This window comes from Lutra lutra, chromosome 3 (genome assembly GCF_902655055.1).
Source record: "Lutra lutra chromosome 3, mLutLut1.2, whole genome shotgun sequence".
Taxonomy (NCBI): Eukaryota; Metazoa; Chordata; class Mammalia; order Carnivora; family Mustelidae; genus Lutra; species Lutra lutra.
In genome coordinates this window covers 40,749,237-40,963,451 of record NC_062280.1, presented here as the reverse complement: position 1 = coordinate 40,963,451, position 214,215 = coordinate 40,749,237, and the positions used below count along the sequence as shown (strand labels likewise).

The window sequence follows — 214,215 nt, the reverse complement described above, 5'->3', positions numbered from 1 at the left end:
ATTTCAGCTTCAGCCGGCTTCAGTGAAACTGCGAAGGATGATTATCAGGCATCACCCAGACCACCCTGGAACCCAGGTGCTGAATCTGAAGACACCCCGGTCAGCAGCGTGCTGCAAGGACATGCAGACACATGTGCAGGTCGCACTCACATACTCTGGAGGTGAGAGCTGAATGAAACCTCACAGATCCTCAGGCAGGCGATGGTTCCCCACTCAGACTGCCTACTCAGTACTTCAAAAGAATGTCCAGTGCTGGGTCCCACTCCAAATTAGAAACTCTGGGTCATGGAGATCAAGGGCTGATTTTGACTCCAAGTTCCACAGGTGATCTGGCGCTAGCTAACACACAGCCTCCCAGAACCCACATTGCCTAAGGGCAACTTCTTTGCACTAATTTCAAGGTGTCCAACAGAAACTTTACCCCTATTAACGCTCTACTGCACCTACATGAACCCCAAAACGCCCTTCTCCCTGGCACAATGGTTTACAAATCGTGTTTATCAAGCATTTATGCACTGGGCACTAAACTCTGCACTTGCGTTTTAAGTTACTGATCACAACGACTTGACAGTTTCCATTTCGCAGATGAGGAAAAAAATGCTTGTCCAAGGTAGGTCGTAGGACCAGCATTCAAATCTGACAGCTTGACCCCAGGAACTCCATTCACAAAACCACTTGCAGGTTCACTCCACACAGCACCTTAAACAAACTGGGAGATGCCAGACACAGCAAGGCTGGGCCTTTGGAACCTGCTCTGGGTTCCCAGCTCCGCACGAGAATGGAAACAACCTATTCTGAGCCTCCTCATTGGAAAAGACTGAGATCCTCAGTCCTCGGGCCAAATTGGGGTAGTTGCTAAGATTCTTTTCCCATGGTCAGCGTGCACAAACTATCCCAAACCCTTGCAACTTCAAAATAATAGAGAAAATTAGTATTAGGAACTGCTAATTACCAATGCAATATCCATTCTCCTCAGTTCTTAGAAACAGAACCCCAGTGGTATTTGGGGTGGTAAAGCAGTCAATTAAAATCCTGAAATTTTCAGTCTGTCTTGCAATAATCACGTATTTATGTTCCAATTAAGACTTAAGATGTTGGGTGGAGATCCCAAAAAAGCCCTTTATGAAGAGCTGAGTAAGCCAGGAGGAGCGCTCCTTTTGCCCCACTCCAGTCCTTCCTCCTGCCTGAAATACAGGATTTGATGATTGGTGCTCTGTCACCTTGGACCATGAATGTCCGTGAGTATGAAAGCCACAATCAGGATGGTTAAAAAACAAAAACAAAAACAAAAAAAACCTAGGTCCCTGAACAACATGCCAGCCTCCGAACTTTGAGAAATAAACCATCTGTTTAAGTCGCTTTGTTTGCTTGTCTTATGCACAGCCAAACCTAATACTGACCCACTGACAATTTTCAGGACCATTTCTCATGCTAAAAGAGAAATTCAAAGGAAAAAATGATTTTTGGTCAAGGGACACTAGTCCACCACTCTGACACTTGGGGGGACAAGTAAACAATCTTTAGGAAATAAACAATGGCTCTGCTGAAGACCAGCAGGACTGAACTGAGTATTGAAGCTATTCTGAATTTCATCCTCATGCTGTCATCCGTTTGCCAGCAACGAAATGGGTGCAAATGATAGACTTTAGCCTACAGAGCAACAATGAGAGAAAGAGCCCACTTCTCTTCCCTTGCTTCCTGGCATCTATGTGTTGTTCCTCCCAAACTGTGAAGCACAGCAATGCTGTTTTAGTTGCAAAACATTCCCCCTTATTGATCCTTGGAGGGAAACTCTATTCTCGAAGGCTCCCGGTCTGGAACTGGCACTACCAAAAGCTGTATAGGTTCATCATTCCCAGGACATCTAATGACATCCCTAAAAGAAACATCACACATCTGATTGCTTCAAGGTTCCCAGGCTCCCTACTGTCCCAGCAAGCAGCACAGCTTCCTCATTAGGAATTGCCTGCACTCAAGCAGGGCCAAATCCATCTCCAGAGCCAGGCTGTTTCTTTTTGCTCCATGAAACCTATCAACCAGGAGCCCAACTTCCATCTGGAATGTGCTCGTTTGGTTATAACTTAACTGTTTGGAATGTACATGCCTGATGCTCTTGTGAGGAAATTCTACTTCCCAGACTGGAAGCACAAGAGAGAAATAGCTTCATTTCACAGTGGCATTTCTGTCAGTCCTACAGACTTTTTATTCTTATTAATAACGCAGAGGGCATTTTGTATAAAATAAATGTCAAATTCTTTACCTGAGCAATTTGAAAAAAAGTGTTTATGAAAGGACACACTTATTACATATTTATAAAATGATTGCCTAGGAGAGAAATAACTAAGATAAAGCCAGAGGTACGACTATCCTGAAGTTAAAAAATGATCCTTCAATTTAGAGCCAATGAAGAGTTCAAGTTCCTTGATGTATATGGCATAGATTCCTCTTATGCAGATAATTACCCTAAGTGGCAACAACATCTCACACCCCACATGCTCTTCCTACAATGTGACCTTATTTATTTCTTCCATCAAGGATAGAGAGGGTCCCATGTTCCCAGCCTCCTGAGTCTCAGTGGGTGTGTGGGGACTTAAACAGAATAAAAGTACCACAGAAGTGACACTATATAACCTCTGAGTTCAGGTCACAGATGATACAAACTCTGCTTGGTTCTCCTTTGGTGGGGAGCCAAATGTCACCTAAGCAGCCCACCTACTCTGAAAACATCGTGAAGAGGACCCATGACCATGAACCCAACTGAGCTCCTCCTAGCCAACAGCCAGAATCAGCCAGAATCAGCTGCCAGTCACGAGTGATCAATCTTGGCCAGCCAACCTTATCGAACCTTCCCAAGATTGAAGCCCAGCTGACATCTGACCACAATCAGAGGCAGCCCCACAGGAGAACTGTCCAGATGAGCCCTTCCCCAAAATCATGACTCACAAAACTACCAACAAAATGGAAGGGTTAAGTAAGTATGGAGTAATTTGTTAGGCAGCAACAGTAACCAGAACACCAACTATCTAGGGGAAAGTCTCCATAATAAAACTATCTTGTCTGGGTATGTTTTTTAAGCCTCCAAATTAAAGTAAGTAAAAACAAACTATGTACAAAAGAAATACTTCGAAACTCAGAAAAAGGGTGCCTAGGTGGCTTAGTGGGTTAAGCGACTGCCTTTGGCTCAGGTCAGGATCGCAGAATCCAAGGATCGAGCCCTGTGTCAGGCTCCCAGCTCCATAGGGAGTCTACTTCTCCCTCTTGACCTTCTCCCCTCTCATGCTCTCTTTCTCTCAAATAAAATCTTAAAAAAAAAAAAAAAAATATATATATATATATATATATATATATATATATAAACTCAGAAAAAGTTAAGATAATTTGCAAGTTAAGTTTATAGAAAGGGATATAACGTGGTAGTTGGAAGTCACTGGACAGATGGGAGTGTGAAAAAGAGCAGAACTGAGACAGAGGAACATTCCTAGGGAACAGCGGTTTCTTTCCACTAAGTGGGAAATTCCTCAAGTAGAAGGTTCCTGGTTAAGTAAATGGAATGTTCCGTGATAAAAATGACTTTGCTACCCCAAATCCACCTACCCCACCCCAAATGTTTGTCCTTTAATTTTTTATTTATTTTTATTTTCCCGGAACAAGCACACAGTGGAGTCTAGTTTGGAAGGTGTGGGCAGGCTCTGACCGGCACATTCAGAGGGTGTGTCTGTGGTATGAGGGCAGAAGACCATCCACGAATCAGCAGAAAGGGACAGTGAAAGGAATAAAGACATTTGGTCAAACTTACCTGTGTTTATCTTGACCTCTACAGTCCTAAATACAGAGGCAGCCAATGTTCCATAGCCTGGCAGGAAAAGCCATGGCTGCCTCCATGTCTCGGGTGCTCACGTATTGGGAGCGTCTTCAAGGTGCCAAGAGAACGGTTTAGTGCAAGACTTTAGCCTTGACAAAAGCTACAAGAGGTGCTCAGACAGAATACCACCATGTTTTATTTAAGTTCTTTTTTATTTTCCTCCACACTGGCAAAAGTTCCGAGGGAGCTTAAAGTTTTGTAAACATTTTAACTATCCCTCTTTCCCCACCCCCCACTTTTGAATTTACAAAGCAAAGGAGAGCAGGAGTCCCAACTTTTAATGGTTCCCCATCTCCTCATGCTATTTGATCCAAAAACTATATACAAGTTTGTAGCAGTCTCTGTATAGTTATTGTACATGTTTGGGAGGGAGGGAGGCAAGAAGGGATAGGGAGAATGGAGATCCAAAAGAATAAAAATAGAAACCAAATATAATCAGCCAAAACCAAAATGCTCTCAGAGCAACTCCAGCCTTCTTCAGGCAGTGATGACAGAAAGGAAAGGTGCTCTACCATGAGCCACCCGAACCACAACACTTCTCACACTGGGACGGATGGTCCAATGGCTCCAGACCAAAGTGTGATTGGCAATTCCAGGTGATGTTCTGCAGGGGTTGGAGGAGGCAGGAAGAGTACCGGTTTATAAATAGGGCTTGAATACATTTATAACTGAAGTGAAGGGGTATTAGGAGGCCATGATCAGAAGCCAGAACCAGGCTTCTCTCCCCCATTCTCTCCCATCCCCTCCATCCCACTGCATTCTCCTGTGTAGTGGTTTCCATGGATGAAGGTCTTAAAGATGGTTAGGTTTTGTATGTTTTCTTTTCAGAAAAGGCAAGCAACTTGCCATTCTAGAATCTTTAAACAAAACCTTTTGGGGCCACAGCAAGACACACACGCAATGCTCTGAGGAACCAGATGAAATTCCGGGCTTTTATCAGAAGCAAAAGTTTATCCCTATCCAAAATGAAATTATACAAATTCATACATATGGTAAAGATCCTAGCTGCCTCTTAAACGAGACAAATTTTCAGCAGAAAGGCCCAAAACAAACTGGTCCTAGTCCTCTGAAGTAAAAATATTTATGGGAAAAATCAGTTTTTGTAAGAAAGGAAAAATTAAAGAGTAAGTCCTTCTCCCAGGCCATAGGGTTTCCTTTGTCCAATCAGGTTGGAGAATGCCAGGGGAGAAGTCAACTTGCTTGGAAGTCACTATCTAATGGAAGAAAAAAATGAATCCTTTCTCCGAAAGGATGCTCAGAAAGAACAGGCGAGGGGTGTGCAACATCAAACCAATCCAATCTAAACTCCACCCCACTCAGGGCCTCTTTGATGCAATCCCAAAGTTAGCAGTGGCAATGCAGCCGTCAGAATGGGGTGCTCTGACTGTCTTGTTGGATACTCAAGTCACTGTCCATGGCATGGTGTTGCTGGCCAATGTCTGTTACCATTAACTCTCTTCATGATTGCACCAGTTAGACCCCTTACCCTTATAGGGGGTTAAAAAGAACAACAACATAGAAGGGGAAAAAGTGACATAAGAAAGTAAATAGCTATTGGCAGATCCCAACATACTTTCTGGGACACAGTAGATGAAATCACGGCACAGTAAACAGGTGCTGCCCAAAATCAGCCTTGTTGGGGAGGAATCCCAACTGCCACCCCCAAGACACAGGGTCCGGTCCACTTATCTACAGTCTGAGATGCTCACCAACAAAAACAGTTTAAAGAATCTTGGACACAAAGGGCTAGAAGAAAAAGCCTGAGATGATCGGTTCTGTGATTTGTTGCAGAGTGATAAAGAGTAAATGGTGAGTAAGTGTTGTGTCCAAAGGTGGAGAATCCATGGTCAGCAGAGAGGAGAAGGAAGGCCAGTCCACTGGCAGGTGCTCAGTAGTCATCTAAAGTCTCGATTTCACCCATATTGAGTCGCTCCGATGAAGCATTGACTGAAAACCCTGCAGGGAAAAATTGGCAATAAGTAACCACATCCAGACAACCATGGGGTTCCAATTCCGGACACTGGGCTGGAAGAGAAGTCTCTCATGTTTTAGCATGCCACAGATACACTAAAGAAAGGAAGAAGGAAGGAAGGATAAAGGTCAGAGAGCAGTATTCTGCTCTTCTAATGAGAGATCCTTCGTTTTTATTTATTTCTCCTAAGAAATAATTCTGGTATAATTTAAGAAGGAAGGGGAAAAAAAGAATTCCAAACTAGTACATTAGAGATTCCTGAGAAGAATCTGGGCTGTGAGCGCATGTTAAGGCCAAGTGAGGCTGGCTAGTGGGGAAAGTTCATTCGGGAGGTGAATCTTAACAGAGATGGGGACAGGCGAGGGCAGGAATAACACATACCAAATACTCTGTAACTACCTGACCAGATGACTGTGAAATCTAAGTGGAAGTAACACCACTTCAGTCCCCCTCACTACTGGGACTACCTCCCCACCCCACCCCCCCTGGAGTTAAAAACCTTTTCAAAGTTTCAGTCAAAAGCTTTTGCTATTCGAGGGCAGAAGGCTTCAGGGAAGATCCTCACAGCCCTCAGATGTTTTCTCACAGGGAAGACCGCACAAAAAGATTAAAGTACTTTGTTCAACTCAGCCTATTGTTGAGTAGGCTTGCAAAAGCAAAAGATTTCAGTTAGCCATACTGATAAACCAAAATGGAATCTAGTTTAGAGAAAGCAGGTTTAGCACCCCCACTGAAGGCAAGAGCAGTAATCACAAACACTACTAAGGGGTCTGAAAACCTAATCCCATCAGCCCCATGTATGCAATTTTTCTAACTCCACAATCAAAGACTGATAAAAAGTATTAATAGGGCTTCCTTGGAATGAGGAAAAAGAGCTTTCAGTTCACCCACCCTGAACAAAATCTCAAACTGTTTCAACTGCTATTTGAATATCAAAAAAGTAAACAGGCAAAGCTCTCCTATCTAAAAGCAGTTAATATTACTTGTGTTCTGTCCCCTCTTTTTGTTCTTTAATGTTCAAGTTTTCAAACAAAGACACATTTTAAATGTACCAATAATAAAAAAGTCTTACATAATAAAAATAGCTTAATTATATTATATTCTTGACTCAAAATATCAAGATTTGAAAACATAAACATGACTATTTATTAACCAAGGAAGCTGTGGTTCAAGCTGCTTACAAGGCCTCAGACGAGGAGAGGCCAGGGCTCCAAACCCCAGCCTCAGCTCTGCCCATCCACAGCACTGCCACAACCCACAAGACCTTTACCCTTGAAAATAACAAAAGGCTTAGTGTCCCTATTTGTAAATAACAATTTAATTAGGTAAGTATTAAAACTTAAAGACCAAACAGCCTATGAAATGAGCTATTACTCTTCTGAGGCAGGGTTTTGACTTCACATGTATCTCAGGAATAGATGAACTATGATAAAAATGAGCTATATGTGATAAAAGCAGAAATGTAATAAACACACACACAGGGGGCACCTGGGTGGCTCAGTTGGTTAAGAATCTGCCTTCTGCTCAGGTCATGAACCCAGGATCCTGGGACTGAGCCCCAGGCTCCCTGCTCAGAAGAATCTGCTTCTCCCTTGCCCTCTGCTCCTTCCCCGCTGCTCATGCTCTCGCAAATAAATAAAACCTTAAACACACACACACACACATTTAATTTTAATCATGGAAAGACAGGAAAAAACCAGCAGCCTGGGGCCAAAAAAGGGGAAAAAAAGGTACTTGTTCATGACTACAGTATGTTGCTTACTTGGCTAAGTTTTTAAGCAGACACAGTCTCACTGATGGGTCATAAAACCCAGAAAGGTAGACACATCTACTCCACATCTGACAGAAGGGAAAGCTCTGGGATACCACAAAGTCCAAAGCAATACAAAGGAGGATTTAAGCCCACTCTGCCTGGCTCTAAAGACTACATTCTGTTAGGATCAGAACTGACTACAACTCACTTGCATGATTTCTTAAGGTTGAGAGTCTGTAAAGTATGACTGGGGAAAATGCCATTGTGTGTGGACTATTATTATATCCAAGTAACGGATACTGGTTCACAAGGGCACCTCATAGCTCTAAAAACTACAGAAGACACAGCACCATGGAGGTGATGGATCATTAAAACAAGCCTGGGCCTCTCTGATGCTCTGTTCTAGACGCAAAGTTCTCCCTTGATCAGTGACTACCTTCTCAATGGATGCTTTTGGGTCAAATTAGAACTGTCTCATTCTGTGCACGGTGAACTGTGACTGATGGACGGACATTTACTAAGTTTTCTCAATCTGTAAATTAATTTAAAATAGTAGTAAGTGGAAATGAGTAGGTAAGGGGCAGAAGTTAGTAATTATCAGGGGCACCTGGATGGCTCAGTGGGTTAAAGCCTCTGCCTTCGGCTCAGGTCATGATCTCAGGGTCCTGGGATCGAGGCCTGCATCGGGCTTTCTGCTCAGCAGGGAGCCTGCTTCCCCCTCTCTCTCTGCCTGCCTCTCTGCCTACTTATGATCTCTGTCTGTCAAACAAATAAATAAAAAAAAATAAAATCTTTATGGGGCGCCTGGGTGGCTCAGTGGGTTGGGCCGCTGCCTTCGGCTCGGGTCGTGATCTCAGGGTCCTGGGATCAAGTCCCGCATCGGGCTCTCTGCTCGGCAGGAAGCCTGCTTCCCTCTCTCTCTCTCTCTGCCTGCCTCTCCGTCTACTTGTGATCTCTCTCTCTCTGTCAAATAAATAAATACAAAATCTTAAAAAAAAATAAATAAAATCTTTAAAAAGAAAAAAAAAGAAGTTAGTAATTATCAGAGGAATTTTCAGAGAGAGATTTAGCTGAGTAGAAATTTTCATTAAAAAGTCCATGCTTGGGCGCCTGGGTGGCTCAGTGGTTAAAGCCTCTGCCTTCAGCTCAGGTCATGATCTCAGGGTCCTGGGATCGAGTCCCGCATCGGGCTCTCTGCTCAGCAGGGAGCCTGCCTCCTCCTCCTCTCTCTCTCTGCCTGCCTCTCTGCCTACTCGTGATCTGTCTGTCAAATAAAAAAAAAATCTTTAAAAAAAAAAAAAAAAAAAAAAAAAAAAAAAAAAGTCCATGCTTACACAAGAGAGCTCTCTGAACACTGTTGAACTTTTACTCCCCTTTCCCATATATGCATTTTTTCTGCTCCTTCAACATATATAAATTTCTTAAACTCTATTCCTAAAATAAGTTCTCATTTCCCTGAAGAGTGTTTTCTTTTTATTTTTTTTTTTAAAGATTTAATTTATTTATTTGACAGAGAAAGACACAGCGAGAGAGGGAACATAAGCAGGGCAAGTGGGAAAGGGAGAAGCAGGCTTCTGCCTGAGCAGGGAGCCGGATGCGGGGCTCAATCCCAGGATGCTGGGATCATGATCTGAGCCTAAGGCAGACGCCTAAAGACTGAGCCACCCAGATCCCCCCTGAAGAGTGTTCCTTTCTTTCTGGTGTCTGCAACAGGGGTGGAGTCAGATTGAATATTTAATTCAAAGAGCTTCACACCTCACTTTCAGTGACAGCCTACCCTTCCAGAGTCACAGCTGAAGAGCAACAAGGGCTTCTTGGCTAGAACCCACACCCAGAATTTCAGGGACACTTGTAAATCTATATTACCCACTTCTGTCAAAACTAGATAAAATGTTAGACTGTTTCATCTACTCTTAACATAAATTTCAGAGACAGGCAAAATAAACAAATAAATAAATAAATAAAATACAATTCTGAGGCAGAAGAAAACAGAATTTCACCAGATTGTTCTCTGTTCCCAAGCCAGCTTTCAGGCCCCAGTTCCAAAGGGCAATCCTCAAAGTTAGGTTTTTGTTTGTTTTTAAGGATTTATTTATTTGACAGACAGAGAGACAGCGAGAGAGGGAACACAAACTGGGGGAGTGGGAGAGGCAGAAACAGGCTCCCCGCCAAGCAGGGAGCCTGATGCGGGGCTAGATCCCAGGACCCTGAGAACACGACCTGAGCTGAAGGCAGATGCCTAACAACTGAGCCATCCAGGTGCCCCCAAAGTTAAGTTTCTATTACTGACATTTTGTTTTCTCCAGAGTAGGAAGCCCAGGAGGGAAAGCAGGGACCCTCCTGAGGGCAAGGAAGGATGGCAATCCCCCTCTTGCTGTGCTATCTCCTCTTTCACGAGGGTATCTCCACTTGAAGTTTCATAGGCATTTCACACTGACCCACCCAACACACCTAAATTCCGTATCATCACCCCATAAGCCTGTTCCATTTTCCAGGGCTCATCCTTTAAGCAAATGGAAACACCGCCCATCTTGCTGTCCAAATTGGTCCATTCCCCTTGCCCTGGCAATTCAGTCCCCTAAGTTTCTGAACCCCATCTAACTCCTCTCCATCTCTACTGCCCAAATCCCTGTTCTCCAGGCCACCAGGATCTTTTACCTGGTCTATACTTCAACCTCCTAACCACTCTTCCTCCTGCCTGGGCCAACATCCCTACCTGCCATCTTCGCCAATACAATCATTCTACTCCAGACAGCATGGTTTTTAATACTCTACTTTACCTTCATAAACAAAGAATCATTTTAATTTCATCATTGTCTGTGAGGCTGTTAGGCCAATTGAAGAAACACAAACAGCCTGCATCTGCTTTGCCTAGACTGTTTTGTTTATTATTCCAGAAATACCACTGTCTGTCCTTCTCGCCAGTCTTTCAAAGCCCCAATTCTGGTGTCACCATTTCCATGAAGCTGTCTTGTGTGACGACTCTGGTTCTCAATGCTAGACGAGAATACTTGTGGCTAACAGAAGAGTGCAAAAAAAACAGGCCTCCTCTGAAATCCCAGCCCCACTGCTGAACAGCTGTGTTGGAAACTTTGGAAAATGTTCTAAACCCTCAGGGCTTTGGTTTACTCTTTGGTAAACTGAAACATGATCTCATAATGCAGAGTGACTCTGAAAATCATAAGTATATATACATATATATAATGGATATCAGCAAGTATTAGTGGTTTATGATCAGTTTCTATACAAATCAGCATTTAAATTTTTACAACTTTTCCTTTTCTCCATTAGCATTATTTTCCAATTAAACTGAAAGGTCTTCTAGGGAATCTGTATTATATCTGAAGCAACTCTTCAAAGTTTTAAAGCACCACACAATATAAGTCATTACTTTTCTTGCTCCCTACAGCATATGCAGCATCGCTCTTGCACTGATGTGCCCAGTAAATATTACTTATTTAAGTGGTTTTAAAAATTAATTTTGTATAAGAAATATTTCCCTTTATCAAAAACATTACACTAGGAGACTCACATATAATACTGCTATAACCTGCACCCTTCTAACACCCAGCTGAGACTTTAGGCTTTGCTCACCTAATAAACTGGGATCTGCTCGGACCATCTTCTGTTTTTTCTTCTTCTTGCCACTTTGTACAGCCTCAAAATTGGATTGTTGGTTGTTGCTTTGATTGGTCTGAAATACTGAATGGAGTGCACTGTGGTTCATTCCCCACACAGAGTCCTGTGAGATAAGATGTTACAACTGAGGTTACACAGAGGATGCAAGTGTGGCCCACTCTAAGAAAATGATTGATTGGCCCTCACCTTACCAAGTATGAGATAAAAACAGAAGTCCCACCATGGATTCTGGTAATAACGAAACCATGTAGAGTCCCCCGAGCCACCCTTTCCCTTCATTTAGATTCAGATATCACATTTAAGCTCTGGGCCTCCAAAAGGCCCATCCTGGTAGCTCCAGGTTTTCATCCCAGTGGCAACACAGCTGTCAAAACCTCTCTGGTAGGGGCGCCTGGGTGGCTCAGTGGGTTAAGGCCTCTGCCTTTGGTTCAGGTCATGGTCCCAGGATCCTGGGACCGAGCCCCACATCAGGCTCTCTGCTCGGCAAGGAGCCTGCTTCCTCCTCTCTCTCTCTGTCTGCCTCTCTGCCTGATTGTGATCTCTGTCTGTCAAATAAATAAATAAAATCTTTAAAAAAAAACAAAACCCTCTCTGTTATACAGAGAGTCCATACCATCCACTAGGAAATTAGATATACAGCAAATAATCACAGACCTCTGTACTCCAGCAATCCACACCCCTCACCTACCAAAGCATATGGTTCCTCTGTCTCTGAGCTCCACGACAGAAAGGACAGGACGCAGACTAGCTGGCAGCATGTTACCAAACAAAATCACAATCATGTACTTTATTCCTATTGGCAATCCTCGAAGAGATCTGGTCCCCGAATATCCATACACTTTCTACCAACTGGTCCAACTATGAAACAGTCTACCAGCCATTCACACTTACCTGCTGCTCTTATTAGAGCAATTCATTTTAAACTGAGATCCGATTCAATGAGCTGGTTGAAGGCACAGGTAGTGGCAGTGGAGGATGAGGAGGAAGAGTAGAGAAAGCACTGTGGAAGGGTGAGGCTGGCTACATGTGCATGCACAGTGGGCCCCAACTTCCAATTTCAGCACACGGGGCAGTCATTTCATAAACGTAAAGAACTTTCTGTATTACTATACAATGTCTTTCCTTCTGATTCTTTATTTTTCCTAGTGCTGTTTCTATTGACATCTTTCACTTAATCCCTATTAGTCCATCTTCCCAAATGGATTTTAAATGCCATGTACTTCGCTGTATCTTTTATATCCCCAGAAATGACTGATATAACAAAAATTATTTCTAGCAGAATTATAGAACTAAAGAATATAAATCATCTTAGGCTCTTTGTGAGCCTTGCCACTTTAATCCTTCAGAAAACTTGTACAACTGATCCTCATTATTCACAATTCCATATATGCAAATTCACTTACTGGCTGTAATTTACATGTAACCCCCAAATCAAAACTTGTGATGCATTTATGGCTTTCCTGAACACCCAGCTGCTAAAATGTGAGTTGCCTAAGGAACACATTCTCAGCTGAGGTGGAACAGGGGAGTATTTTGCCTTCTTGTCTCAGTTCTCATACAGTAAAGGAGCATCTTTTTCATTCTCTGTAGTGTCCTGATGTTCACTTTTTTTTTTTTTTAATATTTTATCTATTTATTTGACAGAGATCACAAGTAGGCAGAGAGGCAGGCAGAGAGAAAGAGAGGAGGAAGCAGGCTCTCCACTGAGCAGAAAGTCTGATGTGGGACTTGATCCCAGGACCTCAAGATCATGACCTGAGCCGAAGGCAGAGGCTTTAACCCACTGAGCCACTCAGGCACCCCTGATGTTCACATTTTATGCTTGTTGGTGTTGTCACTGTTTAAAATAGCCCCCAAGAGGGGCGCCTGGGTGGCTCGGTCAGTTAAGCATCTATTTTTGGCTCAGGTCATGATCTCAGGGTCCTGGGATCAAGCCCTGAGTTGGGCTCCCTGCTCAGAGTGGAGTCTGCTTCTCCCTCTGCCTCACCTCTGCTCTCTCTCTGTCTCGTGCATAAGCTCTCTCTAATAAATAAACAAAATCTAAAAAATAAAATGGTTCCCAAGTATTAAGTGTTGTCTGGTGTTCCCAAAAGGCTGTAACATGCCTTAGGGAGAAAATGCATGTGCTAGATAAGCTTCACTCAGGGGTCGGCTCTAGGCTCTAGTGCTGCTGGCCATGAGTTCAATGTTAAGGAATCAACAATATATTAAATAAGGCATCTTAAAGAGAAACACACATAAAACAAAGTAATATATTGACCAGCTGACAAAAATGTTGTGATCAGAGGTTCCAGAAATCTAATTGGGTGTTTTCCCTGGAGCAATAGTTCAGTATTCGCTAATTCAGCTGTAGCGATGACTTTACAAAACATAACTACCACAAATAATGAGAACTGATGCTACCGTTCACTGCCCATCAACAACATATGACATGTCTGGCATGCTATGGTATGGTCAATATTGGGTATAGCGCATCCTGAGCACTGGAGATTTAACATTTGTAGGTGTTAACTTTTCAAAAAAATGTATGGGTCTGTGACAAGTTGGAATTAGCAATCTGACTGAGGCACATACACAAACCAAGGAAAATGCAACTAGTACGCCTAACAGAGAATGATTATGTTTGCTATCCGGGAAATTCACAAAGGTCTCTGGACCTGCCATTTGAAAATATCAAATATACCACATTTTAAGAAGCTACGGTCATCTGATGTACAAAAATGGTATCTTTTGTTTTAATTTTCATTTCTTTGGCTGCCCAGTACTGTGAGGTCTTACTACGCACTCGCAGGGGCACGGCGCCAACCACTGCCTCGTACCTGCTGCTGCTGCTGCTGCTGCTGTTGCTGCTGCTGCTGCTGCTGCTGCCGCTGGCTGGCTTTCTGTTTGGCACGGCGCTCGAGGAACTGCTTGGCAAACTCCTTGGCCTCAGAGGTATCTCCTAAATAGGCCCTAATATAATCATGGACCTCATAAGGAGATTCTACTTCTTTCAGGAAAGAAACAAAAGTAGGAACTGCAATGTGAGAGGGGAGAAGACATAAAGAGTAACAATGAAACATCACAAGCAAAGAATCAGTGTCAGTTTTTAATACACTGTGACACCTACTGCCGACTGTACTGATGCAAATGGGGAAGGTATGCAGCTACTGTGTTAAATACTCTTTAATCTACTCTGCGGGGTGGGGTGGAAGTACTGTCATTGTAATGCCCCAAATTACCTCAAGTAGCACAGAGTCAAACAAAGATATATCACGCATATTTAGTTTCACTAAATGTTATGTTGGTAAAAGCCATATGTTACGTTGAGACTAGAACAACTGCTTGTCTAAGACTTATCTGGAAATTCATTCTTTCTTTCCTTAAATTCAGTCAATATTTATTAAGTGCCATGATGTGTGTCAGGCACCATGACAGATACTAACAATACAGCCACACCCTTCAAGAACTTTCACTTCACTGAGCTAATGTTCAGAGAGGAATCAAGTGGAACGTGCAAGCAGTGTGGTGCAGCAGAAAAAGCACAAGTATCGGAATTAGACAGACATGGGTTAAAATACTGACTCTGAAATTTGCTCGCTGTGTGACCTTGATGAGTTATTTAACCATTCTGAGCCTCTGTTTCCTAATTTATAAAATGGGGATAATAGCACCTACATTGTAAAGGCATCTTATGAAGTCACCGCAAAAATTAAAGAACTGGAGTAACATATGCTAACTGCTGGAAAGTGCCTAGCACACAATAGCTGCTTAATGAGTGGTAGCTGGCCATTATTTACTATTATTTATTATATTTCCCCTGGCTCTTTCGGACCGTAAGATATTGTTATAATGCTGCAAAGGAATTCTTCTATTCCTTTACTATTCCATTTTGAAAAGATCCTTGGTTTTAGTTAAGACACTGTAGGTGGATGAATTCAAATTAGCCTATCAGTTATAGGAAATCTGGATCTTCCACACTAAGCTTACTGGTCTCTAGTTCAAACATTTGGGGTCAGGGCAGGGATTCACTTCCATCAAAGGCAGAGAATTCTCTTTGTGATCAAGTAATAACTAGCAAGTTTTTCTTCAAATTGTGCTGAAACCTTTTCACTTCGACTCACTGGTCCTAGTTTCATTGTGCATAAAATAAGTGTACTTGCTCTGGCACATGATTCCCACCCGCCCCCAAAGGCAGGATGGGAACGATCTCATATCACCTCAGCCTTCTCTTGTCCAGGATGACCTCTGTCTCTACCATGAGTTACCTTTCTTTGGACTTGGCCTGGCTGGCAAAGTCCCCCATAAAATGACCTGTATGGAACTATGAACTCCTCTGTCCTGAACATTATTATGATAGCCTGAGACACCAGACACCATTTACTTTTTGGCAACGACTGAGAACCTATTTGAACACAATATTACAGGACTTTTCTCACAAGTAGTACTTATAATACTATTGAAGGGTCAAGTTCTTATAGTAGATATAGGATTCGACCTCCATTAGCTTTCACCTCCTGAGTTTTGGCCCATCATTCCAATTTGTCGACCTCTCTGTGGGTCCTGCTCTGCCATTTCACATGCTGGGTTTCCGTCCCCAATTCTTACCATCCAAGTTATTTGCCGTATTAAGGGCATGAAGCATCTGTTCACACCACTGGGTAAATCCATCTTGGGCTTTATTTACTCCCTGAAAGAGCTTCAGCAACTTTTCTTCTTCTTCTACTTTCTTATTCTGCCGGTTAGACACACCTACAGATTTACTAAAGCAAAACAATAGGGCGATATTATATTCCCAGAAACTGTTACTATATGATTATACTACAACACCATAAACAGATAACGTCTTGGCAACACTGGATGGCTATCCAGTTATCCAATGCTTGGGTCCAAAAATGAATTAAAAAATAAATAAATAAAACCTTCAAATATTTGGATTGGGGATGGGTAACTCAATACCCTCTTATAATCTAGTCTCAGCTAACACATTCTCATTTGTGAAGACAGGGCTTCTTGCCAGAGAAATGATTAAATTCTTCCTATGTGCCCTTTGGTAAGTTTTTAAATTTTGCTAAGCCTCAGTTTACTCATCTGTAAAATGGTACTAATACTTCTTTGGGTTATCACAAGGAATAAAAATACTGTATGCAAAAGCCTAGAGCACAGTGCCTGGCAAAGATGCTCAGTAAGCTGACGGTTGTTTACTGAGTCCTATTCTTAATACTTTAGACCCCCAAACAAGAAGAAACAATCTGACAATACTACCATTTATTAAGTAGTTACTATGTGCCAGGCACTTCACTAACTACTTCGTGTGCATTCATTTAATCTGTACAACTACACCCATGAAGTCATCATTATCTTCATTTTACAGATGAGGGAACTGAGGCTCAAAGAGGTTCCCTCTTGCCCAAGGTCACACAGGTCACACAGCTAATAAGTGGCAGTGCTGGGAACGGAGTTCACATATTTATCATTAAAACCCATGTTCATTCATTAACACCGCATACTGAAGAAAGAAAAGACAAAGGTGAAGTATAACTAATTTATCATAAAAAAATAGGTTTAGGGTCATTAGAGAGGTGTTTATAATACTCACTATAGTCTAGCTAACTTAAAAATATAAATTTATAAAGAAAAATGCTAAGATCTAGAGAGTATCTTGGAGAAATTTTCAAAAACAACAAAAATATACTATTCCTAATATTTATTAAGTGGTTACCACGTGACAGGCAATGGACTAAGTGCCCAGCAGTACAAAGAGCCCCTAGTAATAGCACAGATATGTTTCCATGGGGAAGAAAATAATCACCAAACTACAACCTCCCATGCTTAGACACAGATGAAAATAGCAAAAACTAAATAACTATCTTTTCCTCCCACCCAATATCCCACTCCCCACATGCCCTGTCCCCCAACCCTCCAAGAAGCATAGGTTTGATCATTTGAGCCCTACCTGAGACTGGCGTTGTTTTTATTTTTATTTGTAGAATTCCTAGGTCCCACCTCTTTCACTGCATCATCCCAGAATCCCATGTTGGAGTTTTTAGTGTCAGCATTACTCCAGATACTACTGACTAGGTCAGATGCCCACTGGTTAGGGGGACCAGTATTTATAGAGCCCCAAACAGAATTCCCAATGCTGGTGTGCAGGTTGGAATGCTGTTAAAGAGATAAATGACTCAGTTAACAATACTGAAAAGAGAATTTCTTACACCAATCCATATTGTGAGTGCTTAGGAAGATGGACCCACCGTATTATTCCGGGCTCTGTTTGGTTGCTGGTGCTGCTGCTGCTGCTGCTTCTGCATCTGCCTAGCTTCTTCCTGCTGGATCTCTAGGAGAGACTTCGCGGTGCCTGCAGGTTTGCTGACATTTCCCCAGCCAGAGAGCTTCTGCTGTTGCTGCTGCTGCTGCTGCTGGAGAGCTTTCATCAGTTCCCTCTGCTGGCGCCTTTGCTGTTGCACAACAACAGGAGCTAGCTTAAGATTCTGGTTTTCAAAAGCATTAGTTACTCCTGTCTGGTATAGTAAATGGAATGCAAATACATAAGAGCTACACAAAATTAAAACACTCTGCAGGGTTAGCCACTTTGCTGCAAATAAGGATGTCAACTGCCAGAGGTACTAAAAGGAAACTAAAAAGATCAAACACAGAATTACTTTTTAAAAATTAAGTAGGACTTTTGGTTAGGCATAGAAATGAAATACATATGAATTTCCTAAAGCCCTACCAAAATGACAGGGAAAAAAAATTTACACACACACACACACACACACACACACACACACACACACACACACTGTTAAAAAGGATACACCCATAAGGACAAAAGGAATAGAATAGATCCTAAAAGCTGAAAAGCACACAAATATCGATACCCAACGGATACCAGTAAGTTGAAACCTAAGTAAAGGAAGCTCAGAAAGAGGCAAATTCATCTAGAAAACTCCATAATTAGAAGTATGGGTAATAGAGGATAAACTGCCTGAAAGTCTAAAAGTAGCAGGAAGACCCCAGACTGCCTCTGCAACCCGATGCAGTTGGGCAGCTATCTCTTCCTCTCCCTAACAGGAAACTCAAACATTCCTCTTTAGAGAGACTGAGCCAGATTGGTGATCATTCTGTGGGGAAGCTGACCCCCCCAACACAGAAGAATACACCTACAGATGTGAAAAGATGGGAGGACTCCCCAACGCAATAGCCCTGCCAGAGACCATTACAGCGAAGCCCATCAAGGTGTTGTATATACAGAACTTCTAATCCTATATATGAACAACAGCCCAAGATCAACAAACATTTGACCTGAACTTCTAAGATGAAAGCCAAAGACCAAATTAAAAAAATGAAATTCACTGGAAAAAGAAACAAGAGAAGGGAAAACGGTGACTAGCTTTCAAAAAATATATTAGTAAGTAGGGGCGCCTGGGTGGCTCAGTGGGTTAAGCCTCTGCCTTCGGCGCAGGTCATGATCTCAGGGTCCTGGGATTGAGCCCCGCATTGGGCTCTCTGCTCAGTGGGGAGCCTGTTTCCCTCTTTCTCTGCCTGTCTCTCTGCCTACTTGTGATCTCTGTCAAATAAATAAATAAAATATTTTTTAAAAAATTAATAATTTTAGGGGCGCCTGGGTGGCTCAGTGGGTTAAGCCGCTGCCTTCAGCTCAGGTCATGATCTCAGGGTCCTGGGATCAAGTCCCACATCGGGCTCTCTGCTCAGCGGGGAGCCTGCTTCCCTCTCTCTCTCTCTCTCTCTCTGCCTGCCTCTCTGTCTACTTGTGATCTCTCTCTGTCAAATAAACAAATAAAATCTTTAAAAAAAAATTAATAATTTTAGAGAGGTAAGATGTGAATTCAATGAAAAAGAGGCAATACAAAGAAACACTAACAAACTAAGGACTCAGAGAAATTTCAAATAAGATCACACACATTACAGTTCAATAGAAAAATTAAAACAGAAGATTGAGGAGATGCTTCCAGCAAAAAAGGTAAAAAGAAAAAAAAAAGTAAAATGACAGAGATTAAAAATAGGAGAAAGCATGAAAAAAATAAAAATCAGTCCATGAGGGCATCATGCATAGGGCAATAATTTGAGAAAACAGAACAACTGTGCAGCAAACTAAGACCATCCAGACTTGAACAGGTTAGGCAGTCATGGAAACGGTATTTCCAGGAAAAGAATGAAACACAATTATTTTAGGTTTCCCTACATGAGAAAATATCTACTGAGTAGCATTTTCTACCTTTTGAAGAGTGTAGGAAAAACCTAACAGTTCAAAGAGAATCTAATGAAAATACAAATGAGGTGATCATTCACTTTTTAAAAAAGATTTTATTTATTAGAGAGAGAGAGAGAAAGAGCGCACGTGCTATTTATTTATTAGAGAGAGAGAGAGAAAGAGCGCACGTGCACACGCTCCAGAGCCAGCACCAGCAGGGGGAGCAGCAGGCAGAGGAAGAGGGAGAAGCAGACTCCCCATTGAGCAGGGAAGCCCTGCACAGGGCTCTGTCCCAGGACCCTGGGATCATGACCTGAGCTAAGGGCACACAATTGACTGAGCCACCCAGGCACCCTGAGGTGATCATTCACTTCTGACAAACATGAACCAGACAAGACCCAGGATTCCAACTCATGACCACTAGTATGTTTTTTAAACAGCGGACACCAGAAATATTGGAACAATTTTTAGTCTTGAAGGGAGCAGATACACCCTTCTCTGCATCTACTTGTTGATAATCTTTTAGAAAAGAAATGATTTCAGAGAAAGCGCTCTTTTTAGAGGGTGGGAAATAAGGTGATTAAGGTGAAGAAACAGTGTCACCCACTGGTAAGGTCCAGCACACCACACGGTGAAGATGTACAGACAACTCCCCCTTCTGTTTGTGTAACCATGACCTTCAGTGAACCACACCACCCAGATCCAAAAATGACAACTTGCATTCTCTAACAAACTGCTCTGCCTCAACTCACAGCCACATAACACACTTTCTGCAGGATTCTGCTACCTCATGAAATCTTTTCAAGAGACCTTCCCAGATCACACTACCTAAAGCTAGACAATCAATCACTACCAGCAATTTTTATCCATCTCCCCTCAACCCGAGGGCACACTTTATAAAAGCAGAGAATTTCATCTGTCTTAGACTCAGCCATATCCTCTGACTGTAATTGAGCAGGTGTTAGCAAGTATGTGATGGATAGATGGACAGATGAATTAATATGGTACCTTATTGGCATGCTAAACCAAACCATTTTACTTATTCATTTCTTTTCTGTCAAGAACTGTATTCTTCCTTCCCTTCCTCTCCTCTCTCTGCCTGCCTCTGCCTACTTGTGAGCTCTGTCAAATAAATAAATAAAATCTTAAAAAGGGGGGGGGCACCTGAGTGGCTCAGTGGGTTAAAGCCTCTGCCTTCAGCTCAGGTCATGATCCTGGGGTCCTGGGATCGAGCCCCGCATCAGGCTTTCTGCTCAGCAGGGAGCCTGCTTCCCTTCCTCTCTCTCTCTGCCTGCCTCTGCCTACTTGTGATCTCTGTCTGTCAAATAAATAAATAAAATCTTTAAAAACAAAACAAAACAAAACAAAAAAACTGTATTCTTCCTTTTCACCCCTTTATTCCACTCTTTTATATCCTTCTTATCCTAATGATAAGTTACAGGATATAGACTTACAAAGCAGAGAGACTTTATTTCCGTCATATTTAAGTTTTTTTAGCTGGTCAGAAAACCTAATATCCTTAGGAAAAAAAATGTATTCGGCACTCTAAAATAAAATTTATAAGAAGGATATCTGCATAAAAACCAAAATTCTGAAAAACCCTTAATACTTTTACTTATGAGCTACTTCCTCAAGAGCTACAACAAAATGTTTAAGGTAAATGAACATTCATGTTACCTTATCTTAATGTTATTCCTATTATACGCTAAAGAGTTTAATAATGAACACCCAATTCAGATACACAGCAATTCTGACAATAACCATGATCTTTACTAACCCTCACCCATAATGTACACCAACCGTTCGGGAAGACTGTTTAACGAGACCACTTTTAAAATTTTAAAATTTACCTCTTCTCGAAGCTGCCGTTCTCGTTCCTCTTCTAGTTTTTGGATTTCAGCCAATGACAGCGTTGCCTGGGACTGACACGCGGTTGTATTGGACTGCTGGCCCCACGTGGAAGAAGAGGGAAGCTAACAAAAAAGGAAGGCAAAAGAGCTTGTGAGGAAATGTGCTCAGGAAACAGAGGCAATACTGCACATTTATGTACAGGCAGAACATTCATGTTTCCTTCAACTCCGCTGACAACATTCAAATTTCCTCCTGCAATCCTTTGCATTTTAGAATTCTCCCAGTTTGTTTTTGAAACTTTTTTGTCACTAGAGGCGCATGGGTGGCTCAGTGGGTTAAGCATCTGCCTTTGGCCCAGGTCATGATCCCAGGGTCCTGAGATCAAGCCCCACATAAGGCTCCCTGCTCACAGGGAGCCTGCTTCTCCCTCTCCCTCTGCTCCTCCTACCCACTCGTGCTCTCACTGTCTCTCAAGTAAATAAATAAAATCTTAAAAGAAATAAAGTAAAACTTTTAGGGCACCTAGGTGGCTCAGTTGGTTAAGCATCTGCCTTCAGCTAAGGTCATGATCCCAGAGTCTTGGGACAGAGTCCCACACTGGGCTCTCTGCCCAGCGGGGAGTCTATATTCTCCCTCTGCCCCTCCCCTCACTTGTGTTCAACCTCTCTCTCGAATAAATAAATAAATCTTTTAAAAAAAATAAATGAATAAATAAATGATTTTTTTGGTCACTCTCCCAAACTTAAGATTATTTTGGAATTTAAAATATACACAATATGGGGCGCCTGGATGGCTCAGTGGGTTAAGCCTCTGTCTTCTGCTCAGGTCATGATCTCAGGGTCCTGGGAGCAGAGAGCCCTATGCAGGGCTCTCTGCTCAGCAGGAATCCTGCTTCCCCCTCTCTCTCTGCCTACTTGTGATCTCTCTTTCTCTGTCAAATAAATAAATAGAATATTAAAAAAAAAAAATATATATATATATATACACACAATACACTTTTATTTGATCTACCATTTTGGGATTACAAATTTGTTACATCCAGCACCAACATATACAGCAATATACAGACATAAAGAGAAAGAAGTAAACAGAAGAATCACTAAATTCTTAATCCAAGGAGGCAATAAAGGGCATGATATGCTCCTTTCTAGTGAAAGGTTGAAGGATAAGATTTCTGAAGGCAAAGTCAAGGTGGGGAGCTAATGGAAGATTCCAGGCATAGTTCTTAATCAGTCTTTAATGAAAAAGAGTCACCGTTCACCAGGCTGTAGCTTCTAGTCATGAGGATTAAGCTGTTTTTAATCAATAAATTCTATTTTTTTCTACCCTTTAAAATTATTGACTAAAATAAAGTATAAATATTTGGGTCCTGAATACTTTTAAGTTCTCAAATGCCTGATTATTCTAATGGAATCTCTTGGTCTTTCAGGCCAGAAAAAGATACACTTTATTTCTGAAACATCCTGTGGCCCTTACAAAAATAACAAACCCAAATATAACACAACTTGAAATATGTTTAATAAAAAAAATAAACGAACATGGATCGAACAAAATGCCAAAGAAGCCCAAAGAAAAATGGCTCTACAGCTGAAATCTCTAAACCTAGAGCGGACTAGATAAGTGCACAAACAGTTTAAACTGTCACTGATATTACCAAATGACTACTGATATTATCTTCAGCACTACAGAACATCATCAATCCTTAACACCTGGGGGCTAATACAATAAGCAGTAGGTGCATTTCTTTCAAAATGCACCCCTGCTGTAATGGGGGAGAGGTGAGAAGGGAAGCTGAGAGAGAAAGACTGGGGACTAGGTAGGCAAAGTCGAGCATAAATGAACTCATATTATCCACAGGAAATGACACACTGGAAGGTGCTGTCAAGATCAAATAAGGCAGCAGATCTCAAACCTGGAAGCATCACCTGGGAGGACCTGTAAAAACATATGTGTGTTGGACCCTCACTTAGTGAATCAGAAGATCCAAAGTGAGGCCAGAGAATTTGTATGCTTTTTAATTCTGACACAAACATTCATCCAGGAGCTCCCAATGTTGTCTAAATACCCAGTAGATGTCTCACCCTAGACTACCCCAGGAAACAACCCCCAGTCCTCTTCAGAACTTAGTCAGCAGCAGGAAGAGATGCACCTTTCTCCCCTGAAAATGACTCCTTCCTCTTTCAGGCACCTCAGAGATCCTTCCCACTGCTATGCCAAAATATACTTCAATGTACTCTATGCTCATGACTCACAGGACTGCTCTTTGGAATAATGCAGAACAAATCTGTTTTCCTCACGTGACAGACAAATGTCTGCAGATAGCTATCATTTTCCTTAAGTCTTATTTGTACATAGAAAATAATATCCCATCATTCCGTAAATACTGCCTCAGGACATTTTCCAATTCAACCAACATCCTGTACTGCCCAGAGAACTGCAGTTTATCATATTTTTTAGAACAACTCACTCCCAAGTCAGAAACAAATAGGGAGTTTGGCACATTCTGTATCCCCTGAATGCCTAATATCCTTCAGTGACTTAAGAAAATTTACTATTTTCTTCTGCCGTCATATTGCTACCTTACTTTTCAGCACTATTTTTTATTTTGAAAAACAACTGTTACACTAATATGACAGCAAGAGGTGCTCTGTACGTCCCTCTCCCCAGCGAAACTGGTGAAAACTATTTTTCAAAAAATTACTTCAAGCCTCTGGAAATGAACAGAAGGGAATATAGCAAATGCAGAAATTTTCTTTAAGAAAACCTGCTAAAACTCTGTAAGAACTGAGAGAGTCTGTGGTACTTGTACCAAGATCTACTCTCAACTCCCAATTCAACCAGAACAAAACTTCACTCCAGAAGAGCGTAGCTAAAAACAGAGGCCTCCCTCTCCCTGTCAGCTACCAGTCAGTGTGCTGGCTTCCCGCAAAGAGCACAACACCAGCATTTCCCATGCTGGCTATAGCCACCTGTCGCAAAGGTTAAGTTCCAGGCAAGTACTGCTGAGAAGTGAGGGATCCCTTCTTATGCCTAGCCTCCAACTTGTGGGGTGAAAACTACCCTGAGCACAGTACTACTGGGACTACTAGGGCCCTGGGTGCCACTGCCCTAGCTTAAAAGGTTACCATGCCACCAGGAGAGGCAAGCCAAGAAAATCTGAGGCTACTGCTCCTCCCTCGAGGGCTCAATTTCTAAGCAGGAGTGCCACTGAGAAAAGCACACCACTGTTGCCAGTGCCAGAGCTGTGACTCAGAGGTTTTTGCCTTGGGGTGGAGGTGAGGGAAACATATTGGCCTATGGTTCCTAAAGGAACTGAATTTATTTGTGACAGCATATGGAAAATGAGGAGTCCAAGCCAAAGGGCACTTTTAAAAGCAGTGCAGCCTGGGTGAAAAGCAATTAGGAGATTGGTCGATTAACATCAGAAGAGGGTAAACTGGGGCGCCTGGGTGGCTCAGTGGGTTAAAGCCTCTGCTTTCGGCTCAGGTCATGATCCCAGGGTCCTGGGATCGAGCCCCGCATCGGGTCACCGGGCTGTCTGCTCAGTGGGGAGCCTGCTTCCTCCTCTCTCTCTGCCTGCTTCTCTGCCTACTTGTGATCTCTGTCTGTCAAATAAATAAATAAAATCTTTAAAAAAAAAAAAAAAGAAGAGGGTAAACTGCAGGCCCCAACTTGGTCTCAGAGAACCAAGAAAAGAGCTGAAAGAAGTTCTAGGGTCAGAACCAATCTCAAAAACAGACTTCAGGAATCATCTCTTCAAAGAAGCCTGAATTTGACGGGATCAGTCTGTGAAGCAATCTGTGCTCCAGGGCACTTCTGAGAAGAGTAGAGCAATTCAGGTAGCAACTAGTGGAAGTTAATAGCAACACGTAGAAAAAGATAATCAAAGACAGTCCTGCCAAAAACAGTGATCTGAGAGTGACTGTGGGCAAACCCAGTGATGCGCCTTGCAGCCAAGCAGCAGCAGAGGGCTCCCTGTAAGGGAGGGAGGGAGACACCGGGGCTTCGCTAAACTAATTCAATCAGTCATGAGACAAATAATGATGGGGCATGCATGACCAGTAACTACCATGTGTTATCAAAAAATTCTAGTTTCCAACAAAATATTAGGAGACATGTAAAGTAACAACAAAGAATGGATTATACACCAGGAAAAAAGCTGGTAACCACCTATGAGAGTGACCAGGTATCTGATTTAACAAAACGTCTAAGATTATAAATGTGTTCAGAGAAATAAATAAAACCATGATTACTAAAGGAAGTAGAAGTAAAGGAAGGCATGATGACAATGTCACACCAAATGAAGAATATCAATAGATAGAGATTATTTTTATTTTTTTATTTTTTTAAGATTTTATTTATTTATCTGACAGAGAGAGATCACAAGTAGGCAGAGGCAGGCAGAGAGAGAGGAGGAAGCAGGCTCCCCGCTGAGCAGAGAGCCCGATGCGGGGCTCGATCCCAGGACCCTGAGATCATGACCTGAGCCGAAGGAAGCGGCTTAACCCACTGAGCCACCCAGGCACCCCTAGAGATTATTTTTAGACCAGAAGGAAATCCTGGAGTTTAAAAGCCCAATAACTAAGACGAAAAATCACTAGAGGAGCTCAAATTATATCTGAACTAGCCAAAGAAAGAAATTAGTGAAACTCGTGTTATCAACAGAGATTACACAATCTAAGAAACAGAGAGAAATACCACTGAGTGTGCCAGTATGTGCACAATGCAAATACCAGGAGGAGAGAAAGGAACAGAAAAATATATGAAGAAACCATGGCTGATATTTACTTAAAAACATTAATCTACACATCCAGGAAGCCTAACTATGACATGATAAACACAGAGATTCACAAACATACATTATCATGATAAAAATGCTCAAAGTCAGGGCACCTGGGTGGCTCAGTGGGTTAAAGCCTCTGCCTTTGGCTCAGGTCATGATCCCAGGGTTCTGGGATCAAGCCCTGCATCAGGCTCTTTGCTCAGCCAGGGGCCTGCCCAACCCGCCCCCCACCCCACCTCGCCGCCTCTCTGCCTACTTGTGATCTCTGTCAAATAAAAATAAAAAATCTTAAAAATGCTAAAAGTCAAAAAAGAGAAAATCTTGAAAGCAGGAAGAAGAAAAATAAATTGTCACTTACAAGGGAATCAGGATAAAATTAACAGCTGACTTCTCATCCGGAACAATAGAAGCCAGAGAGCAGTGAGATACGATACCCAAAGTCTTCAAAGAATGAAATTATCAACAAGGAATTCTATATCCACTAAAACTCTTTCAAAAATAAAGGTGAAATAAAGACATTCCCAGATAAATTCAGAGAATCTGTTGCTAGCAGATCTCCCTTACAAGAAATATTAATGGGAAGTTCTTCAGGCTGAAAAATAAGTGACCCCAGAAAGTAATACAAATCCAATAAAAATACAAAGCAAATGCACAAAAACAAACGTGTGGTGTGTGTAGAGTGTATGTGTATATAAATATAAAATTGGTGTGTGTGTCTAAATAAATACATAGGACAGACAGTTGGGTTTGTAACAGAAATCTAAATATGACTGTCAAAAACAGTACAAAGGAGGTGAGTGGGAAAGAAGCAGTACTGGGCTAAGTAAATGACTTCATATGGTAACATGAATTCACAGGTACAAATGAAGAAGAGAAGAGAGGATAAATAAGATTATTTAATAAATATATAGTGATTTAAACCATTAAAGAATTAAAATATGGGGCGCCTGGGTGGCTTAGTGGGTTAAGCCTCTGCCTTCAGCTCAGGTCATGATCTCAGGGTCCTGGGATCAAGCCCCACGTCAGGCTCTCTGCTGAGCAGGGAGCCTGCTTCCTCCTCTTTGTGTCTGCCTGCCTCTCTGCATACTTGTGATCTCTATCTATCAAATAAATAAATAAAATCTTAAAAAAAAGAATTAAAATGTTACAACAGGAAATATTAATGTAAAAAAAGCAGTAACAGTAAAGGAAGAATAGAGGAACAAAAAAGACAGGCATAAAAAAACAAAGTAAAATGGCAGACATAAATACAATTATATCAATAATATCACTAAATGTAAAAGGATTAAAGAATCCAATCAAAGGCAGTGATTATCTGACAAAAATAAGATGCAACTACATTGTCTCAAAGAGACACTTTACATTCAAAGGTATAAACAGGTTGAAAGTCAAAGGATGGATAAAGATATATCAGGCAAACAGCAAACATAAGAAAGCTGGAGTTTCTATATCAGAATCAGATAAAATATACTTTAAAACAAAAATATACTGGGGTGCCTGGGTGGCTCAGTCAAGTGGCAGCTGACTCTTAATCTTAGCTCAGGTCTTTCAGGGTCATGAGTTCAAGTCCCATGTTGGGCTCATTGTGGGCATGGAATGTACTTTAAAATAAATGCTATTAGAGATAAAGAGAGACATTTAAGTATAGTAAAGAATCAATTCAGCAGGAAGATTCGTGTAATAAATCCATACATAAATATATATTTGCCATACAACAGAGCTCTGAAATACATGAAGAAATGACAGAAATTATAGAAGATACAGACAATTCAGTACCTTGACAATATTTAGACAATAATACTTAAAAGACTTCATTACCTTAATACTCCACTTTCAGTAATAGACAATTAGGTGGAGATCAGCAAGGATCTAGGTGACCTGAATAACACTATAAACTGACTGGACCTAAAAGACCTCTATATAGAACACTCCAGCCAACAACAGTAGAATATACATTCTTCTCAAAGAAATATGGAACATTCTCCAGGACAGACCTAAGGAAGGTAAAATAGGACACAAAACCAACTTCAATAATTCATTTAAAGGGAAAAATAGGGGCACCTGGCTGGTTCATTTGGTACAGCATGTAACTCAAGCTCAGGGTCATGAGTTCAAGCCCTACAATGCGTGAGGAGCCTACTTAAAATTAAAAAAAAAAAAAAAATAATAAAGTGAAAGAAAAGAGAATATAAAGTATGTTCTCTGATCACAATGAAATGAAAGTAACAAATTTTGGAAACTCACAAGTAAGTGGAAATTAAACAAAACACTTCTATATAACCAATGAGTCCAAAAACAAGTCAAAACTTATGGGTAGCAACTAAAGCAATACTTAGAGGGAAATTTCTAACTGCAAATGTCTATAGAGAAGGAAGAAAGATCAAATCAACTGACTAAACTTCTACCTTAAGATACTAGAAAAAGAGAGCAAAATAAACTTAAAGCAAGCAGAAAGAAATAATAAAATTAGAGAAGAAATTAATGAAACAGATAAAATAGAAAAAGATCAATAAACCAAAAGCTGATTCTTTAAAAGACCAACAAAATTGACTTAGCTTGACTGTCCAAGAGAAAAGGAGAGAAAACTCAAATTACTACAATAGGAAAGAAAGGAGGACATCACTATTGATGTTACAGAAACAAAAGGAATATAAAGGAATACTGACCAACTGTCTGCCAATCAATTTGATAACCTATAGATAACCTAGATGAAGAAGATTCCTATAAAGAGACAATCTATCAAAAACTTACTCAAGAAGAAATAGACAAACTAACAGACCTGTAAGAAGACACTGAAAATTCCACTCAATACTGGCATTTGGTTAGTGGGAACCCACATGGTTTCAACAAGTGTACTGAGAAGTGCTATTTCTTTCTGTTCAGGGCTCATTTACCCCAGCCATGGCATGACGTTTGTCTGCAACAATTGTAAGGTACTCAGATTCTATAAATCCAAGTCTCATTAAAAACTTTAAAAAGAAGCACAATCATCACAAGGTCGGATGGACTAAAGCATTCTATCTAGCAGGAGGTAAAAAGCTTATAGTAGATAATTCATTTGAATTTGAAAAATGTACAAATGAACCTGTCAAATATGAGAGCTATGGTATAAAACTACTGATGCAATGAAAAGAGTTGAAGAGATCAAACAGAAAACAAAAAAGCTAAATTTAAAATGAACAGATTAAAGAAAAATAAAGAATTACAGAATGCTCAGGACATCAAAGAAGTCAAGCAAAACATCATTATCCCGGCCCCTTTTGCAGGCAAAGGAAATCAGCTGGAAGAAAAAATGGTGCAGAAATTACAACAGGATGTGGACATGGAAGATATTTCTTAAAATCTCACTAACCATTTCTATTACTGCTTAAAAAAGAAAAAAAAAGATTTTATTTATGTATTTGACAGACACAGATCACAAGTAGGAAGAAAGGCAGGCAGAGGGGGGAGGAAGCAGGCTCCTGGCTGAGTAGAGAGCCCGATGCAGGGCTCTATCCCAGGACCCGGGAATCATGACCTGAGCAGAAGGCAGAGGCTTAACTCACTGAGCCACCCAGACGCCCCATCTATTACCTGCTTTTGAAAATCTCCTTAGGAGACTAAATAAGATCACTCAAATGAAAGGTAATTAAAATAATTAAAAATACATCTCCCCTACATTGTTATCTGCAAAACATTAGATACTATGGATGTTAGACTGCATCTCCACTGTTAAGCCTTCACTGACAGTTACATTATTAATTTTTTTAAGATTTTATTTATTTATTTGAGAGAGCTAGAAAGCACAAGTGTGCACACCGGGAGAGGGGCAGGGAGGGAGAAAAAGGGACAGGCAGACTCTGTACTGAGCGTGGAGCCTGATGCGAGGAGATCCCATGACTCCGAGATCATGACCTTAGCCAAAGTCAAGAGTCTAATGCTCAATTGACTGAGCAACCCAGGCAGCCCTGATAGTTACGATTATGTAAGTCATACAAATTCTCTTTGTAAATACAGAAGTGAAGTGTGGCCATAAAATGGTCCTGCTAGGGGTGCCTGGATGGCTCAGTGGGTTGAGCCTCTACCTTCGGCTCATGTTGTGGTCTCAGGGTCCTGGGATCAAGCCCTGAGTTGGGCTCTCTGCTGGGCGGGGAGACTGCCTCTCTGCCTACTTATGATCTCTCTCAAATAAATTTTAAAAATCTTTTTTTTTTTTTTTTAAGATTTTATTTATTTATTTGAGAGAGAGACAGTGAGAGAGAGCATGAGCGAGGAGAAGGTCAGAGAGAGAAGCGGACTCCCCGCAGAGCCGGGAGCCGATGCGGGACTCGATCCCGGGACTCCAGGATCATGACCTGAGCCGAAGGCAGTCGTCCAACCAACTGAGCCACCCAGGCGTCCCTAAATTTTAAAAATCTTAAAAAAAAAAAAAGGGTCCTGCCATTTGGATTAATGGCACTAGGCAGTATTTATGTAAAACCAAATGACAAAAATTCATGGCTATTGATATGTAAAATAAATTTTCTTTGCAGTTGAAATAAAAAAGAAAAAGTAGGGGCGCCTGGGTGAATCAGTCATTAAGTGTCTGCCTTCAGCTCCGGTCATGATCCCAAAGTCCTGGGATAGAGCCCTACATCGGTCTCCCTGCTCTGGGGGAAGCCCGTTCTCCCTCTCCCAATTCCCCTGCTTGTGTTCCCTTTCGCTGTGTCCCTCTCTGTCAAATAAATACATAAATATCTTAAAAAAAAAAAAAAAAAGGTGAAGACACAGAAATACTAATCAAAAAACCATCCACAAAGAAAAGCCTGCTTCCCCCTCTCTCTCTGCCTGCCTCTCTGCCTACTTGTGATCTGTCAAATAAATAAATAAAAAATATATTTTTTTAAAAGTAGTAATACTACTTTTTCACAAACTCTTCGAAAATATAGAAGAGGAAACATTTCCGAACTCATTCTTCAAGGCCAAACATTACTCTGACACCAAAATAAGACAAAGACATCACAAGAAAGAAAAAATAACTTACAGACCAAAATCTCTTATGAATATGAACACAAAAATCCTGACAAAAATACCAGCAAAACAAGTCCAGCAACATATAAAAATGGAATTATATGCCAAGTAGGATTTATGCCAGGAATCCAACAGTGGTTCAACATCTGAAAATCAATTAATGTAATATACTATATTGATAGAAACGAAACAAAATAGAAAAATGATCATCTCAACAGACATAAAGCATCTGACAAATCCCAACTCCTTCAGGATAAAAATGCTTAACAAGAAGGAACAGAAGGAAACTTCCTCAGCCTGATGAAGAACATCTGCAAACAAAACAAAAACAAAAATAAAAACCCACAGATGGGGCGCTTAGGTGGCTCAGTTAAAGTTTGTTAAAGCAGCTGCCTTAAGTTCGGATCTCCCTGGGATTGGGCCTGCATGGGGCTCCCTATTCAGCGGAGAGCCTGCTTCTCCCTCTCCCTCTGCCTGCCACTGGACCTACTTGTTTGTTCTCTGTCAATAAATAAATAAAATCTTGAAAAAAAAAAACAAAACAAAACCCACAGGTAACATTAAATTAACGGAGAAAGACTGGATGCTTCTCCCCCAAGATCAGAAACAAGAAAAAGATATTTAATTAGCTATTTCTATTCACATTGTATTAGAGGTTCTAGCCAGGACAACTAGGTGAGAAAATGAAATAAAAGATTAGAAAGGATGAAGTAAAACCATCTCTATTTGCAGATGATGAAATTTTGTGTACAGAAAATCCTAATGAATCTGTTAAGAAATATTAATAATAAAGCAGTTCAGCAAGATTGCAGAATATAAGCTCAATATACAAATATCAATATCTATATACTTGTAATCAACAATCTGAAAATGAAATTTTGAAAATTCCATTTTAATTCCATTTCTCTATGAGAAAGCTCATAGAGAGCTTTCTAGGTGACACTGAGCTCGTGCTGGAAAGGACTTAAGAACTTTTTGATTAAAAAACAAAAAAAATCAAAATACTTAGTAAGTTTAACAGAAGTAAAACAAAAGTTATACTCTAAAAACTAGAAAATACTGAAAGAAATTCAAGAGGATCTAAATAAAAATCATCCCATGTTTATGGATCAGAAGACTTAATACTGTTAAACTGGCAAAGCTCCTCAAATTGATCTAAAGAGTCAAGGCAATCTCTGTCAAAATCCAAGCTGGCTTCTTTGTGGAAACTTTAAGCTCATTCTACAATCCATATAGAAATGAAAGAGACCCAGAAGAGCCAAACAATCTGGAAAAAGAACAAAGCTGGAGGACTCACACTTCCTAATTTCAAAACTTAAAGCAATAAAATACCAAGATGGTGTATTACTAGCATAATGACAGATGTATAGACCGCTGAATAGAATTCAGAGTCCAGAAATGAAACCACATGTTCATGGTTAACGGATTTTTAACTAGAATGTCATGCCATTCAGCAGACAAAGAAGAGTCTTTTCAACAATGGCATAGGACAACTGGATAGTTAGTCACAAGCAAAAGAATTGAAGTCAAATTCATACCTCATACAATGAACAAAAACTAACTCAAAATGGATCAAAGACCTAAATGTAGCAGCTAAAATCACAAAAGTATTGGAAGAAAACATTGGAATAAATCTTCATGGCCTCAGATTTGGCAAAAGTTTCTTAGATATGATACCAAAAGCACAAACAACAAAAGAAAAAAATGAGCTTCACAAAAAGGAAAAACTTTTTGCATCAAAGGAATGTAATCAAGGAAGCTTGCATCAAGGAAATAAAAAGACCACCCAAATAATAGGAAAAAATATTTTAAAATCATGTATCTGATAAGGGACTTATAATATCTAGAATAAAGAACTCTTATAACTTAGTAAGACAAACAACCTAGACTAAAAGCAGGCAAAGGATTTGAAAAGACATTTCTCCAAAGATAAACAAATGGCCGATAAACATATGAAAAGATACTTGACATCGTTTGTCACCAGGGAAATGCAAACCAAAACCACAAGCTATCACTTCACACCTACAAGGGTGGCTATGATCAAAACATCAGATAAGAAGGATTAATGAAGGTGTGGGAAAATTTGAATTCCCATATATTTCTGGTGGTAATGTAAAATAGTACAGCCACTTTGGAAAAGTCTGGTAGTTTTTCAAACCATTAAACACATAGCTCTCATATGGTCCACCAATTCCACTCTTAGGTTTATACATCTTCATAAAAGCTTGTACATGAATATTTATCTATAACAGGAATATTCCTAATAGCGAAAACAGCTCAAATGTCCATCAACTGAGGAATGGATACACAAACGCTGGCATGTCCATACAGTGGAATATTATTCAGCCAATAAAAAGGAATAAAGTACTGATTCATGTTACAGTATGAATGAACCTTGACTATGCTAATTCAATAGAAGCCAGTCACAAAACACCAACATATCATGAGATTTTATGTATCTGAAATGTCTAGAATATGCAAATCTATAAGACAGAAAGTAGATTAGGGGGTTACTTGGGGCTGGGAAGAAACAGGGCATAGGGTGTGACAGCCAGAGAGGAATTTGGGGGGCCTAGGGCGGTACTGAAATGTTAAAATCCGCATGGTAACAGCTGCACAAATCTGAAATTACAGAAATTATGAATATCTACTTTAACTGGTTCAACTGCATGGTATGTCCAGTTGTGTCTCAATAAAGCCCTCTTTAAAAAACTTTTTGTTTCGGGGCGCCTGGGTGGCTCAGTCGATCGAGAGGCTGCCTTCAGCTCAGGTCATGATCCCAGGGTCCTGGGGATCAAGCCCCACATCGGGCTCCCTGTCCTCTTCTCCCTCTGCCCCTTCCCTTCCACTCCTACTCTGTCTCTCACTTCTCTCTCTCAAATAAATAAAATCTTTTTTTTTGACAGTTCATGTAACATTAAGATTTATTATTTTATTAACATATAATGTATTATTTGTTCAGGGGTACACGTCTGTGAACATCAGTCTCATACAATTCACAGCACTCACTGTAGCACATACCCTCCCCAACGTCCATAACCCGCCACCCTATCCCTGCCTCCATTCCCTGCAACCCTCAATTGTTTTCTGAGATTAAGAGTTTCTTATGGTTTGTCTCCCTCCCAAGTCCCATCTTGTTTCATTTTTTTCCCCTCCCTCCCCTGACGACCCCCCCACCCTGCCTCTCAAATTCCTCATACGATAACTGTCTTTCTCTAATGATTTATTTCGCTTAGCGAATATCCTCTAGTTCTATTCACGTCGTTGCCATTGGCAAGATTTTGTCTCTTTTGATGCCTGCATAGGATTATTAATCTTAAAAAAAACCAAACAACAAAAAAAACCAACTCTACAGTCTTTATTGGAAGATAAGAGGCCAAAACCAAACACACAAAAGACAGCCAGAGAAGTTAGAGATCTGGAAGTCATCTGTGTCTTTGTTTTTCCCTTTATCCCCATATTCTTATCAGTCACCACATTCTAGATGTGGACTCTAAGAACAGTCTTCTGACAGTTTTTTCAGGGCCCTGGAGCCAAAGATCCATGGGTTCTAATACAGGACTCTACTTTCAACTCTCAGCTGGACTCAAAGCAAGCTAAAACTTAGTTCCTGAACATTTTTCCTCTTTGGGAGAACATAGCTATCCACACCTAAGCTTTTAACAATGGTTGTGAAGATAAAATGATGTAACACACGAAAAACTGTGGACCGGTGCTTGACACAAAGCAAGCATTAGTGCTATCTTCAACTCCACCTTTCCAATCCCGCTACCACCTTCCTCTCCTTCACCTGGACCACTCCACCAGCCCCTCACAAGTACCCTGCTGACCTCCAGTTCTGTTCCTTACAAGTCCATCTTCTGTTTAGTTCTCAAAGTGACTAATATTTGCTCCTGCAAATCGGACAGTATTCTATAGATGAAAACACTTCAGTGTCCCACTCTGTTTTAAACACCTCTAAGTCCTAATCTTTAATAAGAGTATATACAACCCAAAATGACACAGACCCTACCCATGCTTCTCTTATACCTCATACCACTTTTTAAATTCCCCCAAACATACCACACAGTATTTCTGCATTTCAGTCCTCTGCTTACACCGTGTCTCCTCTCTCAAAAAACCCCTCCAGTCTCCAAACTCCAAACAAGCTTTTCCTTGTTTTTAATTTTCCCTCCCTAATGACTCAGTTTAAAAAAGTTATCTTTTTCTAGAAAGCCTTTCCATACTTCCCATGTGGATGGTGATTCTCACAAGCAGAAGAATCCACTGGAGGCTTTGTTCAAACACAGATAACTGTGTTTGAACAAAAGGTCATCTCCAAAAGGTTCTGATTTAGGAAGTCTGGGGTGGGACCTAAGACTCTGCATTCCTAACAAATTCCCATGTGCTCGCACCATGAGAACCTTTACTTCTCTCACTACACTCACCTCTTTGTATTCACATTTCCTATTTATATGTTGCTATTCCATGAGCTCCCTGAAGACAGGGGATACTAGAGCACACTGCTGACCACAGATCCCATGTAGAGTTACTTGGACCCTGCCATTACCGAATTACTCCTATTCCATCATTAATGCTATGACTTTATGGTCACCGAAGGCTTACTATCTAGCAGCCACCAGCTCTGCCTTTGTCCCTCAGATCCAGATAATCACTAAGTCTTGCTGGTTGCCTGGCTTGGTCAGTCAGTAGAGCACGCGACTCTTGATCTCTGGGTTTTAAGTTTAAGCCCCACACCAGGCATGGAGCTTACTTAGGAGAAGAAAGAAAAAAAAAAAAAAAAGAAAATAGTAGTCACATTCAGTACTAAAGAGAGTACACTGCTTTACTGCTACTGATCCTGCCAGCATCCACCTAAAAACACCAGCAAGTAGCTCCTCTGGCTGGTGTCAAGGCTTTACCTTCATCTGAGCCAGCTGCTGCTGCTGTTGCTGCTGTTGCAACCTCCGGAGAGCCTCTTGCTGCTGCTGCCTCTGGCGCAATAACTCCTTCTGCCGCTGGAGCTCCAGCTCTTTCCTCTTCCGCTCCTCCTCTTCGTGCCGGAGTCGGGCTGCCTCCTCTTCCATTCGCAGCCGGTTCTCCTCTAATCGACGCTGGGCTTCTTCTTCTTCCCGGGCCCATTTTGCAGCCTCCTCTTCCTTCCCAGAAGGAAAAATAAAAGAGAATAAAATTTAATTGTGTTTAAAAAAAGTCCAAGTCAGTTCTGAAGGTTTCTATCAAAAAGCTATAGAAGTAACACAGAAAGCAGAAACTGTTTATGATGACATAAGGCAGAGGTAAGTTTTCCTTTAAAAGGTATTTACAGTAGCCACAAAGGCTTGGCATGCTTACAGGATAACATTTCAGTTTATTTGCTAATTTCTTCATGAAAGTAATGCCATTTTGAACATATGTGGTAAGCACTGATCTCTCTAAGAGACAACCACCAACTGCAGCACAATCCTCTGGAGACCGTTCCTATATTGAGGGAGAGCTAGCTTTTCAGGGTGCTCAGCTTGAAAAGCTACCAGGACCTTGCAAGGACAGATTACAGATTAGCAGGAAAGTGTCAACCAGTCCTGGAACCAGAGCAACCTTATAAAACCACTTAATTCCATCACTGATTCACACCCTCTTGTGGCCCCTGGGTCCTTTGGAACATCTCTCCTCAACCTATCGTCCAACCCCCTACTACTCAGTCCTGTACTTCAGCTCATTGTCCTTCTGCTTTCCTTCTTCAAAACCATTCCAATGCGCCCTCCGGAACTCTCCTCACCCTCCTTCACAGAGTCTGCTTACTCTACCTACAATGTTGTGTTTTTATCCAGATAGCCCATTCCCCTCATTTTCCAAAACTCAGGGCAGTATCAACCACTCTATCAGGACTTTCCTAGCCTTTAGGAGGTAGTCTTCCCCTCTGCCATTTCATTATGTCCAATTAATACCTCATCCTTCTCTGTTTGCTCCTAGTCCACCCATAGCAACAACTATTTCCCATCCAAAAACCATTCCTTTCAGGCTTCTCCCTTGTGGTCAGAGGCTCTGTCACCTTCGACGTCTACACTGCCATATTTCATTTTTTAAGCTTCCAATATAACGAGGGGCACCCATGTGATATGATTTAGGCCAAAGGGATGTCTGCCAGGAGGCTTCTAGAGAAGGTATTCTTCTGAAACAAAAGCAGCACAAGAGAAGGCTCATTCCCTTGCAGGCTGCATAGGGCATGGTTCCCAAAACTCCTAATCATGAGGTGAAAAATCTGAAGTCAAAGTAGACCCACCAGAAATAGTAATCTAGAATTCCGCAGAGGACCTGGATCCCTAATGATATCGCTGAGTTACTGCCTTATCTCCTTGACATGGCATCTATTATTTAAACTATTTTTAGGTGACTATTTTCATTTTGGAGCTCAAAGCATCCTAACTGTGGCATTTATTTCTTGTACAATCATTACCAACATAGGCTGTGAGCTTAAGGACAGAAACAATTTAAAACTTTCATAGTCCACCAGGAAATAAGTACCGTAACTGGCATATAGTATGCCTTAACTAGATATGTCAATTGTCAAATGAATAAGCCCGATGATGAGCTGTCATACAATCTACCCTTGAGGCCTATCTACCTCTAACAGTACTGAGGTTGCTCAAAGAGTTTCAATCAAGAATTTAGGCAAAAGCAAGTAATGTCTAGCTTATGTCCATCTACATGTGTAAGTGTGGACTGACCACAGTGATTGATTTCACACAAAGAGTACAGTGTGTGGGGAGAAGAGCAATGTTTACAGTGACAGGCACTGCTTCAGCCAAGTGACCAAGGACTACACCAGCAGTCATTAATCCTGTTGATAATATGTATTCTTGATAAAGTGTGATGAAAATGGCACTTTGCCTCTTTGTGATCTACTTTTCAAACACCCATAACTCCAGTTTAATTGTGAGAAAAACATCAGATGAATTCCAGTAGAGAGTTACCCTATAACATATGGACCATTATACCTTAAAACTGCCAAAGACCTGAGAGACTGTCATTCAAAGAAGCTGAGGAGACAACTAAATATACTACTTGGATTTAGGATCTGGGAACAGAAAAAGGACATGAGGAAAAAGTTGAGGAAATGTGAAATAACTATGGATTTTAGTTAAATGCATCAGTAATGGTTTAATGTGACAAATATACCACATTAATGTAAGATAACAACAGAGGAAACCATATTATCATCCAGATTTTTCTGAAAATCTAATATTGCCCTAAAAATAAAGTCTACTAATAAAAAAAAAAATCTAAGTTCTTAAACATTACAAGGAAATGCTTTAGGGGTTCTGGCTGCCTGTAGTGGCAGAATGACCTGGCTGAACTCGAATTGCGTAGTGCCCACTGTCACACAGCCTGTGAAAACATGAAGCAGTAATGACTGGCACTTTAGGAAAGTGAGAGTACCCTAAAGCAAAAGCAGTCAACTTGCAGGTCTCACATTTGGTTTTTTTAAAGGGTAGACCTTCTTTAGATTTCTCTCTGGTATTCTGGGGGGGGTTTGGTTCTTTGATATTTTGTCTGGCTTTTATAATTACCTGTGGGACAGCCATTACAAAAGTCGTAAGAGTCAGTTGGGTCTCTTCTAATAATTTTCAGTAAAGAGGTTATCCTCATATCCAAAAACTTTCTAATCACAAATCCCTAGCTTCAAAGAAGAAATGAAAAGAGCAAACCATCTGTGGTCACCTGCTTGCGTAATAACTCCTCCTGCTTCCGCCTTTCTTCCTCTTCTCTCCTCCTCTCCTCCAGTCTCCTAAGAGCTTCTTCTTGCTGTTGTCTTTCTTCCTCTTCTCGCTGTCGCCTTAATGCAATTTCTTGCTCCCTTTGGCGTCGCAGAGCTTCCTCCTAAATTAAAAAAGAAAAAAAAAGTGTGGGGGGGAGGAGAAAGAAACAAACTCTGGATCCTGATTAATAGATCTCATTATAATTTGAAAAGAAACAGACTGTGCTGCTAAGGCTCTATAACAGAGCCTTATTCTTTTTAAATATAAAAAGAATACAACCAAGGATCTAGAGTAAAAAGTAAAGAGAGTTGGGAAGTAGACATATCAACAATTAAAATAATTTGTATTTAAAGTATTAGTAGTGGGGCACCTGGGTGTTCAGTCAGTTGTCTGACTCTTGATTTTGGCCCAGGTCATGATCTCAGGGTTGAGAGATTAAGCCCCATGCTGGGGGCCATGCTGGGTGTGGAGTCCACCTGAGAGTCTCTCTCTCCCCCTTCCCTTCCTCCTCCTTCTCTCTAAAAATAATAATAATAATAAATAAGATTCTCCCTCTCCCTCTGCTCCATCCCTGCCACTCCCCTACTAATGCACACACTCTTTTCTCTAAAAAATAAACAAATAAAATAAAATAGTAGCAGTTAAATAGCACTACAATTAGAGTCTATCCTAGTTTCTACATTAGCTATTGCACTTAGTAATTAACCCAAGAAAGGGCTACATGAGGCTTGAGGCTTGGTTTCCCTTTGGTACCATTAGTCCTTATCACCCCTTCCCCCCACCCCACCCCACCAAAATCAACTGAGAACCCAGAACATAGGTCAAATCAACACAGCAACCAGAAATGCCTGGTGTGGTAGAAGTAAGTTCTCTAGTCAAAAGTACTGAGCAAAGCTGTGTATTCTAGAATGTGTTCTGAAAAACAAAGTCTCACATGTCAAGTATAAAGAAAAGGGTCTTGGCTGCTGCGGTGTTTCAGTCGGTTAAGTGGCTACCTTTGGCTCAGGTCATGAGCTCAGGGTCCTGGGATGGAGCACCTCATCGGGCTCCCTGCTTGGCAGGGAGCCTGCTTCTCCCTCTGCCCCTCCCCACTGCTTGTGATCTCTCTCTCTCTCCCTCCCTCCCTCAAATAAGTAAAATCTTATGGAAGGGAGGAGTGTCACACTGTCAAAATAATTTAGGAAATACTGAGCAACAGAGAATTAAACTGATTTCTTCACTGTACTACTTCTTAGAGCCCTTACATGCTAGTGTAGAGAGAACAACCCTAAGAAACATTAGTAGCTCAAACCTAATCTCAGCACAGACCCTTTTGTTTTTCAGAGTACTTCTTAGGGCCAACAATGGGTATGAAATGTGAGATGAAGTGGACTTTGGGGCTATTACAGAGTGGACTGTTTCAACTGGGATTTATAAAAATTCCAACAGAAAAGTGGGTCCAGCACATTAACAGAGAATTCCAAAAACTAATATAAACAGCCAAAATGCATGAAAACTATTCATCATCACTGGTTATAAATACTTAAGCAAAAACCTAGTTACTTCCAAAATTTAACTTGAAAATATTCAAAAGAAATCAACTCTAGTAATTTATCAGGACTGAAGCTACTAGCCCCAGGGGCTACTACTGGGTCACAGGTATTTCTTCTAAAGGAATGAATCTCCTAATGCTCTAATCCCAATCCTGCTATTAACTCCCTCTCAAACTCAGACAGACCATCTCCCGAGAACCATGAACGCAGTCAGGGCTAAATCTGGGGTCCGTGTTCTCCGAGGTATACCTGTTTCCTTCGGGCAAGCTCTTCTTCCTCTCGCCTCTTCCTTTCTTCCTCCTGCTGCCTCCGAAGAATTTCCTCCTGTTGTCTCCGCAGTTCTTCTTGCCTCTTTCGTTCCTCCTCTTCCCGTTTTGCCCTCATTTCTGCCTCTCTCCTCTCCTGTTCTAGCTGTGATTATAAGAAAATACTCTTAGAAACCTGAAGCCAAGCACAGAAACACTCCAGCATCACTGACCAGTACTATCAGGAGTAGCTAGAAGATGCAGACACTATACCATTCACAGTTGCTTGTACTGCGAGTGAGGGATGAAACCAGCTCTGGAAGAACTCAGCTCTGGTATGTCGCAGCAGAATAGTGTCATGCTCTTCAAAACTGCATGGACTCTCCCCCAACATTTACCTACCTCCTCACTACCACACTCCATCTCTTAGACATGGGAGAAAGTGACCACCAGGAGAGTAACTTCAGAATTTTCTTGGGGTGACACTTTTGTTCATCCCTAAAAAGATTTTCTGATTCGAGATCTGTGTCTACAAGGTGTTTGCAGCAATGCTGTAAAGCTGCTAGTGTGAAAAATTACAGAATTCTTTAAAATTAGAAGACCAACCACTTAACAAATTGTATCATTTGTAGCTCCTAGTTACTAGTCCATTCTAGCACCTCGTGTCCGTTCTCACTGCCACACACAGAGTTCAGGCTTTCACTCTCTCACGCATATCTCTGAAAGTCTCTTTACTTTTTTCCAGCATCCATTCTGCCCACATTCCCCAGCACATCTTAAGTTCCACCAAAAAAAAATCCTTCCCGGCTTACCTATAACACCATCCTTCACCCTGAAATAAATTCTAAGCCTCTAACAGGACATGTGTAAGAGAACTCGTGACCGGCTTGCCTCATCTTGGCCTCCTCGCTCATCACTTATCCCTCAGACACACAGAGACTCCAGGCCAGACCAAACTAGCTGCTTCCTGACCCAGTACGTTCTCATGCATTTCTGAGCCTTTACAGGAGCTGTTTCCTTCAGCTGGGATAAAGTCTACTGTTCTTCAAGTGAAAATGAGTGCAGGTACTACAGTCCATCAACAGTGTCATCCAATTCCTGATGCCCACCTCTCCAACTGCATGAGTTGAACAGCTAGCCCATGTGCTTTCCTGACTAACCTGTAATTCTTAAGTGTTACCTGCCTGTGTGTCACAGCCCCACTACTCACTTCCACGCATGTGAGCACACACACACACACTCATACACTCCAGACACAAAAGACTGCAAGTTCCTATCCCTCCCTCATCATCTATGCATTTCTAGCACAAACCACTACAGTATTAGAACACTCTCAAGAATTAGCTGAATTTTGGTCTCTCACTCATTTATGGAGACTGACCGTGACCAAGAACCCTTTCTGGGCACTCTAAGGAGACGGTCACTAACTCAGAGGATAAGAACACATTAGGTATGGGGCGCCTGGGTGGCTCAGTGGGTTAAAGCCTCTGCCTTTGGCTCAGGTCATGATCCCAGGGTCCTGGGATCGAGCCCCGCGTCGGGCTCTCTGCTTGGCAAGGAGCCTGCTTCCTCCTCTCTCTCTCTCTCTCTGCCTGCCTCTCTGCCTACTTGTGATCTCTGTCTGTTAAATAAATAAATTAAAAAAATCTTTAAAAAAAAAAAAGAACACATTAGGTATAAAATAGGAACCAGATTCTCCTGGAGGTGTAAGAAACCAGAATCATTACAATGACACTAAGTGCTGACAAGACATCTGTACCTGGAAAATACTAAAAACCAGAATTCAAGATTCCCTGCTCCTCCAGAAGATGTGAATGGAACATGGGATCTAATGTTAATGTTGGGCTTTTCAACCACATGTCTGGGGAAGTAAGAAATGTAAACTGACATCACTATAACGATTCAATGTGGGAACTCAAGCCACGATCAAGAGTTTGATAAATAATGTAGTATGTTTTCGTAGGTCTTAGAATTTGTAGTAAGTGTTTATACCATGAATGATGTAATTAAAGTATACATATGATCATAATCAATAATGTGTCAGCGAACCAATTTTAAGTGATTTAATTTAAACTTTTTCATTTTCATTGTTTGAGGTCTTTTTTTGGCAGAAGAGGGAACAGTAAGGATAGAATATGAAATGAATGTGCTTCTCCAGCTAAGTAACCGTAAACTAATAGGAAAAAGTAGAGCTAGCCAGAGAGAGACATCAGTAAACAAATGTCTATATCCTACAGATGGAAAGCACGCACTGCAATGGAAAAAAGCATTTCAGACCTTTGCAGCTTTGGCCTTCTCCATCTGCTGAAGCTGTTCAAGTGCAGGTCCTGGAGTCGTGGTGTCAAGGGGAAGATCCCATACACTACCACCTTCCCAAACTATAAGACAATAAGGGGAAACGTGAAGGATATTGGAGCTTACATACATGATCACATATCCACAAGCATTAATGAAAAAAGCTGTTTCCCTGTCCCCGAATGAGCTCCATCATATGTGTCTGTGCTGCTTTTAGATAGACTAAACTGCCAGTGGGCTCTGGTTTAAATCAATATCCTTCAACACATCTAGAAGGAAAGAAATTACCAGACATTTGCCGGGAAACTAATTTCATCCTCAAAAACTCTATAAGGAGGCAGCTGGGTGGCATCCAACTCTTGATTTCAGCTCAGGTAATGATCTCAGGGTGATGAGATTGAGCCCTGTCTCCGGCTGCACACTGGGCATGCAACCTGCTTAGATTCCCTCTCTCCTCCTCCCGCTGCCCCTTCCCACTGCCCGCTTTCCCTCTCCCTCTCTCAAAACAAAGAAAGGTATTTGTTAATATCCCCCATCTTTATAGATGAATAAGCTAAGGGTCAGACATAGTTTCATAACATTCCCAAGGAGACACACCAAGCACATGGCCACGCTAGGATTTAAATCCCAGTGTGTTAGATCCCAAAGCCCACAGTATTTCCAGTAGCTATACAACCTCTTACTGCACACCCAGTAGAGAGTGGGGTTAAGAGAGGTATATAACTATGAAACTCGAGAGCACTAAGTAGTTGCATGATATTGTGATCATGTTAAAAGCCACTGAATTGCTCATCTAAAAATGGTTAATATCATGTTATGTGAATTTCACTTCAAAGATAAAGAAAGAGGTACAGCTGGAGTTGGGAAGGCCTCTGGAAAGGCTGAGCAGGTCTCACAAATGACAAGGGGTCCTGCTGACCCGCAAGGCACCACAAGGTCAGATGTAAACAAAGTAAACAAATAGGTAAAGGCTTTGGAGTTTGTTTTCCTACTGCCAGCAAAAGGTTTGCTGATGCCACTTGTCAGCATTCTCTATTCCCTACACTCCTATTTCCACATTGTAAATCACTGGCTGAATAAAACAAATGGACTATTTGTAAAGGGCCTGGATCATATCATACCCAAAGAAAGAAATCATTTAATAAGGTACTTATAACTAGTCCCCCCCAAACTGGAGAATATTTTCACCTCCTAACCGTAAACGGCTGCCAAGAAAAACAAGGCCACAGAGCAGAGGAAGTTGACGAGGGATGATTACCAGTCCTTTCCTTGCTAGAATCCCCAGGATGAGTGTTAGCAAGAGAACTACCACCTGAAAAGCCCAAGGGCGGGGCGCCTGGGTGGCTCAGTGGGTTAAAGCCTCTGCCTTCGGCTTGGGTCAAGATCCCAGGCTCCTGGGATGGAGCCCTGCATCGGGCTCTCTGCTCCATGGGGAGCCTGCTTCCTGCTCTCTCTCTGCCTGCCTCCCTGCCTACTTGTGATCTCTGTCAAATAAGTAAATAAAATCTTAAAAAAAAAAGAAAAGAAAAGCTCAAGGCTGTAAGAAAAAATCCATCAGTGCCTATGGTTCCTGAGAACTGTCAGTACCAACTATAACCTCTTGTAAGGACTATCCACAGTTCAAACTACCTGCAGGTATCAAACCTTAAAAACCTTAAGTGTTCCACCAATATCAAGACTTAAAAAAAAAAAAAAAATCCCAGATCCAAATCTTCTAGTTTGATGCAAAAACATCAGAGAATGAATGAGGCAGGATATTCACTTTAAAGCAGGCTTTTCTCATCCCAAAACTTCTGGGTACCTGCAGTGTTAAGCTACATATTAACCCTTCACTCAAAAGAATAGATGTTTTTACGTAAGCTTTTTTTTTTTTTTCCACTCTGGCTGGCAGAAGAAGTCAAAAAACAATTCATAGAACTCTTCCACATTGGTTAGAGCAACATAAAAAGAGCGGTTGATTCAATTTCATGAAATTTATCTAATAAACACTTCTAGCAAATCCTTAACAGTATATTTTCAATGATATGTTCAATCCTTTGCTGCGATCTTTTAAAAAATGAGACTATTTGTTAATATTCAATATAAAATGGCTCAAAAATGGGAAACATCTTTTAAAAATTGTATTATAACCTAAGAGTCTAATCTTTAGAGCTACACTGAAAGCCAATCTAAATTTTTACCTGTAGGCTGTGAAGCTGTTGGCTGAAGTTCCCAGATAGAACCAGTATCTGGCACCGACACAGACCTAGTTACTGAAGGAATGATGTTCTGATCAGATATTCTGCAAAAGGGAAATAAAAAAATCAACTTGTTCTTGTCATTTGCAAAAACAGATAAAGAGGAATTTCTACATGATTGGTAGGTTTTCCAGGCTATTTGGCCAGAAAACTCCTTCAGTGTTTTAACCAAAATGTATTATTTGTTTATTAGAAAAGAAACCAAGATAGAGGCCCAGGCATCACACTTCTGGAATCAAGTTATTAACAAATGTTGATTTCTGCATATACCAATGGTCCTAAAAAAACTCTCAGAATATGTCCACAAGAGCAAAAGAGGCAGCCTGTTATAATCAAAGACCCATAGACTATAAGTCTAAAGGTCTTTACTTTAGTTCTAGCTCTGAAGTTTACTGTGTATTATGTCAACCGAGTTCTTTAGCCTCTCAGTGTATCAGTTTATCCATTTGTGAACTGGCATCTTACCACCTAACCTGCCCACCTCACTTGATGGGTTAGGACTCAAAAGAGAAATGTGAAAGGTTTCGGTTAAATTGGACAGTAAGGTTTTTAAGAGAGTCACTGATAACTCTGAAGGAAATACAACATGTATTACACCTTAAATGATAATCTGAAACTACAGAAATTTAAGACATTTAGGCATAATTTCCTTTTCCTCAGACTTATCTTAATGGCTTTTGGGTTCTGGAACTTTTACTCTGTGTGGCAGTGTGACTATCTTTCTTGATATCTCATGGGTGAAAGGAAATTAAACTTCTAGACTACAGTTTTTTGGTTGCTGGTTCTGTAAGAATATGCTGTCTTTTCCAATGTTCTCATTATTCTGTGGTTCTTATTCCAAATTTATCCTCTATGAGTAAAAAGACCAAAAATGCTTTACTGCCAGCTTAATTATGATTTTTAAAAGCTATATTCTAGTTTTACACACAATACACATGTATGTGTTGTGTGTGGGTATTTTGATACCAGAGTTCACACATTATACCAAAATTTCCTTTCTTTTCTTTAATATGCACACACATATGCAATGTGACACATCATGGACTGACCACCAACCTCATTTTCAGAGCCTGGAACTGTTGGAGAAGAAGTGCCAACTGTTGCTGCTGCTGCGAGGACAGGGCTGCTTTCTGTTGTTGAGCCAAAACCTGGGCATATTGTTGTCTTCAAAAAGTAAAATAAAGTGTAACCTGTCTATGTACATTTAGTACACTTTACGAAGATACCCAAAGACAAAGGTCGGTCCACCACCCCCCAAAAGTACCATTAGAAATAGATATCAAATAAGTTTTAACAATACTTCATAATAAGAATAGTTAGACACAGAAAATGCTCTACTTCATTCTAAAAAGAACTGTGAACTTCTAGATAACATGCTCAAAGAGAACAGCAAAAAAAATTATAAAATGTCAAAAACTGTCGAACTCTCCGAAAATATCAGAAAGCAAGTGAAAAATAAAAGAGATTTGAACTAATAGTTACTTTCACATGAAACACTTTTTGCAAAAATAAAATCACTTGTATAAAAATTCTCAAAATTTATGTTTCAACTTGGAAAATTTTAGGTTAAGATTTTTTTCTACTGGATCAGAGGTAGACAAATATCTATTAAGAGCCAGGCAGGGGGAAAAAAAAAAGAGCCAGACAGTAAGTATTTTCAGCTTTGCAGGCCACATGCAATTATTTAATTCTGCCACTGCACTGCAAAAGGAGCTGTAGACAACACACCAACAAACACTTGTGGCTATGTTCTAATAAAATCTTGCTAATGACAACAGGGATCAAACTGGTTTGCCGATCTTTGCACCAGATGACAGCAAATCTTACTTCTTCTACCAAAGTGACACATAATCTAAGTGATTCTGCCATCATTTCACAGCAATGCTAACAGCATAAATTTTTACTTCTTTCTTGCCCTCTCATCTATGTTTTTTTCCTCTGTGGCATTCAAAGTTGAGCCATTTAGGAGGCATTTAAGTTCTTAAAATGCTTGTTGTTTCTTGCTTTAGGAGCTGAAGAGCTTGTGAAATTATAGTTATGTGTCATTTTCTGCAAATTTCTGGTATTTAAAAAGACCAAACTCCAAATATATATTGGTAACATGCCACTGGCTAGGTGACTGAATTATCAGAGAAACTTGTAGTCCTCTGCTGTAAAAGGTAAAACTTAGGAGATTATATCTAAAGGCACCTGGGGAGCTCCTGGGAGGCTTAGTCAGTGGAGCATCAGACTCCTGGTTTCAATCCCCACCCACCCACCCCTCACCCCTACACTCCCCCTCCCCAACTCTGCACTCAAGGGTGATTCTGTTTGTCCCTCTCCTTCTGCCCCTCCCCCCACTCGTGTGCATTTTCTCTCAAATAAATAAAATCTTCAAAAATATTTTTTTAAGTAAAGGCATTTTGCAGTGCACCCTACTGCATTACTGCTCTTACTGTATTAAGAACTGCTGGTACTGAAGGTGCTGCATCTGGTACAAGGCTGTGAGCTCCTGCTGTCTGGTCAGTCGTTCCTGGTCCAATTCTCCCTAGTGAAGAGGTAGGGGAAGAAATACCACTGAACAAATTGCAAAAAGCTTAAAAGCCATTTACTACATATGATCTGAAAGCAAACTGAATCTCAGACCTTGACTTCCCACTCTACCTTTATGCCCCAAAAGCTCAACTATTACAAAAACTCTTAAAGAGCTAAACAATGCCATCTAGTGGGAAAAGATGGTGTCTGCATTATAAAAGATTCCCTATGGTGGGAAAGGGGTCCTTACTTCAGCTGCTGTTCTCTCCTCCTACCCTTGAAGCTGAATGTTGTACTGTACCCAAGAGTCATTACTATAACTAAAAAATGTATTATTTCCCAATGTTAAAAGTGATCTGTAAACCTGGAGATTATGTAGAAATTAGAAAAATGGGATAAAACTTTCAGAAAGGAGTAAAATTATCTGAAGTTAATGCCGGTAGGAATATGACAAGGGCCCATAATGAATAGAGAGAGCAGTGTAGAAGTATATTTTGTTAAAGATGCTGACAAGTTTTACATTAACAGAATATGAAAGAGCTTGTAAAATTTTAACTCCCCACCCCAAAACTAGGTGTTTCTACTGCTACTAATATACCATGAGTTAGACGGGTGCCTGGATAGCTCAGTTAAGTGATGGCCTTTAGCTTAGGTCATGAGGTGGTCCCTGGCTGGGATCCAGCCCCACATTAGCCTCTCTGCTCAGCGGGGAGCCTGCTTCTCCCTCTCCCTGCCACTCTGCCTACTTGTGCTCTCATTCTCTCACTGTCAAATAAATAAATAGACCTTAAAACATATATGTATGTGTATATATATAATGAGTAGGAAAAACTGTTTTTTGTTTGTTTCAAATAACATAGCTGGAATTTAAATTCTGAAAAGTTAAAACTGGGAAATTTTAAGCCTTCAGCTCAGGTCATGATCCCAGAGGCCTGGCATCAGGCCCTGCATTGGGCTCCCTCCTCAGCAGGGAACCCGCTTCTCCCTCTCCCACTCCCCCTGCTTGTATTCCCTTTCTCACTGTGTCTCTGTCAAATAAATAAATAAAATCTTTTTTAAAAAGGTGGGGGGGGGTGACATAGATTAGGGCAAATCATTAGTGAATAGTTTATATCTTTACCGTACATAGATTATGCTTTGGAATAAAATACTGGATATACAATTTCTTGGGGTGGAGATTATTTGAAATTCAGAGACATTTTTCTTTCCAATTAAATACTGGAGGATGGAAGCTACACTAGGTTAATCTAAACTTTCTACATTAAAACCTACATTTCAAGGTATATTCATCATCAATGTGAACTCTCTTAGCGTTACTCAGGGCAACAGCAGTAACAGCTGACAGAAGCAGAGTTTGCCATGGTTCTTCCCCTAAATAGAAGTCAGGAAATGGGCTAGGGCAAACATGCCAAGCTCCAAGGTATGCACTTCAAGCTCTGAAACATGCACGATAACTCATCCCAATTTTAGAAAAGGGAAATAAAGCACAAACTTGGTATATAAGTAAAATGTTTATACAATAATACACAAGTTTTCTTTGGGTTTATAACAGAAATGTCAGAAATAATTCCCCTCACCTAGAAATCATCACTGTTCTCCAAATTACAGGTGGTCTCAACCCATCAGTGGACAGTGACATCAATTACTGGATCAAGATCAATATTTATATGAAAAGAAGGGAGGAAGAGAGGGAAGAAAATATGTGCATGGCACAAAATGTTTCGTCAAACTTGTTTCACAAATACCCATGTACAGTTACGAATGTACAGAGTACTGATGTAAAACCACTTATTTTACTATGGACTGTGGCCAAACAATTTTATTGGCCATTGCTCTCACCTATGAATCCCTATGACCATAAGAGAGTCTGTGTCCCATTTATCTTCACCTTGCAAGAACCTACCGCAAGGCTAGGATAGGCCCTAACTATGTAGCTGCTGAATAAATCAAAGGTATATGTTACTGCAGTGACCCAGTATTCACACTAAAGGTGTTTGACTATGGCCACTTCTGACTGTGGCAGCCACCCAAGACTCCAACCTAGAGAAGAAAAGCAAGGTACAGATCCGAGGCCCTCCAAAAGGAACTCTACAGGGAGAGGCCCAGAAACAGCTGCAGAGAAGTAAGATTTCCCATTCAAATGCATTCCAGTGCCAGTATACGAGGGAGGTTACATTATGATCCATTTTTTTGTTAAAATACTAGTAACTTGGGGCACCTGGGCAGCTCAGTGGGTTAAAACCTCTGCCTTTCGCTCAGGTCATGATCCCAGGGTCCTGGGATCGAGCCCCATATCGGGCTCTCTCCCCTGCGGGGAGTGAGCCCCATATCGGGCTCTCTCCCCTGCGGGGAGCCTGCTTCCTCCTCTTTCTCTCTGCCTGCCTCTCTGCCTACTTGTGATCTCTGTCAAATAAATAAATAAAATATTAAAAAAAAAATACTAGTAACTTGGGGCGCCTGGGTGGCTCAGTGGGTTAAAGCCTCTGCCTTCGGCTCAGGTCATGATCTCAGGGTCCTGGGATCAAGCCCCACATCTGGCGCTCTGCTCAGCAGGGGGCCTGCTTCCTCCTCTCTGCCTACTTGTGATCTCTCTGTCAAATAAATAAATAAAAATTAAAAAAAAAATACTAGTAACTTATATTTTTAAAAAAAAGTATCCAATTCAAATTATTCCAAAGCACTAGAATTTTTTGTTAGCAACATTTATTTGCTTTAAGGTAAACCTAAAATTTAGGAACTTTTTGAGTTACAAAGCAAAAAGCAAATAGAGGTAAGGGAAGAGGAAGAGAGGAGAATGTGCATTCTAATTAGAAGCAAAAAAAAAAACAAAACTCTAAAAGTCTACTGAATTGAAGCACAGTAGGTAAAGGTAAAAGCTCTGAAGTGAGCTTACAAAAATAAGGAGCCTGGGATGCCTGGGTGGCTCAGTTGGTTACGTGTCTGCCTTCAGCTCAGGTCATGACCCCAGGGTCCTGGGATCAAGTCCCACATTGGGCTCCTGGCTCAGGGGGGAGCCTGTTTCTCCCTCTACCTACTGCTCACCCTGCTTGTGCACACTCTCTCTCTCTGACAAATGAATAAAATTTAAAAAAGAAAGAAAGAAAGAAAGAAAGAAAGAAAGAAAGAAAGAAAGAAAGAAAAAGGAGAAGCCAGAACATAGAGGACCTGGTAGGCAAAACAGGGTAAGATGTTGTTTTTTATTCCACACCTGCTGGAAAGCTACTAAATAAAGGATTTTGTTTCTTTAGAATTTGGGCGGGGGGTGGGGAGAATGGAGAGGTGGGGAGAGAGGGGGTGAACACAGGTATCTGAGTTTTGGAAGATGTTATAGCTGGTATGCAGTCTGTAATTCAGACTGCCCACTGCTGTTTCAATTACTCTCAAAAGTGCAGTTTCTTCCTCATCAGATCCAACATCTGGTTGTGTTTACAAAGAGAAGCAAGGGTTTCTGCAGCTAGTATGTATTCTGGGTGAGCTGTAAGGTACTTACCATATGAGGAGGGGGAGCTGGACCGGGAGAGAAGGGAACCCTTCCCCACATTTTCAGATATCACCAAGAGGCTGGAAGCTTTCATCACATGCTCTCTTCACCAATAAAGACATAGTAAATAGCCCGCCTGAAACCATTCCGCCATCTCCTGATTATTGAAGGGACCTATAATAGCACCAATTAAACAGAAGGACAATAAAAATCCTTTCAGACTGAAGAGGAAAAAAAAATATTCCTGAATCTGATCCTTATCCAGAGGTACAACTTATTTCAGGTGATACCCATCAATTATTTTTTTTGATATTTTAATGTAATCCATCTGCAAGTTAGTAAATAGGCTTCTAACTAGTAAAATACAACAGAATGATTTTGAAATAAGACTTCTGGGGACGCCTGGGTGGCTCCATTGGTTAAGTGTCTGCCTTCAGAGTTCAGGTCATGATCCTGGGTCCTGGGACTGAGTCCCACATCGGGCTCCTTGCTCAGCAGGGAGCCTGCTTTTCCTTCTACCCACTGCTCTCCCTGCTTGTGCGTGTGTGCTTGCGCTCTCTCTCTCTGACAAATAAATAAATAAATAAATAAATTCTTGGTGGGGGGGGAGAAGTAAGACTTCTGTCTATATATCCCAAATTTTAAGGAACATAACTATCTCCATCTCACTCAATCTCTACAAATTCATTTTGTCAGAAAAATATAATAAAACTGAAGGGTATTTTTGTTACACTTTGCATCACTAAGGCATAAGGAATATAAATATGTAAGGCTAAATATGATTTCCTCTAATTTTCATTTTCTGCCAGATTATTAAAGGTTAGCAAAGTATAATAATAATCTATTAAATTAAGATAACTTACAATTGATGTACCCAGGTTCAACTAAATCTAGTTGAGGTGGGGGCGCAATGACATTCTCTAGATGTTTTTTACAATTAAAAATCAAACATTTTATACATAAAACTAACAAATACACTCTGATCCCTAACATGAATACCAATTACATGGGTCTAGGCAGTGGGAACACAATAGTAAATAAACAAATCCCTAGAACATCCAATTCTGGAAAAATGGAATAGATGTACCTGTCCCTTCTCCTCCTGCTAAATCCAACAAAAGCCCTACATATATATACCAGAGAAGACTCTGAAGAGTAGAAAGAAGTAGACTTCAGAGCAAAGAAAATTACCAGAGACAGAGGGTTATTATGTATCAGTACAGGGTCAATCCATCAAGAAGACTAAGAAGACAAAGCACTCATAAAAGTATACACCAAACTGCAAAAATATGTGAAGCAAAATCTAAAAAAAATTGAAAAGACAGAGAATACCCAATTATACCTGAAGACTTCAACACCATTCTCATAACAAGTGACAGAACTAGACAGAAAACGAACAAGATTATAGAGCTCAACAAAACCATCAATCAACAAGGTCCAACTGATTAATTTATAGAATGCTCCAAAGACAGCAAAATACACAGTCTTTTCAAGTACCCACAGAACATACAACAAAAAGAACTATAGTCTGGGCCATATATAAATCTCAGTAAATTTTTAAGAACTGAAATTATATATGGTGTGTTTTTCAACCACAATAAAATCAAGCCAGAAATCATTAATAGAAAGGTAACAGGAAAATCTCCAAGCACTCAGAAACTGAACAACACACTTGCAAATTATCCACGAGTAAAAGTGGAAGTCTCCTAGGGGCCTGCCTGGCTCAGTCAGAAGAGCATACGACTCTTGATCTCAGGATCATGAGCTCGAGCCCCACTTGGGTGTAAAGATTACTTAAATATATTTTTTTCAAAAGTGGAGGTCTCAACAAGAAAAAAACAAAATACACTGGACTGGGGGGTGCCTGGGTGGTTCAGTCAGTTAAGAGTCCAACTCTATTTTTTTTTTTTTTTGAGATTTTTATTTATTTATTTGACAGAGAGAGAGAGAGAGATCACAAGTAGGCAGAGAGGCAGGCAGAGAGAGGGGGATAAGCAGGCTCCCTGCCAAGCAGAGAGCCCAATGAGGGGCTTGATCCCTTAACCCACTGAGCCACCCAGGCACTCCAGCATCCAACTCTTGATTTTGGCTCAGGTCATGATCTCAGGGCTGTGAGATCAATCCCCATGCCAGGATCACATGCTATGCGTGGAACCTACTTAAGATTCTCTCTAGCTCTTCCTCTGCAGCTTCCTCACCTCTTAAAAAAAAGGGGGGGGGGGGCACCTGGGTGGCTCAGTGGGTTAAAGTCTCTGCCTTCGGCTCAGGTCATGATCCCAGAGTCCTGGGATCCAGCCCCGCACTGGGCTCTCTGCTCCGCAGGGAGCCTGCTTCCTCCTCTCTCTCTCTCTCTGCCTACTTGTGATCTCTGTCAAGTTTAAAAAAAAAAAAGGGGGGGGGCAGGGGGGGGGCACCTGGGTGGCTCAGTCAGTTAAGCAGCTACCCCTTTGGCTCAAGTCATGATCCCAAGATTCTGGGATTGAGCTCTGCATTGGGCTCCTTGCTCAGTGGGGAGCCTGTTTCTATCTCTGCCTGCAGCTCCCCCTGCACGTGCACTCTTTCTCCTCCTTTCTAACAAATCTTTAAAAAAAAAAAAAAAAAGGCATACTAAACTGAATGAAAATGAAAAGATATGTCTCCAATTTGTTAAAGAAGTGTTGAAAGAGAAATTTATGGTATTAAATGCTTACATTAGAAAAGTCTCAAATCAATACTATATAAGCACCCCCCTCAAGACCCTAGAAAAAGGAAAGCAAAATAAACCCTAAGAAGGAAAGAAATAACAGAACTCAATGAAACTGAAAACAAAAAACAGTAGTGAAAAAAAATCAATGAAACAATTGATTACTTGAAGAGATGAATAAAATTAACAAATCTGTAGCAAGACTGACAATGACAAAAGAGAAATGAACAAATTACCAACATGAGGAATAAAACAGGGGCTATCACTACAGAACTTGCAAACATCAAAAAGAGAGTAAGGGAATACTCCAAGTAACTCTACCCACACAGATTTGACATCTTAGCTGAAATGGATGAATTCATAAAAAACAAAACAAAACAAAACCTACCAAATCAACCCATATTAAATCAGTAATTTAAATAGCCCCTGTAACTATTAGGGATACTGAATTTTAATTTTAAAATTAAAAAAACAAAAACAAAAACGGGGCATCTGGCTGACTCAGTTGGTAGAGCATGTGACTCTGGATCTCAAGGTCATGAGTTCAAGCCTGCCCATGCTGGGCATAGAGCCTACTTTAAAAATAATACCCAAAAGAAGTCCCCAGATGGTTTCACTGGAGAATTCTACAAAACATTTGAAGAAGAATTAACATCAATTCTAAACAATCTTCCAGAAAATAGGAGAGGGAATAATTCCCAGTTCATTTTATGAAGCTAATTATTATCCTAATACTAAAATCAGACGAGGATACCAAAAACTACAAAACAACATCCCTCATAAAGACACAAAAATCCTTAACTAAATTAAACATTACCAAAAAGGAGCCAGCAATATATAAAAAGTTATAAACCATGACCAAATGGGGTTAACGCCAAGAGTACAAAGCTGGTTCAATATTCAAAATGCAATCGATTTAATCCACCATATCAAAGTTGCTAAAGAAGAAAAATCATAGGATCATTTCAACAAATGCAGAAAAGCATTTGACAAAATCCAATACCCAATGAAACTCTCAAAAACTAAGTTACTTCCTCAACTTCATAAAGAGCCATCTATAAAAAGCCAGAAGCTAACATTACACTTAATAATGAGCTCAGCAAGGTCACAGACTAAAGACAAACACCCAAAATTCAATTCTATATAGTAACAATGAACACAAGACATTGAAATGAAATTTACAATTACTCAAAAAAAAACCAAGGAGATACAAATCGATTAAAGCATGTATAGAATATATGCTAAAAACTACAAGTTCATAGATTGGAAGACTCAACATGAGAAAGCTATTAATTCTCTTCAAAATGATATAAAGGTTTAACATAGTTCCTATTAAAATCTCAGCAAGATATTTAAGTACAGATTTTTGAATATTTATATGGTAAATATAGAGAAGATTATTCTAAAATTTATACAGAAAGACAAAGGAACTAGAAAAGTTAAAAACTGTTTTGATAAAAATAAACTGGGAGGAAAAAAAAAAAAACGGGAGGAACCAGTCTATCCAACTTCAAGACATATATAACTATACAGCTACAGTAATCGAGACTGTGATACTGGCGCAAAGACAGACACACAGATCAGTGGAACAGAAAAAGAACACAGAAAACAGACCAACATAAATATCCCAACTGAATTTTGAGAAAGGTAATTCAAAAGAGGAAAGATGGCTTTTCAACAAAAATGTTCCAGAGCAACGGGACATCCATCGGCAAAAAAAATAAACTTTGATCTAAGTCCCATTCGTTATACAAAAATTAGTAGATCACAGAGTTGGGGCTCTGGGGTGCCGCAGTCAGTTTGAACAGTCTTGGTTTTGGCTCAGAGCATGATCTTGGAGTTGTGGGATCAAGCCCCACATCAGGCTCCCTGCTCCGTGTGGAGTCTACTTGAGACTCTCTCTCCCTCTGCCCCTCCCCAACTCTCAATCTAAACTAAATAATAAATAAATTAACCTTTTAAAAATCACAAGACTTATATATAAACAAAAAACTATAAATTATTTTGGAAAGGACATTTTGGGATCTGAAGCTAGGAAAGAGTTCTTCTGTCTCAGACTAATACTAAAAACACAATCCATAAAAGGGAGAAAATTAATCAACTGGACTTCATCAGTATTTAAACTTTTCATCTGTGATAAAAAGATAAAAACACACTGGGATAAAGGATTTGCAAACCACCTATCTACAAAGGACTAGTATCTATATATAAAGAAATCTCAAAACTCAAAAGGTAAAAAAAAGAAAAGCAGTCTAATCAGAACATGGGTAAAAAAGCACGAAGAGATAGTTCACTAAGAGAACACAAACAGCAATAAACATATAAAAAAAATGTTCAACATCTTTACCCATTATGGAAATGCAAACCAAATACTACAATGAGATATTGTATACTCTATACACTACACAACATGTCAAGTGGCTAAAATAAAAAATAGCAACAACATCAAATACTGTCAAGAATATGGAGAAACCAAATCACTCATAGATTGCTGCAGAAATACAAATGGTACAGCCCTCTGGAAAAGTTTGGCAGTTCTTTAAAAACTAAATGTGGTGTTACCATATAATCTAGCAGTTGCACTCCTGGACATTTGTATCTCAAGAGAATGAAGAGTTTGTTATAAACAAAAGCCTACCCATAAATGTTTAACAGCTTTATTATAATAAGCCAAAATAGAGGGTGCCTGGTGGCACAGTCAGCTAAGGGTTTCAAGTCTTGATTTCAGCTCACGTTATCATCTCAGGATTATAAGATCAAAACCCCACATCGGGCTCTGAGCTCAGTGAAGAGTCTGCTTGAGATTCTTCCTCCCTCCCCCCACCCCCACTTCCCCACTGCACATACCCTCTCTAAAATAAATAAATCTTTTTTTGAAAGATTTTATTTATTGACAGAAAAGAAAGTAGAGAGGGAACACAGCATGCGGAGTGGGAAAGGGCAAAGCAGGCATCCACTGAGCAGGGAGCCTGATGCGGGATTTGATCAGGACCAAGCTGAAGGCAGACGCCTAATGACTGAGCCACCCAGGTGCCCAAATAAATCTTAAAAAAATAATAATAATAATAGTCAAAAATGGGAACAACCCAGACACCTTTCATGGATGAATGGCTACACTATGATATATTCACATCACTGATGTACTCTCAGTTAAAAAAACAAAAAACACCACCCACTGACACCATGTAACAACCTGTATCAATCTCCTGAGCATGATGCTAAGTGAAAAAAAAAATTAGCTGGAAATGGATCCCATTTATGTAACATTCTTGAAATGACAAACTATAGAAATAGGGGTAGTGGTTGTCAAGTGTTAAGAGTAGGTACCAATGGGAAGGAAATGCATGTGTCTATCCAAGGGCAACATGAAATAGAAATGTTTTGAATCTTGACTATATCAAAGGCAATATCCTGGCTGGATACCGTACTACAGTTTTGCATGAGATTACCAGTACTGGGAAACCAGATAAGGAATACATAAAATCTCTATTATATCTTACAACTGCATGTGAAGCTACAATTATCTTAAAGTAAATTTAATTAAAACACACATCCATGTGTTTTGGGGTGGGGTTTTTTGTTTTTTGGGTTTTTTTTTTTGGTTTTGGTTTTTAAAACCATGTGTTTTAATTAAAACACAGAGTCCTCAACTTGGAAGCACACTTTGTCTCTCCAGCTGCAATCCCTGAAACATCGAATAAATGCTTCTGATTGTTTTACCAAAAACAAAACAAACAAGCAAACAAAAACTCCACAAATGCACAGTCCTGATCCCATGTACCTTACATTCTACAGGGATGTAAACAGATCATTAACAAATATATACAGAGCCAGGCAGCAACAGATGCTGTGAAGGAGAATAAAGGGAAAGTGTAAGGGGACTGAGTGTGGAAAAGGAGTTAGTATGCTGGAAAGAGGTCACAGGCTGTACTTGGTAAAACACTATCATGAAACCGACACTAACACAGTCAACCAATTTCAAGTTATAAACAAAGATTTCAAAAGCAGAAATGAAGATTCAACAAATATCTTTTATAGCATTCTCTCCCCATTCTAATCTAATTTATGCACCACCCATATTTTTAAGGGATTAACGTATAATATGGTATGACCTTTTCTCCCACATTTTTAACAGATCTTTATCATTTATGGAATCAACTACACTTCAGCAAAACATTGAAGTACAGTCTTCCAAGACTATACTGCCATCACCTTTTTATGGGAGAGAAAATGAAGTACAAAGTACAAAGTACAAAGTACTGAAGTACAAAGATGATAAAGAATTCACCTGCCTAGTTAACCAGCTAGGTAGCTAGAACTGAGGGGGTCTTGAGCATTTTGTTTACATCCCTATCATATTAGTAATCACATTCTGCCTTGTAGTCAAACAATTTTCATTGGACTTCCCTCCCCCACATTGAAATTGTAAAGTACTATGGGAGGAACCTACAAAAATGCCATATACATACATACATACATGTGTGTATACACACACACACACACACACACACACACATATATATATGTGGGGGGGTGTGTGTGTGGGTGTGTGTGTATATATGTCCTGTAAAAATGGATTGTTTTCTACTACGTGTGTGTGTGTCCTGTAAAAATGGATTGTTTTCTACTATTATGCAAATTGACATTAAATAATGACCATCTTACAGAATCTGGAGGTAATGGCTTCAAGTAGAATGGAACGAGCTACCTTGAATTTCTCCCTGAGGATCTTTGTAATACCACTTCTGCATTGCTTCGTGCATCAGCGGAACAGACACTCCCTTAGCTCTGTGCTCTTGCAGTTTCGACGCCAGTCTCTCATCATCTAGTGCACTATCTTGGAGATAAGCCACCATCTTCTCAGCTTGCTAATAGGGGGGAAAAAAAAGGATTGAGGAAACAAATGATCCCAAATTAATACTAGAACATATAATAAAATGCCTTCCTTTTTTTGAATGACTTGACCTGTGAAAGGTATTACAATGCAAGAAACACAGCAGGCAACCATTTACTTCTTCCAACAAGGTCATATAATATGTACTACCCCCATTTTATGGAGGGGTAACTAAGGCCCAGAGAGGTCAAATCTTGCTCAAAGTCTCAAAATTTTTAAGCAAACCAAACAGATTAAAACACAAACTGGTATGGATGAAAATCCAGGCTTCTAATCAACACACTAATAAGATTACTTTTTAAACTAATAAGCCACGGTCAATCCTGAAGCATATAAACTAAACCTGTAAAAACATGGGTATTAATACAACAAAGACTCAATTAATATGATTACAAATAAAATTTTTTATAAGTTTTACTAAGACACTGCCCTTTCTTCCTCTCTTTGAGCATTTCCTGCCACCAAAAACTACCCCACCCTGAAAGAGAAATTCTTCTACAGAAAACAGGCTATCATTTACTTTATATACAACAAAGGTACATCTAATCTTAGGAAAATCTAGAGACATAAATAAAATGTTAAAATCCTGAGCTTAACTATTTTCCCAGTTATACTTTAGGCAAAAAATACAGAGGACGCTACGCTACGCCCGTCCACAGCTGCTTGTATTTGCCATTTTTGGCATTCCATTAATTTCCAAAAAGAAAAAAGAAAAGCAAACAGCTACGGGCAACCTCAGAAGAGAAAAAATAACCTGACACAATGACTACTACATAGCAGAAACTTATAAGCATGAAATGATTTGAAAGACAATTACTCATAAACAATACGAGATTTACAAACAACTTTTCCAGTACATAAAATCTAGTGCACATAAGTTCCATTCTAAATATTCATTTAATGCTTCCAAATTTTATGGTAGTCTGAGAAATAAAAAAAGGATTACATGATTTTTACCTGCTCCAAATGTTTGAGACCCTCTTCATCATCTGGCTCTGTGGAAACACTGCCCATCCCAGGAGCACCTACGACCGGCGTTTCAACTGGCTGGAGGGCAGGACTTGGATTGGGAACAGGCGGTGGAAGTATGAGGAGAGGAGAGGCTGTATCTGAAGGAATCTGTGACAGGGGCTGCTGGACATCAGAAACTATTTCTGAAGGAAAAAAAAACACGGAATATAGAGACTCTTTTTGAGATTTTCTTTTTTAGAGAGAGCGAGCAAGCAGGGGGAAGGGCAGAGGCATAGGGAGAAGCAGGCTCCGCGCTGTGCAGGGAGCCCAGTAGAGTCTTATGAAGAATGTTATCATCAAGTTGGGCCACTCACTAAATGGGCTCAACGGAAATGTGGATCAGGAACACTGCAGCTACTTCTTATGGAGAAGTGTAGTATTTCTCCCTACGATGACAGAAGTACCTCTACAGAATGACACAATATAAGGATTAAAAAAGGTATCTAGAAGGTCCTTTTACAGTGCCTGACTGGGTCACTAGAGCAACTGCCCAACAGCTATATAATTTCCTCTTGAGAGCAAACTATCAGTCCAATCCCTTCTTTATAACATGTCTCCACTAGCAGATGATTAACAAAGCACAGCAAATCTTCTCAAAAATATCGTAACTCATCATCAAAACTTTGATTAAGTGCATTTGCAATTATTTTGAATAAATACCTATTTCAGGTGATAATTAATGTAATCCAATACATTACTCTTTAGGATAATGAAGAGCATTTGGGAGTCTACCTAGACAGGTCCGGAAGTTCTTCTCAATATAAACACAGACTGCAAAAGAGGTTCTATGTTGGTCCCTATTTCTAGCCTCTCAGTATGCAGGCTCTTAAGAAGGGAGGGGGATGGGAGTAATTAGATACAAATGCAGTTTCTCCTTTGAAACCTTGTTTGCTCAATTACAGACAGCTTCTCCAAATCCCTGCCCCTCTCAGGAACACTTTCCTCTCTCTGCCAAACTTGCTTTTTTTTTTTTTAAGATTTTATTTATTTGTCAGAGAGAGGAGGAGAGAGAGCGAGCACAGGCAGACAGAATGGCATCTCTGCCAAACTTCTTAAAAGAACAGTTGATCCACCACAACCACCACCACCCCCGCTACACTGTGACTTCCACTTCCACCCTCCAATACAGCTTCTCTCCCACAAAGAAGAGGTGACTCAAAGTCCCCAAACCCAATGGCTTTTCCTAGTCCTCTCCATCTGACCTCAGCAGCCCAATCCTAAATCGAAAACTTCTCCCCTTCCTTATTGTCCTTCACTATAGGCCACTCTTGCCTCTGAAGATTTTCTCTGGCTACTCTTCACCTATCCTCTAAAAATGGGGATTTTGCCCTAGATGACTAATATACATATGCTTTATCTCCCTTATAGACTATCAATCTGGAGTTTCATCTTTAATGGGTATCTACGAAGCTTTCTCAAAATAAACATGTCTGGATTCCGTCCTAAAATCTCCTAGAATAAGGTCCCAGTCATCTACATTCAAGAGAATGAACCACAGGTAATTTGGGGTCACATCATAACTGAAAAATGACTACTACATATCAAACAGGTCTCAAAATGGACAAGTCCCACAGTGCTTTACAGAGATTCAAATATTTGAAAACACTCACTAAGCTTTGTTCTAGACATAGAACTCTGAAAAGATACCCTTGGTTTAAGCCCTGTAAATATTAGTCTATTAGGCACAAAAGATAATACATGGTCTATTAGGCAAAAAGGATAATACACAGATCTTTATCATATTGTACTGCCATGTCAAGAATAGTGCTGGTTGTTTCAGAACCAAGAGAAAGAAGATCGCTAATCAGCTCAGGAACTTGGGGTGGAACAGAGTTCCAGGCACAGAGAGGAGCATGTGCTAAGGCAAGGAGACAAAAGAACAAGGCCTTATACGGGGTGGACCTAAGGGTCTGTGAGAGTGGGGAACAGAGTATGAAGGAGACAGAGATGCACTGAAACTGTACCGAAGCAGGCATATGCCAGGTCATGCAAGGACTCACATGCCATGTTAAAGACATGTTCCTATGGTGACTCAACCAATTAACCCTTCAACGTCAAGTACTACAATGTCATTTTTAAGTATGCACAAGAAGAAACATGGAAGTAAACATTAAAACTGCCTACTAAGATATACAAGCAAATTAAAACAGTAACACTGGAGAAGGGGATATACTTTAAACTTATTCTTTAGCAAAGGTGGTAGGACTTCCACAGATCCATCCATGTTCTTTCTGGCCTCTCTTGGAACAACAGCAATTTGGTGTGCCTTCTAGACACACATCCAACCACTATATGAAAGGAAGGTACCTGTCTGATGTGGGGATCAAATTACTGCAGAGGATCCTAAACCCTGTCTGCTCAACCAATACCAAGGTGGCTGTGTCATAACCCCCTAGAAAGTAAAGATTCCTGAGTTGCACCCTTGCTTCTTCTAACTCTGTTTTGGTAATTTGGGGGAACGAACAAATGTGGAAGCAGCGTTTGATGGGGGTTTACAGGTAAAATATCTATTCCAGTAATTTACCACTGGGAGAGGTTCTACAAGGCATAAACAGAATCCTATCTTATCAGTGATCACTGGCCTGCCTGAGCAAGAATCCTGTTTAGCTTGTCTACTCTCAGTAAATACATACCATCCCCTCTGCTGGGCACTTTGGTTGGTAGGCTAGTTTCTGTCTGATTCTCTTCCTCAGCTTTTTCTGTTTGCTCAGTTTGGGGTTCCTCTTTCCTCTCAAACTGTGGTGCTTCCTGAGGCTGATGGTCTGAAGGAGTACCTGGTCTAGCAGACGAGGAGGAGGTCTGAGATATTTCCTCACTGGCTTCTGTAACATGAAGCATTCTTAAGTTAACAACTTGGGAAATTCTGAGTCTGATGAAAACAAGAAGGTAAAAGACAAAAATGAGCCTTACCAACTCCCACTCTATCTGTCTTCTCTCCCCTCTTTCCTATTTGTCTTATCGGGTTCTTTGGCTTCTTCATTATGGCTGCTCTCAGAGTCAGAGCACTCCCCACCTTCCTCTACAGGCCGGAAGTCCATTTCCTGCTCTTCTGGAATCGGCTCTTTCTGCACTTTCTGTGTTAAGAAAATAAAGCCAAAAGTCAACAATACACTTGGCTCTGGTGGCAGGTCAGTGCCTGTTGTTTAAATATTTAAAACAAATTTCTTACCTTTAGAGAGAGGAATGCTCCAGAGGAGTCAAATGTGCCCATCTCTTCTTCAGCATCCTCCAAGCACCACTCAGGCAAGCTATCCCGGTCATCATCTATGCTTCCACTGCCAGAACGCACCCTTCGGTAACCTCGTTCATCATCCCGATCTCGAAAATCAAACTCAAACCTTCGCCGTCGTTCCATGTGTTCCCGCCAGCCTGCAGAACGAGGGCCATCTGGGATGAGGAGGAGGATACAAACCTTAGAAAATTTTTAGGACAGTACTTGAGGAAAAAAAAAATCAAAATAGGAAATAAAAAAAGAAAACTATGACTGGCTGTGAATTCAAATGATCAACCTACTAAGAGAAAATTAGGCAACGTAAATGAAATTCAGAGTTCAGCATACATATGACATCACTAAGTAGCAACAGGAGTTCAGTGAGTACGGAGCCACACAATGTACTCTAAAGCTCTGAAAAATAAATTTTAAACAAATTACTGTTAAAGGACACTTGATTTGAAGTATACACTTTGGATAAGCTTTAGGTATCTGACTGAAATGTCGATTAGCCATTCACATGGCATACTCTTAGCCCAGGCTTATAACGCTGGTCATCTTCCCATACTAAAGTCTATGCCTTCCCTCTGGCAGGCCTTAACACGTTTCTTTCTTCTCACAAAAATGATGTATACAATGAACTCCCTGTGGCAAATCCTAATGTCAAATTTATCATGTCTACTTGCAAGGGCCAAGATTCCATTTGTAATTCTGATTCCCCAAAAAAAGGCATGGAATTATAGCACTGACAGATGTCAGAGATTTTATATAGCCCCACTATCCTAATTTTATAGTTTAAGAAACAAAAACTCTGACAGAAGTAACTTGCATAGTGGCAAAGCAGAACAAGAATCTAATTCTGCATCCTCTACTGCTTTTTCCACAACAGCATGCTTACTTTCCTTTCCCTTTAGTCTCAACTCTTAACTCTCCCTAGGGAGTTTTTATTTCTGTGTAACACCCTCAGGGACATTCCTAAATCCACCCTACCAAACTGTTTATTACATCTACTTTCCAACAGAAGAAAGACTGCCTAAGAATGAAGGATGCCAGTTGAGGTATTTTGTTTTTTTAAGAAAGGGGAACTCTTGTTAATATCTGACAAACCCGAGTCTAAGAGAGTCTTTAAAAAAGAAGCAGGTTTTCGGCTTTCTCTGTGGGAGATACACAAAAGAAATGAGACAAAAAGTTCAATGTTCTTACTACTGAGGCCCAATTTGCTAAAGCCAGCAATCTAAAACAAACCGAAAATAAGGAGGCAAAACATTAAAATGCCCAGTAGAGGTACCTACTTACAAGTCACTCACAAAAGAGTTAAGAAAACATTATTCCCATGCTCCCTCATCCTTCACTTAGAACTATTACATTGTGAAAACTAAAGAACTTTACACCCAGGCTGCTTAAATGCAAACCTAGAATCATTACTCAAAAGAAGTACTCATGACCAAATGTTGAATTCCAGAGTACTCTCTCTATTACTATCATTTCTAAACCGTCTGTTAAGTATGCACCATGATAGGAATCTATCCTTCTAGGCATCTGGCTCATGTTTTCCTCTTACTGAGTTTCTTAAGTTCAGCTCCCAGAGTGGATGCTTTGCTGTCCTTAATCGTCCCATCTTCCATACATAACCAGTTTTTAGCCCTACTTAAACCAAATGTAGAAATCCCTAGCTTATAAAGACTAACCACTGCTTTTTAACGTCCTCCAATACCAGAATAAAAGTCTGCTACAATTGGGGCGCCTGGGTGGCTCAGCGGGTTAAGCCGCTGCCTTCGGCTCAGGTCATGATCTCAGGGTCCTGGGATCGAGCCCCGCATCGGGCTCTCTGCTCAGAAGCCTGCTTCTTCCTCTCTCTCTGCCTGCCTCTCTGCCTACTTGTGATCTCTCTCTGTCAAATTAATAAATAAAATCTTTAAAAAAAAAAAAAAGTCTGCTACAATTTTATACTATAAAAATTAGTCAAAATCACTATATTTAAACTTTTAATCAAATCATAAATAACTATAATCTAAGAAATGTTAAGAGTAAAACCAGAACTGATATAATCAGACAATTTTAAGAATGCTGGGTTGAAAAAATAGATGGTATTCTTTTTTAAAAATGCTTATTTCCAGTGTTTTTTCAGCCAGCCCTGTATATTATATACCCCAAACTGTCTTTTAAAAATATATCAGTAAAAAATTGGGGGAAATTGTTAAGTTAATGACAAATAAATCGGACGGACATGGAAATCAAATCAGAGACAAAGACAACATATGTCCAAATCTAAGTTGGGGTGAGGAGGGTCAGTGGTAGAAAATACATTAAAATTTTACTTTGTTTAACTAACTCCTTTTAATAGAATCGACATCAGACATTTGGCCTCCCAAACACTGTTGGTCTTCCAAAACATTCACCTTGTTTGTTTTTGATCCGCTGGAATTTCTCTTCTCGCTCAGCCCGGACCCTGTCCATTCTTTCACTGAATGCTTGTTGGGAACATAGTCTACAAACCCTTTTGCTTACAGGCAAGCTCAGCACAAAATGCTGTGATGCCTTGAAGAGAACTGTAACATCTGGTTGCCCAGCACACAGACTCATGAGAATTGCCTAGATAACTGTGATGTAAACAATGCCCACTCATGACAGAAAACTCACCCAGGGGACAGCCATGAGGAGCTGGCATAAAAGCATCAAAACTATATACAAAAGATTAACTTCACTATGTGTCCACCTATCCATAACTACCTAAAGCACTCTGAATGCTTTTATAATGTTCACTTGGGCTGAGATTAGTGATTTTGCTCGTAACTTGATTTTAAAATGTAAATGAAAACAGTTTATGATTTTTTCTACTAAAAGTGAGCTTCTCTGGCATATGGTCGATAGCTAAAATAATGTTATGCACATGAAATTCATAAGGCAAATATACACTCTTTGTGCACTCTGGTTCTGCATGACCCCACGATTCAAACTACAGTGGCATCTGATTATCATGAGGCATGGAATCAGCACTTTGGTAGGGGATGAACTTTGACACAAAGCACCAGTGTCTTCAATTACCAGCATATCTAATGTCAGGGAAGAACAGTTTGAAGCATTCTTAAGAGTCAAACAGAAGAACTTACAAAACCACTAATCACTACTATTCTCTCTCTCTCTTCTAAAGTTAGGACAAAAGAATGAACTTATGATTATGTTTTTGACCTGGGCTTAGAGTTTATCCTTCAAATAAGCATAAATCACTTATTCGGGACCAAAAAACCCTGAAAGAATACATCTTTTATTATACAGGAAAAGTACCCACTTTAGGGAAAGCACATATTCCTTAGTGAGCATATAATTACACATTTGTAAGTTTTAAAGCATGCTGAAAAAATACAACAATTCAGTGTCAGACAAAACTGAAGGAGACCCTCTCATGGTTTTGCAAAGACAGGTGCTTTCCATTAAACCACACTATTTGCTCCAGAAAAATAAAAATGATTTTCATCAACTGAAGAGATATGGGGGAATCTTCGTGCTGAAATTTCTTTGTAGTGGTAAGAGTGTGATGTGATGATGCAAGTGTGATGACATAAATAATTGAGTCCTCTTTTTTTTTTTACTTTACCTATTCATCTTTCTTGCTTCATTGGTAACAATGTCCACTAAATACTCCCTTATTTTGGTCCCTGCACTCACTCAGTAGGAGCCTTACCAGGGCTGTGGGGCCGCCACCTCTCTCCGTCACGTCTCGGTCCAGCTAGTCGCCAACCTCCATCTTCATCTTCTCCATTTTGTTCTTCTCTAAAAATACGCCAGTTTTCACTTTCTGATCGTATAAATTCATGCTTTCTTCCCACAGATGTTGGTCCACCTTCCTCAAAATTTGGTCTCCCTGTAATCAAAATAAGGAAACATGGGCCTCAGCCAATACGGATTCTAAAAGCAGACCAGAAGGCTCAGATCACGCTTTTGTGCAGACGTGCCTACCCCAATGCTCAGGAAGCATGAGTAACAGAACTGCTGCGGACATATGCATCTAGTGCTAGCCATACTTCTTAAAGTGCAGCAGTCACAGACTGGGCAATTACTTTTTTTTATCTTATTTTATTTTTTTTTTAAGATTTTATTTATTTATTTGACACAGAGATAGAGAGTGATACAAGTAGGCAGAGCGGCAGGCAGAGGGAGCGGGAGAAGCAGGCTCTCCATGGACCAGGGAGCTGATGCAGGGTCCCAGAGCTCTGGGATCATGACCTGAGCCAAAGGCAGATGTTTAACCGACTGAGCCACCCAGACATACCTGGGCAATTATTTTTTAAACAAGTAATATGTGCATTATAAAAAGGGGATGCAATGAAAAGTTAACCAACCTACCTTACCAGCACATATTACTTTTTTAAAAGTCATACAAGAATTTTCTTTTTTTTTTATTTTATTTTATTTATTTATTTATTTGACAGAGAGAGATCACAAGTAGGCAGAGAGGCAGGCAGAGAGAGAGGAAGGGAAGCAGGCTTCCTGCTGAGCAGCGAGCCCGATGCGGGACTCGATCCCAGGACCCTGAGATCATGACCTGAGCCGAAGGCAGTGGCTTAACCCACTGAGCCACCCAGGCGCCCAAGAATTTTCAACTATAGGATGCATCTTTACTTATTTCATTAACTTCTACTGGCAATTCTGCCCAAAGAGAGTATCTATAAAATTGGACCTATCTTTTATTATAAAAAACACTGTAAACTCAAAAGTAGACAATGTGAACTATAATTTTTTCATTTTCATTTACTCTAACATCTATTACATTACAGGCATACAACAAATTGCTTCTGAACAGAATGCAAAACTAAGCTATGTGTAACCTAATGCCAGTCAAGGGTTCCATTAATGATGAAAGAGAGCCTGGTATACTAAGTGAACTAAATTGGTACTTTCAAAAGATAAGATAATCCCGAACTGTGCAAACAAATTATTTCTTTACTCACCATCCCATGTGCTAACATAAACAATTAAAACAGATTATATAAAATCTCACAATTAGTTGAAAACCCAGAACATACACTGATATCTTCCATTTATGACCTACAGTTAACTATACTTCAGTGATAACCTCAATTCCTTGTACTAAGCCACCAAAAAAGTGAAAGAAAGTTGTACAGTTGCATCTGAAAATGAGGAAATTCTAATTTCTGGTCATCCTCTTAAATTCCATTTCATATGTATTAAGATTCAATATCCCAAACACTTATTAGGTTATTACCACAAATTATTCTTTTTTTTTTTTTTTTTTTTATTGAACAGAGATCACAAGTAGGCAGAGAGGCAGGCAGAGAGAGAGAGAGAGAGAGAGAGAGGAGGAAGCAGGCTCCTTGCCAAGCAGAGAGCCCGACGCGGGGCTCGATCCCAGGACCCTGGGATCGTTATTACCACAAATTATTCTACTGAAAGATAAAATACCTGGAAATCTGCTGGGCAAAATGCTACCTGCTTTCTTATTACAGCAGGCAGCCTCTAAGATAGTCCCCAACAAGCCCTGCCTCCTGGCTATTGTGGAATCCCTGCACCTAAAGTGTGGACTGCACTTACTGGCCAGCTCCCAATGAACGGAACACAGCAGAAGTGATAAGATATCAATGCCAATATTAAGTTAAAAACAACTGTGACTTCCATCTGGGATCCTCTCTCTGTAGCAATCCAACTGCCATGTCATGAGGCAGCCCTGTGGAAAAGCTCATATGGCACAGAAGTGAGGCCTGCCAACAGCCACATCAGTAAGCATGGAAATGGATCCAACCCCAGTCAAGCCTTCAGATGACTACAGCCCTGCTGACACCTTGACTGCAGCCCTGCAGTCTCATAAGAGACCCAGGTCAGAGTCAATCAACTACACTGCTCCTTCCTACGCCACAGAAACTGAGATAATTTACTTTATAACCAATTTTTTGTGAACTATATAGTTAGACAAGAAATACTTTTCTGAATAATGTCTTCTAAAAAAAAAAAACCTCAAAAGAGTACAATTACTAGGTCAAAAGACAGACTTTGTCCACTGCCTCTTTCCCTGAAAAAAAAAAAGGGCCAAATCAACACACCATTTCACATTATTGATACTAAGTACTGATATCCTTTCAAAACTTTTTTACTACTTTAATAGTTGTAAAGTGATAAATTATAGCAGCTCAAATATGAATTTTTCCTGTTTACTGACTTTATGTCCCTTTGTGTAAACTGTTTATATAACTTTTAAACTAACAGTTTCTTTACCTTTAGACCTATCAGTCCTACATGTATTTTTCATATTAGTACCTAATAAAAAAATAAAAAACACAATGGTGTAGGGGCACCTTGCTGGCTCAGTCGGAAGAGCATGTGACTCTTGATCTCAGGGCTGTAGGTTTAAACCCCACACTGAATGTAGAGATTACTTAAAAATAAAATCTTAAGGAAAAAGAAAAACAGGAAAAAAGAACAGGGCAAAAATAGGGAAAATACAGGAAGAAACAAAATCTGGCTTTTCTACTTATTGAAAACCATCTTGTAATTTTCAACAATTTTCATAATGTTTGAATGACTATGCCCTACCTTGTTCCAAAACTAATTTGAGACTGGTATTTTGAAGATAAAGAAGAGCACAGTACTAAACAAAGAATAAAAATCTTGCATTCACTACACCTGATTTTACTTCTGGCCCCAATTCTGATTTATACACCCTGGCTTTAAAAAAAAGAAAGAAAGAAAGAAAAGATCCAAGGGGCACCTGGGTGGCTCAGTGGGTTAAAGCCTCTGCTTTCGGCTCGGGTCATGATCCCAGGGTCCTGGGATCGAGCCCCGAGTTGGGCTCTCTACTCGGCAGGCAGTCTGCCTCCCCATCTCTCTCTGCCTGCCTCTCTGCCTACTTGTGATCTCTGTCTGTCAAATAAATAAATAAAAATAAAAAAATAATTAAAAAAAGACCCAATTCCCAATTTAAAAGTGTGTGTGTGTGTGTGTGTGTGTGTGTGTGTGTGTGTGTGTTGAGGTAAGGCTGCCTGAATTTCTCATTCTAGCTCAAAAATCGTTAACAAAGTAGTTCAAATTTTGTTACCGAGTGCTTATTTCCTCAACTGCAATGTAGTTTTTGATATGTCACATATTACATAATTAATAACTATAATAGAAATATTAAGGTAACAGGGTTCTCCAGGCATTAAGCATCTGCCTTTGGCTCAGGTCATGATCCCAGTGCCCTGGGATCTACCCCTGCTTCGGACCACACATCAGGCTCCCATCAGCTGCTCAGTAGGAAGCCTGCTTCTCCCTCTCCCACTCCCCCTGCTTGTGTTCTCTCTCTCTCTCTGTTTCTCGCTGTGTCTCTGTCAAATAAAAATCTTAAAAAAAAAAAAAAAAAAAAAAAAAGAAGACTGAAATGACAACTTCTCCAGTAAACCAAGAAAAGCCAGAATAACATAATTCTAACATGCCAAACATCCCATATAGAAGTGCAAGGTATGTGGAGTTCCACCTCAGGGGGTCAGTGTCATTTTCTTTTTCTCTCTTTTTTTTAAGATTTTATTTGTTTATTTGAGAGAGAGCACAGAAGGAGAGGGAGAGGGAGAGGGAGAAGCAGACTCCCAGCTGAGCACAGAGCCCAATGTGGGGTTTGATCCCAGGCCCCTGAGACCATGACCGGAGGTGTAGGCAGACGCCCACCTGAGTGAGCCACCTAGGCGCCTCTCACTCATTTTCACAAGAAAAGGACGAAAATAATTCAAGAACTTTTAAGTGGACTTCACTCAACTCCTCTCCCCGTTCCCTTTATGAAAACCTTTTCCTGCAGTATGACATTCTTGCCAAAAAGTACATAAATCACAAATGTACAATTCCAAGAGTTTCCATAAAGCAAATATATTCACATAACCAATATTTTTAAAAAAGAAAATATCTAGGGCGCCTGGGTGGCTCAGTTGATTAAACTTCCAACTCTTGATTTCAGCTCAGGTCTTAATCTCAGGGCTGTGGGTTCAAACCCTGCACTGGGCTCCACACTCAGCATGGAGCCTACTTAAAAAATAAAAAATTAACAGAAATAAAAATTTAAAAAATATATCAAGAGCGCTCAAAATTCTTGATCTTGATTCTTCCCAAAGTAAGTACTATTTCTGACTTTCATCTCCGAAGATTAGTTCTGTCTACTTTTTTTAACCTTGTATGCAAATGAAATAATCCTTTATATGTCTGGCTTCTTTCACTAAACAATATGGGAGACTCATCCACAATGCTACAGAGAACCACAGCTTGTTCTTTTACACTGCTAATGGGATCTCACTGTATGGACAGATCACAATATATTATTCTGTTGCTGATTTAGTTTGTTTCTAGTTCTCTGCTGTATGAATTGTGCTGCTATGAGCGTTCCTGAATATGAAATTTAGTAAAAGGTTGTATTTCTGTTGGTCTATGCCTAGAAGTGAAATTGCCAGGAGTAAAATAAGGTATATTCAACTTCAGTAAGCACTACCAAATATTTTCCCATAAAAACAGTACTAACTTTACCATTTTTACCTGTTTTACTCAGACCTCTAGGAAACATTAACATGAGTGCTTCCTCTATAGACAAACACAATTAAAGATGAAGGATTAAAAAAAAATAAAGGAGACTTAGACACAGCATCTACCCTCCAGGTCCATAGCTCAGAGACAAACATGTAAACAAATGCATCCATTTATCTCATCTAATCATCATTTTAACCACAAAAATTAAGTTCAACATTATCATCTCTATTGTTCCTGTAAGGAAAGGGATACCTGTAGAGGGAGTTTCCCAAGATCACACAGTTGAGTAGTGACCAAATCAGAAATAGAACATGGGTGGCTCAGTCATTAGGCATCTGCCTTCAGATTGGGTCATGATCCCAGGGTCCTGGGATGGAGCCCCACATGGGGCTCCCTGCTCAGTGGGGAGTCTGCTTCTTCCTCTCCCACAGCCCCTGCTTGTGTTCCCTCTCTCGCTGTGTCTGTCAAATAAATAAAATCTTTACCAAAAACAAACAAACAAACAAACAAAAAAAACGTATTAAACTCCTAATCCTGGGTTTACTTACAAACTTAACCCACTGGAAGAGCAAAAATTCCAGAAAAACTAATGGAGAAAGAAGCAGCTCTGGGATCAAAGTCTAACAAACTCTAAAATGGCAAGAGACATACAACACATGGCACAGCTTATAGACAAAGACTACTAACATCTCTATAAGGGGAAGATGGGACTAAAGGTATTAATATCCCAACAGAAATCATGTCAAGGGGCACTTGGGTGGCTCAGTCAGTTAAGAGTTTGTCTTCAGTTCAGATCATGATCTCAGGGTCCTAGGATTGAGACCCGAATCAGGCTCCCTCCTCAGTGGAAAGTCTGAGTCTCCCTCTCCCTCTGCCCTTTCCCCCTGCTTGTGTATTCTCTCCCAAATAAATAAAATTATGTCAAAATATATACCTCTGAAAAAATTTTACTTCACTATAAAAATTTTATTCTAGAATTATTTTGAGGGGAAAAATGACTTCAAGCACCATCTAATAAACATATCCAACTACTACTAATATAACTAAAATTTATACTGCATGCAAGAACTGCTCTAAAACATCCAAGTACATCTTTTACTACCTAAACGATTACAGTATATTTGTATCTATGTAGATCTGAGAGGGGAGTGAAAATGTCAGAAATAATTAAATCTATATGATTTGTTTTTTTAAAAAAAATACATACATTTGTGTATTACCAATATAATTTAAAATAAAAGCTAAATACCAGAAGTCATTTCCAGGCTATTAGAGGATGCTACCTAAAGTTGCTCTCATGTCTACAAACTCCAGAATTCCACAGTGGCCCATGAGGAACACCCAAAAGGCCCTTCTCAGCATTTCAAACCAAAGTCCTCCTCCTTCCATAATACTAGCACGATAATAAAGTTGAGTAACCAAGTATTTTAGTTTACTTCTTCTTAAATTCTTAATAGAATAACTTGTAAACAAGACTGAAAGTAAATGTAATTGGACAATTTACAAATGTAATGCCTGACCCAAATATTCCTAACCTACAGTCCATAAATGAACTCAGGGGTAATGAATCTAATGAATCCTTGAACTAGAAGCACATATTACACTGGCATGTTTTCTTTTGTCAGGGAATAGGGTCTAAGGTTTTTGTAGATTCCTAAAGGTATCTATAACCTTCAAAAGATAAAGAAACACAAATTTAAAATGTATTTTCTTCTTTTCAATGTAGCAAACATGACCGTTTTATAATCAAACTGTATCTATATAATACATATTATGTTCTTATATCAACAGTAACTGAAAATGTATAAAAGGTGCTAAAATGCAAATGTACAACATACATAAACATTTTCCCAATGGCAGTAAATACTTGGTTGTTTCTGACTTAATGTATTAAGTATGAATAGGATTCTTCTAAAAATAAAATAAAATTAAAATGTAATACTGGTTTTAGTCTGGTCTAATTGAATAGACTTCCTAAGGAGAAAGAGCAGTAAAAAGGGCACCTGTGTGCATGTTTGACTCACAGCCAAAAACGGTGTTTATGGAAAACTTCAGATGGAGCAAAGAGGCACTCAGCCAATAAAATCTACAGCTGTGAGACTTGGAACTTACAAGTGCCCAAACTCCAAAAGCAAAAGTGGAATTATGGGACAGACTTTGAAGCTTGTTTATGTGCAAATTTTTCTAGGAAGAAACTTTGTATTTCTCTATTCAGATATATAGTCTCTGATCAACACTAAAAATATTTTCTAACACCAGAGAAAGTAGTGAAAGGAAATCCCATCCAGGTGTTGACATTTACTTTCTTTCCCTATAATCAATTGTAAACAAAACTCACCATGGCTAGGAAGGAGAAGTTTAAATCTTATATCCAGAGATTTGTAACTTTTTTCCCATCCTAATTCCTAAGAGGTTAGAAACTGTTCCACTCATTAACATTGTTCCCGAAAACACAACAGTTCCTGGCTGGGAGACACACTGGAGGGGCTGCAGCGTATCAAAATCTCCTTGAAAAAATACCTCTTGCGCTTTGAATATACCCCATACCCTACAAGCCTCATGTACAGTCATCTGATGGTATACACCCAGGCACTGCCTCAGATCTCTGGGGAAGAAGATGATCAATAGATGGGCTTGATGCAGAATCGGAAAGGGACTAGGCACCTTCTAAAGAAAGCGAAGTACACCATGTAAGAAAGAGCAGAGGAGACAGGGCTAAAGTTGCAAAGTTGGGAGATTATTCATGCCCACAGCCCGACACTACACTCCAGCTACAGCATTTGTTATTCTCAAGTACAAATTGGTATAGTTACAGACTATATACTAGATTACTTTAGCCAGAGAGAAAATCAAACACCTTTAGGGACAGAGATTTGAATTTAATAAAGAATAATGTATCTAGTCTTGGCACCTTGCTTAATCAAAATTTTTAATAAAAAATAAATCAGAGAACAGATACCTAGTATTTATGTTCATTCACAGAAGAAATGTTTTAGAGCCATCTCCAACTGAAATCAGTAACTGTTTAGATAGAAGGGCCCATGTATTTTAAGGTGAAGTTTACATACCATCTATGCCAATATCAGTTCCATCTCAACTAACCTGGTTGAGGTTTCAACCAGAAAGAAACTGAACTGCTCAGGCTATTAAAATGGGAGTACTATGCTCCTGAGTGGACACTCTAAAACCAGTCTACAATATCCATATAATTAGCAACTAGGAACCAGTCTATAGACCATAGCAAGACTTTCAAATTGTAGAAATCGAGAAACCAGAACCCTTCTTCCCTTAAGACATTTCTTTCTTGACAATCATTTTGCCAAATCATTCTTCCCTTAACATATTCTGAAACAGAGTATATTATGGAAAGAGGCTTCTAAGTTTGGTAAAATCCTTCACCATCTTGGCTAATTATAATGGTGATGCAGGACACATGGCAAATACACTCCCATACTTTCTTAAAGGCGGTGTCACACTGTATTTGCTCTGGCTTTTTTACCCCCGCAATCCATCAACTGTCAATTGATATAAAGTGTAATTCCCTACCAGTGTGTGTAGGCAATAAGCATCACATCACAAGTCCCTATTTTATGCTTTTACCTTCTCTAGTTCTGAAGGTCAAAGTTTCCAATGTTATGTCTGAACTTGTACTAAGATGTGTGGCATTCATAAAACAAAGAAGGAATTAATATTTTTCTTAATTGTGGGGGAGGGGAAGGAATCTACAAAGGCGGATTTCACCTTCTAAGTAGCATTATATTGGTCTACATTAATAATTTTCCCAGCAGGCCTTCTTCCATGATTTTACTTTGAACAATCACAGCTTTGTTTCTCAGATCCTCTTACATGTGACATTTGATCAAAGTTTTAAAATCAGCAACTAACGGAGGTGGAGAAAAGTACTGCTCAGCAAAGGCATTACACAAAGCCATCCCACAGCTCATTTCAAGGTTGCTACAAGATAAATCACAGACGTTTTCTAGCTAAACACTATTTAGATGTTAAGTTAAATTTTCTGTACCCTGAACACTTCATCTTACTGCACATAAACATATGCTTCTCAGGAAATCATCCCCTAAACGTTACTAAAGCATGCCTTAAGAAAATTATTCATATATGTGTGTTTTTCAAAGATAAGTGCAAGGCACAAACAATTTTTATTCTTACTTGAGATCTCTGCACATAGCCTTTAAAAGAAAAAAAAAAGCCTGCCTCCTTACCCCTCCTCCCCAAAATTCAGGTAACTAAATTACATATATTACCAGTTCTAGAATTAGTGGCAGTCATTCTAGTGAGGTGGAATATGAAAAGAAAACTAATAAAATCAATTAATTAATTCATGCCTAGAAGTCCTCACCCAAGGAAATCTTCCCCAAAGAAATGGAGAAAAAAATGTAAAAAAGAATAGTAAAGGCAGTATCTCACACTTCAACATGCTATATAAGGAAAGACGGCTGAAAGGAAATCTTGCAGGGAATTTTATCCCTTTGAACTTTCAAATAAACTCTTAAGTAAGATTATGCAAACTTACTAAAGACCGGTCCTGATTAGAGGGAAAAAATGCACCCCTTCTCCAAGTCAGTTCTGGAGGCTTTCTCCAGAATTGTTAAGGTTTGTGTTGGGTAAAGAAAGACTTCTAACAAACCAGCATTCTTTTCCACATGATCAGAGCTAATTGGCCCCCCTGCAGACTAAGTGACCAATCACATCAGCTTCAGCTGAAACTAGCCCCCACGACATTATAAACAGAGGAATGTGAACTGTAAACCCAGTCCAAGAAGAGAACCTACAAGCTAGACTTGTAGATTAAAGTTACCTTATCAAAAAGACAGACTCTGCAAGTTTCCTCAAGACCTACCTGTGCAAACACAGGCTGACCCAGCAAAAGAACTGGTGAGTACATGAAATAATATTCATTCTTATTTCTTTCCTTAAGGGGAACAGAGAAAGAAATTGAGTGGCAAATAGGGACAGAGCCAGACATCGCCAATATATTTTTAAAACAAAGATATTACCTCTAGAGTCATACATTAAGATACTTTATGCTTTTTCCTTAAATTTTGAAAATGGAGTAATAGCCCATTTGAGAGCATTACTAGAAATTTTCCTGTTTTATTAAATGAATACTAATTCCACATTATAATATGGAAATCAGTAGAAAGGAAAGGCCCTAGAAAAAATTCAGTGGCTTTTTTGTTTTTATCCCCTTTCCTTGGCTTTTAAATATATATATAGATATCTTTCTTTTGGAAGGGATTAAAAAAACCAACATGAGTGTACAAGAACAAATGAGCCCCCCCGCCAAAAATATTTTTAAGCCATGAAAAGTGATGAATACTTAATTTTAAATGTCTTTTTAAAGCCAGAACTACTACCGAAATTAGTAGTGCTAAAAGAAATTAAAATAGAAAAGAATCTCTGAGCTTATATAAGAGAGTTAGAACTCAGTTTGCCCCAATTATAGATGGTAAGAGAGATGATTCTAAGACTCTATACAATCAGTTTTTACACCAGTTATAAGCAAATACATAGTAATACTGTGATCATTTAACATCTGTATTTTAGCCTATTATCTTAACTGTTTAATATGAACTACAATACCACCTTACAACATGGCAATAGAAAATACGCAATTTTAAGTGCTATAAACCAAATGAGTAAAATGAATCCTAATTTTCACAGCCACTGAAGCAGCCAAACTATCATTTTTATAAAGTATTATTTTTTTCCACTAAAGTCTGTAAATGAGCAAATACTTTACAGCCCACACACAGAGATACAAACAAACCTTCCCAAGCTTCAATTTTATTTTCTACTAGGATCAGTTTGAGAACCATATAAATACAAACCAAAACAAAAACACATTCAACGGGTATTTGTACACCTATAAAGATATGAAAATTACTTGGAGAGAAAATCTACATGTATCAGGCAACAATAATGTAATTTTTAAATACCATACAAGCAGATGTAAAACGACATAGGAGAAAAAAGAAAAAAAATCATCTAAAAGACCTCTGTCAGTTGAGGGAAATGGAAATAAATTTTAAAACTTACAGAGTTTTAAGAGAGCATGTTATTTAATTCCCTTTCGTCTCTTTTTTTAATATAAGAAGGCTGGCCAAGGAGATTGGGTGGCTTGCCCAGCTGACATGGCTGTGGAACCAACAGAACCAGAGCAGGGTCGGCTGAATTCCCCACGTGATGTTCATTTACTAACCCATACCGCTTACATGAATGCAAAGATGGACTTATTCAGGGTAATCCATTAAGTGGAGATCAAAATCTTAATCTCTCAACTACTCCACCCCACCACACAACCTAAACAAGATTGGCATATACATAAAAAGGAGATTGCTTCACTGTTTTGATATTAGCCTTGACATTCCTGTTCACAGGCTTTTCCATGTATTTAGTTAGCTGCAAGAGAAAAAAAGAAATTGTTGAAGCCTAGAGTGACTGTTACAAAGCTGTAGGTAACAAGTAATAATCCTCAAAAAGCCCAAATGATAATACTTTTGTTAGCTATAATATACACAGAAAGGCTATCTCCCTGAGTAATGAGTTTTAGAACTTAATAAAGTAGGTTGAAAATTAAGAGTCACGGAGCTTTCCCTCCCACAAAAAACTACCGTGAAACAATCAGCAATTAGTAGCATTCACCAGGACAGTGGTTCCCTAATTGCAGTAAGCACTAGGGTACAAGGTAAATGATGGGCATTTTCACACAGGCAGGAAGCAACAAACAACAAAGGTGAAACTGATATAATGTTACATACCAATTTCACCTCAAAAGAAGAAAAAAAAAAACCATAAAGGACAGTGCAGTGGTTTACAATCTTTTGAACGCAGGCTATTATCGTTCCTTATTATATCCTTATTATATCTTCTTCAAGTGTCAAAATGCATTTTCTTTTATAAAATTAGTAGGATACATTCTAAAAATTACTTTCTCACCTGGCAAAATACAAATTTGGAAATGCTTTGTAAGAAGTCTCCTCTCCACATTTTGCTTTAATTTGTACTAGTTTATAATATCCAAAAGATTAGACTATGTAATAATTGTAGTTGTGCCGATCTTCAAATTTTATGTCTTCTTTAACTGAAAATACATTTCTTATCTACAAATCACAGGTCTAAACCTAAACACTCCTAAAGACCAAATATTCTGTAATGACTCTTAAACAATTAACTAGTCAAATGGAATGTAGTATTATTCACAAAGGCTAACCAGGATCAAAATGTCTATTTTTGAAGCAATACATTACTGACTCTGAACTCTGGACTTGGTATGGAATTCATTAACACTTACTACCTTTGGGATCCTAGGAAACTCACTATGCTTCAGTTTCTTTATCTGTAAAATGGGAATTAAAACGGTACTTACTACTTCAGAAGTTAAGGAACATTAATAATAATAAAGCAACCAAGACTGAAAGGTTACTTTGCACCAGGCATTGCCTATGGGCTTCACATGAGTTAACACAAGTAATTGGTATAATTCCTGCCACATAATAAGTAATACATACTGGCTAATATTTTTAATCATTACTGTCATTAAGAATCATGTATGGGGTTAACAATGATTTAAGACAGATACCTGAGATAGTTATGGGGACCAGAAGAACAACTACTAGCAGTGGTAAAAACATGGCTATCAAAGACTATCTTATGAATACAATGCCAGTCATCTTGGGAAAGATTTTTTCACCAAACTTTCTAAATAGCTTCTTGTAGTAAGAAAATTAACCTGTAAAGTTAGCCAGATGTGGATAATAATACAAATAATCTAAGGCCCCCATCTGCCTAGTGTATGTTTCTAATCCTTGGTGACATCATCTAGAAAATGGGACAATAATGTCTATCTTGCTGGGGCACCTGGGTAGCTCAGTCAGTTAGATTTCTGAATCTTGATTTTGGCTCAGGTCATGATCTTAGGATGAGATCTCTCTACTGAGATTCACCTCTGGTGTGGGGCTCTACAACCATGGCAGGGGAGGGGGTGGGGTATGCTTGAGGATTCTCTCTCCATCTCCCTTTATCCCTCCCCCCACTCTCCTCCTCTCTCAATAAATATTTTAAAAAAAATCTATCTTGCTGAGATACCAAAGAATTAGAGATAATGCAATATAGAAGGTACCTAGCACAGTGCCTATGAAAATTTTATTATTGCTGTTGTTTACTTTCAAAACAACAGATAAGGTCTCCTAAAACACTTAAGAATCTAACAAAATGAGTCATTAAATAGCTGTGCTGAGAAAAAAAAATACACAAAAGATAATGACCACTCGTTAGAATAATGAATTATAAAGCATTAATGACTTTAACTTTATAATATGAAAATAAAATGGTTATCTCTATGGTTACTCTAAATAAATTTTAACCATTATCCCAGTGTTCCATGAGTAATACAATCTGAAGAAAATACAAGAGAATGTCTCTAATATCACAATACGTGTTAAATTAGCCTCAGGGGAGGAGGGAAAGTATATACCCAGCTGGCCAATGTCCAATACCAGTATCACAAGAAGGCCAACAGCCCCAAAGTCTCTAGAATGGGAAGGACCTAGCAAGCCCAATCAGCAAGCTGCTCCAAAAGCCTCTAGTCTTTAAGTGCCATTGTCATGCAAAAGGTAAGGAAGAGAATACACAAAACTCTCCAGAGCATCTACTTTTGAGGAAAGCAGCTAGGCAGAGTCAAATGTAAATTCCTAGCACTGTCCTGTGGCAAAAAGAAAGGGAAAGCATAGCTACATCTCCCATTCTATTCCTGTGAGGCTCCACATAAAAGTCTTAAGACAGCTTTGATATAAGCCAAGAATCAACACACAGAAAGCATACCTTAGACTTCTTCTCAACACACAGAGAAAAGCATACCTACTGTTTTATAGTTTAACTGTTTACAGCTAAAAACTAATTACATTAATTATCTTTTAAAAATTGCCATGGGGGGGGTACCTGGGTGGCTCAGTGGGTTAAGCCTCTGCCTTTGGCTCAGGTCATGATTTCAGGGTCCTGGGATTGAGCCCCACATCGGGCTCTCTGCTCAGCAGGGAGCCTGCTTCTCCCTCTCTCTCAGCCTACCTCTCTGCCTCCTTGTGATCTCTCTGTCAAATAAATGAACTAAATCTTTAAAAAAAAAAAAATTGCCATTTGGGGGCACCTGGTTGGCTCAGCTGGTTAAGCGACTGCCTTCAGCTCTGGGTTTTGATCCTGGAGTCCCAGGATCAAGTCCCATATGGAGCTCCCAGCTCCATGGGGAGTCTGCTTCTCCCTCTGACCTTCTTCCCTCTCATGCTCTCTTCTCACTCTCCCTCTCTTTCTCAAATAAATAAATAAAATCTTAAACAAACAAACAAACTTGCCATCTGGGGGATGCCTGGGTGGTTCAAGTCATGATCCCAGAGTCCTGGAATCAAGCCACAGATCAGGCTCAGGGAGCTTGTTTCTCCCTCTGCCCCTCCCCACTTCTTGTGTGCACACGCACGCACGTGCTCTCTCTCTCTCTTGCTCTCTCCAATGAATAAATAAAATCTTTAAAAATGTTTAAAAATTGCCATTTGGTGCCTTAATGGTTATTTTAGTTCATTAAACTTGAAGCTTTTTTTTCCTGGCTTACTTACTCTCAAAATTAGTATTATTGGGACATCTGGGTGGCTAAATCGGTGAAGCATTTGCCTTCCACTTAGGTCATGAACCCAGGCTCCTGGGATCAAGCCCCACATCAGACTCCCTGCTCAGCAGGGAGTCTGCTTGCTTTCTCCCCAATCTGTCCCAGCTTGTGCTGTCTCTCTCTCAAATAAATAAATAAAGTCTTAAAAAAAAAACAAAAACAAAAACAAAAAAAACCCCAACCTAGTATTACCCAGGAATCTCCACCTAGAATCTCAGATTTTTCCAAGAAAATAATTTTCTCCTCACCCCACAATCTAATCAGAATCTAGAATATTCAGAGGATGGCAATCCATTAGACACGGAAAGAATCCATGAAAATGGCTGCAAAGTGACAAAAACAAAGCCTATTCATAAAACTTTGAATAGGCTAATTAAAAAGCATACATTAGAACTATGGATCTCTGGGCGCCTGGGTGGCTCAGTGGGTTAAAGCCTCTGCCTTCGGCTCAGGTCATGATCTCAGGGTCCTGGGATCGAGTCCCGCATCGGGTTCTCTGCTCGGCAGAGATCCTGCTTCCCTCTCTCTCTCTCTGCCTGCCTCTCCATCTACTTGTGATCTCTCTCTGTCAAATAAATAAATAAAATCTTAAAAAAAAAAAAAAACTATGGATCTCTAAAAGTTTAGTCCTGTCCTAGGGCAGAGTTCAGCTTCAAAACATCTGCAGGCAGTTTAACACTACATTTTCAAATGATTTCTAGTTATTTACACAGAGGAGCACATATGTTTAACTTATTTCTTTTAGTCATGAATTATCCATAATTATTAATTATGAAAAATTGTTATTTACACAAATATGTTTAGTCAAACCAATAAATACTTTATGTCTGGAATTGCACAAGAAAGAGACAAGGATGTCAAAGAGACACAAACCATAACACCAACTTTCAGTGATTTTGAAATATACTTGGAAATATTAAAATGCCAAACAATATTTTAACAGTCATTCAAGGAAACAATAACAGACAGCCTAAGGCAAGCCATGATTAGGTAGCAACTGAATGGCTTAGTCAATAAATGCCCCCTTCCGTGAAGAGAAAAGAGAGAGAGCTGTCAGACTGGGAAAGTCTGCCCAGTAGCCAGGGAAGCATTCCAAAAAGAGCAGAAAGTGAATGAGGTCTCAGAATTTATTAGTATTAACTGTAAAACAGTTAAGAGCTTACTAATTTATTCTTGGTTTCAGAAAATTACAGCCTGAAATGGATGGCAGTAACTGCAAAGTTATTGCTCCTCTTCTAACTCAGAGCTACCGGAGGATGGTCACCAAGGACGGCCATAGCACACTTCAAATGGATGGTGCTCAAAGAGGTCTTGCATATCTGCGAGATGCTTGGGGAATCCTAATGGACATGCGCTGGCGCTGGATGATGTTGGTCTTTTCTGCTTCTTTTGTTGTTCATTGGCTTGTCTTTGCAGTGCTCTGGTATGTTCTAGCTGAGATGAATGGTGATCTGGAACTAGATCATGATGCCCCACCTGAAAACCACACTATCTGTGTGAAGTACATCACCAGTTTCACAGCTGCATTCTCCTTTTCCCTGGAGACACAACTCACAATTGGTTATGGTACCATGTTCCCCAGTGGTGACTGTCCAAGTGCAATCGCCTTACTTGCCATACAAATGCTCCTAGGCCTCATGCTAGAGGCTTTTATCACAGGTAATTGTTTTTGTTCTTTAAAAAAAAAAAAAAATTACAAGTGGTTTGGGGAGGGGATCGTCAGTTATAAGCAACCGTGTTGTAGAATAATTTAATTTGCATTATTAGCAGGTAATGTCAAAGATTGAAAAAGAAAAGTCTAGAGCCAAATGAGGTGACATTTTAAGAAACCTGACTCTACACTTAAATTTTACCTGTTGGAACTCCTTAAGAAAAAAAAGGACCATTATGACACTAACTTGCAGCAACATCTTACACCAAAAAATATTAACAAGAGGTCTAAAAGGCATTTTTCAGAGAAGCTAAATACTTCGTCAAATAAGTGGATAAATATGTTAAATGCATATTTTGACAATCATTTTACCTAACAGAGAAATGTTGATTTTTTTTTTCCTTTACTGGGTTAGAATATCCTCCTCTGAGTTTATCTGTTCAACATTTACTCTTCATCAGTGATCCCAGAGCACAATAGTCAGCATTATATTTAGAGATCAAGTAAGTATACACATCCTTACTGGAAATATGGTTACAAAGATTATGAAATCTTATTTATAAACCCTGATAACACATTAGACTTTCCTCTAATTAAAGTAGGGTTAGTGTCACTTTTATAAGTGATATATATACAGTTTAAACATCAAAAAATAAATATAAAAGAAGACCTGGCTTTAACACACTGCACAGTAATATTCTGAAAAAGTTAAGTAAAGGGCCAGATGAAGAGCGATCTGGAATGAAGTCCAGTGTGCTGCCAACTGGCTCTATAATCTGTAACAAATCACTTAACTTCCCTACAGGAATTCTTAAACTAGGTCAGTCATTAGATAAAAGGGGATCCATGAAATTAGGAAAAACTTGAATCTTTTGTCACTAGCCCCTAACTGAAAATCGTCATGTCCTTCTATTACAAACAGATAACAAAAAACAATAGTATCAGCAATACTGGTAACTTTGATACAAATAGAAATCACGGATATTTTCCTATCCCACTACAGTACTTCAAAAGTACACTATTAAACCCGCCACTATATTTTATTGTTTAATGCATTAAAAAAGCACATATAGTACTCTAAGTTTTTAAATGTTCAACTCAATTTCAGTATATTTTGCTACCTTCGTATGTATTTTATGTTTATGCATTTAAAGCATAATTCTGAGAAGAGGTCCACAGATCTTTCCAGCCTGCCAATAAGATCTGAGGCACTAAAGTAGTGGAGAAATCCTGACCCACAGCTTGGGGGCACACAGAAGATGCACTTTGAAAAGTACACTGAAATCACCACAGAGCCAGAGCCTTCTAAAATAAAAAGGGGAGGGAAGGTTATATAAGTTTCAAAGTTAAAAAAACTGCTCAAAATGTATCACTCATTCTATTGGTCCCCTCCCTACCCCAAAATCATCCTATTCTGAATCTAATTTTTACTTCAATTTGAAACAATCTCATTACAAATGAATTTCATTTATTTTCTGTTACTTTTTTTTAAGTGGGGGCAGAAATGTAATAAATGACCATTCTTACACTTTTTAAGAAATGAGAAGACGAAGTTACACTTCTATGTAACAAAATGAATTCTGCTTAACCCTTCTGAAATCACAGCTTTTAAATTAGGATGTATGTACACTGTGAAAAATTCTTCAGGCAAATGAGACTACCCAAATTAATTTGTTCATCAATTCTTGACTCACTTGGAAGGCATGGCATCAAAAAATGTATAACTATTTGATACCTCCTTCTCATTCAGAAAAGGTATTCATATTTTAAGTGTTCATTCTAAAAAAATTCAATGATTTCTAATTTAGGTGCCTTTGTGGCGAAGATTGCCCGGCCAAAAAATCGAGCTTTCTCAATTCGCTTTACAGACTTAGCAGTAGTAGCTCACATAGATGGCAAACCTAATCTAATTTTCCAAGTGGCCAACACTCGACCTAGCCCTCTGACCAGTGTCCGGGTCTCAGCTGTACTCTATCAGGAAAGAGAAAACGGTGAACTCAACCAGACCAGTGTGGACTTCCATCTCGATGGCATCAGTTCTGAGGAATGTCCATTCTTTATCTTTCCACTAACCTACTATCACTCCATTATACCATCAAGTCCTCTGGCTACTCTGCTCCAGCATGAAAGTCCTCCCCACTTCGAATTAGTTGTGTTCCTCTCAGCAATGCAGGAAGGCACAGGAGAAATATGCCAAAGGAGGACGTCCTACCTACCCTCCGAGATCATGTTACATCACTGTTTTGCCTCTCTGTTGACCCGGGGTTCCAAAGGTGAATATCAAATCAAGATGGAGAATTTTGACAAGACTGTTCCTGAACTTCCAACTCCTCTAGTCTCCAAGAGCCCAAACAGGACAGACCTAGACATCTGTATCAACGGACAAAGCATGGACAATTTTCAGATCTCGGAAACAGGACTGACAGAATAAGAGGTCTCCATTACACCTTATTTTTTAATGTATTAAATATACGCAGCCAGTTATGCAGCTACTTTTCCTTCATATCTCATGTTTTCTCTTTTTTCAATGCTGATTACATCTCTCCGATTACATCATGGTAATCAAGCCTGTGCCCATAAAAATGGCTGAGCTAACAATACACATTCTGGAAATATAACATTCTACCTTACAAGTTTGTATCTGTGGTTATCTGCTGAAATCGATGCATCTCAACATGACAGATATTTACACAGAAATATTGGTGGATTTATAATAAAGTGGTATGATACCACTAATGAAGGTAAAACAGGACAATTAAGTTTAACACAGCCAAACTCTAAAATCAACCACAAATCTCTCATTTTCATCTGCAAGTTGAAGCAGCAGTCTAGTCTTAAACCTAGCTCCCTGGGTAGAATGATGATTTCACAATATTTAATGAACATCCTTCTAAAACTGTTATTTTTTCAAGACAACAAGATCATTCCTCTGGTTCTTCATACTACAAAACGGAAGTAAGTATTACCCCCTTAATTTTTTGACATCTAAGGACAAAAATTTACACACAAAACCCCAGCAAAGTATAGATTTATACATAGCTCTAAAAGCATTTCAGCATGATACTCAAACACATGCACATGTTCATGTATTTGTGGTAGAAACTGATCAGATCAAGTAACAGATCCAGCCTGAATGAAACCAATAAGGTGGTATTTTTGTAAAGAGATGCAAAATTCTATCTACTGTAAAGCCACCTTGCATAAAAATCAAAAAGTGATTTAAAAATTATAATCAATAATTCATTTGAATGGCTTCTGACCTAAGTAAAAACATTCCCTTCTTACCTGTGATCTATACAATGGTATAAAAAAACATGACACCCTAAGTAACTCATAAATGCAAATATATTTAAGTTTTTGTAGTTATAAAGGTTTAGTTACATATCAAATAGGAAAAACATCTCCGATAGATAAATCAAAAAAATTGGGCAACAAAGTATTTTCAAACCCAAATTCCTGTTTCCAACTTCAAATAGTTTTTTCTACAAACACAAAATGAGTGTTTATTCACCAGCAGGAGGTTGGAATAGATAAACTCTATTACTTCTTACCAAGTCTAATACTCCATGAAAATTATGCTCTCTCTGCTTCAATTTTTATTTTACATGTAGTTAGATGAACTCTTCCCCTTACCTCCAGTTTAATTTATAACCATTCTCTGCATACTTTTAATTTTGATTAAAAAAAAAAAAAAGATTGTCCTCAAAGTAAACAAAAACCAAAAAAGCTTACCCTTTCAGAATTCAAGTAGATTCATGGCTGCTCTTCTTTTCTGAATTCCCCTTATTCAGGTTTAGTAGGAAAAGTGAAAGATTTAACCCTCCCCATTAATAACGATCTAGCCAGGAATCATCCCATGAAATAAACACGAGCCTAGTAAAGGCAATCAGTTGTGAAGAGTAGGACAGAGCAGCAAGTCACATTTTTCTACTCTTTGATGAAAAGGAAAAGAAAATAAAGTACTCTGGAGTGCTCTAAGAGCAGTAACAACAACAAAAATCAAGGACACAGAAACTTAGTAATTATAAACTTTTGCTGTTTAGAAACTTTAGGCATTCTTAAACACTAGTCAGACCAATAGAATTTTTTTCCAACCCAGAACTGTCGTTAACACATACAGACAGCAGAAATTCTTATTTCTCTAATAAAGGAACCTGATTCATCTAACCTGTAAAAATAAAGTAGTATCAAAGATTTACATGGTATGTTTTTTCCTAAGAGCTGTACATCACTTATGTAGATCACAACTCCACTACTTAAGTGAAGCTGCTCAAAGTAACAGAGGGAAGTGAGCAGATCCAGGAAAAGTCTCCCCACAGACCCAGCATGTTCCCCATCCAAGTCACAGAACTCCCAAAGTACACTATGTATATATAAGCTCTGCACCTGAAAATTAGATGTGACTTCTCTACACACACCCAAAACAACTCTGTTGATATACTAATGCTACTTAATAAATGTTTTTCACAAGTAGACAACTAAGAAATGCAATAAAAAACTTCTGTCTAGGTAGTTGAAAGCTTTTGAAAGCACTGTTCATGATTCTTTCACTTACTTCAGAGAATCACAGTTTCTACATTAAGGATTAAGTTTTCTGCTAAGATATCACTATCCTTTCAGGAGAAGGGAGTGCAAACACAAAGAGGGGTAAGTACTGGGAGGTGGGAACAGCAGCTCTAACTCCTGGTTCTCTAGCTCCCTAACCTCGGAGCCCAGTGACGCTATCTTGGACACATGACTAGGAAGACCACGTTGGAATTAACTTTACAAGTGCTTTAGGAGGGCGCCTGGGTGGCTTAGTGGGTTAAGCCTCTGACTTCAGCTCAGGTCATGATCTCAGGGTCCTGGGATAGAGTCCCGCATCGGGCTCTCTGCTCAGCAGGGAGCCTGCTTCCTTCTCTCTCTCTCTCTCTCTCTCTCTGCCTGCCTCTCTACCTACTTGGGATCTCTCTCTCTCTCTCTGTCAAATAAATAAATAAAATCTTAAAAAAAAAAAGGGGTGCTTCAGGAAACCAATATAGATAGCATGACAATCCCAACAAACTAGACAAGTAATTACTAAAAATCATAAGGCCTAGATCTATGCTCGTATAAGCCTATAATACCTACTGCTAACAGCAGCCTTATAACCAAAAGCTGCTGTGTCTACTTTAAAGAATTTCACACCAAAATGCACTAATTGGTATCACATTGGGCTGAACCTACTGGTATCAACTAGATCAATTTTTATTTCTTAATGATCTTCCAATTTCATCCTCACAGAATCATACTACAAGATTATCACCAGAACTGATGTCTCCCTCCCCAGCAATCAATTCCTACTGAATAGCAATTATAATTCCAAGGTTATAGGCCTTCTCCACCTCCACATTCTCCCTTACTGTGTTCACAGAAAATATGCAAGATTCTTGCCCAGATGTCTGTAAACACACCCATTTCTCTCCAAATAAAAAGCAAATATATGATATGAATCATCTCTAATTTTAAAACCAACAAGTCATTCTGGAAAGTTTAGTATTCTGGAACATTTAATACTTAAATTATCTTAATTTGATGTCATAGCACATCTCACAACTGACCAATATATCACCCTGTCCCAACAAATTACTTTAGTACTGCCATTCTTGAAGAGTGCACAATACAATTATGAGATTTCTTTAATCTATAAATATTTTCCATATAATAAAATAAAATAATAATATAATATATAATTATTATATTACATATAAATAATATAATAAAAGAAAAAGAAAGTCTCAGAATTATCAGCACAGTTAATACAACTTGAAGTGAGCATCTTGTCAAAAAACATTCAATAAAATCCAACTATGCTTTATTTGAATATATGTATGTGAAACTCGCCCTGATATTTTAGTAAGAAAAACTTTCTTTATATTCTTAACCACTTCACATCAACTTGGCTTTATGGAACTCATCTTTTAAAAGATACACCTACAGGGGTGCCTGGGTGGCTCAGTGGATTAAGCCGCTGCCTTCGGCTCAGGTCATGATCTCAGGGTCCTGGGATCGAGCCCCGCATCGGGCTCTCTGCTCAGCAGGGAGCCTGCTTCCTCCTCTCTCTCTGCCTGCCTCTCTGCCTGCTTGTGATCTCTCTCTGTCAAATAAATAAATAAAATCTTTAAAAAAAATTTAAAATAAAATAAAATAAAAGATACACCTACAGAGGGAAAGGAAAAAAACCTGTATTTTTAATAGAGTGGTTGGGGAAATAACCCAGACTGAATAAATATAGTTAAAATAACGAAGAAAAAGGAACTTTATACTCTATCCAAACCACCAAAGTATGACAATGTGTCAAACAGTTAAAATCAAGCTATTGTCTTAACAGGGAAAACACTGCTTTCCCAGGCAATTCATTTTCAGACAACTCTATCAGACCTTAAGATTGTGTCAAGTTTCTGCCTCCTTAAACCTGCCCTTTATATTCATACAGATCAAGTTTAATTCCTCTTTTATGATTGTTAAGTAAATATTTGCAGAGAGTAGCCCTAAAAACCCTCCTCCCCACCCCGTCCTGCCCATAGTCTTGTCTGCTGTATAAACAGCCCCCCCCCCTTCCTTCATGCATCCCCCATCACAGGAGGTCAAATGTGCCAAACATCCTACTCCAACATATGGATCCCTTCCAGGTGTGGCCCCAGTACTGCACACAATACTTAAGCTGTCCTGTGTCAACATAAAAGACAGCAGGCGTCCCTAGCGCCTGCCTCACGAGGACACTTCAGTCCTAGTAAATGCTGCGCTCGGCACCATCCTGCTGCTGGTTTAACACTAAGCCCATAGTCAGCTGAGAAGGCTGTGCCTTTCGCCAGCAGGATGCTATGACACCATTACTCCATGTCTTCATTTCTAGAGTTTATGCAAGAACTGCTTGCCATTTTCTGCTGTTAAACTTCCATCTGTTTTGTGGGGTTTTTTAAATATTTTATTTATTTATTTGACAGATGGAGATTACAAGTACGCAGAGAGGCAGGCAGAGAGAGAGGAAGGGAAGCAGGCTCAGCGCTGAGCAGAGAGCCCAATGCGGTGCTCAATCCCAGGACCCTGGGACCATGACCCGAGCCGAAGGCAGAGGCTTTAACCCACTGAGCCACCCAGGCGCCCCTAAACTTCCATTTGATTAGACCTGATCTCTTGTTCCATCTTAATTCTGATCTCAAGTGCTACTTGTGCCACTCTACAGCTAACCCTCTAAATACCGAATGATTTGAAAATCTGATCACACACCAACATTGTCATCTAAAGAAAAGGAATATTTATATAGCACCTAGCACAAAGCCTATCACAGGAATAGGAATTCAGTAACTGTTGAACAAATAAAGAGGAGTCCATACACTCTTACTTAATCCTAAAAATTCTGTAAGGCATTCTTACCTCCATTTATTATGAGACTACTGAATATCTGAGAACTTAGATTACTGGTGATCTTCTGACCTGAAACCCTATACTCTTTAAACAACCCCTCATTATCTCTCCTATTCACTGGCAAAAGTACTGTATCAGACATGGATGGAGCAGAAGTCCTAAAAACCGTCCCAAAATAATATTTATCCAATAGTCTACAATACAAGTAAAGCCATTCAACTAACAGTAAGTTATCTACCCAGACTTCTAAATTTCGTGCTACACTCAATATAAATACAACTAACCATTCCCGACGCCAGGTTAATGAGGAATTTAAACTACTGATATGCTAAAATGAATTTGATATGAAAACAGTAATGTAAATTTGACTTTTAATTACTAGTGTTAAAAAAATTCACAAATCACTCTGTGATATTTACATACTTAACACATTTTTGAGAAATGTTTATTCTTGTCAGATGTAATCATGCTCTAGAGAACTTTTCTGGTACTTCTGGGAATTTGGAACTTGCATGTGGTTTTTATAACTCCAACATTACTGTGAATCAGCATTTTTTTTCCTCTCAGACATTAACACCTACTGGCAGTTTGGAAGGTAGTACCTTTAATCAGTCAGAAAGCCCGTCTTAACCTTTAGATTCTTTAATTCTTTAACATAAACCACAATCACTGAAATCATGTTCTCTTACTATGCATCTTTTAAGTCAGCGGCTACTTTAACTATAATTTATTTTGACTGCTCTCATCTCAAAACAAGAAAAAAAGACAAAAAGATTATACATTTAAAAAAAAAATCAGATGAATAAAAAACGAAAGTAACTGGGATGCCTACCTAGGTGGCTCAGTCAGTTGAGCCTCTGCCTTTGGCTCAGGTCATGATCCCAGGGTCTTGGGATCACATCCCACATTGGACTCCTTGCTCAGCAGGGAGCCTGGTTCTCCCTTTGCCTACTGTTCCCCCTACTTGTGCTCTCTCTCTATCTCTCTCTGACAAATAAGTATAATCTTAAAAAAAAAAAACTAAAGTAAGAATATTCAATGCTCTCTGATACAAAAACAAACATTCTAACATTTTCCTATTTTCCTTCTTTCTTCTCACCCCGTGAGATGTATCTACATTGGAAAAAAGGAGTTAAAAGACTGAATTTCAGTTCACAAGATAGTCTTAATAAAGAATATATGCCTCACAAAGAACACATAAACTTAAAAAGTTAAACCAAGTAAATCCAAATGGTTATGTTCATCACCCCTGGTTTCATACAGAAGAGCCCTTAAATAACCATGGAAGTACAAATGCAAGTGATGCTACAACCCCATCTACTGGAGAGGTGCAGGTAACGGAGTCAATTTTCAATGAATGTATCCTTGAGCCTTGTTACCAACTATTATCAATGAAATCCAGATAAAAATACTTCAAAACAGTAAGCAAGCCTTACCTACATCTTTTCGTCCTGGTTTTTCAAAACGTCTGTCACCTCTAGAAAAGATAAAATAAGTTTTCAAACAAGACTTGAGAGTAATATATAGATTTCCCATCTATGACACCCACTGCCCTATCTTGGTCCAATAGCATTGCTTTCTTTTCCAAATTATAGAACAAATGCATGGTTACCGACTAACATTTGGAAAATACAGAAGAGCACAAAGATGAAAACAGAAATATCCACTATCTCACTTACCAAAAGCTAGCTTCTATTGACCCAGAATTGTTCTTTTTATTGAGATTTTTTTAGATACATGATTTATTTTAGATACACGCTATACATAGTTTTATATACTGCTTTAAAAATATACTTTCCTATATCATTAAATATTTTCAAAATCATCCTAACTTTAATGATTACATAAATATTCCACTGTGTGGATGTACCATTATTTAAGAAACCACACTGATATTAAGCTGTCTGGCTTGTTTCTAACTACATTATAAACATCATCACAGTAGACATCTTTGTATACATAACTTTGTGCAACTGCCTTCCCTCATCCAATAGACATCACATAAAGTCATAAAGAACAGAGAAGATGCTTTGACTAACAGCAACGAACAATAAAATGTCAATTGTCAATGCCTCCAACTGAATGCTAAGCAAACAGCAAATCTGATTAGCTATGAAATATCCATGCTGGCACTAACACATGAACCTATTTACCTAGAATGTTTCCTCCTTTAAATAAGGATCATTTATACAGCTTGATACTCAATTAACAGCATTTTTTAAATGAAACTGTGTAACTATACACAGAAGTACCTCCTCTATAGAAAGCAGAAAAACATGTTTTTTTACATCAAAGAAACCTTTATACCAAGATCTGGATCTTTTAGTTACCTTTCCTCCCAGCTCTGTGACCTATGCATTTCCCTGCCACCTCCTCGACCAAACACACCCTCTACTTCATCAAAGCTTCTTTGGTAGAAACCACATTCACCTCTGCCTCTGCCTGAAAATAAGAAAACAGAAAAAATGATACTCAGATGTCAACTTTGGAACATATTCAACACCAAAGATTAATCTCTGAAGTTCTGTCTCTACACAAAGAGAAGATCTATATTTAAACATTTAGCAAGGCCTGATGATCTTTACCTGAGAAACCAATAATGGCACAGAAGAGGCTACAACACAGGAGGTTGAAAGAAACAAGTTAGAAAAGGATATAAGAGTCCCAGTCCCAGGCCTGAACAAGAAACAGTATCAACATTCAGTTCTTTAACATAAAAGCTCAACAGTAAAATTCTAAAAAGATCAATAAACTATTACTACAAACTGGATATTTATTGGATTGTTTTCAACAAAACTGAAAGATTTAGAGAGCTTGCAAAGAGAGCAGATAAAAGTATAAAAGCCAAGCATAAATGGTAAAATAATTTATCTAACTCCACAGAAAGGCTAATTTCATAGGGTTTGTTACTTTGTGAACTAACCCATAAAGGATATTCCACAGCAACAAAGGCACTCTTTCCCCTTTGCTCAAATCTTCAAATAGGAAAAGTATCAGGACCAAATATGAACCAGAGGGCTGGTGAGAATGTGCCAAATGCAGGGACTGAGAGGCTCTAGGTGTTCAAGGGTAAACTGGCTTTTACTGAAGGCAATGTGGTTAGATCTATCAAAATTTAACTCAACAATTCTAACTACAACTTATCCTAACAGAAATACACAAATATGCAAATAAATATTTATTAAGGAGTTTGTTGCAATGTAAAACACCAGAAACGACCTGATCAATAAATTAATTCTGATAAAATAATTTGGGAGAACACTATGAAGCCACAGAAGATAAAACGCTGACACTGAAAGAAATCTACAACGATCCTGTTGAATGACAAAAGCATGCCAAAGACCAATACTTAAATAAGTAACTCCACTTGGGGCGCCTGGTTGGCTCAGTGGGTTGAAGCCTCTGCCTTCGGCTCAGATCGTGGTCTCAGGGTCCTGGGATGGAGCCCCGCATCGGGCTCTCTGCTCAGCGGGGAACCTGCTTCCACCTCTCTCTCTGCCTGCTTCTCTGACTACTTGTAATCTCTATCAAATAAATAAAATAAAATCTTTAAAAATAAGTAAATAAATAACTCCACTTATACAAATGATAGAGCTGCAGTTAGAGTCTGGAAGAATGTACATCCAATTGCTGATGTGGGGACAGAAAGCAAATATGAACTTTTAGCTTTATACTTTCTGTGCAATGTGAGGTTTTCTCAACTAACATGCACCATTTGTATTCAACACACAGGTCAGAAAACTGGGAAAGGGTGGGGAGTTCAGGGCTGTACTTAGAAGCAAATCTTAGCCATCATCCGTAGCGTGACTTCTTTAACAGTGTAAACCCACCCAAAGAAAAATGATGATGGGGGCACCTGGGTGGCTCAGTCTTTAATCATCTGCCTTCGGCTCAGGTCATGATCCCAGGGTCCTGGGATCGAGCCCCTCATCAGGCTTCCTACTCAGTGGGAAGCCTGCTTCTCCCTCTCCCACTCCCCCTGCTTGTGTTCCCTCTCTCACTGTGTCTCTCTCCGTCAAACAAGTAAATAAAATCTTTAAAAAAAAAAAGAAGAAAAATGATGACGAATCTTGAACAAAAGCATGAATGCATTCCGAAGCTAAAAACAACTGAGTTAAATAACTATTGCAAATATCCAGTAGAATTTCTATTTCTTCCTTAAAGTTTATCAAAACCTCAGAATATAGTTGTACTTTATTCAATCTTATTACGAAACACACACAATCGTATGTGGGTAATCTTAGGAACAATGGGCACCCTTTTAAGTAATCCAGATAATCCATTTCTTCATCTATAAAATGGAAGTGAGGACTAGGCTTGACCTATAATAATCTTAAAGTTATCTTCCAGTTTTGTCAATCTAAATATACATCAACTTAAGGTTGACTCCCAGTTCCAGTACCTCTCTCCTTAGGATATGTATACATTTTATCTAAAATCCTGAAACAGTACAACACAAACATAACACTGTGGTGAACTCCCACAATGATGATTTTTTTAGGGTGAAAGGCCCCTCTTCTAAAGAGAACAATTTTCTCAGGTAAACCATTAAGTACATGACATCCTGAAAACGAGTTTTATTTTGGAAATTTGATTAGGAAAAACAGCCTTCAGGTTGCCAGAAAAACAAGCAAACCACAGACAAAATATTTTCTGCCAGTTTTAACTAGCATCGGTACTGGTCCTCAAGGTATCAGACTAAAGTTTTATGAGTGGGCACACAAAAATAATCAGATTCTAGAGCTCTCCAGTTTGTACAACATAAAGAACAATCTCCAAAGTACAAGGACCAAGATCATCTATAAATAAAGTTCTGATAAAGAAAAAGCAAGTATACATAACATGATGAATCTTTCACACAGCTAAGTATTTAAAGAACTGCCCTATTGTCTAAGATTTCATCAGATTACTTTGGAAGAATAAATACACTTCCTCTAAAAATATATAAACACACATACACACACCACTTCATTTTAATTAATGCTGATGAAAACAAGTGGCTGACAGCTATGTAGATCTGCTGTATTATTAAACATCTTAACCAGATAAAATACAAAGATGACAACTTTGTTTCCTCACTCATTTGTTTAAATTTTTGTTTAAATTTAGAAGTCTAGAAGTCAGTGAATTTTCACATCAAAGTTCCTCAAGTTAAAAAGAGCCAAAATAATCATCTAATTTTAGCTCTGCCCATGCTAAACAAAGCCATAATAATCATTAATTAACCAACAAACTAAAATTAAGTACTAAGTGAAAAAAACAAAACCAGATAATGGTCGTAGGCAATCATTAGAAAAAGAAATCACAGTTCAGACAATGGTATAGAACTGTTTTTCCCTGGGGGCGCCTGGGTGCTCAGGTCATGATCTCAGGGTCCTGGGATCAAGCCCCACATCCGGCTCTCTGCTCAGCCTGCTTTCCCCTCTCTCTGTGCCTGCCTCTCTGCCTACTTGTGATCTCTCTGTCAAATAAATAAATAAAATCTTTAAAAAAAAACTGTTTTTCCCAAAGTCAGTTCATTCATTCAGCTAGTTTCATGCCATGTGTTCACATCAATGTCAATTAAGTCACTACTTTTGTCACAGTATCTATCTTGCACATGCCCTGTTTAAATTCTGATTGCAGGATAATATGTGATAGCCCCCTACTTCAAAGAAATCACAAAACAGGGAAAAATGTATCAATCTTTGTTTCTCAACACAGAACTTTTTAAAGACCGTTTGGAGAGAGTGGATAGTATTCGCAGCACACAAAGTTGGTGATGCCTTGAAGTTCATACCACAGCTGGCGTGGGTGCCTGGGTAGCTCAGTTTGTTAAGTAAGTAACTGCCTTCGGATAAGGTCATGATCCCAGAGTCCTGGGATGGAGTCCCACATCGGGCTCCCAGCTCCACAGGGAGTCTGCTTCTCCCTATGACCTTCTCCCCTCTCATGCTCTCTCTCAAATAAATTCTTTAAAAAAAAAATTTTTTTTTAAAGATTTTATTTATTTATTTGACAGAGAGGCAGGCAGAGAAAGAAAGGAGAAAGCAGGCTCTCCGCAGAGCAGAGAGCCCAATGTGGGGCTTGATCCCAAGACCCTGGGACATGACCTGAGCCAAAGGCAGAGGCTTTAACCCACTGAGCCACCCAAGCGCCCCTCTTTAAAAAAATTTTTTTTAAAAATATACAGGATCCAAAAAAAAAAAAAAAAAAAACAGCGGGTTTGTGGGGCACACTTCTTGAGTAATCATCTCAGTAGGACTGATGACCCTAAAGAGCATAAGAGGCAAAACTGCCTGAGTGTGACCTCTCTTTCTGCTGCCAGCCCACCGGAAAAAGTAGCAGGCCAGAGCCATCTCCAAAACACCACCGCACCACCAAGATGCAGATCTCAGATGAATTCTGGACCAATGGAACCTAACTACATGTGGAAATCTGCATGTAGAGCTTCTGAAGTACACACACGCCTAAATCTCACCACCCCGTATTCTGTTGCAGAGGTATTTTCTAACAACTCCTCAGGTTAAAAACTGGTGTTCTAGAGACTGACAAATTCAGAAGGAAAAACCATGACACCTTGGTACATGGCCTACAGGTGCAGAACTTTAATTAGCCTCTTCATTATTCACCACACCTGCAATCCCACATTCTGAATGGATGACTGAAAGCAAACTCTTCACAGGAATGCATAATCTCATATAGTCTCTGTAAAGACTAGATGTAAATGACTCTATTCATAAGGCATAAATTTAAGAAAAAAGAATTTAGAGGGGTGCCTGGGTGGCTCAGTCGCTGAATATCTGCCTTCAGTTCAGGTCATGATCCCGGAGTCCTGGGATCAAGCCCTGTGCTAGCTCCCTGCTTCTCCCTCTCCCACTACATTCCCCCCTCCCTGCCACCACTAGTGTTCTCTCTTTGACTGTGTCTCTGTCAAATAAATAAAATCTTAAAAAAAAAAAATTTAAATATTCCACACTCTTGATCATGTCAATCTAGGTGGTGTGGTATGTGGAGACAATGGCATCTAATTTTGTAGATACCCAATTTTTCCACTTCTAAAGCACCTCTTCAAAAAACTTAACAGGATGCGTTTAGGCTACTGCTATGACTTAACCACCTTAAGAGAAAAATGCTAAATATTTATATTACAAACATCTTTATGTTACAGAAAATTAGTGAACACGAAACAGAACAGACAGCAAAAAAAAACAAGTAATATCAAAATAATAGTTCTTCTGAGACAAATCTATAAAACCATAGGTTAAATAAGTGAATGCTTATTATTTCTTGCTCTACCTCTAAAAGAGCCCAAGTACTGATGAGGCAGCTTTTCCTAAAGTCTCCCTTCTGGCTGGGGATACTCCTGGCACACCACCTTATACAGAAATCCTGTGTCATAGAGGCCTACAGGGACTTCAGTGCCTCACCAGCAGCCAAGACACTTCTGGGAGCTATGGCAAAGTGCAAGGGTCCCTGGGCATGAGGAATACGGATAAAGTTCTGCCAAAGTTAACTAGGACCATCTCAAATCCTTCACACTCAAGAATTACCCTTCTCTCCTCCAAATCAGGGGTTGTAGAACAGATACCCTGAAAAATGGTTCAGAAAACAAATGTTCAGGACACTTAGTATACAGTTAATGTCAAAAAACAGTTTTTTAAAAATCAAGTATTAAAATATGTTTAAAGTGACTTCTCTCTCCCTCTGTTATCACGTTTTCCACATGAATAAGCTCACCTCGCCCTCTTGAAGAACTTCGACCTCTAGGAGCCCCCACCACTGTTCCTCCTCCTCCTCCTCGTCCTGTCAATCGCAGGACAGCAGCACTATTTACAGACATGGAAAAGTTTCTCTGCCAAAAAAAAAGAAGAAAGAAAAGAAAAAAGAAAGAAAAAATGGATGAAACAGATCAAACCATATGTTGCTCTTCCCCGTCTCCCACTTCAACTATAAAATGGCATCTCATTAATACAAGCAATGGGAAACTGTAACTACACCACGTCCTAAGATGATCCAAAACCTGATTTTACCTGTAAATCTCAAATTAACAGTTCAGATCAACAAACACAAACCACCGATGCGTTGTACTATACTAGATTCTGTGAGGAAATACTAAATAATCTCTAAATGCTCTATGTATCCAGAAACAAATGGGGTAAATATGCACTGTAATAGAGAAAACTTAGTAAAAGAAATCCGGTTTGAAAGGATTCTTTAACTAGTGAAAGGTGGAAACAAGAGATGATCACAAGAAATATGAATCAAGAGTAGCATGGTAAGGAGAAAAATCATCATTTTTGCATTATTCTGCTCACTAACATGAATTAGCAACTCCAAGTAGTATTTAACAGAACGACAAGAATCATAAATAAATAAGGGCCAAATAAGAATCTACATAAATAAGATCAACCATCTTAACGGAGCGGGGAAAGGAATGCTTAAAAAAAATGAACAAAACCCTAATCTCTCAGTCATAAGCCTGAACTTGCATCCAGAACCAATCTGGATAGGGCCAAATGCAGTAAGACAGTAGTGAGTGGGAAACCTTCAAATATGAAGAGGAAGACACAAGAACACAGGAAGCCTGGGAGCCAAAAATGTTTAGCTGACACTTCTGGATAAATGGAATGCAAAGGTCTTAGGAAAAGAAGAGTAAGAAGTGATTTTTAAAATCTTAAGTATGATTTATAAAAATATAAAAATCCTGGCTATTTGAAGGAAAAATCTGCAGCAGCATTTTAAACTCAGAGAATGTTGGAATATATGCTTATTTGAATACCTTCTGTACCCTTGGAGTCTTACAGCCATCTGTGTAAAAATGCAGAGCTGTGGTACATGAAGAAAATGCAACTTATGCATGGCTGGAGCTAAGGGTCCTCGCGGCAGAGAGGCAAGAAGTGAGGCTTAAAAGTTGGATGGAAGGGCAGCTGGGTGGCTCAGCTGGTTAAGCATCTGATTCTTGATTTCAGTGCATGTCATGATCTCAGGGTCGTAAGCAAAGTCCCAAAATCTAGACTGATATATTCTAACACTGGAAAAACAGAGTCCAGAGCTAACCGCATTATGTATGCCAGGATCCCATGCAGATGAACATATTACCAAACATGTATAAAATTCAAATGTACTTATCAATAGGATGCAGGGAAACTTGCATATGCTTTCCTATACCCTCACACAAAGTAGTTGAAAGTGCAAACTTCTATCATATCTGGAAGAAAATTTCTCAAAGTGTATTCAAATGTCTATACCCTTTGACACAATTCTCTTGTAACACATGTGAAAAATCACAAAAGCAGAAAGATCTTAAACTGCAGAATGGTTTGTAAAATCAAATTTAGGAACCACCTAAGTATCAATCAATGGGAGCTAATTTAAAAATCATGGGGTACTTGGCTGGTCAGTCCATAAGAGCATGCTACTCTTGATCTTGGGGTCATGAGTTCAAGCCCCACCGTGGGCACACACCTGACTTTCAAAAAAAAAAAAAAGGTCATCTACATGTGGAATTCTATGCAGTTGTTTAAAAAATGAGGCAACTCTATTTACTGGGTTGAACTCACTAATATTCCTAATATTCAACCAAATTCTCATCCACGAAAACTACAATTTCATATGATCAACCAAATGCACAAAGTTATAAAGCATAGCAGTAGTAAGGATCACAGAAAGGCCAGACTGTCTGAAACTGAATTGTGGTTCCTTTACTCCACTTCTCTGTGCTTATTTTCCTCATCTAGATAAAGTGAATAGGAAAAATATTTACATCCACTTCATGGGATGGTGCCAGCACTTAACACATGATGTGACAAGTGCTTACAACAGTGTCTGACACATTAAAAGCTGAACAAGTATTTGCTATCATCTCCTCAATACATGTTTAGGTGAAAACAGTGAAATGTAGAACTATGCACACAACTATGTGTCATTTATGTTTATGCATGTATAGGAATAAATATGTAAGTAGTTGCAGAATTATTAACTATCCCTGGGAGGATACACAAAAAAACTGAAATAGTGGCTACTCCTGAGGAACAGTAGGTAGGTAGAATCAGGGTGATTCACACAACTGCTTTTCACTATGTGCGCTTTTTGAATTTTTTATCTATATACATGTATCATCTATCCAAAAATAACTAATTTTCTTTGATGTCAAATAAATAAAATACAACAATCTAAATAAGGTAGCGGCTACATCATGCTTCTCAAACTGAGAAATATATTCAAGGGAAATGCCAAACCAAAACAGTGACAAGATGTTTAAGCATCAATTTTATTTTAAGAAAACTTTTTTCCAGGGTGCTTGGCTGGCTCAGACAAAAGAGCACATGACTCTTGATCTCAGGGTTGTGAGTTCGAGCCTCCGGGTGGGTATAGAGATCACCCAAATAAACTGAAAAAATTCTGTTTTTCTTAGTTCTATTTTATACATACATGCAAGCACACACATATATAGAAAGAGCACAAAATTAACTTGCATTTTAAAGAGAAAATATCTCCTTCAGGAAACTTAATATATGCAGCAAGAAGCTATTTTAGGTTATGAGAAATATTCACCTCCCCCATAAGGGTCATGGGGTGAAAAAATATGCAAAATTCTAGTCTTCAAATATTGAAACAATCCCTAAAGGAGTTGCCTGGTCATCCAAAGGACAAACATCAAAATGTTAATGAATCTTTTGCCAGCTTCAAACACTGCTCTAGTTTAGCATTTTTTTTTTAAAACATCTATTTGAGAGAGAAAGTAGGTACATGCATGCAAGTGGGGGGAGGGGCAGCTGGAGAGGGAGACAATCTCAAGAGGATTCCCCACTGAGCACAGAGCGAATCACACCTCCCATGAGACCATAACCTAACCCACCATCACGAAGTCTGAAGCTTAATCGACTGAACCACCCAGGTGCCCCTATTGCAGCATATTTTATAAACAAAGAACACCAAGTGTCAGGAAGTCCAAAATGATACATTTTTAATGAGTCCAAAAATGGACCTCATGATCTTCTGTAACTACCATAATCACAGTATCTATCCAGACCTTATTAGCCCTTTGAAATAAACCTTTCCATTATAAAAGCAGAATGAAGATTTACCTCCTTAGTCATTCCAAAGCTACTTTAGTTGTGTAGGTATTAGGGCAAACCTAACTTGACTCTTCTTCAAATTGTTAAATAAGAGTTCCCAGCAGCACTCTGCTGAATAATCTCTGATTTTACAAAAAATTTGGCACTTTCTAATTCTAATTTCTTAGAACTGTTACAGGATGTTTCTGGATGAATCAATTACTCATTCTATTGATTAAAATATCTATCATGTTTTGGTAACTAGAAGCAAGTCCTTCCTACATATTAAAAAGCTTTTCTGGCCCATTTAATCTCTAAGAAGTCTAGGAAATAATTAAAAGGAAACTAAAGAGAAATTATTAAAAATATATATAAATACCTTAAAAAGTTGCAAGATAATCACGAAAGATTAGAAACTGATATACTAAGGCATTAAGTGCAATTTAAAAAATTGGGAAACAGGCTAGGATTAGGGTTAGCTTACATAAATGCATACGTAGACTAGAAAAAGACTAATATCCAAAGAAAAATCAACAAAGACAAGAACAAAAAAATACAAATGCAAACATCTGAAAAATGTCACTACACTGGGGAAAGAAATGCAAACTAAAACAATAGAAGAACATTTTGCCAAATTTGCGGAGAATTTTTTCAATAAAATTATTCAATGTTGGAAGTGCAGAACAATGCTTAACGTACATTATCACTTGTATAAAAGGGGGAAAACAGGGGCGCCTGGGTGGCTCAGTGGGTTGGGCCTCTACCTTCAGCTCGGTCCTGTAATTGAGCCCAAGCTGGGTTCTCTACTCACCAGGGAGCCTACTTTCCCTTCTCTCCCTACCTGCCTCTCTGCCTACTTGTGATCTGTCAAATAAATAAATAAAAATCTTAAAAAAAAAAAACACTTAAAAATGGTTTAAAAGGGGGAAGACATGTTTAATATTTCCTTGCAAAAATACATGATAAGGGCGTCTGGGTGGCTCAGTGGGTTAAGTCCCTGTCTTTGGCTCAGGTCATGATCTCAGGGTCCTGGGATTGAGCCCCACATCGGCTCTCTGCTGAGCGGGGAGCCTGCTTCCCCACTCTCTCTGCCTGCCTCTCTACTTGTGATCTCCTCTCTCTGTCAAAAAATTAAATAAAATATTAAAAAAAAAAAACTCTTGCATCTCTTTGGTTAAATTTATTACTATGTAATTTGTTATTTTTTATTATATTGTAAATGAAACTGTCTTATTCCCTTTGAGGATTATTTTTAGCATATAGAAATACAACTGATTTTGGAGTGTTGATGCTGTCTGTACCCTACAACTGTGCTAAATTCATCTACCAGTGCCAACAGTTTTTTATGTGTGGGATTTTATGTTTTGGATTTTCTAAATGTAGGGTCATGTCACCCAAAAATAGAAATAATTTCTACTTCTCTTCCTATTTGGATACCTTTTATGTCTTTTTCTCACCTAACTGCTCTGCCTAGAACTTCCAACACAATGCTGGGAATCAGTAAAGGCAAGTAACCTGTTCTTGTTCCCAATTTTAGGGGAAAAGCTTTTAGTCTTCCACAACTAAGAATGATATTAGCTGTGGGTTTTTCATAAATGCCCTTAATCATACAAATGAAGGTCCCTCAGTTCTCAGTACACTGAAGTCCCTGAGGTCTCAGTTCACTCTAAGTTTTATCAAGAAAGGTGATGAATTTTTCAAATACTTTTTCTGTATCAACTGAGATGATCAAGTGGTTTTTTCCTTCATTCTATTAAGTGGTTTATTACAATGATTTTATGTTCTACCACCCTTGCATTCTGGGGATAAATTTCAGTTGGTCACGGTGTATAATCCTTTTAATATGCTACTGGACTCAGTCTATATTACTATATTTTCACAACTAGAGATACACAAGGAAAACAGACTACAATAAAACATACTAAATGTTAACAAGTAATTATCCCTACATGGTGAGTTTATGGGTAAGATTTTCTCCTTTATACCTTTCTGTATTTCCTACAAGTACTTTTATTTTATAAATAAATCTTTATTTTAAAGATTTCTATAATTACATAAAATATAAAGATTTCTAAAATAAAATATTTATTTATTTGAGGGTCAAGTGGGTGGCTCAGTTGGTTAAGCATCTGCCTTTGGCTCTGGTCATGATCCCAGGACCTTAGGATCAAGCCCCATGTCCAGCTCTCTGCTCAATGGGGAGCCTGCTTCTGCCTGCCACTGTGCCTGTTTGTGCTCTGTCAGTAACTAAAGTCTTTTAAAAAAAAAAATTTATTTGAGAGACAGAGAGTATGAGTGGGAGGGGCAGAGAGAGAGGGAGAATGACTCTCAAGCAGACTCCACATTGAGCATGGAGCCCAATGCAGAGCTCAATCCCAGTACCCTGCACAACCCAGGTGCCCCTGAGTACCTTTCATTAAAAATAACAGTAAGATTTTTATTGATGTTAAGGGAAATATAAAGAAATCATAAAATCAACATGAAAGTCAAACAATCCAATAAAACAATGGACATAAGAACATTGGCAAATCAAAAACCATAATGGCAATAAGGACATGAAAAGGTGCTCAAGCTGCTAGTGACTAGTGAAATATAAAAAACAATTATCACAACCACTGTTTCAGCCAAACTTTAAAAACCAAGAGCTGGAAGGCTGCATAAAAATGAGACCTCCTGGGGCACCTGGGTGGCTCAGTTGTTAAGCGGATGCCTTTGGCTAAGGTCACGATCCCAGGATCCCGGCATTGAGCCCCGCATCGGGCTCCCTGCTCAGCAGGAAGCCAGCTTCTCCTTCCCCACTCCCCGAGCTTGTGTTCCCTCGCTCACTGTGTCTCTGCCAAATAAACAAATAAAATCTGTAAAACAGAAAAAAAATGAGACCTCTCATATGTGGCTGGTAAGAGTGCAAAATGGCTTAAATCACTATAGAAATAAATATAGCAATACCCATGTTACAGGGCGTCTAGGTGGCTCAGTTGGTTGAGTGACTGCCTTCGGCTCGGGTCATGATCCCACAGTCCTGGGATGAAGTCCCACATCAGGGTTCCAGCTCCATGGGGAGTCTGCCTCTCCCTCTGACCTTCTCTCCTCTCATGCTCTCTCTCACTGTCTCTCTCTCAAATAAATAAATAAAATCATTTAAAAAAAAAAAACACATTACTTTTTTTTTTTTTAAGATTTTATTTATTTATTTGACAGAGAGAGATCACAAGCAGACAGAGAGGCAGGCAGAGAGAGAGAGGAGGAAGCAGGCTCCCTGCCGAGCAGAGAGCCCGATGCGGGACTCGATCCCAGGACCCTGAGATCATGACCTGAGCCGAAGGCAGCGGCTTAACCCACTGAGCCACCCAGGCGCCCCAAAACCACATTACATTTAAAAAAAACACCAAGAACTGGGGTGCCTGGGTGGTTCAGTTGGTTGAGCCTCTGTTCCTTGATTTTAGCCCAGGTTGTGATCTCAGGATGTGGGATCAAGCCCCATGTCAGGCTCAGTGTGGGGTCTGCTCAAAATTCTCTCTCCCTCTCCCTCTATCATTCCCCACAGTCACACATACTCTAAATAAAATCTTTAAAAAAATCCAAAAACAAAAAAAAAACCCACAAAGAACCAAATCCAACAAATTCAATTTCAAAACACAGGTCTAAGAATGATTATTGCAGCATAATTGGCAACAGCAAAATTTCAAGACAACCTAAATATATAGCAGAGGAGAGTAGAAAATCTAGGGATTTTCTCACATATGGAATACTATACAGCAGGGATGAACAAAATAAAACTATGTGTATCAAAACAGATAAATCTAAAAATCATTATTGATGGACATCTGTGTGGCTCACTCAGTTGAGCTTCTGCCTCTGGGTCAGGTCATGATGCCTGGGTCCTGGGAGAGAGTCCCACATCGGGCTCCTTGCTCAGCAGGGAAACTGCTTCTCCCTCTGCCTGCTGCTCCCCCTGCTCGTGCACGTGCATACTCACTCTCTCTCTCCCTCTCTAATAAATAAATCTTTAGAAAAATAAAAATCATTACTGAAAGAAAAAAACATGCTACAGAATAAAAACTATAGTATGCCATCTTCAATATAAAATTCATAACCCTAGAAGGACACCTGGCTGGCTCAGTAGGTAGAGTGAATGACTCTCCATCTCAGGCTTATAGATTCAAGCCTCATGTTGGGTGCACAGTTACTTAAAATAAAATCTTTAGGGGCACATGGCTGACTCAGCCAATAGAGCATGTGGCTCATGATCCCAGGCTATAGGTTTGAGTCCCACACTGGATGTAGAGATTACTCAAAAAAATATCTTTAGGGGCTCCTGGGCGATACAGTCATTAAACGTCTACTTTCAGCTTAGGTCATGATCCCAGCTCCTGGGATCGAGCCCTTTATCAGGCTCCCTGCTCAGCAGGGAGCCTATTTCTCCCTCTCCAGCTCCCCTGTGCTTGGGTTCCCTCTCTTGCTATCTCTCTGTCATAAATAAATAAAATCTTTAAAAATAAAATAAAGTCTTTAAAAAATAACAATGATAAAATAAAATCTTTTTTAAAAAATTTAAAACCCAGGCACCTGAGTGGCTCAGTAGGTTGGGCGTCTGCCTTCGGCTCAGGTCATAACCCCAGGGTCCTGGGATCAAGTCCCACATCGGGCTCCTTGCTCAGTGGGGAGTCTGCTTCTCCCTCTGCCTCTGCTGCTCCCCTTGCTTATGGTCTCTTGTGCTATCTCCCTCTCTCAAATAAAATACAATCTTAAAAAAAAATTTATAACCCTATAAAATGAAACTTTCATGGCATATGGATACATAAACACATAATGAAAATATTAAAACACAAATGAGAAAAATAATCCAATTCAAAGTAATCTCTGGGAAGGAAAGAAGGGAGGGGTACACCCACAATATGAGAAGTCTTATTTCTTGGGGCACCTGGGTGGCTCAGTGGGTTAAAGCCTCTGCCTTCGGCTCAGGTCATGATCCCAGGGTCCTGGGATCGAGCCCCACATTGGGCTCCCTGCTCAGTAAGGAACCTGCTTTCCTTCCTCTCTCTCTGCCTGCCTTTCTGCCTACTTGTGATCTCTGTCTGTCAAATAAATAAATAAAATAAAATGAAAAAAAAAAAGTCTTATTTCTTAAAACAAAAAAACACACAAATGTGTAATAATTTTAAGATTCATGTATCTCAATTATAAATATATTGGGATTTATAATAATATTCTATATACTTGTCTATTCAAAAGACTTCATAGTAAAAATATTTTTAAGAAAAATTAAACCAGGGGCGCCTGGGTGGCTCAGTGGGTTAAAGCCTCTGCCTTCAGCTCAGGTCATGATCCCAGGGTCCTGGAATAAAGCCCCGAATCAGGCTCCCTGCTCAGCAGGGAACCTGCTTCCTCCTCTCTCTCTGCCTGTTTATGATCTCTGTCTGTCAAATAAATAAATAAATAAATAAAATCTTTTAAAAAAAAGAAAAAGAAAAATTAAACCAAACTACTGCCATACATCAAACCTATTTGAAAAGGAAATTGGCAAATTATGAAAAGAAACTTTTCAGCCATCACTGGAGACAGTACCCTTTCTTTATTTCATGCTTTTTATATCAATAAATACCTCCTGGCCATGAAAATATCTGCTGAAAATCCTGGATGATACTGGATTTCATGAATAAAGACAGAATAGCCTGGTTCAGAAGAAATCATAAACAAAACAAAAAATGTTTATGATACTATGGCAATGAAAATCACAAGAGATTAATATCACACCTTTCCTAGAACTTAACACAGTTTTAACAGAGATCTTCTAATAAGCGTCTCTTTCTAAACAGTGATTTCCTCATGCAAAAGAATGGCAGAGGGTTGTCATAAAAGTAATGGTGAAATGTTCTGGAATTAGACAGTTATGACGGTTATACAACCAGCCAAACTGTATAATTTGAAAGAGTGAATATTATGACATGAATTATGTCTCAAAAAAACTGCTTTAAAAAACAAAAACAGGGGTGCCTGGGTGGCTCAGTGGGTTAAAGCCTCTCCTTTCGGCTCAGGTCATGATCCCAGAGTGCTGGGATCAAGCCCCACGTTGAGATCTCTGCTCAGCAGGGAGCCTGTTTCCCTCTCTCTCTGCCTGCCTCTCTGCTGACTTGTGATCTCTGTCAAATAAATAAATAAAATCTTTAAAAAATAATAACAATAATAAAAAAATACAAAATAAAAACCAAAAAACAAGGGACGCCTGGGTGGCTCAGTCAGTTAAACAGCTGCCTTTGGCTCAGGTCATGATCCCAGGGTCCTGGGACTGAGTCCCACATCAGGCTTCCAGCTCAGTAGCGAGACTGCTTCTCCCTCTGCCTGCTGCTCTCCCCGCTTGTGCTCACTTGCTCTTTCTCTCTCTCTGACAAACAAATAAATAAAATCTTCCAAAAAAAAATAAATAAGCAATGATGATTCTCCTATTAAAGTGGCATTCCATAGGCACCAGAGTGATCAGTTAGTTGAGCATCAGATTCTTGGTTTCGGCTCAGGTCATAATCTCACCGTCACAGGATTGAGCCCCACATAAGGCTCCACACTGAGGAGTCTGCTTGGGATTCTCTCTCTCTCTCCCTCTGACCCCCCCCACTCTCTTTAAAATGAATAAATCTTAAAATATAAATGAATCAAGGAAGTGTCATTCGAACATTCCAAAAAGTTCTTATTTTTTCCATTTTACTACAATTACTTTAAAATTTCTTGAAATCAGAGGTACCTGGGTGGCTTAGTGGGTTAAAGCCTCTGCCATTGGCTCAGGTCATGATCCCAGGATCCTGGGATCAAGCCCAGCATCGGGCTCTCTGCTCAGCAGGGAGCCTGCTTTCCCCCTCTCTCTCTCTGCCTGCCTCTCCCTACTTGTGATCTCAGTCTGTCAAATAAATAAATTAAATCTTTAAAAATAAATAAAAAATAAACAAATTTCTTGAAATCAGAAACTCATATTTATCTTTGGAAATAGCACATCATAATAAATAAAGACAACACAAAACCTACTTTTCGGCCAAATATCTAAGTTTCTCACAATATCATAAACAAAAATTGGTGACAGAAGAGTACATTTCGAGCTGAAGATCTATATTTTTTCCCTTAGTGGTAGAATGCATTTGTAAGCACAACCAAGTGGGATTTATTCCTGGGCTGCAAGGGTAGTTCAATACCTGCAAATCAATGTGATATACTACACTACTAAAAGAAAGGACAAGAACACTAAGATCATTTCAATAAATGCAGAAAAAGCATCTGACAAAGAACAGCACCCTTTTTTGATGAAAACACCTCACAGTGTAAAGATAGAGGGAACATACCTCAATATCATAAAAGCCATATATGAAAAGCCCACCATATATGAAAAGTGAGTATCATTCTCAATGGGGAAAAACTGAGAGCTTTTCCCTTAAGGTCAGGAACATGGCAGGGATGTCCACTATCACCACTGTTGTTCAACACAGTACTAGAAGTCCTAGCCTCAGCAATCAGACAACAAAAAGAAATAAAAGGCATCTGAATTGGAAAAGAAGAAATCAAACTCTCACTCTTCGCAGAAGATGTGATACTCTGTGGAAAACCCAAAATCTCCACCCCAAAATTGCTAGAACTCATACAGCAATTCAGTAAAGTGGCAGGATATAAAATCAATGAGCAAAAATCATGTGCATTTCTATATAGTAACAATGAGACAGAAGAAAGAGTAATTAAAGAGCCGATCTTATTTACAATTGCATCCAAAACCATGAGATACCTAGGAATAAAACTAACCAAAGAGGCAAAGGATCTGTGTTCAGAGAACTACAGAATGCTCATGAAAGAAACTGGGGAAGACATAAAGAAATGGAAAAACATTCCATACTCATGGACTAGAGGAATAAATATTGTGAAAATGTCTATGCCACCTAGAGCAATCTACACATTTAATGCAAACCATATTAAAATACCATCAACTTTTTTCACAGAACTGGGACAAATAATCCTAAAATTTGTATGGACCAGAAAAGACCCCAAATACCCAAAGGAATATTGAAAAAGAAAACAAAAACTGGCAGCATCACAATTTCGGCCTTCAAGCTCTATTACAAACAAAGCTGTAATCAAGACTGTACGGTACTGGCACAAAAAGAGACACATAGAGACACATAGGTCAATGAATGGAACAGAAGACAGATCCCAGAAAGGACCCTCAACTCCATGATCAACTAATCTTCCACAAAGCAGGAAAAGCATATCCAATGGAAAAAAGACAGTCTCTTCAACAAATGGTGTTGGGAAAATTAAACCACATGCATAAAAATGAAACTGGACCATTTCCTTACACCATACACAAAAATAGACTCAAAATGGATGAAAGACCTAAATGTGAGACAGGAATCCATCAAAATCCTAGAGGAGAACATAGCTAGTAACCTCTTCACCTTGGCTGCAGCAACTTCTTGCTAGACACATCTCCAAAGAGAAACAAAGGCAGAAATGTACTACTGGAACTTCGTCAAGATAAACATCTTTTGCACAGCAAAGAAAACAGCTGACAAAACCAAAAGACAACCAACAGCGTGGGAGGAGATATTTGCAAATGTTGTATCAGAAAAGGCCCATTATCCAAAATGTACAAAGAACTTATCAAACTCAACACCCAAAGAATGAATAATCCAATCGAGAAATGGGCCGAAGGGGTGCCTGGGTGGCTCAGTGGGTTAAGTCTCTGCCTTCGGCTCAGGTCATGATCTCAGGGTCCTGGGATCAAGCCCCACATCTGGCTCTCTGCTCAGCAGGGAGCCTTGCTTCCCCATCTCTCTCTGCCTGCCTCTCTGCCTACTTATGATCTCTCTGTCAAATAAATAAATAAAATCTTAAAAAAAAAAAAGAAAGAAAAAAAAGAAATGGCCAGAAGACATGAACAGACATTTCTCTGAAGACTACAACCAATGGGGCGCCTGGGTGGCTCAGGTTGTGATCCCAGGGTCCTGGGCTCCCTGCTCAGAAGGAAGCCTGCTTCTCCCTCTCCCACTCCCCCTGCTTGTGTTCCCTCTCACTGTGTGTGTGTCTCTCTCTCTGTCACATAAATAAATAAATAAATAAATAAATAAATAAATAACCTTTTTTTTTTTTAAAGGAAGACAACCAATGGCCAACAGAAACATGAAAAAAAGCTCAACATCACTCAGCATCAGGGAAATACAAATCAACACCACAATTAGATATCACCTTACACTGATCAGAATGGCTGAAATTAACAAGTTAGGAGACAACAAATATTGGTGAGGATATGGAGAAAAGGGAACCCTCTTACACTGTTGGTGGTGCAACCACTCTGGAAAATAGCATGGAGGTTCCTCAAAAAGTTGAAAACAGAGCTACCCTACAACCCAGCAATTGCACTACTGGGTATTTACTTAAAAGATAAAAATGTACTGATCCGAAGGGGTACCTGCACCCCAATGTTTACAGCAGCAAAGTCCACAGCAGACAAAGTATGGAAAGAGAGCCCAGCTGTCCATCAACAGATAGGTGGGTAAAGAAGATGCGGTATGTATATAAAATGGAATACTACTCAGCTACCAAAAAAAAAAAGAAAGAAAGAAATTTTGCCATTTCTAACAACATGGATGGAACTAGAGTGTATTTGTGCAAAGCAAAATAAGTCAATCAAAGAAAGATGATTATCATATGATCTCATGTGTAGAATTTAAGAAACAAAACAGAGGGTCATGGGGAAGAGAGGAAAAAATGAAACAAGATGAAAACAGAGAGGGAAACAAACCATAAGACTCTATCATAGGAAACAAACAGGACTGCTAGAAGGGAGAGGGGTGGGGAGATGGGGTAACTGGGTGATGGACAGACATTAAGGAGGGCATATGACGTAATGAGCACTAGACGACTACTGAATTACTGAACTCTACCTCTTAAACTAGTAATACATCATGTTAATTAATTCAATTAAAAAAAGAAAAAGAAGAAGAAGAATGGGGGCACCTAGGTGGTTCAGTGGGTTAAGCAACTGCCTTTGGTTCAGGTCATGATCCCAGGGTCCTGGGATCGAGCCCCATAGTGGGCTCCTTTCTCCCTCTTCATCTGCCTGCCGCTCCCCCCTGCTTATGTTCTTTGTCAAGTAAATAAATAAAATCTTAAAAATTAAAAAAAGAATGCATTGGTGAGAATTCAGGTTACCAATTACTTCTGAAAAACTATTATTATTCTGAAAAGAAGGCCCTACTTCCCAAAAAATACCTCTCTACTCAAATAAATTATAATGGATGATTCCCATTGTCCTTAAGGAACTAGAAACATTTCCTTGCTCTATATAACACTTAAAAAACTTCAGGACTAATGCAGAATCTTGCCAACTATAAGAGGCATCCACACTTCAAGTGAAAAGAAAGAAGAAAATAGATCTGTGGGGATAGAAGGCCTTAGGGCGTAAGTAGTAACTTCCAATTCTCATGACTCAGTGGAAAGGAACAAGGGTTTGACCTAAGGCTAAAAGGTAAGCACAAACCTGTTCTTCTTCTGTAAAGGGTACAAGAGCCAACGGAGGCAGGGGCTCCTCCTGTAGGATAGGCAGAAATTCTTTATCCAGTAGGTCTGAAGGTATCTGTATGACCAAACACATGACCATGAAATTAATGCTATCCCTCCAACTACAAAAATTATAAAATAAGAAAAAATACCCTTTTGTCTGCATCTTGGTGATTATAATAAATATGGAGTAAAGCTTATTCAACCACAATTACCTTCAGTAGTACTTACATATTCTGAGAGGGTAAAATATTAAAAACCCCAGTCACCTTCCTCTTCCTCCCATCAGACCACAACTTTCAGATATGATATACAGCACTAACTCTGGTATTCCAGAGTATAGAGTGGAAGAATAAAAATCCTTATGTTTACCACAAGGTACTAATGAGAGTTTCATAAATAATTTGATCTGTCCTTAGCAACCATCATTAAAATTTGAGATTCCGGGGGTGCCTGAGTGGCTCAGTGGGTTCAAGTCTCTGCCTTCAGCTCAGGTCATGATCCCAGGGTCCTGGGATCGAGCCCCGCATCGGGCTCCCTGCTCAATGGGGAGCCTCCTTCCCCCTCTCTCTCTGCCTGCCTCTCTGCCTACTTGTGATCTCTGTCAAATAAATAAATAAGTTGAGATTCTGCAAACCATTAGTAAAAGTAAAAACAAAGTATATTTGAAAAATAGAAAATATTAGCTCTCACTAGTCAGACAGTAAGTACTTTACACTGTTTGAGTTTTGATCATTCATAAGTGACACAAACATGATATATTTTAAGACATTTTCTCAAATGAAAACTGTCTATATTTAATACAAAAAGGGAAAGAAGAGAATGCTCCTCTTCTCACTCCTAACTTCTAAATGAAGAGCAAGAGGTGCAACTAAGAGAGGTGCAGCCATCAAATTGGGATAGAAATGGACATGAAGGAGGCATTAAAAGGTAATTAAACAAAGTATTAAGTGCTGAATATTCCCTGTTTCTATGAAGTTTTCTACTCCTGTAACAAAATCTTAGGTCTTCTCTAAAAAATACTGAGCTCCTTACACTTAGAAGATTCTCTGTCAATGACTGCAGGTTTCAAAGCAGGAAAAAAAAAACTGAAAAACCATGGGTACTTCATCTATCAATATATCACTATATATACCCTAAAATCTCATTCATAATTCTGAACTCTTTACTTTTCTCTTACCTTGTTATCTTTAAGGAAAAGTGCTAACATTTCTTCTCGACCATAACGATAGTCTGCTAACTTATACTTCGGCAAAGCTGGAGAAAGAGGAGGGGACGTGATACTCCCACCACTGGACAGAGCCCGGAGCCTAGAATAGGAGAGACATAAAAAATGAAATGTCAAATATTCTGACACTAAGAACTTCTATTTTTATATACTACAAAAGTATTCATTTTAGTTCTTTAGAAGAGCAGAAAGAAATCCCATTTTCTCAAGGTATCCAAGATTTTAGCTTTAATACAACCTGCTGTCATAGCACATTAAGAGAACAGTTCATTGAGAAATAACCAGACGACCATGTGGTAACTCCTTACTTAAAAGGTTATCATGGCATGTCCCTGAGAAGTCTGGCGGTGAAGAGGTGACTATTTCAAATCATAAAAGGAACAGGATTAAAACAGAAGTGAAATATCACCTTATACCTATTAGATTAGTAAGAATTAATAAATCTGACAATACCAATTAATAAATCTGGAATACCAGCTGTTGGTAAGGAAGTAAAACAATGGAAATTATCAAGCAGTATTTGTGGGATTACAGTGGAACCACCACTTCAAAGAATGATCTGCTAATGTTTAACAAAACATTAATATTTGTTAAATAAGAACGTATGCTATACAAAAGAAAAAGCAAAACATAGAAGCTTACAACAAAGATATACAAGCAAACCTGAAAATAAATTTATACTGTTTAAGAATACATATAAAATATACTAAGTATAAAAACAAATATGAATTGACAATACAAAATTCAAGATAAGGTTCTATCTGCAAAGGGAAGGAAAATATAAAGGCTGTTTTAATTATACCTGCAATGATTTATTTTCTCATTCATGCTATACAGAAATGTTTGTTACAATTTTATACTTTTATATGACTACAGTATTTCACAATTCATTTTTACTGGAAGCAATGATCAGTATGTTGAATGTGAAAATGCACTGAAGTGTTAATACAAGAAAAAAAATTTTAAGCCATATTTACTTCTAGGAAAAAATAAAAATATACTCCAAGAGAAATGGAACTGGGGTTAGAAGGAACATTTTTATAAGATGCTTTTATTTAGAGAGGAAAAAAAAGGTGGGTGAAGCTCAGCAAAAAATGGCCATAATAAAATCTCACTGCAGCACTGTGTCAAACAGCAAGCAGCAAAACCACTACCAGCAGGAGCTCCTTATCTGAGGGCTGCCTGAAATTCTATAAAGCAGTTAAGTATCAAGGGTAAAGGGGACCAAGGTACTTTACTTCAGTAGGTTAGCCTAAAGGAAAATTCAACAGAAGCATTAAAATATATTCCCCAAATTGTTAAGCTTTATTCACATACGCAAAAAAGGGAATGATCCACACATTTTTAAAAAAATACAAAGGAAAGCAGAACATTACTTGTCTATTAGTCAAAAATTATATGTGCATAAATATAAATATGTGTTTATATGTACAATAAGGAAAAAGGGGGGGATATATTAGTAAACTCAAGATTGCTAGGGTCTTTTTTCAATGTTTCTATCTTCTCTTTCTACTTACTTTTTAACATTTTATTTATGGACGATTTTGAACATACGTAAGAACACCAGGAATTACATAACGAACTCCTACATACCATTCACCCAGCCCCCAAATCAATAACCCATGGCCAACCCTGCTCCTTCTACCACTCCATCTAACCCTCCTCTGATACTGGTTTCAAGGAAATCATAAGCTTTCAAAAATTTTTTTGAAGGAAACTTTCCAAGATTTTGGGGGGACTTTTTTTTTTTTAAGATTTTATTTATTTGACAGAAACACAGGGAGAGAGGAAACACAGCAGGGGGAGTGTGGATGGGGGAGAAGCAGGCTTCCTGCTGAGCAGGGAGCCCCATGCGAGACTCGATCCTAGGCCCCAGGGATCGTGACCTGACCTGAAAGCAGATGCTTAACTCGACTGAGCCACCCAGGCGCCCCTGGGGGAAATTTTTGAAGGGAAGTTTTGTCATCAGTAAATACTCCGAAATGTTCTCTCCAAAAGAATTTTTTCTAGTCTGGATTTTGCTGATTTTTATCTCTGTGATATACCTTAACATGTTTCTCTGTTCTATGCATTTCATGTACATTGGTGACTGGATGTAAAGACCTGATCTGGAAAGACTACTTCCATGTAGTGGTGTGTTATGCCATTTGGAAGCACTTACTGCCTGGTTCGTTTTTTGAGTCTAGTAGTCCCTGAAGACCAATGCCAAGGTGCCTAAGTTCATTCACTAAGGTTACAAAGTGATTTTATTATATTATTCCTTCTTTATTAGCTGGAGTATTTTTAAGATTTTATTTATTTATTTGACAGAGAGATCATAAGCAGGCAGAGAGGCAGTCAGAGAGAGAGGAGGAAGCAGGCTCCCTGCTGAGCAGAGAGCCCGATGTGGGGCTCAATCCCAGGACTCTGAGATCATGACCTGAGCCGAAGGCAGCGGCTTAACCCACTGAGCCACCCAGGCGCCCCTGGAGTATTTCTTTAAGGAGAAATTTCTCTCTTACACTATTTAGTATTGTTACCCAATAGTATAGTTCATATAGGAAAGAAAAAAGTCTTGATTCTTCTAATTAGTTTTCAAAATAGGGACTTAATTCCCTAGCATCTTCCAATGATAACAAATAATTTTAATTAAGTTATTTCACTGCAATTATTAACAGTATTCAAATTCTCATCTTTCAAGTAGGCTGCGCACCTAATGAGGGGCTTAAACTCATGACCTTGAGATCAAGAGCCACATGTTCCACTGACTGAGCCAGCCAGGTGCCCCTCAAACTGTCTCATCTTTGACCAGCGAGAGACTCTTCAGGTATGCTCCTAAATCCTTCTGACACACCCTAGCAGTCTTTAACGGCTTCTTTTCTGTTATGTCAATATGTTCTATGTTCTAGGCATAGCTTGTATTTCTTGCCTCAGGCCTAGAATCAACCATTTCTCCTGAGAGCCTGATTCTCCTTAGTGCATATTAAAAATGCAAACTGGGTGCTAGGAGTGCTTATTGCTACTAGGCTGGTCTTTTGTTTTCTTTCCAAATATTAGACATAGCGGTCATTTAGTCCAACTCCTGTAAGACAGGTTGGAACAACCAGGGAAGAAAACAACATGCACATGAAGACTACTGCTGGAGGGCCCTCCACGAACTGCTCTCCATCAAATTCATGTATAGCTGGGCTTTTTCCTGAAAAAGTAGAATTAATATCCACTGAGAACTGAAGCTGGGAATTTTACATATGGATTACTTCACTTCATTTCATTTCAGCTTCACAACAACTCTAGGAACAGACGAGGGTTAAACAACTTGCCCACACTCAACCAGCAAAACAAAGTCTCAAACCTAGGTTTTCATGACTAAAAAGATCAAAACTCCCAAACTTTATTTAAAATAGGCAAGGTTTGGGAGTGGCTCAGTTGGTTAAGCATCTGCCTTCAGCTCCAGTCATAATGTCAGGCTCCTTGCTCAGTGGGAAGCCTGTTTCTCCCTCTGCCTGTGCTATCTCTCAAATAAAACTTTTTAAAAAATCAATCAAATAGGCAAGGTTTACTTTGCCAAACATTAATTTTAAAACATATATATTTTATTATAAATTATTTTAGGGGCGCCTGAGTGCTCAGTCAATTGAGCGTCCAACTCTTGATTTCAGCTCAGGTCATGAACTCGGGTTCACGGCAGGACCCTCACGACAGGCTGATGCTCAGCAGGGAGTTGGCCTGAAATTCTCCTTCTCCCTCTCCCCCCCCCACACACACATACACTCACTCACACTCTCTAAAATAAATAAAATCTTTTTTTTTTTAAAGAAACTATGTTAAAATATCTTTCTTATACTAAACCAAAATGTTTGCCACTCGTTCCAACCACTAGAGGGCACATCTTAGACGCTCTTTCAAGTGAAAAACATTCCTGTACTGGCAAATAGTCACAATGTCTCTTTAGAGACTTTCCTTCTTCTGGCTCAACATTAATTTCTTCATTTGCTCCTCACAAGGTTTCAAATCCACTTACCACCCTGGTCCCTTCCAATCGACCCTACACCCACTGCCCAAGGACTGAATGTCCAAAGTCGAGGACTGAGTATTTCTTATAAGCCCCAGATCTAAGAGTAACATAACCAGAGTGCATTCTCAAGAGATTCCTCCAGGACTGTGAAGAGAACGAACTAAGGCAAACTGAGAGTAATTCAAACTAAGATAGTAGCCTCAATGAGGAGATCTGTGCTCTACTCAATAATCGGCAAATCCTGTTCCAAGTCCCTCTTCACCTACAGATATTTGTAAAAGCTAAAAACACACCTGGGTAACATCCCTCCCTAAAAACCCACCAATGATCTTTAACCTCTCTTCTGACGGTGAGTTTTTTAAAACCCCTTTAATGCAGCATCCCCTCTAGCTATGCACTATTGCTCATCATTCCTCTTCATTTCAGAAACATCTCCACATCCATACTTGTGGCTTCATACTTTGTCACTTCAAACCCCAGAGCAAAAAAGAAACAAAAAAACACCCTGGCATAATCTGGCTTCTCCCCTACAACTCCACTGCTCCAGTGAAGTTCATCAATAACCTCACACAAATCCAAGGGACAATTTCCCATCAGTCACCTTCTTCTTTCTGGTCATGCTGAGATCTGTTTAACACAAAAGGCCCAGTTCTAATATGAGTAGTAGTAACTGATGGGTAGCATTAGAAGACCTTCTAAAACCCCATGACATCCCCAAATCTTCACTTATTATTGTTCCAAATCCAAACTTCAGTTTATGAAGGCAATCTGGAGTATCCATGTAGATGTGTATAGGAGTCAAAAAACATTTCTGGGTAAGCTCCTGATTCTCCACTCCAGCTCTGACCTCTTCCCTAGAGTTTTTAAGTCTTCCATATGAGCCTCTCAGCTTTTGCTTTAACATCCCCCAAACCCTACTCATCAGTTTACTCATCCCAAATCCCTTCATCACCTTAAGGCAGGTAAGGACATCACCATCTACTCAACCACTGGATTAAGAGTCTGGGAGTCATCCTTTACTCCTCACTTTCTACCATGTCCCATATCCAATTACCACATCCTACCAGTTTTAGATCCTAAATCTCTCAAGCCATCCTATCGATCTTACTATCCACACATCTCTTTCTTACCTGGACTGCTACAACAGCATCCTAAGTGATATAACTAGTCATCGTTCATCCTCCACACTACTACAAATATATCTCAAATGCAAACCCAAATAAAATGTTCCCTGATTAACAACTCTTCATTGGCACACAAGGATCAAATAAAATCGAGTTTCTTAACATAGAAAGGATGCCTCCAAGCTCATCTCTCCCACACTTCACAGTAAAGACAGTGTCTCAGAATTGCTCTCTTAAACTTGCTGTTTCCTGCCCCCTTGTCTTTACACATGCCTTTTCTGCTATCAGGAAAATTTTATTTTTTCAAGCCATTTTCACTTGTAGGGAGGGAAGACTGCTGGGGGAACAGAGAGGTTAAGTGCAAGGAGGAAAAGGAAGAGTCAAGTCAGAATGAGGAGGATGAGGAGTTGGAAAGAGAATGGTACAGGGAAGAGAGCTCAAAATCCTCAAGACCTAGGCTAGACACAAGTACCAGCTCAGCCTTCATGGAACTAACTGGCTAGTGGAAGAAAAAGCCAATAAAAAGTCATGCAAATGGGGCACCTGGGTGGCTCGGTGGGTTCATCCTCTGCCTTCAGCTCGGGTCATGATCCCAGGGTCCTGGGATCGAGCCCCGCATCGGGCTCTCTGCTCAGCAGGGAGCCTGCTTCCCTCTCTCTCTGCCTGCCTCTCTGCCTACTTGTGATCTCTGTCAAATAAATAAATTAAATTAAATTAAAAAAAAAAAAGTCATGCAAATAGACATAAAGCTATTGAAGGATTTTGGAGAAAACCTGACCCAATTTATATCTTAAGACTGCTCTGGCTGCTGAACAATGAGAAGAATGAAAGCCAGAAAACATCACGCCACTCTTGCAATTGTTTATGTCAGAGATGGTGGTGACTTATAACAGGGTGACAGCAATGCAGGTGGAGAGAAATGAACAGATTTGAGATACGTTGGAGATGAAACGGAAATGGCACTGGAATCGACTAGATGTAGAGATACAGAAGTAAAAGAAATATCCAGAGTAACTCCAAGACTTTGGGACTAAGCAAATGGGCATACTGTGGTATTTAAGATTAAATAAAACTAAAACAGAAAAACTCATGAGCTCAGTTTCAGAAAAGTATGAATGATGAGATGTTTATAGGCATCAAATAAGCAGATTAATATACTATACTTCACTACACTTCCTTCACACGTCAACATTATAGTGAAATTACTGTCAGCTTCCCCACTGCATAATTCAAAGGCAGGTACCATGTCCTTTCAACCTTTTTGCCTCAGCACCTAACACAAGACACAGAACGTAGGAGGCATGTGAGAAATGTTTTCTAAACAAATCTTAATATTCTCTTCTAAAATATATCCTGGGGGTGCCTGGGAGACTCAGTCAGTTAGGCATCTGCCTTCAGCCTAGGTCATGATACCAGGGTCCTGGGAACAAGTCCCACGTCAGGCTCCCTGCAGCAGCGGTCTGCTTCTCCTTCTTTACCTGTCCCTGTTCACATGTGTGCGCACCCTCTTTTTCCCACCCTCTCTCAGATAAATAAAAATAAAATATTAATAAATAAATAAATTACACCCCTGGATAATACCAAATTACTATCCCTTCAGACCACACAGATATCTTTCACTCTTTTTGGAAAACTGGGATGATTAATGCATCCCATTCTTCAGAAATTCTCTCATTTTCCCCACAAGCCCATAAGATGATACTTAGTAACCCAACAATAACAAGTTTTTCTTCTTTGCCCTCATTTCTCCCCACCCCCATGAGACTTGAGTCCATTATTTACTAAGTGCCTATGTTTAATATACAAGGGTAAACAATGGGCTTACCAAAATTGAGAAATACAGTGCCTTTCTTATGTTCTTTTCTGAGTAAGGTAAACACAGAGACACAACACAAAGATGTAACTATTTTAACACAGGTATAAACAAAATGCTTTGGGGGAAATAAGTGCCTCACTTTCTTGCAAGGAAAGACCTGGAAAAACTTTCCTTAAGACCAAGGAGATGAGAAAAGAAAACCAGAAAGAGATTCCTTGGCTTCTTCCCCATAAAGCCAGGTAACTATCTGCGCTTATTCCCCCTACGATAGATTCCTTCATCATCTACACTTATCTATTTACAATCCTCAACATAAAAATAAAAATAATCCCCCCCCAAAACAAGTAAATAATGAATTTGTTTTTTTTTTTAATGTCTTTAAGTATATATACAAACATTTGCAGGAAAAAAAAATAGGATACAAACCAAAATGTTCACAATGGTTCTTTGGATGGTAGGATTAAGGATAACTTATATATTTCCTTTTTCTTTTTGTACTACCACTTCCTCCAAGGTTTTCTAGAATAAGCATGAATTACTTTGTTACTGAACCAAACAAAAAAATTTAAAAAAAAAATCCAAAAACCCTAAATCTACCAGATTTAAAACAAAAAAATTTTTTTCGTTTTTTTGTAAGGTAGTACTTAGTGTTTTGTCAAGGGTGAAGTAAACAGGCATTGGATGGGAATTAAATTCGCACAACCCTTCTGGTGGTCAATCTGTCCACACATCATCCAAAGCCTTAAAACTGCAATTTTTGTTTTAATAATTCCACTTCCAAGGAATTACTCCAAAATAATCAGCAATACCAACAAAACTGTTCAAGGATATATACACACACATATTTATAATAGCAAAACATTAAAATCAACTTTACTTTCCAACAACTCATTCACTCAATGAACAAATATTTATTGAGCACCTACTATATAATGCAGGCACTAGAGATACAGCAATGAACAAACTATACAAAAACTGAGACCAAAGTACCTGCCCTCTGGGAGCTCACAGTCTAGTGGGAGCTGGAGGATGGGATTTAAATAATAAAGAGAATAAGTGAGTAAAATTGCCACATTCTATTTAGATATAGACCATTAAGAAAAAATTAAGCAGAGTAGGGAGATAGGAAATAAGGAGAAGGTATTATATACAGATGGGTCAGGAGAGGTCTAAGGCAGTAACATTTGAGTAAAGACTATTGTTTTATTCCTAGAAACTATCTACTCCTCCATTAAATCTATCACACCTTTTTAAATTGCTTTAGTGTTATACAGTACATATTTTTATTCTAAATATAGAAATAAGCTAAGACCTAATGACCCCACATCCCTACCTTAAAAAGTCCATGTATATGGTCATTCATGGTCTGTCTCTATCAAAATTTTCAACATTCTCCCATCTTTACTACTTCCCCAAGTATCAGTAAATCTGCTCATTTCATCCATTTCTTATTGAACATTTGTTTTTACATCATAATAGAAAAATGATCTTAGTAAACAGAATAAAGCATCACTGAATTCGTTTCTGTATGGTTCAGAGCGACACTCTAATGGAATGCAATCACTCTAAATTTTGATTCTCAAGTGTTCCGGACACAGCTCCTTACTTCAGGTTCCACAATGAATACAATGTTACATGCATGGAAACACAGCAGCAGCTTCTACTCATACTGCAGCTTCTAAGCTCAGGGTTATCTGAGTTACTTAAGGGTCTCATATATTCCCTTTCCCAAAAGAAACGTTGATATATGGTACTAAAAAGGCAGTGTGCCTACTTAGACCTCCAGTCCTCAGTTTAAAAGCATTCCAGGTGAGTTAAGGGAAGGACCCTAAGCTCTAATAATGCCTGCACGGTAAAAATCCGGTAAAGCTACTGTTTAAGCATGGGACTTCTACTAAAGCTACTTCAGTTCAAATTTTGTATAAAACCTGGACTGATCAAACAAAACTTCAGAGTACCAATGAAAAATGTGTATAGTGCTACTGGTAGACTCGGTCAGTGACACACTGAAACGACTCCAGAAACCCATGGTTTAGGGCAGAGGCCAAATAACTTTTCTCTGTAGAAGGCCAGAGAGTAAATATGTAAGCTTTTAGAGCCAGATGGCCTCACCTATGACTACTCAACCTTGCCACTATGGTATGAAAGCAGCCAGATAATACGGAAACAAATGGGTATGTTTTATGTTCCAATAAAATTTATTCATAAAAACTGTATTTATAGTCTCACAGGCCATAGTTTGTCAATCCATGATACAGGACATCAAGCTAAATGTATACTAACTTAACTCTAGAACATCTCCAGCAGTTTTTTCTTTAGGTTGAATTCCTAGTGTTGTCTCTTTTTCTTAAAAGGCGGGAGAGACAACTTCCTTAAATTAGCTGACAAGTTTAATCATGTTTTTACAAAGAAAAGTGTGTAAATACAAAAGAGAAGCAGTTACAAATTCTGGACAAAGGCAGAAGAGTTACACACAAAACAGTTCAACAAGTGAGCTATATAGATTTAAACCACCTTATAAAGCTAATAAGATGTGAATTAAGATTTAGCTACAAGAATGTTCATCAAAAATACTTTTATAATGAAAACCTAAAAACAGCCTATATATGCTACATCTAGAAGGCTAAATAAATGATGGTACATCATACAATGCAACCATTTAAGATAAAGAAAACATTTATTTAAAAAAAGATACTTTTGATGTGGCTATTTTTTAAAAGCAGGTTACAAAGCTGAATGTACAGTATGATCCCATTTTTGTGAAAATAAATGTACATATACACAAATAAGCATACATAAAACCACCCACAGAGATAAACTAACTTATTTACAGTAGTTATATCATGGATGGTAAAATTATGGTGATTAGATCTTCCTCTGGCTTACTTGTAATCTCCAATTTCTTCAGAAACATATACTGATATGGCAATAAAACTATTTTTAAAATACAAACTAAGAACTAAAACAGGTACAGCATTACTTAGGTCAACATTTCCAAAATAATTCTCAAAGTAGAAAAGCTGCTTCAGTTCTTAGAACTTCAAGTAGTGATTTCTCCTCAGTTTCCAAACACTAGCTATAAGGGCCAAACAAATTTAGGAATTACATATAAAAAGAAATGCATAAAATAAGTTAATAAGTGTCTTCAAACAGAGAGTTACTACAGAAGTCTGCACCATTTTTCACCTAAACAATCAGGAATGTTTAAGACACCATTCCAATTTATCTATTTTATATACAGCTTCTGGCCCAAGATTTGAATAGAAAAAGCAACTATTCATGCCACTGACGAGAGGATCTTCAATCACCAACATTGGGGGGAAAGGAGGAAGGGGGGGAATCACACTACAATGTGATGGATCTCAAAATTCCATGAGAATTCCATATTCAGGGTCCAAACACATCTGTAAGAGACTCAAAGGTCAATTAATTGTTATTATGGCAAATGCTATCCCAATCTTAGATGAGCTACAGTTAATAGCCAGTATAATTCTGGACCACCTGCCTAGCCCATCAATAAAATAAAATTCAAATAATAATTCAATAAAAACTATGTTTTCAAATAAGTCTATGAATAGCACTCATGAAACAGCATTGTAGCAGAAAACATATACAGATAAAAATGTTACAATTATATGTAAAATTTTATATGCACTTAGACAAGGGCTCAAAAAAAAGGGCAAATAATTTGCTAGAGTGGTGGGATTGCAAGTCCATTATCATTACATAACCATTACCAGTGCAAAACCAGACCAAGAAAATCTTGTCATCATTACAAAGCCAGACCAAGAAAGCTTTTTTTTTTTTTTTTAAAGATTTTATTTATTTATTTGACAGAGAGATCACAAGCAGGCAGAGAGGCAGGCAGAGAGAGAGGAGGAAGCAGGCTCCCTGCTGAGCAGAGAGCCCGATGCGGGGCTCGATCCCAGGACTCTGAGATCATGACCTGAGCCGAAGGCAGCGGCTTAACCCACTGAGCCACCCAGGCGCCCCAAGAAAGCTTTTTTTAAATACAGAATGCAGTCACTAACCAAACATAATTTATTCCTAGAGAAGCTACATTGTTTTCAATCAGGCACAAAAATCAAAGTCTCAAAAACATATACATTTATAAACCACCCAATATCTGTACAAATACCTTACTACTATACTAGTAGTACATCCAATATCAGATAGGATGAGATTTTGAAAACTCACCATTCAGGCCCAAAGTTCAGTGTCTGCGTTTCCGCTGCCATTCTTTTCCGGTATCTTTACAATAGATTTTTATATGTGGAGAAACCTGTTAATGAGAAAAATATCTCTATCCAGTTAATCAAGAGGAAATGCAGAATTCCAGTCTAGAAACTATATCTAAGGTGTTTTACTTATTCCCTGGCTCCATTTAACCAGAGCCAATAGAGTAAGATTTTTTAATCCCTATTTATAACAGTATAACAGGAAAAGTAAAATTCATAAATCCCCTTACATTTCAATTCACCATCTTCTTATGTTTATCTGGGGAAAGGAGGCATGGTATAAGATGAACCCAATGAGATAGGTGGGAACAGACCAGGCAGGACATCAGGGACCAAACTAAGGACCTTTTTCATTAGCCACTGAGCAATAGGGAGTGAATGAAGGTAACAGATTTACATTTTAATATATATTACTCCCTTGCAACAGTTCTCCCATTACCATGAGGTATGTTAAAGATTCTTAAAATAAGGGGCGCCTGGGTGGCTCAGTGGGTTGAGCCGCTGCCTTCGGCTCAGGTCATGATCCCAGGTCCTGGGTTCGAGCCCCACATGGGGCTTTCTGCTCAGCAGGGAGCCTGCTTCCTCCTCTCTCTCTGCCTGCCTCTCTGCCTACTTGTGATTTCTCTCTATCAAATAAATAAATAAAATCTTTAAAAAAAAAAAAAAAAAGATTCTTAAAATAAGCATCCCCCCTTCCTATCTCACAGCTTCCACAACTCTACCCACTTTCTGCTTAGCATTTTATACACTAGTGATTCTTTAAAAAAATTATCTTGATGGGGCACCTGGGTGGCTCAGTGGGTTAAGCCTCTGCCTTCGGCTCAGGTCATGTCTCAGGGTCCTGGGATCAAGCCCCGTATCGGTCTCTCTGCTCAGCAGGGGGCCTGCTTCCCCCTCTCTCTCTGCCTGCCTCTCTGCCTACTTGTGATCTCTCTCTCTGTCAAATAAATAAATAAAATCTTTAAAAATAAAAAAATTATCTTGAGAGGCACCTGGGTGGCTCAGTGGGTTAAAGCCTCTGCCTTCAGCTCAGGTCATGATCCCAGGGTCCCGGGATCGAGCCCCACATTGGGCTCTCTGCTCAGTGGGGAGCCTGCTTCCCTCCCCCCTCTGTCTCTGCCTGCTTGTGATCTCTCTCTCTCTGTCAAATAAATAAAGTCTTAAAAAACAAAAAATATTTTGAACCATCAAGTTAAAATAATTTGCTAGTAAGTTTCATTAGCGACCTTTCAAAAACCATTTTAAAATATCAGAGTTTAAAGTGAAGTAAGTCAGACAAGAAAAGACAAATATTGTAGGATATTATTCATATACAGAATCTAAAGAAAAACCAAACTCAGAGAAACACAGAGTAGAGTGGGAGTCACCAGAGGCTGAGAGGGGTGGAAAATAGGGAGCTTTGTGTTCCCAGGGTACAAAGTCCCACTTCTGGGGATCTAATGTACAGCAAAGTGATTACCATACTATATACGGGAAAGTCGTGAAGAGATTAGATCTTAAATGTTCTCACCACAAAAAAAGAAATAGTAAGTATGTGATGGAATGAGGTGTTAGCTTTATGCTATGGTGGTAATCATTCTGCAATATATAAATGTATCAAATCAATACACTAGATGCTTTAAACTTATACAATGCTATACACATGCTTTAAATTTATACAATGCTATACGTCAACTATATCTCCATAAAGCTGGAAACAGAATGGAAAAAGAAAATTACAGCTTAAAAATGAAAAAATGTAAGTATTGTAAATATACTGTAAATATCTCAGGGCGCCTGGGTGGCTCAGTTGGTTAAGCGACTGCCTTCAGCTCAGGAATCGAGTCCCACATCGGGCTCCCAGTTCCACAGGGATTCTGCTTCTCCCTCTGACCTTCTCCTCGCTCATGCTCTCTCTCACTGTCTCTCTCTCTCAAATTAATTAATTAATTAATTAATTATTAAAATATTAAAGTAAATAAATAAATAAAAATAAAATATTTAAAAATACTGTAAATATCTCTAAGATAAATTCACATCACCCTTTTATTTCTGTTTATCAGATCTAAAAAATATTAAATAGAAAAAATGCCTCAGGGCATCTGGCTGGGTCAGTACAGCATTCAGTAGACCAACCCTATTGATCTCAGGGTTGTGGGTTCAAGCCCCACATTAGGTGTAGAGATAGCTTAAAAATATTAACTAGAGGGATGCCTGGGTGGCTCAGTGGGTTAAAGCCTCTGCCTTCAGCTCAGGTCATGATCCTGGAGTCCCGGGATCAAGCCCTGCATTGGGCTCTCTGCTCAGTAGGGAGCCTGTTTCTTCCTCTCTCTCTGCCTGCCTCTCTGCCTACTTGTGATCTCTGTCAAATAAATAAATAAATAAAAACATAATATATATATATATATTAATTAGAAATGGGTCAAAAATGAAGAAAAGGCAAAGTAAAAGTATGTTAACATCCATAATCAGCTATTAATTTATTTGCCTTCTGGGAAGAAAAGAAAAAGGGGGAAAAGCTCAGTGGGTGGGGAAAAAACATAAAAGTAAATAAAAAATAATTTATCTGCCATTCTCTGGAAGGTATTTCTAACCCTAGTTCAACCCTGAGGGTTCCATGGAGTCACCCATATTCTAACTTAACTCTGAACTGCTACATGGCCCCACAAGCTTGCAGACTCAAGCTTGACATCAATTTAGTGCCCTCCCCCATCTCTTAAGCAACTGGTGACTCTATTAAAAAAAAAAAAAAAAAAAAAAAAACAATAACAACAACACAAGACACATGGTTTCCCACATTTTAACCTCTCCAAAACTGAAATACATCTTAGTGTCCTGTTACCACTGCTCTCAGCCCAAAGAAAGTTGTGCCACAGGTGTCACTGTCTGCCCATAGTAAACTTAGTCATAGCTGTTCACTAGCATCCTTTCAACTGCATTGTTGTTAGTACCTGATTTTAAACTGCTGCTTAAAATGTCTCCCAAAAGATTATAATATGGTTCTAAATTGAAATAAAATGTAGTATATAAAAGAAAGCAAACACAGCAATGGGATATTAGTGAAATAACTTTTCACCATCAGAGAAGTGATTTTAAGTGCTTTACAGAACCTGAGGAAAAGAACCAAAAAAACCACACACAGATAAAGCTTGTTATGGTTTGCTGCAGAGACTGGACAACGCACAACCCACATGCGGCCATCTGTACCAGCTGCAAAAGTACTTAAAGGGGGAAATTAAACAACTTGGACTGGTTTTAAGAACTTCAGAAGCAAGAAATCACTGAATTTTACATTGATGAGAAAACAACGGAGCAGTCCCTAAGAAACATTTCATTATTAATACCCTTAATAACATGACACTATAATAGTGGGGAGAGGGGAGGAAGGAAACTTCCATAATCCTAAATTTTTCATTATTTAGAAGAGTAAGACATAACATGCAGAAATTTGAGGAGTACCTTAACCAATATATTTCACTTCTATTGTCTCTTTAAAATATACACAAAATGGGGCGCCTGGGTGGCTCAGTGGGTTAAGCCGCTGCCTTCGGCTCGGGTCATGATCCCAGGTCCTGGGTTCGAGCCCCACATCGGGCTTTCTGCTCAGCAGGGAGCCTGCTTCCTCCTCTCTCTCTGCCTGCCTCTCTGCCTACTTGTGATTTCTCTCTGTCAAATAAATAAAATCTTTAAAATATATATATATATACACAAAATATATACCATATAATAATCTATTACACTTAAATAAATTTAAAAGAACTTTTTTTTTTTTTTTTTTTTTTTTTTATTTGAGAGAGAGACAGTGAGAGAGAGCATGAGCGAGTAGAAGGTCAGAGAGAGAAGCAGACTCCCCGCGGAGCCGGGAGCCCGATGCGGGACTCGATCCCGGGACTCCAGGACCATGACCTGAGCCGAAGGCAGTCGTCCAACCAACTGAGCCACCCAGGCGTCCCTAAAAGAACTTTTTTTAAAATGTAAAATAATGGGGTGCCTGAGTGGCTCAGTGGGTAAAGCCTCTGCCTCAGCTCAGGTCATGATCTCAGGGTCCTGGGATCAAGTCCCACATCGGGCTATCTGCTCAGCGGGGAGCCTGCCCCCCCCAACCCTGCCTCTCACTCGACCTGCTTCACTGCCTACTTGTGATCTCTGTCAAATAAATAAATAAAATCTTTTTTTAAAAAAATGTAAACTAATGGACACCTGGATGGCTCAGTTAGAAGAGCATGCATGCAAGTCTTGGAGCTCCTGGGTGGTTCACTCCCTGAAGCTCTGACTTCAGCTCAGGTCATGATCTGAGGGTCCTGATTATCAGCCCTGAGTCAGGCTCCCTGCTTAGCAGGAAGTCTGCTTCTCCCTCTTTCTCTGCCCACCACCCCTCTCGCCCCCAGCTCATGCTTGCTCACTCGTGCATGACCGCATGCATGCATGTTTGTGTGCCACACACTTGCACACACCTGCACACACACTTGCTCCGTCTCATAAATACAATCTTAAAAAAAAAAAAACATCCAACTCCTGATCTTGGTCATGCATTGGAGCCCCACGTTGGGTGTAGAGATTACTTAAAAAATACTAATTTTAAAATGTCTTTTGAATCTGAAAATGTAAAATAAGCGAGCCATTGCAAACAACTGAAGGGAAAAAAAAAATGAAAATAAAAATTTTAAGTAATTAGGCATGCCTGAGTGGCTCAGTGGGTTAAAGTCTCTGCCTTCAGCTCAGGTCGTGATCCCAGGGTCATGGGATAGAGTCCCGCCTCTGCTCAGCAGGGAGCCTGCTTCCTCCTTTCTCTGCCTGCCTTTCTGCCTACTTGTGATCTGTCAAATAAATAAATAAAATCTTAAAAAAAATTAAATTAAATTAAAAATTTTTAAGTAATTAAAATCTCTTTTAAAGGGGGAGGCACCTGGGTGGCTCAGTCGGTTAAGCATCTGCCTTCAGCACAGGTCATGATCCCAGAGTCTTGGGATCGAGTCCCACACCGGCTCCCTGCGAAGCAGGAAACCTGCTTCTCCCTCTCCTTCTGCTTGTTGCTCTGCCTACTTGTGCTTCTATCTCTGTCAAATAAATAAAATCTTTTAAAAAATATATCTAGGGGCGCCTGGGTGGCTCAGTTGGTTGAGCAGCTGCCTTCGGCTCAGGTCATGATTCCAGGCTCCTGGGATCGAGCCCCGCATCGAGCTCCCTGCTTAGTGGAGAGCCTGCTTCTCTCTCTCCCTCTGCCTGTCGCTCTGCTTACTTGTGCTCTCTCTCTGTCAAATAAATAAATAAAATCTTTAAAAAATATATCTAAGTAATTAAAAAACTGTGGCAGAGTTTACGTCATAGTATGAGAATTTCTTCTTCAGTAATAAAGAATCTCACAACTGCTGCAGACTTGGATTCAATTAAATTATGGTACATTCCAACTGAAATGACTTGCCAAGGTAGTGATGATCAGACCCCAAGAAGATGCCCACTGTAAATCAATACAGGCATTCTGCTTACACATCAGTCCTGTGGCCATATTTGGCATAAATCAATTCAGTGTGCTTTTAAAAAGTGGACCTACTTGGCTTTTAAAGACCTGCAGAGACTACATCAACCATAAGACTTCAATGTAAGACAAAACATCCCGAGGGAGTGTTTTTACTACCATTTTACACCCCACCCAGCCAAATGTTTTATACTCAAACCCCCGTGGGACTTTGACCATCGGAAAACGGCTCTGAATTTACAAAGCAAGTCAGATTTGAACCAGACTGAATTTACAAGGCAAATGATTCTCCATTAAAAACTGAATTATTTGGGGGCACCTGGGTGGCTCAATTGGTTAAGCGTCTGCTTTCAGCTCAGGTCATGACTCCAAGGTCCTGGGATCAAGCTCTGCATCAAGCCCCACACTGGGCTCCCTACTCACTGGGAACCTGTTTCTCCCTCTCCCTCTGCAGCTCCGCCCCCCCACTTGTGCTTTCTCACACATGCTAATAAAATATTTTTAAAAAATAAAAACTGATTTGATAGTTGTGAAAATATTAAAATCACTTAAGAGATTTAAAAAAAAAATTCCCCCTATGGGGCGCCTGGGTGGCTCAGTGGGTTAAGCCGCTGCCTTCGGCTCAGGTCATGATCTCAGGGTCCTGGGATCGAGCCCCACGTCGGGCTCTCTGCTCAGCGGGGAGCCTGCTTCCTCCTCTCTCTCTGCCTGCCTCTCTGCCTACTTGTGATTTCTCTCTGTCAGATAAATAAATAAAATCTTAAAAAAAAAAAAAATTCCCCCTTTATTACTTTAAGGAGACGCAGGCCTCAGAAGCACAAAGCTCCATGGCCACTAATACCATAAAGGATGCAAATGGAGTCCCTAGAGCTGTGTAATGCCTAACCTTCCCAACTGCAGAAAGCAGTCCTGAATTACGGAGAAGCCCTAGACTTAGGCAGCATCTAAGGAACAAGCAAGGAAATCCTGTTCTGGTCCTGTTTACCATTCCACCTATAAACCTTTCAGGTAGTGCCAAACTACCTAACCATACTACACAAATATTAAAAGCTATTTTTTTAGGGGTGCCTGGGTGGCTCAGTGGATTAAGCCTCTGCCTTCAGCTTGGGTCATGATCTCAGGGTCCTGGGATAGAGCCCCACATCGGGCTCTCTGCTTGGCAGGGAGCCTGCTTTCCCCTCCCTCTCTGCCTGCCTCTCTGCCTACTTGTGATCTCTGTCAAATAAATAAATAAAATCTAAAAAAAAAAAAAAAAAAAAAGCTATTTTTTTAAAGTCCTGAGCTGGAAACCTAACTACCAGTTATAACATGGTTTCCATAAGATTACTTCCTAATGTAAAAATTTCTCAAAAACTCTTAAGAACCAAGAATAATAATCTGTGATTTAATTATCACTAAAGAGACCTATATTACTCAGGATGGTGTTCTACTTGCTCTCTTTTATGAATTAAAACAGGAAATCTTAAGAGTCATGACTGCTGAAGAAATCTCATTTAAATGCTTACAGTATTATAATCTTTAATTCTGAATTCCCCACTTCAGACTGCTCCTTCCACATTCATTTAAATGACCCCAGTTCTAATTTGTTTATATATGTACTAGAGAGATTGTCTTACCCAATGCCTCTGAATTATAAATTAGTCAGAATGGAAACTGGGGGGGGTGGGGTATAGCTCAGTGGTAGAGCATTTGACTGCAGAATGGAAACTGGGCCTATTTCTCAACTGTCCTTTCTAAGGATGCAAGGAGGTCCTGAAATGCATAGGTTCCGCCTTGAGCTAAATGTGGTCAACTCAAAGCCCCAGGAGACTTTTGACCATCAGAAAACAGCCCTGAATTTTTACAGCAAGTCAGGATCTGAACCAGACTCTGGATGCTGTGCTCTTCTACCTTTCTAGATTGCCTTTTCTCAAAACTCTTCTCCTTTTCCTTCCATGACCAATACTGTACTGGTATTGCTTTTCTACCTGTGTTTCCTTCCTATTTAGTTGCCATTCCCCCAAAAGTTTCTCTTTTCTGACTTCCCTCAGCATACCTATGGTTTAACTATAAATTCTGTTTAGATACTGTCTTGAACCTTTTTTTAATCTACGATGGTATTCTCTACCACAATGGTAGAACTCTGCCTACTAAGTCACAGAATAAGGAACACATGGAGATTGGGGCTGTCATCATAACAAGAGCAAGGAAATTTCCAGATTGTTTCCCCTGGGAAGGCCCCGCCCCTGACCCTCGCCCTGCTGTGAATTACAGATTTGATTTTTTTCTCCCATGACCTAGAAGGCATTTTCAGTTGCCTGCTCCTCCTAGATATCTACCTCATCAACAACTGATCAAGGTACCCTAGTTCTCAGAATTCAGTAGTCAGCTAGACTTAAAAGCACAAAATCATCTGCAACTTCTTCCTCCCTGCTTCCTTATACCCTGTCATTTTGTCTCAAATTTGGTCAGTTCCTCCTTCAAGATTCCTCTTGCACTCTCCTTTTATTATAGTTAAGCCTTTGTTAACTCATGTTTGGATTATTACAATAAAATTTCTAATTCAATTCCTGATCACTAACTACTCACAACCAACAAGATCATTCTTCCTAAAGCACCATTCTGGTCATGCCTACCCCCCTGTAAAACGGTCAATATGGTTGACGCCTGTGTGGGTATGCGGCACCTGTGTGGCTCAGTCAGTTAAGCCTCTGCTTTTCGCTCAGGTCATGATTCCAAGGTCCTGGGATCTGGGCCCTGCATCGAGCCCTGCATGGAGCCCCGCACTGGCTCCCTGCTCAGCGGGAAGCCTGCTTCTCCCTCTCCCCTGACCCCCCTCCCTGCCTGTGTTCTCTTTCTGGCTCTCTCTTTCTCCCTCTCAAATAAATAAAAGCTTTAAAAATAAATAAATTGAGACGCCTGGGTGGCTCAGTCGGTTAAGCCGCTGCCTTCAGCTCAGGTCATGATCCCAGGGTCCTGGGATGCAGTCCCGCATCGGACTCCTTGCTTGGCAAGGAGCCTGCTTCCCCCTCTCCCTCTGCCTGCCTCTCTGCCAACTTGTAATCTCTCTGTCAAATAAATAGATAAAATCTTTAAAAAATAAAATTAAAATTAAAATAAGTAAGTAAATAAACCTACCATGTATAGCAAAACTCCTGGTATTTTAGGTCCCCAGCAATCTGATAACCCATACCTCCTCAATTCAATCTCCTACTGTTTCACCTCCAAACTCAAGGCCAAATGAGAACTTTCTACTCTCCACAGCATTCTCTTTCATCTATGCTTCTCTTCATGCCATTCCTTCACCCCAGGAGGACTGCCTTGTCCTCCCTCTCTTACAATGGCATGCATAAAACCAAGGTCTATTTAAGTATCTACTCCATTTCCTCAGCAGCAGAAGCACTCACTGGTCCCTTTGGAAAGGAAAATCTAAACAGAGGATGTAGAAATCGAATGGGACCTACAGGATTCCATACTGAGGTGGAATGCTTTTTCAATCTGCATGTAAGACTTGAAAGTAAACAGAAATTAGAAAAATAAAATCGGGGAGGAAAGACAATCGTGATTTTGGTCAAAATGAATGCACCTGGGGAAACACCCCAAAAGACCGTTAATATAGACTTTATTCCACTAAAGAGTCAGGGGAATGAGAAAACAGATTTGGAAGTAAATACATAACTATAACCAAAAATTGAATGAAACTACCCCAAAGCAGAAGTCAAGCAGGGACAAGCTCAAGCGACAAGAACAAAGCTCAGCAAACATAATGCAGGAGAATACTGGCAAGAAGAGAAAGATTAGAGATCTCTAGCACTACTTTGCACCGTATCATGGACTCTCACTTTCTCTACATTCACTGAATTTATAACAGATAGGAGAAAGAGCCAGGATCTTTGGGGAGATTATCCATTTGTTCAATACAGCTAAAAACTAAAGTGAAGATTGGTAATTCGTGGCCATATCATAGAAGACTTTGTACACTATATCCCAAGGGCAATGAAAGGCTATAAAAGATTAGGGCAAGAAAATGTCTAGGAGAAGCTGGTATTTCATTTTTTTGTTGTTTTTGTTTTTTTGAAACTGGCTACTTTAGGAAGATCATTCAAGATACCAGGAGGACAACGAATTAGCAAGAGCTAAAAGGAAAGGAGGGGTGTTAGAAATTCAGCAGATACTGTGGAAGCCAACCTACATACCTATAGAGAGACAGGTGATAATAACAAATAATAACTACATTCACTGACATAAAAAGATGTCAACAATGTATTAAGTGTTCAAGGCAGGCTATAGAGTACAGACAATATAACATTCGACACATTCTAAAATATATTCTTAGTGGGTATACATAAGGATGTCCCAAAATGTTAATATTTGCTTCTGAATGGTAGAATTATAGATAATAATTCTCCTAGTAAGTTTCTAATTTGTTTATACAACAAAGATAGTACTGGCACAATTTTTTTTCTAAAGTTTCTAAAGTTCAAAAGTTTCAAACACTGAAATCAAAAAAGACAAAGACTGAAAAGTCTTCACTAGATTCCACAATGAAGTCATTGGTGATCTGAAGAGTAGTTACAGAAATGTGGTGAGGGGAGGCACTTAGCTGGCTCAGTGGGTTGAGCATGGGACTCTGGATGTCAGGGTTGTGAGTTCAAGCCCCACATGAGGGGTACAGTTTATGTACATACATATACCAGAAAACATGTGTACAAGCAGGGTATTAATAATTATATAGAGACAACAAGAGTAAACCAGGCTGAATGGTCACCCTTGCAAAGGAAAAGAACAGGCAATGGATGGAAGAGAATAAAGTTCCTGATTGTGCCTACTAACACAGCTACCACTGTGCAGGGAAATGTACTGGTAACCTCAGAGGGCTAAAGAGAAGGCAAAATTATCAAGGCAGGATGGGCTTCAGTTACCTTAATAAAGCTGAAAAAGAGCCTATGAACAGTTTAACATATGAAAAGGTTTAACACACAAAAATGACACTTTTTTTTTAAGATTTTATTTATTTAAGAGAGAAAGAGAATGCACAAGCCAAGGGGTAAGGCAGAGGAAGAAGCAGACTCCCCGCTGAACCTGATGTGGGACTCTATCCGATGCGGGACTCTATCCTGGGACCCTAGGATCATGACCTGAGCCGAAGGCAGACGCTTAACCAATTGAACCACCCAGGCGACCCCCAAAATGACACTTCAGAAACTTCAATAAAAGTTCTTAGAAAGAAATTAAACCCTGAGACTGGGTCAACGGGGGAAAAAACTCAGTGGTTATGGAGATGAAACAACAAAAAGGATGAATAACCAGATGGGATTTTCATTCCTCTCATGACCAGTGATAATAGTAACACATGACACAGTGGAATTAGCAGGCCTCAAGAATTCTGAGACAAGGGGCGCCTGGGTGGCTCAGTGGGTTAAGCCGCTGCCTTCGGCTCAGGTCATGATCCCAGGTCCTGGGTTCGAGCCCCGCATCAGGCTTTCTGCTCAGCGGGGAGCCTGCTTCCTCCTCTCTCTCTGCCTGCCTCTCTGCCTACTTGTGATTTCTCTCTGTCAAATAAATAAATAAATAATCTTTAAAAAAAAAAAAAAGAATTCTTTTTTTTTTTTTTTAAAGATTATTTATTTATTTGTCAGAGAGAGAGAGAGGGAGAGAGCGAGCACAGGCAGACAGAATGGCAGGCAGAGGGAGAAGCAGGTTCCCTGACGAGCAAGGAGCCCGATGTGGGACTCGATCCCAGGACGCTGGGATCATGACCTGAGCCGAAGGCAATTGCTTAACCAACTGAGCCACCCAGGCGTCCCAAAAAAAAAAAGAATTCTGAGACAAGTCCTGATCCTAGCATCTCTGAAATATAGAAGCACCCAAACCTTTGAGGAGGGAGCTGGAAAAAGACATAAAGTGGACATAATGGTATAAAGTGTTTCAGATAGAATGCATGCAAAATACTGTTAGTCCAAAGACCACCCAATTAGCATACCTTTCTCATACCTAAGCAACTATGACAGAACAGAAGGTAAGGCTCTCATCTCCCTCCTCTGACCTTTTCTCTCCTTCAGCTACTCCAATTCTGGGATAAGGACCTCAGACATAGGTCTACCCTCAAATTTTTGAGAGTTCACTTAAAAATAGCTACATAACCTACATAACCACTCTTTCAGACCTTGTCCATTACTCAAAATTCTTTATAAGTGAATTCAACTAATATATTCCCTCTATGATTAACACCAGGAAATTGGTCTTCTTTGATAAATTGCATCCTATACTTAACAACCAATACAATATAACCTGGCCTTTTTGTCAACATCTTAACAACTCTATACTAAATTAGTCCCCACTAGCAATTATTTTATCTCTGATTACTAGTATAATTATTTTCCTTTTTCTCTATGAATTTTTCTAGTTTTCCTGGGTTCCTCAGCTCCTCTTTGGGACATCTATCACTCTATGTGCATGTGAGTGCATTTTTAAAAGAGGAGAGGGGCACCTGGGTGGCTCAGTGGGTTAAAGTCTGTGCCTTCGGTTCAGGTCGTAATCCCGGGGTCCTGGGATTGAGCCCCGCATTGGGCTCTCTGCTCAGTGGGGAGCCTGCTCCCCCCCCCCCCCGCCTCTCTCTCTGCCTACTTGTGATCTCTCTGTCAAATAAATATATAAAAAAAAAAAAACTTTAAAAAAAATTAAAAAAAAAAAAAAGATAAAAGAGAGAGAAGACATCAACCCAGCTCTTTTTATTGTTGGGTATGCAACAAAGAAAAGGGAGACCTTGGCCTCTCAGCTCTTAAGTCTACCATTTTCTCACAATTTGGCAAAGTGTCAAGAAGCCAGACAACTTCTAGGCACACATGAAGGAGCTGCAGATCTGTGTAGTTTAAGTTCTAACTGGAGAAACATAGCAAGGAGAAGCCAAATCAATCAGAACCCAGCACAGCAGGGACGCCTGGGTGGCTCAGTTAGTTGGACGACTGTCTTCGGCTCGGGTCATGATCCCGGGGTTCCGGGATCGAGTCCCACATCGGGCTCCCAGCTCCATGGGGAGTCTGCTTCTCCCTCTGACCTTCTCCTCGCTCATGCTCTCTTTCACTGTCTCTCTCTCAAATAAATAAAATCTTTAAAAAAAAAAAAAAAAAAAAAAAGAACCCAGCACAGCAGCTGACAGCTCGACTCTGAAAGTATTCCCTGATACCGCTTCTGGAGGTCATGAAACCTGATTAGCTACCACTACTAACAATTCAAAACATGTACTCCTTTAAAATCTCCTGAATCTTTCTTATAAAAATTGTCCATTGCTACAAATCTCCATCTCCTGGATGTAAAATTTAGCCCCCCCAAAATTATGGCAAATCTGGGATGAAGTCCAGGCAGTACTATCCACAGTCTGACAAAGCCTACCAGAATTAACACATGGGAAACTAAAACTCCCCCCACACTTCCTTACCTCCATTTTCCCAAAGGCAGTAAAAAGAGCTACTCTTCTAGCACTCCTCACACAGTCTCAAATAAATGAATAGTTCTACCCCTATTCCAGCAGCAAGCTATTTTTACCTTAGTCAGATCTAGATTAAGATAACACAAGATTAATAACTCCATTAGTGCAAATTAGTTCAACCACTTCAGAACAGTTTGGCAATATCTATAAAATCTCAATATATGCCTACCCCATAATCCCATAATCCACTGCTAGATATATATTCAAGGGAAATTTTTATCAGAAGACAAAGATAAGATATTCATAGTAGCCTTATTCATAATTACTAAAAACTGACATTTGGCTACTATGTTCATCACCACAAGTGATCATCCACAGATGAACGAATAAACAAACTACAGTGGAGCTTCAAGGAGAAGGTGGTATGCAAAGGGAGCACTGAAGCTCTGCACCCACTCCCACATACCTGCCCTCTGCATCTCTTCCATCTGATTGTTATTAAGTTAGGTAACATCATTAACACTGAGACAAATGGACGCCATGTGCCTCCTGATGTGATGCAATTGAGAAGAACACAGCAGTATCTGTTACATTCCTGACAATAATGCATAAACTGAAGCTCATCTTGAAAAAACATCAGATATACCCAACCTGATAGACACAAAATCAATCAACTATACTCTCCAAAAATATCAGTCATAATAGTCAAAAAAACAAAAAACAAAAAACACGGGGTGCCTGGGTAGCTCAGTGGGTTACGCCTCTGCCTTCAGCTCAGGTCATGGTCTTGGGGTCCTGGGATCAAGTCCGGCATCAGGCTCTCTGCTCAGCGGGGAGCCTGCTTCCCCATTTCTCTCTGCCTGCCCCTCTGCCTACTTGTGATCTCGCTCTCTCTCTCTCTGTCAAATAAATAAATAAAATCTTTAAAAAAACAAACAAAAAAAAAGCAAACAACAACAACAAAAAACTGAAGAATCATCCCAGATTAAGGGAGACTTAGAGATATAAAGACCAAGTGCCTGTATGATTCTTAACTTCATCTTGAAACAAGAAAAATTATGCTATAAGAAACATTAAAGAGACAACTATTAACTTGAATAAGAGTCATGGGTTAGGTAATAGTACTGTATTAATGTTAATTATGACTCTGAAATTTCTACTGTGATTATGTAGGAAAATATTCTTATTCCTAGAAAAAACATTGAAGGGGCACCTGCATGGCTCACTTGGTTCAGTGTCTGCCTTCGGCTCAGGTGGCAATTGTAGGGTCCTGGGGTTGAGCACCACACTGGGCTCCCTGCTCAGTGGGGAGTCTGCTTCTTCCACTCCCTCTACCTCCCCACCACTTGGGCACGTACCTGAGCATGTGCTCTCTCTCTCAAATAAATAAAATCTTAAAAAGAAAAACAGAGGGCACCTGGGTGGCTCAGTGGGTTAAAGCCTCTGCCTTCAGCTCAGGTCATGATCTCAGGGTCCTAGGATCGAGCCCCATGTCAGGCTCTCTGCTCAGTGCGGAGCCTGCTTCCCTTTCTCTCTCTCTGCCTGCCTCTCTGCCTGCTTGTGATCTCTGTCAAATAAATAAAATCTTAAAAAAGAAAGAAAAGAAAAAGAAAAACAGAAAATAACATTGAACGCCTTCAGCTCAGATCATGCATGATCCCAGTGTGCTGGGATGGAGCCCTCCCCTCTCCCTCTCTGTCCTCCCCTCTGTTCGTGCTCACACATGCATTCTCTCACTCTCAACTAAGTAAATAAAATCTTTAATTTTTAAATCTTTAAATTAAAAAAAAATTTTTTTTTAATTTATTTGACAGAGATCACAAGTAGGCAGAGACAGAGAGGAGGAAGCAGGATCCCTGTGGAGCAGAGAGCTGGATGTGCGGCTTGATCCCAGGACTCTGGGACCATGACCTGAGCCAAAGGCAGAGGCTTTAACCCACTGAGCCACCCAGGCGCCCCCCAAAAAAAATTTTTTTAAGTTAATTTTAAGATTTTTATTTATTTGAGAAGGGGAGGGGATAGAGAAGCTATCCTATAGAGAAGGCTCCCTGCCGAGCAGAAAGCCCAACATGGGGCTCAACCCCAGGACCCTGGGATCATGACCTGAGTCAAAGGCAGACACTTAACCAACTGAGCCACCCAGGCGTCCCTAAAGTCAGTATCTTTTTGAACATTAACTCAGTTTAAAAAACAATTTTAAGGGGCACCTGGGTGGCTTACTCGTTAAGTGTCTGCCTTTGGCCCAGGTCATGATCCCAGGACCCTGGAACTGAGCCCTGTATCTGGCTCCCTGCCCAACGCAAAGACTGCTTCTCCCTCACCCACACCCCTTGCTTCTGTTCCCTCTCTCTCGCCGTGTCTGTCAAATAAATAAATAAAATCTTAAAAAAAAAAATTTTTTTTTTAAGGGAGTACCTGACAGGCTCAGTCAGGGAAGTATGCAACTCAATCTCAGGGTTGTGAATTCAAGCCTCACATTGGGTGTAGACAATACTAAAAAAAAAAAAAAAACAACTTAAAAAATATTTTAGGGGCACCTGGGTTGCTCAGTCGTTAAGTGTCTGCCTTCAGCTCACGTCACGATCCCAGGGTCCTGAGATCAAGCCCTGAATCAGGCTCTCTGCTCAGCGGGAAGCCTGCTTCCCTCTCCCACTCCCCCTGCTTGTGTTCCCGCTCTCGCTGTGTCTCTGTAAAATAAATAAAATCTTCTTAAAAAAAATTTTTTTAAGGTACAAAAATAAAAGGAAACTCTACTCCCAACTATTATAACAGTAAACTTTTTCCTTTTGCACCCATCTGATCTTCATTTTTAAACGTGCAAAATTTTTTTAAGTGGGCTCCATGCCCAACATGGGCTTGAATTCACAACTCTGAGATCTAGAGTCAAATTCTCTACTGATTGAGCCAGCAGGTACCCTAACATGCAAACATTTTAAGATCTTATTTAGTTATTTGAGAGAGAGATAGCAAGAGAGCACAAGCAGGGGGAGAGGAAGAGGGACAAGCAGACTCCCCGATGAGCACAGAGCCCAATGCCCGGCCTGATTCCAGGCCCCCAAGATCATAAACTGAGCTGAAGTCAAATGCATATTAACTAACTGAGCCACCAAGGAACCCCAAATTGCAAACATTTTTGAACTTTTTAAAAATATACATTTACTGGGGTGCCTGGGTGGCTCAGTGGGTTAAAGCCTCTGCCTTAGGCTTGGGTCATGATCCCAGGGTCCTGGGATCGAGCTCCACGTCGCGCTCTCTACTCCGCAGAGAGCCTGCTTCCTCCTCTCTCTCTCTCTGCCTGCCTCTCTGACTACTTGTGATCTCAGTCAAATAAATAAATAAACAAATAAATATATACATTTACTGATGTATAAACACATTTACTGATGACAAAACTTCATGAAGCAAAATTAGATTTCAGTTATTCATTTTATTACTAGACAGTTAACCCTAGGAAAAGGAACAAAGAACTTTTTTCTGAGAAAATCATCAAAAATCAAAAGAATTATCTACATCTATCTGGAGCACACAGTATATAGGAGACCTTGCAAAATACTATTTATTTCTCTTACTCTTTTTATGGCACATCTTCAAAAAAATTATATATGTTCTACTGACTTTTCTCCTCACCCTAAAAGAAATTTAAATTCCTGATACACAGTGTTGTGATAAGCACTGTTATCCAGCACAATCTGAATCACTCACTACCCATGCCATGAAACTAAAGTCAGCTTTATGCCTAACAGCCCCAAAGCAAAAACAACCCAAATGTTTATCCAAAGATGAATGGATAAACAAATCCTGTAGTAGTCACACCCAATATCTTCAGCAACAAAAAGCTAATTACTCACACATGCAGCAACATGAATGAACCAGACATTATGCTGAGCAAAAAGAAGCCAGATCCCAAAAAGAATACATACTGAATAATTCCAATTATGTAAAATCCTAGAAGAACCGAAATTAACCACATCACAGGGAGGAAAAATGACTATAAAAAGAAGGAGACTTCTACAGGTGATGGAAATGTTATATATCTTAATTGTGGTGATGGCTACACAGGTATATACGTTTATCAATATTCATCAAAATGTACATTTAATATGGAGCGTACTTAAAACGAAGGCATTTTATTCTATGTAAGTTATACTTCAAAAAAAAGGTGAATTTTAAAAAGACTAATAAGCTTATTAAAAATAGACTGCCTCCCTCAGAGAGTAATACATCCCATGACTAACATTTTATATTTCTTTTACATTAAATCATCCTTTTTTGTTTTTTAAAGATTTTATTTATTTGACAGAGATCACAAGTAGGCAGAGAGGCAGGCAGAGAGAGAGTGGGAAGCAGGCTCCCTGCTGAGCAGAGAGCCCGATGTGGGGCTCGATCTCAGGACCCTGAGATCATGACCTGAGCTGAAGGCAGAGGCTTAACCCACTGAGCCACCCAGGTGCCCCCAAAATCATCCTTCTTTAAATTGATTGAAATAAACATTAGGGACACCTAGTTGGCTCAGTCAGTGGAGCATGCAACTCTTGATCCCGGGGTTGTGAGTTCAAGCCCCACACTGGGTGTAGAGATTACTTAAAAATAAGATCTTAAAAAAATAAAATAAAATTTTGGATAAAATTTAAAACTAAGGAACAATGTCTAGAACTGTGCTATCTTACATAGCACCTTTTCGCTGCAGGTGGATATATTTAGTAAAATTAGTAAAATTTAATTCAGCTCCTCAAGGGGGAAGAGAAAAGAGTGACTTCATAGTGGACAAACCTGACAAGAAATCAAAGTCAACCATACATCAAGGTAACATTAACAGTGATAAATCACACTGATAGTATGTGCCCTTAAATGACTCAATGAAAATGGCACTTTACGGGGCACCTGGGTGGCTCAATGGGTAAAGCCTCTCCCTACAGCTCAGGTTATGATCTCAGGGTTCTGGGATCAAGCCCCACATCAAGCTCTCTACTCAGCAGGGAGCTGGCTTCCCCCTCTCTCTCTGCCTGCCTCTCTGCCTACTTGTGATCTCTCTCTGTCAAATAAATAAATAAAATCTTTAAAAAAAAAAAGAAAATGGCATTTTACTTCTATGGTCTTCTTCCCCAAGATCCTTAACCCCACTCTTATCATGAAAAAAACATCTAAATTCCAATGGAGAAGCATTCTACAAACACACTTAATCAGTTAACACCTCAAAACTGTCAATACTGGTAAAAACAGGGAAATCTGAAAATTTTTCACAGCCAAGAGGACCCTATGGATACATCGGGCTCTCTGCTCAGCGGGGAGCCTGCTTCCCCCTCTCTCTCTGCCTGCCTCCCCTTCTCTCTCTGCCTGCCTCTCTGCCTACTTGTGATCTCTCTCTGTCAAATAAATAAAATATATTTAAAAAATAAAATAAAATAAAAATAAAGATTTTATTTGTCAGAAAGAGATAGAGAGAGGTGGGGACAAGCAAGGGGAAGGCCAGAGAAGAGGGAGAAGCAGGCTAAGGAATTTGATGTGGGACTCCATCCCAGGACGCTGGGATCATGACCTGAGCCAAAGACAGATGCTTAACCAACTTAACCACCCAGACATCCCTAAATACTTACAAAATAAAATAAAGACTATCATTTTTTTTTTAAAAAGACTACTATAAAAATAAGGTAATAACTCAAGAGTTTTATGGTCTTAAAAAAAATGCAACTTGGGGCGCCTGGGTGGCTCAGTGGGTTAAAGCCTCTGCCTTCGGCCCAGGTCATGATCCCAGGGTCCTGGGATCGAGCCCCACATCGGGCTCTCTGCTCAGCAGGGAGCCTGCTTCCTCCTCTCTCTCTCTCTGCCTGCCTCTCTGCCTGCTTGTGATCTCTATCTATCAAATAAATAAATAAAATCTTAAAAAAATAAAAATTAAAATTAAAAAAAAATAAAAAGACTACTATAAAAATAAGGTAATAACTCAAGAGTTTTGTGGTCTTAAAAAAATGCAACTTGGGGCGCCTGGGTGGCTCAGTGGGTTAAAGCCTCTGCCTTCGGCTCAGGTCATGATCCCAGAGTCCTGGGATCGAGCCCCACATCGGGCTCTCTGCTCAGCAGGGAGCCTGCTTCCCTCTCTCTCTCTGCCTGCTTCTCTGCCTACTTGTGATCTCTCTCTCTCTCTCTGTCAAATAAATAAATAAAATCTTAAAAAAAAAAATGCAACTTTTGTTCCTCAATCACACTAACCACATTTCAGGTGCTCAAAAGTCGTAAGCAGCTAATGTCTACAAGTATTTGATAGTACAGATTTACAGAACATTGCCATCATAGCAGAAAGTTGTTAAGACAGCGCTGACACAGAAGACTGATTTTACAGAACTACCACAGAGAGCTATTTTATAACTAATCACAACTTATGAACAAATCCCTATCTATCCAGCACGAAAAACCCTCACTGAAATCTAAAAAAAACTTCAATGATATGTTTACTCCAGTTTCTATTTCAAACTATTATTTATTTTTCTAATGCTTTAAAAAATAATGGGGCGCCTGGGTGGCTCAGTGGGTTAGGCCGCTGCCTTCGGTTCAGGTCATGATCTCAGAGTCCTGGGATCAAGCCCCGCATCAGGCTCTCTGCTCAGCAGGGAGCCTGCTTCCTCCTCTCTCTCTGCCTGCCTCTCTGCCTGCTTGTGATCTCTCTGTCAAATAAATAAATAAAATCTTTAAAAAAAATAAAAATAAAAATAAAAATAAAAACCAAGGGCACCTGGGTTGGGTCTCTGTCTTCAGCTCAGGTCATGATCTCAGGGTCCTGGGATCAAACCCCGAGTCAGGCTCTCTGCTTGGCGGGGAGCCTGCTTCCCCCTCTCTCTCTGTCAAATAAATTTAAAAAAAAAAAAAAAATTTATTTTTTAAAAAACAATAAACCCTATGTAACATATGTAAATAGGATATTGAAAACTGTTCCATTTCCAAGAGTAGCAATTCAAGGTAACGTCTTCTGAAACTCTTTCAAGGTATTCATGATGTCAAAACTATTATTTTAACAATACTAAGATATCATTTGCACTTTTCAGTGTTGGCACTGCACTGATCATGCAAAGCAGTCTAAGAGAAAATGACACCCAGACCCAAGTATTTAGCAGGTATTTTTTCAAAAATGAACAAATTGACACTATCACTTCAAAAACAAAACAAAAACAAAAAAAATTGTACTTGTTGCCAATAATAAAATTTGAGCTTTCAAGCAAAATCAGAATTTTGGAAAACTATTCACCACTATGAGTTTGATGGGTTTTCCAGGACTGAAGACTTTCCCAATAATTAAAGGCTTTCCTGATGGGTAATGATTTATAAGAATGCATTTTTTGATACTGTGTTATATAAAATATTCCTTTAAGGTGGGAAACAGACCAATGCTTTTTAATGTAACAAAATATAAAAGGTGCATTGATATAATTCAAATTTCATGTTGCAACTAACCTTTAAAAACTACTACCTGTCCAATTTTGGTGTACAAAGAATATCTGCAATTACTGGAAAAGCTCCTAAAATATTCCCCCCTTTTCCAACTAAATACGTATTTCTGTGAGGATGAATGTCCTTCCTCTACTTCAACCAAAGTAATAAACAGCAACTGACTGAATACAGAAGCAGATACAAGAATTCAGCTGCCTTCCATGAAGACATAAAAGCATTTTGCGAAAAGTTTGTAAAGCCATGATACTCTTTTCACCAAACTTAAAAATATTTTAGAAAATGGGTGTTTTGGGGATGCCTGAGTGGCTCAGTTGGTTAAGCGGCTGCCTTCAGCTCAGGTCATGATCCCAGCGCCCTGGGATAGAGTCCCACATCAGGCTCTTAGCTCGAAGGGAGCCTGCTTCTCCCTCTGCCTACCACTCTGCCTGCCTGTGTGCGCGCACGCACGCGCTCACTCGCTCTCTCTCCCTCTCTGATAAATAAAAACTTTTTTTTTTTTTAATGGGTGTTTTTCATTAAAAATATATTTATAGGGGCACCTGGGTAGCTCAGTTAAGCGCCTGCCTTCAGCTCAGGTCATGATCCCAGGGTCCTGGGATAGAGCTAGAGCCCCACACTGGGCTCCCTGCTAGGCAGGAAGCCTGCTTCTCCCTCTGCCTCTACACCCTGCTTGTGTTCCCTCTCTCGCTGTGTCTCCCTCTGTCAAATAAATAAATAAAATCTTTAATAAAAATAAAAATATACTGGGGCGCCTGGGTGGCTCAGTGGGTTAAAGCCTCTGCCTTCAGCTCAGGTCGTGATCTCAGGGTCCTGGGATCGAGCCCCGCGTCAGGCTCTCTGCTCAGCGGGAAGCCTGCTTCCTCCTCTCTCTCTCTGTCTGCCTGTCTACTTGTGATTTCTGTCAAATAAATAAATAAAATCTTTAAAATATATATATAAATATATATATATATATATACATACATATATATATGTATTTATGTTAACATGTAACAAGATTACCGTTACTTTTAAATGAAGAAATCATTTTAAATTTCTCAACATAACACAGACACGCAAAACTAAAGTCAAAAGCTCTTTGGGGGGGCGCCTGGGTGGCTCAGTGGGTTAAGCCGCTGCCTTCGGCTCAGGTCATGATCTCAGGGTCCTGGGATCGAGGCCCGCATCGGGCTCTCTGCTCAGCAGGGAGCCTGCTTCCTCCTCTCTCTCTGCCTGCCTCTCTGCCTGCTTGTGATTTCTTGTCTGTCAAATAAATAAATAAATAAAATCTTTAAAAAAAAAAAAAAGCTCTTTGGGGTCCTCTACCTTTTAAAAGGATAAAGGAGGGGCACCTGGGTGGCTCAGTGGGTTAAAGCCTCTGCCTTCGGCTCAGGTCATGATCCCAGGGTCCTGGGATTGAGCCCCGCATCGGGCTCTCTGCTCCATGGGGAACCTGCTTCCTCCTCTCTCTCTCTGCCTGCCTCTCTGCCTACTTGTGATCTCTGTCAAATAAATAAATAAAATCTTTTTTTAAATAAATAAATAAAATAAAAAAATAAAAGGATAAAGAAGACCTAAGAGCAAAAAGTTGAGAATCCCTATCTCAGAGAAAAAGAAATGACAAAAGAAATACATAAATTAACTTAGGACAAACATACATATCCTGAAAAGCATTATCAAGGGGCATAAAATACCACTGACAACAAGAACACCAAGATTCAAAATGCAACACTTGGGGCGCCTGGGTGGCTCAGTGGGTTAAGCCGCTGCCTTCGGCTCAGGTCATGATCCCAGGTTCTGGGTTCAAGCCCCGCATCGGGCTTTCTGCTCAGCGGGGAGCCTGCTTCCTCCTCTCTCTCTGCCTGCCTCTCTGCCTACTTGTGATTTCTCTCTGTCAAATAAATAAATAAAATCTAAAAAAAAAAAAAAAAAAAAAAAGATTTAAAAAAAAAAAGCAACACTTACTTAAAAAGTATCTAGGTCTCAAAAATGTATCCCCCCCCCCAAAAAAAATAAAAATAAATGTATCTTTTCCAAGGACAGAAAGGCTTTTCACATTTTGAAATTTACTTATCATTTTCTGATTGACTCTGCCACTGGGCTATAAGCTCCATGAAGATAAGTCCTCGTGTGTTTTGTTCACCACTATGGCTAGCCCAGGACTCATCACAAAGCAGCTATTCAAATATTTGTTGGCAGGAGAACAAAACAAAAAAGACTTACAAAGAAAACTTGCTGATGTCTCTATTCAGATTACAAAGATGAAATTTTATAATCAAAATGTACCTATTTACATAGCAATAACAATCATAAATGCTACCATCTATTGAGAGCCCATTTACTGGGTGCCAGGCATTACACAGGGCATTTAGACTCTTAATTCACAACCACTATAGGATATACTTTACAGGTAAGGGAAATAAGGCTACAAGAGGTTACCTTATTTACCTCAAGTTACAAGTAATAATTAACAGAAAATTAAACCTACATTTCACTGCCCTTTTTAAGGTTTTATTTATTTGACAGAGAGACAGCGAGAGAGGGAACAGAAGCAGGAGGAGTGGGAGATAGAGAAAGTAGGCTTCCCGATGAGCAGGGACCCGGATGTGGGGTTTTGATGTGGGGCTTGATCTCAGGCACCTGGGATCATGACGGTAGTTGAAGGCAGATGTTAATGACTGAGCCACCCAGGCGTCCCCATTGCACTGCTTTAAAAGGTCACAAACTTTTAACTAAGTAATGATATAGTGCTCGATACTGCTTGATTACATTTTCCTTTTTCCTCTATTTCCAAGTTTCAGAGGAATTTATTTTGTGGAAGTCACTTTTTCTCCTTTTCCCAATCTCCCACTCTGTTCCACTATCCTTCAACTTCTAACCCTCTGCATCACTCAATTAAGCAATATAGTAAGCCCTCTGGGTAGGGAAGAGAACAGATTCTCCTAAAATACTATCAGAAACTTCATTAACAATGGCGGAGGGACCCCTGGGATGGCTCAGTCCCTTAAGCGTCTGCCTCTAGCCCAGGTCATGATCCCAGGGTTCTGGGATGGACAGAGTCCTGTATAGGGCTTCCTGCTCAGCAGGGAGCCAGTTTCTCCTTCTGCTTGCCACTCCCCCTGCTTGTACAGGCTCTCTCTTTCTCTTTGTCAAATAAATAAAATCTTAAAAAAAAAAAATGGTAGAAATAGTTTAAAAGACTAAAGCATAGTGTCAGATTACAAAACATAATTAAAGCTCTCTGACCCACTGATCTACAGGATGGCCTCATATCCAGTCCCTCAACTGACCATGGTTTGGACGGTATCACCTCAAATCTCAAGGAGCTAATCATGAGAGCCCCTGGATGTGACCATGCCTTCAAGGCCTGAGCCATGATTTACCAATTAGAAAGTTCCAGGACAGTACCTCTGCCAATTCCTGTCAGTAACCACAACCAAAGAACCAATACAGAAGAGACCAGAGTCCCCAATACTTTCTCCAGGGCCAGGACAGCTTGAATAAAAGGAGCTTTGTTCCCAAAGAACATACTGGCCACGATATCACTATAAGAAGAAAAGCTGTAACTGTCATTCTCCCCATAGCTTCTGAACAATATGTAAACATTTCTAGTTTTTCCCCTTTTGGTGAAAGAAGAACAAAATTAGCAACTGGTAAACTATTCCGGAAAAAATTACAACGCCACAAACATTACCATGTCATTTGATAATCTCATCAACAAGCCAATGTTTTTCAGAGAGGGATTCCCAGAGCCTGTGGAAGTTTTACACAGATTGTGTGGAAATCTTTTTAAACCTCACAAAGCCTTAACTCAATTAGCCTGAATATACCTTACCTCAAAATCCAAATTAAAGAAAACATACAATATAAGAGAAGACTATTCTACCTTAAAAATGAACTCAGCTGCAATCTGCTAAAGAAACCCTGGCTGAAAAAATGTATCAGAGGAAGTCACATCCGTGGCCTGTCATTGGATACATACTCTATAATACATAACTTTCATTAGTAATCCCTAGGCTTTGCATCAAAAATCTCAATATACCAATATACCAACAAGATTTATTTTTTTTTTTAAAGATTTTTTTTTATTTATTTATTTGACAGAGAGAGATCACAAGTAGACGGAGAGGCAGGCAGAGAGAGAGAGAGAGAGGGAAGCAGGCTTCTCGCTGAGCAGAGAGCCCGATGCGGGACTCGATCCCAGGACCCTGAGATCATGACCTGAGCCGAAGGCAGCGGCTTAACCCACTGAGCCACCCAGGCGCCCCTACCAACAAGATTTAAGTCATAAAAAAAAATTAGATATCACCAAGTACATACAAGCTGTAAACAAAACAGGGCTTCAAAATGCTCCATTTAAAAAAAACTTCAGTATTACCTAGTAATTCTAGAATAAAAAACATGTCAATATAAAAGTTTATATCTCACTGATTCTTTCTCAACAGTGAAAAATCCCTGCTATAATTCAAATAATGTGAATACATGTTCACATGTAGGAAGTCCCACCCTTGGGTGCCTGGATGGCTTAGACAGTTGGGCATCTGCCTTCCACTCAGGTGATGATCCTAGGGTCCTGGGATCAAGCCCCGCATCGGGCTCCCTGATCAGCAGGGAGTCTGCTTCTCCCTCTCCCTCTGCTGTTCCCCCTGCTTGTGCTCTCTCTCTCAAATAAACAAATGGAATCAAGGAAGAAGGAAGGAAGGAGGGAAGGAAGTAAGGAAAAAGGAAAGAAGGGAGGAAAGAAAGAAAGACCCACTCTTCAAACTCTCCATGGCTTCCTAATACTCCAGGGTGCTTAATACTATAAAAAGTACCCAGAAATTAAAACTTATAAAAGCGATCACTAAAAAATAACCAATGAATTTTTCCACAAACCAAGCCTCTCACTTTCTTATGTTCATTTGCTAAACTTTTATCACAAACACTCCTCTGAACCCCCTAAATCAAGAACATTTGTAAAAATATTGCACTAGAAAGTTCAAACAAGAATGCTCAGTGAGACCTACTGGGCCTCATTGACCAAAAGATAAGCATATACTTTAACTCTTCAGAACATATTAACTGAAACTGCCAACCTAACTACAGGAAATTTTTCTAGGAAAGGAAAAACATCTAGAAGGTTTTGTGGGTTTCTACCTAGAAGAGTCAGCACTACACCTTCTCTGAGACCTGCACCCACTCATAGAAGTGAGATTTTTCAACTACATTTGTATCTCTAGACTCCAACCCTAAGGCCATACTAACTTGACCAATGACAGAGAACTGAACAAACTTCAACCAATCAAATTTTCTCTCCCAGGAATCTGAAACATGGGCAATGAACTAGTAACCAGCTGGCTAGTGGCACTAGAGCTTGACTCATATGTGGCTCCAGGAATAAAGTGGTGATTTTCTTCCCATGTGTTAAAGCAGAAAAAGGCCAGTTTGTGAAAAGACAATTAAAGCAGGCTAAAAAGAGACAAGAGAGGACAATGACTAGCCAGCAGAGAGTTAAGTACTATCCGGACTGTCTTGGCTCCTGAATGTTTTCCAGTTTCTGGTTTGTGTCCTTCATGAAAGCCAACAGTCCTAGGGTTCTTTAAGATACCTCCTTATTCCTGAGCCCAAAGCATTCTTTTTCCTGTTTCACGCCATCAGAAAATCCTTACAACAGTTTAAGACAAAAATTCCATACCAGGATCAATGCATAAAGGGCATGATTATTCTTACGGTTCATAAGAAATCTGAGCAGTACCTGAGAAGTTGTTTTTATCACTATCTATAACCTCAGGAAAATACATAGGGCAAAAACCCCTGAAATGTTAAATGCAAAAATTATGTTTACATAAGCCCTCAGCTCTGTGCTTCCCTTCAACACTCACCTGTTCAAAAGTTCTGCTGGTTCACAGCAGGAGGTGTGAGCAGATTTTGGTCAGGTCCTTTTAACACTGTAAATAACAAAAGTATTAAAATAATTGACCCAAGAATCAATCTCTTAGGAAACTTTAAGAACATAATTTCTTATCATGAATAGTTTTACAGGAAAAGTTCCAAGCCTGGTTATAATATTAGAATCAACGTTATGTGCTTATAAACTAACTGCCACTTTCCTAACATTTTTAAAGGGTTTCTCTCAGTAGCTCTGGAATGGGACTAAAAAACACATGTTTTTAACAAAAGTTCTAAATGATTCGGATGAAGCTAACAAATGAGGGTTTAGGAAATACAGGGTTTAGGAAAGTGATTACTTAGGGTTTTCATTCAAAACCACATTACAGGGCTTTGGTATTAATTTTTAAGCATACCTGATAGAAAAAATGACAGCCAGCAATAAAGTAATACAGGATGTATCTTGTGCAAATAATCAGGGACCCCAAGAAATATAACCACTGTCAAAATGCCCAAGGAGGAAAGTTCCAGGTGTGCTTTCAGATGCAAAAATCACAACTTCTTTTAAGGCTCTAATGAGACAGCATCTTAAAAATCCACTGGACGTTGATATTTCAAGTGACAAGGAGTGGACTGAAACAGTAGCTTCAAGTGGTTTCTCAGATAAAATCAAATAATGCTTTGAATGCTGCTATGAGTCAAAAAACAATAATTACAAATTAAAGTTGATAATTTTATTAACAGCAAAAAAGCATTGTAAGCCAAGTCTGCCTTTTGATTTAATTTTGCAAAAAAGTAGCCATGTTATTATAATGTCCAAAAGGTCAATCAACTTTATGCACTTAAGTCTATTCTTATAAGGGCAGGCAGAAGGAAAAGAGAGTAAGAACTAGGTAATAAAGTTCTCTGGGCCTAACTCAAGAGAACAAGCTCTAGAGTATCCCCTATTACACATATAAATTAAGTTCAAATTCTTTGTAGTTAATGAAACTCTGTGATTAACGAGAAAATATAATATTGTGTACTTTAATTACTTGAAGCAGCTAGGTACATAACAGATTGAAAATATTTTTATAAACTTAACTGTGGCCACTTAAGGAAGGTTTTTCAAACCTCCTCCATCTCCTCCCTCAACCTCACACAAAAAATTATGAGCAATTCAGGGTGCCTGGCTGGTAGAACACACTGTGACTCCTGATCTTGGGGTCATGAGTTCAAGCCCCAAGTTGGGCACAGAGCTTACTTAAAAATATATACACACACACGGGGCACCTGGGTGGCTTAGTCAGTTAAGCATCTGCCTTCAGCCCAAGTCATGATCTCAGGGTCCTGGGATGGAGCCCCACATCGGCTCCCTGCTCGGTAGGGAGTCTGCTTCTCCCTCTCACACTCCTCCTACTTGTGTTCCCTCTCTCTGTGTGTGTCTCTGTCAAATAAATAAATAAAATCTTAAAAAATATATATATATATATATACACACACACATACGTGTGTGTGTGTATACACATATACATGGGCAATTCAACAAAAGTATCATTCTGCATTCCTGTATAATTAATTCATCTACTATATTTCTCTGTCGCCTTCATATAGAATGAAAATTTTTCATAAAAAATGAAAAAATGCTAATCAGGTCAAGAAATATTAGGACTCTGTAAGTAAGCTTGCCTATGGAGTGAAAATCTACTTATATTTAAAAATATGTAGCTTTTCAGGACATTAAAAATGAGTGAAAATCCTAGAACTTTATCACCATAAAATCCTAGGAGGGTTAAAAGGGGAAAAAAAGGTTTGGATTCAGAGTTTTATAACCATGACCAAATAACGTTAAGGCAATTCAAACTGCTAAAGGAAAATGTACATTTAACTTGCCTCTAAGATACCCGGATTAACACCAACATAGGCTGTAGATTCAACCTAATGAGACTGGTCCCACTATAATCTATAAGAAATAGAATAAAACATAAAGTACTGAAAATTTAATTAGCAAGAGATAATGGAGAACTACAAATCAAGTCAGTCTTTGAAAATTGCACAAATCAAAGATCTTTTTTAGAATGGCAAGGGTAAAAGGGACAGGAATAATCTTTTCACTCAAAGGTCCTCCCAGACAACAATCACTATCAGCAGTGTCATCTTCCAGTGTCATCTTTTTTTATGTGTTGAAAGTCAACACATACACACACACACACACACACACACACACAAAAAGACACATCAAGTATGAAAATGCAGAGTCATGAGAACGAATGAGCTGATACGACATCAAAGAATACGGAAATGTCATTTCAAAAATTCAACAAAGGAACAAGAAGGAAAAAGGCAATTCGTTAAGATACCACTTCATCCCTATCACTGCTATGTCTCCTTTTAGACAAGGAGCTCCACTCACACCCTGAAGCTGTAATTCCTCTCTTCTCATGAGTTTCAAGCAAGCTATGACAAATTATTTTTCATATATGCAACTTGACTCACCAGCAAAAGCATTTCAAAACCAAGATATTAAATTCCTCAGGTGAATTAAAATGAAAGAAAACATTTTTGAAAGCTCAGTAATAAGCATATGGAGATAAGCTGGAGGGGAATCAGAAAAAAATTCCTTTCCATAGAAAAAAGCCTATTAGGTATCAAAGAATTGGAGTACGAATCTGAAAAGTAAAAGTGGAGAAATAACTCAGCACAAAAAGTTCTACACATGTAAAATGTTACAAAAGACATACAAACAAATTAGTGGAAGAGACCCTGAGAAATTTAAAACTAGGCTGGACAGACCAGAATTAAGAGAAATTCTCAATTCTTATTAATCAGATTAAGAACTATGTAAATTAATATGCTGATTCAATCATTCTTCCAGGTTATATTTCTTAATGGTGTGTCTAAACTTCAAAGCAAATTAATTTCCCTACATTTTCAAATATTCAGAAATATTCCAGAGTCCCTTCTTTAAAAACAATTCTTTTAGGCAGTTTATCATCCACCTCATTTAAAAAGTTTAACAAAGATATTTCAAGACCATTTCCTGAGATATGTTATATGAGCAGCCCAAATTTTTCCAAACTGGGGTGGAGTGTGTGTCATACAGAAAGAAGAGGATTTGGGCATACTGGCCTAAATCTCCAGAATCTAATCTCCCTTTCTAACAGTCACAAGAGGTGCAGAAAAAATTTCTAAGTCACTGACTGAATAACTGAATAACCCCTCTCATCTTAGTTCCCATGAGTAGGGTACACATATTCTACTAGCCTCCCTGGCCAAGCTAGCCTCCATATTTTTCCCAGCACCTGACCTGCTCCCACCTCAGTTTTTGCCTCAGTATCTTTGCCCTAGCTTTCCTACCCTGGAGCATTCCTTCTCCATATAGCTACAGGAATTGCTCCTTAACCAGTATCAGGTCCTTCCTCAAACATAAGCTTCTCTATACAGCCTTCCCAGAGCACTCTACTTAAAATTAACACCACCACCCCCAAATTAACCCCCAAATCCCTATAATCCTATTTCCCTGTCTCATTTTTTTCCCACATCATTTACCACAACACTATATATTTCACCTAAGCTTTTATTTATTTGTGTAGAAATCAGTTCCACTGAGAAAGGAATTTTTGGTTTTGCTACCAGCACCCAACCGTGTAATAGTTTCAACAGTTGTCACATAAATGAATACATAAATGAATGAATGAATGCATGGAAATACATAGTCCCTTCCGCATCCTCAGCCTCAAAACTCTAGAACACTCTGTCAAGTATAGATAAAGTGTAAAACCATTTCTTTTCCTATAAATCACCACCATTACCAGTGTACTTCTTGGTGTTAAACATAAAGGAAGAACTGTGTGACATTTTTCCAGATACCCGCAACTTCTAATTTTTTTTCCTGGTGTCCTCTACTGATGTCAACATCTGATGCAACAGAAAAGTATATATTCCATCCAGTTTGAGCACTCCAAAATCTGGTACACTAATTGGTAAAACACATAAAATCATCAATGAATGACAGAACACATTTATGCTCTAACCAAAATGGGCAAACTCTGTAAGGCTAGAACTGCAAATATTAGATGGATGAAAGTTAATGTACCAAAACGAAAGACATGAGAAAACTGTTTTAAATCTAAGAAGTCATTAGATTCTAAAAAGGAAACACTACAGGAGAGAATGTCTTCCCTGCACACAATACTGGGAATCCAAACCGCCTAAAATTCAAGATATGGAACACTGGATAAGAAACTTGTTCACAGCTTTTCACCCCATCCTCAATTTCTTCTAAGTTTAATTGGAATACTTACCTTCCTTACAGAAAAACTAGGGGTGCTTAAGTGCTCTGACTTTAAGGGAAAGGAAAAAAAACAACACAGTGCTACATAAATGCAGATCAACGTTACTGCTTCCCAACACGATCATACAAGCTGCTTCTTTCATACACCCTTCTGTGGTCGAAAACATAAATCTGATTTACGTTTCAGTCACAGAACTGAAGTATTCAAAGTGCTTCGTGGGAAACTGCTGATACGTAAAGACTAATGTCCATTTCAACCGGACGTGAATGTTCGGGTCCCAAAGCTGCCTCGGGCTCGACTTTCCCAACCTCGGTCCCAGGTTCAGATCATGACTCCACCTTGTCTCAGGCCTGGTCCAGACCCAGTCTTTTCGCCACGGAAGGAGTCTCCCCAGTGCAGACGCTCGGTCAGGAAGGCAAAGGCGCACCTCCCGGAGGCCAGGTGTGGGGAGGAGGGCCGGCCGAAGCAGCTGTCCGGCTGAAACAGCTGTTACCCCGGACACCCCCGGCTGCGCGGGTGGCCGGCCCGAGAAGCAGGTAGCAGAAGGCAAACCCTCTGGCCCTGAGCAAATCCGCCTGACACTGCCCACCCCACCACCCTCTTCCCCTCCTCGACTCCCCCTGCGATGCCAACGGGCCCTGGAGGAGGGGGCTCCCCGGCTCGACAGCCGAAACGCGCCCGGGCCCGGCGTGTCCCCCGCCAGGGAGGAGGCTCCCTCCGGCCCCGCACCTGACCTGTCCCCTCGCCTGACGCCCGAGCCGACCGCGGCCACTGCCGGGGCGGCCTGTGGGTGTCCATGCGGCTGGGCCGGGTCAGGCCGGAGCGGCGAGGACGCGAGCGTGGGCGGGAGGCCCTGGCGGCTCCGTGTGGGGTGGCGGGAGACCGCGGAGTTGGGGCGCGGAGCGGAGCCGGGCAAGGGAGTAAGACGGAGTGGCTGATTACCTGCGGTCCGGGACAGGGAGTCTCTCAGAACCCAAGTCAGTCCTCAGCCTCAACAACACAAGATGGCCGACACGTCGCCACGCACATCACGTGACAGCGCGCCCGTTCCGTCACGCCCCTTGCTCCGCCCCCGCCCCGCCTCGCCTCCCTACCCGCTCTTCCAGCCTCCCACGACATCCTTCCTTTCCGCTGCCTCCCGCCCCTATTCCCCGGACACGCCCCTGCCCGAGCCCCGGATGCCAGGCTTGGAGAGGGCGGGGCCGCGGCAGGGCGCAGGCGCCTGCGGGTCCCTGGGATGGGGCTCCCTGCCTGCCCTTGAGTTGAGTAGAGTTGGTGTCCAGAGTTGGACTCCGGCTAGAGGCCCTGTGACTCACCGTCCTATGCACCCAATCCAGAGCCCTTTCGCTGTTCAAAAAGCTCTTCATCATTTACGAGCTGATATTCAACACCAGAACTTTTTCACAGCTTTTTCACCCAGCATTTTCCTACCCGTTTACCATCCTAGGGAAAAGGGGGAAACGACGAAAGCTGAAATTGAAAGCAGTGTCTCTACTTGTTAACGGTTCTGGTAGAACTGGGATCTCATTCTAGAGTCTTGAAATATGACAGCTGAGAAGGACCATACAGCTCCAACCCCCTTCTGGTACTGTATTAGGGGCTATAACCCTTTTGCCTAAAAATCTCCCTTCTGAGGGCTGCCAGATAAGATACAAGACACCAGAAGAAATTCGTTGTTTTTCTGAAATTCGGATTTAACTGGGCATCGTATATTTTTACTTCTATATTGACAACACAACCTTTCTCAGTTCGTCCTCTTCTTCCTTGTGCATCCAACCCTCTCCCTTTTTCACGGGATCCTTCTCAACAGCTTTTTTTTTTTTTTTTTTTTTTTTTAAGCAGGCTCCACACTGGAGCCCAAGAAGGTGATTGAACTCATGACCCTCGGATTGAGACCTGAGCTAAGATCAAGAGTCCCTCGCTTAACTGACTTAGCCACCCAGGCTCGGTTTTGTTTTTGTCTTTTTTTTTTTTTTTTTTAAGATTTTATTATTTGGCAGACAGAGATCACGGGTAGGCAGAGAGAGAGGAGGAACCAGGTTCCCCACTGAGCAGAGAGCCGGATGTGGGGCTCCATCCCAGGACCCTGGGATCATGACCCCGGTGGAAGGCAGAGGCTTTAACCCACTGAGTCACCCAGGCACCCTTAGGCTCAGTTTTTTTAAATACTCAAAAGTTGGGGTGCCTGGCTGGCTCAATTGGTAGAGCATGCCACTCTTGATCTTGGGGTTGTAAATGCAACCTCCATTTTGGACACAGAACTTACTCTAAAAAGTTGAAAATAGGGGCACCTGTGTGGCTCAGTGGGTTAAGCTTCTGCCTTTTGCTCAGGTCATGATCTCAGGGTCCTGGGATGAAGCCACACATTGGGCTCTCTGCTCAGCAGGGAACCTGGTTCCCACTCTCTCTGCCTGCCTCTCTGCCTACTTGTGATCTCTCTTTCAAATTTTAAAAAAAAAAATCTTAAAAAAAAAGTAAAAAATAAAATATTCAAATGTCTTCCATCTTGAAAGTTAATAGTAAAAACTACAATTCCCCCACCAACGACCTCCCTACCTCTCTGTTCTCTGTCAAACCCAAACTCCGAAAAAGAGTTGTTTAGGGGCGCCTGGGTGGCTCAGTGGGTTAAGCCGCTGCCTTCGGCTCAGGTCATGATCTCGGAGTCCTGGGATCGAGCCCCGCATCGGGCTCTCTGCTCTCTCGGGGAGCCTGCTTCCTCCTCTCTCTCTGCCTGCCTCTCTGCCTGCTTGTGATCGCTCGGTCAAAAAAAAAAAAAAAAAAAGAGTTGTTTATACTCACCCAATTTCGATATCCGGCAAGCAATCATCAACCACACCACTGTGGCTTCTATTCTCTTGCTTGTTCTCAGATACCTCAACCTACAAGTTGATCTCTGGAGTTTTTCAGTCCTGACCATGATATAGTACTTTCCCACCTTCAATGTGACTGGCCACTCCCTATTTTCTGCAATACTTTATTCCCTTGATCTTTATGTCCTTGATGCTTAAAATGTGGTCAATGAGCCAGTAGCATTAGCATCACTTGGAAGCTTGTTAGAAATGCAGAATCTGAAAAGGACCCTTCACAATCTCATTCTGCTGAACTCTAGACCCATATCACCCCCTTTCCCTTCCTTTTTCTCCTGAACTTACTGCTTCAGATATGCCCATATTTAAAGGTCCTCAAGGATGCCTGGGTGGCTCAGTCAGTTAGGCGTCCTGCTCTTTTTTTTTTTCTTTTAAGATTTTATTTATTTATTTAAATAGAGAGAGCACATGAGCAGGGGGAGGGGCAAAGGGAGAGGGAGAAGCAGACTCCCTTGCTAAGCAGGGAGCCCAACATGGGGTTCGATCCCAGGACCCTGAGGTCATGACCTGAGCCAAAGGCAGATGCTTAACTGACTGAGCCACCCAGGCGCCCTAGGCATCCCACTCTTGATTTCAGCTCAGGTCATGGGATTGAGCCCCCATCAGGCTCTGCACTCAGCATTGAATCTGTTTGTCCCTCTGTTCCTTCCCCTCACCCCCAGGCTCACAGGCTCTCTCTCTCTCTCTCTAATAAATTAAACAAACAAATAAATAAATAAAATATTTTTAAAAATAAAGGTCCTATAATATAGTCAATGCACTAACAATTATGTACATTCAAACTTGATTATTTTAAATTCGATCTTCAGCTGTACTGTAAATAGGGTACTGCACTGTAGTCTCCATATATGTTTATTACTTTCCTGTAATATTTAAGAGTTACTTAAAAGTATAAAAAATGTACAGTTACTAAAACAGCCAATTTTTTCCTTTTCTCTCCCTTTGAAAGGAAGGGGCTTCAGTTGTTCCTACATGGCTAGAACCATAATAAACAATGTACCAGTAATTTGTAACATAAGTATTGCAGTATGTTAGTAACAATCTTGCAGGCTTGTTTTCCAAAGTTCATTTTATTTTGATCAGTTCAGTATATTGCACTAATTGTTTTAGGTATTTTCATTATATGAAATCTACCATGTGTCAGAAATTATTTAATTTAAGTGTTGAACTGCTAGCAGAACTTGTACATTTACAGTAATTCAGAATTAGTAAGGAAAATAGTTCACCAGTGTTTAGTTTTATACTGAGGTGCTCAGGTTGGAATAAAGTGGTATAAAAAAGCAAAAAAATAAAAAATTTAAAAAAAGGTCCTCAAATAAGCCATTCTGTTTTAACCTTTGCTTGTGTTATTCCCTCTTGTTACAATGATTTTCCCAACACTTACTCCGCTTGCTGCCAATCTGCATAACTCCTGCTCATCTTTAAAAGCCTACATCATATGTTATTGCCTCAGTGAAGCTTTTTTTAATCCCCTCCCTTAGACCACCGACCTTGCCCCTTGAGCTGTTATTTTTAAGAAAAAGGAAAAAAAAAAAAAAAAGCAATACTGGGGCGCCGGGGTGGCTCAGTCCTTAAGTGTCTGCCTTTGGCTCAGGTCATAATCCCAGGGTCCTGGGACTTAGCCCTGCATCAGGCTCTCTGCTCATCTGGAAGCCTGCTTCTCCCTCTCCCACTTCCCCTGCTTGTGTTCCTTCTCTCGCTGTGTCTCTCTCTGTCAAATAGATAAACAAAAATCTTTAAAAAGAAGGAAAGAAAAAGAAAAAGAAAGCAATACTAATGTTTGTTAAGTGCTAACCACCCTATTAAAGGCTTGACTTTCATTCTCTCTTGTAATCCTGAGGATGGCACTTTGGTGCACTAAGAAAGCCAACCAGGCACCTGGAAGAAGTCCTTACTTCCTCTAAATTCCAGCCAGGACTTTCTAGCCCAGGCTGATTACTGAGCCCATGTCCCCAACCAGCTTGTCATGCCACCTCCTCCTCTCTTATGCTGTGCCTCCAGTGTCTGTAATTTTATATATATTTTTTATTTTATATATATATATAATTTATATGTGTCAGATATAATTTAAATATATGTATAATTAAGGTATAATTTATATATAGTAAAATTAGCATTTGTAGTGGTCATTCTGCAACTTTTAACAAATGCATACAGGTGTGTGTAATACCACTAAAATTAAAGTGCAAAATAGTCCCACCATCCACTAGAGTTCCCTCAATAACCTTTTGTAGTCAGCACTAACCCCCACTCTTGGCCCCTAAACCACTGTTATGTTTTCTGTCCGTCTCCTCCTCCTCCTCCTCCTCCTTCTCCTTCTCCTTCTCTTCATGAGTAGCATTTTATTCCATGTATCTGCTTATCCATTCCCCTGCTGAGGGACATTTGGGTTGTTTCCAGTTTGGGGAAATTATTAATAAAGCCATTATAAATATTCAGAAGCAGTATTTGTGCAAACATAGGTTTTTAATTCACTTGGATAAATACCTCAGGATGGGATTAGTGGTTATGTGGTGTTTTTAACTTTATCAGAAACTGTGCAACTGTTTTTCAGAGCGTCTTAGCCACGTTTTTAGCCCCAGAGTAAAAGCTTCTAGAGAGCAGGAACCAAATCTAAAGGAAGAGAAGAGAGGGAGGAGGAGGGGGAAGGAGTAGTTGACTTTACGCCCTCAGCAGCTGACATTGTCCTAGCATACGGTAGACACTCAGTAAATGCCTACAGAATCAAATCAATTCTTGATCATCTACTCTGAGGAAGGGTGCCTTCCCCTCCTGGTATTCATTCTGTTTTTCCAATGTTTCATTAAATAGTGGTTTTAAAGTTACAACAGTAGACTGATACCCACTCTAGTTAGGAAAATAACAAAGTTTCACCCGTGTTGTATCATTGACAGAAACAGAGAAGGTTTTAATAATAATAGATCACTGGGGGACAGGGGAGGGGGAAAGGAGTATGCAGTTTAACCAGAAGCAAGTTTAGTATGTAACAAATACTGGTGGATCCACTGCCATAGATTGTATTTTTCTAAAAATGGCAACACCAATACTGTCCATCCAACATACCCCTCTAGAACCTTGCCACTACCCTCTCTAGAGGTATAATCTAATTCCCTTCCCCTGGGGCTATTATATATAACTGATAGAATATGGCAGAAGTGAAAGGAGGTGACTTCCAATGCTAGATCACAAAGGTGATAAAGCTTTACCATACTTGCTAAAACAGTCTCTTTTGAAACAAAGAGCTCCAGATAATAGATCCAAATGGTCTGAGGTCGCCGTTCTGTGAAGAAGCCTAGACTACGAGGAGTGGTCCATGTAGCTGCCTCCCACAACAGCCCCAACTGAAGTTTCCGGGGTCTGAGCTACAGATCTGAGAGTCATCCATAGAGAGGAGATCTTTGAAATCGTGGCTTATCACCTACAATCAGCAAATTGCAGAAAGGAAACACATGGAGATAAGACAGACTCTTGGGAGGAAAACACGCAGCTGGTGGCAGAGAAAAGTTACAGGTGGGACCAGGTTAGGAGCAGGAGCCAGTCTCAGAACAGAGGCAGGAAGAAATTGATTGGCAGTGCCAATCTACAAGATGGTCAAGGAGTCTGGGGTGGGGAAACAGCCATTGAATTTGGTGAGTAGAACTGAATAAGGAGCAGGAGAATAGAATATAAGGGAAGAGTAGGAGACAGGGAAGGGAGGATGCAGAAGTTTGGAAGTGGATGAAAAGGGAGGATGGATTTGTTGGTGAAGAGGGCAATGGCCACTCAGATTGGGACGCTAACTAAAATTGTTACGTTCATAACTGAAAACCAAAGAGAAAACACACATAAGAGAGTGGGGGAAGATACAGAGCCAGAGAGCTGAGCAAACATCAGGGAAATGCTGCTCAGATAACTATGGAAACAGATCCATTTTTATGTTTGAAAACATTTTTATTATAAAAGTACTTGCATATTTTAAATTCTACTCTCATTTCTAACCTTCAGATGTATACCAAGAAAATTAAATCATAAAAAACTGTCTTGGAATGTAATAAATGTATCCTTTCATATAAATGTCCCATAACATGTCCCAAAATTTTTTTTTTTCGTTTTCTCCTGAGTCTTTTGCATATTTAGGATTTCATACTGCAGCTGTCCCAGAGGGTTCCCACACGGATGTACAAACTGCCCTTCTCAGTTTCATGGTGGCCAGACAGTTTCCTCTCTTTTTCACTAACTGTTATAAATAGCAGTAAAGCAATACATGCTTACGGTTTTTACATTTTTAGAATGCAAACACATATAAAAAAAAATTTAAATCCCCCCAAGACCTACTCAAGACCCTCAGGTTCTCCCCTACTGAGGTCACCCACTGTTGACAGTTTCTGGTATGGCTTCCCCCAAAGCATTGGATGCATAGACAAATATGATGTCCTTCTCCATTCTCAGCACCACCAAGTGCTGAGAATATGATGGTTGCCCCAAATCCACTTTATCTCTGACCTCATGCACCTTAGTCTGCATGGGCAGAGTCATGATTTTGTATCTCTCCTGTGAAACAAACGAAACAAAAGCTCTATGCGTGCTGCTCTGACCCTAACCTTTTTCCAAGAAACAGTACCCCCTGGTGTCCTCCATATGTTTTAAATGATTCCCTAGCTGTGTTCATTTACATGTCTGTACCATAATACACTTAATCCATCCCTTGCTGATAGACATCCTGATTATTTCGAGCAGTTTTGCTATGACAAGCAAGGCAGTAATGAGTATCGCTCTAAATACATCCTTGCTTGGGCGCCTGGGTGGTTCCATTGGTTAGGTATCTACCTTCCGCTCAGGTCACTATCCCAGGGTCTTGGGAGTGAGCCACACATAGTACTCCCTGCTCGGTTGGGAGCCCGCTTCTCCCTCTCCCCCTGCTTGTGCTCTCTCTCTCTCTCTCTCTCTCTCTGTGTCAAGTAAAAAAATAAATAAAATATATTTTTTAAAAAGTTGTATACCCTACCGACTGAGCCACCTAGGCACCCCCAGAGTGTGACTTCTGAAACTAGGTTTTTGGGGTTTTTTTTTAAGATTAATTTTATTTATTTATTTATTTGACAGATAGAGAGGGCACAAGCAAGGGGAGCTGCGGGCAGAGGGAGAAACGGGCTCTCTGTGGAGCAGGGAACCCAATGTGGGGCTCGATCCTAGGACCTTGGGGTCATAACCTGAGCTGAAGGCAGATGCTCAACCAAATGAGCCTCCAGGCACCCCTGAAGCTAGAGGTTTTTTTGTGTTTTGTTTTTTAAAAGGCTTTATTTATTTGACATATAGACAGCAAGAGAGGAAACACAAACCATGGGAGAGGGAGAGGGAGAAGGCTTCTGGCTGAGCAGGGAGCCCAATGTGGGACTCGATCCCATGACCCTGGGATCATGACCTGAGTCAAGACAATGTGGCTTATCTCTGGTCTCTTGTATCACCTGTTTGAGGAAGGCCAGCTGCCATGTTGTGAGGACACTCAAACAGCCCGGTGGAGAGGTTCATGTAGCAAGTGACTCAGTCCTCTGGCCAACAGGTAGCAGCATCTTGGGAACCGTATGATGGAGCCCCCTTGAAAGGGGATCCTCCAGCCCCTCGTGAGCCTTCGGATGACTGCCCCTCCCACTGATGTTTTGCAGCCTCAAGAGAGATGCTGAGCTCGAACCACCTGGTAAACTGCCTCTGAATTCCTGACCCTCAGAGACTGCATGAGATGGCAAATGTTAATTACTGTGTTAAGCTACTAAGTTATGGAATGATTCATTAAAGCAAAGATAAACACAATTTTAGGGTTTTTTTTAAAAGATTTATTTATTTATTTATTTGACAGAGAGAGAGAGAGAGAGCACAAGTATGCAGAGCAGCAGGCAGAGAGAGAGAAGCAGATAACATGCGGCCTGATTCCAGGACGCTAGGATCATGACCTGAGCTGAGGGCAGACAGTTCACTGACTGAGCCACCCAGGTGCTCCTAAAAGTTTCAGTGTTAACAGTCTACCAAATTGCCTTTCAAGAAGGCAAGAGCAGTTGTGCACCTCTACCAATCCCATGAGACAGAGTACGGAAAGTGACTGGTTTCAGGAAGGATGCAGGGGAGGGGAAACTGACCCCTGAAAAGGTCTATCCTTAGCACTTCCCTAAGTTGTAGAACCCTAAGTTGCCCCCCAGGACCCCTCACTAGCACAGGACCCTGGGGATGTCTATGGAACCACTGTTGCTCTAATTCAGCCCCGCAGGCAGAGATGTGGCCAGAATCTGGTCTGGTGGGCAGGCAAGGTCAGCAGGCAGAAATCTGAGCAGGGGCAAGGCCACAGATGTCGGGTCATGTGATCCAGCAATCCAGCCTGGAGGGCTCAGCAAGTGGCAGCTGCAGGGGGCGTGGCAGGTGAGCAGGCATCTCCCTGGGCTAGTGGGGTCAGGAGCCTCAAAAGAACAGAGAAGCGAGAAAGAGGGCACTTGCGCTTGGGGCCAAGGCAGCAACCAGAACTGGGCACCCTGGCCTGGGATCCTTTGCCCAAGACTCAGGAGGAAACAGGATTGCAGTTGTATGAGGTGGAAGATAGAGAGAGAGCCAATCGTGTCCTGGGCACTGATAAGTACAAGGCTTGGAATCGGCCAGGTCAATGATCATCATCTGGATTTTACAGGGGGAGGACTGAGGATCAGAGAAGCTAAACTACTAGCTTCCATCTGACTCCAAATCCCATTACATCACATAGCCCCCAGGGCAGAGGCAGAACTGGTTTGTCGATTTGTTGGTTTCCCTATTGCTCAGTCAAAGGAGGGCCTTTGGGGAGTAGACTTATCACTTTTCCACTGAGAAGGATGTCCCCACCATCTCCACTATCCTCACTTTCAGAGCTCTTCCCTCAGGCCAGGCTCCCAGGTCAGGGTGTTTAGAAGGTCCCTGAATCGGTGATAGAGGTCCTCCCTACCCATCTCTGCTGCGACAAACCCGCTTTGTCCTTGTGAAACAAATAGGCAGAGGAGCCTGTCACAGGCCGGGCAGCATGCTAGGTCTACCTCGGTGGGTAAGGCAGAGTTCCTGTCCTTCAAGTTCATTGTCCAAAGAGAAAGAGAAGTGAAGAGAAGGGTATTGCATAATGTCATAAAGAGTACACTAGGGGGGGGCGCCTGGGTGGCTCAGTGGGTTAAGCCGCTGCCTTCGGCTCAGGTCATGATCCCAGGTCCTGGGTTCGAGCCCCGCATCGGGCTTTCTGCTCAGCAGGGAGCCTGCTTCCTCCTCTCTCTCTCTGCCTGCCTCTCTGCCTACTTGTGATTTCTCTCTGTCGAATAAATAAATAAAATCTTAAAAAAAAAAAAAAAAGAGTACACTAGGGAAAAATGAAACAAACCCCAAGGGGCATCTCACCTAGCCTGGGCCATCAGGAAAGCTTCCTGAAGATAATCCCTGAGCTGAGTCATCAACAATGAGTCCTTTGCCAGGGGAAAGGAGGGAGGGAGTGCCAGGTGGAGTAAATAGTCGTGCATAGCTCTCAGGAACCCCACTTTCTAGGAACCACTAGGTATCCTGTGTACCTGGAGAGTGGTTTGGAAGGAGAGATGGGAGGGAGGAGGGGTAAGCGATGGGACAGGACAGGTGAGTAGGGACTAGATCCCAAAAGTGGGGGAAGCAAAAATTGAAGCAAAGATGTTAGAAACCAATGTTATCCTAACTGCAGAGTGGCCCATCTGGGCAAATGGGGCAGGGAAAGCAGCCAGGAGGCCATGGCAGAGACCCAGAACAAAAACCAATGAAGGCCATGGTCATGGCCACAGAGGGGAAGAGTGGGAGCTGTGGGCAAGAGGCATGAAGAGAACAACATCTAGAGAACTCTGTGATCAAGGTGGGGCAAAGAAGTCCTACCCCTGGTCTCCAGCTACCTGGTCCAATTATATGTCCTTTTTTTTTAAGATTTTATTTATTTGACAGAGAGAGTGAGTGAGAGAGCGAGAGGAGGAACACAGGCAGGGGGAGTGGGAGAGGGAGAAGCCCACCTCCCGAGGATCAGGGAGCCAGATGTGGAGCTCAATCCCAGGACCCTGGGAACATGACCTGAGCCGAAGGCAGACGCCCAACGACTGAGCCACCAAGTGCCCCTTATTTGTTCTTTTTGTCTTCAGTTCTTCTCTGTTACATTTTCTATCATTTGCAGTCACAAGTTTTTAGCTCTTGCATGGGCCTAGCTGTCCAGAGAGGCCAATGGATGTTTTAAGTAATTATAATGAACTGGGACTCGATCACCAGGACCCTGAGATCATACCTGAGCTGAAGGCAATCACTCAACCCACTGAGCCACCCAGGCGCAGTTTCAGATTTGCAGAACTTGGGAGAAAGTAAACTTCCCATATATCTCTCTCCCTGCACCTCCCCCTTCCCATTACTAACATCTGGCATTAGTGTGCTATGTTTGTTACAGCTGGTGTGCCTGTAATAATATCTTATCATCAAGTGAAACCCATAGTTTATATTAGGGCATGCTTTTTAGTGTTGTGCATTGTGTTTTGACAAATGTGTAACAACCTCTACAGGAACACTATAGGACCACTAAAATCCCCCGTGTTCCATCTATTCATCCTGCCCCCTTTCCCTCTCAAGCAGACTTTTTTTTTTTTTTAAGATTTTATTTATGTACTTGACAGAGATGACAAGAAGGCAGAGAGGCAGGCAGAGAGAGGAAGGGAAGCAGGGTCCCCGCCAAGTGGAGAGCCCAACGTGGGGCCTGATCCCAGCACCCCGGGATCATGACCTGAGCCAAAAGCAGAGGCTTTAACCCACTGGGCCACCCAGGCGTCCCTCAAACCGACTTTTTAACTTCAGTTTTCGTAGTTTCCTTTTCCAGATGTCATAGTTGGAATCATACCATGTGTAAACTTCCCAGACTGGCTTCTTTCACTTAGCACTATGCATTTTAAGTTTCCTCCATCGTTCTGTGACTTGACAGCTCAGTTTTTTTCATTGTTAGTATTTATTTTCACGTCTGAATTAATATCTCGTTGTACTGATGGACCAGCTTATCCATTCACCTACTGGAAAGCATTTTGGCTGCTCCCAAGTTTTAAGAAATAGCTGCTAGAAACATTCATGGGCAGGCTTTTGTGTAGACAGAGAAAGGTTCTCAGCTTGTTTGAGAAAATGCCAAGAAACACGCTTCCTGGATTGTTATGGCCAGAGTGTCTCCATCTCTTTTTCGTGTCCACTTCCTCGGGTAGGGAGGCTGGAGGGTGACCCTACCTGGAAAAATGATGCCAAAGAATCATAGGTCTTGGTTTTGGGCAAAAACTGCAATGATGGGGCGCGTGGGTGGCTCAGTGGGTTAAAGCCTCTGCCTTTGGCTCAGGTCATGATCCCAGGGTCCTGGGATCGAGCCCCACATCAGGCTCTCTGCTCAGCAGGGAACCTCCTTCCCTTCCTCTCTCTCTGCCTGCCTCTCTGCCTACTTGTGATCTCTGTCCATCAAATAAATAAATAAAATCTTTAAGAAAAAAAACAACAACACAATGATCCTCCCTGGGGAGCTATGGGTGTTGTCTTCAGAGAGAGGTTCTTACTCAGGTCCCTAAATGCCCCAGAATCTACATAGGAAGGTGGGAGGGCTCATTGGCCCTCATCAGAGTTTCAAGGGGTCTAGGAAGCAAGAGAAATTAAGCTTTGGATTTTACCTGTGGCTGAGAGAGTCCTCAGTGATGAGAAGGGGAAGAGCGGCAGACTCACAACCTCAGTACGTAGAATGCCCCTGAGGAAAGCTGACCCTCTAGTTACCACTCCTTTTCTCCTTTTTAAAAAAAGATTTTATTATTTGTCAGAGAGAGCGAGCGAGTGATTGAACAGAGAGCACAAACGGGGGAAGTGGCAGGCAGAGGGAGAAGCAGGCTCCCCACTGAGCAAGGAGCCCAAAGAGGGAATCAATCCCAGGACCCTGGGATCATGACCTGAGCAGGAGGCAGATGCTTAACCCCCTGAGCCACCCAGGCATCCCTCTAGTTACCACTTCTAACTCTACTTCCAGGAGTTGGTGTCAAACAGGAGCCTGGGCTGGATGTGGCCCCTGCAAAAAGTGCCCTCCTCTCTCCCTCCAAATCGAAGAAGACTAGAAGCACATAGCTGTGATGGCAAAGTCCACTTGCACAGTTTATTTAAAAAGAGACAGCTGTAAAGTAGAAATGCAGATGTTTTCCTATGGTAAAGACAGCAGTTACAAAGGAGAAGTAATAAATATGACGCTAGGAAGTATTTGTAAAACCCTGGTATTTACGAGCTAACCCAAAAACACCTAACATGAAAATTTGCACTTGGGGGTAAGAACAGCATCACCTCAACATCTTGGGAGCAAAAGTTGGAAACTGGCCAGATGAGGACGGTCATGACCTTGGGGATTTTGAAAAGCTCTGGATTTGTCACTTGGGAATGTAGGGGTCTGCTGGATTAGAATTTGCATAGTCAGACTTAACAGAGATTCTTCTACGCATTAATATCACTTCTGATTATTTTCTTATTCTTACAGGTAAGTTGCACAGTATTTAAGAGTACAAGGAAAGGCTGAAATGAGAAGACATGAAGGGAGGGGGACTGAAGAGGGTGAGTCCGTGGGGAATGCTAAGAGACAGGAGAAAGGTGATAGGAAGGAACAGAATATTCTATTTTTCTACTGTTTTGTCAGCTCAGCAGCATGCCACTCCCCCTGTTGAAGAGGGGACAGGTAGTGGTCCAGCCTGGCTTGCCTTCAACCTCACCATCATCAAAAGACAGAAGATGCAAAAGCAACTGGCAGAATCAGGCTCAGAGTGGAAACAGAGAAGTTGGATTAAGAAAAAAAGCGAGGGTCAGGGGGAACACAGAGAGGAGAGGGGCAGAGAATCACCCAAGAAAATGGGGGCAACATTAACATCAGAGCCCTCCAGGGACTATCTCCTCTGAGGACCATCAAAGAAAGAAATATCTGCACAAATTAATACTCTCTGATGCAGAGTGGCAAAGGGACAAGGAAAAAGTACAAACTGCCAAGTAGAGGCACATTCTGGCTACATAGGAAGGAGGGCAGGAAAGAGAAGCAAGGGGGCCAGTTGGCTCATCCCAGGACCCTGGGACCCTGTGGGAGCCCCTCTCACACAGGGACGAGAGCCTCCCCTGCCCCGCCAAGAGGCTGCGGAGTTTACACTGGGTGGTGGGTGTGGAGGCTGGGTAGGGGTGGGAGCGGCAGGGGTGAGGGTGCCCAGCCAGCTCTCTCAGGGGCATCTGTGAGGCACTGTGTGGATGGAGGTCAAGGTTACTTGACTATGTGCTGAAAGCAGCCTTGAGCTCCCGGAAGGCAGCTTGGCGGAGCCTCCTCTTCTCCTCCTCCTGCTTCCGCTCATCTTGCTCGGCTTTTAGCTCAGCCTCAAACTTACTGGCACAGGACAAAGCTTGGACCTGCAGAGAAATGGCAAAAACAAACCAACAGACTGAGGGAGAGGAGGAGAAACTTGGGAGGTGGAGCAGCTCATCTAACAGAACTCAAGTTGGCTAAAGCCGTGTGACACAGGAACCCAGTCCTGCTGCAGGGCAGGACCCCATCATCCCCCAGAGCAAAGACTTGTCTTCACAAGTTCACCCAATCCACTACTGACGATGCCATCCTTCATCTGCCCCTGTGTTATACACATGGTTCTACCTGCCAGGGCTGGTCTTTCTACTTCACTTCTTTTCCAGGACACTGTTTCATATCCTGCCTATTACCCACTCCTATGTCAACCTTACATTTCACAATAATATGTTTTGTTCTAGGGGGAGAAAACAAAAACCAAAACTAATGAACTCCCTGCTGGGATTCTGATTCCAACTGCCTCATTCTGCCAGTGGCAAATGGATACCTTTACAATAGATCAATCATTCTGAATTGACTTCCAAGTATTATGTGTTTTGGGGGATGTTGTGAATGGGATTTGGTGCCAATTCTTTAAACCTTTTATCTGTAATAATATCATTATCAGATACATGCATCTTAAAACCCTGTATTCTGAACTGATTCCTCCCCCGCCCCCCACTAGTGTCTCATCAATTTGGTAAAATTCCCAAACACGCTGGGTGTGCACGTTATTTTAGTAAAGATTGCCAAATTGCTCTCCAAAGTAACTGTTCCAATTTACACCCCCACCATCATGGAATGTTGAGTACTAATTTCCCCACAGCCTCGCCAACGTTTATCAGTAACCTTTTTCCTGTTTGCCAATCTGATAGGGGAAAAAAACCCACAAACCTGGCACCTTCTTTTATTTCCTTTTTGCTGAATGACCCCTATCCCTGAGGTTTCCCACTTCTCCATTCTTTACAAATTTAGACTTAGTCCCTTGTTACGTATTTTTCAGTTACTTAGTCTTTTGCTTGTCTAACTTCAAGGTTATCTGAGGCCATGGGAATATTTAAAATTTTGATATCACCAAAATCTTCAACCACTTCCATTTTGGCTTTTGTCTATCTCTCCCTCTAAGCAGGCTCCACACCCAAGGTGGGGCTTGAACTCACGACCCCAAGAACAAGAGTCTCATGTTCTACTAACAGAGCCAGGCAGGCTCCCCAAGGCTTTTCTCTTTAAGTCATGTTTAAGGTCTTCTATATTCCAGGGCTCTAAACCCATTTTCCTCTCCTATTTTTCTGGTTTTATTTTCCCATTCAGCTCTTAAAGTCACCTACACTGTATGTTAGTGAAGGAATATTATCAATTAGAAGGATTTTATCTCATTTTCCTAAGTGGAGAGCCAATTTTCTCAATGTCCTTTTACCGATAGTCCATCATTTTCCTACTTATTTGAAAATTATCTTTTTATGTACTAAATTCCCACATGAAGAAGGTCTGTTTTTACTGTTTTCTATCCTGTTCCCACTGATTTCATTCCTGCACCTGCACTACATTATTTAATATTACTGTTTACGGAATGCCTTGATATTGAGGAAAATATCCCATTACGTTGACTAAGCACATTCTTTTCATATTTTTATTTTTTTAAAAGATTCATGTATCTTTTAAGAGATTTATTTATTTGAGAGAGAGAGAGAGAATGTAACCATGCACGTGAGTGGGGAGGAGGGGCAGAGGGAGAGGGGAAGCTGACTCCCCAACTCCCTACCCACCCCCAGCACAGAGCTCAATGCAGGCCCATCCACAGCCTGGAGGTCACGACCTCAGTTGAAATCAAGTGCAGGATGCTCAACCAACTGAGCCACCCAGGCACCCCTATTTATTTTTTTTAAGTAGGTCCATGCCCAGCATGGATGGAGCCCAACATGGAGCCTGAACTCATGACCCTGAGATTAAGACCTGAGCTGAGATCAAGAGTCAGATGCTTAACTGTCTCCATCCAGGTGCCCCTCTTTTCGTATTTTTAAATGTCTTATTATGAATGAGTATTTTTTTTTTTAAAGATTTTGTTTATTTATTTGACAGAGAGAAAGAGAGAGATCACAAGTAGGCAGAGCCAGGCAGGGGCGGGGGGCGGGGTAGGGGGTTGGGAAGCAGGCTCCCTGCTGAGCAAAGACCCCGCCCCAACCAATGCAGGGCTCAATCCCAGGACCCTGAGATCATGACTTGAGCCAAAGGCAGAGGCTTAACCCACTGAGCCACCCAGGTGCCCAATGAATGAGTATTAAGCTTACCAAATGTTTTGAAATGTTTCACTGAAAATGATCACATTTTTCATATTTGATACTGATGACATTCTTAAAACTTATCCCTGCAGTCTTAACATAAACTTCAAATGTATTAAGGTCCCCACAGCTATATTCATTACATTAATATTCTTTCTGATGTGTTTTTATCTGATGTTATCAGAATCATGATGGCTTTAGAGAATGTGATGCAATCTTTCTCAGTATGTTTTTTTTTTTGTTTTTTGTTTTTTTTTTTAAAGATTTTATTTATTTGACAGACAGAGATCACAAGTAGGCAGAGAAGCAGGCAGAGAGAGGGGGGAAGCAGGCTCCCCACCGAGCAGAGAGCCTGATGCGGGGCTCGATCCCAGGACCCTGGGATCACGACCTGAGCTGAAGGCAGAGGCTTTAACCCACTGAGCCACCCAGGCGCCCCATTCTCAGTATGTTTTAACTAGTTTGTGACATTGAAAAGAATGTGTAACGTTGAAGAATTAATCCCTAAATTCCCCAGCACTTAACTGGGTTTTTTTTGGGGGGGGGTCGGGGGAGTCAACCTACTAAATGTTTTTACAATTCATCACATTGTCCACATATTATCTCAACTTTATAAAAAAAAAAAGCATTCCCTTTCATTGAATGTTTAATGATTTTAAATTTTTTTTTTTTTTAAGATTTATTTATTTATTTGACAGACAGAAATCACAAGGAGGCAGAGAGGCAGGCAGAGAGAGAGGAGGAAGCAGGCTCTCCGCGGAGCAGAGAGCCCGATGTGGGGCTCGATCCCAGGACCCTGAGATCATGACCTGAGCCGAAGGCAGAGGCTTAACCCACTGAGCCACCCAGGCGCCCCGTGAATGTTTAATGATTTTAAATCAATGTGTCCTAACCACTCACTTTTTTTTTTTTTTTAATTTTAGGTAGGCTCCAAGGCCAACACGGGCTTGGTCCCTGTAACCTACAGTTCCATATTCTACTGACTGAGCCAGCGGGGCACCCAGATCTCTCACTATTTTTAACTAGCATGTTCCTGGGTCCACCATCTTTTCTCCATCATGAGCTTTGACGTTTGGGTGTCTTCTTGTATGTTCTACTTCTCTGCCAATGCAGCTGAGATTTACCTATTTCCAACAATGCTCTTTATCCTATCCTCTCTGGTTTTCAATCCATTACCTCCTTGGTGACACAACGCAGACTCTCACATCTCAATGAAAAATAGTAACATCCCTTCCTACATTCTCCCTGCACTGCACAGGGGTCTGTGTCTGAACACAGGATACCTCTGAAAGTATCAACCGCATAGGGGTAGGGACTAGGAAATTATGTTTTCCAAATTTCCCAGGTATTTCGTAAGCACTTGAGGCCCTGCTCTGTCTCTTCCAGCTCCCTACACTGGAGTCACTAGAAGACAGATTTAATTGCCTACAGTAGAGCTCGGCTCACGCTGACTCTCGTTAACCACTGTCCCTGGATTCAGGCTTAAAACTTGGACCTCGGGTCCCTTTGTTAGCTCTGACACCTCTCCTCCTTCAGCTTTATTTATTTATTTTTTCCTTGTTTGGTTTTCAGGAATTTTACGAGCTGGCTATTAAGTATTAAAAGTTAAAAAAAATACTAGAAGTTAAATTATATAAATCTATAATTAGATTAGAAAAAAGAGAAATACATATTACAAAGTCATTGCTTCCTAACCATCTTGCTACATTTTACGCTTTCTGTTTTGGAGGTTGTCTGTTTCTGTTCCAGCTCTAAGGTGGGAAACTTACTGGATGATGCTAATTACAAATCCACCTTTGGCAACATCTTGTTGGAAGCTTGAAAGCAACCCCCCCCCCCCAGGGGTTATTTACACCTTGGAACCCAACAAAGTGCTACAAAGCAGGGTTTGATTTATTATTTCATTCACAATCTTTTCTTAAGAAAGTAATGGGAATGTTAAAAATGTAGATTAAGCTAAAAAATGTGTATTACCTGTAGCCTTTATACTATGAACAGCTCCAAAGAATTTTACGGAATATTTTTCTAGTACTTGAAAACTATTACCAAATTTGGCAAGGGGGGTAACTGGGTGGCTTAGGTGGTAAGCATCTGCCTTTGGCTCAGGTCATGATCCCAGGGTCCTGGGGTGGAGCCTACATGGGGCTCCCTGCTCAGTGGGGAGCCTGCTTCTTCCTCTCCCTCTGCTCCCCCAACCCATGAGCTCTCTCTTCTCTCTCTCAAATAAGTAAATAAAATCTTTTTAAAAATTCAGCAAAAAAGTTGCTCACATCATTGAGGAATGAATGAAATTGAGTTTCATTCACTTTTTCTTATGAATTAAGTTAAACAAAGTATCAACCAACACTCATGTTGGACCTAGATTCTTCTGTCAGTTGCAACCGTAGGCCGGCAACAGATACAGAGCCCAGAAAAAATTAAGGAACCATTCTTTGATAATCAACAGACCATGTGGAATTTATAATAAAAGTACTGTACACTTTATTTGCGAAGTGTGTGCTATCTATCCTTTATATCATTAAAATTTATAAAAACATATGGATATATGTATATGCATACTCTGTTCAGAGAGCCAGTTGCTAAACATTCACCAACAAACCACTGTCACTGTCTAAGCCTCAGTGTTCTCATCTGCAGAGTGGGATGCCACCACCTCTCCCCCTCCCATGTGTTAGATAAGACATGAACCTAAGGTCCACCTGCCCACTACTGCTGGCTAGGTCAGAGGGGGAGGGGCCTTTGCAACTCCCTCATTTGGGGTCCTTGTTCTCCACTATAAAAGCTACCTCTTGGGGTGCCTGGGTGGCTCAGTCAGTTAAGCATCTGCCTTCAGCTCAGGTCATGATCTCAGGGTCCTAGATTTGAGCCCTGCTTATTAGCACGGGGAGTTTGCTTCTCCCTCTCCCTCTGCCCCTCCCCTTGCTTGTGCTCTCTCACTTTCCCTCTCAAATAAATACAATCTTTAAAAAAAAAAAAAAGCTGGGATGCCTAGGTGGCTCAGTTGTTAAGCATCTGCCTTTAGCTCAGGTCATGATCTCAGAGTCCTGGATTCAAGCCCCACATCAGCCTCCCTGCTCAGCAGGGAGCCTGCTTCTCCCTCTGCCTGTGCTCTCTCTTTGGCAAATAAATAAATAAAATATTTTTTTTAAAGTCTCCTTGATTCTATGGTCTGTGAGTGCTGTCTCGCCAATCACCCCACTCTGTGTCTTCATCATGTTTCCTTCTCTGGGAACCACTTCCCTGGGTTCTAAAAGCACCTGTCTACTCTAGGTTAAAAACAAAAACAAAAACAAAAGTTCTTCTCGCCTGGGTGGCTCAGTTGGTTAGGCAGCTGCCTTCGGCTCAGGTCATGATCCCGGCGTCCTGGGATCGAGTCCCACATCGGGCTCCTTGCTTGGCGGGGAGCCTGCTTCTCTCTCTGCCTCTGCCTGCCATTTTGTCTGCCTGTGCTCGCTCACTCTCCTCTCTCTGACAAATAAATAAAATCTTTAAAAAAAAAAAAAAAAAAGTTCTTCTCTGATTCCAAGCTACCATTCCCACTTTGTCTAGACCTCCTCTGCCAGCCGTCTACACAGAAAAGTCAAGCTGTTTCTCCCCAGTTCCCACTCACCTTTTATCCTACTGCCATCTGCCCTCCACCAAGGAACCTGCTCTCTCAAAAGTCTCCAATGACCCACTTGCCAGAGCCAACACCCCCCCCCCCCCCCCCCCCCCCCCCCCCCCCCGCCTCATCTGACTTCTCCTCTTCCTGAAAGTGCTCCGGTCCTCCAAAATGGCATTTTTTTCCCTGGGTTTCCTTGTTATCTCTGCTCACTTCCTTCCCACAGTCTCCTCTAATTCTCGAGGTGGTACTTGGATCTTGTGAAGGCGGCTCCCCTTGTCTGTGTGGTCCGTGAAGTGTTCATTTCCCCCTTCTCTCCTCCTCCAAGGAGGCGCATGCCCTAAGGGTCTGTGGAGACGGACCCCACCCTGACTCCAGAAGAAAGCCCAGTCAGGGTAATGGTATCCCAGCTCTTGTCAGTGCTCGGTTTGGCAACGGACATGCGTGAAAAGATCACTCCACGACCCTCAATATCTAGCATCCCCATTCTTCCTAGCAGCAGAATTATAATCAGACACGTGGGTCCCTAGGAAGAAAGGCATTTTGGACTCTTCTATGCAGGTGTGACCAAGTTCCGTCCCACAGGACACGAATGAGACTCTACCAAACACTGTGCCCTCCATTTTCTTCTTTTTTAAATTTATTTAAGCGATCTCTACACCAACATGGGGCTCCAACTGATGACCCTGAAAATCAAAAGTCACATGATCTTCTTACTGAGCCAGGCAGGCGCCCCCACGGTGTCCTTCAAATCAAAGTGCCGCCATCCCCTTCCTCAAACCACTCCCACAGGAGGGGTGTGTCCCTGTCTCTATTTTTAAAATACCATCAACCCCTCTCTACACAGCTCCACAAGCCTCATTCTGGAGGAATATTTTTTTAAATATTTTATTTATTTGACAGAGAGAAAGAGAGAGATCAAAGTAGGCAAAGACGTAGGTGGAGAGAGAGGGGGAAGGAGGCTTCCCGTTGAGCAGGAGCCCAATGCGGGGATCGTTTCCAGGACCCCGAGATCATGACCTGAGCCAAAGGCAGAGGCTTTAACCTACTGAGCCACCCAGGCGCCCCCTGGTGGAACATCTTACTATTCACCTCCCAGCACGCACTCATACAACTGAGACTGCTAGTTCCTTTGGGATCCTCCCCAGCCCCACTCGCTACCCTCAACGGACCTACATTTCTCCGGACATCTGTGGAAGCCTCCCTGACTCCAGCCTCTCCCCAGTGCCCAGCACTGGTCAGGCAGAGGCCCCCGGAGGGCCCCCCACACCTGCCGCCATGGTTCCCCCGCAAGGCTGCGCAGAGCCCATTATGCTCCACGTTTTCTGGGCCCTACCCTGGGAAATCCCAAGTAGGTCTTGGGGGGCCGGAGGGGAGGAGACCCGAGAAGCTGGTCTGCAGATTTTTCTGGTGGTCAGCAGGCTGGAGAGGCCTGACTTTCAGGGGAGACCAGAGCTCTCCGTGCACCTGGATCCGGTATGGACTGGGGGCCAGCCTCCCAACATTCGTTACCCTCCATGCCTTGGAGCCTTTGTGCTTGTGTTCCCACGGCAGGAAGGCCTTCCCCTCCTTGATTACAAGGTGGATCCCGATTCATCTCTTAACATCTGTCGCCAATGTCAGCTCCTCTATGGCCCTCTCCCAAATCTGAGTGATGATTCCCTCGACTCGTCATTCATGCAAACATTTATTGAGGGCCATTACGTGCCAGGTCTGTAATTACAAAGATAACACACCCATTCTGCCTTTGAGTCTGGGTTGCGGAGGCAGACAGACAAGTTCAAAACATTTCATTGCTATTCTTTTCATCTTTTCTCTTCTTTATAAAAATTGTGCACGCACCTTATAAAACATTCCAAAAATATAAAAAAGCAGTCCCTTGGTCAGTCATAGCTATTACTAATACTCAGATATGTAATTAGCCAGGTTGGATTTAGTATTTAACAAAATTGGTTTGTAAACATAATGTTCTGCTTCCTTTGTTTCATACATCTGTCCACACTCAGAGTGTGCAAACGGGCGGGCGTGCCATCAGGGACTCGGTGCCCTGATAATGGAAGCTTTGGTTGATTCCAACTTTTCTCTATTGATGCTGTATAAAATCCCTGTGACACATCTATGTTTATTTGCATGAGTGCCTCTAAGGGATAGAATCCTAGGGGCAGAATCCCAGAAGTAAATGATACAAAGCATTCACAGCCAGCCCCAAACTGCTGTCTGTAAAGCTGGGACCATTTCTACACTCTCACCAAAAATGTCTGAGAATAGGGGAGGAGCAGAGGGAAGGGGAGAGAGAGGATCTCAGGCAGGCTCCATGCCCATCAGGACCTGAGGCGAACTCAAGAGTCAGACGCTTAACCGCCTGAGCCACCCAGGCACCCCTTGAACAGATAAATTGTAGTACCACTTCTATTCGTAGTAGAGGCACACAGAAGAGGGTGGACTTTCTCAAGAAAAGCAGCCAAACTCTGCTCCTTCCACACTTTAACATGAAAGGAATAGAGTTTTCTAGAAATGGGCCTTTGGGTTGGGTATTTCAGGGAAAGGAAGCAGCAGGCACTAGGCCCCAGGGATGAAAAGGCATGGCAGCACTGAAGAAATGTGCTTGGGCGGCGAGGAAGGCCAGAACAAGGATCGGAGTCGGGTCATAAGATCCTTCATGGTTTCCAGAGACTTCGTGCAGACTTTTAACAAGAGCACGGTTTGGTGAGCTGCAGCAGTGGCCCAAAAAGTGTCATGCTAAACTTGGGTCTCAATGTCAGGCCCCTGCCCACGGCCATCACCCAAAGATCTCCAAGTGTTGGCTTATCGGGCGATGACTAGAGAGGACCCATCCTTCCAGAACCCATCTATCCCTCCTCTCTATTCCCTCTCTTTTAAGGCTGAGAGTTTGTTTTCCTCATGAGACTATGTGCGCCATCCTGGGGAAGGCAAAAGTTCTGTCTACTAGCTCCTTGTGAAGGAGCTGTATTTCCAGAGTTTACTGTGCCTGGCATCCCCAGGGCTGTGTCGAATCAATGCTAAGTCATGAAGGAAGGGCCAAACCACTTTCAGGATTGGACACAGAATGCTGGCATTGAAGATGCCATGAGTGGCTGGCCTATCCCAAGTCCTCAGATGATAGCAGGAGGAACTCGGGTGTCAGGGGTTCACCATGATTCACAGTCTGCATACTGGCAGAATGATGACTGACCCTGTCTCCAAGCAGCATCACGGGATGCAAGGAGCCAGTCCTACTCGGGGTTGAGCATGGCCAGGATGGTTGCCAGGGACACTGCGTTTCTGGGCAAGCTCCTAGAATAAGCCATCACTCCCCAAGAGGCTGGCTTCCATCTGGGATGGGAGGGAGTCCCAACAGCTCCTATCACGTACCCAGTGCTCACAGTGAGCCAGTCACTTGCTAAACACTTTTTTTTTTTTTAAAGATTTTATTTATTTATTTGACAGAAATCACAAGTAAGCATAGAGGCAGGCAGAGAGAGAGGAGGAAGCAGGCTCCCTGCTGAGCAGAAAGCCCTATATGGGGCTCGAACCCAGGACCTGGGATCATGACCTGAGCCGAAGGCAGCGGCTTAACCCACTGAGCCACCCAGGCGCCCCTAAACACTTTTTTTTAAAAGATTTGATTTATTTGAGGGAGAAAGTGAGTGTGAACACGGAGAGTTACAAAAGGAGAGGGAGAAGCAGACTTCCCACTGAGCAGAGAGCCTGACCTGGGGCTTGATCCCAGGATGCTGGGATCATGACCCCAGCCAAAGGCAGATGCCTAACCGACTGAGCCACCCAGGTGCCCCTAAACACTTTCTATATGTGAGCTCATTTAATCCTCATGGTCATCCTGTTATCGCCTCCACTGTACAGATGAGAAAACTGAGGCACAGAGTGGTAAAAGGGTCAGTGGAGGAGGCAGGACCTGACCCCAGGCAGCCCTCCCCACTGCACCATTCTGGCTGACTGGAGATTTGGAAGGCTCTCTGATTTCTCTTTCTGCAGGTGTGCTCTGGGGAAATGAAAATGACAGCGCCCAGCCAGGGGTAGGCTCTCTGTAAGTGTCTGATGACGGGATGAACGTGTGAATGAATGGAAGCAGCCAGAAAGGCTCTGGAGCCATGCACTGGAGACTGCTTCCCAACCCCCTATATCACTGTCAGTGGAGCAAATAATGGTTCAAACTGGGGCAGGGGGCAGGCCACCGGGGCTCCCTCCTCTGGCCCCACTGTTTGCTCGTTCACACACAGGCACTTAAGACGTAAAGGTTCAGGAAATTGCTCCAGTAATTCAACTGCAGCTCAGGGCAGACAGGAGTTCTTCTGGGAGGTCTGGATCCAGACTCGATCGGGAACCTCGTATCAGCAAACCCATTTGAATCAGAAACCAGAATGGAACGCATGTGCCATCTGATTGTTTTTCCATTTTGCTTTTCGTTTTCAGACTGCACGCAGACACACTCGTTCCCCTTCAATCACACACGATACACACTTAAGCTACTGCTGTTCTGCTTGTCCTGGGCGAGCGAATGAAGCAATCACTGACTGGGAGCTCGGGTCGGGCAGGGTGAAGGGATGGAGGACCGTCCTGTGAAAGAAGGAAACACCCACCTTGGCCTCAAAGAAGTGCTTGGCACCTTTGACGCCCTCCTGGGCCACATCGATCTCGGAGAGCTTGGCCAGCGCCATCAGCCCGCTGTCCTCCTCCAGCTCCCCCGCCGCAGCCTTGTGGAATACGAGCAGGAACTGCAGGAAAGGGTTGATCAGAATCCAGGTCAACCTCACAAAGACTTACAGTGATCCCCTCCAGCCCAGGGGAAAGGCATGATTGCCAAGCCTACGAGAAAGGGTGTCAATACGTGCGTGGGACCAATTAGATTGTTTGCTTTTGCTAGTGTTCTCTATTTTTTTTCCTTTTTCTTTTTTTAAAAGATTTTATTTATTTACTTGACAGACAGAGATCACAAGTAGGCAGAGAGGCAGGCAGAGAGAGAGGAGGAAGCAGGCTCCCCCAGGAGCAGAGAGCCTGATGTGGGGCTCAATCCCAGGACCCTGAGGTCATGACCTGAGCCGAAGGCAGAGGCTTTAACCCATGGAGCCACCCAGGTGCCCCTATTTTTTTTTTTCTTTTCAAGATTTTATTTTGTAAGTAATGTCTACATCCAGTGTGGGGTTCGAACTCACCACCCTGAGATCAAGAGTCATATGCTCCACCAACTAAGGCAGCCAGGCGCCCCTCCCAAGTGTTTTCTAAGAGATCTTTACAGAAACTGGTATGCTTCAAATACTTGAGCTATCACTTACCTTTTCATTGTGTTTATGATCATTTTTGACTTCTAAAAATTTTATATAATTTATCAGTCTTTTTTTTTCTCTCTCACAGGCATACCAGTGTTATGCTGAGAACAACCTTTCTTGCCACCAAGGTTACAGAAACAATCACCTATGTTTTTGTCTCTTGCTTTTATGACTCCTTTTTTGGTTAAACGTGTAAATATTTAATCTTTGAAATTTATTCTGATCTATCCTGGGAGGTTGATCATTAACCCTATTTTCTTCCAAATGGTTAGTTAGCGATCTCCACACCATTTATGGAATAATCCATCCTCTTCCTCCAGATTCCAAATTGTGACCTGAATGCATTCATCTTTAAAGCCAATTTGTTCTAAAAAGCCTACCCGGGATATATCCCCCTACCCCTGCCACAGGACACATTTTTAAATAAATAAGCGAGACTGAAAAGGCAGGTCTCCCATCTTCCAGCCCTTCCCCAAGATGATTTTAGACTTTTACTTCTCTAAAGAATTTTGGTGAATTTATTTGTCAAATAACCATTGTCCAAACTTCTATAATTGTTTTTTTCCAAGTCAGCACTGAAAGAGGCCTTTCCAGGTTTTCGGTGCTATGTAAAACACATGGGTCTCCAGGGGAGTTTTGAGGTTTCAGGAGGTTTGTTTTTTTTTTTTCCTCCATGACCATCCCCTCTAAAAAATGGTTTCCCCAAGGGAAAAGGACATTACCTAAAGTAGACTGAGGGGGCAAACAACTCCAACGGGCTTTCCAAATTCCAGCTTGGGTGTGTTTTCCTGCCAAGACTCTTAGTCCCTAGAGGGAAGTGTGTTTCGTTAAATGGAAGTCTCAGCCTCTACCACTACTAACCCCAAAATGTCATGCGGATAAGCCTGTCTTTGTAATTCTTGCGAAGCAAGGGATGAAGTAGGATTCTCCAATATGTAGCTTTGCAAAGGCTGCTGTGGGCCACTTGGCTCCACAGAAATGCCACGGGTTTGTCCACCTGCAGCTTCAAACTTCCTCACTAGAGGCCGGCAAAGACTCAGTTTGCTGCAGACTATCGGAGCCAGAATATGGGCTCCTAAGTGTTGGGAAACGAGCCCTTCGGAGGGGAGACTCCCAAGAACAGGATGGAGGGCAAGGGGGCTACAGGGGGACGGTTGTAGTCGGGCTCTCATGAAGAGAAGGCAGTAGCCAAAATGTCAGCAATGGAAATGTGAGCCATCTGCAGAAGGAAGGAGTGAAAATCTGTCCCTTGGGACCCTGCCCACCCTTAAAATATTTACAGCTTACAGAAACATCTCCCCCATCCCTCCCTTGCTCCACAAGGCAAATACAAAACAGGCAGCCCCTCCACACTGGGAAGGCAGCTCTAGAAAGATGGAGAATGGGGGTCCCTAGATGGCTCAGTCATTACTCAGTCATTAAGTATCTGCCTTTGATTCAGGTCATGATCCCAGGGTCCTCGGATCAAGCCCCGCATCAGGCTCCCTGCTCTGTGGGAAGCCTGCTTCTCCCCCTGCTTGTGTTCCCGCTCTTGCTGTCTCTCCCTCTGTCAAATAAATGAAATCTTTAAAAAAAAAAAAAAAAAAAAAAAGATGGAGAATGGCCCCAGCTTAGCAAAAATCCAAGTGACCTTGGTGGGGGGCGGGACAGTGTGTCCTTATCCCTGAGATTCATTTTTCTCACATCTACAGTGTATGTGGTATTTACAGGCAGCTTAAAGTATTCCTCATGGATCTTTTTCTCCATGTGTGCTCACTTTCACTCTGCCAGCTCACGGAGGACCAAAGCAGCCCTGTCTTAATTTAGGGGTCCTGACGCCAGCCAGTTAAACAAAGTAGAAAAAAGAAAAATCCAGCTCAACCTGTACATGTTCAGCCTTCCAGAAAAGCATGCCAGGCATTCCCATTTGATTTTATTGTAATCACCAACTCCTGAATGACAATTTCTCTGACTGCCCAGCCTTGTTTGTCTTCCTATTTATAGTCTACAAAGACTGGTATGTTGTGGGGAATTGGAAAGTGTCCTAGTTGTGACTATGAGCAAAGCAGGGAGGGGGGAGAGAAGAAGCAGAAAACAAAGAAACAGAGAGAGAGAACTAACAAGGCTAAAACAGTAATTTCAGGCACAAGCTAACAAACACATCTGATAAATTTAAAGAATGTCTAAATTTAATTTCTTTTTTAAGTAAGTGATATTCTTAACATGGGGCTCAAATTCATGACCCCAAGATCAAGAGTCACATGCAGGCACCCCTAAATTAAAAAAAAAGAAAAACATAATTTCATGGCCCGGACCGGTAATGCAAACATTTGCCCTGAATCGGCACTCTAAGATCACAAGTGACAGAAACAAAGTCGTTGGCTTAAGCAAAGAGGAGGATTTTGTTATATAAAAATGTTGACTTATTCTTGCAGGAACAGTCAGCTGCAGAACCAATTTGCAGTAGTTCACCCCAATTTCAAATTCCCAGGACAGGGAATCTAGTGGACCTAGTCCCGCCAGGGGTCCATCCATGGTCCAATCAACAATGACGCTGATGAGCAACCTAACACCAGCCAGGGCCCCACCCAAAGGAAGGTAGGGTAGAAGGAGAGACTGGAACCCGTAATTCCCAGTACAGACAGGTATCCAGTAAACCCATCACCCAACCTTTGTACAAAACTACCGCAAATCTGGCCTTGGAGCAATTTTTCTTTCTTTCTTTCTTTCTTTCTTTCTTTTTTTTTTTTTTTTAAGATTTTATTTATTTATTTGACAGAGAGAGATCACAAGTAGGCAGACAGGCAGGCAGAGAGAGAGGGGGAAGCAGGCTCCCTGCTGAGCAGAGAGCCCCATGTGGGGCTCGATCCCAGAACCCTGAGACCGTGACCTGAGCCGAAGGCAGAGGCTTAACCTACTAGGCCACCCAGGCACCCCGGAGCAATTTTTCTTTAAGAGAGATATAATGGAGGGGCACCTGTGTAGCTCAGTCAGTTAAGCCTCTGCCTTCAGCTCGGGTCATGATCCCAGGGTCCTGGCATCAAGTCTCGTATCGGGCTTCCTGCTTAGCGGGGATGTGGATGTGACTTGCTTTGGTCAAGTTAATCCAAAGAGAAATAAAGAGAACAGAAGCATTCATTAAGGACCTACTAAATGCCAGGTTGTGAGGAAAGAACTATAGAAGTAAGCAATTTTGTCTATCTGGCAACCTGGCCGCCACATGATGTTGATGGTGGAACCATTGGCTATGATGCCCTGTGGGGCATGACAGGGACCCAGCCAATCACAGTCCCCTGATTGCAATGACTGGTCCAGGAGGTGGGGACACGTCCCCAGTAGCAGCATTCAGAGGCCAGCTGAGGCCGGTTCAGGCCCCCACGGCTGCTAACCTGGGACAATGGAACCTGCAGCTGCTGGCGGCCATCTTGGCAGGGATCAGGGAGAACATGCGATGTGGAAAGAAAAGGTGAGGTGGACATAGAAGAAAGCACGGTTGAGCTCTGACCAGAGAAATATGCTGCACTACTGTGCCCAATGCACCTCCACTTCATCTCCCGTCTACGGGAGCTGAGAGTTTTTGTTTGTTCTTTTCCCGTGTAAATGAGCTGGCATTCTCTGTCACTGGTCATCAGGAGTTCCAACTGATTCCAGCACGGAGAGAGAACTCCGTTCTCACAACAGTCCTGAGGGAAAGCTATTAACACGGCTATATTTTTTTAGAGTTTATTTATTTAGAGAGAGATGGACAGACAGTGGGAGCAGAGGGAGGGGCAGAGGGAGAGGGAGAGAGAGAATCTCAAGCAGACTGCCCACTGAGTACAGAGCCAGACATGGGGCTCCATCCCATGACCCTGAGATCATGACCTGGGCTGAAATCAAGAGTTGGAAGCTTAATCGACTGAATCATCCAGATGCCCTTTAACACTTGCATTTTTTTTTTTTAAGATTTTATTTATTTGTCAGAGAAAGAGAGAGTGAGAGAGTGCGCGAGAGCACACAAGCAAGGGGAGCAGCAGACAGATGGAGAAGCAGACTCCCTGCTGAGCAGGAAGCCTGACACAGGGCTCAATCCCAGGACCCTGGGATCCAAATCTGAGCTTAAGGCAGACACTTAACCGACGGAGCCACCCAGGCATCCCAACACCCCTATTTTAAAGACAGAAAAATGGAGGCCCAGAAGTAAAATAACTTGCTCAAGGTATACAGCTCTGTGTGGAGACTGAGCTCTGACTAGAAGCCTCTTGTCATTACATAACCAAAGTACCAGCACGCCAGCGGCTCCCAATACTGGTGGGAATCCGCAGAATGGACCGCCTGGTTGGCTCCACTGGTAAGAGTGTACAACTCTTGATCTTGGAGTTGTAAGTTCAGGCCCAATGTTGGGTGTAGAAATTATTTAAAAATAAAATTTGAAAAAGAAAAGAAAAGAAAAAAAAAAAACACCAAAAAACCAGGAGGTTGGGCTGTGAGTATTTACAGCAAACATATCCCCACCTCCAAATCCTGCCCCTCCAGGCACAACTGCTAGAGATGGGACCACAACAGGACTCAGAGCAACAAAGGACTGACAGGAATGTCACTGAGGCTTTGAAATGCGGGTAACAGGAATACTTCGGAGATTTCCAAACCTCTGATGTCCACCTGTGGGCATTTCTGTGGGAAATGGCCAAACATGCAGCTAAGAAAAGCAAACCAGGCATCTTGGATTTGGCAGGGAGTGTGTCTGGGTGGCTCCTGGGACTGTGTCTTTGCTTGGCCAGTGACCTGCACAGCCCTCTCAATACCTTCTTGATTTCTGTTCCCCCCAGGTCACAATGTGCCACAGACGCTCTTTCCCTGGTGTTGCCTCCAAAGCTTCACCCACGGGAGAGCTTCTACCTTCTCTACCCTGGGGACAGCTGGGCTGAAGGAGCCAGCACCCAGCACGAATGAGAGGCGGGGGAGCCAGAGGGACAGCTGTGGAGGCGAGAACGGCAGCTGACGAGGGGAGGCTGTGGGCACCGAGCCTGCCGCTCAAGTCCAGCCTTGAGCTGGAACGTGATTTCACACTAAGTCCTGACCATGTTGGGCCTCTAGCTCCTTAGCTCTGGAACGAGAAGCCTTGCCTAGAATATCCTGAGGGTTATGCCCAACACAGGTTTTCTGGGATCTTCTATTTCTGCATCTGCCAGTTCAGGAAAGGAAGAGAAGGGGCGGATCTGGAGCTGATCTGTGGGCAGGGAGAGGCCAGGCTGGTTTCACCACAGCTGGGGAGGGGACTCACTGCTGCTGGTTCAGCCCCGGGGACCTTAGGAAGAATGTCCATGGGCCCCAGTGAGCCTGGAGAGAAAACCTGTACTTGGGCAAAGCTCTCACCATCAGGAACCAGGATGCTGGAACTCCAGTGTTTCTGGAGTAACCAAGGTCACACACCGGGAAGCAAGGACAGTGCTCTCTAGTTCCAGACCCGGAGGGCCCCGCCTGAGATAGGACAGAATGGGACTGCTAATGCTCGGAGCTTTGAGCCCGGATGTTGTCCCCAAACCTGGTCTGACACCAGCGCACACAGACACGACTGGAGGCTTCACAGTAAGACTCAAGCACATAAGACATGGAACCCTTCCTTGAGGGGCTGCATCCCTGCCTTGGAAGAAACCCAGTGTCCTTGAGACTCTCCCCGCAGCCAGAAACGGCCTTATCACCAAAGTTCTCACACATTTAGAGATCAGACTTTGAATCTACTTGTACTCTTCCAGAGAGATCTGTACGTGGAAATTTTGCCTGCAATTTCAGGGATTCTAAGGCCGAAAAGCCCATTCTTGGACTGTTATGGGGACACAGGGAGCTCCAGGAGCACGGAGTAATTGCTTTTTGATCATCTTTAAGTAGCTTATTGTAAAAATTTAAAGTTTTAATATCTAAGAAAGTATGAAATTATAAATCTACCAAAACTTTGCACACATATCCACTATTTGGTAAATATCCTTCTAGAATTTCTCAACACCCAAACATTCACCCAAAGGAGGTTGTCCTACGCACAGTGACTTTCTATTTGCTCACCGACCATTCTCCCCACAAATCACGCTTCATGAGCTTCTTAAAGAGATCTTTAAAAGAACTCTAGGTTGACTGTCCAATCAGTACTCTGGAGAGGCTAAAGCTACTTGTGCTCCAGAGGCCCCTAACTGTGGGGCTCCTCTCAGGGGCCCTCCACACAGGGGCTCAAGGCCAAAGGGTACCTCGCGGAAGCTGAGCTGGCCATCGAAGTCCTCGTCCACCTCCTTGATCATGTTTTTCAGGCCCAGGTGGGTCTGGGGGGCACCCAGCTTCTCCATCATCAGCTTCAGTTCCATCAGGTCAATGAAGCCATCCCGTCCAGCATCATACCTGCAGGGGCAAAGGAAGGATGCTAACAAGGGACCACCATGGCTAGGATCATGGGACACTTGATCATAGGACACAGGATGACAGGACACTTGGTCATAGGACACCTAATTCTTTTGGCCTCATTTACTGGAAAATAATGCAGTCACCTGCTGCTTGGCCGTGCCCACCCGGGTCACAGGATCAGAAGGGACCCCTTTCTTGAAACGCCTTTGGGCACTGCACAACATGATTCAAAGGGGATCTTGTTCCACACGGTTGTTGTTATGTCCTTTATCCCCTCAATGAGGCTGTAAGTTTCTTAAGGATGAAAAACATGCCCACTTCCCTTTATGTCCCCCAGTTTTGGTCAGCAAACACCGACCAAACCTCCCGAGGCTGGGCAACAAGTCGCAGAGTGAGCCTGGGCATCCCCGACATTCTCCCAGAGGGCAATTCCAAAAGCTGCCCATTGGGTCCCATTTATTTATTTATTTATTTGAGAGCGAGAAAGAGAGCAAGCACAGGAGGGAGCAGGGGAAGGAGCACAAGGAGTCAGAGAAGCAGACTCCATGCTGAGCAGGGACCCCCCCGGGGCTCGATCCCAGGACCCCTAGATCATGACCTGAGCTGAAATGGAGTAAGACACCCACCCAACTGAGCCACACAGATGCCCTTCTCCGTTCATCCTTCTGGTCTCCTGCCTGTGGAAGCTAGTCCCCACCCTTGCACGTGGCTATCCTGGCTCCAGCTCTCCGGTTTTATGCTTGACCCCGTCACGGTCATCTAGCCTCCAGGTCCAAATGGTCACATCTGTGCAAGTGACTTCCGAGAGGGGACCAGGCTCTGCCCCTTTGCCTGGATTTTACCACAAAGCCAGCATCTCTGTTGGGTGTCCCTCTAGTGCCCCCTGCCCGGAAACAAACCCAGTCTCACCACAGTGGGGGGATCCTGGCCCTGCCCTCTACCCCTTGGTGCCTGAGCTGAGGGGAACCTTCTTCAGCCTTCTCTTCTCTGCTTTCTGCCAAACTGTCCACCCCCTACTTCTCCACACACCTGGGCTGTGACAAGGTTTTCTCACAGAACCTCCTTCCCCTTCTCCCTTCAAGTCCTTCCCATTTTCTGCTCCTCAGGGATCCCTTGCTCTCCAGGTAAGAACATCTTGCATTAAAAAGCAAATCAGTTCATAGTAGCCAAAAGGGGGAAACGACCCAGGCGTCCATTTTTGATGAACGGATAAACAAAATGCAGTATATCCATAGTATGGTATATTTTTACAAGAGGATATTATTCATGATAAAAAGGAGGGAAAATCTGACACACACTACCTCGGGGAGGAACCCTGGCAACATTAAGGCAGGCCTGAGATAAGCCAGACAGAAAAGGATAAATACTCTGTAACCGTGAGGGACCAAGAAAGTCAAAGCAGAGACAAAAAGTAGAAAACAGTGGCCATCCGGACCTGGGGGAGTGACTGTTTCGTGGGTTAGAATTTCAGTGTGGGATGAGAAAAAGGTTCAGAGAAAGATGCAGTGATGGTCAAACAAGGGGGTGAATGTATACCAAACGGCCCACCTACACAGTCAAGGCAGCAAATTTTACATGTATTTTCCCCACAGTAAAAAGAGAGAAACCAATCCAGCTCCTTCACTATCTATATCCCCCACCCCACCCTCCCAACAACAAAAGCCCACCATTGTTGGCAGCCACACCACCACCCACCAAGGAATGCAGCCTGTGGGCAATCAGAAATCGAAGCTGGAGGGTTGGTGGAATTTTGAGGCCCAGAACTCCCCAGCGTGCTCTGTTCCAGCCTCAGCAGCCGACTCATGCCATTCCTCCCACCCTGAATGGACATCCCACCACCCGGCGGTCCTCAGTGGCCTTTCTGTACCCCAAGCTCAGGGAGCTGCCCCCTTCCTTCTCTGAGAGCCAATAGCCCCATTGTCAGTCATCTAGCACTCAGTAGATGCCACCTCCCCCTGCTGGGTATTTCCTAATGTAGCAGCTGTGTTCCCAAAATCCCAAATCCTGAAGGAAGGGAGCCACAGTCCTCCCCACCCTGTGACAGTCTTCTCCACTCCAGGCCGGCCCCACACATTGCGGGATATGGGCCCAGTCAGTGGGGGGCACCCAAGAAGGTTAATGGACTTAAGACCTCATGCAAGGATGGGAGTGAAAGAAACCAGCAATATCTGGCCCTGGGAAACAGGCCACTGTCCTCCCATGATGCATTTCAACTTCCCAGAAACGTGTCCGAAGAGCAGAAAGAGCTGGGCTGTGTGTGTGGACATGACAGAGAAGGATATGAACCAACACAGGGAAGAGCTTTCTGCGAAAAAGAGCCAACTAGAGTAAGACATGAGGTAAGAAGAGCCCTTACGAACAGGCTGGAGGGACAGCCTCTGCTACAAGGAGTTCTAGTCAAAATAAACAGGTTTCTTTAGTGTGGAACTTTCCAGAGCCTTCATATGGTCATCTGAAACCTACCACAGGGAAACAGAAAACACAGACTCATCTGATCACACAATCCTCTGTGTTCGGGAACTTTCCACTAGAAGAAGGCACATCTTGGCAACCTGGTGTTCCAAGGAAAATGCTTTGGGAAATGCCTCTCGAAACAATTCAAGGTTAGAAGGACAGTCAGTTAAACTACCACGATGGTACCAACTAAGCTGGGATTCTGAATAAATGTCCTCTTCCCAGTGCGTGTCTCAGCCAAGTTTGCAGAGAGGAGGAGTACCAGCGTGCAGAAGGGCATGCATCTAAGATGGGAATTGCTGGGGGCAAAAGCAAAAAGGGGTAAGGTCTCAACAGGAAGAGAAAGGGGAGCAGCGAAAAGCCTAGGTATGTGGGGGCGGGGAGGGTCCCAGAACCAGAGAGAAGCTGGAAAGGAGGAGAAGAACAGGTCAGGTAACACGTAGGAATTGGTCCTCACCTAGCAGGGGAAGAACGGAGCGGGGTTTGCTGCTCACATAACCTCCAGCAAGTAAGGCCTCCCCCAGCACAGTGGGGCTGTCACTGTGGGGTCATGCGCAGGCTGAGAAGTCAGCCTTCTCCTTCTCTTCTGGGGTTCTGACCCACATGAGTCAAGATTTGGAAAAGGGATGCCTGGGTGGCTCAGTCAGTTAAGCTTCTGCCTTCGGCTCAGGTCATGGTCCCAGGGTCTGGGGATCAAGCCCCACATGGAGGAGTCTCCTATCTTGGCTCCTTACTCAGATGTGGGGAGTCTGCTTCTCCTCCCCCACAACTATCCCTCCCCCTGTGCTCTCTCTCACATTCACTCTCTCTCAAATAAATAAATAAAATCTTTTAAAAAGACTAAAAAATAAAAAATAAGTTTTGGAAAAACTTTCTTTTAGGCCCACAAGCCCCAAACATTCTCCAGGCCTACGAAAAAGGACAAGTACTTCAGAGAGGGCCTCAGCAAAGTCTGGAAACAGGTTAAGGGAGTTTAAAGAAATCTTTCAATGGGCAGAAATCTTTCAGTGTGACAACTATGGTTGAGTCAGGACCTGGAAGCAGAAGTCCAGGACCCCAGCGGGCCAAGTCCCAGGGAGAGGGAAGGGCTCCAGCTACCGCCAGGCAGGCCTATCTGGCTGGTACAGCGGGCCATCCGCCTGGCACAGGAAGAAAGCCGGCGTGTAGATGTGGAAAGGTCATCTCCAAAGCTGAGCAGGGCCGGGAAGAGCGGGGTTCACTCCCTGGGCCAGCAGGGATAAGTCCTGGTGGGATCATGAAGTGACACATGAGTGGCGTCCTCACCCCTCCCTGTGGAGCTGGGACTTATAACCGAGAAGGGCATCCTTCCCTCTTCACAGAGACCCTCTTTACAAGGGGTGGTCCATGGTCATTTCCTTCAGGGCCTGGCTTTGCAAGACAGGCAGGAAAAGCCTCCCAGGGCCCTTTTGTCATCTTTTCTGTTGTTTCTGTTCCTCTCACAGCACCGTGGGGCTCAAGGTCAAGCTCAAGCTAACAGCTCCGACTGGTCAGCTCTGCGGTTCGCAGCGTTGTCTCACATGCCCATCCTTTCATCTTTACACCAGCCCTATGAAGAATTAACAGTAGCCGCCTGTGTTTCTGGTTTATCAAGCTCTTACTCAGCATTGGGCCGTGTGCAAATCACCTCATTTAATCCGATAGCTCTGTGAAGTGGTCATTACTCACCCCCCTGGATAGATGGTAAAGAGCAGAAGTGTGCCATGAAAGCCACTTCTTGCGGGTGAGAACGAACCTAGGACTTCCCAGCAGGCGCCCTGCTTTGCAGGAATGGTCACGGACTTAGTCTTCACTACCTGCCCCACAACTCGGCAGGGGTGGGGTGGGGTGGGGGCCCTGGGCAGAGCGCACATTCAGTGTCCCCAACAAACAGACCACTCGTGGGACTGTCCGATTTACACCTTTTACAATTTATACCTGAAGACTCTGGCAGAAATGATAGGAGCCACGTTGCTGAGTCCTGAACGTGTGTGGATTTTGGTCTCAAAGCATGGTGCAGGAGACCCCTCCCGCATGGACAGGCATTCATTTCGGACCAAAAGAATACCAAGGTTGCCATCTTACAAACATCTGCAGAAACAGTCCCACCAGGCAAGCCCTTCACATAAGTTTCCTCTGATTTAACCTTCCAGCACTGCTCTGAGGAATGGAGGACTGTCCAGCTTGAGAAGACCCTGGGGCCCATCAAGATCAACCAGCCCAAGGTCACCAGGACCCCTCGCCTGATGCCTGAGCCCACAGCCCGTGCCCTGGGCCAAGCAACCCAGTCACAAGAATTACTTTGGGGCAAGGGAGGGGGGAGAGAAGACTTGATATTCAGGCAGTCCCTAACAGAATGGCAAGGTTGCCCCTCAAAGCGAAAGCAGAGAGAAGATTTCTGGGAAAGTATGGTCTTAAAAAGACAAAGGGCTTTCTGAAGCCTATAGGACTTCATTATCACATCTCAGGGTGGGGGTGGCTGCAGGAAACTGGAGGTGAGGCCAGGGAGCAGAACAGCCATCTGAAGCCAGCTCAGAGCCCTTGCCACAAGCAGTCCAGCATGGAAGTCCCATTAGACAAGGCCATGTGCAAACTGCCTAACTTATCCCACTTTCATGCCGGTGGGAAAGGTGAATGCATTTGGATTTGTGTCCTGCATTCTGGAAACCTCCTTTGCTTCCTCCCCTGCCCTCAAGAAAATCACCTTCCTTTTGATTTGGAACCCAGCCCCATGGAAAGGGAACGGCACCCAGAACAGCCTGCCTAGGCCAGACCCACCCACCAAGACACCTCCCCCAGGTCCCCAACCCCCTGCTACCGGGGACAGAAAGCCTTTGACACAATGGGGTGTGGGACCAGGCTTCAGGGGAAACTGCAGGCCCATCTGGGGCTTGCTTTCTCCCTACAAGCCTGGCCTAAACTGCATTTCCTTCCCTCTATTTCAAACCATCAAAATATTCCCTTTCCCTCCCCACAGTTTCAGTCTTTCAAATGCCTGCAGGCTGCTGGAGTCCCCTTAAGCCCTTGGCTCCTCCCCTACCAACATCTTAGCTCCTAATACCAGTTTTTTGCAATAATTTAAATTTTAACCCAGATTTTTCTTATTGAAGACAAGCCAGGATAGTAAAGAAAAACCATCCAAAAACTCGAGCCCCTGCACCCTTGTTTGCCTCCTGGGGTTTCCTTCTAGCCATCCTCTGAATTGGTAAACTTCTCCCATGTTTTTTGCCTTAACAGATCTTCAGTCCCTGTCATCTTTATACTCTCAGCATCTGCTAGGGAGGGACTCTAGTCCCATCAGCCCTGGGGATAGCCCTGCAGACATGGCGGGCATTGACACTCAGGCCTGCCACCTGCTTGGGGAGATACTTGGCGGGGAGATACTTGCCAGGGAGATAACACACCCACACTCCCCCCGCCCCCCGGGCACCCCATGGGCAGCCAAGGAGAGGGAGCTATTTTTAAAAAGGACTACCTGTCTGCAGCCATGAAGAGGGAGACGGCTTACAGGGCCCCAGCTCTGAAGAGCGGCCTTCTCTCGAGTGGGCCTCACACAGCTGTCAACGTCTTCAGCATTCTGGGCGAAACCCAAATGCACAGCCTGCCGAGGCCCCTTATGCAGAATCTCCAGGAAGCCCGTGCACAGTGCCAGCCCAGCCCAGGCTGTGTGAGGCCCGGTCTCTTGCCAGGGCTTACTCTGAATGGCTCTGTACTAACTGGGCCGTCCCAGGATGGGGGAGTGGGTGGAGGGGAATGGGCTGAGACCCCTCACCCAGCATGCCCACCTCTGTGGTTACCCAGGCCCTGGGAAAGTGCTTGGACTGGCCCCAGCAAAGGTCCATTAGTAAAGGGGACAAGGGGCCGGTGTCCCGTGTCCACTGGGCACTTGGCCCCTCTGGGTTCCATGAATCACTTGCTCTCTCAGCTTCCACTGGGCAGAGCCCCTGGGTTTTCTTGGTTTTCCCCTCACCAGAATAATCCTGCCAATAAGGAAAAAAGAAGCCAGCCACCTTTGTCTGCTGGAGGCTCAGCTATCAGAAACTCCCCAGGGATCCCAGCCAGGAGCAATGTGTGTGTGTGTCGCAGGAGGATGGCAGTGCCCCAGAAAATGTCTCAGCACTGAGAGGCTCGCCTCTGTTCCAGTACACTGGAACTCCCCTGCTTTTCTTTTACACAGAAAGGCCTTGAATGGAAATTGAACACTGCCTTTTCCAGCAGGCAGGCACCAGCGACTCTGGGTGTGGTCCCCAGACCAGGGCCTCAAGGTCACCCAGGATTGTTAGAAATGTAGAATCCCGGCCCGCCCCAGCCAGGCTGAATTAAAAACAGACATTTTCACATTACCCTATGGTGCCCAGGCACTTTCAAGTCAGAGAAAGACACAGTGTCAGACTATCCCCAAAGCCAGGGGCCTTTCCGGGGCGCTCTGGTTCTCCGAGTTGGGTGTCTCGAACTGTGCCTTTCTAGAGGAGTCTCAGGATGCCCCAACGTCATAGGACTGTCATTTCTCTTCCAAATCTCCCTCATTGCTCTGTTCTCTGAGGTTCTGGTTTCCTATCCTTGGAGGATCCTCTCTGGCTGTCAAGTCATGGGCTCCTCCCTTCCTTCCTTCCTTCTTTCCTACCCTCCTTCCTCCTTCCTTCCTTCCCTCCAATTTGTTACAGGCTGGGAGCAGGCCCAGAAACCACATCTCCAAGTGTTACAAGTATATGCAAAGTAAGAGTAAGCAGGCCCCAGGAAGGCTGGGGGAGCAGGTACAACAACGACATGGGGACTCTGAGGGTTAAGTCTGCATAAAAGCTTGAGCCCAGAGTCTTTGATTTCCAATCAGTTCCTGGCTCCCCATTCCATTCATCTGCCCTCCCTCACCACCTGGCTCCCGTCTACCTGGGGCCTCTCCAGAGCATAAGAGCACAAAGACCAGTCCCAGCAGGCAGGCAGATGTACAAAGAGGCTGTTGAGCACTGATCTGGCCGGAACTTGGGCAGAGCTGGAGTGGAGGGAGGCGGTCGGCACAGAGGAGCAGGAACTAACAGGAAACAGAGTGCAGAGCCAAGAAAGGGAGCCACTGTCACCAGTCCAGAGGTGCTAGGATGTCCCAGAAAGGGGGGGGCGTGGAACCAACTCCCAGGGGGTATTCTGGGAGTTCTGTGTCTTCCTAAGGGCAGTGGGGGTGGGGGGGATGGGAGCAACCTCCAAAGAATTGGAACCAGAGAAGCGACATCAGAAGGCTGCTTCTTCAGAAAGACCTCTCAGCTCAGGGTGTGGGATGGACTTTTCCCAGGGTGCAGGCCCAGCTGGGGAGCACACGCTGGTCCTAGCTATGGAGGGATGCAGGAATGGTGGCAGTGTGGTGGGAGGGGGGCGGTGAGTGCAAGCTGTGTCATAGGGGCTCACTTTTAGCAAACATCCTTCCTTTTCTGGTAGAGGCCAGCCTCTTTGGGAGCGGTAGGAGGCCAGTGGAGGCTGGGTCCCTCCCACCCATCAGCCATAGCACCCTGCAGCCTTGGTTCGGACAGTGTCCGGCAGTTCATAAAGGAAGGTGGGGAGGCAGGACAGAGAGGCATTGGGCCACCCACTGTGTGCTCAGCACCTCATAAGACAGCAGAGGGGAGGCAGTGCCTTCAAGAGGACCCAGGACATCTATTTTGTCCCAAATGGATGGCAAGGGAGTACACGGCCCCTGCCAGGGACCGCCCTGTGGATTCAGGAAGAGAGGGTAGGGAATAACCTCAGAGGAGGGCTGCTCCCTCTACCTAGGTCCTCCCCACCTAGTGAGGGGCACACAGGGAGGTTTCAGCTACATGCAAATTCTTCCGCTGATGCCAGAAGCCCAGCATGGAAACAAAGCAACCAGAATCCCATGACCATCCTCAAGGGAACATGCCAGTGACAGGGAGACAATAGGTCAGCAGTGCAAAGTCCTCTGGCCACATTGAAGGCACCGATGCCAAGAACCCTCTGAGCTGGTGAGGGCTTGGCCTCGGAAAGTCTGACTCAGCAACACCAATGTAACAGGCACAGTCTGGTCCATTAGAGCTCGGGGGCTCCTCCCAAGGACAGCAAAGGACAGCAGTGGCCGGGAGCATGTTCCCCAGGTCACGGTCCCCTGGTGCAAAGCCCTGGTGACACTGTATGCTGTGTGTCTCTGGGCGAGTTACTCTAACTCTCTGGGCTCACTTGTTTTGGGCTGATATTATCTCGTTAAGTAAAAGACCCTAATCCTGGGGGTCTCCTCTTGGTTCTTCAAAAACGGGGGCACCCTTGCTGGGCTTGGGTTAAGGGCAGGTGGCTGGGGACTCAGTTTGGGAACAGGGAGTGGAGCGAGTAGATCTGAGAATTTAAAGTTCCGGGCAATCCATCCAGAAAGGAGAGGGAAGAGGAACAGTGTGGTGAGGGCAGGGCTCTGGCGTCCCATAGGACGTCCCAGGTGGCATTTGGCGTCCCGTGGGAAGCCTGCCCTGAGCAATCCCCAGTAGAGCAGCAGGGAGGCCAAAACGGTTCTTCTGAGCAGGAATGTCAAAATGACCAAGGGTTAGTTCTTTGCTGCAAGGGTACCGTCATGGGGTGCCTCCCCTCAGTTCCCAACACTTCCTATAAAAGTTCTGAGCAGCTGGGAACAAGGCCAGACATGCCCCTGGAAACCTAATTCTCCTGGGAATTCCCAAGAGCCTTGTGGATCTTGGGGGACATTTCCCCCAAATGACCCGAGGTGTCCACACCAACTCAGTCAGGCCTGGGGCAGCCCCGGCAGTGCCCCACCCCTCCTCCACCCTCAAACCCAGGAGTCAGAGAGATAGACAGATGGCAGGGGGAGGCTCTGAGGTAAGTGGAGGCCCGAGGCCCCAGGCCCAACCCAAGTGGACAATGGGGGACTCAGTTGTCCCTCCAAACAGGAAGGAAAAACACCAGGGCTAGCAGCCTCTGGACCTCAGGGTCTCCCATCTCCACTGTACTACTTCCCTGCCAGACAGTCCTTTCCCTGTGTCCCTCTGCTGGGCTGGAACCACCTTAAATCCAGCAGCCCTTCTGGGGGCCAAGGGACCTACAGGCCCTCAGTGGAAAAAACATGGGGCTGGTACCAGCGGGACCTAATTCAGGCTCTGCCTGCATGCTGAGTGGTCACACGATCTTGGGGGCAACCTGAGAATGTGGTCACTTACCTGTTTCCACATCTCACTTACAGACGCCTGCGTCTGTGTGGCTCGTGGTCAGTGGCACTGTTAGAAGGAATGCCCCACCATCACCACGGCCGAGGGCTGCGAAGCACCCCAGAGGCAGCACTTAGGGCCACAGCGCAGCAGCTCAAGGCAGAACTCAGATCCCTCTTCAGAGGTCAAGGCAACCCTACCCTGGCTCTGGCCCTGGTCTGGCCCTGCGGTGGGCACCGGGATTAGAAGTAGTTAGCCACATTCAAGGACTGGTCTCTGCTTTCCCAGGGCAAACACCATGAAGGGGAGGGGAACGTCACGAGAATCAACCATGATTAAGTACAATCGGCTAGAAATTGGGGGGTATGGGAGAGTCACGGGGAAGGGACAGGCAACATACCAGTAAGAGTGGAGCCAGCTGGGGCCAGCCTTGCAGTATCATGAGGAGCCTGAACCTTATCCCTTGAGCAACTGGGAGCTACTGAATGTTGTATGTTGTCCCCCATGCAAAGAGGGAAGCAAGGTAAGGAGATTTGGGCTCTGGCAAAAGGTTACAACATGGAAGAGGGACGGGGTAGGCCAGCTGCCCCAGGCCAGGTGGTCAGGAAGCCGACAAAGGCTGTGCCACCCCCGGCCCAGCCTGGTTATGCAAGGGAGGGCGTCAAGGATGGCTGAGGTTTGGAGCCTGAGATGATGGCTGGGGGTGGGGGCGGGAGGTGGTAATGACACTGAGAGGCTAGTGGCACAGGGAACAAGAGTATAGCCCTTCTGGGTTCGAAGCCCAGTTCCACCACTTACATGATGTGTGATGCCGGGCAAGTGATCTAGTTTCTCTCTGCCTCAGTGTCCCCATCTATGAAATGGGGGATGATAAGTGTACCGACCTCACAGTGTTATGCTATGTAAATGCTAAGAGAAGTGCCTGCACACCATGGGTACTCGACAAGTGGGGGCCGTTCAGTGTTTTGGGGGGGGGGGGCCGGTGATCAATAAAGCTGACCATTATAGGGTGGGGTGGAGGAAGCATGAGACCTTTAGGGAGGGGACAGAGACCCTGTCACGGAGGCCAAGAAGGGCAGGGCTGGGGAGGATTGGGGGCCAGTGCTTCTCCAAGGCCAAGCAGAGCTCACCAGGTCCCCCTGGGCATAGAGCTGGGACGGTCAGCAGCCGCGTCTTGTCAGTAGAAGGTTGATGCCAGGCCTGCTGTCCCAGGCCCAGCAGTGTTCCCTGAGCAGTATCAGGTGCCTGGGGTCCACCTCAGAGATGTCTAACCCCAGAGCTGGCATCAGCTTCAGCCTCGGCCCATCCCTCCAACTGGGAAGGAGCAGAGGGGCCAGCCCCAGGGACACAGATTGTAGGTCCTGGACAATGTACTCCTACTTCTTGCAAATATGATCCAAGCTGGCAGAAGGCAAAGCATGGACTGCCCACCCAGAGGCAGCCATGCAGAGGGACAGACCACTCTTCATTTCAGAATCAGACCCCAGTGGGACCGGAAGGAGTCCACCGCTCCTGGCCCTGTCCTCCCCTCCCGGCTCCCAAGGCTCTGCCTGGCCTGGAACCAGGAACTGGCACAAGGAGGCTGCCGCTGGCACTGGCAACCCAGCCTTTACCTCCAAAACCAAAGAATTTACCTCCATCCTGCAACACAGGGGGACAGCCAGGCTAACACTGAAAGACCATATAAGAAGGCCTGGATCCCCTTCTACATACTCATCCACCCCTCGCACAAGAGAGGGGCCCTTAGCAACATAATACTAGGAGCCGCTTAAAGAAAGGAGACATGTCAACGCCTATGACTCCCAACCAAGATGGCGGCTGGCCCCGCGCATTCACCGTCTCTCCACCTGGAGACCCTTCTAAAAGGAGAAGAAATCAGAGATATAACAGTCATGATGATAAAAAGAATACAGGGAGCCTGGGGAGGGGGCTTGGGATAAGGGAGGTGTCAGCAAACAGTTCTCAAAGACAAAAAGCAGACTAAGAATATAATGGGCGATTCTGCCCAAGGAAGCCAGCTGGGCCCTCCAAACCCAGAGGCAAGGTGGCCATGCTCAGCCAAGCTCTTTGTCAGTTGGAAGGGTGACCTGGGGCAAAAGTAGGAGCTTTACTGAAAGCTGGCCTAGAGGACAGCTGACACAGACACATCCCCCTCCCCAACCCCAAATACACAATTATTCTTAACTGCCAGAGATCTACAACCACAGGCAAAGAGACAGATCAAAGGGGCTCTTGATTAAAATGGCAACAGCAAATGTCCCAGAGCAAAGACCTCTACATTCACGCCCAGAGCCCCTAGTAATGGGTTGCTTCCTGTCTGGTCTCCAGAACTCAAGCCTGCTTCTGAAAGCCTCTCCCGCACATACAAAAACAAAGACAGACACAAGAGAGCCATGGTCAGGGAAAGGACCAAAAGGAGCACTGTTGGGCCCCACTCCTCCCTTCCAGAACCCCCACTTTGGCCAGGTGCCTGCCCCTCAGGGAAGGGCAGTCACTGACTGGCCTGGGTGGGCCCATGACCCAGTGCCAGCCAAGGGGATGCCAGGGGCTCGCTTACAGGATCCGTCTGGGAAAGACCTCCTCGTTGTTTGGAAGACCCATAGGTCTTTCCTGCCCCTGATTTTGTAACAGCTATGTGGGACCTGGGGAGCTCCCATACTGCCAGCGGCCCCCTGATGAAGGCAACACCAGGACTGAAGGGGTGCAGCAGGCTGGACTCATGGCTCGGACAGTAGCAGCCAAGCACGCCCAAGGGCCACCCTTGTCTTCTGGACTCCCTGTTATACGAGTTGATTCTTCACCGATGAGCTCGGGGTAGGGTTTTCCATCACTTGAGCCAAAGGCCTCCCTACTCACATGAGGAGAAGGGCACAGATAGTCTCAGCACGTGCGTTCAGGATTTGGTACCTAATCTGATGGGGGGGACCCCTTAGAAGATAACAGCATCAGGCTTCCACTCTCCAAGTTACAGTATTTTCATTATATTACAAGAGATTCTGAACAGGGACATCATACGTCTACAACAAAAGTTTTTCCCTGTACTTGTGAGATTCTGGGCTGTTCCCTCGAGACCAGTGGGTCTCAGCTTCGGGGAAATGGGCCTTAAACCCCGTGGAGAAGCAGGATCCCCTCAGCAAAGCAGTACCTGCACCAGGAGACATGATCTCAGGGGGCCCAAAGATCTGAGGTGAAGAGCTCCTCCTGCTCTAGCCACGGGGCTCAGGAAGGGCAGACGCCCAAGGCCAAAGTCTCCGCTACCCAGTTATCTTTGGCTTTTCCTTTTCATCTGGAGTTTTTAAGTCTTTCCAGGGCTTGTCCACAGCCTAGCCCAAACACCTTGGACCACCTCTCAGGGGAATTAACACCCAGGCAGCCCTTCCCCAGGGACAGTGTCGCACCAGGGACCCCAGCTGTGGGGGTGCCAGCTGCCAGCCCCCTCTGCTGGCAAAGAACAGGGTGGCCATTTGTGGCCAGGGAGGGCACTGGGCTCTCTCCTCCGTCCCCTTCGGCTTCTGCCTCTTTTCCCCTCAGGCCCTGAGGCCTGCTTCAGGAAGCGAAACCCAGGAAGGGGATGAGAGAGACCAGTCCAGATTCCCAGGGCTTGGGATTCAGAGGACTCCGGAGGGACTTAAACGCCTAGAACAGGGCCTGGTGAACTACAGCCTGCAGGCCAAATCCCGTTGCCCAAGTCTGACTGGAGCAGGGCTTGGTGGTGGGTATTGTGAACGGCTGCTTCTGCCTCACAGTGGCAGCAGGGACCCGAGGACCCACAGGCCAAACACATTTACTGTCTGACCCCTTCCTGAAGGAGTCTGCCCACCAGGGGCCTTGAAGGAAACTAGAAGGTCATACAGTCCATCCCCCAGCCTCCCAAAGTCCCGGCCCAAGAAGTCAGACCACCTGCATCCCACTGAAGCCCCAGAGAAAAGGGCTGAACACCTTCCAGACAATTCTTCCCATTTCTCAGCAACTCCAACCATGAGAAAACTTTTTTCTCTACAATGAACTGAAGCTGGAGTCTCTTCTCCCTCTGCCTACCGTGGTCGAGTGGGTCCCCACCGCGATCCAAGCTGTCGGCCGCCACCCTCCTTCTCGAGGACCCTCAATGCCTGGGCCTTCAGTGCTTCTCTGTCAAGGACCTGGATCCCCTCCCAGACCTGGCTGGCTGCACTTCCCTGGCTATGTGTCCAGAAAGACCAAGACCCCCTACCCTGAACGCAGCAGACCAGTGCCCCCCAGCATCTTCACGGGGGGCAGCTAGGCCCCGCGAAGTATCTTGCACAGGCATGGTGGATGACTTCTCCAGGACCTGCATTCCTCCCTGTCAAGTGGCATCACTGAAATCAGGCTCCCTGTTAAGTTTATTTGAGCTTCTCAAGGGCAGTGACTCTTCGGGATCGGTCTGTATAACCTGTCCCCGGCAGGTGCTTCGCTGAATGAATGGTGACGAGCTCAGCCACAGTAGATAAGAGGGAGGCTCACCATCACTATCGTCACCACCGTCACAGTACCACCATGGATTATAGTGAACGAATGTATAGACCATGGGAGACCAGAGCTGGGAACACAGGGGAAGGCATCACAAAAGGTCACACAGCCTCGGAACCAATGAATTCATGTCTGGGGTCCATTTTCTTGGCAGGTCGATAACCACAAGTCAGGTTCCATCCTTCAGGACGGTGTGGTCTTTGCCTCAAGGGCTCAGAGGCCCCTGCCCATGGGCCTTCCAAGGAGCACCTGGGACTTAGGACCAACAGCGCTCTTTGATCACCAACACTGAGGGACACAGGAACCGAAAGAGGCTCTAGGGGCCGGACTACATCACGCAGGGGACACGAGCACTGAGTGTGCGAGGGTGCACACGAGGCATAGATCTTCACGAAGCAGGAAACTGAAGGCAGACATGTGCCAATCCTAGAGCAGGTGCTGGGCTCCTCCCCAGAGCATCTACCCCCCGGATCGCTGACTGGCCCAGCTGCCACAGCTCCCAAGACCCCACAGCTCAGCGCACGTTTAGGGACCCACTGGCTCGGGAACATCCTGAACCAGAGGCAGTGTAGCCCAGGGGAAATTGGACCCTCCTTCAACCCCACAGAAAAACGGATTTCTTTTTTTATTTCATTTTTTTAAGATTTTATTTATTTATTTGACAGAGAGAGATCACAAGTAGGCAGAGAGGCAGGCAGAGAGAGAGGAAGGGAAGCAGGTTCCGTGCTGAGTAGAGAGCCCAATGTGGGGCTCGATCCCAGGACCCTGAGACCACGACCCGAGCCAAAGGCAGTGGCCTAAACCACTGAGCCACCCGGGCGCCCCAAAAAAGGGATTTCTATTTACCTGCTGGACTCGGGGCCCAACAGGGCTAGAGTATACATGAAGTTGGAGTCCCCTAGACCTCACCGCTTTGCAAGGAGGCACCTGTAACCTGAGCGTGGGAGACAGAAAGGGGAAAGGATGTTTTTTGCATAATGCAAGATTTTAATAACTCACTGAATTTCAACTTCGATCGCTCCTGTTTCAAATTCCTCTTATTCAAATTCTCATTGCATGGCAAGGCTCCTTAAGGATGGTGAAGGAGGGGCACCTGGGTGGCTCAGTGGGTTAAGCCTCTGCCTTCGGCCCAGGTCATGATCTCAGGGTCTGGGATCGAGCCCCGAGTTGGGCTCTCTGCTCAGTGGAGAGCCTGCCTCCCTCTCTCTCTCTGCCTGCCTCTGCCTACTTGTGATCTCTGCCTGTCAAGTAAATAAATAAAATCTTTAAACAAAAAACAAACAAACAAACAAAAAAGGATGGTGAAGGAGCCTTCCCAGAGAGAGACAGGGGGAGCAGGGAAGGAGGAAGAAACTCCCCACAGATGTCTCATAGCCAGAACTGGGCACGCCCTTCCAGCCCCCCATCCAAGGCAAACCCAGGGAAACAACCATACTTGAAGGGATCTGAGAAACACTTCTAGTTCCCAGTCAAGGTGCCTTTTGTGCCGGAAGCCGAGGCCTCAAAGCAGAAGCCAGCCAGAGTTCTGGCTGAATGCTCCCCAGGAATTCCGAAGAGCCCAGGGTTCTCGCTCCTCACCCTCAGGCAGCCAGAGTCTAAGGCTGCAAAACCCAGTGGAGGTGAGGGAATGTCAAATCAAAGGCGGGTCACTATGGACCAAAGCAGCAATCAGGAGATGAAAGCTCTTGCCTTTCTCTAAAGGGGGAGAAAAGCACCGGGATTCCTCTTATTTTCATGCACCTTCCCCATCTTCAATTCACTCAAAAGATGCACCTGAGGGTGGGTCTGCTGTCTCTCCCCCTCCTCCCCATCCTCTTCCCCCTCTTCCTCTTCTCCAGTAAACCTCCTCGACTTCATCTCTACAGCAAATGCCTCCCCTTCAAGTCTACACCCCTTTCTCCCTCCCTAGTTCCATAACATCCTTGCCCTTCCCCAGGCTCAGCGGTGATGGGCTCAGCCGGGATGGGCTCAGTGGTGATTTGGTGTTGGACGGCAGCTATGACATCACCAGCTCGGATTCTCCATAAAAGGACAACTCTCTCAGAGCCAAATGCTCTTCTTCCCACCCTCTCTTTGGGGAACTGAAGAGTAGAGTATAGCTACAAAGACAGCACAGGCACATTTCCAGATTGCTGCATTTGGGTCCTACCCTTAAGTGGCTGCTCCCCCCACCCCGTACCTCCCTCTGCCAGAGGCCCCTGGAGAAGCCTGGGGGGTAATTAAAGTTTCCTATCTAGCCTTAACCTCCACCAGCTCGCCTTACAGCTCTGGACACACACACAGAGTCAGTTTCTTCTGGGCCTTCTCGCTGTTCATTTAAAATCAGGCCACTGTTCTCTTGGCTCAGGCTATCCAGTAACACACTTGGATATGAAGAGGGAACTTTCTCTGGCCAGGTGGATGATGGCTCTGGCTTCCCACACCCACTCGAAAATTCTCTTCCTCCTATAACACACCATTTGGGAGCCAGGCTCAGGTGCGCAGGAGGCCCTAAGGATACGAAGACAAGTGACCCCCCAGCCCAAGACCCCAACATGCTCACAGCCTGGGAGGATCCAGTTTTTTCCCCAAGCCTTGACAATGTAAGAATCCCTAAGCAACACTTTCTCTTCTCTTCTTTTCTTTTGCCTTTCTTTCTTTTTTTTCCCTTCATCCCTCCCTTCCTTTTTCTTTCCTTTCTTTCTTAGCTTTCTTCCTTTCCTTTCCTTCTCTTTTTATTTTAGCGAAACACGTTCAAATAGGAAAATCAAATGTAGAAGATCAAAGCCCGTTCTGCAGTATCTACATGAATCCCACTCTCTTTCTCTCTCTCTCTCTCACCCTGAACAAAAAGAATGGGCATACTTTCTGCCCATCAAGTCAGGTTCTGAGTGAACTAAGGCAACATCAGAGCCTGGATCTAGAAACTCAGATTAAACAGGAATTCGGCGGTCGGGGTTTTTCCACTAGTTTTGTGTTTGTAGTTAGATGGCCACTCCATGTCATTGGGATGGGGCTTCCTTCTGCTGGGGGTTGGGAATCATGCTGGCTTTAAGGCTCTGACATGCCCAAATGTGGGGGCCTCTCCCTCCTGGGGCCACATGGACTGGGGAACTCTGCTCAATTGTAGTAACAGGTTGAACCCCACCACCACCACCAATTCACCGCCACCCAGCCCCTCAGACTGTGATCTTATCTGAAAATAGGATCATCACAGATGTAATAAATTAAACGCAGATGAAGTCATCCTAGATCAGGGTGGGCCCTAAATCCACTGGCTAGTGTCCTGACATCATCAAGATCAAGAACACTTGAGCAGACACTAGCAAGGTGGAGTTGTCCAGGCTCCTGTAAAGCCGAGGGCTGCCAAGGCCTGCCGGTGACCACCACAAGCTACAAGAAGCACAGAAGGATTCTTCTCCAAAGCTCCATAGCTAGCCGAGCCCTGCTGATACACTGCGTTCAGGTGCCAACTTCCAGGAGGTGGGAGAATATGTTCACACTATTTAAAGCCACTGAGTTACCGTGATCTGGTCCCAGCAGCCCTAGGACACTCCTCCACTCCCCCAGCAGTGGCTGAGTAACCCCTACCCACAGAGCCTGGAAAGGCAGTAAGGGAGGGCACAGCCCCCCACAGGACCACTCACTCAGCAGGCAGCCAGGCTGCTGCACTCCAGCTCCAACTGCAGGGGAAATCAACTTCAGAGGGTAATTCAGACATTGCAAAGTGGTTTTGAATTTTTTTTTTTTAAGATTTTATATATTTAGGGGTGCCTGGGTGGCCTAGTTGGTTAGGCCTCTGCCTTCAGCTCAGGTCATGATCCCAGCATCCTGGGATGGAGTCCCACATAGGGCTCCCTGCTCAGCGGGGAGTCTGCTTCTCCTTCTCCCTCTGCCCCGCCACCGCCCCCCCCCAACACCTTGTGTTCTCTGTCTCAAATAAATAAATAAAATATTTAGAAAAAAAAAAAGATTGTATATATTTATGTGTCTGAGAGAGAGCATAAGTGGGAGGGTTGTCCAGAGGGAGAGGGAGAAACAGACTCCCCGCTGAGCAAGGAGCCCAACGGGGGGCTCAATCCCAGGACCCTGAGATGACAACCTGAGCCAAAGGCAGACGCTTAACAGACTGAGACACCCAGGCGCCCCTGGTTTTGAATTATTAAGCAAAAGAGGACAACACAAGGTTTGCACAACCACCAGAATGATAGGGGTGTGACCCTCTAAAACTGAGTGACACAAACCTCCGGGGCCCTCACTGTGGGCCTGAAATCAAGCTAACTGCTTCACATGCATTAGCTTCTTTAATCCCCACAGTAACCCCACGAGGCCCGCACTATTTCACCCTCACTTGACAGGAGGGGAAACTGAGGCACAGAGCTTTTAAGTCACCTTCCTGGTAGCAAGTGGTAAGAGTCCGGGTCTAAACCCAGGAAGCCTGGCTCTGCGTCCCTGCTCTTCCCAGCCTTGGTACTGCTCCTACAGTGGGTTAAGTTTGGAAAGCAAGCTGGGATTTTTAACACACTTATGCTTTCATTTATTTATGCAAAGAAAAGCGAAGCAAAAAAAGGAAAGGGATGAAGAGGCCATGTTTTGACTGGGGCAAAGTACGGAAATGACCAGCACCAGCAGGATGGATGCAGAGTGGACACCCTCACAGGGCAGGGAGGAGAGTCAGGGACGGGTCAGATAGGCAGGGCTCCTCCCGGCAGCATAGGAGCCTGGGAGACCCCAGTAAGGGGTTTCGTGGCCCTGCCTTCAGGGAGGGGCCAAGGCAGCTGCAGCTAGGGGTCCATGCAGGAGTGGGCTTGGGGTCAGCTATGCATAGCTGAAAAGTTGCTGGGGGGGTGTTTTCGTTTTTTGTTTTGTTTTTTTTTTAAGTCATGCAGGACAGCAGGGAGAAGCACCCTTGAAAGAGGGCCAGCAGGGAATCAGGGCTGGGCCATGAGGTTGGTCCATAGCCTAGAGTCACTGCCACATGCTGAGCCAGGTTGGAAGGAGCCAGGTAACAAATCTCCCAACCTAGGGCCTGCTGACTCTGGCTGGGTAGGGACGGCCGCGTCCCGGCTGCCTCCGTGGTGGGAGAAACAGGCAGACACTCACAGAGGGAAAACCAAGGAGCTCAGAGAGTGGCTGCTGAGTTTGTGGAAGCTCAGGGGGTTTGGGGCCATGCAATCCATGTCTCTGGGGAGCATGGGGGGCCTGAAGCAGGGGCCAGGCACAGGGACACAGGGCTGGAGTCAATGTGAAGGCCCGGTCTGCAGCAAAGGGCTCTCCCCTTCTAGATCACATGCCATCTCAGAAGGTCACCCATTCATCTCCCCAAAACCCACCGAAAGGAACAACTGCCCCCATTCTGATGACAGGATGCAAGTGGTTAAACAACTTTCCCACGGCCAACAGTCACAGCTAAGGACCCTGGAATATGGGGTCTATGTCCCCACCCTGCCCGCACTCATGGCGCATAACTGGGTCTTGACACCAGGTTCGGGGGCCTTTTCCAAACACAGCGGGGAAAGAACGGCAGAACTTTCCAGGGGCCCCACAGCAGCTACCTGCCCTCACGGGAGGCCGTTGTGCCCATCTTACCAGTAGCAGAACCAAGACTTAGAGGGGTTATGAGGCTCGCCCAGGGTCACAGAGCCTAGGCCCCAGCAGCCCTATGTCTGTCGGAACCCAAAGGTGACACTATTTCCCCTGCCTCGCTGGTGTCTCTGGCTATGGCTCAGCCGACTCTAACCAGAGGGGCTGCTCTGCCTCTCCAGCCTTCCAGACACAGGGGGGTGATTCCTAGGAAGGCTTCTGGGCACCAGCTTGGGCCTCAGACCCCACTCCCTGATGACAGGAGCTGCCCACCTGGGCATAGCACAGTCATGGCCGGAGGGGAACAAAGCCACAGGCCTGAGCCTGCCCACACTCTGGGTTCAAGATGACCTATGAAGGTCATTCACAGCAAACCAGCACTTGACCATCCTCCCTCAGCAAGAGCCCCGAGGGAGCCTGTGAAAGCCAGTCTTCCCCACCTCCAAGCCCCTGTGGCTAAGGGTGGGGCACGTGGCTCAGGCCTGGCCAATGGCAGCCACAAATTCCCCCGGCCACAGCAATTGGTTCAGAGCCAATAAGAAACAATAGTAAAGCTAAAAAGAGACACACACACACAATAAACCCTTTGCTCTGGTCACTCTTGCCCTCTGGACTTACTGGAGCTGCTGTGGCCAGCCTGCCACCACCCGGGATAATAAGCCACCTGAGAATGGGGACAACACAGAGAGGAAGCTGGCTTAAGAAAATGAGAAACAGGGACACCTGGGTGGCTCAGTCGGTTAAGCCGCTGCTTTGGCTCAGGACATGATCCCAGTGTCCTGGGATCGAGTCCCACATCGGGCTCCTTGCTCAGCAGGGAGCCTGCTTCTCTCTCGGCCTCTGCCTGCCACTCTGCCTGCTTGTGCATACTCTCTCTCTCTCTCTGACAAATAAATAAATAAATGAAATCTTAAAAAAAAAAAATGAGAAACAGCACTGATAGCATCATCTGAGCACCTAAGTCCAACCATACCTGACACCAACTGCGAGCCAATTAACCTCCCTTTTTGTTTACTCTGATTTTGGTTAAAGGTGACAAAAAACCTGCAATTTCGAGGGGTGCCTGGGTGGCTCAGTCGGTTAAGCATCTGCCTTCCGCTCGGGTCATGATCCCAGGGTCCTGGGATCGAGCCCCGCATCAGGCTCCCTGTTGGTCCAGAAGCCTGCTTCTCCCTCTCCCTCTCCTTCTCCCACTGCATGTGTTCCATCTCTCGCCCTGTGTCTCTCTTTGTCAAATAAATAAAATCTTTAAAAAAACAAAAACGCAACCTCAAATTCTGCCTTATACCACAGGTCCAGAGAGCTAACATGTAGTGCCACACACAGGCTGGGACCCTGGACCACACACTGCTGTCCCTTTAGCTTGACCCTGTTTCCTCACGGATGCCACCTTGCCTAAAGACCCTGTGTGGACTCCCTGTGTTACCCTTAGGCAGTGCGCAAATAAACTTACCCTTTCCAAGATGTTCTGCAGAAAAAAAAGCAATAGCATAAATAAAGCAGCCCAAGTCCCCTCAAAGCAACCTGAGGACAGAGGTCCCCAAGATGCATCCCCCTCCCCCCAGTCCAGCTGGACTGTGAGGAACTGCTGGGACATGGGAGCAAAGGAGCCAGAGGAGCCCTGCCGAGAAAGAAATCAAAGAGGACCCACAAACCATTCACCCACTGCTTTTCCATCTCCACCCCAGACCAATTTTTTTTTTCATTTGCCAAAACTCAGCCTTCCTTAATTACCCAAACTAGACCCACCAGGTGTGAACACCACAGAACAGTGCCTGGAAGCCAGGGAAATCAGGGTGTCGAGGAGGCAGGGAGGCTCCGGGTGCCAGCCTCCTCTGACCTCCACAGAGGCTGGGGCTGGACTGGAGCCCAGCCTCAAGAAGAGGCCAAGGTTCTGGCCACACAGTGCCGGCCACAGAGCCTTTAAATAGAACCTCCAAGCGGGAGGACAAACACATTCCAAGCGCTTTTAAAAAACACTCCAAGCATGACCTGGCCGGAGGCCTCTGCTCCCCCAGGCATTTTTCCGGTCTTGGCCCAATTCTGGAAATAATATTAATAGCTCCGTTAGGAGCTTAGGGTGTACAAAATACCGTATGGCCTTAAAAGGCAGGGATGATTACCATCCTCACTCTACAGATTTGGAAACTGAGGTCCAGGGACCTCCCAGAATGCAAGGCCGAATACTGGAAGCTCTCTACGCTGCCTCCAACGCCCAGCAGCTCCCGGGCTCGGCGGGGCTTTCACCGCGGGACACGAGAGAGCCCCGGTCCGACCGGCTGCCAGGGGCTATGTCGGGGTTCCGACGGGCGCCTCCTACCCAAAACGCAAGGGGTAAAATAGATACCGCGACGCCGCCAGGAGGCTCCCGGGACACACTCGCTTCAGGAACGTCCTGATCTTCTGCAACTAGTTTGACCAACTCTCAGTTCTCAGCCTCTGTGGGTACATCAGACCCTGCGAGGCAGCCAAGGATAACTTTACTCCTTTGTTTGAAAAGATAAACAATGGGGCTAATTTCTCCCTTGGGCGGTAAAGTTAATGCTGCCAGGTGAGGCTCCGAGCGACTCGGTTTCCTAGAAGTTGCGCGGCGGGCACCTCTGGCCGCTAGGGGCGGAGGGGGCGGGACCGGCCGTCGGGACCCGAGAGCGGGGGGCTCAGGGGAATTTAAGAGCTCAGTCGGGGAGAGCTGCGGCCACTGCTGTCGGGGTCCCGGCCAGGCCAGGTTCCCCTCCTAACCCCACCACCGCCGTACCGGCACGGGCTCCCGGCGCGCAGGATCTGAGGCGTGGGTTAAATGCTAAGGGCACCCCGGGTCTCCTAAATTATCGACCCTGTCCCATCATAGCAGGGGCCAGAAAGACCAGCCCATCGCCACCTCCCCGCTCCCTCCCTCTCGGGTCCCAGGGCGCAGGGTCCTCCCGGGCGCATTGCGCAGGGCGTCGCGGGCGCTCACAGTTTGAACTTGCTCTCCAGGTCCTTGATGAGGCGGCGGCTGAACTCCGGGAACTCGGTGTAGGGGTTGAAGACCTTGCAGCGGCGAGGCCGCGCGGTGCCCTCGTTGATGTCCAGCCGTCGGGTCAGCTGCGCACTCAGCTCGGCGTCCGCGCTGGCGGTGGGCGCCCAGGCTGGGGGCTCGCACTCGGGTTCGGGCTCCCGCGCCGCGAAAGCACAGGACGCGGGCTGGGGGAGGCCCTCCTCCGCCTCCTCCCACTGCAGTCGCCGCTGCAGCTTGCGCGCCAGCTCCTGGCTGGCCATGGCGACGGATCTGGGGAGCCGGGGACGCAGAACCAGACGTGGGGACTTTCGGACCGCGCGCTCCGAGTGGGCTCGCGGCTCTGCGACGTTCTGCGCAGGCGGCCAGAATCCGGCGGTTGGGTGGAACCGCGGGCGCGAGAGGGGGGCGGGCGGGGCGGAGCCGTGGCTTTAAGGAGGCGCGGCGGCTACTGGACCCGCCCTCCCGGCCAGAGGCCGCAGGTGTTCTCGGGTCCACCAGACGCCCACCCGGTTGCCTGCTCCCCAGGACTCCGGACTGGAGGCTGACCGCGCCTCGGAACGAGAAGTTGACCCACTGATCAGCTCCGACCTTGCGGCCTGCGCCGGCTCGGAGGGATGCGGGGGACCCCGAATTCCCTGGAGAAACGGCAGCAGGAAAGTTTCACGACGGTTCCGGCGGTTCCTCTCTCGTTCCACAGATGTACTCCGACTGGAGGTTCTCGCGGCTCAGGACAGGCTGGAGATGGGAAAAACCGAGCGCCCCCGAGTGACACCCGCGCGCTCCCATGGCTGCGTGGCACCCACGGGTCGCGAGGTCCGGGAGTGGGAGGCGCCCGCAGGGAGTGGGGAGCTTGGTTTCTTTATTTTTGGGGAGTGGGCTGAGTTTCTGACATTCACTGAAAATAAGTGTTGCTAAAACATACTAAAAAATACTAAAAACGAATAAGCAAACAGAAAAGAGAGCGAGCAAGGGTGACAAAACTCTGGCTCCCCAAGAGGCAAGATACCCGCGTGGCTTCAGGGGCTCCAGCTTTTTCTGTGAAACACACAAGAGAGAAACGGAAGCTCAAGAATAAATAAACAAAGCAGCATTTTTTTTTTTTAAAGATTTTATTTATTTGTCAGAGAGAGAGAGAGAGAGTGAGAACAAGCAGATAGAGTGGCAGGCAGAGGCAGAGGGAGAAGCAGGCTCCCTGCCAAGCAAGGAGCCCGACGTGGGACTCGATCCCAGGACTCCGGGATCATGACCTGAGCTGCAGGCAGCCGCTTAACCAACTGAGCCACCCAGGCGTCCCACAAAGCAGCATTTTTGACAAGCGGGTAAAACAAGCACAGTCGTCGTTCTCCCTAAGGAAGGCTAATACAGGCGGCTATGACCTCAGCCAAGCCTGCAAACACCGGTCGGCCCCAGACTGGGCTCTGTCTGCCCTGGCCACCTGGTTGGCCTGGGCGAGGCTGTGGCCCGGGCTGAGGTGTGAGGGGTGGGGGGCGGGTCATCTATAGAGGACACATGAAAAAAAAAGTTATTTAGGGGCGTCTGGCTGGTTCAGTGGGAAGAGCCTCCGCATCATCATCATGGAGTTGTGAACTCCAACCACATGTTGGGTGTAGAGGACTCAAAAGTAAAATAAAATCTAACAAACAAACAAAAAAAACCTAATAGCTTTGCCTTTTCTTTCACTTATGAATAGAACATACTATTGAAAATTCTCACGTTACTTAGAGTGGATTTTTTTTTTTAAGATTTTTTATTTATTTATTTGACAGAGAGAGATCACAAGCAGGCAGAGAGGCAGGCAGAGAGAGAGGAGGAAGCAGGCTCCCTGCTGAGCAGAGAGCCCGATGCAGGGCTCGATCCCAGGACCCTGAGATCACGACCCGAGCCGAAGGCAGCGGCTTAACCCACTGAGCCACCCAGGCGCCCCTTAGAGTGGATTTTGAATGCAATTCAACTTTGTCGTCTAAGTGTTGCTAAAGGAGGAAGCACTCTTTCTTACAGCTTTATTTAATGTTTGGACGTGGGCAAACACCTGGAATACCATCACTGCGATCGAGGTCATAAACATATCCATCACCTCCAAAAGTGTCCTTGTGTCCCTCTGGTTTTTGTTTTGTTTGGTTTGGTTTTGTTTTTTGGTAAGAACACTGAATGTGGGATTTACCCTCTGAGATTTTTAAAGATTTTATTTATTTATTTGACAGAGAGAGATCACAAGTAGATGGAGAGGCAGGCAGAGAGAGAGAGAGGGAAGCAGGATCTCTGCCGAGCAGAGAACCTGATGCGGGACTCGGTCCCAGGACCCTGAGATCATGACCTGAGCCGAAGGCAGCGGCTTAACCCACTGAGCCACCCAGGCGCCCCCCTCTGAGATTTTTAAAATCCATCTGTTACTACCTGCTCTTTTAGACAGTGGATCTCTAAGGAAGTACTTCTGGATAGTGTCATCTGGGTGCCACTTAAAAGGCATTATCATTGGGCACTGGGTGGCTCAGTCAATTAAGAGTCTGCTCTCGGCTCAGGTCATGATTCCAGGGTCGTGGAATTGAGTCCCACATCAGGCTCCCTGCTCAGCGGGCAGTCTGCTTCTCCCTACCCCTCCCTCTGCTTGTGATCTGTCTCTCTCTCTCTCTCTCAAATAAATAAATAAAATATTTTTTCAAAAAAGGCATATCACCTGCAAGGGACAGTTTGGGGCTGTGCCCACGAGGCACCCCCAAGCTTCCTTGCCACTGTGGTAGTAGAAAGGGATGGAACACTTCCTAGGCTGTGCCCACCCGTGGCAGCAAAGCGGCTGATACCTGTGATGCTCCCTGGCCATCATGTAGCCATGCCGAAGTGTGAAGTCTCAGTGTCTCACTAGTGACCCAAGGTGAGTCATGATCGCTGCCATGGCTTGGAGAAGCCCTGCTCCCCTTCAGAGTCTAGCTGGGTGCCTGACAAACACAAAACATGATTGCTGAATGATAGGTCAATATCCACATTTACCCTGCAAATAGGACCCACGTTTCGTAAAATAAAATTTTTTTAAAGATTTTATGTATTTAGGGGTGCCTGGGTGACTCAGTGGGTTGAGCCTCTGCCTTTGGCTCTGGTCATGATCTCAGGGTCCTGGGATCAAGCCCCACATCGGGCTCTCTGCTTGGCAGGGAGCCTGCTTCCCCCTCTCTCTGCCTGCCTCTCTGCCTACTTGTGATCTCTCTGTAGGTATGTATTTATGTATGTATGTATTTATTAGACACAGAGGGAGCACAAGCAGGGGGAGCTGAGGCAGAAGGAGAGAGAGAAGGAGGCTCCCCACTGAAATCAAGAGTCAGATACTTAACCAGCTGAGCCACCAAGGCACCCCAAGGGAGTTGCCTTTTATGATGCAGGTAGGCTCAGGAATCACAAAACTAAACTTTATTGGTCAAGGCAGTCACAAGAGAGGGTGGGATGGGATACATACCATTGTGGCCATCTTTGGGAAATAGAATTTGCCTGTTCTCGCTCTGCAGATCCCTGCAGGACTGAGTCCTATCCCAGTTCTGTGGCATGTGGATAAGAACAGATATGTCTTTCAGGCAGGTGGGTTGGCACGGGTCTCCAGGCCCTCTGGGAAGGGCTGACCTGCGAGTTACGAAGAAGAGGGAATGAACTAACTTCCTGGAAGGGAAAAACCTTTCCAAGAGAGCAGAAAACTGGGGACACTTCCATCCCTGGAGGCATTCTGCCTCCTGCTTGTGCTTGCATTATCAACTTCCGTAATAGGTCAAAATCTCAGGGCTTTGATTTGTTTTAGAGGAATATGTTTGGGAGTACCTAAGTGGCTTAATCAGTTAGGCATCTGACTCTTGATCTCCGCTCAGGGCTTGATCTCAGGGTCAAGAGATCAAGCCCTGAATTGGGCTCCATGTGGGGCAGAGCCTACTTAAAAATATATTTTTTTTTCAGTTTTTTCTTTTTTTTATTAAATTTTTAATTTTCTTTTTAAAGATTTTATTTATTTATTTGACAGAGATCACAAGTAGGCAGAGAGGAAGGCAGAGAGAAAGGAGGAAGCAGGCTCCCCGCCGAGCAGAGAGCCCGATGTGGTACTTGATCCCAGGACCCTGGGATCATGACCTGAGCTGAAGGCAGAGGCTTTAACCCGCTGAGCCACCCATGCGCCCCTAAATTTTTAATTTTTTATAAACATATAATGTATTTTTATTTCCAGGGGTACAGGTCTGTAAATCGCCAGGTTTACACACTTCACTAGCACTCATCATAGCACATACCCTCCCCAATGTCTATATATATATATACATATATATATATATACCTTTTAAGTATTAAGTCATTTTGGGGATGCCTGCGTGCCTTACTTCCGGTAAGAAGTAATGTTCCCCGGGAAAGGCAGCTAGTTCAGCTCATAGCTCAATCAATCGTGTAAATGCTCTTCTACAGATGACCACCACACTTTGGTCTTTAGCAGAAGAGTTTTATGTGTACATTCCATTTCATCACGCCAAATATTAATTTAAAAGACATGTACTGGGACGCCTGGGTGGCTCAGTCCGTTAAGCGTCTGCCTTTGGCTTGGGTCATGGTCTCAGGGTCCTGGGATCGAGTTCCGCAACGGGCTCCCTGGTCAGCGGGAAGCCTCTGTCTCCCTCTCCCTCTGCCTTTCCCGCTGGTGCATGCCCTGTCTCTCTATCTCTCTCTATCGCGCTCACTCTCTGTCTCTCAAATAAAATAAATCTTAAAAAAAAAAAAAAAAGACATGGACTGAGATCAATGAACAGAAAAGAAAGCCCCCAAATAAAGCCACACTCCTATGGTCAATTAATCTATGACAAAGGAGGCAAGAACATACAGTGGTGTTAGGAAAGGACCTGTTAGCGCCACTAACTCAGGAAGCCGGTGGGTAAAACCTGGAGCTGCCAAGGCCAGAGGCTTGGTGGCTGGGAATCCAGAGGGAACTGGACAAATGGAAAGGGTAGACTATGGCTGGGTTTGCAACACTGTTGCTGAGCAAACTCAGATAAACTCATCGAAACTCATTGTGACAGACACAAGTAACTCAAGAGAGGAGGTTTCGGAAAAGAGCAAAGGAGAGCTACGTTTCAGGTGCCAGAAGGCAGGGGAGGTAGCCGACTCAGGCTTTAACAAGCAGCCTCTCTGACAGCAAGAGGGACACCGACCATTTTGTAGGAGAGGTTCAGTGGGGTACAAGAGGGCAGGAAGAGTGCATGTCATGCTGAAGGCGGTTAAATGTTCAGCCCTTGATCTTGGGTGGGGAAGGGGCCTGTAGGGTGTCGTCTTCCAGGCGTTCCGTTGCTATCAGGGCTTTCTGGCCAGGCCCTCAGAATGTTCCTGTCATTGACAAAACCTCAGGAAAG

The 214,215-nt window shown here is 42.4% G+C and overlaps 3 protein-coding genes and 1 pseudogene across 3 annotated transcripts; 2 read left to right on the top strand and 2 right to left on the bottom strand.

The window, feature by feature from the left end:
- Positions 1-3,972: 3,972 nt before the first annotated feature.
- On the bottom strand, positions 3,973-155,516 carry GIGYF2 (GRB10 interacting GYF protein 2). The gene is given in 34 exon segments (XM_047721379.1): positions 3,973-5,818; positions 11,182-11,332; positions 12,118-12,123; positions 14,046-14,242; positions 15,814-15,968; positions 17,162-17,367; positions 17,460-17,663; positions 21,271-21,393; positions 35,945-36,181; positions 38,742-38,900; positions 40,561-40,722; positions 42,834-42,934; positions 45,032-45,132; positions 46,145-46,252; positions 47,524-47,615; positions 51,093-51,148; positions 51,151-51,210; positions 51,213-51,257; positions 58,475-58,634; positions 59,618-59,814; positions 62,305-62,493; positions 62,582-62,609; positions 62,611-62,745; positions 62,841-63,058; positions 66,565-66,744; positions 91,525-91,565; positions 92,419-92,530; positions 97,808-97,922; positions 111,638-111,733; positions 112,838-112,967; positions 124,017-124,101; positions 139,336-139,413; positions 150,201-150,266; positions 155,424-155,516. Coding segments are annotated over 31 exon segments (3,873 nt in total). The 5' UTR covers positions 124,058-124,101; positions 139,336-139,413; positions 150,201-150,266; positions 155,424-155,516; the 3' UTR covers positions 3,973-5,750.
- Positions 28,892-29,394, top strand: LOC125094920 (probable ribosome biogenesis protein RLP24; annotated as a pseudogene).
- On the top strand, positions 76,149-85,715 carry KCNJ13 (potassium inwardly rectifying channel subfamily J member 13). The gene is made up of 3 exons (XM_047721380.1): positions 76,149-76,271; positions 82,235-82,710; positions 84,511-85,715. Exons 2-3 carry the CDS (start codon positions 82,251-82,253, stop codon positions 85,131-85,133), a joined length of 1,083 nt encoding a protein of 360 aa, XP_047577336.1. The 5' UTR covers positions 76,149-76,271; positions 82,235-82,250; the 3' UTR covers positions 85,134-85,715.
- An 11,940-nt stretch (positions 155,517-167,456) lies between the features above and the next one.
- On the bottom strand, positions 167,457-209,527 carry EFHD1 (EF-hand domain family member D1). Its single transcript, XM_047722622.1, has 4 exons — positions 208,814-209,527; positions 186,055-186,202; positions 179,171-179,305; positions 167,457-168,760 (listed from the first exon to the last, which is right to left on the bottom strand). Exons 1-4 carry the CDS (start codon positions 209,113-209,115, stop codon positions 168,626-168,628), a joined length of 720 nt encoding a protein of 239 aa, XP_047578578.1. The 5' UTR covers positions 209,116-209,527; the 3' UTR covers positions 167,457-168,625.
- Positions 209,528-214,215: the final 4,688 nt, after the last annotated feature.

Coding starts and splice junctions, on each gene's coding strand:
- KCNJ13 (XM_047721380.1), top strand. CDS start 82,251: ATGGATGGCAGTAACTGCAAAGTTATTGCTCCTCTTCTAACTCAGAGC. Junction 82,711..84,510: donor GCTAGAGGCTTTTATCACAG/GTAATTGTTTTT, acceptor TTTCTAATTTAG/GTGCCTTTGTGGCGAAGATT.
- EFHD1 (XM_047722622.1), bottom strand. CDS start 209,115: ATGGCCAGCCAGGAGCTGGCGCGCAAGCTGCAGCGGCGACTGCAGTGG. Junction 186,203..208,813: donor CTGGAGAGCAAGTTCAAACT/GTGAGCGCCCGC, acceptor TTGCCCCTGCAG/GTATGATGCTGGACGGGATG. Junction 168,761..179,170: donor AGCACTTCTTTGAGGCCAAG/GTGGGTGTTTCC, acceptor ATTTCTCTGCAG/GTCCAAGCTTTGTCCTGTGC.